Source organism: Falco rusticolus, chromosome 3 (assembly GCF_015220075.1).
Source record: "Falco rusticolus isolate bFalRus1 chromosome 3, bFalRus1.pri, whole genome shotgun sequence".
Lineage (NCBI taxonomy): Eukaryota > Metazoa > Chordata > Aves > Falconiformes > Falconidae > Falco > Falco rusticolus.
This window is the reverse complement of record NC_051189.1, coordinates 52,511,126-52,799,483: the sequence shown is the minus strand read 5'-3', so window position 1 is coordinate 52,799,483 and position 288,358 is coordinate 52,511,126.

The window sequence follows — 288,358 nt, the reverse complement described above, 5'->3', positions numbered from 1 at the left end:
AAAAAAGATGACCATGTGGCAGAAATTGGGGTTACAGTAGGTGCAATGAAATCTTTCTATTTGTGAAAGTTATTTGGCAGCACACATAAACTTGACTAGGGGTTCCGTTCCACTCTCCTTCCTTTTGGGAGCACCCACAGCCTGCAGAAAGAGAAGGCACAAATTAGTACTGTCAGAAGTCCCAGAGAACAGAGAACATTTTTTAAATTGATAAGGCTGAAGTATTGTAGCATATCTGTGGAAGAAAATCAAGGGGTATGTTAGTGATGCTGGCACCTGGATTGCTGCTCTGCATGTTTCTTATTGCCATTTGAGAGATCATTAGGCTTAGCACTGTAGCAAACTTTCACTACCCCCAGCTTCACTCTGAAAGCTTTGGGGTAGACTGTCGTATACACAAATGTCTCTAAACTTAAATGTCAGTTAAAGACTGACAGGATACTCAAATCTTTTTGACCCTGAATGAGAGTTAAGAAACTAACTACCAAGGGGGTTGTTTCTAAAGACTGTCCACTAGACTTCGCTTCAACTGTTCCCTTTCCTGAGATGCTAGTGGAGCTACAGAGGGGTAAATAAAGATAGAAGAGACAAGAGATGGTTCTTTTAATTTTAAAATATGGGGCAGCCAGGCACAACAATGAAAATGTTATTGTTTCATCAAGAACAACCAAATGTACCTGATTGCAGGGCGGGGGTGGGGGTGAATCAGCTTTTTATAATATGAAGCTCATGAGAGTTTTTTCTTGTAAAATCATTTCTTCATTAAAACTGTAATTGAAAAGGGACATGCTGTTCAACAAGTTCAGTGTTTTATATATGCCATAGAAATCCCACGACGTGTCTAAAAATGAAATTCATATTAATCACTGACGTCCTAATCCTCCTGATATAAGAACTATATTCAGGGATATGTTCTCTTCTGAAACACCAGAATCAACTCTGAAAATGAGATTTTAGATTAGCTCTTTAGATAGTCTTCTCATAGGCTCATCCATATGAAATTTGCTATGTGCTTTCCCAGCATCTGGGGATAAAGAGCTTCTCACAGTGCTCACATTTGTCATACATGGTTAGAAAGCTAAGGTACCATTCATACACTTCACTTTGTAGTTCTTCTGAAAACATCAATCACAATCTGCCACCCTTTCCTACAGTGATTGGACAAATCACTGTTCTGAACACAGCATAAATCTCAAGGTCATTTTTCCCTAATTATGTTGGTCTACACTAGAAACTTCATAAAAAGTTCATGAAAGGGCTTGTGAAGAAGGCAGGCTTTTTTAGAAAGAGACATTTTACTATCTGACATCTTTACTTCCTATGCATTGCTCTTTATTTGTTCTTTTGACTGCATTTTACAGCAAGCTGAAGATTCTAGTAATAAATCTGCATTAGGATTCCATCAAAACTGCCATGTATATGTGTTCCAGTATAAGCAGTAAAGGTACCAAAGCCTACTTTATTTTCTGATTCCTTTCTTATTCACTCTACACTCTTTTGAAAGGAATTTTTGGTACAGTTTCTCCTCACATTTCACAGTGACAATACAGGTAATAAGAATGTACAACACGTAAAAGGTTTTTCACAAAGTAATCTTCAATGCTGGAGGAATATTTGAAATATATGCAAGAGCCAGTCAAACGAATGAGTTGGGTTTCTTCTCCAAGGAAAATGTTGGGTTAGCAAAATACAAATCTTTCAATCCATAAAAAAAGCGTGAGGTATATACTGCATTGGACAGAAAATTTGTAACTTTCAAAACTTCTTGAAATCATGTCAAAATAATTATATCCAAGCTTTACAAAGCAGAAATAGATTTAACATCAATGGCATATTTTGTTGTTGATTTCACATTTCCATAGTAAGTAAGTACTTTTGTACTCTTTGTAGGCAGAGCCAAAATGTGAATAATATAATGCAAACGTTCTCCTAAGATGTTTTAACACCTTCAGTATTGCATTTGTAAAGTCTGTATTGTCTTCATTGCTTTCTCGGCAGGCTTGCAAAAAGTACAAAGCTCCATGCTTCCCACAAATGTAAAAAACTAATCAAATACAAAACCAAACTGTGCACTGTATGGATCCTATCTTGTTTGTAGTTTAAAGGATCAACTTGAACAAATTTCAGCCCCCTTTTGGCAGGATTTAGAAGCTAACTCTCTCATGCACCTTTTAAGAAACTTAATAGTGTGTTGCTTTACAGATGTTCAAGGTAAACTGCCAAGACCCAGGAATAAACAGATTTTTCTTAATTAAATATAATAGAGACTATGCACAAGCATAGAAAATTTCCATCCCTCCAGAGAAAGAAATGTGAGGAAATTCACCTATTGCATAAAATTAAGTTTAATCTAGTAAAATGCAAAATACTTTTTTATTCTTCAGCTGCCTTTGGTTTATTTTAAAATTATAATTTATTACTATGAGGTCTTCACCTGAATGGGATGAATCCTTGAAATGGATCTAGGTAGTAAATAGAACAGGAATCTCATATGCTTTGCGTTGCTGAAAAAAGCCCCAAACCAACCAACCAACCAAAAAAACCCCGAAAACCCCAAACTCTTTAATTTCTTTAATTTAATTTCCCTTTACTGAAAATGATGAACACAGTCCCCTCGTCTAATATAATTTTACAGAAACAGTGGCCTTACTGACTATAAATCCTAGCCTGAGAGATTAACATTGAACTACCCAAATTCCCAAAGACAGTAAAAAATATAAGCAAAACCAGCGTCAGGTTCCCTCCAGTGTCCCTGACAATCTCAGAGCTCTTCTGGTATTTTCCTCAGCCCTTTCAGACAGGCATTCCTTCTCAGCCTTCAGTGTCTCTCTGTGTCATCCCACAGAAGGCAGAGTGCTGTGTACAGAGGTCTGTGGCTTGAGGTTTCATTCCTTTTCGTTCCTTCCTGTGCTTCAACTCAGAAACCAGTTTTGAAAGCCAGCTCTAAGCCTCAGTTGCTTTGTTCACTTCTTCTGCATGAGTTTTTCTCTACAGCAATCCTAGCCAAGGAGGCTGATTGCCTACAGGCTATAGCTAACTTTTTGCCCATGATGGCCCATTGCATGAGAAAATTCCCAAGCTAACATCCCTTTCTTGATCATCATGTAGGATATATGTGACACAAGCTCTGAATGGCTGATTCCATATACTCACACGCAGATAGATTCTGCTGGCAAGGAGGACTAGTGAAAGTGGAACAAACAGTTAAAGTCAGAGTTCCAACTTGTGGATGTTAAAAACAACCTTTTAAAAATAAAAAGTGACTTGCAAAGAGACTAGAAATTTCCAGGAGATATATTTGTTTGCATAATAGATAGTACATGCTAAACAGTGCATCTCATTCATATTCCTACCACCAAGGAAACATTTCTTTTGTGTTTGCACAGTAATATTTTATTACTCCTGGGTGGGTTCTCTAAAATGAGAACTGGAAAACACACAATGCAAAAAAGAAATGAACTTCTGATCTCCAGGGTGAACTCGGAAGAGCGTGGTGGACACTGAATGTCAAAACACTTATACTAGCAAAAAGCTGTCTTTTGCCCCATGCTGGTCAATTTAAAGCACAATGCAGCAATTTCAATTTATCCTAGGCCACAGAAATCCAAGATAACAGTTCATTAAACAGTTAATTTCCACCTGTCCATATAGTGAAGTTAATTTATCCTGAGTTTCTGAGAACTTATACTCTGGCTTTCTACACTCCTTTTTACCTCATCATGGATATTTGGTAGTTCCACTGCAGGGGGTCACAGGGCATAAGAGTGAAAGAAGATAAACATAACAAAGAAGAAGGAACTGAGTTAAACAGAAGCACAGAGCTTTATCGAGGGACTAGCAATCCATCTTGCTTCACAGATCACAGCCAGGGGTAGATATTTTTTCTTTCGGAATGACATGTGTATGTGTTTGAAATAACTAATTTGAAAGCTGTTCCCTCTGAACTAATGTCAATTGGAAAAGGGCATTGTTCAGCCTGCTGCTGCACAAAACACACCAACAAAATCCCTCTTGATTCAAGATGATCACTGCCTTTGCCATCTCTTGGCCTAAGATGACTATATTTCAGATTTTGTCTATGGAAGAATCTTCCTGCATGAAACACATTCAAGTGCATACTTCAGTTTTCACACACTCTTAAACCATAATGGGGAAGCTTAAAATTAAGCTGTAAAGGTCAAATTTTCAAAGGAATCAATGTAAGTTAGGCATCTTACCTTATTAAGCATTATTTGAAAATTCCATCTGTGCATTTTGGCAGCTAATTTTTTATCTGTGAGGATCTAGACCTAATTACTTTCCTGCTCATGGATGACCTCAAAAAGTCTAGTGGTTAATTGTTTTCCTGATTTAGGGCATGAGCATTGTGACCCCCATATAATACTGAAACATTCTGGCAAAGTTAAGGACACTTTTGTGGATTTATAATGTTTAAAATGTAAATTTCAAATTTATTACAGAGGTCTAGGGCCTTCAAAGGAGGTAAATAGCCATAGCCCCTTCAGTTGTGGTAGAAATGCATTGATTTTCATGAGCTGAAATTCTGACTCAAATCCTTTAAAGCTGAATTAATTATCAATGTATTCGCTAGCTGTGAGAATGTCACACAACTGGCTATACAACTGCAGCACATCTCGACATTTAGCTTTTGCCAGAAGTGTTGCTATCAAAAAATGTATGCGTGGTAGACCTGCTTCCCTGATGACTGGCTCATGTGAAATAAGACATTCTAAAGGCAGGGGGAGGAACATGAGGGAAATCAGTAATCATAATTTCACAAGGAAGAGAAGCAACTGAGTTAAAATAGCCTCCAATCAAACATGTTAACAATGTTATTAATGATTATTAATTGGGGAAGGGAATACTGATTCAGTTAATTTTAATCTAGCTGTTACACTTCCCATACAAGAAATGTTGTGTGAAGGCTTTGCACAGATATGGAAATGCAGAAAGATCCCCAGGCTTTCTGTCTGCAGCTCTGAGCTCCCTCAGAAGTGGTTGGTTTGTTTGTAAGCTGTGACTGTCCCCTTCTCACACTCGCCCCCTTGGGAAGAAAGTCTGAGTTTCCATGGTGCTAATGCACCTGCACTGCTTGAGTGGGACCTGATTCTTCAAACTGGTGAGCATGTGAGGAGCTAAGAGGATCCAGCGACTTATGCAGGAGCTTAGCACTGTGTGAAGTCAGGAAGCCTTTGAAAAAAAATAAAGGAAAATGTGTTATCCTGCATGGTGTAAATGAGTATACACCTGCGGGAGTCCATGAAGTACACACTAGCTGGACCAAAAAGCCTTTATGCTGCTGTAACATGGGGGGGGTGGGGGGTGGGGTGGGTGGGAACAACAAACCAAAACCCAAACCAAAAAAAAACCACACTTACATGCCAACTGAAGATATTGAAGATTTATACAAGGTGGCTGAATCCCTAAGTGGTGCACAGCTCTTAGTTTTATACCACCTGATAATAATAAAAATTTAAAGGAGCAAAATAACTTATTTTTCTCTTTATACTAAAACAGCAGTGACTGTAGCACAATTGGAGGTTTCTCTAGTGGGTTCCTGATTTCAATTTTGAGAAGCTATGTGACAATTAATAACAATAAAATGAAAAGAACACTTGCACATTAATATAATTATGGACAAACAATAACACATAAGCCTTGAAGAACCAGTAATGCAGCCAAATAGGCTGTGGAAAGGCTTTACATGTCAAATGGAATTATTTAAGTGTGCAAGATCCTCTGCAGACCTGGTACAAAAGAAACAAACAAAAAATCCCCACTAATGTACTCTGGCTAAGATAATAGAAATGTCATCAGGCACATGAGCCTTGTTGGGTGATCTGGTATACCGGAGATACAGAATTAACCACATGAAATCATTAGGTAGAGCTTTTGGAAAATCTCAGCAGTTTCTACCTTCTAGTTATAAACTTCTAAAAGCTTGGTCACCTCTCTGTCTCCTTCAGAATGAAAATTATTCAAAATCTCAGCTTTTCCATTTAAAAAATGTTGCCACAACAAGCTTCAAAGCATGACTTACAGACCTGAAGACAAATGAAGTTTCTCCAAATGTATCTTTAAATAAAAAAACCATTGAGACTTCCATAAGCTCCATTTTCCAACTACAGGAAATAAGAGATAATTTATTCATTATTTTCACAGGATTTGCAATTAGTAGTGCTGCCTAAAGCCAGTAAAGCAGAGAAGGAAGCGTGTCCAGTGTTGCAGGACTTTAATGAGAGTACTTGTGGCTCCTCCCATTTTTTTGCTAGAAAGACCATATGAATGAGAGTAGAAGAAAAAAGGTTTGGGTGACCGAGGCATTCTCCATGCTGGGCTGATCCCATGGTTCGCTCTCAGCCCTTATGTCTATTTATATTCAACATTAATTACAGCAGCCACCTTGTCAGCCATAAGGCTACTTTCACCCAGGCCAGAGAAACAGATACAGAGCAGGTAAAGTCTGATGAAGGGAATAGCGTGATGAGCTTTAAAGCTTCAACCTGCTTCCTGTGCTGTTCAGCCTTACCAGAGCTACCTGCATCTCAAACTGTTTTAATATAAATTCAAGTATTTAAAACACTGATGGAAGAATAAATACAACTGAGAAATAAAAATAAGGGGGAGAGAGAGGGATTGTCTCACCCGTTACTGGCATATAAGACTACTCGGCCTGAAGGGAAGGTGATCTGCGTCAGAGAGCTGCTCTTCCTTAAGCCAGGAGGTCTCACTGTACTAATCCAAGCAAACTCCTCATTTTTAATGCTTTCAAGTGCAGTCTTCAGTAGCATGTCTGAATTAAAGAAAAAAACACTTTCCAGCTGCATTAAAAAAATCTTCACAAACTGTAATTAGAGTTGATTATCTCGAAGTGTTTATGAAAAACAGCAACAGCAAAAAAGCCAAGAAAATTCAGGTATGGAGGAGGTAAGAAGTTTGCTGTTGCTTGTTTCCTGTTAGTAGTTCTACATATGAACATGGTTTCCCTGATTCACACCAAGAATATACACTAAGAAATGCACATTTTAATAGATTGCGTTCAACATTATTCCTTATTAAATAAATCTAAAAACTTAATGTATGATGAAAACTATGCTTTCTTTATGTTGTACTTTCTAGTACTGATTAAGGATTCAGACAGAAAAGGCTACATGCTAAGCATCTGGATTTCTGAGATGTTTAACTCCCCTTTCCTCCTTTTTGCCTTTGTTGTGGTTTAACCCTGGCTGGTAACTAAGTACCATGCAGCAGTTCAGTTATTCCCCCCCTTACCAAGAGGGATGTGGAGGAGAATCAGAAAAAACTGTAAAACTTGAGGGTTGAGATAAGAACAATTTAACAATTGAAATAAAATAAAAATGAAAAAGCAAAAATAATAAAAATAACAGTTATTATGAAAAAGACAGAGAGGGGAAGAGGAATGAGATCCAAATGGAAGGGAGGGAAGCAAACACGTGGTGCACAATGGAGCTGCTCGCCACCCACTGAGCGATGCCCAGCCAGTCCCTGAGCATCGATCAGCATCCCCGGCCAACCCCCCCATTTTATATATGCAGCATGACATCCCGTGGTATGGAATACCTCTTTGGCTAGTTCAGGTCACCTGTCCTGGCTGTGTCCCCTCCCAACTTCTCGTGCCCCTCCAGCCCTCTTGCTGGCAGGGCCTGAGAAACTATGGAAGTCCTTGACTCAGTATAAACATTACTTAGAAACAACTAAAATCATCAGTGTGTTATCAACATTGTTCTCACACCAAATCCCAAATACAGCACTGTACCATCTACTGAGAAGAATATTAACCCTGTCGGAGCTGAAACCAGGGCACTATTTTTAACTATGTGGCAGAAATGTGACGCTATAACCCAAAGTCTTTAGTCAATTTCAGCTTAGTCTTCCAAGTGGTTTCTTCATCACTATGTACATAGCTACTATGTTTCTGTGAATGAATCTTTAAGGCCCAAAAGGTTAAATAGATCAATATTTTGTTATATCTCTGGAATTTTCCATATGTTGATGTTTAGAACTAGTGTGAATGTTTAGGAAAAGTTTTAAGAATAAATACTAATTATTTGTTGATGTGTAGAACTTATTCCTGTTAAAATAAGTTATTGTTGCCATAGCAATAGCATTATAATGGTAGCAATATAGTAACAGCTATCTTGTAGTTCCACTGGCATTATGAATCAAGTGAACATCATGAAACTGTTTTAAGATGTAAAAAACCCCAACAAACCCACAAAAAAAATTACTTCAGTATATCAAAAAGCAACTTAATATTTATCAACTTTTCACTGATTTTTTTTATTTTTATTTTTTAATGTCCAACAGACCCATTAAAGCTCTTTGCTTCAAATTCTGGTCCAAGTCAAGTTAAAGGGAATGTTATCATTGGCTTCCCAGAGGCCAGGATTTTATACGAAAAATTATTCACAAAAGCATTCTGATCTGAATGCTAAACATGCTTATGGTTATTCTAGGCATTAACATTTTAAGAATCTTTTTGCTAGTAAAGTATTAGTTAGTTACTTCCCTGACAAGTCTTTTGTCAATTGGATAACAGTGACATGTCTGGTTCCAACTGGTACAGTAAGATATTGTCAGTCTCCATTATAACGGGCTGGATTCTGTGTCAGGTGTTTTGTTTTGTTTTTTTTTTTTCCCCTCCTCAGTGTGCAGCCAGGTGATAGAACATACTCAGCTGGTGAAAGTATGCGTTTTCCTGGGTCATCTAGGTATCATTGCTATCAGCATAATTGGGCTGGCCCAGTGCTTTGGAATAAGAATGAGCTATGTTTCATTTCTGAAAGCATGCAAGAAAAATACTAATAATGCCCTGCAGAAACACATAATGTGATTTTTATGAATCACACCTAACAACTTATTGTGAATTTGTACCAGATGGATTTCTGATTAGGTTTCAGCTAATTTAGGAGGCTCTCTACACTAAGAGATGCCCATTTAAAACCTGATGAAAAATACATGGGGCGATCAAATGCCAGGTGATACCAACAACACTTATAATTTATTGAGTATTTCAGAAGACCCAGGAGCAAGACCTTTACAGCAAGTGGATCTCTTCTGCTCAAGGAATTTTAGACTATCTTTCTGTTTAACAAGCTTCCCTGCTGGTTGCATAGGTAATCACTGATAAGTTCATAAAGTGTTCCCCTAGAGGTGCCTACTGTCCTTCCCATAGAAGAATAAAATCTCTTCAGTAAAGGGACTCAGTACAGAATTGTAGATGGATAGATAGGCAACATCAAGTTTCTTCCAAGAAATTTTGATATAGTATAAAAAAATCAAATAAGTAATACTTTTTCAGGTTACTGGTGTCCTTTCAAAGTATAAGAACAACAACAACAAAAAAAAACCCAACCCAAAAAGATCAGAACAAAACAAAAACCAAACCAAACCAAAACCCCAAAAACCCCAAAAGCTTTACAACACTTAAAACTTACTGCATGCCCACAGGGTTTTGACATGGACTTTTCAAGAGCATTTACATTTCTAATTGTATCCAATTCAGCAACTTTTTTGTCTTCTTGCCTTGTGCCATAAAAAATATTTTGTATTTTTAACTCTGGATAATTTCTTTTCTAGTCTGATATTTCACATGTGCTCCTATTTTAATCTTATCACTTTGATACTCTCTAAATTACTATTAAATCCCAATATGCAATTCATATACTTCTAAGTAAATTACTTGCCTTAAAAATACAGATTTCCCTTGGTGGTTAAACACAAGAGTATCTCAAATGTATAAAGATGACAAAGAACTCCAGTGCCCAAATTATCAGACTACAGGTAATATGTACGGCATTAAAAGCATAGCATTTGTAGTTATATTTTATTCTGAATAGAGCAATAAAAAGTGTCTGGCATCATCAAACCTGAGAGTTGTTGTGAGCATGAAGTGAGTTTTGAAACCTTGAGATAGAGGGTAACCACAATTGCATTAAAATAGGGAACTGAGTCAAAGATGTTCCCATTACTACTGCACTGATACAACAAAATGAAATATGGAGCTGTTTCCACACATCTCTGCCATGATGAATGACAATATAAACGTAGATGTACCCAGAAAAAAAACAAAATGTTTTGAGTTTTATGCCAGATAGAATTTATGGAAAAACTAGTTCTTTCAGATCACAAGTTTAAAAGATAAGAAAGGAGGAAATAAATATGCACTAGAATGTTCTTAACAGACTCCAAGGGATTGCAGGTTGAAGCTCAAGGTGTGCATTGTTCCACAGACTCAGAATACAGGTACAGGAATCTTGGAGAAATAACTATCATTGCCTTACCTCCAGCACCATTTGGCAGCATTACTTAAGCATTGCACTTCCCAACTGGAATTGGTTTAACATTCTCAATAAACTAAATAATGCTCTATTAAAACTTAGATATTGCAGTTATTCAGAGGAATGGTTATGCAGATTAATGTTGACTGGTTTAACAGGAAAAATAGCAAAAGAGCTCAGGTTAATTTACTGTTAAACCTGCAAAATTGAGCTCTCTGAGGAAAATGAGCTTTCAAAGAAAGAGGCTTCTCCTCAGGCATTAACTTGGTCATATTGCAAACAATATCATATAAAGAATACATTTATGATATTAAAAAAATCTAATGCAATTTGAATTTAATTGGAAACATTAGGAAGAAAGCCCACTGCATTATTATTCGTTGATTCATTGATTGTAATGCCTGAAGAAACCATTCCGATCATTCATACTAACATCACAGGACATAGAACTGTGCTCAATAATTCCTGCATCAAGTTCACAATCTATAATTGAGGATTACAGGTATTATTCTGTACAAATCTATGTTATTCTGCTTCTTCTAAAAGGACCTTTGAAATTCTCAAATGATGAATATATAGTCCACATTATCAATGTGATCCTATTATTATTATTTATGCAGAACTCAGAGGCCCAGGCTGAACTTATAGCTCGACTATGCTCAGTACCATGCAAGCATGCTCAAAAAAACCATTCACTTTTTCATAGAAAAGATTGGTATCAAGTGGCAGACAAAATAGAGGCATAGGGATTGCCTGAAGGTCAGAAGCAGAGCTGGAAATGAGTTCTTCTCATGTAGTCCTAGCTACAGGATTACACTGCCATGAAGCAGTCAGCTTCTCTCAAATGTTACCCAGGGTTTTTTTTAAATTTATTGACTTTGCAGTGTTTGGTTGGGTTTTTTTTTTTTGTTGCATTAAATGTTTATTAATGTTACTTTTTCTCTCCCCAAATTTGTGTTTTTATGGTTCTGTTTTAAAAGAGAACAAAAATATCAAAAATCTGCAGATTATGGGCAGTTTTAGCAATATGGAATGGCAGGTTGGACAAATGCTAACCTCAGAGGTACATTTATTGGAGGCCCAGTCTCCCTTATTACTACTGTTTGGTGAGATCTATATCAATGGTGGCAGGGAACTGCAGTGTGGCAGTTTTTTGCCTCCATCAGATTTATGGCTGCTTCTACTACTGTGGGAGTAGTTGACAATTAGTTGTACAGATTCTTTTCCTGCCCCCAGTGTCATTGCTCTGCTTATTCCGCACTATCTTTCAACAAGATGTTCAAAAACTTGTGTATCAAACCTCTTCATGTATCAGTCACACTGAGCCAGCCTGGAACAATTCTCTCAACAAGAAATAGTTCAGCCTAAATTGTATTTTTATAACAAAAAAAAAAATATCATTAATAAGTCATTATATACACTGTGCAAGAAAGAAAGGGAGAGAAGAATAATCACATTTGTTTCAATTATTCATATTTGTATGACATGAAAAGATTGTGCACTCCTGAAACATGATAAGGCCTGACAAAATGCAGCCTAGTGCACAGGCAGCAGCTTTCCAGCAAGGAAACTACATACAGGTCTCACCGTTGGTTACAGGCACGAGCTCTAGCAGCTCTTGCTTGTGTAACTATATGGCAACTACCAGTGTGCATGGCATGTGTAAGTCTACGTGGTTCCCCCTGGAGCCAAGTGTTTAGGGATACATAAGAATCAAAATCTCTCAAAACTGACAACTCTACACACATTCTTGGGGGCAGAGGGAGAGAAAGTGTGTGTTTATTGTAATCTAGCCTACACTAAATGACAAGGCTAAGTTTTTGGGGGTTGGGTTTCCCCCCTCCCCCCCATAAAAACCCTTGCAGTTCTGCAGGCTTGGGTGTCTGTCTGTTTGGCCTGGGTTTATTCTAATTTTATTTGTTTTATTCCTGTGGAAAACAGTGACCACATAGCTTTTCCAAAAAAAAAAAACCCAAAAAACCAAGTACAGAAGCTTGTTATGCTGGAACAAAGGTGAACAAAATAAGCCTAAAATTGCAGCAGAAGTCTGTATTGTGACATAAATATAAAAGGTTATCATAATGGGCTGAAATAATTATTTTAATGAAGATTTAAATTAAGAATCACAAATTAACGCAGAATGAACTTTTAGTATTTCAGAATATTAAATATGTAACCACAGTAGAGTGAAACTAGGCAACACGTCACACTGAATTATTTTTTTATTATATCATAAGAAAAAGGAATATACAATAAATATATTATTACCTAAAACAGACTTAATAAATATTTAAGACAAATGTCAATTAATTTTAAAGACCTAGAAGCTAGTAAGTAAGTAAAAGAATTTGCAGTAATTGTGTATTTTGTCAAAAACAGACCACAAAAAATACCAAGAAGTATTCAAGGCAGATCAATCATGTGCTTCAGAATTAGGGAGACTTAGGATGTGGGGACACTTCATGTAGTGTATTTGTATATCTATACTCACACATATCTGTGTGTCTACATGGAGGAGGGGATGTTTTATAGATGAGTGAAATAAGTTTTTTCTTAGCACACAACCCATGTGTGTAAAGAGTGGTCAGTACAAAAGTTTCATTTATCTATAGAAGTTACATGAAAAAATGGTAATTTCTTCAGTTTCTAGCATACTAAAATTCTGAGCTTGGAACTTCCATAGTACCTAAACTCAGAAAACAGATGTTCAGTTTTGAAGTAAAGTTGAGGCTGTTAAATTCAGTGGGCCCAAGACTACATAACCTATTTTCAGGCCTACCTCAGGCTGATATTTTAAAGTAGTTAATGTCTGAGATCATTGAATTGAAAAGCAATTCTATTTTAACACAAAAGTCACGTGGGATTTTATACACTTCCATTTTTAACAAACATAAACCAATAACTTAGTATATTATTGTTTTGTAAAGCATAGCATGTATTAGGAGAGGAACTAAACAGATTTTAAACACTCCCAATGAGAAAAGTTATTTAAAAAAAAAAAAAAAAATTAGCAAGGGATTTCAAAACTTTCCCATTACTTTCCATTATAGTCCAGTTCAACTCAGTGGAAATAAATGAACTGACCTTTATGGCAACTATGAACACCGTATGTTCCTTAACTCTTTGGAGTACTGGCAGTTTTTAATTTGATTTTCCTTCCAGTTAAATGCAAGAAACTCATGCTCTCCCTCTCTGTTTCTGCCTCCACCTCCCTGTAACATAGTGAACGCAATGAAAACTCAGTTTGTGCGGTCCTTTGCTTTCCTCATGTGTGGAGAGTGAATGCATATTGATCAGTGATAGCAGCTGCAGAGGGAGTGGACTGGGTCTCCAGGAAGTGTAAATTGGGTATAAATCAATTTAAGTCAATAAAGCTACGACAACTCATACCAGTTGAAAAGCATAAATGCATTTTTAAAATTATTACAAAGAAATCAGAAGTTATTTCTGAAAAAAAAAAAAGGATAAACAATAATTACAATGTGATCATAATTTAATTTATGTCAAAATCTGGCTTGCAAATTCATTTGGTTAATGTTTTTCTTTGATATTTGGGGGTTTTTTTGGATATACCAGCTCCTTTCCTGTCAGTGCTTATCCAAAATTACCAGGCAGGCTACAAGAGAATGTCAGATTCTAATTATTCAAAAGTACATATATCTAGGGTTTTTTCTAAGTTTATATTTATTGTGTAGTAAAAATGTAATTTTCTCACATTTAGAATATTTAAAATATTCCCTAGAGTACAAAGTCTAGTTTTGCTGATATGACAAAAGCAGAAAGGAATATAAAAATAATGGTAAGGGGAGGTTTGAGGATGTAATGATAGTAATCTACCTGAAAATTATGTTGACACCATGCTCCCCGTTAATAACAGTAAGACAAAACAATTTGCTTTGCATTGAAATACTGCCTCTAATACTGATTGTTTATGTATTACCAAAGAAAATGTGCATTTTCCTCTTCCTTTGGTTAGCTTTAGAGGCTGAAGTCCTTTCCAGGTGACCACAGCTACTTTAACAACGGTGGCCTTCATTCGGTATCATTATAAATCAGTAACACTTTTCATAATGAACAGTCCATTTCAAATAAGATGTTCATTACAAAACTGATGAAAGTGTATGTTACTGAGAAAGCGAGTACATAATAAAATACTTGTCAAATGTAAAACCCTACAAATTTTCTTCTGGGAAGGTATATAAAGGATTGTCAGCATGTCAGAATTCTTAGCTGTAGGCAAAACTAGTAGCTCATTCTGTTTTAACAGCAGTGGTATACATTGCCTAGACAGTCAATTATAATTGACATTTTATTAGAATAGGAGTATCCATAGAGCAGAGGATAAGCACTTTCCATTGTCAATTGCTAATCAATTCCTTCTGTAAATCTGACTCAGAGATTGTATTTCTGTTCACTGTGTTTCTGTTCTCACTTCCTTTTAGATGGAAACAGCTAAGTATAATTAGAATGAAGCAGCAATCCTAATTATTGCCTTCCATTATTAATGCAGTGGAGTTACTTGGTTTGCTTTCATGTCAATGGCTGTGCTCTCAGTGGTATGATGAAAGTGTAGGTTTTTACAAGTACATAAAAACTTCCAGAATTTGAGTGTGTAATGACACAATGCAGTTTCTATCAAATGACAAAAAATCAAGGTTTTTCAGCTATGCTTCAGATCAGTAGTGTCAGTTTGAACTAGCCACACAGAGAAAAATATTCAAACCTAAATGTCAGTGAAGTAATGCTGGCCACTGCTGTAACTTTCTGTTAGGTACTTTGGTGCCTGCATTTAGACATTCAAGTTTGAAAAGGTTGTCTTTAACCTCCAGCTATTGTAAATTCACATTTCAGCTGAGTTTGCCTCTACAGAAGTAAATAGGAATGTTTCTGTTGACATGAGGACATTAAAAACAGTCCATGTATAAGACAGAGTTCATAATAGTTTTCTCGTTTTTACTTCAAATGCTTCCAGTTAATAATACTACTAGAATAGGAAGATTAACACTGTTCTTGCCCTTCAAAACAAGATATGAACTGACAGAGAAATCCAGAAGAAGCATAACAGATCTATTAATATAAACCTTTGGCACTTTGAACCTTGATTGTAGTCATAATGAATCTAATTGAGCTCTGTCTTAAAACAAATGACAAGTTTTGTCCACATTATTTTGATGAGTATCAAAATATGGGACATAGCTCCAGTGTGTTACACCATCTTTGTTAGCTGGCTTCTTCCAGCTTGCACAAACGTGTTTTATCTGTTTGTTCAACACAGAACAGCCCCTTTTCTCTGACTGGTGTTGATCTTCATGCCTGCTCAAGTTTCATTTTGGTCCTTTCTTTTTCTCCCATGGGATCAGCTTTCCTTCTTTTAATATTGCCATAACCGTTTGCTGAAACTCTTCTATTTTGAGTTTCCTTTTCTTGAATATAGCTCTTCAAAATCATGCACAAAATTACTGATGAAATCTTAGCAGATCCTTGCACAAGGCAGGATGCTTGTTGTGTTGGAAACATGAACTGGATGTATCACAGGATTCCATTCCACCATTTCACCTCTGGATCATATGGATAGTTTTGCTTCAACATACTGAAATGAAACACTTCAACCCTAGGAAAAAAAATCAGCATGGAAACAAAAATTAAATTATTTGATGATACAGAAATAGTCTAATAAAATATTTTGAGTGACAAAACTATATATTTGAAGAAAAGAAAGGTCAATATTTGTAGGCTGGCCTATACAGAAAGATCACATATGCTACACTATTACCTTTGCAAGACACAGAATAACACTTATTAATATTACTCTAAAGACTGCAAATCCTTTTTGAGGATTACTTTTCCTTAATAACCAACCAACAAAATAGAATTTAAAAACAAACCAAAATAGATTATTCTTTTCTACAAGTCACAATTTCTGTCATCAAAAGCCAGCAATATTTGTGTCCTACAGGTGGATTCTGTAGCGTGGCTGGAAGGTAAACATACTTCAGTGAACAATGTGAAAAAAGGAATTCTTTCCCAGATCAGTTTGTTGGCTACCCTTCCCTTCCATGAAAAGGCAGACCTAGCCTGGAAAACTGTACAGCTGCAAAACTTCTGGTCTGTGGGGAGGAGTTTGATATGAGATGGAACCCAAACCATTTGCCCAAGGAGAAGGTGCTCTGGTCATTTAAAACTGACAACAAATGAAAAAGGGGAAGGTGGTAATAACAACAACTCTTCCTAGTAATAAATATGTCTGATACAGTAGAGGTAGATAAACTCCACATGCCTACATCTGACTCTTTTGTTTGATCTTTTGAACAGATTGTGGTAAACACATCGTAATAGCCAGATTCCAAAGATGGAGAAGACAGGTCACAGTGGTGAAATCCTAGAGGAAAGGCTGCTATTTTTCCATTGCCTACCAGAAATTTCACTTGAACAGTTGAGACAGTGGAAAGCTTCATTTGAAATTAGGTTTATTTACAAACGTTGTTATGTGCAATTAAAAGAGAGCTGTGAAAGACATGGAAAAACTTTCCCAGCTTTCACAAATCCAGCATACTTATTTTCAACTCTTCTCAAGAGAAAGCACCAGCCAGCTCACAAATGCGTATGGTCTATTTAAATGAGGCACTGTGATGTGCGTTTGACTGTTGAAACATAAAGCTGTGTGTCATCAGAACACTAAAAGTCCTTTCAACCCACAAGCAGTAACATTCCTAGTTGCTTTATGTACCTCCCTAAATGAGGCGCGGTGGGTTACTTTCTCAGCATCCATCAGCAACTCGCCCGTGAGGTCAGAAAGTTTTTGGTATTACTTTCTCCATCTTCTAGAAAACAGTGAGCCTGGATTTGAAATGGAAGTTTGTGTAGCATGAAAATAATTGGGGTAGTAAGTAAAGATTTTTGCATGACTAAAATACCCAGTGAATGTGTTTATTTTTAGTCCTGGACACTTAGGCTGTGACTAGAGTAGTAAATTAAACATGCCTGGGATCACTTCCTAGCACTGAGGCCAGATGGCATGGAACAGCCCCTGTCTATACCGTTAAATTCTCTTTTCCTCACCATAACTGCCTTTTAGGCCTGTGATCCTTTCCAAGCCATGCTCAGGGTTTGTCTAAAGAGTTAGCTGATCCAAGACAGAACCATGTAAGGAATTTTTCCAACAATATAACAGTATAGATAACCAAATTCCAATGTCCAGGAACTATTAAATTTCTTAGTACTTAAACATATTCATTTGATTTTGTTGCATATGTTTAGTCTAAAGGGTCAAAATCACTGTTTTTTTCCTGTGCTACATACAAGCTAAGAAAAGGAGCTAACAACTTTTTTTTTTTTTTTTTTTTTTTTTTTTTAAATAAAGCTAGGGAAGCAAATTTGGTTTGTTTTTCCAGATTTTTGTTAGGGTGACTAAGGAATGGTGACAGAAATGTAGGGATTTAACCTTCCTTCAAACTTAAATGAAAATAAGGACACACAGAACTTAGTGGTCAGAACAAAAGTTGATGCAGCTCAGTATCCTCCCTCTGACAGTGACTAATAGCTGATCCCTGTGGAACAGTAGCAGAATCAAATAGTGATGGTTATTTATGCTACAAAAATTGGATACTGTGTGAATAGTAGAAAGATTTTTCCCTGAATAGTACAATTAAGGAAACTTGTTGTTTTGTTTTGTTTTTATGAATGTTGTACAATATCGCCTTATTTACAATATCCCAAGCTGTGGAAGAGCTAAGACCCTCTCATGCAGAAGTTACATGTTTCCCAGATTCCCCAGTGTTCTGCTGTGATGTGCTTTGTCTCTTTCTAAGCTATGTGCTTACCAGCTGATTAGTACATACTCAACAAACCTTGCAGAGATAGATGTGTCCTTTGTCAATGAGGATACTAAATTCTTCTTTTCAGTACTGATTTTTACTAATCTTTTAATTTGCTTGACACTTCTGTTAAATTATGTTGTGATTTAACCCTAAATTCTAAAGGTCCTGGAAGGAGATTGACTGGCAGAGGAAAGATGGACTGCAAGTCAGACAAAAATTATCATCTTAAAAAAAAAGTTAATTAAACATTACCAGCAAGTTCACTATTTAGATATAGTCATCATCCTTTTCCTTTATATACATATATATCCATAAGTATTATCTTATAGGTGCTTCTATCTACATACAATCTATTAGGTTTAGTATGTCAAATAAGGATTCTTCATAGGTTTAAAATTAATGTGTGACTTCAAGCCAATAAATAATAAATTTAACAAAAATCTGAAATAAAAAGCTATTACTTTCACTATGCATGACAGGTTGAAAGCTGAGTTAGTAGGCTGCTATGCTTGGTATTTGGCAGAGCAATAACAGGACACATATGTCCTGTCAAGTAAATTTTCTTGCAGTTGCAACTGGTATTGCTAGCAATCTCCATAAATGAAAGCAACTGTCATCTACCTGATACCTGTTCCAATATTGCTGAAGTGAATAGAAAGACTCCTATTGACTTCAAAATTCTCTTGAGTTTTGGCATATTTTCAAAGCTATTGATTTTCATCAAGTAATGAAACTATAGGATCAAGCTAGCTCTTCTACTCAGGAGTTACCCACCCAAGTCCTACTTGCTCCCTCAGTGGGTTTCCTGGTCACATTCTGCCTGGTGTGTGAATGAATGAGACCTCAGCAGAAACCCTTCTTCCATATATTTCCTTTGGAAGGAAATGGAAATGCAGAGGGTTAGAGGATACTTGCAGGGTGCTCCAGTAAATCTGGATGACCAGAGGATAAGGACTAACAAATGCATTGCAGAAAGCAGAGAAGTGCTGCCAGCTGCTGTAGGCACAAACTGGGCATGCCCTGTTTACTCTTTGAAGCACAACCTTGACTGTTGCACTAAGAGAGTCCAAAGGATTCAGTGACTAAAGCTACCATTTACGTTTTTTCCCCAAGTATTTCCATGTATTCATCCCACCACAGCTGATGAATTTAAACGTATATCCAATCAACATCTGCATATACTGATTTATTTCTAAAACCAAAATATCCAAACTACCTGATGCCTAATCTGCAAATCCAAACATAATAAACTGTATTTTTCCAAGCTAATAAAACACTGCTATAATGTCTATGGGTTTACCATACAAAATGGGGAATGTTTAAATATTGACTTAGTTGCAGTTCATTCATTAAGCAAAATTCTCAGGCCTAATTTTTCCCTGTTTGCACTTCTGTAGAGCTAAACACCTTAATTTAGTCAACACCGTGGATTTTGAGGTGTGGAGGATTACACTGAAGAAAAGAAACTATTCATTTTCACATGGGAAAACAGTATAAAAGGCCACCAACTTTGTATTCCTTCAGAGAAATACTTTTTGTATATTATTACAAAATGTAAGACTTTATAAGACAAGGCATTACAAGCATGAGTACATGAGACTGAAAACCTTTAGTAGAAATGCTTTGTACACTACAAACATTTTACAATAGCTGCAAAATGATTTTTTTTCCATCCTGACAAACTTGCTTTAATAGACTGCACAGTTCCCACTTCATTTACTTTTCCACTCAACTGAAGAGAAGAAAAATAATTTAAAGGCCAGTAAACTTTGAAAATCTGCTTTATTGAATTTATTTCTGTTTTAAATACAAAGAAGTTTAAGAAGTAGTACATGTCCTGGCTTGATGTCTATTCATCGTTACAGCATGCATGGGGGTAAAGGCAAAACTTTTCCTGCCAGAGGTGTAGGACACTAGATTGCCTTTTTTTCAGTCCCTGTGGAAATAAATCATCAGAGCCAGGTACCACTACTTTACTGCTCAGTGTGTCCTGAGAAGCAGATGCAGTAAATTCTGTTTCTGTGACCTTTTCAGTATTCTGTGTTTTGACTGAGTGTCCATTCTAGTCACAGGTTGCTGAGGTTACAAACTGAAGAGGATAGGAATGGCAAGCGAATCAAATTACGGAATACTAAAAAGGTCAGAGTAGTACCATTCATATTACCCTTCACAGAACAGATGAGGCAGAAAAAATTATACCTCTGTGTCACAACAAAAATTGTAATGATTCAGTAAATAGCACCAGTGACAAATTCACATTTGTGCCAAACAGTTACACTATGAAGAGATAGCTATAATATCCAATGTTCACATTCGGGGCTTTGATCCTGTTGTACTTAAAATGAAGTCTCTCAGAAGTTCTGTTATTTTGCAACATCATTCATTTCAGTAATAAATTTGAATAAAATCCTTCTGAAACAAATTGCAAAATTACATTCAGCTAAATCCAATAAATTGGCATGTCTATATCCATGCAATAACTTTTCCAACTGTATGTTGTACATATTGCAGTAGGATGAGCTATTTTTCGTAAGAGATTTTTTTTTTCTTCTGTATTATCAAAATTCTCAGGTGACTAATGATCCTCAATAGAATTAAAAAAAAAAACCCAACAAAAAAAACAAAACACTGCAAAAACCCCAAACTTTTCTAGTGTACTTTTGGATTGATGTCTATCAGTACACGTAATTAGGGTTTCACATCCATTTGGTGAGTCCTTAATCTTTCTTGCAGTCCTCTACATCAACCCAATTTTGGAACCAGTTTCCAAAACCTTTATATAGTCCATTATTATTTCTAAAGTATCAAATGCTTTAACAGATGCAATGATGTGGGAGAGTTCTTACATTTGCTGTGTGACATACTCACCCATCAATAATTTTCTTTCTCTTTTTTTGCAATAGCTAATATTAATGGAGCAAAACTTGACTTTCAAATCTTTTTAGTTTTCAGGAAGACTTTTTATCAAAAGAGCAACCATGTAATCTGAGTAGAGCAGCTGCGCACACCAGATCCTTTGCAGTCCTAATAAAATGGTGACCAGACAGATATGGAACTGAAGTCTGTTATGACTGACAACAAACCAGCTCTCAGCAGCACAGATCTAGCAATCATGTTGAAAGCAGATTTTTTTTCACTGAGAGCATAGAGCTCACATAATGCAGAACATCCTCTTGGTATTTGAAAAATTTGTTCTCAATTTCTTCTCTACTACACATCTTCTAGGTCAAGCTGCCTAATTCTTCAGAAAAGCTAGTACAGATTTCTCATCCATCATCTTATTTCCCACATCTACGCTGCTTGTTGGCTTTTGATACTACATGTGGGACAACAGTTTCCTAACAGGAGGCAAGGGAATGTATTTAGGCCAATTTTCTCCTAGTTCTTTTTTTTTTTTTATTTCCTGTTTACCATCTAGTCTTTTGGAAGCAGCTTTCAAGTTGGGGATGGGAAGCATGCCTTCACTGTGACATGCTTTTGGAGCATCCTGAGTAAAGGCTTAACAGATTTAACACCCAGGTGGTCTTATTTATAAGATTACACTTCAAAATGCAGCAGTGATTATTTGGATACTTCCAGATAATGTTACTGAAAAGGACAAGTCTCTTTCCAGGAAAGGAAATTTTTCTTAAACATTCTCAAGAATATACTCATCCACTTATATGTAGTCAGCATAATTCTACATTCCTCTAAACAATCAACAAGGTTAAGTAAAAAGTAGTTCTCTATATTGAGCAGTTCACTGCTTAAGACAGTAAATATACATAAGTCAACAGGAAAAAAAAATGCTCTTGTTTTTGTTATTGTTGTTTAACATTTATATCCACAACTTCTTTTCAACCAGTGAGTCTTAGCACTCAGGGGGTTTAAGAAAAAAGCAATCAGCAGGATGCCAAGAGGTTAAGAACATTATTATAATCCACGACAAAGAAAAATCTCACACCATAACTCCCCATATAACCTGATCCTTCAAGGTCAAATATTCTTTGACATCAATAAATCATACACACATTAATTCTGGTTTTGTCCATAGTTTTCTTTCAGAAGTAAGAATGTCAGGAACGTTTTATTTGTTTGTTGGTTGGGGTTTTTTTCTCTTTTTCATTTCAAATTGAGAAGAAATCACTTTACTTAAGCATCAGTTTATCTCCAGTTCTACTCTGTCACCTGGTTGCTCTGGGAATGCTCACAGGTTAAGATGATCCTGGAAGAAGTTTTGGTCCTCTGAAGGTTAAACATTTGTGAACACATTGTCCACTCTTTCTCAATAATATCCACCAACATTTTATCTATCTATATTTACACTGTTAACTTTTCCCTTTTTTCATCCTTTTTATGCAGTCCCCAGTTATGATTGGAACATCCTATGTAGCAAAGATTTCATTTTTTCATGAGTGACGTTAGCTTTTTTTTTTTCCTTCAGGCAAGATAACAATATATTTCCTTTTTTTTGTTTGTTTGTTCATATTTCTTCTAATAAATAAATACCAATAATTTGTTCTGTAATATATGTTTTTCACTTTGTTTTTTAATCATTATGAATATACACTTTTCAGTCTGTATTACTATACGGCTCTATATAGGGGAAAATTCTGTAAGAGGAGAAACAAAAAATAATTTTCCTGTAGAAGAGCTCCCATGTTATGTGATTCATAAACCTGTCCCATAGCAACTGACATCAAAATTTAACACAGCCAAATGAATCATAGCTACAGGTACCAAATCTCCTTTCAATCCTGAATTTTCAAATAAATAAGAAAATGTACATATATTGGCATATTCCTAACATATGAAAACAAATATCCAAACTGAAAAACTGGATACTTGCATGTGCAGTTCATGAAGTACCACATGAAATGTCACGAATAGGCAGTTTGCTTGCAATTCACTTTTAAAATCTAGTCACATACTTTGACAAATACTGATTAAATAGCACAATGTTTTTGAAGATATTATGAATGAATTTAATCTGCATTAGTTGGATTAAAGAAGATTAAGGAAAAAGGTTTTAATAAATAATAATAATTATTAGTAATAAATAATAATAATTAATAACAATAAATAATGATGATGATAATAATAATGAAACTATTTACACACTGTGTATGTATGTCAGTGTATTCGACATCTGTGCACTGAACAACAGATCCTGAAGAGCAATTTATAGGATGGCAATTCCACTCTCCCACCATCTACAAGATGCATCACTACTGCAAACACATAATCACCTGTAAATATGAAGTTCATAACCTGAGCAAATGAAAACAAAAAAAAAGTTAATTCTACCAATTTCACTTTCAAACCTCATCACTCAGTTACCTTTTCATCCCTGTTTTGTTTTTTTTTACATTCATCAGTGACAATTTCTGCAACAATCTGCTTCACTGTTTTCCAGAGGGTGTACAGGATACACAATACAACAAAAGCTGACAATAAGTAAACATTCAGGGATTCATAGAATTATTTAGATTGGAAAACAGCTTTAAGATCATCAATTCCAACCTTAAGCCTAGCACTGCCAAGTCCACAAATAAACCATGTCCTTAAGTGCCACATTTACACATCCTTTAAATACCTCCAGGAATGGTGACTCAACTACTTCACTGGGCAGCCTGTTCCAATGTTCAAGAAACCTGTACAGGAAGAAATTTTTCCTATATATCCAACCTAACCCACCACCACCACCCCCTGCCATGGAGCCACTTGAGGCCATTTCCTCTTGTCCTACCACTTGTTACTTGGGAAAAGAGTTGTAGAGAGCAATAAGGTCTCCCCTGAGTGTCCTCTTGTCCAGACTAAACAATCCCAGTTCCCCAGTTTCCTCAGCTGCTCCTCATAAGACTTCTGCTCTAGACCCTTCACCAGCTTTGTTGCCCTTCTCTGGACACGCTCCAGCACCTACATGTCCCTCTTGAAGCGAGGGGGCCAGAACTGAACACAGTATTCAAGGTGTGGCCTCACCAGTACCAAGTACAGGGGTACAATGACTGCCCTAGTCCTGCTGACCACACTATTTCTGGTATAAACCAGGATGCTGTTGGCCTTTGTGGCCACCTGGGCACACTGCTGGCTCATGTTCAGCCAGCTGTCTACCAACATCCTTAGGTCCTGTTCTGCCAGGCTGTTTTCCAGCTCCTTTTTCCCAAGCCCACAGTGTCACATGGGATTGTTGTGACTCAAGTGCAGGACCTGGTAGTTCTCCTTGTTGAACCTTATACAATCGACCTCTGCCCATCATTCCAGCCTGTCCAGGTGCCTCTGCAGAGCCTTCCTACCTTTAAGCAGATCAACATTCCCACCCAGCTTGGTGTCATCTGCAAACTTCCTGAGGTTATACTCAATGCCTTTGTGTAGATCATTGAAAAAGGTATGGAACAGGCTACTGCACTGCCCCTCCTTCCTTGCCTATCACTTCTGGAGAGTTTATAGTCAGCCATTGCAGCACTCCAGCTGTGCGAGTCATCCCACCATGTTTCCATGGTGGCAAGTATATCCTGGTTTTCCAGATGCACCATGTCATTCAGCTCCTCCTGTTTGCTTTCTAAACTGCATGCATTGGTGTAGATGCACTTCAGATGGGCTTACTGGTAGACCTGGCAGAGCTTCAGCATCCTTCCTGCATGCCCTTCCATGCAAACTGTCCTCTCACTTTTTAAAGTGTCAAGAGCAGGTGGTACTGCTATCTGTGTTTTATTCATAATTTTCCTGGTTTCTGAATACAAGTTTAGAGTGTTTGCCAATCCTCCCAATCTGGCAATATAGCTACAGCCTTATCTGGCATTATAGAGCTGCCAAAGAAAACTGGTACCAGCTTGCAACACTAGGAGAGGGCCTGCAATGTCAGTGAAATCCCAAAACTAGTCCTAGGGGACTATCCTAGAAGTGCCTTCTATGGCCCATTCATGTGCACAGGTATTTCTTAGAAACCATGTTTTACATAGCTGGGGTCTCACATTGGCTTTAATGACAGGTACTGGGGATGTGGGAGGCACAAGTAATTTGTCCCAGTGCAGGATCACACGCTATCCAACATCCTCATTCCCCTTAACCCATCCTGTGCAGAATTCATCTGCTGTGACTAAGCAAGGAAATTCCAGTTCACTTAGCTGCCTGCCAAGGCAGATAAATGTTTATGCACCATGTCCAATACGGCCCCACAGAGCACGGCATGATGTGGAAGGCTATGGCCCTGGTGGGAGACGTTCCATTTCCAAAGTATTTCTGTTCCTCTGCCAGATATGTGCTTAAATCTGCCACCTGATACAGGGAAGACAAGTGGCAGGCTGGTCATGGCTCCACATTATCTGTTTTGCGGCCAACCTCACCTATTGTTTTTGTTCACTTGCCTTCTAAGGCACTCCTATCTGTTTGCATGCATTACTCACTGCATGTCTTGTCCTTTGGGCCCCAATTCAGACTGGCATCTCTGAAAAAAAAAAACAAAACAAAAAACAACCCAAAAACAACAACAACAAAAAAAACCAAACCCAACAACTTCACACGGCACTTAATCACTATGGACAAATTGAGCAACCTTTCCTGAAATGGGACTTTAGCTCATGGGAACTCTTTCTGTCAGGCTGGGATTTCTCAGAGGAGATAAGGATCAGTCTCCAACCAAGTCCTGATAAAAACTGGACATTCAGTTTCCCTAGCCTCCTTTAAAAAGTGCCTTCAGTAAGGACTTTGCACTGTCTCCCATGCAGCAGGAGCCTGACCTCAACGTCAAGGTCAGCAGAGGCCAAAGCTAGGAGGAAAAAAGAAAAACAAAACAAAGAAACAACCCAAACCATGTTTGAAAGCATGTATAGGTTCAGAGTGGAAATAAGTCATGTAAATGTTGACTGTACCTCATTTTCAAATGCCACAGTCCAGCAGTTTTAGCATTCATAAAACAAAGCTAATCTGGGGAGATGATATTTTCTCTTGAATATCATGCAATCCTTTTAAAGTTAAATCCCCTTTCAGGTAAAATGGCACTGGAAGTAGTTTCATTATAACAAGAATTATAATTTCCATGGAAAGTCTCTGATTTTAGACAAAATAGATTTAATAAAACTAAGTTAATGCAGAGGTCACAACAAATAAATACCTGTGTTGGCATGGAGGCAAAGAGAAACAGAAGAACATGATGCAAAACCACGTGTGGAATGATCAGCCTGCACAAGAAAACTAAGGTCAGAAATCAACACCTGATGCTTCTGGTCAACACTGTGTATACTTGAAACTCCCATTGAGATCAGCTGGAATTAGAACGTTGCAGATTTCTCCAGATTCACCACCCCTCACCCAGCACTTGCACTGCTGGGCTGTGTTTCTACATACCAATTCCCTTTTCCAGCAGGTAGAAAGGCTAATATTCACCCCAATATAAATGCCATGTCCAGGCATACACCTGCGATTTTATATGGCCAGCTTCCTGAATTACTACCGGTAAAGGAAACGTTTTAGAGTAAACGGTGCTATGGCCCTATGTTCGTCCCAGTGGTGACATGTCTTGACTAATGTGCAGTCTTCACAGATACCAATCTTCTAGCTCTGGAGAAGCAGGGATATAGAGATTTGGGGATTACAGGTTGGGGATGTGAAGCTACCAGTGAAAACACACAAAATATCTGCAGGGATGCAAAGTGATGCAACATGCTCACTATTCAGAAAACAGAGCATGCTTTTCTCTGTTTATCTAGTATCAAAGCAGGTAGACCATTTTTGCCCCATATTAGGGTAGTTCTCCATCCTTCCAGTAATATCTGGAGTGACATAAGACTGACTCCTATTGAACAATGCATATGGAAAGCTTAGGTATTCATTTGCCAGAAGAATACAAACTCACACTTTATGTAGTTGAAGGATTTAATTGAGGTGGTTTGTTTTTGTTGTGTTTTGGTTTCATTTTTTTTTATGATTGCATTGTTTGTATTGGAGGGATGTCTGAGATTTAGAGACCTTGACATCCATGCTGCCCTGCTATGCTATCCTTGCATTTAAGGCTCTTGTTAAAATCCAGTGAAGCTGGAAAATGAGAGAAATAAAAGAAAATGACAACATACTGCACAATTCCTTACTGATTTCAGAGGCCATTTGAAGTTATGTTGTGCAGTTTATATGTATATTTAAAAGGCTCACATTCATTTCTTAAAATAAAATATGCAGTAAAAGGGGGAGAAAAGGAAGAGAAGATATAGCTTTTCAAGGCTTCAAGTTTATATATTCACATAAGCTTATCCTTCTGAGGAAAACATAACAAGTTATTCTCCTGCCTGACATTTTAGTATTCTAGATTCATCCGAATTTCTGTAAATGAAAAGTATTGGTGTTCCTAATGTTTTGTCTTTGCTGTTTTCCCTTTATGCCCGACATTCAGTATTTAATTCCCTTTAGCAATCTCTTCAGTCTTGCTTATGACCATTGTCCATCTCTAACAGGATGAATTATAGACTCTCATTACTAATGGGTAAGAACAGTGCATCACTGTGCAGTTTCAATGCCACTGTGGTCTTTCTGGCCCACTTCAAGCCTTTTTGTATGTATTCCTCTTTTTACCTTGCTAGAAATACTCCCCTCCTACATCAATTTTAGCCATGCTGTCCAGCTTTCTGGGAAGAGTAGGAGGTAAAGGGCCATTCCCTCATTCCTGGGCACTCATTAATAAATGTTTGAAAATAGCAGCTGGGCAAGACCAGTCTATCTCTGTATAACAGTTTTCCCACATGTTGTATAAGGAAGTATGAAAGAAAAATCTATCTAGCTTCTACTTTTTCTTTGTCTCTCAGCCTTTGCTTTTTCTATTTTCATCCTTGATTTTGTACTTTCCCCCTTTTAAAACATTTCTATTCTTCCCTCTTTTCTGTTTCATTGTTCATATTTTAATTCCTCCTTACTCGCTTCTTTCCTGCTACTTTTTCTACTTCTTTTATTCTTTGTACATATCAGTTTTTCTTCCTAACCTCTTTTATTCAATGGGAAGTTCTTTTCACAATGTTAAGTGATCATGCAAAATAGTGCTGTGGAGTTTTATGTCATCTATGCCATGGGTTCCAATTTGAATTTTCTCCTCCAACAACTAAAAAAAAATATTTTTACATTTCTCAGTTTTGAATAAATTATTGACTAAGTATGATTCAACAGGAAATACTGGCATACACAATTCTGACTTCCTCAAGAACATGGATGATGACATTTCTAAAAAATCTCTTCAGATTTTATATGTTCTCCTATACCAGCTACTAATTAATTATATCTTTTTTCCCCACAAGGATCTAACTCTCCCCCCTTTGATTCTTAATAAAGCATTAGGATGTTCTGTGTAAGACCTTGATCTCTTCACAGCTGTATCCAAACTGAAGAAAGCCTTTTGCAAGCTATAGGCTTTGGTTGTTGTTTTTTTTTTTTTTTAGGTTCCCCTCCCCCCCAAACCCCAGGATCCAATAATTTGTTTGCAGTTGTATAAACATAAATAATGTTTTCGTAAATATTAAGTAGTTTGGGGGGGGGGGGGTGTTTTTTGGTTTTGGGTTTTTTTTTCTTTACTGTGTCATATTAGACTCTGCAAGCAAGTACTTTAGTCCTTTAAGATTCAGCAGCAAAATATCACCCTGAATTTGGTATTCCAAAAGGCTTGCAGATAGGTTCTGATCTGTGGAAAATTCATGACTAGCACACTGTTATTTTTTATCCAATTCCAGTGTACTATAGATAGCTTTTACAAAGTAAACCATAACACACACAAAAGGAGATAGGGTTGAAGTAATGATTAAAAAAATGACTGGAGCATGGACAGTGTGGAAACTTCCTTTCTTGAATGTCAACAGCGGCTGAAGTCACGTTCAGTACCACAAAAATATTACAGCAGTCTACAAAATGCATTACCTTTACCTAACGATGTAAAATGTCATGGTGCATGAGAGATTAAAAAGAGTTGCACACTCTCTAGGTGCAGCCTGTAATGGCTGTGACGGTAAATCTGGGTGGACTTGTAAATAAAAAAATAAAGAGACAGCTTCCACTCCTTCCTTTTAAAAATAACATGGGATCATTTGCGGGAAAAGATCAAATACAGTACAGGTAATCCCTGATTCTACAGAAACTAATTAAAAAAGAAGAAAACCCAAGAAAACCCCTTTGCCTACAACCACGGTGAGAGCAGGTCATGGGTACTTCCTCTTTTGTGTTAATTTAATTGTGGGTTTTCTGCATGAAATCCAAGTTACATGGAGATCAAAAGCCAGTTCAAGTACTGGCTATATCATACAATATAATTTATATTAGTGTATGCAAACTACATTAAAAGGCAAAATGTACTTTAAATCATGGCATCCTGAAGTAGAACAGGGCTAATTCACACACTGTTTTCCACGGATACATGCTGTGAGCAGTTGTGCAAATTTATGTCCCTTTGGCACTTTTTTTTTTAAAAAGCTGACAGCAAAAGCTTAGTCATAAAGTCCAAAGAAACCTGCTTTAGCTCTATTGACAACAGGGAGCTTGCACCGAGGAAGAATTTGGTCCTTGAAGTTAGTAAGAGCCACATGCACATATCAAAGACAGACCCCCTTAAGCATGCTGCTAAAGCAGAAGTGTGCTCAACTATAATGACATTATAAAACCAAGCCGTAAAAGCAGTCACCCCACTGACTAACATGAAATGTTAGGTTGGTGGGATAAATCACATCTTATGCTTAATTCACTGGTAAATTGCATTAGAGGTGTACAGAGTGGGAGCAGAGAATGCACACTGAGTAAAAAGCCTTGTTCTATCACTTAATTTCCTGGAAAACTGAAAACAGTTCTTTGAAATTTGCTGGTGTGTGAAATCCTCATACCTACATGGTACTATGGCCTATTACAAAAAGAGCACCTTATTATCACATCACAAAGTATCCTACAGCAGAAAAAGCCGTCATCCTCTTGCCTTTCACACATCCACCCCGTTTGTTTAGACATATTCAATGCCAACACTTCTGAGTCAATGTCTGGAAATGTTTCTAAATGAATGACCATCAATTTTGCACAAAGGGCTCTGAGGGGGCAGCCACGCTGGGATAACAAAATGTTTTGAAGAGTGTTCAGAAATCTGTCAAGCCAATGCATTCATTGTAGCCAAGGTCAGTTGCTTTTCTTCTCTCCCTTCCCAACCCCCCCCCCCCACCACCTTTCCATTATTTTGTCATCTCTCACTGATAAAATCTGAGCACTTTGGCAAGGATTCAGAAAACAAAACCGAGGGCCCCACCGTATCTGCTGTGGGAGGGGAATAAGCATCTATTCCAGTCCTAATGAGCTTTCAATTCTATGGGTGCTGAAAGTCCACATTATCTATAGCTTTGTCATCTAATGAGTATTTTATCTGCAGTTGTTCTAAGAATAGCAAGAAGTGAGTCATGTACAGGGCAGAACAGGTCCTAAAATGTAAGTTGTAAACCCCACAGCTTAAGAACATAAGTAGGAAGACAAGAGAGAGAACTCTGTGACCCTGAAGATCACAAGTATACACATCAAAAAGTGAGTGGTGCCATTACAATTCCAGGCTTCCTGTTTCCATGCGGTTTAAATACCTTATATGTCTTGCATTTTATTTCTTTTTTTTTTTGCTGTTGCTCCAACTCTTTGTTTTTCTGCTTCTTGCAATAAACACCAGGACCAGAATTGGCAGCATAAGATACTTCAACCTCTGCTCTGTAAATTTCATGCTCTGTATAGGACGATGACTAGAGCTGACAAATATTTTCTGAGTTGTCACATACAATCACTAGGCTTCATACACTGATTTTGTTTTTTTTATAAGGACTGTGGCAACAGATGTTAATGTAGTATAAATGAACACATCATTTTTCTCACACCTGTGATGACAAGCATTAGGGAAGTTTACTTGCATTCAGCATGCTACCTGACCTCTACCTGTCCCTCTCTGTTACATCAAGTTACTGTACTTCCATATCAAGGTTTCTAGATTCTTTCACAGTGTAACATAAGGTATATTTCTTGAGAAAGATTTAAAAAAATCTCTTTCATGTTTAGCTTTATCTTAAAACAATACTACAAATTCTATCTTTTCCTACCACCTAAGAATACTTTCTTTCAAGGGCAAGAAGACTTTAAGCATCCAACTGGCTTACATTAAATACCATTTGCATAAAATCTATTTTAAAGCAAAGGCCAAATTAATGCTGTTGAAACACTGGCTTCACAACTAGAATACTAGCCAAGTCAGCAGACAGTGTTTAACTACTGTGGATTTAACACTCTGGCTTCTAAACCTACTAGCACAACTTCACACTGATTTACAACAACCCTTCCTGTTGCTTGCGACATCACCATTGCATAAACTCAACTGATCAAAACAGTGATGTTTGGTGGTGGCGGGGAATGATATTTCATTACAATGCATTTTTGGGTTCCTTCCTACTGTTTTTTTCACTGACCTGCTCCTAGCAGTTCAATTCCCTTCACAGGGGTGATAGCTCCTTTGTATCCCTTGATAAACCTTCTAACACAGACAGTGCACCTGGAGATAGTTCACAGCTACACCTTCTTGGGCTTGATGGGCAAATGTCTCAGAACCTCTTCATATTTCCCAAAAGTTAAAGCACAACAGCACTAAGAGGTTAATTGAAGAACAGCAAAATGATAGCTGAGAAACGAGAGTATTTTAAAAGTTGCTACTGAAATTTAAAAAACTTATTAGAGTGTTATAATAAACTGTAATCTCAGTTGCAGAGTCTCAGTTTCAAAAGAAATTACTAATATATTAAAAACACAGCAGGTTAGAAGGAGCACTAGTACACATAAGGGAGCGTTCATCCTCTCTTGGGACTTAAAACCAGGGAATGTTAAAGCACTTTGTGTGTTTTCCTTCCTATACTTCAGGAACTGTTCACTTTTTTTTTTTTTTTCTTTTTTCTCTCCATTCAGAACAGATTTTCTTTTAAATAAGTGCTAAATAACAGGACTTTCAAATTTCCTTCTGCCTGTGAACTGCTGTCACTAGTGATGCCAGTAGCAACAACTCCAGCTATGCACATGTGGATCAGAAGTGTTCAGCTAACTAGGAGGCAGTTAGGGTCACTTTGCTGTGGATCACATGCAACCACATGGGAACAAGTACTGTGCATTTTGTGTATTCAGAAGAGACTTTGGGGGGCATAATTACTGCTGTTAAGGTTGAAAGTTAGAAAACAATTGCAATAGAGGGAAGCACTTAAGCACAACAGCACGAAGTCTGTCTTTGATAATGTTTATCAGTATAAGTTAGCGGCCCAGGTACAAGCAGCAGCATGTCATTCTGTTAGCACAAAGGGTTTTTTCAGTGAATAGTTACTGGAGATTTACATATCTGTGGCCACCCACAGGTAGCTGTATGATTTTATTTATCCTTCTACTGCTACCTAAACTAGTTAATTTAAATTATCTTAGATATGTCTGTATTTGAATAGGTGAACTTTACAGTCACAGTCTTATAAAAGCATATCATGCAGCACATATGTGATCAACATTAGTGCCTCCTGGTTGCCAGTATGTGTTTTTCCTCATAATACTTTGTGAAACAGAAAAATACATTTCTTGTATGAGTGACTTAGAGAAGCTTGCCCACACAGGTAATGCATTGCAGAGAGAAGTATGAAAGCCAGGTCTGCAGCTGCTCAATTGGAAAATTTAAACACTGCTTTGTTATGCCTCTCCATCATCTACATTATGAGTCTGTGCAATATTTTTAGACAGATGGATTACTAAATATGCACATACACTGTTTGTGTACTTGTTTTTCTTCTACTTCTTTCTTCCTCTAGTGGTTCTTGGGCCCATTGGCCAATTTCAGCCACATAATCACATAATCACAGAATGGTCACCGTTGGAAGGGACCTTTGGAGATCATCTAGTGCAACCCCCTTTGTTAAAGCAGGTTCTCCTACAGCAGGTTGCACAGAGTCATGTCCAGGCATGTTTTGGTTGTCTCCAGAGAAGAGGACTCCACAGCCTCTCTGAGCAGCCTGTGCCAGTGCTCTGTCACCCTCAAATTAAAGATGTTTTTCCTCTTACTCAAATGGAACTGCCTGTGCTGTCGTTTGTGCCTGTTGCCCCTTTTTCTGTTGCTGGGCACCACTGCAAAGAACCTGGCCCCATCCGCTTGACACTTGCCGTTAAGATACTTATATGCATTCCTAAGATCCCCTCTCAGTCTTCTCCAGGCTAAACAGGCCCAGATCTCTCAGCCTTTTCTTGTAAGGGAGATGCTCCAGTCCCCTAATCATTTTTGTAGCCCTCCTCTGGACCCTCTCCAGTAGTTCCCTGTCTCTCTTGAACTGGGGAGCCCAGAACTGGACACAGCACTCCAGAAAGCCTCCCTTGACCTGCTGGCCACGCTCCTCCTGATGCACCCCAGGATCCCATTCTTGGCCACCAGGGCACACTGATGGCTCATGGCCAGCTTGCTGTCCCCCAAAACTCTCAGGTCCCTCTCCCTATTGCTGCCTTCCAGCAGGTCAGCTCCATCCTGTGCTGGTGCATGGGGTTGTTCCTCCCCAGGTGCAGGACCTTCCACTTGCCTCTGCTGAACTTCATGAGGATCCCCTCCACCCAACTCTCCAGCCTCTCCAGGCCTCGATGAATGGCAGTGCAGCCTTTTGGGGTATCAGCCACTCCTCCCAGTTTTGTATCATCAGCAACCTTGCTGAGGGTACTCCCTTCATCCAACTTACTGATGAATACAAGAACAAGACTGGACCCAGTACTGACCCCTGGGGAACATCGCTAGCTACAGGCCTCCCCCTGAACTCTGTGCCATTGATCACACCTCTCTGAGCTCTGCCATTTAGCCAGTTCTCAGTCATTTCATTGTCCACCCATCTAACCCACATTTCCTGAGCTTACCTAGGAGGATGTTATGGGAGACAGAGTCAAAAGCCTTGCTGAAGTCAAGGCAGACAATATCCACTGCTCTTCCATCCGCCCAGCCAGTCATTCCATGATAAAAGGCTATCAGGTTGGTCAAGCATGACTTCCCCTTGGTGAATGCATGTTGACTGCTCCTGATGACCTTCTTTTCCCCCACGTGCTTCAAGATGACCTCCAGAATGAGCAATTTCCATCACCTTTCCAGGGGTGAGCATGGGTCTTACTGGCCTGTAGTTCCCTGGGTCCTCCTTTCAATCACATGTGATAGTGTCATAAAAGTCTCAAAGACAGTAAGTTTCTGCAGGCTTTTTGAAACCCAGGGTAAGGTAGATAAGAGGTAGTGAGGAGTGTAACTCATTGGTTCATCAGCAACAGTTTAGCCAATCAGTGTGAGCGCACAGGCCAGCTAATCGGCACATCTGTGGCTTCAAACCAGTCTCAGCATTTGTGGTCTCATTGATATGTGTCATGTGGAAGAACTGGGTTATTATGTGCCTGACTTGGTTAAATGCAGAAATCAACCACATACAGTGGTGGGAAACAAATTTTTTTAAGAATGAGCTAGCGAAGAGTATGCATCAGGTCTGTTCAGTGGTTCTTTTAGGGATAAATAATGAAGATATACTCAAGAATAAATGCCAGCCAGTAAATCATTGTTTGGTTTTTGAAAGATACTGATCTCATCATGGCTTCCACGCATGAAATGGTCCTGCTGATCCACTGCAATACAACTGCATGACTTTATGCTTTGCACTTCTTTGAAAATTGATGTTACTCTGTACTCTGCTTTATGCAGCTGTAACAGCATTTTGAGACTGGGCTGACTGACAGGACTTCCTAAGTTTGTAAGACACTAACCATGTTTTATTTTGGTTAGATCCCATGGTTTTGGGTCCCTCAGTACAATCAGAAGTAGTGCCTATACACAGCAAAATGCAGTGGTCTTTTCTACACATAGAAGACTCCATACTGCTGTTGGGGTTAGAGTCACCAAAGAGTGCAGGACGCAGTGGCAATTAGCAGCTCTGGTTCTCCACTAGTGGGTTAATTATCCTGTCAACTAATAAACGTCTGTTAAAGTCACTGCAGTACCAGTAAAATTACTTGGGAAAAAGTTTGTTCCCAGACTGTGGATGAATGTCTCAGTATCACAAATTATCACAATTTTTTTCAGTTTACTTTTCTGATACTCCAAAATCAATGTGTTGTTTGGAGAGGGGGTAAAAAAGAATAATAACATAAAATAGAGTTCTGTTTAGGAACTCCCACTGAGTCTGCCAACTTGGCCACCTAATATCTCCTTGAAGTATATCAGGTAATATGACTGCCAGTCTTAACTCCATGTCTCTCCTTTGAGATTCTTTTAAATGTTAGCTAGGTGGTTCACTTTTCCTCTGCTGAGTCCATTGTTTGTAGCTTGGTGCTTCTGTCTTCTGTTTGGAGGTTTTTGCCTTCTCCTTAGTTTTGCATCTAAATTTCAATTCTAATTTTTTTCTGTATAGCTCTAGCTCCCCAGTGCTGCCTGAGGACATGAAAAGATGATACAGTACCATTAGTGCATTAATGTACAATAATACTAAGCTTACGGTATCAAAGTAATCCTCATTGATTTGTGTCTCCAAAGACATGAGACAGAGAATAACAATATTAAGCAGTACAGTTTGCCTCCAGCAGGAGCTTTAGCCATTATTTCACTGTCAGGGACCACCTCCGTAGCTATATTTTAGGAAGCAAGGGGCATCAGTAGCCTCCTTATTCAGAGAAAAGTTGCTTACTTTTTTCCTGTGCCTGCACAGGTGTTCCGCATGCTGACAGCACATACATTGTGTCCATTACATTACAACAGCTTACTGCCTTTGGCTAGCTTTATTTATTTATTTATTTTCCTCATATGTTTACTCATTTATATTGTTCTTGTCTAGATATTTTTTATGTTTTCCCTATGCCCTTCCCTTTTTGTCCTTCCCTTTTTGTCCTTCTCTTAGCCCACAAGAAACCCCTTTAATTACAGCTGCAGTAAAAGACAGCAGTATCAAGCATATCTGCAATTTCCTCATCATCTAAAATCTAACCAGGAAAAAAAAACCCAGACAAGTCCCATTCTTTCTTCTCCTGTATAGAGTGTGAACTTGAAAGAAACGTTTACAAGAAATGGAATCTACACATTTTTATAGACAAAGGAAACAATAGAACCTATACAATTTTAGAGAAAGAAGGCAACTACTTTAGTCTTCAGAGCAGCACCATGTCAGGAGCAAATTTCTAGAGAAACTGGTCAACAACAATTTCTACATCACATCAGGGAGCAGCGTGACTGGCTGCACTGCATGGTTCAGGGAGCTGGGAGCCAGGGATGACAACATGGCTGGCATGGCAGTGCCCTGCCCACTGCAGGCAGCAGCCGTATGGTATACTCCAGCAAGAAGGGCAGAGCAGGTCCAGTGATGCTACCAGGGTCAGCCACAGCCTGATGATTACTGGGTAGGTCCATAGGGATGAGGCAGGTCTGAGGTCAAGCTAGAAAGCTGAGTCAGAAGGTAAGGATCAAGAAGGTGCATGGCAAGCAGAACTACAGAACGACTCTGGCAGGGACTAAGGGAAGGACCTGCATATAAATGCAGCTCCCAAGCAAAGAGGGAGTGGTGGGGACCAGCAAGGCTTCTGCTTGCTTGAGATCTCCCACAACTACCTGATCCCACAGTTATGCCCTATCAGAGCTGCTACAACATACTGATATCTCCCCACTCACAGCTTCTATTTTGGTACCTATCAATGAATTAATTTGTGAACTACTGAATATAGACTGAGTATAGACTGTATTATTTCATACAGTGAAAGCTTTAAAGTCAAAATGGGATGTGATATTAAGTCAAATGTATTTATCAACATGACTGTCTAACAATCAGACTTGTCAATAAGAAAGGGATTTGTCTGCAAACCATACGTTTCTTGAAAACATGTTGACTGGCTTTAAAGTTACATTTTTAACTTCTAATTCTTTTATGTTAAAGTCCTTAATTTAGACTTCCGCTATTTTGCATGGTTTTCATTATTCTTTCATTACTGATGTCAATATACAGAGCTCTGGGTCATCCCTTTTGCCAATCTAATGTTACAATTATGTTGACAGTCCTCTAATCTCTTGAAATTCTGACAGTTTTCCAGGATTTTTGAAAATCAACACCAATGCATGAAGGTAGCAGTAGGGAGAACTCCTGTGCAGAAGCCGTCTAGTTTTCTCACAAGAGTATGAGTTCCTAAACCAGTTAATTTTCCCCACACACAATGCACAGGGGTATGTTTCCACATCACACTGTGTGCTGCAGCAAGTAGGCTTTAATATTAGTATGCCTTCCCTCCATCCACAGTTTTCTAAAGAGATAAGGGGTGACTTACCAGTTTCTTCTATGGAGCCAAGTTCTGGCGTTGACTTTCAGCCCTGCCTTTCGGTTCGCACTCTGGGAAGTTATTACTAGTTCGTTAGATATTCCTCCAGTGCAGATGGGATCCTTTCCAAAGAATCCCTAAAATGGTGATAGTGATTAGCAGAGGTAGTTCTTCATTGGGATGCTATATTTTGAGAAGCTTCTTTTACCATCTTTTTCTTCAAGCATATTTATTCACCTGTCTCTTTATGAGTACCGGGACTTTATATTTCACTGGGCAAATTCAGCAAATTACAGCCTCTACACACAACCAATACTCAAATCTCTTAGCATCCGTGCCCTATGCATTCTTTTAAGAATCACCAGTATCTAAAGGATCCTTTGTTTCCTCTTTTTCTCACAGCCTATATTGAAGCATGTTTTGTGCTTAGTAGCCTGCACCCTGTTTCTTTTTTCAGATGTACTGGAAAGAAATTAATATATTTCTGTTGTTACAAAGGTCTTTCTCCTTTCAAGCTTTCAGAATTTCAACTGGCTTCTAGAGCTTCACACTCCTATCATTAGGTTTGCTAGGCCAGATCACAGCTATGTGTGTCTGTCACCTTACTGTCTGAAAACGACTGCCTGCTCCATCCTAATTATATGTCATCTGATGAGAATTCTCTACACTTTTCTTCATGACAAGTGAGCAGCCCTTCAAAAAACTGAAAAAAATCCCTGCTGTGATAAAGGAGAAGGGAATACAGTTTACTGCTTTTTCGTTTGCTTAGCCTTGTTTGGCAGTGCTCTAAAAGCTGACATCTGTTATCTCAGGTCATTTCATAACCTTGATGTCCTGATTATTTCTGGGACAGATCTTTTATCCTGTTGCTCTGCACCCAGCGCTGTCAAGAGATGTACGCATCTGTCTTGTGTCTGCATTTGTGCTGGATGGGTCATCTTTTATCTTCTGTGGGATTCATCTTTTATCTCCAGCCAGTACAAATGATTTGACTTCATGACTGAAGGGCTGAGAGGTGATTCAGAACTGACAGGTAGCTAGGTTTCCCAGTGAAGGAGCTGTTCTTACTTCAGAGTCTGAGTCTATCCCTTCAGACTGTGAGCTTGAGATGTAAGTATGAGACAAAAGTGTTTATGGATTAAGCAACACACTATTGAGAAGCAAATAAACCAACTCTAAAATCAGTAACCTAATTATCCAGTAAACACATTACTATTGCTAAATTACAGTTAGCAATTTTTGCATACTATAACACAATTTTAAACCTATGAATTATTATTAAAAGTTTAAATCACAACTACTAATGCATTATAAACTCATCAGCCTTCCCTCCCACACCTCTTAGTATTGGGGTTCAAGTCTATCCATCCTTCCAGTCCAAGTTGCTTTGGCAAGCCTAATGGAGTGGGTGCTCCAAGAGGCTTGGTATCCCAGTAGTTTTGGGTCGACAACTCCATTCCCAGCCACAGGTGTCCACTATCATACTGGTTAAAGATTCAGGTCCTTCGTTCTTTACATATTTTTTTACCTTGTTTCCCATTTCTTCAATTTCTGGACTCAGCTTTTTGCCTCCTTCACACCTCCATTTCTATGCCCAATCTCCTCCCAAACAGTCCCCTAATTGTTTTTTCCTCATTATTTCAAATTCTGTTACACTTGTACTCAAATTTGGTGTTTTATAATGTTGTTCCTCAAGAAATACTGACTTTGCTTGATATCATTAACATGCTTATCTAGGTATGAGTGGCCTTACAAGACTCCACATCTCAAAATTCCCCTACGGCTACCTTGTCCATGCTGCTGGTCCATCGTTTACCTTGTATACCCTCTGAGGCAAATGATTTAGCTTTCTTTAGCCTTTATTCCTCTACCTAGTTCCAGCTGAGAACAACCAGTTTCTTCTTGTCTGTGCAGATAGTGTGCATAGAAGAGCAATAGAGTAGGATGGTTTTTACACCCCCCTTTAGTACTCACACAACATTCTTTCCCTTGGATTGCTTTAATGGCTCTCCTGGTTCCCTGCAGAGGCCTTGGATAGCAATGATGCCTGGTATTCCACAGAGACCTCCTGCTCACAGCAGCGCTGAGCCACCGGCCCCGATTTCCAATAACTCCAGCAACTCACACAAAGATCATCCTGAAAGATTCTGGTTTGCCATCTTAGCTATCACAACCTCAGGAATATTGTCTCAGTGTCCTCCCTATATTCAGACCTTGAGTACCTGTTGAAATCATTGTACATGTGAAGTCTACCAAGTGCCTCTCATTGCCTCCAGAACAGCTGTTGTCATGCTTGGGATTTCAGCAGCTGCCTTCTGCTGCTGCTTAACAGCTTTGATCTGATTCTGCAACAGAAGTCTGAACTTCTCAGCCATGTTTGAGATGTGAAGGGGAAGTGCTTAATGAGATCAATGGAATTCATTTTGTTATCAGTCAGCTAGTGACAGATGTCTCAAGAACAGTCTTATCTGAAAGATTCTTTGTTCCTTCACTAATCTCAGCCTTTGTTGGCTGCTGTAGGAAAGTTTAAAGCAGTCCACCTGTGGGTTGCCCAGGCAATCCTTACCAGTCTCTCCTAAAATGATTTGTATTTACCTTTCCCTTCTCATTCATGTTGCCTGGAAAGATTGTTTCCTTCTCGCTTTCCTCCAAGCATTTTTGTCCTCAGGAGGTGGGTCCCTCTACAGCTGCTCCCTAAGTGCTGCCTCAATGAACTGTGCAGCTTTGCTGGTCCATGGAGCTTATAACCACATCAAACAAGTCAGATCTGAAATTTACTTCCAGGAAACCTCACCTCTTCAAAAAAATATGAAATGAGAGGTCTAAAAATGGTTATGACAAGTTCACTGATAATTTATATTAATGGCTTGGCACTGACCCATAGTTTTCTGATAGCTTTTTATAGAAACAAAATGTAAGCACACTCACATGAGTACCAGAAAACAGAAAAACAGAGACAAGCAGGAGGGATTTTTGAAAGTCTAAACCCTGGAGACAGAACACACCATTACAGTATCTGTTGGATAACGTCCCATCTAAATTGTACTGAACCACAAACAGCTTTAGTAATCTAAAATGCTGCCATTTCATGGCATGGGTGGGAGCTATCAGCTTACTCCACAGAAAATAACGTGAAGTCTTTTCAGGTCACTAAGGTTTACTAGGGACACAATCAGGAGAATATTGTCCAGATATTCTTATCAATCTACGTATCGATTTATCTATCTTTAGTAGCTGCTTACCAAACCATTAGCTGAAATCTATTCAGGGAAAAGCTACTATGTCTAATGGCATAAAGTAACTAAAAGAAATGACAGAAATTATATCAATTTCCTTGTCTGAAATACATCAGGGAACTAACTACATTATGCCCTGGTAGCACCTGTGGTCACAACTATCCTTTATGTGCATCTTTTTAAATGGTTTTCACTAGAGTTAAGAGCGAGGAGAAGATGTTTTGGGGATTTATTGATCTTTCTCAGTTGACCCATTCCTATTTATCTCACACAATAATATCACATAATACTTTTCAACTTATTTAAAAACAGCTTGGTGTCCTGCCCTTACAATTCTATGGAGAGCTGGATTTGGACCACCACTACTCCTCGTGGCACAGATCTTCTGATTTTTCATTCCAAGTCTACTCAACTGGGAGTGTTACCTTAAACAAAACTGTTTTATCAACGTGGCATGGAGATGCTGTTAAATATTGTGCAAGCTGAATTTTTTTTGGTAAGAAATGCCTCTACTCTTCATATAAAGGACAATATTGACAATCAGCTCTAGCAGTCCTAATATAAGCAATTTTTACATTTCTGCCAGTGGAATTTTGACTGCATAAAGAGATGGGATAATAAATAAATGTTGTCAGAATTAAAGTGGCATAACATTAATCAAATTTTAAAATGGGTGTTAATGGCAAGTGATGTTAACGGTCTGGGACTATAAAAGAGAAGACAGGATCATACATAAAGTATGTATCTAACAATTTACAAACCACAATTTTTTTTAAAAAATACAAAGGAATAAACAAACCAAATAATGGATTACTGTATAATACTGTGTATTTTTATACTTCTCCCTAAGTGTTCACAAACCTGAAAAACTAACAGTTTCCATAGTTAGACATATGGCATACAAATCAGTAACTTATGTGAAATCATCTCTGCTCTGTAATAATATTTTATGTCCATGGGACTCTTACCAAAATCAGTGTAGAGGAATGAACCTGGGTTAATTAGCATTGATAATATACACCTGTGGGCTGGCTTCAGGGGTGGTGGGTTGGCTGATGTAGATAAGGGGCAGGTGTGGCTGTTCTGTTAAGAGGTTGGGCAGCCAATGAAGAGAGAGCAGCCAAGGAAGAGATGAGGAAGATGCTGAGAGAATATGTGCCCTGGGTGAGGAGAATGCAGCAGAGGGACTGGTATGAAGAGTATGTTGGTATGAGATGGTAAAAGACCTTGTTGCAGCCGGCTAGTTTAGAGAGTGCTGTGACAAAACAGCATGTTATTTTACATCAGATATTTAGACATGGATGTACGTAGAGCCAGAGACAATAGGCCTACCAGGCCAATGACACCTTTTCATGCCTCCACTGTAGCAGGAATAAGTAATGTGTGTCTTTCAGGTTGGACTATGAGAGCTCATTCACAGCTAAACATAGGAGCTAAAGTGAATTTGGTGGAAATTGTCCAAGCAAAAAAAATAAATAAAATAAATGGATATAGAAACTGCAACAAGTTTACTTCTTTGGAGGAAAGAGAGGAACATGAGAAGGATGAAAAATCAGATTTTTTCCAGTACATTTTATATTTGAATGTTTACACAAATCTGAATAAAAGTAATTTTTTCCTAGAGAATGATTTCCTGTGTGGTCACTAATTCTCTGTGCTGATTTACAGGACAGAATGTGTCAATCTCATCAGTAAGTCACTGTTGTGCATGTGTGCTGTACAAGCTGTCTGTGAAGTGCTGTCTGTACCACTGGATTTAAAAAGCAGAGCAGCTTCAGGAGTTTTTATCTCAGCATGACTGCTGGCTAGGGATTTGCACAGAAAAGAAAACTGCAAGAGGAAATTGGTTTGGACAAGAAGAGCTTCTGTACATAATTCTTATTAATTTGAAGATGAGATGCAGTCTTTTAGAAACAAACAACAACAGAAATAAAAACAACACAAACAACCAAAACCCACAAACACAAAGTGTGTGATGGCTCACTCAATATGGCTATTGCTGCAGGATTCAGCCCCATTTTCAAAGGATTAAAACTGACTGCCCAACGTTGCATATTTACTGGAAACAGACTAACTTCCTGTTTAAGACAACATGTAAAGAGCAAAAGGAATCGGAGAAACGTGAAACTCTCTGTTTCCCAATATGTAAAAGGGATGCATGGCAGCTCCAGGGGTGGAAGGGTGACTCCTTTTTTAACTTTGTTGAATTTTTAGTTTGCCTTTGAATGGGGTTTTGGGTCAGGAAAGCTAAACTCGATACTGAATGAAAGACAGTACAAGGTGTTGATAGTTACATTTAGTACAGGACGTATGGTTTGACTTGAGCATAAATACCTGCTAACCAAAATAAAATTTGTGATCTGGAGCAGTATTTAAAGAATTTGTCCTCTTCCTCTTAGTAAACCACAGTACATTTGTCTCCATGTCTCAATGAAAATAAGTTTCTAAACTCATGGTAGAGGACAGCCTCATCACCAATTTCTGGGGCAGAAGACAGCAAAAAAGGCTTTGTTATAGGCTTTGGGATAATATTTCTGTACTGTTTATGTATATTTATTCTTGATTTCTTTGGCCCAGTTCATCAGTAGCTTCTGCAGGTGTTTATGTGAGACTAGTTCCCAAACAATAGCACTTTAATTTGATTATCTATACAAGTGATATTCTTCTCTTAAAAGTGAAAATTTCCTTTCTCTTTCTTTTATTTTGCTTTCTCTTCCTCAATAATTCGAAGTATTTTTAGAAGTATCAAGACTTAGCACAATATTCATATGTGCTTCCTTTACCTGGTCATAAAGATATTAGTTTTGGAATAAAATGTTGCCTTCTACTTAGTATACTGTTCATCTTATTATCTGATGGGTGATTCACTGTCTCCAAGTGCAATTAACTACTAGTCAAATGCAAAAATCATAAAAGAATGGAAGCACAGAGGGAACAATACAGAAAAAGAATAAGAATTCTATTTTTGGACCTGGCAGGTACCTAACGTTAAATTGCATGGTTTCACAACCAGGAAAGCTATGCAGTCTAGTCCTATTTAGTACAAAAGTTTAATTACCTTTATAGCATTTTCTGAAGCTTTTGTAGAAGAAAAAGTTTCCAGACAGTAATTAAATTAAATTACTTACAAAATGAAAGAACAAAAAAAGAAAAAAAAAAAGAAATGTTGTCTTAAAATGTTATTTAAGAGATATATAAACCTGAAAGGCACAGAAAAAGCTAAAGAGACTCATCCATCCAGCAAGCATCATACAGATTGCATGCAATTTTGGGCATAGCTGGGTGCAGCTTCTCAGAATAAATGGTATGGTGTTTTTTGTGTTTTGTTTTGTTTTTTTTTTAATTATAGTCAGGTTACTGTGTTGTCTACAGCACTTCTACCTTTAAAATACAGTTCCATTCAGAGGAAACTGCTCAGAAAAATTGTTAGATATATACTAACTATACAGACCTATTGATTCTGAATACAAGCAGATAAGTCATAAGATCTGATAAGAATACAACATGATAACTAGAGAGAATAAAATAAATCTGTTGTTTATTAAGATAAAAATTACATTTTTTTAATGCAGTTTTAAATTATTTTAGCTAATTTAACTAGAGGGACTATATGAGCTCCTAAGACTGCTGCATTAGCAATATTTTAATTTTACCTCTGTTTAATGTTTTCATATTTTTCACAATAAATATGATGTTAACCTAAAATCTCATGAGTGATAATAAATAGATTTGAAGATGACCAAAAACTGTTCACAAGGAAAAAGAATCTATAGCTCCTGTAAAGAAACACATCATAAACTGACACAAACTGTTTGATTAAGAAAACTATGTAAAAACACAATGGAAATTAAGCAAAAAAGTGCTTATATGAAACACATTAAGTAAGAATTAAAACTCCCTTTTTTAATAAAGATTAGATTCTGCAAAGTTTTGATGGACAAGGCAATAACATTTTGTTACTGTAGCTATATTTGCTTAGAGTGCAACTATAAACTGTGGGGGAAAAAAATAAAAAAAAAAGCTCTTGGAAAGATATGTAATTCATTCAGCCCGCGAATCCTGCAAGACAACTGACAGCAACAAGCCATAGTCTCATCCTTGCTTTGTAGATGTGCTTTTGGGGAAAGATCAATATATAATTTGGGGAAAGAGTCATATCCCTGTATTTCTCTCTGGATATTGTTCTACCAAGTACCTTTGGAACTAAATTTTCTCAATTACTTCTAGGAGGTTGATGGACCATTTTACTAGCTAAGGCAGTCCAAATAGTATTCAAATGTTTCAGTGAGATTCTTCAAGTTTTCTCTAGCACATACTATATTAAATTATTGATGATACAAAGGTTCAGAGTAATAAAAATGCTTCAGAATTGTTTCCTTACTTTTATTACTTGGAAAGAAGCAGATCAATCATTTGAAGCACTCTCTTTTTTTTTTTTTTTTTTTTTAACCCTAGCTCTTCCTATACTAATGCTAGGACTAGCTTTACTTATGCATATATGCTTCTTCCTGCAACAGTGTGGTCTTGGTGGGAACTCTGTGAACTCTTGTCCATACAGACTTAAAAAGGCAAAGCTTAGAAGAAGATTCCAGAAAATGTCCTATGCCTAAGAGTATGCTCCTTGTATCACTAAACAAATCCAAGACCTGAACCTAAGCTCAGCCATATTTTTCCAGTTACTTTCACCCACAACAACTTAAATACACAACTGTATTAACACATACTAGCTGTGACAGAAAGGGTGTATCAGCCATTTTATATATCAGTATATGCACGAGGAAAAAGGTTTTCTCAAAACAGAACATGATTACGTACAAGCTATCTCATGGCTGCTTAAGACATATAGTAAAATTAAGAGTTTAACATTCAAAATAATGACCTCTACTTCTCAGAGCAGTATAAACTTTATGATAGATATTCATTAGCAGGGTGAGGTCCAGAGGTATAATAGAAAAGAGGCACTGGTTGCCGACTAGAATTGTAAGTAACAAACTGAGAGTCTGGGAAAACACCAGCCAGTACTGGCAGGTCTTACTGACCAGTGACACCTCCATGCCTGTGGGTGTTGCCAATTTGCCTCTCTACAGCTCCTCTATAAAACTTTGGCTGCTGGTTCCTTAAGCCTTCCTTTCTCTCTCCTCTCAGGTTTGACCACTTGTGGTTCTGAACTAGTAAAATCTTATCTCATGGTATACAAAAAAATGCAGACACAATTTCAAGAGAAGCTTAACAGAAATAATCTCTGTTTTGAATAGGAAAGATTCCCCAAAATTTGTGAGTCCACAGATGCCTTCTATCCACCTACTTGCACATGATTTTGCCCCCTAAGCCCTCAGCCACAATCTACCTGTACAAGATGATGGACAGGCCAGCTTACTCCCCATACAACAGCCTTTCTTAATGGTTGTGTGGTCCTGTTCATGAGCACGTGCCAAAACTCCAGACCAAACCTGTCACTCCATTATGATGGAGTGGCTAGAAGACAAAATTCCTCTGGTCACATCCTACTGTTAACAGTGTTCTCTGCCATTTTTTCCACCCCTGTTGTAGCTTTGCCTCTTCCAGATGCCTGCCTGCTCCTCAGTCTGACCTTTAGTGTGTGTGAAGAAAGGGCTCCGTAAGGTCCAGGGACCTGGGACTGCAGCATGGCAGACAGAGGACCCACACAGGATGCTACCCCATGGTACCCCAGCCAGAACAGCAAAGCAGGTCTGGTGATGGTACCCAGTCAGGCAACGCTGCTCAATCTCAGACTCAAGGTCCAGGTCAAGTGTATATGTGGCCAAATACAAGCACAGCTGGAAAGTAGCTGAGGTAAAAGCAGCACTTGAAAGAAGGGGATGAGCTCCCACAGTGGTTTTGCACAGCTCTTCCAACAAATAGCTCTCTGCTTCAAGGCTGGTTGCCTCACTATCAGAGCTGGCCTGGAGAACAGGCACCAAACCCTGGGCATCCAGAGCCTAACAATCAGGCAGAGGTGTTGGTGGGAGCTGACATTTAGTTGCTGCTCATCCCCCGCAGATCTAGCTGCAGCAGAGAGGGCAGCCTTAGAGCTGGATTAAATCTGAGAAACTGTCCTTCCTCTTCATGTGCATCAGTGCTTACCAAAGGCTGGACCAAGTGTTTCTTTCTTCTGTCTCTTCCAAGAACAACTACTAAAGAGAGTGATGGAATATGGATTTGGAATGATTTAATATGGAGATGGAATTTGCGAGACCGTTTGTGGCTGGGATATCATCACAATTGTCCCCCCCAAAAAAAAATCCTTACCTTGACATTCAGGACAACATAAAGTTCTTTGGACTCCATAAAAAATTAAATATGTCTGTATGGATGGGAATAATTCCTGAATTGGCAGCTGACATAGAAGAATGACTGCAAAACTAGCTGCTAAACTTGTTACAAGTCACCTTCCATTTTTCTTCAAGTTTTATAATTAGCCAGTGACATTTCTTCATCCAAAGGATGAGAAGGGACTTCCATGAAAATCCATTCTCTGCAAGTAGTTTGTTTTGTCCTACAACACAATTTCTTCATTGCGAAGCACCCAGGTCACCTGCTAGGGTCAATGCTTGACCAACCATCTTACTGAAAGAGAATGCTACCCATATGTCCACCTTCCAACCAAATGAGTTTGAAAAGATTTTAACCATCAGAAAAGTCTGGGGTTATACACTTTCTGCTTAACATCACTCAGGTTAAAAAATCTGTCACTGAATGAAAGGAATTTTCATGTCTGAGGAAGTACTCTTCAGCAGTTGCCTTGCATTATCCAAAAATACAGCTTCATCAGAGGACAACACTGCACGAATGACTTTGAAACAGCTTTTTGGCAAGGATGCAATCAGTAGCATGCCTAACAGGTGAGTATTTGGACATCATGGTTTGTTGAGATTGTCACTTGATAGCTACTGTTTTCTTCACAGCATAATTTTTGGTGTGCGAAGTCACAGAGAAGTTCTACATTGCTCTGAGATGAAAGCTGTTCAGAGAGAGATAAGGTTAATTTTAAGCCCCTTCTTGTTGTGACCTAAAATGAGCCATTCAGGATGACCTCCCTCCCTTTGGGGCCAACAAGCAAGTCTGTGCTCCTCTTGGACTGTATTAAGGCGAAACAACACCAGACAACCAATTTATTAATACACAATACAGGGCATGTGGGTAGGTACAATAACTCAATGACAATTACTTAACTGGATAAGCGAGTCCCATGCCACACTCTTAGAAGAAGAAAGAGAGAAGAAGAGGGAGAGAGAGACAAAGAGAGAGAGGGAGAGATAAAGGAAAGAGATCACCAGTTGCAGATCCAGCAGTGTCCTGTTGGTCCTTTCACTCTTGGTGGTGGGGGTCCCACGCGAGATTCTAGTAGTACCATTTTTATACAGTCCAAGACCCCAAATCTCCACCCAGTTCCAAGAAACTTCATGCATATGCATGGTGGGTGTGATGCTAGATGGGGATAGGTGTGGTCCGGTTCTGCGCAGCCTTGGTGTATCCCAGATGGTTGCAGGAGGACTGTTTCAGGGTCACGTTGGGACTATTTTGGGGTTGCATCAGAGGAGACCCTCCCCAGGGTCACTGACCTAGTACCCTGCACATGCACAGTTAGCTGTTTACAGGCATCAAAACCATGGGATGTGAAGGCGGAAAAAATACTGTCTCACCCCTGCCTCTGCAGGGCTGGAAACCAGTGTCTCATTCTTTCTTGTGGCTATAACACCTGATACGTGCCTGAGTCAGCAAAGCTCATACCTTTTTGTTCCACAAAATTGTTAAGGCAAATGTCCACTCAGCTGTCCACCACGCTTTCCCTTGGATGTTGTTTGTCTGTCTTTCTCAGTGCTTTCACAGCAGAAATTAATGCTTTTGAGCTTATCTTCCCATTCACTGAATGATTACAGTTGTTTTCTAGCTGAAAAATGTAGTGATTTGCTGAAAAATATAGCAAAGAACATGAGTTAATCAGGAAGATAAAAGAAACAGGCAGGGCCTTCTTGAATAGTGAAGTGCAGGGTAAGACCCAGTTTTGAGTTTCTGGCTTTGCTTCCAGTGAACTCACAAGTCTGAGTATATATAGAAACTATTGAATTTCTGTCAGGTTCACTATTCTTACCCACGTTTTCCAGGATTACCACCTGTGGGAATTACATGTAATTTGGAAACCTATGCAGTAAAGGTTTCTATAGAAAAACTTGCAAACTTAACCCAAGTTTACCCTCAAAATCCATACATTAAAAAATATCTCTGACTGAAAAGTACTTGTCAATGTTTCACCTTGGCGGTACAGTCATTCTTAATGAAGCAAGCTTCCATTCCTGCTGGAGAAGCTTTTGCATGTATAAGTATTAAAAAAAACTAAGGAAAAGATGAGAGGAATACTCCTACTTAAAGTTGTTATTGTCTTCTCACAATCTTACTAATAAGCTTAAGAATAAGGTTTCTACTATAGATATTAGCAAAAGATTATGAAAATGATACGTTAATGGACAAGCCTAACTTCCTTCTATAAAAAGGAAGATATTTAAGTGTAGAGGAAAAGTTTGCAGATTATTTCATTTTCCATATTTTTTCCAGATACTGTGTTTTCTATAACAAAGAAAAAATAGGAAAAAAGTTGTTTCTAAATAAATGAAAATAAGAAATTATCTAGTTGCATCCTGTTGTTTCATGTTGATGAAATCAAAAAAGACCCTTTCAGGTAAGAAACCTTAATATTAATATTTTAAAAATAAAATTTAAAAAAATATGAAAAGATGTTTCAAAAATGTCAAACAATATTTAATCAGTCACAAAATACTTTCCATATTTTTAAATGTAGTTTGCATAAAACAGCGCATTTTCACAAATATCTCACTTTGAGTTAAATATATTTTGTCAATAAACAATCCACTGGAAAAAGTCTGACCATATCCAGAGATGCAGATGTGTAATGAAAGTAAATGAAAAGTGAGAAATATTTTGCAAAAGCCTCAAAAATCTTACTTTAAAAATTTAAGTTGTATTAAATTATGAACTCTATCCCCAATGGATTGTGTAGACTGAAGAGCTGCAAAAAAAAGGAAAGTAAGCAATTTGTTCCATCAAAATCATGTTTTATTTATCTTTCATTAATTATCCAGGAAACAGAACGGACATGAAATTTGTAGATGAAACAACCATATAACAAAATTTGTTTCTTCTTCAGTTTTCTTACCTATAGAACTTTCCCACATCGATTACATATATCTTTTTGGATAATTATGAGGTCTTTTGCACTATAATATTTCACAGCTTTCAAAACCACAGATCCATTACCATCAGGAAACTCCTGTTAAATGTTAGTTTTCTGAGTTGTCTTCCAAATTATATATTCCTTCTGGGATATTTTTATTTGTTGATGTTTATGTATGTATGCGTGCAAGTATATCTGGAAGAGAATAAACTAAATTAGAAGTCTCCTGTATTCAACGTCAAATGCCATGGCAACTAGTAAGAGTAATACTAATACAATGTTCGAGCAGTTCAATTCTAGAAAAGCACTCATATCCTTCACACAACTGAAACGACTTGTTTTTAAGACATTTCTCTTCCTAGTGCTGCCTGATCTGAAAGTCCAATCTTCCAGTAGATAGCCAGTATGCATAAAGATTTTCAAAGTGGAATTTTCTGTCTCCCAGCAGTCTCAGAGTAGGTGTTTAGTGCAGGCACTTCAGATCAAACAGGCATACCCAAGCCAGCTTTAGACTAACTAGCAAGTGTTCTGACTGCTAGCATGTCTCTGCTGCAGATCAGAGATGAGTGCAGGCTAAGCTCTGTGTTGCTATGGCTACACTGACAGCAATACTCAACCTGGTTAGTTTAAATCTAACATATGTCTCCTGATATGGAGCCTCAGTGACTGCCCTGAAGCCATGCCTGAATACTCACTCTGTAAGAATTCAATTTTGCAGAGGCAAATTGCAATGTGATTCAGAATCAATTATCCCATATGTACTTCTCTAGGAGTGTTATTCCCTGACTTCATCAGGGCAATGTGCCAGTATATGGTAGGTCAAATATATTCAAGTTGTTTCCTCAGCAGTTTAATAAGAGAAAAGAAGATTCTTCATGACTATTCGTGTGCTCTGTTTAGCCATCTTGAGCCTCAGAGTATAACTGATTAATGGCTGTATCCTGATTAATCCAGTATCCTGATTTCAGATGTAATAGTGAAACTGCATAGTGCTTTCTATGGCTCTCCACACCTACAGGGAGAATGGACGAAGTTGTCTGCCATTTTCCAGCCGGAAGAGTAAAAAGTTACTTAGGAGGGGAAGAGCCCAGGGGAATATCCTACTTCTCTCCTTTCCTTCTTAAAGGGAAAATTAAGTTTTGTATAGTATTTAATCTACCTCTGCTCCACTGTTGCAACAGCTTAACAAAGTTGTTTCATCCACAGCTCTTAATCGTTATTTTTAAAGGTGGATTGTTACTTTAAGGGTGACTCATCCATTTGAAAAGGTACACACACTGATTTTTGTGTATAAAATTAAAATCACCTGCGGGGTGCAAACATGGAGATCTTTCAGCCAAGCCCTACGCATGCCAAGCCTCAAGCTAAGACCACCATATGTGACTAATGAACTATTATGGATGGTTTGAGTACACTAAAGTATTTTTTTTTAAAAAGAAAGAAAAAAAAAAAAGCAAAACACAAAACTTTCTGTTGTAAGCCCCCAAAACCATGGTTGCCAAACTGGTGAACTAAATAATCAAGTACTACCCAGTGATTAGTAGCAGTTGAAAACCTGATTTTGTTCTTTTTTCTTCTATTTTGTATTAGTTTTGTTTCTTCATTAATTAAATTTATTTTGCAAAAGAATCAAACAAAATGTTGGGGTTTTTTTCCGTTTAGGGTTTCTCATTGCAGACATCAGTTTGCAAGTATGGATTTAAATGAGTAGAAATTACATTATGTAGAATTTCCTCTGCCTTTTTCAAGAGAGAGATCTTTTGCAGTGTAAAATATTAAGACAGATATTTAACATTTCTTTTTACTTTACATCTATAAAGACATAGAAAAGAAGCATCAATTTAATCGCAGTGTTAAAATATTATAATAGCTGTCCTTCTAAAAGAAAAGGACAGAAATTAGTTGGAGATTTCTGAAGCAGCCATTGCTTTTTCAGTGTCCTAGTTACTTGAAAACTCAACAAGACAGAAATTACCCAAAAGAGAGAGAAATATACTTTTCATGGTGCTTACTTCACTTGTGGCTTTTCTGTTAAAAATAAATAAAATAAAAACCCAAACCAAAACTGTATCTGCTTTTTTATATAAAGCTTTTTTAGTCTGTGAAAGATTTGAAAACTTGAACAAGCATAATGTTGGGGGTAGGGTTGGTTGTGTTTTGGTTTTGTTTGTTTGGGGTTTTTTGTATGTTTGTTTTATATGTGTTGGGGCGGGAGGGGAGGGGGGAGGGGGCAGGGCATGGTGTTAAATTGCTTTTGGCTGTCATTATGGTCACAGATTCACCACAATGCTATGAGTTGAAATCTTGCTTGGCTAAGACCTATTAAGCACAAGAGAGAAAAAAAACACACCACCAAAGGACAGATGAAATAAGAAGGTGAAAGGAATTGATGCAAAAGGAAGACAGACTGCAAAAATCAGTGCCTTACATTAACATTGTGTTCGGGATTTGGCTTTAGCTTGTAGGTAGCAATTAAAGTGCAGAAATACTTTCCCTCAAAAAATATCATCTCAGAACCAAAAGGGCATGTTAGTTGATGGATCCAGCTATCAGATTAAGCATGTTCCCTGGAAGACAGGTTACCCATTGAAGCTTTTACTTTACCTGATCCAGGCGAAAGTTTTGATTCTATCAACCATGCATCATACGTAAGTCCTTCTTATCTGACAACTGATGTAAGAGTTCTCTGAGTGTCTCCTGTCAGAGTCTTTCTTTTTTGTAAATGAGTACTCACTTATGTAGGGAACCTTGAACTCTCACATCCTGATTAAGTGGCCAACACTATCTGTCCACTACTTGTCCACCAAGCTACACTATCTGTCTCTCTCTTCTGGCTCAAGAGATACTAAACAGAAATGACAGAACACTGTAAAGGTAAAAAGTAAGACCCTGACTCTGTAGACCCATAATGAAATTACTCTCTGGGTATGTAAAATACTTGGTTTCAAAGCGAGAATGAGTTATTAAACTTGGTCTCCTATTTGCCAGGTTAGTACCACTCACAATAATGACTATTCTGAAGCTTACAAAGCATTTTCTCTGCCACTTTATAAAAACAAACCTAACAAATCTTTCTTTCTGAACTCAGAGGTGAATTTTCACAAAATAGTCTGATTTCACTAAATCATCCCTTTCCAACAAAAAAAAGAAGTTACAGAGAAATTTCTGACTAGATTTAATGACATCTGATATGCTGCTTTGGCCAAGAGACATTTTAGGATCAGTTATGCAATCATACAGCTGCTGTGATATAGTCCTGCAAATATGTGATAGAAGTAATGACATGCACTACTTCTAGCCCATCTCTGCCACCCTCAGCAAAAAAGTTCCTTTTTTTTTTAATCAAGGTATATTTCTGTAAGCTCAGGTGTAATTTTATCCATTTCAATTACTGTAACCTAAAGAAAAAAAAAAAAGCATCAAGTTCTGTTTGTTTCAAACTTTGCATTTTTAACAGAATATTAAGCAACAGGATGAGTTGGATTCTGATAACTCTGAGCAACTTAAAATAAAATCCACTTGCATGTGGGATCTTGTTCATGTGATTCCTTAGGTGGGTCTGCAGGAAGATAATTAATATGAAAGCTGAAAGATTGGAATAATATACAGTTTCAGGAGCTGAATTAATTGACAGACCTAAAGAACATGAAGATATTTGTTTGTGTCTAAAGACCTGTTATGGATGTTGGAGAAAGCAGAAGTGAAAAAGCAGAATGAATAGATGGGTGACTGACAGGCAGGAGTGAACAGCATACTCGATTTAAAAAGGAAACTTCATATGAAAGAGAGACTCACCTTGATTTATTCACCTGGTATTAGAAGTATCAATTGTTGCCATAAATTATATAGAACAAGTGAAGTACCAATAATCCCAAATCACTTCTCTTTTTTAAATAAACTGATGATTCAGAGATGTACTCTATAAGGTATCTCCAAAGTGTGGTGTTATGAGGATGGTCCAGCAAAACTGAAGGCATAAATGGCACTCTCTTTTTTTTGTGGTTTTTTTTTTTTTCTTTTTTTCCTGCATGAATATTGACTCCAATTGCAGACTACAAGTTAAAGGCATTTTGGGAAATGTGGTATAAGAACGATGGATATTAGAAGTGGTCTGACCATAAGGCTATAAAAGCCTTGCATCAGTGTGGGGTTCTAACCTTTAAGTTCTGTTGAGTTGAGGGGAGAAGGGGGTTGGACTGGGTTAAAATTCAAGGATTTTTGTTAAGGAGTGTGAGAATTATAAGAGACCTGGTCAGGAGCAGAGTATGCATCCAGGATGGTCTGGGTAAATGAAGCAGTTGTCTGCATTTCAGTATAAAGGTGATATTTTTCTTCTGTGACATCATTTGTTTGCTCTTTCCAGAGGGATAGTAGAGCATCTCTGTTGTACTTTTATCTCAAGCAACAAGAAAAAATTATTTTTAGGAAAGCCAAGTACTTTTAAATTATTTCAAAGTAACTTTTGAATAAATGTGTCCTAAAGATGCCAAATGAAGATAAATGAAGATTGGTTTAAGTTGAGAATATTGACAGCTGTAACAGCAATTAAGGACTGTTGTGATCTGAGGGAGCAACTCTTTAGTTTGAGGGAGACAAACATGGTGCTTCAGGTGGATAGCAGCAGGCTTCAGCGATCTGCATGAGGGGTGAAGTATTTTTGTAGAAATTGTATTGGAGCCTTTCCATCCTCTTTTAATCCTAGAGGGTGGCTGAATGTATGTTCTGACTAAAAAGCCTATCAAACATGAAAACTTTTTCAGAATGAAAAATGAAACAAAATTACCACATCAGAAAAGCCAAATTATCTGAAGTTGGAAACCAGTGGGAAATTAATGAAGATGTGTCCTGGTTTCAGCTGGGGTAGAGTTAATTTTCTTCTTAGTAGCTGGTGCAGTGCTGTGTTTTGGATTTGGTGTGAGAGCAATGCTGACAGCGCACCAATGTTTTTAGTTGTTGCCAGGTAATGTTTGTACTGAGCCAAGGACTTTTCAGTTTCTCGGTCCCCACCAGCAAGAGGGCTGGAGGGGCACGAGAAATTGGGAGGGGACACAGCCGGGACAGACCCAAACTAGCCAAAGGGATATACCATAGCACTGAATGTCATGCTGGGTATATAAGCTGGGGAAGAAGGAAGGTGGGGATGTCTCGCATTGTGGTGTTTGTCTTCCCAAGCATCCGTTGCATGTAATGGAGCCCGGCTTTCCTGGAGATGGCTGAACACCTGCCTGCCAGAGGAAAGTGGTGATTGAATTCCTTGTTTGGCTTTGCTTGCATGTGTGGCTTTTGCTTTACTTGTTAAACTGTCTTCATGTCAAGCCACAAGTTTTCTCACTTTTATTTTTCTGATTCTCTCCCCCCTCCCACTGTGGGGGGAGTGAGTGAGTGGCTATGTGGTGCTTAGTTACAGGGGTTAAACCATGACATGTGAAGCAGTTATTCTAGAATGTTCTAGTAAGAACATGTTGCTCGCCCACCAAGAGCTGTAACACAACTACTTGTACTCACAAGACAGACCCTACAAAACCTGAGGCCATTTCTGAGATGTGTCTTACTATGTGTTGTTTGCAGACTTAGCAATGGTTTTGCTATTTATAAGGAAAAGAACAACTCCAGTAAAATCCCAGAACTGTTTTGACTAAATGCATGCAGCATGGACGGTACACAGGAGAAGCTGGAAGCTATTGTACTGGAAGAATGACAGAATTGCCATCATGGAAACACAAATGACTCGCAAAGCTGGAGTGCTGCAATGGATGGCTATAAACTCTCCAGAAGGGATAGGCAAGGAAGGAGAGAAGGTGCAGTACCCCTGTATGTTAGGGAGTGTTTTGACTGTCTAGAGCTTGATAATTGCTATTAAAGGGTTGAGTGTCTATGGGTAAGAATCCAGGGGAAGGCCACAAAGCAGCTATCATGAGGGAAGTCTTTATGGACAACCCAAGCAGGATGAAGAGGCAGACAAAATACTCTATAAGCAGTTGGGAGAAGTCTCACGATCACTAGCCCATATTCTTGTGGGGGACTTCAGACTTAGAGATGTCTGTTGGAAATACAACACAGCAGAGAGGAAACGGTCCAGGAGGTGCCTGGCGTGTGTGTGAGAGCGTCCTGACACAGCTGGTGAGGGAAGGTGCCCCACTGGGCCTGCTGTTTGTGAACAGAGCAGGACTTGGTGATGTGATGGTTGGAGGCCGTCTTGGGCACAGCAATCAGGAAATGACAGAGCTCTTGATTCACAGAGAAGTAAGGAGGGAGTGCCGGAGGGAGTGAACACAGAGGACTGTGGCCTGTCTAGGGGCCTGGTTGGCAGACCCCCTTGGGAGGCAGTCCTGAAGGTCAAAGGGGTCCAGGAAGGCTGGACATTCTTCAAGAAGGAAATCTTAAAGGCGCAGGAGCAGGCTGTTCCCATGTGCCAAAAGACAAGCTGGCAGGGAGGAAGGCTGGCCTGGCTGAATTGAGAGCTCTGGCTGGAGCTCAGGGAAATACAGAGAGTTTATGACCTTTGGAAGACAGGGCAGTACAAGGATGCCATGAGGTTATGCAGAGATAAAATTTGAAGGGCCATAGCCTGATTAGAACTTAATCTGGCTACTGCCATAAAAGACCATTAAAAGCACCTTCTTATAAATACATTAGCAACAAAAGGAGGGCTAAGGAGGATCTCCATCCTTTATTGGATGAGGAAGGAATCATAGTGACAAAGGATGAGGAAAGGGCTGAGGTACTTAATGCCTTCTTTGCGACAGTCTTCAATAGTAAGACCAGTTGTTCTCTGACACCCAGCCCCCTGCACTGGAAGACAAGGATGAGGAGCAGAATGAAGCCCCCAAAATCAAAGGGCAAATAGTCAGTAACCTGATACGCCGCTTTGACATACACAAGTCTATGGGGCTGGATGGGACGCACCCAATGTATAAGCGAGCTGGCAGAAGTGCTCACTGAGCTGCTTTCAATCGTTTGTCAGCAGTCCTGGCTGACCAGGGAGGTGCCAGTTGACTGGAGGTTGGCCAGTGTGATGCCCATCTACAAGAAGGGCTGGAAGGAGGATCTGGGAAACTACAGGCTGGTCAATCTGACCTCTGTGCCGGGAAAGATTATGGAGCAGATAATTCTGAGTGCCATCATATGGCATGCACAGGACAACCAGATGATCAGGCCCAGGCAGCATGGAGTTATGAAAGGCAGATTCTGCTTGACTGCCTTGATGTCCTTCTATGACAAGGCGACCCACTTAGTGGATGAGGGAAAGCCTGTGGATGTTTTCTACTTAGACATAAGTAAAGCCTTTGTCGGTGTTTCCCATACCATCCTCCTGGAGAAAATGGATGTTCATGGCTTGGACGGGTGTACTCTACGCTGTGTAAAGCATTGGCTGGATGGTCAGGCCCACAGACTAATGGTGAGTGGAGTTCAATCCAGTTGATTGCTGGTCACAAGTGGTGTTCCCCAGGGCTCAGTACTGGGGTCAGTCCTGTTTCATACCTTTTTCAATGATCTGCACAAGGGCATTGAGTATAACCTCAGGAAGCCTGCAGATGACACCAAGCTGGGCAGGAGTGTTGATCTGCTTGAGGGTAGGAAGGCTCTGCAGAGGCATCTGGATAGGCTGGAATGATGGGCCAAGGCCAATTGTATGAGGTTCAACAAGGAAAAGTGCCGGGTCCTGCACTTGGGTCACAACAACCCCACACAATGCTATGAGCCTGGGGCAGAGTGGCTGGAAAACAGCCTGACAGAAAAGGACTTAAGGATGTTGGTAGACAGCTGGCTGAACATGAGCCAGCAGTGTGCCCAGGTGGCCACAAAGGCCAACAACATCCTGGCTTATACCAGAAATAGTGTGGTCAGCAGGACTAGGGCAGTCATTGTACCTCTGTACTTGGTACTGGTGAGGCCACACCTTGAATACTGTGTTCAGTTCTGGCCCCCTTGCTTCAAGAGGGACATGTAGGTGCTGGAGCGTGTCCAGAGAAGGGCGATAAAGCTGGTGAAGGCTCTACATTACAAATCTTATGAGGCATGGCTGAGGGAACTGTTTCTTTTTTTTAGTCTGGACAAGAGGACACTCAGGGGGGACCCTATTGCTCTCTAAAATTACTTGAAAGGAGGTTGTAGTGAGGTGGGTGTTCATCTCTTTTCCCAAGTATCAAGAGGTAGGACAAGAGGAAATGGCCTCAAGTGGCTCCAGGGGATGTTTAGATTGAATATTAGGAATAATTTCTTCACTGACAGTGCCATCAAGCATTGGATCAGGCTGCCCAGGGAAGTGGTTGAGTCACTATTCCTGGAGGTATTTAAAGGACATGTAGATGTGGCACTTAGGGACATGGTTTAGTGGTAGACTTAGTGTTAGTTTTATGGTTGATGATCTTAAAGGTCTTTTCTAACCTAAATGATTCAATGATTCTATCTTTCTATGATTCTAAGTTTTGTAGAATAGATTTCACAGGAAGAATTTCAGTAAAAAGTATTTTTCACAGGCTACTTCAGAAATCTAGTCTCTGAAAAACTGCAAAAGATTAAATGAGTAAAAAAATGACATTTAATTTGTTTTTTTAAGAAGATTGAGACTGTTTATAGCAACAAGCCAGGTAAAAGAGGAAAAAAGCTTTAGGGAATTCTTTTAGAAGCAGAATGAAATTTTTATTTAGAAACAGACAGTATCAGGTGATGTGGGAGTTTGAGCCTATTTTTTCACATGTCAGCTAAATACCCTTTGCTTCTTAAATCTCGAAAGCTACTGGGTTTGTTCCATATCAAAACTAAACACCCAAGAATCAATACTTCTCTTGTTGCAGTTTTATCTTCTGGCCAATGTAAATGACTGAAATTCTCAATAGTGCTGTTGTGTGGATATCTTAAAAATACTTATAATTAAGTTATGATTTCTAATTTATTTTCTGTTCTCTGAAATAAACTTATATCTTACGTGGGGATATCTTCTTTCAAGTGTTCAAAATAATTTGAAAAAGTAAGAAAGAACAAAATATTTGCAATCCTATTGAAAAAATATTTGAAAAAGTATTTTATAGTCTCAGATAAGGTGTTGAAATAACAGCTAATATAGTTATTTCTAGAACCAGAATTAATGTTGCAATATGCAATAAGAAAATGTATGCAAAATTACACAACTTCTAAGAACATGGTTTTTCCTTCACCCTAAGGAAGGAGATCATTCACTTACTACAAATGAACATGCCATCCATCCACTGCGAAAAGCATCTTTTCATCAGCCTTTTGCTTTCTAAGGAGATCTTTGCCAGCATCACAGAAGATGATCTGATCTTCTTCTGATCACAGAAGACAGCTAGTACATATTATGTTGGTTTCACTATCATTGAAAGATCAAAGTGTTTATTCTATTTGTTTCAGTCTGGACTAACTGACATTATGATATGTTACCAGGAGAACATAAGTCTTGCTTTCTAGAACCTATGCTTTCAAGAACCTAAAACTTGTCTAGACCTTTCTTTGCATCATTTGGTGAACTGCCTCAGTCCAACACTTTCTCGTACTTTGATAGTTTTCTCTGTTTATCTTTTCTACTAGGATTCAAAGTTATGACAAATGATCTTTCCAATTTTCCAGTACATCTTTAATGCCAAAATAGCCCCAACGGAGATTTCTTATGTGTTTTGATTCTATTTCTCTTTATATAGGCCTCTTTTGAAGTGCATTTAAACATGACTTAGATACATAAAAGCTTTGGAAAATTCAAATGAATCCTAAACACTGGTGTTATAATCCTCTTGGTTCCAACATCTGAAGGTGATGAAAGGATGCTTATAAGAACAACAGGAATATGCTATCTGTATGCTACCACTAACTACGTGACATGGGCAGCAGAGCTAAAAGGTAATGCTAGGAAAAAAAGCCCAGCAAGGGAAGTTATACTGTACTTGCGGTGTTACTTACAGGGTTAGAGAGATGGCAGGGATTACTGGAAGTTTTAAATTGGGGGAAAAAGAATTGCAAATTATTTTGAAACTTTTGGATTAGGTTTCTCTCCATAAACACACATGTACACTGACCTATTTTTGTCTCAATAAAAACAAAGGAGTGACTAAGAAGTAGTAAAAGAATCTGAATTATATCAACAACACTGACCACAAGGATCTCTCAAAGGCTCATGGGGACATGTGGTCCCTTCATGAATATTTCTTAAATATATCTTGATCCAAAATACTTCTTTTCACCACCAAAATAGTTTGCTGAAGTGCTGAAGCTGCTGTGTCTTGTTGCCTGACTGTTGTGATTCACAGCTGTAGCATCACAATCAAGTACTTATTTTCCAGAAAAAAATCACTCCACTGAAGGTAGTAATGGCGTAGCACTCAAAATGAAAGTCTGCGTGATATCTTAATCTGTATGGTTTCAGAAGATTTCTAATAAAAGAAATATTCTGACCACCCAGATCTCAGAGGATGATAAGGTAACTGAATAAGACTGTCAGGTACAGTCCTCTGAAATTTGGACTGTATTTTGTGTTCTTTACATTATATGATGCTTGATTTTTAAAACTGTTACAGATTTAAGAGGCAACCATAGAGAAACCTCCAGCTGGATGGTTTGCCACAAGCCAAAGCAATAGCTCATTTTTTATAAATATTATATTCTTTTTTAAAAAAAAAAAATCCCATGAGACACTGTTTATGCCCACATTCCCACAAAGATTAATGCTCCAGAATCCTTAATCTTCTTGGCTGGAGTAATGATTCTTGCTTACACAAAAATACTTTAAAGGAGTCTCTTCTTTGGAAGTGGCAGAGTCGAACATTAACTTCAGATTCATCTAAGAATTTACTTTTTTCCACACAGTCTTTTACTTTTCCAGACCTGCTTTCCAGTTTCTGGAAAGCAAAGCCCAGAACATCATTTGGGAAAATTAACATCAATTACCACTGTTTTTTCTTGTCTGATGTTACTCATTAAGATTTTCCATTTTACTTGAGATTAAATTGATTTGAGTTGTCTTGGTTTTAAAATTTCCCACCAAATCCATGCAGTTATTCCTGCAAATGAAAGAATTCTTGACCTTTAGATATTTCTTTAGTGACTGCAAGCTGGCAAACTAGGAGCTTAGTTTTTCTAAAATCAGCTTTCTTCGTTATTATATTAAATGACACTACTGAGATATATTGGTATTTCAGGTTGTTTTCAACAACTTGGGAATTTACTTTCTCTGAAGTATGTTTTCTGAGGGGAGGAGAGGATAGAAGATGTAGAAGAATGGAAGTGATTTATTCTGAGTTGTATTTAAAGACCCTGTATTTAAACTGAAAGAAAAGGAAATTAAAGAAAAAAATGCAAGATTTTGGCTAAAAGCAGTGTCATACCTCATTGAAAATGATGAATGCAAATAAGGTTCCATCCTGACATATCCAAACACATAAGAGAACAGATTCCCGTATAGTTAAAGAAATTAAGAATATGTTTCCTCATTGTGTTGAACCCAATACTACTGAAGGCAACAAAGTAACAGAGAATGAGCTATTATTGGAATGATAAATGTTGCCTCCAACAGTCTATGTAATATGAAATTGATTTTGTTCAAACAGATGCATCCAAGAATTTAGTCTGTTTCTCCACAGAACTTCAAACTTCTCTGAAGTCAATGAATTTACTTCAGCTAAGAACAAGGGTTTTGTATAAATAGCTGTCATTAAAAGATAGGGTATCTTATATTTCCTCCTGTCTTTCACAGTGCAGTGAAATTTCCATTTTGCATTGCCCAGTCTTTTCTTTTCTCTGACCTGAATTCTGCTCAAGTAAACCTGTTTTCCCTTTATTTCTTAATTCAGTAGCAGTCTGGATTTGTTACGCCAGCATGCCTGCTGTTCATTTTCACGTACTTGTCCATCTTTCTCAGTACTATAATGTATCTTTATTTCCTCTAAACTGAATGTCAATTCTCAGATGACCTGGTACTGATCTAAAATCTTCCCTCAGGTATATGTATGTCTCACATCCTTAGGGGAAGCTTTCCAAATATATTTGAAAGCAAAATCAGCTGAGAATCCTTTCTTTCCCTCCTTTAGCTTCTTGCTCACTCACGTGTTTATATTCCTGTCATTGGGCTAATGCATAATGGTTTTGTATGTTTATATATTCCCAAATAATGGAATAAAATCTTCCCCTTCTCAAAAAGTGAATCCAAAACCCCACTCTGATCTTCATCTTTATTGTGGTCCAATATTTACTGATGCAAAATACTGCATTTCTTAGTACATTATACATGGCTATTTTCTTCACTTAGTTCATCCATCAGAGCTCTTTACTCTCTTTATAAATATCTTTTAATGCATTTCCCCTCTCAGTTTAGCATTGTATGCTGTATATAATACGAATAGCAATATTTTTTTTCAGTGTTGGGATGAGTAAATCCTAACTCATTTCCTTGACCTGTATTCTTATACCTAACTTTTAACAGAGTTTTCTTTCTCCTCAGGCAAAAGGGACTGGTATTTACCCATTGTCATGGTTTAACCCCTGCTGGCAGCTAAGTACCACACAGCCACTCGCTCACTCCTCCTGCCACCAGTGGGATGGGAGGAGAATCAGAAAAAAACGTAAAACCTGGGGGTTGAGATAAGAACAGTTTATTAACTGAAACACTAATACTAACAAATTGAAAGATAAAGGAGACAACAAAAAGAAAGAAATAAACCCCAAGAAAGACAAGTGATGCACAATACAGTTGCTCACCACCCACTGACTGATGCCCAGCCACTCCCTGAGCAGTAATTGGTAGCTCCTGATCAACCCCACCCCCCACTTTATATACTAAGCATGATGTTCTATGGTATGGAATGTCTCTTTGGCTAGTTCAGATCAGCTGTCCTGGTTCTGTTCCCTCATAGCTTCTTGTGCACCTGCTTACTAGCAGAGCATGGGAAACTGAAAAGTCAGTTTGACATAGAGTAAGCACTAATTAGCAACAACTAAAGCATCAGTGTGTTATCAACATCATTCTAATACTAAATAGAAAACAACCCCAACACTATACCAGCTACTAGGAAGAAAATTAACTTTATCTCAGTTGAAACCAGGACATCCATCCATACTGGAATATGGAAGTTGTTCATGCCATATGGAAAGCATATGATGTTCTAGGGGAAGACAAATATGAGTACATGTGGAGGTCCAGTGGTTTCAATAATATTGCATCAATGATCCTGTTAAGTAAATATTATACTTAATGCTCCTTATTTTTCACAAAAACGATTTTAGTATTGCAGACATCATTTGTAGGACTAAAACTTGTACCAGAAAAAGAGAAAACACAGCTTAAAAAAATAAATGTATCACTCATGTAATGGATTGGCCAAAAATAGCTTCTGCTGCTACTTAATTCAAAGCCGATAAATCAACTAGACATGAAGACCTCTTATTCCTGATTGTCCTAAAACATTTTAAATATTGTATTAACTTGAGAAATTTATAGAAGAGTTTAAGAAAAATGTCTAACAGAAAAGGAAGTGAGTTCAAATGAGATGTTATTGCTAATGTTTACCTGATTAGGCTTCTGTTCAGCTGTGAGAAGAATCCTGTTTCAACATGTCAGGTCAGTGTGATATAATTTCATTCATGCTTTCCAGTTCATACTACATTTAAGTACATTATCATGACTGTTTGTCTTGTTTTAGTATTTATTGTTATGGTCTTGGCCAAAAATAGATGACTGAACTTGAGTTTATCAAATTCTTTCAAAAGTTAAAAAAAAATATGGTTTGCATTAAAAAATTCTTTCTACCCATGAATAGGAGTATACTACCACTGAAGCTAATTACATGAAATATGTTATATAAATAGTAAATAGATCAGGAAACAATTTTAACACCAATGGTATTTTCTTTTTCATTCAAAAAGACATTAGCAACATCTATAAATTATATGAGAAATAATCCCTACTTTTGAAAATGTTTAAAAATTCCTAGACTTGGACATGTTTGAAGATTTTAAATAAATAAAAATAATATTATAGAATTATTCAAGTAATAATTACCAGCATTTAACAATTGACTAATTATTTAATGGCTCAATTCAAAGGACTGTGGGGGTTTTTTGATATGTTGATAAATCTGTCATTTATTTGTGGTTACTAACCAATTTTCAGGCGTTTTGAATGCAGAACATACTCCATTACATTTATAAATTCGTTAAAGTCCCTGTGTACTAGATGGCATAATGTAAGAAATGTTTGAAGCACTCCATAATTAAAGCTTCTAACGTGTAATAGCTTGGCTGTATGTTTGACAGTTTGTTATATACATTAAAGCTTAGAGCACTGCAAAATGTTGTGTAAATAACAAATTCACTTCTAATGCCTCGGATTTTGAGTCATTCAGATAGAAAGGATCATGACTCTAACAAATTTATATTCAAATTCTTGAGTTCCGTGTCTTCTTCCTGTTATTCTGAAGGGCAGGGGTCATAACTAATTTTCAGTGTCTATTGAAGCAGAAGAAAAACAATTTATGGAGTTAATTGTATACAGACATCATATGTAATGTTACTGAAGTGTTTTCTATATAGGTAAAGTAAGGAAAAATGTATCCTTCTGATGTGCTTTCTTTTGAGGCTGTCTTTTCTAGAGTGCTCTTAGAGTTAGATAGTCAAACGTTTTTTCAGTTTTGTAGGAGTAAGGGGCAACTCATCTCCCTGAGAACTTGAGGAAAGACATCAGACGAGAGGCATCTGTTAGACAAAGAGCGATCCACATTGATGCTGAAATAAAAAAACTGCTGGAACGTGGTACAGTGACTCCTCAGGACTTCAGAGAGATTGGCTTTTTTTCCCAGCCCTCAGGCAAGACAGAAAGAGCAGGGAAGATTTCACTCCCAGACTGGAAGTAAGAACTATGGCAAGAACTTCACCTTGGGAGGATAACATGCATTTTGACGTTTCTGGGAAGCAAAGTTCTCTCTGTAAACATTATCAGTTCATCTGGCTAGGTTAGACCAGAGGAGCCAAGGCAGAAATACCCTATTTCTGGATCAGTTAACCTTAAGAGCAGTGTCACTGGAGACCAAAGATGCCAAGCCTCCCTGCCGAAACACAAAGGAAAGCCTTGCCAGTTCCTTCCATTCATTGTCCATTTGCATAGCCAGGCAAAAGCAAGCTGTACGCAAACCAGATCAAGGGTCTGAAACTTTCTTCATGTCCCCAGTCCTCCTGAATAGTTCTCAGCAAGTCTGACAGGACGCATTCAGCTGCACTCTTGTGGCCAAGATGTCCACTCTGCTGTGGTCTATCCAGTATCGAATGCTAGGTATACATACTACTAGGATCTAGTAGCATATACGACTCCTAAGAACACTGACAAGTGTGGCAGTGCACTTAAACATAAACTTCAGAGGTTTTCTTTATATAGTTGGTGTCTTCTTAAATTGTGTAATAACTGAGGCATTACTGGAAAACCAGATCTTATTTACTTTGATTTTAAAAGTTTCAGAGATTAATTATATTTCTGATTTTTTTTTTTCTCTTTCTCTCTCTTAAAAGCAATGGGTTGCAAAATGATCACTTTACTACTTCATGTTTTAATTGTTGCAAAGTAACAGCAGAAAAACTTGGATCTTCTTCCAGATGATTTTCTCTAAACTGGGGTTGTACTTATGCTGATAAGTCAGCTTTTTTCCTGACCTTAGTTTTTGTAGAAGCTTTCATCAGTGTGTCACCAACACCTCATGATAACTGGAGAAAATTATACCACCTTTCCAATACTTCTGAATCGGTGTTACTCAATTTCAACATTTTTGGTCATCTTGCTTAAAGAGCTGAACATGTGAAAGTGACAAACCCCAGACCAATTATACTAAAGTTTCAGGGTTAAAATGAGTGACTTGATGGGTGACATCAGCATTTAGCCCCATCATACAGATAAATGCTAGTTCAAAAAAGTACTGCATTATCCCACTGAGTCATTGAATATTCCTGGATCGTATGGTTTCTTTTTGACATAGGTAAGCCAAGGAAAAAGGCTCAGTCTGAATTTGAAATATAAAGTCTAATAAATATCCCTCTGTCTATGTCTTTGAAGTAAATAAGTTCATTACATGAAACACTGTAATATGGAGACTAAGTAATCGTTTAATTCGTTCAGTTAGTTTAGCAGCTGGACAATGGCAAAGGGATATACTACAGGCAAAAAGTTCAGATAAAATTCCTTTTTGATAAGTATTGTCATATTTTTTCCTCTTCTCCACATTTTTTCATTATGCATTTTGATAGAAAGTTTCCCTGAAACTTTCCTTTTTAAACAATTCTTTACATTAGCAAGAGATTGAAATTAACTACTTGAAAAAAATACTATGTACTTTTATTCTAATATAACATTTAAATTTGATTTTTTAATGAACTCTTCACTGTTTACATGAATACAGTCATTCAAAATACATGAGGAATTTTGAAGGATATGTTTTGAAAGCAAATGCAATATATAACGAATTCATTCTAAAAGATAATGCTTTATTTATTCTAAAAATATTACACAATCCATCTGTTTTCTGGATCTTCAGTGTGCATAAGCATGTGTGTGTATGATATAATTTTCTTTATTCTTCACATTAAATCAAAGCAGGCACTGGGAAAAGTGAAAGTAGGGAATGGTGGTTATTCAAATATATGTGTGCAATTTTTGGTTTTTTGTCTTTTAAATCTGAGTCTATCTAACCACAGCAATAACATTCTTACCTATTATGGGATAGAAACTTCTCAATAAGAAATCAGATTGATTTGAGAATCAGGAGATCATAAGAAAATGAACTTTGGCCTAGATTTTTCTTTTTATTCATCTTTCCAAACTGATTGGATCTTTTATGTGCAGGAAGAAGGCTTCCTAATTTTTAGTACATCTTACTGATGCTAAAACTGGAATTTGGTTGTTTTCATCAATGTCTCCTCTCATTTCCATCGAGCAGAAGACTCAGTGTTTCTGTTGGTGATATCTAAAGCAGAAGTCAATTGTCATTTTAGGACTTCCATTGAGGTTTTGTGTGGCTGTTTCTCTTGTGACTCTGTACTTAAGCATGGATGTTGTAGATTGTAGGTTGAAAATTATTATCACCGTTAAATGTAGGCATAGAACAAAAAAAGTAAAAACCTGCTTAAAACCTATGTGATCTTAATTGAACATGACACATTAAAAGATCCAGAATTTATAAAATGCATATCATTAGGCAAAAAGGCATGTATTAATGTTGGTTTACACTGGCTTTTTTGTATCATAAATATCAAGGGAGAATTTTAAAGGGATTATACTTAATTGTAAGTAATGGTTCCTACCAAAAACTGCATTAGTAACAAATTATTTGAATATATTACTGAATGCTTAAGATAGAAGTTTAATAATGTTTTAAGAAGATATTTCCTTAGAAGTTGAGGTTGAAATTAAGTACAAAATAACACCTTATAATGAATTTTAAAGTCAGCAAATAAAGATTAAAAATAAATACCCACTATAAATTACATGAAAAAATTAAATCTGCAGTGCTTAATGATTCATAATTAGGTCTTAACTTTTATGCAAAATTCATTATTATGATGAAAAAGTAAGAAAAACATAAAAAAATTGTTATATTATGCTTTGACAATATTGCACTTATCTTAAGCTACCTAGTTTTCTTAAGTTTTCTTTAAATCGACATTCTATGAATAAGAGAGAAAATGACAAAGATATTCAAAAATATTTGTTTTCTTTGGCTTACCATAAGAACTGAAGAGATGCCTTACAATGTTGAAGAGTGACATGTCACAAACCTTTAGGAGAAATCTTTTCCATTCCAAAGGAATTATGCTACACTTACTGCTACAGATCACTGCACAGACCAACCAAAGACATAACAATTTTTATTTAAAAGTAATATTGAATGTTAACCATTATACTGGAAGAGATATAAAAGCTCTTGCTTCAAGGAATAAGCTAATATTTGGGTTAGGCTTGAGGGCAAAACCATCATGTGGGCAAAAAATTATCCTTATCTGCCTATAACTTGCTAATCTCCTTACATCTTCATCTGAAGTATTTGGCACAAGGCCAGCAAGGCCTGCTGAGAAGCATTACAAACCCCAGAGCAAAGAATGTGTTTAAGCCCCTATAGTACTTTTATGATGTCCTTTTCTATTTGCTTTCTTCTGCTGCCTTTTCAGACTCCTATCCTTTTCTAAAGTCTTTGTGAAATGGGATATGTCAAAATAACTTCTGCCTTCTGCTGTGTCCAGGTACCCAAAGAACAGTGCTAGCTACCTTCCCATTTAACTTTGAAAGCCAAAAGTTTGCTGTTGAGATCATGAGTCAGGTTTAGGGAGATCCTATATATTGCAGTAGTTCGTAGTGTAGGGACATGCAACCCCCACTACACTGGAAAGATCTTTGAGGCTTTAACAAACTTAGATAGATTGCTAGATTTTAATGTACTTCTGCAAAGAAATAGTGAAGGTGAGAACTCAGGTGTAAGGGAAAATAGTTCTGGTTTTATGTGAATTCGTTCTGGCCCTAAAATGATACTGATTTGAGATTTAGGGCCTCAAATCACAAATTTCTTTCTGATGCATTAACTTATTACAAGAGCTGGATGATGAATGTTTATATAGATTCAAAAAATGATTGAAGAAATCATGGCAAAAAAATCCTCTGGGCATTGTTACATACATGGATGACACTTCTGACTGAGATCCCTGGACATCAATTTGCTGTGGCTTGGCAAAAAACCTACATACATTCTCTTCCTTCTTTTCATTTGCTACAAAACATTTTAACATGACTTTGATAGGAACTTACTAATTCTTCTGGTACAGTATTTTTGGTTTATGCATAAAAAATGTAAGGACAACTACATTTACTTCAGTTTGGGAAGTTGACCTGCAAGGCTTTTAAGCTGAATAAATGAAACCAAATTAACTGGAAATGTGCTGGTTTTAACAAATTTTTCTTGAAAATTGAGTGTCATCAAAAAGATGAAAGGAGATAAATCACAGGGAAGATAAATCATGTCATAAATTTAGGAAAGGAAAATGGAAGCTAATGAGATTTTGAAATTACAAATTGAGGTTGACTTTTGATGTAAGTTCATTTTTCCTCTGAATGTAGATTTTTAATTCATCTCAAGGGAAATAAGACTTAGGACTGTTCCGTCTAAAAGTTTCAAGTAGTTTATTGATCCCACTTAGCTCCCTTTTAAAAATCCTTTAAAATGATTGACACATAAAGAAGGACAGTTAGCCAAAATATCCCTTTCTCTGAATGTTTGGAAGTCTGTTTTCTCCTGCCTTTGAACTTCTGCAGAAAAAGATTAGTATGCTAACAATCCATCTGTACAGTGATTCAGCAAACATTTTGACATTTGAGGATTGTCTCTTCCTCTGTCAGAGTCCGTATATCAAAGATCATGAGGTAATCGTGTGTACCGGCAGCATGAAGCACTCAGCCTCTCAGGTCACAAAATCCTCCCTTGCTTGTCAGTGAAAATCAGCAGGCAGACACAGTATTCGGCACTTCTGCAGAACACAAACATAAAAAAAAACATTTTAAAATAATCCTTCCTCCTAAACAAAAAATAAAAGTGTGATCTACTGTTGAAAAATTTTTACAAATTAAGACTATGGATTCTTAGCTGAACAGTCACAAATTGTTCCATCAGTTCAAAGCCTTGCTTCCTTTGTCTTCTTGTTAAATGGGAAGAAGGTCTGAATTAGATGTTGTAAAGATAAAGAAATGTATCATTAGGGTCCAGAATAGGGACGAAATTATTTTCTCTATAGGTTTTTAAACTAACATCAGAAAGTAGACAGTAATCTAAAATATTCTACCTTTTTTTCTTTATTAGGGTAGTAGTAGTATTCATTCCAAAAAAGTATTTATTTTCTTTCTTGAAACCTGGTAGGGTTCTCATTAAATTTTACATGTTGGATCAAAGATTGGGAAGTTCATAACTCTGTAATCATACTTCTGACCATCTAGATAAATACTAAAACAATTACATTTTTTTTTAAAATGTTGTTAAAGTTAGTATATGTAGAAGCATACTCTTTCAACTGACATTATTAGCAAAATTAAATCTTTCCACATGCAAAACTTTCTTTGTGAAAAATGATTTAATGGAAGGATTACTAAAACTGTTTGCTAATGGGTTTCTGTTAATGACTATTCAACAATGAATGGATGCTTACAGTGAATAAAATAAACGAGTGACAAGAAAACTGTTGAAGAGTACGTGAGATTTCTTTCACTTTTTCTAGCTATTACGGTGATAACTACTGCCCCCTTCTGATACGAGTTAGAAATAGCCCTCGTTTTCTCGGAGTGTGATAGCTCACACCTGGTTTAAGAAAATGTGTTCGGACTTCTCCCTTTCTCTTCTGCGCATGTAAAGATGGAGATAACTTTCATCAAAAGTTAGACCATTGTACAGACAGAAGGATACCGCTAGAAGTGTGGGCTTTCACTGGTGCATGCATCTTCATTCCCTTTCTAACATCCTACAAAAATGTACGGTGTTTTTGTAGTGTACCCAGACATTTTCTTATGTAGCAAGAAAGTGTGACTTTCTTGTAAGCTTGCAATTAGCAAGAGATTATCCTCAAGAGGAAACATCTATGACATTAATATTAATGAAGTATGATTTTAAACAAATCTAATTTTAAGGAAAACATAAACTTAAAACTCCATCTTATATTACAACAGAACAATTGTAATTTTTTTCCTATATCTGGCATAATACTCATTAGCCTGATTGTTGAAGTTATCCTGGAGGCCCAAAAGTTTAGTGTAACCCACAGTGCTCCTAGTTGTGCAAAACTGTGCAGCAGCTGGTACCCGCCAATACAATTACATCTCATTGCACTCCAACTCCAATGTGTTTGGAGGTACTTGCAAAGGAAAGTGAAAGGCAAGGTGGGATGTTATTTGTGCAAATCTGGTTCCTGTTCTCAAGAACCAGGAATATTAAGAATAACTGCAGTTGAAGTGAAGTAGGAGTCAAAGAGACTAAGTGGGGATTTAATTTTATAGAGGTTTAAATAAATATCAAAGATATAATAAGGTTAGAAGCATTTCTTAAATATGGGAGCCTGTGAAAGGCGCATTTAATATCACCCTAAAATTAGAATTTGGTTTATAGACTCGGTGTATAGAAGAAGTCAGGAATTCCACCATTCCAGAATTCAGAAACTGTGTTTTTGGCATTATTTTTCCATGTGTAACTAATGCCAGCAACAGAAGGGAGGACTTGTGTCACTGCCTGGTCCTGTTCCCACTCTGTAGAAGTCATAAAGCAAGTACAGAGGTTTGGTTGTGTACTGCCTCAGTATGGAGCAACATATTCAACTCCCATGCCTACTGTTAGTTGTCAGCTCCAGCAGTATTTGATCATCTCCAGAATCAAGGCCCAGAACATCTGCTGTAATTTGAACAAATGATGTAGCTAAAAATGGAATAACAGGTTAGTCATTGCAGTTCCTCAGTCTTTCTTAGATGTGTCTGTGTTTCTGTTGCTCCATCGTTTTTGTATCACTTTCTGGTTTTTCTTGGCATCATGACAAGATGACAACTTTGTGTGATGGCATTGGCATGTTCATACATTTTGTGACAGTTGTTACCAAAATATAGCTTAACAGAAAAAGATAGTTTAATTTTGCAGACCTTTGGCTTTTTATCCTGCTTTCCATTCCACTTAACCTCCCACAGAATTTTCTTTGATGTTTTGAGCAACATTAAGGTCACTAGAATGGCCGTTAGCCTGTCACAGCTGTCAGTATTAGATATTGGCTACGTTAATTACTTTTCAGGCATATGGACCCACCCCAGCTTGATCAATTTTTTTTTAAATATTGTGGCACAGCCTGCTCAATTACCATACAGCACTGTTAAAGAGTTGTTTGCAACCCCTGGAAGTGAGTCTGCAAGCAAAAGGAGGGCAATAGTCCCAGCAACTTTGTTCAAGCAGCACCCCTTCAATCAGCATCCAGGAGAGGAGCGGCAGGCGAGTCATGATGTCAGGAGGCCGCCTGGAGGACCTTGTGACACCATGGCCCCCTCTCTGACGAAGAGTCTTTACAGCTGCTTTACACGACTTCCCTTATCTGTGCAGGACAACCTCTTGCAGGCTTCTGCACAGAATTTAACAGAATTACTTTCCCAAATGGAACAGATTCTCACTAGGTATCAAATCCCATTACATTAAATGACAGCCAGTCTAAAATGTCTTTTCTGTCTCACTTGGCCATCCTAAATTTTTGATTTATTCTACACTTACCCTTTTTGCACTGAAAACCTTTGGTACAAACCCAGGCTTACTATCTTAATGACATCAGAGTGTTGTTTTGTTTACCCCATTGACCAGTTTTGGTTTGCGCAGGTAGGGGGGGTTGGAGCCATTGCAGCATGATGAAAGCAAATTATTTTAATTGTTTATCTTTAATCAACTAATAAGACTATAATTAGTTGCTAGAGAGTGTTATATTAAGGGCCAATGAGAAAAATAATATTTTTCTTATCTTATTGTCTTTGAGACAGGAGAATTTAAACTGCATCTCTATAGTTATTATGGGGTTTTCATCTTTCTATTTTTGTTTGTTTCCCTCTAAATGAAGGACATAAAAGGTTAGCATATGGTTATACCTACAAATCGTTTCCAGCAGATTTGTTAAGCTATAGCCTGATATTTTCAAACTGCTACCACTCTCCTGTCAGGATTTTTTTCCACTCTTTTTTAGAATTTATTTTAATAACCATGAAGAAAAGCAAACTAATTGAAATTATTCCCCACAACATTACCTAAATTTAGAGAATGCAATTAACTATGTCATACACATCAACACACATAATTCTGTAAAACATTTATCTTGGGTAGAAACATTGCCATTACTAATTATAAAAGCATAATATGCAAGAAATAACTACTAAGAATAAAATGCACAAACAAATTGTATTTAAAAATGCAAGGAATGCTGCAGAACAGAATTAAAGGTAGGAAAAAAGAGGATTTTAACCTTATAAAAATGTTCAGTGATACCTCTGTTTTATTTTCCATGGCACAAGCTGATTTGTATCTGATTCAATACAAAATCTGCTTATCAGAAACTCTTAGAACTTCAGAATTTTGCCTCTCCCGCTGGAAAGAAACAATTTATTGGAATTTTGTATCATGCAATATATTCATCTAATGATCAAATAAAACTTCAGATCTTTACTACCATATGTGAAAGGTGCTACTGTTAGGATCCAGAATCTTACCTTATTTTCACAGTGTTTTTCTCATATAGTGTATAGCAAGGAACACCAATTATAATTCTGTCTTTGCAATTTGTCTGCTGTGTGAGCTGAGATGGCCACCTCTCCTCTTTATATTGCTGATTTCATTGAAAAGTCCAGGATAATCACCAGACTTTTCCAATGAAGAGACAGAGAACAGGCTTTGCAAAGTATACCACTTTTGCCATTGGTAGAATTGACTAGCATAGACCATGCCTCCAAAGTGGCTTTTTTTCTCCATGTGAGCTTTCCTCTGCTACTTGCCTTTACACAAACTTTGTCTTAACACTTCAGCTTATGATGTCTTTGGAACAAATGGTCATATAATTTCACAAAGCCCAATAAAATGGAAAATCATCAGGATCCAAGAGGAACTCTTGTTGACTCCTGTTCACCAGCATTTCATACCAAGTTGCCAATGCATTTTTTTTCCCAGTGGTTCCATTCTCAGTCACTTATAAATTTGTCACATGGTATTATACCTATATGTGTATGTGTGTGTGTATTTATATATATCTATGAAACTATGGTATCGTATTCAGAAAAATTCAGAGGAAAAAGAAGTTCATCCATTTTAAAAACCATAGAAGCTAGAACTTTATTGTGTTCCCAATATAAGAATCTTTTACTGTTTTTTTAAGGTTTGCACTCAAGGAAGTATTCTTGAGCCTTTTGTGGAGCCCTGTGTTATCCACACCCAAGAAATACATTATAACTCCTTGTGCTCCATCTATTTGTTTGATATTCATTATTTTCACCAATGTAAAATATTCCTGCAACACTATTGCTTACAAGTGAATTTTAGAAAGAAGTACATAGTTTTGATTGAAAAGCTACCCAGTTTCTCCACTGAAGTCCTTTAGGAGTTGAGATGAGGTTTTGGTCTTATTTTTCACAAATTGCCAATGCTTATGAGACTGACTTTGTAGGTATAAATTGGGGGACACTGCTCTTAGATTTTTCTAAAGTTGGCAGCTGCAAAGAAAACTGACTAAAGCTTTTAACTACGTATCTGAAAGAGTAGGAGAAATGTGAAATGGGAGAATGAAAATGAGACCTTTGCCTGTCTTATGAAAACAAAAGCTATAAATTCCATTCAAAAAAATCAGTGACAATTCTGTGTCATGCTTCCACATCTTTAAATGGAATAATCCCACCTCACAACTTAGGCTGAAGATAAATTTCAATGGATTAATAAAAAAAAAAAAAAAAAAAAAAAGACAGTGCTGTGATGAATGATAAGTGATATCCATAAGAAATGAACTCATATTCTGAGCAGGGTTTCAGAAATGTAAGCAATAGTGAGGTCACACACAGAACACAGATAAAATAAATATTAAAAAGAAAGGTATGTTCTAGTATCACCTGTGAACCTACTATGTTAAACAAGATGAATATTGTATGAAAGTTGTATGCTGTATGTTCATGCAATTAAATACAGTGCCATAACAGCAATGTAAAGGGAGGCATTCTGGTTGTGTCTTGATCCTGGTGCTTTCTGTGTTTTGAGTGCTCAAATGTTATGTGCTACAATAAGCAGTACTAAATCATCAGAATTACTTTGGGTAATGCTAATTTCATTATTTGAGTGTGCTGATATTTAATGTATTTGTTATTAGCTTTATATTAGTCATTACATAGAGAAACTGTTCTTGTCAGTCGTGTTGACTGAAAAATTTTATGTTTGTGTAAAAAGATTATTGCAGCTTTTTCTGATATTTTACTGATATAAGTAAGGTGAGAATCAAGGTTCACTGTGTAAAATTTTATTTTATTGTTTTATTTAAAATACTATACCTTTAATCCTGCAGATTCCTTTCAGTCATCAAACATTACGTAAAGGGATAGGAGTTGATGGAGATGTTTCAAGATGTTCAGTTACCAGTTCTACTTGAAAGTTTTCCCTTCCTCTTTTAAGTGAAGTAGTGATTTTCACTGCTACTTTGATCATAACAAGAAACAAGTATGATATTTAAATCCTGTTGTTTGGATATTTATATCTGTTTAAACTTAAAGCAGTCTTTATAACTGCAGAGTCCTTTTCCTTAGGACTTCTGCTAAACTTTCTGATGCTGAGATGCTTTGGTATATTTTACTGTTTCAAGAACCCTTAAAACTCACTATAAAATATTTTTACTGACAATGCACTACTTGCGGCAGCCTAGGCAAAAGTGAATTCTATCAGCCTGTGAATGCAGTGAATACTTTCAAAGGCATAAATTATCTTCTGGGAAACATGAGTAATTCATATAAAAGATTACATTGTGATGTGGGTTCAGTTAGGTGTTCCTTATTTAAGAAAAAAATCAGAAGAAATATAATAGCATATCTGAGAAACTATCAGCAAAGTAAGATATAGCTCACATAAGAAGGAAATATTGTTACATAGTTAGAGGTTATGGCTAAAATCCGGTAATACTATGAAAGGCACTGTAACCTAGTTTGAAACAGTACCCTAATTTGGCACTTCACTAGTGCCACTCCCATATATTGGAAAACTCCACAAGTGGCTTTCAATTCACTTGGGAACTCTTAGATTCAGTAAAATGACATTAATCCTTCCCTTTCTGTGTCTGGAAATAAACCACATACAAAACCATTTTGTAAACTGCATTTTCAACTTTTTGTTATTGTTGTGTTTGAAAGCTTCCCCACCCACCACCCCCACCCCCATTCCCCACCACCCCCTCCCCCTTTTTATTTTTTGGGGTTTTTTTTTTTTGTTTGTTTGGGGTTTTTTTATGACTACCAATGGTACTTCATCTTCTGGATCTTCTGGTTGTCTTCACCCTAGTAGTTTTTTTGTCTTTGGCTTTGGGTTTTTCTGCTTTTTCAAGTGAGATCAGCTACAGTTCATTGCTGTGCTGTGTAGATTGGTGGCAGAATATCAGTCTTTGACTTCACTAGATATGGAGTTGTTTGTTCAAGGAACAGGAAACGTCATCAGTTTGTTCTAGTGAAGCTTTTAAATAGAATACTTAAAAGTAAATGCTAATTTTCCAAAATCTGAACAGAATTCTTAACAGAGTTCAAGCTGATTGTATTTCAAGATCCCTGATACTAGCTAAATGTCTAGCCATGGATCTTTGCAACTGCCTTTGTTTCTTTATCTCATTATAATTTTCCATTTGGGGGTTGTGGATGTTTATCCACTGAATCTGTTATTACAAGAAGGATACTTTCTTTTTCCTGCCACAAGAACAGCGAGTATTGTAATATCACCTCTTTAAGATCAGTCCATGCCTGTGAGGTTGCCTTGTAGACTCTGTTTGTGCAGACTCCAGATATAGCTATATAATCTGTTCCTTGTGTTTGCTGGGCAAGAGAAAAAAGTAATTGATATAAACAACCTCTGTTTACCCTTATCTCTTTGTTGCTTACAGTTCTGAAAGAAAAGAAGAGCAATGCATGGAAATAAAGCACTGCAGTACAGAGGAATAGTCAATCTGTCCTTTTAAATAAACTTACTTCTGCCAATACATAGACTCTTAGAGTTAGAAGGGGCCTTGAGGTCATCTAGTCCATTCCCCTGCTTCAGAGTGGTATGTTCTACTCCCAGGACTTATTCCAAGGAGATACCTTTTTTATGTTGTTCTTGAATAATTCCTGGTAACAGAGTTCACATAGACTTGTAACACTTATTTTAACTTTTATAGTTTTCCTCTGATTTCTAACCTGACGATCCCATGTGGCAATTTTCTCCCATTCACCTGAAACACAGGGAATGGGTTCTCTTTACGAGTTTTTTACTTTGTGAAAAGTAAATGTTTAAAATATTTATTCCCTTTGAGTGTTTAGGGCAAAACCTACACCAAATTCCCACTGCTCACAAAGATATTCCTTAAAAGGGAACCTGCTTTCATTATTTCTCTTTACAATATTTCTTCTAATAAAGACCTGTGAAGCAAACAAAAAGGGGGAAATGCAACTAATTCCTTTTGTAATTCTAACTATGATACAAAGGTAGGTGAGGAGTTCAGTCCCATATTTACTGAGCATTTTGAGAGAGATTCCTCCAACACATTGAGCTGGAAATTGCCTAGTTCTTCTTGTGTTGATTTGCTTGTTGCGCGTTGCACTAGGAAAGTTAGGAAGTTGTCTATGAATAACGTATTGTATCTTTACTATGGAATCAGCAGCTAATGGAATATTTATTATATTCAACTAAACAAATGGATTCCTGGAGTCAGTAGTGAGACAACTGGCTCTGTCATGTTATGTTTTGAAAGACTGCACTTCCTAGAGTCTCTTAATGGCTTCCTTACAGCACTGTTAATGTGACTAGATCATGATTACACGTAATAATTGGTTACATTAATTTGAATTTTTTTCTTACTGGTTCTTTGAAGACAACAGGGATACTATCACTTTAACCAAGTTTATATGCAGAGAGCCCTTATTTTACTTCTATGCTTCGTTTTGCTTTTCCTATATAGCATTTGGACAGACTCTCAGAGGACTGTGAAACTCTAGACTATATGGTACTTATCTGGGCATAGGTGTCTACATAGGTGAGCTTTTTGGACAAGATTAAGCATATTAAATTTTTAACAAGATTAAACACATTAAATAGCTATGTTCATTCCAAATTACTGAGCTACACATTTTCACCAAAGAATAGCAAAGCAGAAAGAAAAGACCCAACTAAATTCCTTTCTGCTGAGCAGCAGATGTAGCTAGTCAGAGACGGAGGTGATGTGCTTTTCAGTCGCTTCAAAGGTGGCAATGAAACAATACAGTGCCCAGCTGGAACTGGATAGGCAATGGTACAATCATAATTACATATTGCATTTTAAATGCACAAAATAACCTTGGAATAATTGACAGATTTGAGTATGTACATTTGTGTGAAGTTTCTGAGCTCCTAAACGCTATGGTCCAATGCCTGCATTTATGAGGGGCCTTTTTGCCTTAGGCAACTAGAACTGTAAATCAGAACATGCTCAAACTATAGAGTGTTTAAGGAAAACTTTAATTTGACTTACAATTTTTTAGGAGTTGCCCAGTCTTGAGTATGTTGCACTACATATTCAGTGGGTGATTCTCAACTCCTTGCAACACCAGCCGTTTAAATACTCCAAGAAAGTGGATATGCTTATAGAAGCAAAAGCAATTTGAGCATGTTTCAAGGTGTCAGAACCTTCATATGGCAGTTAAACCGTATTTCATAAAGCAGTAGATTATTATCAACCCAAGCTCAGCAAAGGAAAACTTCCATTAGAGAGGCAGTAGCCTGTTAAAGTATGCATGCAAGCATGTTAGCTTATCATACTTCTGCTCCATTGTCTTTGTTTCCTCATATAATAGGATATTTTTGCTTGCCTGATAGTCAGTCTTTTATTATATTTCACCCAAGTAAAATTTTCATTGCCTTCAGTGAATTCACAGGGCAAAGACAGCAGGTTTTACATTCAAATGTTAGACCCAAAAAGTAATTGAATGTAAGACTGATTCCTATGTATGCTTTCTGAACAAATCCTCTGTCGAATTTAGGACATGGATTTATACTAATTTTTTAACATATAAATTAATTTTTGCTACTTCAGGGGGGTGGGGTGGGATTTATTTTTTGTGGTACACATTTGAAATCTATTTATGTTTCTGTTCTTCCACACTTAATTTTAAAACACCTCAATAATTTCTGGCACAAAATAATACTTTTATTCTTCACTAAATAAGAAAAAAAAAAAAGCCCTCAACAGTCTTAAGCAGTAATGACAATTGAAAAATGCTTCTGTATAAACCTGGCAATAACCTGTTCTCACCACAGATCTACTTAATTGCTTCTGCATTTATAATAGACAAAACAGATGATTAATGCTTAGTGCACTGAGCAGCAATCTTTGGGAATTACTTAAATAACTTTTGTATAATACCTTAGGCCATAATTATAAAGGTTTATGTAACTTGCAAATGATGCAAATCATGTTTTCTGCAAATATTTAACAAAACAGCAGCAGAACAAACTGTGATTCTGAACAACTATAAACTGCTCTTCATTTATTTGGGGCATTCCATAACTTAAGCTAATTATGGTTGTTAGCTGTAGATAAACACATTACTAAAATACCCTTTAGTGCCTTCAACAGAAGAAATATGAAAGTTCTACAGTTTTTAAATTGCTGATGAAACAAGATTGAGAAAATATGTTTCTTTAAAAACGTGGAACAGAAGAGATGCCCCCAGCACCTGTAAACTATCATTTCCAAATTTCTATTTTTAACAAGTCAATTATTTGTTTATAACCAAAGAAATTATTATGAATCCATATTGACACCTTGCGGACAGCTTGGTCAAATGTAGTGAGCAACTTTCCATACTTATCTACCTTGGAATATATTAGTCATATTAGAGGACTCATAATTAAGCACTGGGCACTGTTTCTGTTTCAAGCCTTTGAAATAACATTGTATTTTGTAAAGAGGTTATATCTAGCAATGCAGTTTATAGGTGTTATCAAATTGGTGTCCTTGATAGGTGAAAGTAAAAAAATAGATGTGATCTGACATTTGTAAAATATCAGTCTCAACAAAGCTCCTTAATATCAAATTTCTTTTTTATTGCATAACCTTAGATGGGAAAAATCCTACTGTAGAAATGTATCCTAACCGTTGGAACTCTGAAGCTTAAACACAAGGATTTAGATTAAACTCCCTTTACCATTAAATATAACTATGTCTACCAAACTGTTAAAGAATGCAGAAAATGCCATGCCATTATTTTCATGAAGATCCAGTCACAGTTAGCTGATGCACTGTGTGGTTCTGATAAGGACACCAAAATACCCTAGCTCCCTTTATTTCATAAGTACACCTGTACTTGGAGACCTTTCCTATCCTGGCTTTATTGTATTTCTTATTTCATTTAGTCTTCTCAATGCATTTCTTTGTCTTTACTTTGCTGGGTAGTACAGGAAGAGCAACACACACAGAAAAAAAGGAAAAAAAAAAAAAAAAGAAAAAATTTTAAAAAAACCCCAACCAAAATAAAACCCCACCAATGTTCATAAATACATTTTGGTTTCCTGCTGTATAAGACAATAGTCATAGAACAGACATGTCCTGCAAACTACAAATGTTGCTCTCAAATAATGCTTTAAAGAGCGTAAGATATGGCTGAAAAAAAAAAAAAAAAAAAAAAAAAGAAAAGAAAAAGAGGAGGAGCTGGAGTCTATCGATTCTGATTGACCACTGATGCCTCATACATCACTGAAGGCAACATGAGCTGTATTAGACACAGCAACCCCATCAGCAACTACATCTGGCACCATGGACAGGGCTTTGTGGGATACTGCAGGACATCCAGATAATAATATACTTTCGCCCTCTTGAGGGTACAGTCTGTTCAGTGGCAGAACCAGTTAAATCCTGAACTAATAAAGATTTGAGAAAAGCAGGTCAGGCCACAGAGTTAATCTACAGAAAATACAGGAACTACGGACATACCTAAAGACTCCTCAATTCGAAGGGTAATCTGCTTCTATGCACGTCCAATTTGTACTGCTGGAATATTGAAGAGGTTTATCTATATAGAGATCATTTGGAACTGGAAAATATTTTTTTCCATATTTTACGGACTGAATATAGATAAAATAACATTAAAGCGCGCTTTTTTTTTTTTTTTTTTTATGTCATATTCTGAAATTCCTTTGCCAAGAAATTTTTTTCTTTATGGAACTGCAAAATCCATCACAACATGCAGAGATGTGCCGTATGTATCTAATAGGTCACTTGCAGAGTATAAGGAATTAGCTGTCAAGAGCTCAGTCAAAAAGAATGTTTTCTGTGAACCAGGACAAGCAAAAGGTAACTGTTTTGCTTCAAACAGTGACAAGAAACATGAAGCAGCCTTCTGAAGAGCAATGGGAACTGTGGCCAAGATCCCCACTATATTTTTACTTTTTTATTTCTTTTTTATTTTCCTTTTTCCCTTCCCTTTCCTCAAGAAGTGGGCCAATGTGAACCTCATGGGGTTCAACAAGGCCAAATACAAGGTCCTGCACCTGAGTTGAGGCAATCCCCAGTATCAGTCCAGACTAGAGGATGAATGGATTGAGAGAAGCCCTGCAGAGAGGCCTTGGAGATACTGGTGGATAAGAAATCGGATATGAGCCAGCAATGCACACTTGCAGACCAGAAAGCCAACTGTATCTTGGGCTGTATAAAAAGAAGTGTGACCAGTAGGTCGAGGAAGGTGATCCTACCCCTCTACACTGCTCTGGTGAAACCCCCCTCCTGGAGTACTGCACCCAGCTCTGGAGGCCTCAGTACAAAAGACAAGGGCCTGTTGGAGCGGATCCAGAGGAGGGCCACAAAAACGATCAAAGGAATGGAACACCTGTGTTATGAAGAAAGGCTGAGAGAGTTGGGGTTGTTGATTCCGGAGAAGCCAAGGCTCCAGAGAGACTCCATTGAGGCCTTTCAGTGCTTAAAGAGGGCTTTTAGAAAGATAGGGATGAATTCTTTAGCAGGGCCTGTAGCAACAGTACAAGGGTTACTGTTTTTAAACTAAAAGAAGGTAGATTCAGACTAGATATAAGGAAGAAATTTTTTTTGTGGTGAGGGTGGTGAAACACCGGAACAGGTTGCTCAGAGAGACTGTAGATGCCCCATCCCTGGAAACCTTCAAGGTCAGGTTGGACAGGGCTCTGAGCAATGATGTCCCTGCTCATTGCAGGGGGAAGGGTGGACTAGATGACCTTTAAAAGTCCCTTCCAACCCGAACCATTCTATGGTTCTATGATTCTATGAACTCTTCCAGTCTACCTTAGGAGCAGCTGTTACTGTTGTTGTTGGCTGTCTTTTGTTTCAAATGAAATGTTAGATAAGGGTAACTTTAGCCATATCAATCAATCTAATCCTGAAAATTAAGGGATTTTTCATAAGCAGAAAAAAACTTCCAAAGTTAATATGAACTTATTTTCCCTCCCTCCCTATCAAGCAGGCAAGTAATGAACCTTTCATGTGCTAAAAAAAATGAAATTAATCACACTCTCATAGCTGGTTCACCTGAAATGGTTGCATCATGAGAGGAAATTTACCCCTTGGCCTTTACAGCTCCTTGGTATCACTTGGCATGTTACAGTTGCCTTCCTAAGAATTTTTCAGCTGATTCATTGTCGCAGCACTCTCCAAACTAGCCGACTGCAACAAGGTCTTTTTAACATCTCATACCAACATACCCTTCATGCCAGTCCTCTGCTACCTTCTCCTTGTCTATCCTCATCCTGGGCACATGTTCTCTCTGCTTCTTCCTTGGCTGCTCTCTCTTCATTGGCTGCCCAACCTCTTAACAGAAGCAGCCACAACTGCACCTTGTCTACATCAGCCAATATGCTGCCCCTGAAGCCAGCCCACAGGTGTGTATTATCAATGTTAATTAGCCCAGCCTCATTCCTCTACAATTCATGTCTTGGTTTTTACTTCAAAAAAAAAAAAAAAATGTGTCTTCTGGGAAGGATGAGGCCAAAGTGTTCAGCATTGCTGAACACAGGATTCTTTCATATCACCCCAACAGGAATATTTCTGCTCTTAGGGAACTATATAAAAATATTTATAGCAGTTTCTAATTGAATGAAAACCAAGGTGATGTCCATTCAATTAACTGCTTACGTACACCATACAAAATCATGACTTAAAATTTTGGCCAAAAAATAAAACCATAAAGTAATATACTAAATGTGATAGTAAATTTTAACAGGAAAATTTCTTCACATTTTTGTTGCATCTGTAGAGTGCTTAGAGTTTCTACATCCCTTCAATGTAGGTCGCTTGCTTTCACTTCCAAGTGCCAAGGCTATGCAGCAATACCATCTTTCATGCTCTCGGAACACTGATTCCTTTGTCTATTATGCTCATAATGACCACATGTTGTTTCGTAAGTTGCTGCTTGGCAGATACCAGTGCCTGTCTGACTCCACTCCAGTCTTTTCAGGGAAGTGTGCTAACTTTTTGATGGGGCCCAAATAATCGACTGTTGTTATGAACATTTGGGAGCGTGGCGCAGAATGGACAATAGTATCTGTGTATATGTCAAGGATCAGTGGATGGCGGATCTTGAGGATGTATAGACCCAGCTGCTGTTGTAAGCATTTATAAGAGGAAATTTTGGGAATGAGGTCTCAGCAGGATGGAAGGGAAAAGGAAAGGTATGAGGTGGAAGGATAAGATGTTGAAATGTGGTATGGGTTAGATAAATAAGTTGGAAGATGTCAGTATGTTATAGAAATAAAACTATGTTAATGAGAGGTCAGAGAATACATAGAAGTATCAGCTAATGTGGGACCTGAGTATAAAGTAAACGGTATGGAACAAGGGATGGAGATTGCACAGTCTGGCTGGGATGGAGTTAATGATCTTCACAGCCGCCTGTATTGTGCTGTGCTTTGTGTCTGTGGCTAAAACAGTTTTGATAACATATCAGTGTTTCAGCTATTGCTAAACAGAGCTTCCACAGTGTCAAAGCTTTCTCTCTTTCCCACTCTGACATGTTCCCCCCCTTCTACCCAAAGCAGGCTGGTGCAAGGCTCTGGGAGCTAGCATAGCCACGACAGTGACTCAAATTGGCCATAGGGATATTCCGTATCATATGACTTTGTGCTCAGCAATAAAAGCTCAGAGAGAGGAGGAAGGAAAAAAACCAAACAAACAAAAACCCAACAAAACCCACTGAGAAACGACAAAGAGACTGCCAAGGACAGAGGAGAAAGATGGCAAAGCAGATGTTCCTGGTGGTGTAGGGGAGACCCACAATGGAACCAGCTTTTCATGAATGACTGTAGCCCCTGGAGAACTCAGGCTGAAGGAGAGGGAAAGCGTGAGATGGAAGGAGCAGCAATGAGAAACTCTTACATACTGCCCATAAGCCCTGAACACACTACTGTGCCATGTGGAGCAGTGGGACAAGGTATCTATATGTGGACATCTGTATGTGCAATATACAGATGGGCTTCTGATCGATGGGTGGACCTGACCACTGAAGCCACCGTGTGGGTTACCTATGAAAGTGAAACATGCACCACAATTAAGCAAGTAAATTCTTTCTGGAATAGAGGATGGTGAATAGAATCAGTATAAGGAGGCCTGCAGATCAATTATATTGGACCACTGCCACCACCTGTCAAGCCAATCACTATATGCTTACCATGGTGGAGTCAACTACCAGGAGGTTGAAAACATACCCAGGAATCCATGTTGCTGCCCAAAACACCATCCTGGGCAAGTCCTGTGGTATCATGGCACCCTAGAAAGAATTGAGTCTGATTATAGGACTCATTGTCAAAATAACCTCATAGACATCTGGGGCAGGAAATACAGCACTGCGTGTATCACCCTATCTCCCACCAGCCCCCAGAAAGATTGAACAATATAATGGACTGTTTATGCAGTGAATGATGTGTGCTAGGGAACGGAAGCACAGTGGTGTAAATTTAGCAGAACCCCCTTGGCTGGTTAACAAGAGAGGATCTGCAAACAAACCTGGCCTTGCGCAGACAAAGCCCCTACACCTCTGTTCTGCTACCCATATCCTTATCATCATGAACAGATCATAAATACATACTTACATTGTTGGCAATCTGCAATGAAGACTATCTTTATTTTGGTGGTTGTGTCATGATGGGAACACATCAAGTGCTGTGGCAATGCTACTACTGTGGTTAAACCTGTCTCTGTATCGTGTTACTATAGTTCACCTTCAGTAATTGAGCCCTCTACACTGCTTTAGAATATAGTCACTATGGATTTTAAACCGTAGTTCCCTGAATTCTCCTGTTTGTCCTAATTCTCAGGTGGTTTTTGATTTTACTTTCTCTGCTTCTATTGTTTATATAAAGAAGAAAAAAAGAATAAAGAGCAGTATGTTCCTTTACTGTAAAATTCATCTTCCACTAAGTGATCATCTGGGCTAGTGCTGTCTTATATGTAGATTACAAATGATCAGCACCTCTAAAAGCAAATATAAAATAAAATTTTTTTTCTCCTAAAACTCATTTACAAAGTAAGAATGGGGGCACTATTCTTTAATTGTTTTATGAACTGTCAGTTAGATTTCAAATATATCACTCCCAACTTTGAATATACAATTTTATCACACATGTACAAAACAGCTCAGACTCCTCTGAAATTATATCTGAAATGTATAATTATCTAAATTACAATATTATTGAATTCTGAAACAATATAATGATTCCATAGTAAGAAAATATTGATAGTAGAATGTAAATTCACATTTTCTTGTTACAGTAAAGTACATGCAGTTATTCACAAAGGGAGTATGTATATATGTATACTATATATATGTATATACATGTATATCTTAAATATAAAATGTCATCATTTTCTTTTGAGTTACTGTTAAGCAAAGATTATTGTGTACTTTAAGGTTACAGAGTCAAAATAATTTTTGCAAGTTAAATGTGTTCCTTGATTCTTATAATCTTTTCTGCAGACACCTTCATGGCTTCAGCAGGACTGGAGGCCATACAGTTTTTCCTAATATTATTCAAACATTGGCCTTATGGAAATCAATGATCATTAAAAGGTGTATGTATATCATGCCAAAGAATATTTCCTTCAGAGCAGTTTTTTATGTGTTTTGTTCATAGGTATTTAAAATGATTTGAGAAAAGAAGACACCACAATGCCCTTTAGAGACTATTTAGTAGGTTAAGAAATACATCCTAAAAATTAAGTAACATCATTTTCAAATGTCAGTATATTACATTCATATAATTATATATTACATATCATTGTGTGCACTGAGACCACCAGAACCTGTGTTCTTCCCCACTTTTGTGCTGTCAACATAGTACGTAGCTTGCGTCAGTAATTGGCTATGTCAAAAGCAGTATGAAAATCTAATAAGTATTATTTCTATATTCAGCTTCTAATGTTGAAGAATCAGATTGTGTGTTCATTGATACATGTGCATCGATATACCTTCATGTGATCTTGATGGAATCCTTAATTAAGAAATCAGGAGAGATCATTTATGACCTTGCCTTTCCAAAATAGTGGTACAAAAATATATTGTCAGTAATGTCATCAGCAGTCCGTATTGAGGGGGGGGAAAAAAAAAAAAAGCTGAAGCATCAGACAAGCCCTGATGGTTGCTGTATCAAATCTAATTTGCATAAAGAAGAAGTAACCCAGGAGCAGATCAGCCTTAGGCCTGAACAGCCTTACTCAGTGCCTATAAGCACTTACCTCCTTAACAAAAGGCAATGATCAAAATGCCAAAATCACTCTATAAATTTTTTGATGTATATTTCATTAGAGATTTGATTCAAGTAATGGTTAGGGAAATGTCTTGTTTGCTTGTTTGTTTCATGTTGATTCCAGAGGAATAAATTCATCTCTTACTGCCTCACAGACAATGAGATTTGTAAGGTCAAATTCTCAGCAGATAAAAATCAGCTTAGGCTAACTTGTATACATTGATGCCTTTCGTCATATATTCATGTCAGCTTTCCAAATAAAAAAGGGACTATCAAGACATAAATAACACTGAAATATAATAGACATCTAAGAAGGGTCAGATCTAAAGCTTTTTAATTCCAGTTGAATTCTTCTCACTTGTTCAGGCCTTTGAAGAAATCTGTTTTAGATTCTATGTAAGAATAGATTGTGCCATTTATAACAGTCACTGTATGAAGCTTTTGAGGAGAAATTAAATTATTTAACTATTTCTTTGAGTTTCTGGTATGTACTGACTACACTGCAAGGATAAAATAGCGCATTGCATGATATATATCAGAAAATCAAAGAGCTTTATGGAAGCTAGGGAGCAGTCTCATATATTTCCATGCCTTATGAGGAGTTTTAATTAGCAGATTTTTGATATATTGTCAAATCCCAAACAAGCAAATGTAATTGTAATATCTTCAAATTTAAAAATATGTGATAATAAAATTTATCTTTAATCATTAACTCAAAATTCTACTTCATGCAACTAAAGCTGGATTTTGGTCAAGCGAAATGACATAATTCTGGAATAAACCAATAGAATTTCTCTACATATACTTATGTGCAAGTTATACTGGCCCCTGCTCTCAGAACAGACGTTTTAGTGGGAGAGTTTAAAAAAGGGGTTCTGACATTTTTATTAGTAGTCCTTAAGATCTGATTCTTAGCAACTATGCAGTTTTTAGTTCTCAGTCTTCCAAAATTGTTCTTCTTCTTAAAGAAGTGTGAATATGCTCTTGGAAATCTCAGTTTTGGCTATACTGTTTATATATATATATATATATATATATATATATATATATAAAATGGTGGTTGGATGTCTTTGAAACCACCAGATATATATGAAAGAAAAGGTTATGAGCTGCCTCACATAACTCATGCGAAGATTAATTACAGTAGAAGAGGCAAAAGTGAACTGATTTCCACACTTCCAAATGTAGCAAGTGTAAAATATTCTTCAAAGTGAATTATCACTGACTTGAGCTGAGAGACAGAACCGCATTTGCTATGAACTGTCTTTATCTTCAAGACTGAATATAAGAATGGCGTATTTGCATAAAAATCTAAACTATGGATCTCAACATTAACTGCTAATTGAATACTCCTGATTAAAATTTTAATCTTTGAAAGCAATTACATTTTCTTCTGAAGCCATTTTTGATTGATTCCTTCGGTAAAGATGCTAGGAACTCTTCGGAAATCATTTTAACAGTGTTAAAATGGTGCCTCTTCACACATCACCCCCCTGGGAATAGCTAATTAGGAGCATTATCTACAGTCAGGACTTTGGACTGGCTCCACATTCATGTGAACCTATTTATTCCCATCACTGAGAACACAGCTGGCAATTGAATGAAATATGCTGATGTGGCAGGCTGGGACAAGTCAAAACAGGGAACTTTCTGAGATAAATAATATTAATTGTAAAGAAAAGAAGTAATTTCTATTTCAGCTGCCTCAGGAAGATAGACTCCTTCCTTCCCCCTCGCTTTAAAGTATAAAGGAACAAATGCAGTAGTTTATTATTTGAGATAATGCTGAGGGAAAAATTTTAGCCACATCTCATTATGAAACTATAATTACCACAAAAATAATTTACTATAAACTGGTAGGGGACTTAAAGAATACCACAGATTCTAGTGTGCATGTGTGATGCTATGTTTTTGGTAACCAGTGCTACAGACCTGGTTTTCTAATCTTTCTTGTTTGTTTGGTTAAGGGGCTTTTAATTTTTTAATTTTTTTAATAGGAAATGGATTAGTTAAGCAGATAGCAATTACCTGTTTATTAGAAAAAACATCCTCCACTCCACTCTGTAGTTTAGTGTTTGATTATCTTTTGTGCTTGAGTGATTCTGATGATGGTAGGGATTTGCTGGATTCTAAACTCAAAATCCAATTTGGGCAAAATGAAGAATTTTTACATCTATGCCTTGCGAAGGTGGGCTTAGTGTGTTATTTCTCAGCACTATTAAGAAGAATTTTCTGCCATGCTTTCCATTTTGGTGGGATATTAATATTTATTTTTTTTAAAAAAAATGGCTAAGTGACTTTGAACTGATATCTCTCTGTTTTTTATTGGGAATTCTGTGCAATTTTTACAGCAGAAATGGTTTTGTTTGGTGGGGTTTTCTTATCACAGCAGTGAACCCATTCCTTCCTAGAACATAAGGGGGTTTTTTACTGCCTCTTAAACTAGTGGTATCTCCTTTCTTTGAACAGTCACTGCAGTTTAAACTGTAATCTCAGAAATCTCATTTAAAGTGGTTCCTGGATAATATTGCCTCGCAGACTATCTAGATGAAATAAGAAATTTTAGTTTTTCTTTCCAAGAGTATGCTTAACTTTCTGTGCTTATTTATATCCTCCAGATTAAATGCATCAAATGAAAGGGTGTGTCTTTTTATTGGCTTCAATACCTTTTGGATAAACTCCTAGAAGTGGCTTTAAATTAATTATTCTGACTTTCCCCTTTATTATTTAAAGATTTCTGAAGTGCTTCTGTTTTACTTCAGTGTAGGTGGAGTAAGTTCTTTACATTTTCTTCTAGCAAGCAGAAAGATATAAGGTGAATATGTGCCTTCCTTATGACTTCACCAATTCTTAAACTGTTTTAAGAATTTTGATGTTAGAGGTTTTGTGATTTGAGCTTGTTCCAATGTATTCAGACAGAATAACAGATTTTTTTCCTGAGGGTTATTGTTGGGTTTTTTCCTTTTCTTTCCTTATTTTTATTATTTAACACAGAACAAAAAAAAATAAACATTACTTTGAGCTTAACAGTAGTTATAGGGGACAGCATGAGGATGCATGAAGTGTCACCAAGAGACAGCCATACCATGTCAAACAAGTCTGATCTACTGATGTTATTCTAATGAACAAGTTGAAGTGTTCCAAAGCCCAGGAAACTGAGAACAACACAGCATTTTGTGGCTCTAGTTAAGAATATTCCCTCACTTAAAGGTGATAGACTATCAAACAAATAGAACACAAAGTAGTTCCGCAGGAATCCAAGGGTCTATATTTTCATCTTTCTTGCTAAACTTATTTTGAAAAGCAATTTCAGTAATGAATGTAAGTTAAAGACACAGTTAATATAATTCCTGCTACCTTACTTCCTGATCCCTGCTTTTCAATTACTTTCTAAAAGATTTTAGTAGCAGCTGTTCTTAAAAGTATCACAATCCTTCCTCTCAAGTTACATAATGATACTTATGTTTTAAATTGTTCATTACAGAATAAAACTTCCTTTGCAACAGAGAGGCAGTGGTTTCAAAAGACTCATGTCTGTCTTCTGAGTAGTTATTCCCTTGAGACCTCTGTGTTAATAGCAGTTGGAATGGTGTATCCAATAAAAGATATGAAAACTGAATATGTGGTTGCTAAGGGTGCTCAGTCTTCAAAGAGTAGAAGCCAGTAAAGTGAAGGTTAAGAAGATATGTGTTTTGTTCCACTTTCTTCCAGGAAATGTCTGTCTTAGCAATTGTACTGGAAATTCTGATTTAGGTGACCAGTTCTTTACTGGTTATTGTGTGAGACAGCAACAGCAGCTCATCTTAATACGTGCAACTGGAAATAATGTGTTCTTATTAAGTATGCCGTTGCCATAGAAATTCCAGAGTTATTTAATAATTAACGTATTGTTAAAAGTGAGAAGTATTTAATGTATGTGGTTGTTGTGAGATTTATTTTCAAGACAGGTTTTTTAAAGCTTTTACAGTCATTCAGTAAAAAATAAGTATGACTTCAGAATGTATCCACTCCTGAGGATAGGGCATACAGAAAAATGTGTCCCACTAAAATAAATACTAATAGAAAATGCTTATGCCTTGATTTACAGCAAAACAGAGATTAAACTCGTTTCTATCAGTACTGAGTAAGAGGAGATACTAATATTCTAATTATCAAGGCACATGTTGCTAGTCAGTAGGAACACAGAATAGCAACTTTTTTTATATATTACTCCAGAAAATATGGTTATAAATTGCCATTTGAACTACCAGTCTCTGAATATTTTTATATTCTGTGCCTCTTCTGCCATGAGCATCCGCTGAAGGTAACTGCAGTATTCTTAAGACATTTAATAATTTTCAGTTGCTGTTCAAAAGATCAGTGTACATAAAAACCTGATGTTAGATATAAATTGTTATGATTCAGTTCACAATATTGCATTTGGAGGAAGAGAAGAGCCTGGTGCAGTTGCTTGCTTTTCTGTGAATGTGTGTAAATTGTGGTATGGATGAGAACATCATCCCCTGAATGCTCTTTTAAATCTGAAAGTTATATTAAAGGCAATTGTTGTGGCTGTTTGGACTGAAGGCTGCTCAGCTTTAACATGACGGTAGAGACATGAGGCTGCACATTGCACCAGGGTATAAAATACCTTTTGTCCTGCAGGCAACAGAGCACAAGGTGAATGGTTATTTAGGATTATGCAGGATGGTGACTGCAACCAGATTAAAATCCTGCCTCTTTATCTGTCCACATCCTTTGCTGGAACAGGTTAAACATTCCAAGAGTGAACAATAATACCTTTCAGCCTTCAGTGCATTGCAGCAATTTTTTTTCAGGCAGCTCCTGGGATGGCATGGTCTTACTAACACCAGTGTCCACCTTCCCTGCTTTGGTCAACCTGCCTGCTGCCTTCAGGCATCTGCTAAACTTACCCAGCATAGTCTGCCACCTTCACCTCCACAGTCCCTAAGACACAAGCAGCTGGAGGTCTGAAGAACATTTTGGGAAAGTAGCCCTAGAGACTTGCTCAGATCATACCCTTCCCTAGAGGTCTGTTCCGAGTTGCTTGCAGACACACGGTAAGGGAAGAGTGAGGCCTTTTGTCTGTCCTGATGTGACTGGCAAGAGTTGTTTTCTATTTGATTGGTTTGGTTTGTTTTTTACTTAAAATGTTAGTAATATTTTGAAAACACCACTAATGCTGAGAACAGCATTTACAGAAGTGTTGTGGGATTCATGCTGCTTACTTTTGGTACGTCCTTTGCTCATCACTCAAGTTTGTAGGTGGTGATCCCTGGCATGTTTGATTTAATCCCCCTCTCCCTCCCCTGCTTGTTTAAGAAATCCTCTGAACTCATACTCCCATTTCATGAAGTACTAAGAAACCCTGAACAATGAATTAAGAAGTGTTTTGCTGTATGGTACTCAGCACACTATTTTTTTAATTTTTTTTGAATGGCAGTTGGGAGGGGTACAGCTTTTGAGATCGTTACAATACCACCAGATTGGGTTATTATATTTGGTTCAAGAGGAGAAAATATAATGTTTGCTGACTCTGAATCATTTTGTTGTGCATTTTAGGGATGGTATTATAAAGAACTGACAGATATTTTTAGAAGTTCAGTGTGTGAAATTCCACAGCTTCTACAGTAAACATTTTCTAAGGAAGCATTTCTGTCATTTTGCCACATATTGAACCTCTTGTTCTCATTAAACTTTATGAATGACACTCTGGAAGCAAGACACATTACTCGAAATGTTTGTTACATTATCAGATCATCTATTCACTAATTATTTACAGCATGCCTAAGGCTGATCTCTGTGTAAACTGCATGGGAAAACCCTGTTCATCTGCTTTAGCTTAACCCCTGAGAATTGCTTATAACTCAATGGAATAGCAGCAAGTAACAGAAAAAGTAAGGAAGAAATAAAGTACTTGATGGGACAATGATTTGTAGTACAAAACCTAGAGAAACAAGATTTTTTTCTCTTTCAATAACCTCACTTTGTTTTCATCTAGAGAGAGGAGAGTATGCAGCTCTATAACCCATTAGAATAGCTGTACTTATATATTGATACTAATTAAAAATAAATTGAATCCCTAAATCTCAGGGGTTTATTTTTATACCATGACTACACATTTGTTTCCATAATGGTGCTGCAGGAGTTGCTCTTGCTCATCACTTGCTTCTGGCCTCAGAAGTTACCTGGTTATCAGCATCAAAAAAAAACTTCTTCCACTACTGAGTTGACATAGATAAAACAGTCAATTCTGTGAGCTGCAGATAATGCCCTGAATTTTTTGGCTATTACATCTTACAGATTTAGAATCACTGCTTTAAACAAATATGAAATGACACCATATAAAAAGTATTAAACAGATTAAAATTTTTATCCAACCATTCTTACATATGCCATCATTTTTTAAGTGTGCAGTTTTACTCTTCTAACAGCAAACATTCTACAAACTGCCACATAGGAACTGCTGGAAGAGATGTCTCCTGTTTTGAGCTGAACAGGATTATTCCCAATTCAGTGTGAAGCCTGCTGTTTCTGTATTGTGTAAGCACTGCTGCTGACAGGTCTGCAAAGGAGGGCTCCCCATCAATGTTTCAAAATCTTTTCCTGAAATTAAACTATTAATCCACAGGGAAAGTTCCAAGAGATATTGTGTAGCTTCCTTATTGTCATATTATGTTTCAGTAGAGAAGTTCATGTTAAAGTAGTTTCTTTGTTTTGCTCAAAACCTGTCATTTTCACTGGGGAGTAACTGTTCTGTGGAAATATTTGCTTCAAATAATCAACCTGCAGAATATTTTTATATTCAGGTTGGACTTACTGTTGAAATAAAGCAATAGTAAGAAATTTTTACTTGCTGACGAGTATCCAGTGAACCTGTGGCTTAATGTACTTACCCATTCCACAAGTTCTGAATGTTGGAAATGCAGATACAGATATAGCTAGAAATAAAGCTAGGGACTACTGTCTAGTTTAAAAGTCATCCAGAATAGATGAACTACTGGCTTTTCTGGGTTCTGCCTCTCAAAAGAGAGATAAGTCTCTCCCCAAAAATTGAAAAGGTAAATTGGCTAAAGAAAATTACTGTTTTCTGGTAATCTTAGTATGTGTGCTAGTTCTGAGAAAAGATAACTAAAAAGTTGCACTGACTTTTTCATGAAGGAATATAACAATACATAGCCAGCAGTCATAATTGTGGTTTAAACTTTGTAATGCAGGCTGAAACAAAAACATTAAAAAGCTGTTTACACCTCCTTGAAAAATATGTCTAAGATATTTACTTTTTAACAGAGTCATTTCAAACTGGAAAAAAATAGAGAAAGGAAAGGAATCCTTTGAATAATTTTGAAGCATTTATAAAAGGCTGAAATTAGAAATTTCAGCTGCTGTGATTTGGTGCTCTGCGTTAATATGTTATCATCAGACTTCCATGCAATTACAACCAGGAAATCAATTTAATTATTTCAGTTGATCTGTTAACTTTAAGTTTAGTTAAACAAAAATTACAGAAGGAAATACAAGAAAAGATGTGAAGCTGATGAAAGAATGCCATTTTAACTAGAAAAACTGAGTTACAATGACCATGTTGGTTATAGATTCCCCCACAGCCACCCTGACTGTTTTGGAGCAATACATAGTAATTTTTTTCCAACTGAGATTACAAAGAGGATCCATATATTTAAATTAGAGTTGGATATTGAATCCCAGTGATATGAACTGCTAACATAAAATGGTTAATCTAACTTCAGTATTGGATAGAGATGCATATAGTGGGAGCCAGTGATGGTAATTGAAAGCCAGGGAAAATATATATTTCAATGCTGTTCCAACATAACCTGTTTCTATTGAACTCTTCCAATGATTAAAACTATGTAAAAGTAATGCATTGTATGACTGTTTCTTCTGAAAACAGGCTAAGCTGGAGACACACATTTGGTGATTTAGTATTTGTGGACTGAGTAATAAAAATAGGTTGTGATAAGCTTCTGAAATATATTCAAGCATCTTTCTAAAAATACTGTATTGATGGAAGAAGCGATAAATGTACAGCCGATTTGGCATTATTCAGAAATAATGTAAACGATACTTTTTCATTTTGAGATGGTTAAATGGTCTTAAACTTCTTCTTTTACTGGCACCTGGAGATGCTTTTATCTTCCAGAACAGTGCTTTGCAGTGAAAGTGCATTCCAATCAAATAGAGATGGCCACTAGGTCATGTCACCAATTAAATAACCATGAAGAACATTTTAACCTTTAAGTAATAGTTTATAATATTCTTTGATCTTTTATTAGTGTTTTTTCTTCTGTCTTCTGCTGCATAGGCCAAATCTTATTGGTACTTCAATATTAAATTAACATAAGATACTCTGTTTATGAAGATATATTTCAAAACTCAGTATTTGCTTTGTGTAGAGATTTAGAGGCAACAGAAGTAATTATGAAGTGCAGGGAAAGCACTGACTGAAAACGTACTTTCAAAACTGTCTAGATACAGTACACAGAGAATTCCTCAGGTTTTCAAATAGCACAGTATGAATAATAAAAATCAAGTGCATCTAAGTCTGGGAGGGTGAAGAAAATGGAAGTAGTCTCTGGCTGTTTACTTCATGAAATGCTACTGAGAGGTAAACATTCTCTTGTCTCCATGAAATGGAGTGCGCCTTAAAATTTATTTTTAAATTGAGAAAAACACACTCTGTTTAGAGAGTTTTTCCATCTGAATTCATAACAGGGAAATAGTTCTGAAAAGGTGCTCTCTTGCTGGATCTTGGGATTTTAATTTGGGGAAAACAGAGAATTCAAAAAATCAGAAGTCATAGCAACTCTGTATAGATGTGCCCTTTCTTCAAAGTCTCCCATCTCTCAGTAAGAGATAATGAGAATGAGTTGCCAAGAACTGGTGCCCCTTAAGAGAAACCCTAAAACAAACAAACAAAACCACTATGTGCCAATCTTTTGTAAAGATTAAATAACATCTTTTACCAATGCTTTCCAATACAAGCTTTGACTGCTAAATATGTGTGCAAATGTATAACACACGTATTTGAAAATAATACACTCTCTACACAGATTTTGCCCCCTATAAAAGATCAAATTTGTTCGATGTGAAAAGATCAAGTTTCTGTCTCAGCTCAGCTATCCATTCTCCACTTGCTCAGTGTACAGAGATGGCCCTGGGGTCTGCATTGGCCCCCTGGTGAGGCAGGAACAAGAGGAGGTTTAGCAGAGAACTGGGCAGGCTGGCACATGTTCCCTCTGCACAGGAAAAGATACTTAAGGCAATTTAGCAAAAGCTGGTAGGTCATGTTACATCTGAATTTATCACCTATTAGGCTGGCCTAAACAAAGAATGAGTTGCAAATTTTTTTCTGTTTTATTTTTGCTTCTTCTTTTTTTTTGTTTGATTTGGTTTGGTTTCTAATGACAGACTGCACAAGAAAATTTGTGACTAGATTACTTGAATCAGCATCTGGGTGCAGAATGCTATAGCTCTCTAGGTTTTGAGAAAATTCACTTACTTCTTCATTCTCACTCTGGTCCTGAGAGTCTAAGGAGATAATTAAGACACCTTTGTTCTATGATTAGGCATGCAGTTCAATCATAAATCCAAGAGGGCTTTGGAGGAGAATACTGGAGCTGATGTTAGATCAGAATGGTCATTCTCAGAAAACCATAGCTCTCATCATGGAAATTCAGTTGGTTAGGGCCCAGGCACACAAGGAAAAAGTAATATTTTTGCTATTTCCTGATTAAGGCAAACCTAACTTGGTACATGAGGACCATGCACACTAGATAAAAATGCCCCCATAACAACCATATCCACCATCATGCAAAAGCTTTGCCCTGCTTTTGTGATCCTGGCTAGAGGATTCCTATTTCTGCAATTTTTTCAGCATACTGGCACTGAAATGTACTTTGGTTTTGATTGTCAGTTAAATCATCTTCATGGCCACTCTCACACCGTTCTTTGGGATTTCCATTCATCGTACCAAGGATTATGTCAGACTTCCCCACCACTAATTGTCATTAGGTTGGCATATTAATTTCTTCTCAGATCCCTACTAATGTCCAGAGGTTTTGCTTTCTTTTGGGGGGGCCCTCCCTTAAACATCCTTCTGAATTCAGGACTGGCACTTGTCACTTTAAATTAAAACATTTTTCTTTGGAAAGGCTTTATTTACCAAGTATGCTCCATCATTTTGCATTCCTCATGTATCATACCACCAATATTTGTGTCATACGCAAATTATATCAGCAGTATTTACTTCCAAATCATTTTGTTGGCCCTTATTGTGTGTACATAACTTCATTTAATTTTTTTTTTTAGTTTAGTTTTTAGCTACCTGTATACAGACAAACCCAGAAAAAAACACGGTAATGAGGTGGATTTATCCCTTGTGAGGAACATTGCCATTCCTGCGCAGTAATGTTTGTATTATAAGGTAGTAGTAGGCAAGAGTTTCTTGCTGTGAGTGAAACATGTTTGATATCTGTTTTGCCTAATAGAAGACTGCAGTTCATGGAACAGTTTACTAAGCTGTAGAAATATCTATGCAACAACTATGCTTTCTTCAGTAGTATATTTCTGGTATTCAGCACATTGTCTTTTGCATTTTTGTAAACTATATTTCCTATTGTGAAAACAATAATCTTTTGTATCAAAGAGTGTTCAGAATTTTTAAATGATAAAGAATGATTTCAAATGGGAATATTTGGGGCTTTTTTTTTTTCAAAGGTTTTAATTGTGTTGAGGGTTAGGTTTCAGTGACAACCCAACGTGAACTTCTAAATATAATAAAATTATTCATAAGTGTTAGGAAAGGATAACTTCAGCATATGTTAAATAGCTCATGTGTGTTACACATTAAAAAAATAATAATAGGAGCAGTGACTTTTATAGTTCAATAGGTAGCAACAGATTATGTTAAATTATTCACAATATGCAACAAAGACACAGTCTTTGTTTTCCTAACTGGACCAAAAAGCAAAGATCAGCTATCAGTGATTTGTTTAAAACCAGATCTCTGTTTTTAGGGGAGGCATTCTATCACCTCTGTAAGCTCATATTTTGCATATCAACTTCTGCCAACTCCTTTCCCATAAAGAAAACCTCCACCTGTCTGCTACAAGTCCCTTTAAATCCTCACTTGTCAAAAATCTTTGAAATCTTTGTGCAGTCTTTAGTTTACAGAAAAGTCATCTGTTTTCTTCTTTTTATATTTCTTTTCCTCCCTTTTCTTTCTTTCCCCTGGAGATTGTCACTCCAACAGTTTATGTCTTATCGTGTAAGACTCAAGGCGACCAAACTTCATCATTTAACAGATCTGCAGCTTTTCTAGTGTGCATAGAGAGATCTAGCCAAAGCCGTGTTTGTGTTCATCCTATTTTTTTGGAAAGTATCTCATCTGACTTTGAAGCCTGCCTCTCCCTAGAGTTTATATCAAAATACTAATTTTTAAACAAGTCAACACCAAAAGAAAAATTTGGGCATTTTTTTAAACTCTCATTTCAATTTTGTGCTTCTAAAAATTAGTGAGGGCTCAACTGAGCCTTTAATATGTTGGTCCTTGCTGGGAATGGTCTGGATTTGCAGTACTCCAGCAGATGCTCTGGGAGGCATTATGCCCCAGGTAAGCACAACAGGCTGCACAAGTACTAATGCCTGGTGGGAGAACTGTCTGCTGCTTCCCTAATTGCTGCCCACATGCTCCCTTCCACAGCTAGCTGCTTCTGATGATTATTGAGGGGAGACCATGACCCCATTTCATATGCACACCTTTTAGGGATGCTACTGTTAGTAGCACTAAACAGAAGCTTTTTATGGTTTATTTTTATTATACATATGGTACATGTCAGAGATTTACAGTGCTCTGCTTCCCTAAGACAGTTCCTAAGAGCTTAGCTGATTCATTAGGGCATATATGTATTATTAGAAATTTAACTCTAGCACTAGAATAATTAGAGCTTACAAAACAGGCATGCAGAAGAGACAAAAGATTGATTATTTTCTTTTTCACTGCTCATTGCCTTCTAAAATGTTAGCAGTGGGGGAAATCACTGACTTGAAAGCTTTTAGATTCTTACTTTCTGGATAGACATCAAGGTAAGTGACTTTGGACATTCTCAATCTTTCTCATGAAATTTTCTAGTAGATGTCACAAAAATATGTGTTGATTTCTTTGAAGTTCAACAATGATAAATAGGGGTGTCTGTCCAAATGTTTTAGGCACTCCACTCACCGGCTACTAAAGAGGAAAAAAAGTAAGATTCAAAGTGAGAGACTGCTTTTCTCTTTAAAGCCATCAGAACTAAATCATCTTGCAATTCAGAAAATACATAATTCCTCTTCTGCCATGTGAAAAACATCTCAGTGTAAATCTATCAGGAAACAGCTGAAAATAAATTAAAAAATGGCATGTTTGGGGATATTGTTTTCTTGGGGTTGGGGCTGGGGTTTTTTAACAGATTTGGGAATATTCCTTAGCATCCTAGTGCTTGGTATTTATTTATGTTCCTTATCTCTTCACACAGAGGTCTATGACATGGTGCAATTATGCACTAGAAAGAAGGGACTGAGGTACAAGAAAACTTAGCAGACATAAGATGTACTTCAAGGACTTATTTTGTTACAAAGAAGGAAGGGCTTAACACACAGTAATGCTATGGATATTTCAGAGGCTGTGAGAATTTGTTGATCAACACTGACACGAAAAAGAGGCCAACAGTTCTTCTAAAGAATGAATAAATAAATAAATAGGGTTTACCATAGAAAACACTGAAACAAATCAATATAATTGGATGCCCCTACCAGCAAATTGAAAAATGATGAAATGATGAAACCACTTTCCCTGCAGAGAAGTGACTTTGGCAAAGGCAATTGTCGCCCCTGGAAGGTGATCTTTATGTAGAAATTAAAAAAAAAAAGAAAAAAAAAAGAAAAAAAAGAAAAATTCAGTTATGGACAGTTGTGGACTACCTTGCCCCCTTACTGAAATGATGGAATAGCTTGCTATGTGAAAGAGCATGTGCTGAGTGGTGTTGGAGGAGGCAGCTGATCTGGCATTTGTGGAGCTGGTGCCAATGCTCAGTGCTTTGTCCTTACACACTTTCCTTCCCAAGTGCTGACAGTTGCTTGAGGCCCATAGTGTGCATTACATGTAGTTTGTGCAAGCAAGCAGTTTGTGAATTGTAATGACCCAGGGTGTGAAGTGCCTTCATGGAGTTTTGTAATGGAACCTATTTTCTGTCTTAGCTTGTAAGTGGCTAGAAACTGACTTTGAACTATGAAGGCATGTTTGCTTATATAGGAATGATATCCTCAGAGGAACTGTTCTCTTTGAGTGTTAAAGATTGTTTTAATAATAGATTCAAGTTCTGCTCAGAAAAGATATTTCAGAACAAGTTAACTAGCCTTTGAAGTCACAAACATATAAATTTTTTGATCCAGATATTTAACACAGTGTGTGTATTTAGCATGATAGATGTACAGATAATTAAAAAAATATATTTCCTACCTTAATTCTTAGATTTGTGAACGAAGTTGGTGTTGTGGTTTAACCCCAGCTGGTAATTAAGTACCACACAGCCTCTCGTTCACTCCCCCCTCACCCAGAGGGATGGGGAGGACAGCTGGAATGGAATGTAAAACTTGAGAGTTGAGATAAGAACAATTCAATAATTGAAACCGAATAAAAATGAAAGAACAATAATAAAAATTATGACAATAACAGTTATAATGAAAAGAGAGAGGGAAAGAATAACATCCAGAGTGAAAGGAAGAAAGGAACACATGGTGGACAACGCAACTGCTCACCACGTGCCAAGCGATGCCCAGCCAGTGCCTGATCAACGATCTGCCTGCCCTGGCCAATGCCCCAGGTATTTTTACCAGGCATGGCTTCCCATGGTATGGAATGCTGCCTTGGCTAGTTTGGATCAGCTGTCCTGGCTGTGTCCCCTCCCCGTTCCTTGTGCTCCTCCAAGCTTTTCACTAACAAAGCCTGAGGAACTGAAAAGTCTCACATCAAAGCCAAAACACAGTACTGCACTAGCTCCTGAGAAGATAATTAACTCCATCCCAGCTGAAACCAGGACAGCTGGTCAAACAGTTTTTTTCAGCAAAATGCATCACTTTTTTATTTAGTGAGTCACTCAGCAATGATTCAGATGATGCCTGTCTTCTCCCAGGTGACTACTTCACTCTAGTGATTGCTTTCTCTAGAACCAGTCTGATTTCAAGGAGAAGCTGTGACATCTAGAATAAACCCTTCCGGGCTAAGAGGGAACGGGAAAAGAAGAACAGAAAGAGCAGATGGTAAAGACAGTGGCACAGAATGAAAGAACTTCGAGTTCAGTTTTCTTGTTCAGTCTCTTGCCTGAGCCTGTTCTTGAATTAATCAATATTTATTTATGAATGAACAATACTAAGGGGGAGAAAGGAAAGATGGATAGCCCTGTTCTCTTAACTGCAAGAGGACACCGGAGTGTATGTCTAGGTTCAAGCTCTTGCCCTGCCTTAGAAGAACAGTGAATTTAATCTACATTTCTCACTCCTCAAACTACAGGGTATTGGCTATTAAGGAATTAACCTCTCAGCCGAGTTTCCAAGACTTTAGTTTTCATGGAAACCAAAAAACTGCTGTAGTCTGTGATCTGTTTGCTTGGTATTATTTTCTTATAACGGGCTATTTATTGTGGGTCTTTAACATCCAGTCATTGTCTGCAATATCAAACAATCTATCAAGTGCATTTCAGGTTCTTCTTGAAAGTTGTCATTGGAACTTCATTCTTAGAGATAATCGAAATTAACAAAAAACCAAACCAAAACAAAACAAAACCACCTGATCATTCATCTATACATATGCAGATGATGAAAATAACGTAAAGAATTAATGGTTCAGACTACACATGTCATGAAAGTGTATTGCTATTGGGAAAGAAAGTTTAAGGACAAGAGATATGTGAATAGAAATAGTTCTAGATTTTGAATTATTTGTAGTGTTGCAGTCCCTTCTAAATCAGTATTTTCAGGCTGCTCTTTGCTTAAGATGGCTGTACAAATACACTAATTTACTTCTTTCTCAGCAAACTAATAGTATCTTTGGAGTGGTAAAGGAAGCTATTTAAAAGATAGAAGTTATAGAAACATATTATTCTTCCATGTAATAGCTACTAGAAAAAGTAAAATATATTTGAATGTATAGGAATATATAGATTATTACATATAAAATTGCATGTGTTTTTTCCTATAGGGTGAATACACAGAAGTAGAAATAGAGGGACTGACTGACCGAAATAGTCCTTTTGCATGGAGAAGCAAAACAATGAGTGTAACAACGGCAGTGTAGTATTGCATTGAATGTTTCTAACAAGATTTTCAATACATATTGTAGCTGTGGTGTGGGGTTGAAGTTCCTGTAAAACAAATATAATAAGTTATATAAGTTAAGTTACATATAAATTATGTAAGTCAAGTTAAATATAAAATAAGTTAAACAGATATGAATTATGTGATCTAAACAAGTCTCAAGAGTAGAATTCCTTTTGCTGCATCTGGTTCAAGTGAAGACTTTACCACACCTAGGCAAGGTAAAACTATATCTGCACGCTGGAAGCATCTGTGTGGAACAAACTAACAAAAGGATTTTTTAATTATTTTTTCTTAATATTGCTGAAAGGAAATTGTAAAGAGTTTATGCTACTCTTAAACTGCTTTACATTTTATTTTGAAATAAATTCCAGACCTGGGGCATGTCCCTTGGTTTCCTCTGGGATAATATAGTAATTTTCTCCACCATTTAGATTAATGTAACTTTGGAACAAAGTCTCCAGTAAATCATCAGAGAAATATCATCTTTGACTGAGGTGACCTAAATTACCTCAAGCAAGGACGTTTTGCAGAGTGTGTGAAGTTACAGTTTAAATGCAATATCATACCAATGCTCTCAAACCACATGGATAGAAGTTATAGAAATAACAGCTAACATTTAGATCCTTACTTAGGGATGCAATGGAGGCAGGTTGTTCCAATTCCAGTATTTGTGATTGTAATTGCTGTAATTGACAGTGTGATGACAGGTTTGTGGGAAATGATTTGTCCTGTGAGAAGCAATGTTTAGTTGTGCTGAAAAACAATATGCTTGTCTGAGTTCACAGAAACCAGCATCACCTTCTAGAGCTAAAATAAACTATTATGGGGACTTGTATAGGCACTGGATGCCATAATTCCAGGTTGTGTTTGGAAGTCATGGAAGTAGCTGTTGCCTGTAAACAGGATAAACCTTCTCAATATGGAGACAAGCAACTGAAGCTTAAAAACAAAACAAAACAAAACAAAAACCCGAAACAAACCCAACAACAAAAACCAGCCCCAAACCCCCAAACTTACTTAGCAATATCAAGTGTTTTATCTGTATAGCCATCTGCTTTCTTCAGCGACCGTCTGTGTCCTCAAGCAAATAGTTTGGACAGAAGATCAAAGAGTTAACTGCTGTTACCCTCAGCATATGAAAGGTGCTGAATTGTAAATAACAAGGTATTCTTCCTTAAAAGCTCCATATTTATATGTTGAGATTAAACTAAAGTAGCATCACCATTTGGTTCTGTGCCAGGTTGTGATTCCACAGCACCAACGTAGACTCCTAGGGAGTGTCAGAGAGGAAAAAAAGAGGAGAAAGAGGATAGATATTGTCAATATAGCCAAAGTACAAGTTCAATAAACCCAAAGAATGAATGCACTTTAAAGACCATCTTTATAACTGAACTCAGCAGGTTATGCTTACTGTACTCTCAGCCTTTACTCCCAACCTTTGTAATAACAGCTGGTCTGTATCAACATAAACATGGATCTGCCTTAGTCATTGTTCATTATAACTTATTTTTGTACATGGCCAAGTACACGACAGCTGTCTTATAAAGCCATGCCTGTAAAACTTTCATTCTTATTTTAGTAGCCACACCTAAAACTGCAATATAAGTTACTGTAGAAAGGTGCTGAATTATGTAGAATACTTCATGGTATTATAGGATTTTGCATTAGATTGTGTATTTAGAAAGGAAATAAATACATACCCTCAAAGTCTAACATTAGATAGATAGTGTGGATAAAAAATAATGGACCAAATTTACCCTTGGTGTAATACTGTTATGTTTATTGGGAACATAAGGGATGAATAGCACAATACATTTTTTCTTTTACTCTAGAATATATTTTAATTTTGTTTAAATATTTTTTTATGAACATACATTACACCTCTTTCCATTTTCACAGATGGAGGTATAAGTTTTGCAGCAATCCTTAGGATAGTACTCAAGACAGTATTTGAATGCAACCTGATTTCAGGTAGTATTCTCTGGGTAGGCTCCCCATCTGGTCCATAAACAGCAGAAAGCTTGTTCAGCACTGAAAATGGTTACAGTTAATCCTGATTTATAATTTCTCCTATGACAACCTTTTGTGCAATCTACCCAGGGACTGTATAACATGAGCAAGTGAATGGCATATATGACAGAAGGACACGAATGAGAAAAGTCAATCTGAGTTTGGAAACAAAATATCTTATCATTAATTAGTGCTTAAAATAGTATTGATACATGTTTTTGCTATTTTTTCACCTCTGTGCTTTAAGCTGTAAGTGAACTTTTAGAAATCACCCAGTGATTGATAAAGAATATGTTGGTGAAAGTTAGAAACACATGAAAGCTATCAGGAAGCAAACGTGAAGGAAATTATTACAGCAAGTGTTTCCTAATAGCTTTGATGTTAAGAGTATTTGAAAAGAAGAAAGATACCAGTGTTCAGATTCTTATGTTCACCCTGATTATACCTTTCTAGAGGCCAAAAGGAGCTACATAGCAAGCTCTAATCAGATCTGTGAAGTTTACCTTGAAATAAAGTACATCTAAACTGCCATCAGCTTAGGAAGCAGAAATACCTTGTCTTCTGCAGCTATTTGGAAAACAAACCTGGTAGCATTTTCCAGGAATCCCTCTAGCTTTAGGAGTCTCTTCTGGGTAGCTGGACAGACAGACACCAGAAGAGAAACACAAATATGACCTGGAACAGTGTCACCTACCAAGCAAAGCCATTAGAGCAGATCACACTTTGCTTAAAGGTAAGGACCTGGCACGGACACCCCGTTTTCAGGTATTAACAAGGTGTAGTTTGAAGGTGGTGACAGCATGCTTTATAGTGGATATTCTTCTGCTCATTTTAGGTGGATACAAGCCGGTTGCATGTCTGAACCAGCAGAATTCTCCATCACAAGCAGTAGTCATCCAGAAAGACTGAAGAACATTTTCTTTTGGACTTTTACTATGATGGGTTTGGCTGAGCCTTGAAGCTTCAGAAGACTCAGTGCAGCTGCCCTGAGACAAGGCTCAGCCAGTGAGTTTTATATCTACTTTAACCATGTATTCTAACTTTGGGGCTTGGGGCTTTTGATAAATAAAGCTATCCTTGAACACGACTACTAATCAGAGTCTGCAAGTGAAGAAGCAACATTGGAATTTTTCATATGTCAAGGGAGAAATAGATCTAACAATGTATCTTTCCTGCTTAAAGAACCATACCAACAGCTTAGGGTCTGAAAGAATCCTGAAAATAACAGTATATACAAGATAGTATGTAAATTGTGAGAAAATGTGGTTGCTTTTCTGTGTTTGACTATTTAAAATAGGTATGGGAAAACACATGTGTTTAAAATGAAAATATCTAATTCTTTTCTAGGATGATTACACAGGTTGCAATGAACTATCTTGTAGGAAATAAACCTTCCCATAGCTTTTCTGGCTTGCCAGGAAATCCAGTAGCCTGTTGTTTGAATTCCTCAGAGGTGTCCCTGCACTAAAATTTGTAGCCTTAGTTTTGCCAACCAAATACTTTTGCCAAATCACTGTCAAAGAGTCAAAAGATTTGTCTGTTGTGCTCCAGATTAACTTGAGTATGAGAGCAGGGGTGCTGATTCAAGTTCTGACTCGGAACATACAAAAAAGCTTTCCAAAATCTGAAAGTTGCTGCAAATAATTCATGACTCTATTGTATTAATACGTACTATGGGTGCATAAAAAAGGCATTAGTAAATTGTTTATTTACTAATAAATAAATAAATAAATAAAACCAAACGTACTTGTTTGGCCAATATATCAGGTATACACAGCAAACAAATATCACGGTTTCACTGATGGATCATTTATCCTCTCTGTTCTTTGACATCAGAATTTTAAAAACAAAAAAGAAGACACGGTTTGATCAAGTTCTCTCACTGAACATAATACATATCTGTGAATTGTATTGTCAGAAATTTAAGCAAGATGGCAGGCAATGACCCAACAACACAAGTGATGGTTTTGTCTCCTGTCTGTTAGCAAAAAACAAAGCAAAAGTCTCTCACTCTTCTAAAATCATACTGGCTCTGTATCTGCACTAGTTAGTCTCTCCTCAGGCAAGTGTCTGATAAAAAAATATCCATAATAGAAATAATGTAATGGAGTAGTCCGCACACACACAAAAAATGGTAAATGTAGAGAGACTAGCTTTGAAAAGCATTAAAATTGTTGTTTACATTAATAATCAGTTGAAGGGTATTGATAAGTTCTGGCCTGGTATTGACTTAGGAACTTTAAAGCTGGCTTTGTAAGTAGGGAGTTGACTGTAGTCAGAAAAAATTAGTCAAGTCAGAAATCATTTAGTAGATTTTCAAGTTCCAGTAATTTATTCTGTATGGTATGGAGGATTAAAGAGATGTAGTGAGCCTTCAAAGCTTTTACAGAAAGAACTGAATAAATGCATTGACATTTTTAATGTTATTGCATTTGAGATTTTAAATTATTTTCTTTTCTATATGATGTTAATCCATTGTTCTTTACTGTTAGTATAAACATCATTATTCTCTCTATTTCTCTTTTTGCATTTTTTTTTTTGCTTTTTTTTAAAATCATGTTACCAAGTTAAGGTGTGTAAAATTTTAGAAGTGTTTTGTTAAGCCATGAAGCCCAGATGACACCACTAGCTTAATGTTAGTATTAGATAACTAAAGCAGAACCTCGGCCTGCAAGATCTCATAGAATATCTAAAATAAGAGTATCTCTAGTATGATTCAGCCATAATAATATCCATAGATGCTTTTTTCTGAAGCAAGCCTCCAAGTAGCTTGACTTTTTCTTATCCATTCTAGAAACATTCTGAGGCTGCTGGTGCAATGTTGCCTTAAGAAGAAGAGAGAAAAATTATCTGATGTAATTCAGTAGATAGTGCAGGGAGCAAAAGCAGTGCCTTTTGAAAAAACGCAGACTGTCCTTAATCAGTTAGTGTTGTCTAATGGTTTTAACTTTACCGTTTAACTTGATTAATTTTCTCTATTGCCTTCACACAGTCAAACCTGGAGTCCAAGCTGAAAGTGGTTCAGTAAGAGAGCCCCAGAAAATTTCTACAGATACATGCTCTCTCCTATCGTCTCCTTCATAAACCAAATAAAAACAAAGGTTCTTTCAAAAAAAGACATCTCTGTGATGCTTGTTCTAGTTGGACAATTGCTACCACTATGGATTTCTCAATGCAGCCTCTTGGTTTAGTTGCACATTAGGTTGCAAAGGTTGTATGAATTAATTCAAGAATTTGGTCCGCTTCTGCAACGTCTGAACAGAAACCAGTTATCCATGTAAGAAAGTCAAACCCAGGGAGAAGAAACAATCTGACCAAAGCCTGCTTCACCTTTAAATTCAAACCACAAAAAAAGAGACTGCTTTTCTATACTGTCTTTTGCAGTTTTCTTTCTCTTATGCATGCAATAATACATGTATACTTTATGTATTGTATCCTGCCTGTGATAGCTGCTCTTTCCATCTCCAAAAATGGGAACTGCAGTTCATCTTTTACCTCCAGGCCTCTCTTCTTTGGGGTTTACATTTGGATTAGTCAGTTATGATCACTCAGCAATGTAAGGCGGTTTTGCTGAAGCAGGTAATGCTTTGACTATGAGTAAAATTTTTCTCCTTCATTTTTGTTCTCTAATTGTTGAATTTTTCTGAGTTTTATAGGCCTAATCCTCTCTTCTGCCTCATCAGTTTTGTATTGATATAACACATGTGTTTGATAGTGCAAGTCAGAAGAAATTCCAATCGGAAACTAATTTTTTTTTCGTATTTACTTTTATTTTTTCATCAGATCATTTGCTTTCTTCTACCATGAAAAGCTGTTACTTCAGTGCCATACATCTGGCAGTCTGTTTAATTGTTTGGTTGAACATGCAGAGCCAAAAAAAAGTGGGGCAGCAGGAGCTGACAGATTTCCACTCATGCCCAGAACAACATATGGATCAGCAGAGTTAGGAAGCTTTCATTATTTCCTGTTATCTGTTGGTTTTCACATTATAGGAAAACCATATATCTAAAGCCTGTTTCAGGGGCCTTTTGTGTTTTTTAGTGTTGCGATTAAGTTCAGGTTGTAGCTCCCATGTTTGTAACCACGCTGCAGCAGTGTTTATGTGAAAAGCCCTTTGTGGACTCATCCTGATTTGACTAGATTGCTATTGGAAGCTATCAAAGAGCCATAAAATCCCCAGCACTGGCTTCACCTTTCCTGTGGGCATTGACCAACATGACAGTTACTTTGCTTCACAGCTGCAGCTGCAGCTTTGTCCTTTCAGCTCCCCAAACTGCTCGGTGGCAGGAACGGCAAAGCCTGTCTGTTCTGACCTGCAAAGCCTCTCTCATTTCTTGCTGTCTGTGTGCTCAGGAAAGGATGTAACACCGGTGCAGCCTCTGATTAGACACAGTGCCCCAGAGACTGGCTGACTCCAGAGCAGAAATGCTGAAGCCAAGAAAACATTGATTTCTAACACATGGATCTGAAATCTAATCAAACTTCAGTAATATCAGCCCATGACCTTTTTCTTACTAGAGAACTTATGCAAGCTTAATTCCCTGACTCCCTTGTTGCTTTGTGTGTGCTGGTGCTGCCTTCAGCATAATTATTGGAAAATTCTGAGTGTTAATTGAACATGATTGAATTTTTATATGAATCATGTGTACATTATGGAGAAGAAAACCATGCTTGCATTTTTCTTGGGGTGGGAAGGGACTGGGTAAGCAAGCTTTATCGCGGGACATAGAATTCTGATTTTTCATGATCTAGTTATTTTAACAGAGTTCCACCAACAGGAGTCTGGTGACATAGTGCCATGTGGTACAGTACAGGTTTCACTTAAAATCCATGAAATGTATCATAGTAAGGCTCCTTGCAGTACTGCAGTGGAAGCTCAGATAACACTATTTTTTATAAACCCTCTATTTTCAGGTGATTAATGTAGCCATGAAACTTTGCTTTGGGCAGAAACTTGGCTCGCAATGTCAAAAATACACTTGATGAAATTATTTTTTACAGATACTTTCCACGAGACTTTTTTACATTTCAGAAATTGTATGAAGGTCATGGCCTGTAATAATTTTCTAAGTGTTTTGATGCTCAGTCTGTACTACAATTTCAAAACTATTGTTTCCTTTCATATTTATATTTTTACTACCTGTTAAAACTGTTTATTTTTGTACCTATTGGTGCAGATGCTTCAGTTTCAGCATTGAATGTATGCATTGGATAAGTGCTTTAAACTGATTTAAATTTTAAAATGCAAACTATTAGAGGTATTAAAAAAAAAAGATTTTCAAGATAATCTTGAAAACTTTTACAGTTCACCAGCTCTTTTATGTAGCATTAGCATGCTTCGACTCAAACGTTCTCAAGCAAAGAATTAGGAATAATAATTTCTTCCACAAGGTAACACAGTGAAATTCATTTTGTAAGTATTTGTAAATAGGCTACTTGCCTAAAAAATTTAGACATACTGTGCAGAATGATGAGTTGATTCAGAAGATGGCATTTGCTGAGTTTCTTTGTATTTAAGCTTATTAGCTAAGCACATGCCAAGTGCTAAAATAGTTCAGTTATTTTTTCTATGTGAATATTCTATTCTGTTTTCATTTTTATTACACCTGACTGATTTTGACTACTTTTTTATTAAAAATGTACTATTTGTTTCTACTATTTAAAAGTTCAAAGATAAAGCCAGCTGAAGCTCAGTCATTCAAAAATCTGTTTTGCATTCTCTGTAAGGCTAGCATATGAATTTATAAGAAAAGCAGATGCTCATTTCTTAAGCAAGTTGCAGAAGAGACCATGCTTATGAGGAAAGTACTGTAAACAGTATCTCAGAAATTTAAAATTTGTAAGAACTGCATATATACCTGGAAGTACATATATATATTTCTAAAGAAAAAAATTTGTAAGAGCCTGTAATATAAATTTTTAAACCTTCTTGAAATCATAATTACTGGACTGAAAATTATGGGATGATTCTTTTTTAAGGCCAAATTAATCATAAAGCTTTGTTTGTATTATGAGGAAATATTTATTAACATCAGCAAACATGAAGAAATGTGAAGGGAGAATCTTTTCTATTTATTCTTTTTTCTTAGTTTCCACTGAAAACTCTAGAAACACCCAGATCAGGATAGTCTTGCATCTAAGAGGCTCTTTGATAGACATCCATTGGTGATGAAGAACCTTTCATGAGAATATCATGCAGTAATCATTTCTTTTAATAATTTAAAACTGATTGCTACTCTGCCAAGGCTAAGATATCTGCCACTTCATTTGTACTCCTTCATTTGGTATGCACAAGTATTACCAGGAGGGCATTTGGGGTTTCCGACTCCATAGGATGAAGGAAGTACAGGAGACTAAATAAAATAAAAGGCACAGTTATTTCATGCCATATGTTCAAAAGCTATTCGGTCAGGCGTAATAAAAATGTTCAAAAGAACAAAAATGCTTTAAATATATGGATAAGAAAAGTTGTCTGTAAAAGGCTGGATTTTAGATCCAACCTGTGCTGTCCTTTGCCTTTCTCACATTACACATTTCTGCATTCTTCACAAAGAAACTTGTCTGCCTTAGAAGAACTTAAAAGCGTTGTACCTTTCCAATGAGAGGTTTTGCAATTTTCCCCTTTTGAATCTCAAATGTAAGTATCTCATTACTTTGTAGTGCCCTGGTATAGCCTGGAAATAAAATGCAGATTTTTCCTGAGGCCAATTCATAATGACACCATCCCTGGAAGTGCTTTAATATGTATACATGTGGTGCTTAGGGAAAGGGTTCAGTGGTGGACTTGGAAGTCCTGGGTTAACAGTTGGACTTGACGGTCTTAAAGGTCCTTTCCAACCTAAATGTTTCTGATTCTATGACACCTCACAAATTCTAGCAATGGAATAGCTTTTCAGTGACCACCACTTACAGTTCACAACATACACGTCTCCATTCAGTGGGCTGAGTAATTCAGTTATTTCATATGGTGAAGAAGTTGAAGTCTGACTGTGTTTGAAGTGGATCAGAATTCAACATCGTTTTGTATCTAGCAGTGCTCCAAGGGAAGAGTAGTATATAATTCATTAATGAGTAGATGAAAAGGAGAGAAAACAAAGTAACTATTCCTAAATATAACTAGAAAGAGAGTGGGAAGAAACGGCATATAATCAGTTTTGGAAGTCCTTTGGAAAAGAAAAAAGGATATTGCATGACATGACACAAAATCATCATTGAGATAGAATTGATCTTAATTCTTTGGGCTTTGGGGAATATAGTGTCATTAGTACCAGATAATAGTAACTTGCATAGTAGTAATATTCTATAGATGTTAGAAAAATAACATTTAAATCTAGTCATGGATTATCTAAGAACAACTAAAATGCTTGACTTTAGGCACAATTTTCTGTATTGTGTTTTATGTATTTAAACTATACTGCAGCTGGCTGTTGATCAGATTGACACTAAACAGGTCTCATTGAACAGGTTTTTCTTAGTGGGGTACAACTGAACATAGAATCAGAGAATGGTTTGAATTGGAAAGGACCTTCAAACATTACCTAGTCCCACACCCCTGCCATGGGCAGGGACATCCTTCACTAGATCAGATTACTCAAAGCCCCATCCAACCTCACCTTGAACATTTCCAGTGACAAGGCATCCAAAACATCTCTGGGCAACATGCTCCAATGTCTCACCACTCTCACCACAAAAAAACCTGTTCCTTTTATCTAATTTAAATCTACCCTCTTTTTGTTCAAAACCACTGCTCCTTGACCTGTCACTACAGGCCCTAGTAAAAAGCTTCTCCACATTTTTCTTATAAACTCCCTTTATATATTGAAAGACCACAAGGTTTTCCCAGAACCTTCTCTTCTCCAGACTGAACAAACTCAACTCCCTCAACTGTTCTTCACAGGAAACGTGTTCAAGACCTTTGATCATTTTTGTGGCCTTACTCCGGACCTACGTTAACAGGTCCATGTCTTTCTTGTGCTGGGGACTCCAGGACTGATCAGTCTTACTGAAATATTTATTAAAAGGTTCAGTTTGTTTTGGCAGAATTTAGTTGATGTGCTTTTGTCATTCCAAAACCAACAACAAAAAATTCATAAAATTAAATTATTCCTAGTAGCTAGTTACCAGTATAGCTTACAACCTTCTTGCTGGACAGAAAATAATGAGCAGCAGATACCATCTGCTAACATCCCAGAGAACTTTGTCTTCATCATGTCTTTTAGTATTTATCATTTTCATATAAAGCTACCTATGTCTGTGAGTCATATAATTTCTAAGATTTCAATTTATTAGGTAATTAACAATTTATTCTCCTTAGGTTCCCAGTGACCCTGTTATGTCATCAAAATAGTGTAGCATCACAATAACTTCACAAATACTATATTAAGGGACCTGTCAGTTTATATGAAAATGCTTTCATTGCCCAATCTGAATTGAGAAAATGAAAAATTCCCTAATTAGTAAAAAGAAAAAAAAAAACAAAAAACCTCCCAAAAATGTTGTCTTCTATCTCCAAAGCAAATTATTCTTACCATTTTCATTTCCATTACAGTTGAAACATTCTTCCCAAGCAAAAATGCCTAAAGGACCCCAGTGTCTCTTTACTTTTACAAAATCAAAATATATAAATAAATAAATAAAGCCAAAAGAAAAAAATACAATAAACACAATACTGCAATTTTAAAAGTTTGTGTATATATATAAATATAAAATATCTTTAAATATACATTTGTATATTTGTAAATATACGTTTGTCCTAAAATCAGTAGGCTTTTGAAGAAAGAAATTTGTCAAAAGAAAGGCAGTAGAAGCAGAAATTACAGGTTTTTGGTGATACAGAATATTTAAATATTTAAGCTATGTGCTTTTATCATTAGATCATCTCTAGTTTCCTGTTTTACTAATTTAAAAAGTCAGAAATACATTATATGCTTTTATGCAAATAATGTTACTTGCACCGCATTTGGATATCATGTTAGTTAAAAGTTGTGGTGCATTCTTTCTGCTTCAGGAAGTCCCCTTTTGAAAATTTAAAAAAATTAAAAGGAAACTGAGGAGACTTAAGGAGAAGCAACTATATTATGATTTGGACCTGGTAAGATACCTGATAGCTTCAAAGAAATGAAAAAAAGCTAGAAAGATTATTTCTCAGCAGTTGATCTTTATCATTGTCCTGGGGAAACCCAGAGGTGGGCAGAGGCTAATCTGGTTCGGCATCCACAGTACCCATGGTCCTAAACATGAGTAGAAATGGAAGCTTTCTGTGCTTTTTTTCCAGGGATCTACAGAGTCCTTTGAGGTCCCAAGATATTGGATCCATAACTCTATTAGCATAGAACCAATATCTGTTTTCTGTGTTCTTTTTAGACCTGAAATTTGTGCAAGAGCAGTTGAGGAAACAGTACTAAATAAAAGCAGCCCATACCTTCCTGGGCATGGCCCAAATGGTTAAAACTAAACCCCGATGTTACTAGTTCAGAACAGAATTTGGTGCAGTTGTATGCAAGGCAGTGCAGTGTGCCTCAAGTCATACAGCACATCATTTCTTTTGGCAGAGTCTGAAGATATTTGAAGGACTCTGCAATGCATAGACAGCATATATAGTATGTAGTTAGGTACTTTCCGTCTTTCTTCCTTCTGTACACAAACCTCAACATCTGTAGCATAGATATACAATTTAAAGCAGATGAAGATTTCTGTATTTTAGGCTGTACAATTCTGTTTTGTTATAGCAGTTTGTTGGTAATGTCCTTGCTGAGGAAAAAAAAAAAAAAGAAAAAAAAAAAGTGAGAGATATTACATCCAGAACAGTTCATTTTTTCAAAAGCATTTCAGTTACTCTGGAATACATTGATGTCATAATTTCTGTGACAAGTTGTGCTGTGCTTTCCCAGCAGAAGGAGCAGAAGGTCTGGAGCAACAAGGCTGTCTTTCCTTTTGATCACTCCAAGTGCTATATTGAAATACCTTTAATGCAAAGTACACATTGAAATGCTGTCATTTGAGCTCGGCTCTTTGGAAAATCCTTTAAATGTCACATTTGCACAAAGAAGCCTACCATTAAATAAATTAACAGCTCTTTTATAATGTAGGGTTGCACCTATTGAATTCCTTGAAAATAAATTTAAAAACAGTAGGTAAGAAAAGTGGATTAATGGGTTAAATCTCTTTACACATTATCACTCCAAAAATCAATCTCCTGTTTCCCCTCTGGCAAAATCACTATCCTTAGCTTTCTTTTCAAAGATCTGTTAGATTTTTATGAGTCTGGAGGAAAGCTGAAGGACTAGGTGATGACTGTGCTGAGTGACAGATGATTCACCTGTTTTACTGTTTTAGGCCTTCCCCAAGTAGCACAGACTATTATATATTGCTTTTGATGTTGTACAGTTAATTACGGACCTACCAATAAGTTATTAAGAGATTTGTGAGCTGTTTGGAGAAGTTGGGATGTTTTCTTTCTGGTGTGGAGTTGGAATTAAGCCGCACTCTGATGACAGTCCTTCTCGTGCCTATTCTCTCCTGTCAGTGAACCTTAAATCATGAACCATAATATCTTATATCCCATTGCCTGTCCTCATTTCTGCATTTCATGATTTTTTTTTTTTTTTCACTAAGTGTAAGCATCCTTAGGGCATGTTTCTCTTTCTTTACTTACCCCAAAGTGTTTTAACCTTGTGCCTTCAAAGATCTTCTTTTCACATCCTGCTCCACTAGTGTGTTTAGTCATGAAATTGTACTTTTTCTTTCATAGAGTATGTGCTTCCTCTTTCTCTGCCATAAGGAGCTGCCACAGTTAAACATTTATTTGCTTTTTGCAAAATAATTGGTGGATTGTTCATTCTCTTCCAGCACTTAAGCTCGTTAATTTTTACTCATTAAGGATTCTGAAGAAACCTTTCTGTTTGCTTTGTGATGTTTGGAAAACCAAAGATTTCTCTTTTCCCTGTATCAAGGACACACAGTCTATCAGTCTTGGCACAAATTCACATTAGATTGTCTGTATGAAAATATTCTACCAGATCTAATTTTTTATTCTGTTTTCTTTTCCTGTTTTATTTTTCACTTTCTGGTCTCAAGAAACTCCTGCATTCCCAGAGTAACATAGGCAGATATAATCCTTTATGTTATGCTTATTTAGCAGGCTACTTCATGAAAGAAATTTCTGGAAATTAGTACTATCCAGGAAGAGCCTGGTATCTGGTATCACTACAGCGACTGAATGGCATTTCAGAGTTTGTGTGCAAACACAATTGTCCTGTTCATTTAGTTTCCTTGCCCTATAGAGTCTATGAAAACAAACCAAAACAAAAGAACCAAATTAGGTATACTTTTTTAGCCTGACTTTTTGTGAAATATGCCTTTATATGACATAGCTTGTAAGACTGGAGTAAAGGCAATATTGTTCAGATGCTTTTAGTAGTGTGAAGGTGATTCTTTTTCTCTGTATTCACACAATCAGAAAATTTGTTAGCAGAAAGTCAAGGTCCTTAACAGTATGAGGAGTAATGTTTATAGCGTAGTCTCTGCTGGTTTGCTGATGCAGCAAGCAGTAGGCTATTTCCTACCCATGTTAAACAGTTTTTTTAAAGAATAATCCAGACCTTTTAATTCCCTAAATATTGCCAAAAATTTTGGTCAGAAACATTGCTTTGTATCTCCATGAAGTCTGTGTAACAAAATTTTATTGGAAGAAGTTCCTCCCCTGGCCATGCTGGGTGTAATACTGCTTCATTTCATCTTCATATCTTGCAGGTGAGAAGGGTTTCTTTAGATATATTGATGAGGTCAAAAAAGTTACAAGGCAGAAAGCTCCCTGGAAGAGGGACAGGAAAGCACAAACAACATGTTACTGTAATCAGCACCAAATGGAGGATTATGACAGAACTGAATACATAAAAAATATTATTCCTGTCAGCTCTTCCTCCAGATATGAGAATAAATGTCAAATAAAATATATTTAAAAAAAAAGAAAGAGATTTAATATTTTAAATTTTAAATGTTTTTAAGCAGCTGCGAAAAGTCTCATGATCACTAGCTGTTATTCTCATGGGGGACTTCAACTTACCATATGTCTGCTGGAAATACAACACAGTGGAGAGGAAACTGCCTGGGAGGTTCCTGGAGTGTGTGGAAGATGACAACTCCCTGACAGAGCTGGTGAGTAAGCCAGCCAGGGGGGATGTCCCAATGGACCTGCTGATTGCTCACAGGGAAGGACTGGTGGGTGATGTGGTGGTCAGAGGACATCTTGGGCATAGCAATCATGAGATGATAGAGTTTTTGATTCTCAGAGAAGTAAGGAGGGGGGTCATCTGTCTGAGAACCTGTTTGACAGAGCCCCTTGGGAGGCAGTCCTGAAGGGCCAGGGGTCCAGGAAGGGTGGACATTCTTCAAGAATGACATCTTAAAGACATAGGAGCAGGTCATCCACATGTGTCAAAAGACAAGCCTGCTGGGAAGAAGGCTGGCCTGGCTGAACAGAGAGCTTCAGCTAGAGCTCAAGGAAAAAAGGAGAATTTACCATCTTTGAAAGAAGGGGCAGGCAACGCAGGAGGATTATAAGGATGTGGTGAGGTTATGCAGGGAGAAGACTAGAAAGGTGACAGCCCAGCTAGAACTCAGGCTGGCCACTGCTGTAAAAGACAATAAAAAAGGTTTTTACAAATATATTAGAAACAAAAGGAAGGCTAAGGGGAATCTCCATCCTTTATTGGAGGGGGAGTGGGGGTGTGTGGGGTGGGGGGATCATTGCCACAATGGTTGAGGAAAAAGCTGAGGTACTTATTGCTTTCCTGCCTCAGACTTTATTAGTAAGACCAGTTACCCTCAGGGTACTCAGCCCCCTGAGCTGGAAGACAGGGATGAGCAGGAGCAGAATGAAATTCACACGGTCCAGGAGTAGTTAGTGACCTGTTCCTCCACTCAGACACACACAAGTTTATGGGGCTGGATGGGATCCACCCAGAGCTGCTGAGGAAACTGGCAGAATAGCTCACCAAGCCACCCTCCATCATTTGTCAACACTCCTGGCAAACTAGAGAAGTCCCAGTTGACTGGAGGTTAGACAATCTGGTGCCCAGCTACAAGAAGGGCAGGAAGGAGAATCCAGGGAACTACAGGCCTGTCAACTTGAGCACTATCACATGACAAATACAGGACAACAAGGTGATCAGGCCCAGCCAGCATGGGGTTATGAAAGGTAAGTCCTTGACAAATGTGATATTGTTCTATGACAAGGTGACACACTTGGTAGATGAGGGAAAGGCTGTGGATGTTTTCTACTTAGACGTAAGTAAAGCTTTTGACACCATCTCCCACAGCTTTCTTCTGGAGAGAAACTGGCTGCTCATCACTTGGATGGGTGTACTCTACACTGGATTAGAAGCTGGCTGGCTGGGCCCAGCAAGTGGTGGTGAATGGAGTCACACCCAGCTGGTAACTGGTCAAAAGTGGTGTTCCCCAGGGCTCAGTGTTGGGGCCAGTCCTGTTTAATATCTTTATTAATAATCTGGATGAGGGGATCGAGTGCACCCTCAGGAAGTTTGCAGGCAATGTCAAGTTGGGGGGCAGGAGTGTTGATCTGCTTGAGGGTAGAAAGGTTCTGCAGAGGCATCCAGACAGGCTGGATCCATGGGATGAGGCCAATTGTTCAACAAGGAGAAGTGCTGGGTCCTGTATTTAGGTCACAACAATCCCACTCAATGCTGCAGGCTTGGGAAAGAGTGGCTGGGAAGCTGCCTGGCAGAAAAGGACCCAGGGGTGATGCTTGACAGCCAGCTGAACATGAGCCAGCAGTGTGCCCAGGTGGCCAAGAAGGCCAACAGCATCCTGGCTTGTATCGGAAATAGTGTGGCCAGCAGGAAAAGGCAAGTGATTGTCCCCACCTTGTACTCAGTTGCCACTCATGAGGCTGCACCACTGATATTATGTTCAGTTTTGGGCCTCTCACTTCAAGAGGGACATGTAGGTGCTGGAGCATGTCCAGAGAAGGGCAACGAAGCTGGTGAAGGGTCTAGAGCACAAATCTTATGAGGAGTGGCCAAGGGAACAGGAGTCATTTAGCCTTGAGAAAAGGAGTCTGAGGGTAGATCTCATCGCTTTCTACAACTGCCTGAAAGAAGGTTGTGGCAAGATGGGTGTTGGTCTTGTCTCCAAAGTAACAAGTGGCAGGACAAGAGGAAATGGCCTCAAGTTCCACCAGGGGAGCTTTAGATTGGGTATTAGGAAGATTTTCTTTATGGAAAGGCTTGTCAAATGTTGGAACAGGCTGCCCAGGGAGGTGGTGGAATCACCATCCCTGGTCGTGTTTAAAAAACACGTAGATGCAGTGCTTAGTGACATGGTTTAGTAGTGCACTTGGCAGTGTTAGGTTTATGGTTGGAGTTGATGATCTTAAAGGTCTTTTCCAACTTAAATGATTCTATGATTCTATGACTCTCTTAACAATTACAGAGAAGCATACCTGCCCTATTAATGAGAGGTAAGAATGGATTGTTGTTTGAGTAGGGTGAATCCGATACGTAGCTTAAAAAGCCAAACTCTAACTTTAGTATTAATAAGTGTGGGCTTTGTTTCTTTTGTTTGGTTGGGTTTTTTATTTTTTTTTTTTTAACTTTTGCTTTGTGTTTATTTTTTAACAATGGACCAGTACTGTCAACACAGTGTGGTTAATACAGGAAATATAACTGGTTCATTTTGTAATTTGGTGTTATCTAAATGTTCTCCTGGGACTGGGAAAGGTATTAAATAAAATAAAGAAATCCAGTCTAGATTGCAGACACCAGAATCTTTTACAACCCAACTGCAAATGACTTGTTCATACAGTTATGAAAGATGAATCAACGAGTCTGAAATAAAAACATTTCAGTGTTCATGTGTGGACTGATGTTGCCATTATAAGTACTTTCTAGGAAATTTTTAACTGCAACAACAATTTTATGAATCCAATTGCAGAACAATTTATACATGATATTTATCTCAATTTTTGCAAAACATTTGTCAGATGACATGTCAATCACAGTGTGCTAGTCAACATTCTGAAGGAGGAACTCAGTCTTCTTATCTCAAAATACCACAAAGAAAGAACAAAGGAAGATAGATGGAGGTAAATTGAAAAAAAGATGGGAATTAAATTACACAATGAATTACTTTTCTTTGCTTCATTCTCTGTCTCCTTTGTTTCTTCTTTTTTCATGTTTCTTTCTTCATCTCTTGATTTTTTCCTTCATCTTGCTGTTGTATTTTTATTAATAGCATACTATTATTGTTCCTGAATCTTTCCAGGTTCTTTCTGGGGGCTGTTTCTCATAGCAAATAAAAGATAAAAGCTAGCTGTGTTGAACATTTCTTCTCTGATTTCTTTTATGTTTGGACTTCTCTTAGAAAATTTTAATAATAATGCTAGACTAACATCTCCATCTTGTCTACTAAAGTGACTAGTGGAGCTTTATAGGGAAAAAAATCTCAGTGGCAGAGGAGGTGATGCATTTGACATAATGGATTTATTTCTTATTAATATACATCTGTATGATGCGTATGAACATATAGAATATCTCAAGTGTTAAATTCAGAAGCCTTGGACTCCCAGTTTTATCCTGTGCCCAATTTCTGTTGTGACCTTCAGTGTATGCAGTAAAGTTTCAAGGCAGTTTTGCTTTAGTATGGCTTTGCAATAGTTAATCACCTTATATATTCAGAAGGCAGAAATTCTTTTGAATGCATAGGGTATAAAGAATACAGATTGTGAGAACACATTCTGACATGGGTTCAATATACACTTGTGTCAGTTCATTCTGAAAGGAAGGACTCTCATTTTGCTTGCAAATTTTTACCTGTATTGGTTCCACAGCAAAATGCTGTGCGCCAGAGTGCCCTGTCTATATAAACCAAGGCAGTGTGATGGAAAGTGATCAATCACAAGTGAGTTTTTAATTGCTAAAATATTTCATAATGCTATGCTTTTTTGATTGGTTAAGCCTAGATTCACAGATCTGTTTGTGTTAGGAGACACATTTGTTTTTCTCCTTTGTGTTTTTGTTTCCCAATTTCTATCCTAATCTCTGTCACTCCCATCTCTGTTATCTCCAAAAACCTTTCTGACATTTTTAAAATATGTCATCACTAAATATGTCAGATTCAGAACTGTTTTTAACGTTCCTGATGTCTCTTTTTATTTTTTTCAGATCTGGCCCAATATTCCCTAAAGTATTTTCTCATATGTATTAATTCATTTTTTATGGCCTCCTTATCTCCCTTCTGATTGTAAATGCTTCAGAGTGAGTACACGTAGCTACTTAAGATACTCACACAACTGTACAAACTACATAATTATGAGTTTCTAAACTAGAATTATATACCAGACCACAGTCACTTGCTCTTACTGTTATTACTACATTGTTCCAGATGCAAACATGATCATTTTGCATTTCTTTTAAAGCAGAATTCTGTAACTTTGTAACACCCACTACTGCATAACACCAATTGTTTTAATGACTACTGGAGATCGCTTTTGCAGAGCTGTGTCATGAACACCCTTTCCCGGTACTTGTTTTTTGTCTGTTGTATGGCAGCTTCTGAGATCCCAAACACACTTACTTACTGAAGCAGCCACTTCTCATACTTCTCCTTCACAAACTTCGGAGACTCCATGGCAGTAATCAAAGCACTTACTCATTTCTACTGCTCTGCTTTCTTTAGTCTAGACTGTGTTGTAGTCTCTCTTACTTCAGCTGGCTACCTTCCTCAAACACCGTGCTACGTTCTCTACTGAAAATGCCTCGAGGCACTATACTATTGTCCTCAGTTAAAAGCAATAACCCCCCCATTTTGCTAATATCCAAGTCTGTATGATTTTATTGTCCTTTCATGGATGCTACATCATGCATTAAATGAGCTTGGTGTTGGCTGGGGTTTCTATGCTAATGACAGCTGGAGAGAAATCTGGACCTTTCTTTGCAGCAGGTGACAAAAAACTAGTTTCCTGGAAACCTGTCACCTGAAAAACTCCAGTCACTCAAAGTAAGATTCACAATCTCTGTACATAGATAAAGAAAGCTGTTCCAGTTTCTCCGTATGACAAATGGAGGTAGATGACTCCTAATTGAGGTGCTCTGAGGTGCCCTTTGGAGTTTCTTACTTTTATTCTTTGGATATATAATGAGCCTAAGCAATTAGCTAAGGCTCCCAAATTAGGTGTCTAATGTAGACACCATGAAAAGAATCCTCTTCCCCTAGTTATAACAGAATATTATGCATTGCCGTCTGTAGGTCTAGTGAAAGTCTTTGGAAGAGGCCCCAGCTGGAAAGAAAAATAATATCTTTAAACAACTTCAATTTTATAGTCATAAAACTTTTTTTTCCCACCCTTTCTTAAAAATATATATCAGGCAGTGAATTTCCAGCTAATTTGGAATTCTGCATAGTTGACAAGCCTATGAGTCACTAGCATGTATACATTATATAAGATACCATTTATGTCTGTACAGAAAATCATCTTTTTTTGAAGGTTCTTGTCTTCTCTTATAATCTAAATGATTCCTATTTCCATGTTAAAGGGTCCTTATATTTGTACCTGGGGGCTAAATTATGTCTAACTTGCTTAACTTGCAAATCTTGACCTAGATTTGGACAAAACCCCCCAGATCTTTTCCCATTAACAACGCCAATTATGGAACAATCCTACCATAATGCAGCATGAAGCACTACAGGTTTTTTTTTCTGTATCATCACTGTACTTCATGCATATTCCAAGTTAAATGCATGGAAAAGGCATAGACTGCTGCAATTGATTCAGGAGGTTTGCCAGGCCGCTGTGTGGAGGATACTGTAGGTCAATGATACATTGGTACAGAGGGCAGACATTTACTACACTCATCACTTCTGCCACCATCTAACCACATATCTTAGATGCATAATAAACACAGCTTCTCTCTGGGCTTGATTACCATACTTCAAAGGCTGTAAATTGTTTTCTTTTAGCTTGTTTTAAATAATGAGCAAGAAGTAACGACAGGGATTTTAGAGAAGGAAAATAAATAGTAAACCCAGGAATTTAGCCTAACAAGACATCTGAATCAAGCTAATTTTCATTCCTTAAGAATATTTATATTTTTATTAGTAGCAAATACTAATGAACTCCAAGATATCAAACCTGAGCTGTAAATATATTTTATACATTATATATACATATGTATCTGTTAAAAACCTTTCAATATTATGCTACCATAGTCAGCTTTGCATAGTCTATATTTAAGCCCAATAAGACACCTTTTTAGTTAATGAATTAATGTTCTTACAAATCTGTTTTGGCCTTTTAAGCCACTACTTAGAGGAAAAGAATGCGGCATTCTATTGTTTTGCTTTAACTCAGTGTTTTGCCTGTCATAGTAAGTAAATTTAATCTGCATTATTAGTAACTGTCAACAGCATACTCTGAGCAGAAGGCAAATACAGCAGGTGGTATAAAAAGAAGAGATGGCTGAAAGCAGAAAAGCAAAACAAATGATTGCCAGGAACTGCTAATCTAGTTATGCATAAATTTAAGACAAATTAAAATGCATGCAGAGCTTTCACTGAAGGTGAATACTTGACAGAAAAGGAGATAAACTGACCAATTCTTGCTTTAATACCTTTTGTCAGAAATCTCAAGTGCTAAAACCCCTTTATAATATTCTAATTGCTTTAATACAACTTCTATAAACTTAATCTGTCAGACTTTTTGAACCTCCTAAGTGATGGCTCATCAGACAACAAACTTGTGGTGGAAAGGACTGTTGCTCTGTTTGCTAACACATAAAATAGGTGACCCTTTCAGTTTACTGTTCTTTAAATTGGTCAACATTGAAACTTCTCAAATGTTATTGCAGGTAATTAGCATCCACATGATCTCTCTTGTGACAGTTAAAGGTATTAGAGAAAACAGTCTCAAAAGACTTATAAAGAGTCATAAAAACCATGCTGGATGACTATTTTATATTTCATAATCAACTGTTTTTCAGGAACATGTCAAAAAAGGGTATGCAGACAACTAGGACTTTGCCAAAGAAGCAAAGTTTGTCGGCTTCCTTGCTTTTAATTCCATTTCTGATGATGTGTGTGGATTTGGAGAAACGTGCCAAGCCCTTCAACAGTTCCCCAGAGCCTGGAGGGCAGTCTGCCTGGAGCCTGATGCAGAATTTAACTTCTGCCAAATCTCACTTCTTCTGCATGCCGGATATTCAACTTCTGGCACTCAACAGAAACTCATTCAAAATAATTGGTTATAATGAAGGTTGAAGACAGTTTGACCTTAAAGCATGAGATGGCTGCTGCTAAAGAGTTCTTAAAATTCCTTTGATACCAGTGGAACAATTATCTCAGTCTCCTGTAAAACTCTGGAATGACTTGGCCCACCTTTGTTAAAAATTTAAACAAAAAATCTTCTTCATTTTAAATTAAAGAACATGCTAACAAAACCTGAAGAAACAAGAATATCTTTATTCCAAAAAGTTCTCTCAGTTGTGTATCTTACCTAGATTAACAGACAAATAAGTGTACCTTCAAGGCTCAGTAACATCTGGATTGTCTACAGCAGGGGTCCTCACACTTTTTAACCAGGGGGCCGGCGCGCGGATGCAGTGGCAGGCAGCCATCTGCGGCTGCTTGGTTTCCCCCGCAACCCACAGCGGTGTGTGTGTGTGTCTGTAAATACCGGGGCCCAGATTGAGGACCCTAGGGGGCCGTATCCAGCCCGTGGGCCATAGTTTGAGGATCCCTGGTATACAGAGTGACTTCTCTGTCCTACCCACATGATATATAGTCCTTTGCACATTTCTTTACTGAAGTCTTTATAAATGTAACACATGAAAATGACAGGAAAAGAGGGTTTGAATAAGCAGGAATGCCAGCCCTCCATAACATATCAAGCTTCACATTGGTAAAATGGCTCCTCTGAGGAAATTCCACCTCCACAGAGTTAAGGAACTTTACAGACACACCCCCATATTTGTTCTTTGCTTTGACTTGGACAGTGCAACAAGGATGTCAAGTGGGCCTTGATAATCCAGGGCAGTAAGGCTGACTTCAGAAAGGCTCCACTTGCAAATGCCAGCTGCATCGGGTCTCTAACACCACTTACTCAACCTGCCACTGGTGCCAGTGGGAGCCAGAGCAGCCGTTAGCAGTGTAGCAGAGAGAACGCCAGGATCCTTTGGAGCTGCTAAACTTCTAAGGAAAAGAGTTACAGAAGAACTCCACAGGAGCTCTGCAACATGCAGGGAAGTTAGTGTTCAGATACTGCAGCGTAATTAAGGCAACTGGGGCACAATGTTTCACGTTGTTTAGAACAAAATCCTAGATAAAGTCAGTCTTTGGTTGTGCTTTGCATAGGAGTTTTTCCCTTTTGACAGTTCTACAGCACAGATGGTCTCAGAGCTCTGTCACCACTACACAGAACCCTGTAGAGAACTTTTTTTCAGTTGTGATGTCTAAATTACTTACATTTTTGACTTTCCAATGTTACAATTGATAATTAAGTAAGCTGAGTAGCTTTATTTAAGGACTGAAAAAGAAAAGCTTTCATTCTGTTAGACTTCTAAAATCAACGTAAAGCTTATCCTCAAGAGTTTTAATTGTGTTGAAGGAACTGTTACCTTCCTGATTTTTTAACACAAATTTTGCTGTATTTCTTATGAGAAAGTGCTTTTTACTTTACTGATGTAAACTATTCATGGACACATAGGTGAGTGTGGGAATAGACAATAGGCACACAAGACATATGTCTCCATTCCCAGCTGCATCTGAGTCACGGGTAAGAAAAGAATGCCCTGGTTAATATGTTCCTTCACATTTTAAAGTCTAATTATTTTGGAACTGTATAACTGGAAAAAAAATTAATCATTCTATGAGCTTCCTAACACTGTCAGTCCTGTTAGGGCTGTTGTGCCTTGCAGCATAAATTTTATGAGATAGTATCAATCTCTTGTATTAAAGAAAAACAAAAAGGAACAGTCTTTTCCTGCAATTTAAAGCTAGAAAACTCAAATGGAGAATAAAGAGAAATAAACTGCCACATTTCCTTTTGTCTTCATTAATACAAGTACTTCTGTTTGGTGACCTAGATATGTATGTATTTCCCTGTGCAGTCTACTGTTAAATTGTAAGTCACAACCATAAGCGGACGTTAAAGGAAAAAAAAGGACTCGATTTTTTACCAGAATTAACAGTTTTATGGCTATTAGCAATGCTTGTGCCTTAGAAAAAAAATACCCCTGATAAAACAGATTCTAACCTTATCATTTAAAGTGTAAATTCTCCTTGTTGTTATAGAGAATAGCTCCTATGCAAACAGGTCTGGTAATAATTACACGTGATAGTCTATAATGGAATGGGAAGGATTCATCTTTCTTTAAAGCAGCAGGTATGTCTACTTTGTCTCATAGTTTCAAATATAGATGGAGACAGTGATCAAACATGGTGTGACAATTTCCACAATGTCTCCCTGTGGGAGCTATTAAAATTCAATTTATGCACAAAAAAAGTGTTGAGTGCCTAGCCTAGTGAAAATTGTATGTCATCATCTAGAAAATGTGGAATTTAATCTTGTAAAAAAATAGAAAATATATTTCATAGAGATTTTTACAATTTTTTTCTTCACTGAAAAGATTTTTTGGTCAGTATCTTTCCATTAACTAGTTGAGAGTGATGGGTAAATCAGCCCTCCAGTGTCTCAGTCTGAAGCTTCCTCTCTTTTCCAGCATTATATAGATATGCTCAGTTCTAAAACCGTCAAGGCCAATTCATTTCCAAAAAGCATAAGATAAAGTTAAATGGTGGAAGAGTGACTGAACTGTGTGACATTGTTCAGGAGTCCCAGTACCAACTTGCTGGAACAATAAAAATTATTGCCACTCAGATTCCAGACCTGCTGTAGTCAGTTGGAGTCTTTATTACAAGGTTATATCAACCTGCCTTGAATTTGGGTAATAACAGAGTATTCTTCATCAAAGGTTTTTAATAAACATCAGTTATTGAGAGTTTACTTCTGAAAGGTCTTTTCTTAATTCTTATTAATAAGGAAATATCTGCATCATACTCTATAAAGAACATTTCATTAGAATACAATAAATAAATTTAAGTCATTGAGGATTACCTACATTAAATAACAAGAGGAGCTCAACAGAAAATACCTTGTCTGTGAACTTGAGCAGGAGGTTGATGTATGATATTGTGCACTGTCCCAGGCCGAGTGACAGCACTACCTCAAGGCTGTGAAGGGGAAGGCAAGACTGAATTCAGACTTGGGCTGACACAAGTAACTCATGATGATGGAGACTGGACCCTTGCTCCTTCTGGGTGTAGAAGGAAGTACTTTTCCCCATCATCTGACCTGCCTCTACATAACAGTGGTGTTGGAGAATGAAGAGCATGTGAATAACAAACAGGATCCAGGAGAAGCCAACCATGCAGTTGATCCTAACACCTACCTGTCTTAGAACCCATGCCACCAGAAAAGCACATTTGTTATTTAATTAATTAAAAATTAATTCCTTGCTTAGAAGCACCAAAATGTCCACTTGCCATCCAGACAATTTGTCTAGAGAAGTTTGCTGCCTTCCAGGAGCTCATATTCACGACATCACTGAGAGACTGCCAAGCCTGGTGAACCCTACAGATTGCCATCTGCTCCTACTATTTCGTGTAGGGTCTAATGATACTGCAATGAAGCTACTTAGAACCACCAAAAGAGACTATATGTCCCTTGGAGCAATGTTAAAAGGATGTGGAGGGCACGTAGTGTTTTACTCTATCCTCCCAGTCAGAGGAATGGGATTCAGGAAGAAGGACATGAATTGAACAGAATGTCTGGATGGATGGCTGGGCTGTACTGAAAGGTTTTGGCTTCTGCTATCATGGATCAATCTTTGAGAAGCCAGGTCTGTTGAGAACTGATGGGATTCACCTGTCCAAGTGGTGCAAGAGGGTCTTTGCCAGCAAGTTCTCATCCTTCTGGGGGACTTCATTCACCCTGATGTCTCCCAGAAAAACAAAACAGTAATCTGTAAGCAATCCAGGAGATTCTTTAATAGTGTGTCAGGGATAATTTCTTAATCCAGGAGACAGAAAGCCTGACCAGAGGAGAAGAATTACTGGACCTGTTGCTTATTAACACAGATGAACTAATTAGAGACAACAGATTGGTGGTAGTCTGGGCTGCAGTTATTATGCCCTGATGGAATTCACAATCTCAAGAGATAAAGTCCAGGTGGTGAGTAAAGTCAAGACCCTGAATTTTAGGAAAGTAAATTTTCAGTTGTTTAAGGACTTAGTGGACAGGACTCCCTGGGAAATTCAGGGATAAAGGAGCAGAACAGAGCTGGCAGTTCTTTAAGGAGATTTTTCTTAGAGCACAAGAGCTCTTGATTCCTATATGCAAGAAATCAGGAAAGGAAAGCAGGAAAGGAAAGCAGGAGATGAGCATGGCCTCCTGGTCAGAATAAAGTGTAAGAAGGAAATGTATAGGCAATGGAACCAGGGGAGTGTATACTGAGAATATAGGGATGCTGCCTGGATGTATAGGGATGGGATCAGGAAAGCTAAGGTACAGCTAGAGCTGAATTTGGCAAGGAATGTGAAGAATAATAATGAGGGTTTCTACAAGAAAGTTGGTCAGAAAAGGAAGATTAAAAAAAAAAAAATACCCCACACCCAATATATAAGATAGGAGAATAATTGACAACAGACATGGAAAAAGCTGAGGTACTCAACAACTTTTTTCATCTCAGTTTTTATTGAGAATCACTCATCTCACATTTCTCAAGTCCTTGAACCTCAAGGTAGGGACTGGGGAAACAAAGTCCCTCCCATTGTAATAGAAGATCATGTTCGAGACGACCATAACATTCACAATTCCATGGGACCCAATGAGATGCATCCCAGGGTCCTGAGGGAATTGGCAGGTGTAGTTGCTAAGACACTTGCTATCATATCTGAAAAGCCATGGCAATCAGGGAAAGTCCTCAGTGACTGGAGAAAAGGGAATATAATAGCCATTTTTAAAAAGGGCAATAACGAGGATCCTGAGAATTATTGATCAGTCAGCTTCTCAGTGCCCAGTAAGATTATGGAACAGTTCCTTCTGGAAGTTATGTTGAAGCATATGGAAGACACAGAGGTGATTAGAGGCAGCCAACATGGCTTCACCAAGGGCAAATTGTGCCTGACTAACTTAGTGGCCTTCCACAATAGTGACTGCATCAGTGTACAAGGGAAGAGGTATGGGTATAATCTATTGAGTATAATCTTACCTGGACCTCTGTAAGACCTTTGATACAGTTCCCCACAGCATTATTACCCCTGAACTGGAAAGATATAGGTTTGTTGGATGGACTTTAGATGGACAAGGAACCGCTGTATGGCTGTGTCCAAAGAGTTACAGTCAAGAGCTCAATGTCCAAGTGGAAAGCAGTAACGAGTGGTGTCCATCAGGGGTTTGTACTGGGACCAACACTGTTTAATATCTTTATCAATGACATAGTGGAATTGAGTGTACCTTCAGGAAATTTGCAGATAACCAAAATGAGTGGAGCAGTTGATTTGCTTTAGGGAAGGGATACCATCCAGAGGGACGTTGAAAGGCCTGAGGAGTGGGCCCAAGGTCCTGCACCTGAGTCAGGGTGATACCAAGTATCAGTACAGACTAGGGATGGATGGACTAAATGGAACTCTGTGGAGAAGAACTTGGGGATACTGGTAGATGAACAATTTTATGTGCTGGCAACATGCATTTGCAGCCCAAAAAGCAACCATATCCTGGGCTGCATAAAAAGAAGCGTGGCCAGTAGGCTGAGGGAGGTGATTTTCCCCCTCTACTCTGTTCTTGTGAGACTCCACCTGGAGTACTATACCCAGCTCTGGAGTCCCCATTAAAATAAAGACCCATCCATTAGAGTGGGTCTAGAGGAGGGCCACAAAAATGATCAGAGGGCTGGCTGGAACCCCTGTCCTATGAAGAAAGGCTGAGAGAGCTGGGGTTGTTTAGTCTGGAGAAGAGAAGGCTCCAGGAACACCTTATTGCAGCCTTTCTTTATATAAAGGGGACTTATAAGAAAGTTGGGGAGAGGCTTTTTACCAGGGTCTGTAGTGATAGGACAAGGGGCAGCAGTTTTAAACTGAAAGACGATAGGTTTAGATTAGATATAATGAAGACATTTGTTGTGGTGAGGATGGTGAGGCACTGGAACGGATTGCTCAGAGAAGCTGTGGATGCTCCATCCCTGGAAGTGTTCAAGGCCAGGCTGGCCAGGGATCTGAGCAACCTAATCTAGTGGAAAGTGTCCTTGTCCATGGCAGAGGGGTTGGAACTAGGTTCAAAGGTCTCTTCCAATTCAAACCATTCTGAGTCTACAATTTTATGATCCATTGTAACACTCATGATGATGACGATTATACATATTTTATCATATTGATACAAGTAACACTTTCAAAGCTGCTACACTTAAATTTATGCATTTTACTTTTTGTATTTAACATGATTTTGGAAAATAAATACTAAGTTTCATGGCATCAGCATGGCTTACTGAAATGACAGCTGCCTGGGAATAGCATGACACTCTTTAGCAGGAAGTAATTCCAAGACCATTATATATTTGTTAGAAAATAAACAAAGCAATTCATTTTGAATGTTTACTTGTTAGCTTAGTGGAATATATACATAAACATTAAAATGCAAAACTGTACTTGACACTTTGATCCTGAACATGGCACTCTACTGTAGTGAAACAAGTCTTTCTCAACATTACATGCAACAGCAAGGTTTTTTTTTCTGGATTACTCCTTATAGCAGGCTTTTCTGTATGAAATATACTGGTGATACTCACCATCATTGCGAAAACTTTGGAAACACTGTTATGCTCCCGGTGAGTCTATAAGAAGTGAAGGCTTACAGTATTTTGCTGGTGCTGTCAAAACCAACTACTAAATAGCTTTATATATATAACATAAATTAATCACTATAAAATAATGATTTCTCATAGGCATCCTTTATCAGTGTGGATAGTTTAGAAACACTATTTAAAGTGTCTGTTAAAAATTCTATCTGCAGTTATTTATTGTGCTTTTTCCATTTTCTTTAACTATTTGCAATCCTGAAAAATGCTATAAGGTTTTTAGTTTTCAGTATACATTTTTTAAAGTGTTGGGTTTTGGGTTTTGTTGTTGTTTTTTTTTTTTTTAAATAAGTTCAGTTGTACATTTGATATTACAAATATTTTTGTCTTGGAATTTTATTACTTTTAATTAAGCTATATCAGACAAAACCCTGTAAACCTGTCTTTCACACAATTCTTCTTGAAGATATATAAATAGATCATCTGATATCCTACTTCAGAGAACATTTTAAAGTCTTCTATATGTTACACTGCACATGGCTTTTTCTGAAGCATAACTTTTCTCATCCTTCTTCCTTTTAGTGAGACCAGTCAAGGACCTTAAGCACTCACCCACATCTTACCTGCAGGAATCACAAGAACTTTCTGAACTTTAGTATGAATTCTTAAACCATTCAGAGTTTGAGAAGCCTATTTTGTATAAATCTACACTTAATCAACTTATCATTGACATAAGCTAAGATACTATGTGTTAAATAAACAATGTTACAGTAGTTCAATGCCTAAAACATTTAAAACCAGGTGAGTGTACATGTATCACAAGTTCATTTGCCAAACTTACAGATTTCCCCAAGTCCTAGGCCAATTAACCTATAAAAAAGCAAACTATCATATGAGACTACTATTAGAGGCAAGATTTTTATTAGACAGAGAATTTTTTTTAATTTTGATTTAAAAAATGAAAGTCAGGATTTATTAGATTTAAGCTAATTACATCCTTGAGTATAAATGTCTAACTCCTATAGTGATTGTCACAGAAGCCTAAATACCACATTAGTGATCAAACAACATTTCTGGAGCTATGATTTCAATTATCATGTGTAGACCTACTTTTACAACCTTTTAACATGCTATTACAGCGTTGATGGGTAAGGGAACAGCAACTGATGTCATCTACCCAGACCTGTGCAAAGTGTTTGACCCTGTCCCACATAACAACCTTATCTGTAAACTGAAGAGACATGGATCTGATGGATGGACAACACGGTGGATCAAGAATTGGCTGGATGATCACACTCAAAGAGTTATGGTCAATGGCTTGATGTCCAAGTGGAGATCAGTGTTCTGCAGGGGTCCATACTGGGACTGATGCTGCTCAACATCTTTGTTGGCGACATGGATACTGGGATTAAGTGCGCCTTCAGCAAGTTTGCCTACAACATCAAGCTGTGCGGTGTGGTTGACACACTGGAGGGAAGGGATACCATCCAGGGAAACCTTAACAGATTTCCAAGGTGGGCCTGTGCAAAGTTCATGAAGTTCAACAAGGCCTAATGCAATGTCCCACATGGGGGTCAGGGCAATTCCAAGCAGAAATACAAGCTGGAGGGACAATGGATTGAGAGCAGCCTTGAGGAGACTTAGGGGTGCTGGTGGATGAGAAGCTCAGCTTGGCCTGGAAAAGTGCACTTGCAGCCCAAAAAGCAACAATATCCTGGGCTGCATAAAAAGAAGCATGGCCAGCAGGTCAAGGAAGGTCATTCTCCCCCTCTACTCCGCTCTTGTGAGACCCCACCTGGAGTACTGTGTTCAGCTCTGGGGCCCCCAGCATAAGAGGCACATGGACCTGGGGGAATGAGTCCGGAGGAGGGCTGCAAAGATGATCACAGAGCTGTAGCACTTCTTCTATGGAGACAGGTAGAGAGACTTGGGGTTGTTCAGCCTGGAGAAAAGAAGGCTCTGGGAACACCTTATAGCAGCCTTCCAGTGCCTAAAGTGGGTCTACAGGAAAAGCTGGAGAGGGAGTTTTTAGAAGACAATGTAGTGAAAGGATAAGGGATAGTGGGTTTGAGCTGAAAGAAGATGCATTTAGATTATATATTAGGAAGAAATTCTTTACTGTGAGGATGCTGAGGCACCTCAACAGGTTTCCCAGAGAAGCTGTGGATGCCCCATCCCTGGAAGTGTTCAGGGTCAGGCTGGATGTGGCTTTGAGCAACCTAATCTAGTGGAAAGTGTCCTTGTCCATGGCAGGGGGGGTTGAAACTAAATGATCTTTAAGGACCCTTCCAACTCAAACCATTCTATGATTCTATTTAACTAAGGCTTAGCAATCATACAATCTTGTCAATCTAAAGGAACAATTTTCTTTAAGTATTCAGCAACATAAATCATACTGTGCATCTAGGTATTCTGGAATTAGTGTTGCAAATTTAAAAAGCGTATCATTAACAGAGTTCTCTAAAGTGCTCTAAATACTGTTGTAGCCTTTTCTCCAGAATTGACATCAGTGAAAGCAAAACAGGCATCTAGTTTCTTTTATGTTCATTTGTCTGTAGATTGAGATGATCCTGGAACATCATTAATTTGCAAAATTTTCATGCATCTTCTGACTGAAATATCACAAGGAATATATATGCCTAGGGATTCTGTAATTTTAATTGAAATTGAACCTATTTTGGAGACAATCTCATGTTAGCTTTTTAATGTCAGTTCTATATAGCTAGGTAGAATCTATATCTATTTGGCATTTTCTACTTTAAAATAAATTTTTATACCTTTTAGCCAGCCACAGATATTCAACTCGCCTCCAGAAATTCCTTCTTCTTTCTCATTGTTGTAGATCAACTTTAAACATGCCTTTAATTTTCTATCTCTTGCATCTCATACATTTTTAGAAATTTTGAAAGAATTAAATAAGTAAGCTAATGCTTAATGGTAGATAAACTAATGGTCACATAAAGTAACTTTCACAAGATCTATTCAGGAGATCACTAACACAATATGGATTAAAGTCAAAAGCTTTTTTTATTTTATATTGTGTAACTTAATCATAGATTCCCTTCACAAACAGCTTTCTTCAGTTACCTTTTAACAAAGATAATAAATTTATTCAGAACATTAATAAGTGCTTGGTTCTGAAAATGTGTTAAGATTTTGAAGCTGTCAGTTCATGTTCTTGGCTGACCATTTGCCTTTACCCCCTTTGCTTTAAATTACAGTGACTGTTAATTTTGATCACATAATTTGATTATTTCCTTCTTGATGATTAAATTAATAACATTTTCCAAAACTGTTAAAAAGCAAAACTTGGGTGACAAGTACAATGCATCATTCACTACGAGTTTTAACCACCTGAAAGATTAACTGAATTATTATTTTATACCAATTTGTGAAAAAGGAGAAACAAAAAGGCAAGCCATTTCTTGCATTTAAAAAACTGAAAAGAAGCCTCTCCTTGCTGTGTACAAGAAGTCAGAAGAACCAAGAAAGAAAATCTAATTCTTATAACAAATTTACTATTTCTGTGAGCAATACAGCTGTGGAAAAAATAAGTTTTATACAGGCAACTGTAACCAGGTTTATGAATAGCCATTGCAAGTTGTGATCTCCAAAATTAAGCTGTTGGTTTTTAAATTGGAAATATCAGGTGTAAATGTACTGGATTCAAAACATACGTGTCTATATAAAAATTACATACGTTATAGCTACAATCAGGCTAGCTTCAAAGGACCATCTTTGGGTGTGACTTACCAATTAAGGGAGAAGACGGACCAAGGATGAAACATGTACCTGAAACTTTTTACCCCTTTTCTCAGGTGAGTAATGCGAAAGATTCTTAGTCTAGTTCATCATTGTTTTTCCCCACTCTCTTCTACAGCTGTCCACTGAACTGCCTATCTCTTTTGCTAGGTAACATCTAAAGAATCCCCAACATAATAAAGAAGTTAAGGGAGAAGGTCAGGAGGTGTACCCATATCAGTTAAAAATAACAGGCTGTTCCTCATCATAATCCTAATTGGAGAGTGTATGACTTTTTACATTTAGACAGGCATGAATGAAGGACATATGATAGAATGTCCTCAGTGTTCTGCTTCTACATGGTGCAGACACAGATTATGAAAATAGTGGAAAGGGTAAGAATATAGATCACTGATCATTTACTACTCTACAAGCTTTCCAACACTGATCTCAGCTAGATTATTAGGAAGACACAAGAAAATAGATTACTAGTGATATCACTCTAAGAAAAGATTATTCCTAAAGTCTAAGGGGAAAAAAAAAACCCACAAAATACTCCCCAAAACAAAACAGAATCCCCTCTAAATTTAGTGGCTGGCTGATCACTTGAAAAATGAAGTTTGCATTATAATTTTCCAATATATGTATATTTTAATGACACTACTTAAGGCAAATGTTGTCATATGTGAAGTAAATAGGAATATGTTTTTTCATTTTTCTTGAGTCTGAGATAATTCTGGAGGAAAGCTAATAGCAGTATTTCCTTATAAATTCTGCATTCACTGCATGAAATACATGAAGTTTCTTGATTCAGATGACATAGTGTTCACTGGTTCACAAGTTTAGTGTATATAAAATTAAAATGTATATACCTGTCTCTGTTTCATATTTGTGGCAATTTAATATCAATTTCTGTTCTTTCTTTAAATGGAATTATTTAAAATGAAAAAAATAGTAAATATATAGATCAGTTTTAATATTACTGTGCATTTCATTATTTCCTATTTCTATATCATGTCATTTTTCACAGTGATATCCTCAGCTTTCAGGCTATCTTTATGAATAAGTATTTCCAGATTGCTAATATCTGTCATCCATAAAAGCTTTGAAAGATGGGTCTCAGCTATCCTTTTCAGTTCTTTCTCCATCTTCTAATGTGTTGAAATTTGGTTTTGTTTCAAGACAAATGAAGAACTTTCCACAGATGGGAAAATTCCATATTTTCATTAGGAGCCAGGTATTGTTTTAATAGGACAAACACTTTGTAGTGTAGATATATTCAATATAATATAGATAACAAAATATATTCATACAACTAGTGTTGATATAATTTAAAAGTTAATATCTTGATATAATGTCCATCTGATGTGAAAATATTGCATTTATTTTTAGAGGAATCTCTCTGAAATAATTTTATGGAGATTTAAATCTCCTCTTAAAACATAATGATTTTAGTAAACTTGGATTTTGTATTATCTGTGAAATATTTTCAACCACTTCTAGAAAGTACCTCCTCTTGTTGTTCTAGTGAGTATACCCTTCCTGTGATATTTGTTTTCCATACTCCAAGCAAGCACCAGGGAACACTCTCCCAGCTCCCTACAGGACCAGATTCCATGCCTAGAAAATACTATATCCACTCATTTTGAAGAAACATATTTTCCAGTCTAGCAATCTGATGCTTTTTCAAGTATTTTTTTTCACTGCCTACTGGGAGGCTGTTGGTGACTAAGGTATTTTCAACACAGTTACACAATGCAGATATATACATATCAAAACAAGACGATCCCACAAAACTTCAAAAATTTAGGGACTGCTTAGAATAAAGAATATCAAAATATGTAAAAACCAGCTGCATGGAGTATACAATGTACTGAGCTTTAATTGTATTTTTTTCAGCATTGACAATAGCAATCCAATTTGTTTTATAAATGAGCAATGATTATTTTTATATCCCAGCCAGTGTAGCCTTTTAAACTCATCTTTATCAATGTATGAGAATCAAGAATTCAGGTAAAAGTGCCATAGGCAGCCCCACTTTTTGTGCTAACCTGAGGTGAACCTTTTATAATTTGTTCCTCTCTAGGACAGAACAATTATTTCTTGCTGACATAAATACCTAACAAGCCCCTTCTGTCCTCGGCTGTATGTAACAGGGTTGTGCTTATGCTAATTTGATGCTGTGGGATCATAACCCCCTACTGATGCAACAAATTTTAAAGTGTTAACAAAATTACTGTAAGCATTGCAGAAAATGTAAAATAAAAGCTTGCTGTTTTCCAAATATGCCATTCTTGAAAGTATGCTGTGGAATTCTCAGTGTGTGCATCATCTAATAACAACTTATTTGCAATATAATTATGCAATTTAATAAAAGGAACTCTGCAGGAATATAAAAATTAGCGTTCTTCGTCTTACACGAAAACAGTTATAATTGCTTTTATTTTCTTAAACAACTGAGGTTTACAGAGATTTTCCTACTTAAACTTTGCAAAGCTTGTGTTCACCCCTAAGGGGACTTAGAGCCGGCTTAATGCTCACGTTGTTAGAAAATGAAGATACTCCAGGGACAAGACAATAAAATAAAGCCAGTCTTTCCTCCACTGCAAATTTCTTCCCCATAATTCACTGATACACCTCCAAATTAATTTATAACACTTTGAACTTTTTTAAAATTACAAACTCCATGCATGTCTTGATTTAAATTGAAATAATGCAATAAATCAGTGCAATTATTTTTCCCCTTTTGCCATTATAATATAATATATACAGCTGCAAAAAAGTAAAATACTGTCTGCTATAAACTGAAGGATGGTCAAGTCAAGCTTCATCTGATCCAGAAACAGGGTAACTTTGTCTAAAAACAAGGTACAAAAACCATGAGTTTTCATGAACATATTTTTTCTTCTTAAAAACAGCACAGTATTTAAGCAAGCATAGAAAAGTAGTTTTAAGTGACAAGTATAGTGTTTCATTTTCTCCAGTAAATTGTACATTAGGTTTTTTTCCCCCATCTATTCAGGTACATGCTCTTAGGGAAGATGTAAACAGATAAATGGAGGTGCAATCCAAAGGGAAGTGCAGGAGGAGCAATTTTATTTTGTCTGCACAGTTCTTCTAGCTCCGTGTTTATTATTGCCTTGACGTTGCTCACTACTTGCGTTCTCCTGGCTCTTATCTTCTAATAGTAATCAAGACCTCTTCACACTGGCTTTAAAATCTGATTAGAATAATAGATCAACAAAAGGGATGTTTATACATGGATTTTACAAAGTTAACCTTTCATTATTCTCTAACAAAAAATAAAATTTTTTTTTATTTAATTATGAAATATATAACCTCATTTTAGCCTTCTGTAGTGTGAAACTATTGAAGCTGACACTTCAATAGCATTTACCCATGGGCTGCTGACTCTGAGAGTTAAGTACAGGCAACTATCAAAGTATAGTCATCTTCCCAGGTTCTTCATACCTAATTACTACAAGCAAGAAGTTTCCTCCAGAGAGGCACCACTTTCATTCTGTATCTGACAGGTAGAAATTAGTTGCCTAATGGAATGGAATAGTTCTGCAAATTGAAGGAATTAAATAAGCTTTTTTTAATTTAGGCTCCTTTTAAATTAGAATTTGATTTGGATTCAAATGTGAGGTTGATGGCATAGCAGTGTTTATTCTCGATGATTTCCAATAACTTTATATTGCTTTTTGTCAGTATATCATGGGTCTGCTGTCCTTTAGATAATATTGACAGATACTGTGACTGATGATGAAGTACTTAACTAGCTGCATATGACATCATGGAGTAAGTACTACTAAAGTGACAAAGCATCATAGATGAAAGAGAAAAGATGAATAAATCTAATTCTTCCTATTTCCATGAGATTTTTTTTTTTTAAAGTTATAGTAACATATAACATAAACATGTATAATATGATATCTAAGAATTAAATTCCTGTGCAAGAATTGTCATTATAACTTCCTTTCCTTTTGAGGTAGATCCCTGAGTTATATATGATGCTGGAAAAGCTCATGACTCTACTGAAATATGAACTTTTTAAATTAAGACATTGAAACATAACTGATATTATTAATTTCATTTCAAATAATTGAAAGCAAACCATTAAATGTTATTTATTTATGGTTTTCTTTCTTATGCACTTTATTTTTCTTTTCTTTCTGATGATTTTACTGTTTACCTACCCTGATAAACAATGTCTCTGAATTTATTCCACTACTTTAGCTTTAATATTTTACCTTCTGATAACATTTAAGAGAATGACAAGAACTTGAATGTTACCAAAAACTAGAATCATAGAATCATTTAAGTTGGAAAAGACCTTTAAGATCATCAACTCCAACCATAAACCTAACACTGCCAAGTGCACTACTAAACCATGTCACTAAGCACTGCATCTACGTGTTTTTTAAACACGACCAGGGATGGTGATTCCACCACCTCCCTGGGCAGCCTGTTCCAACATTTGACAAGCCTTTCCATAAAGAAAATCTTCCTAATACCCAATCTAAAGCTCCCCTGGTGGAACTTGAGGCCATTTCCTCTTGTCCTGCCACTTGTTACTTTGGAGACAAGACCAACACCCATCTTGCCACAACCTTCTTTCAGGCAGTTGTAGAAAGCGATGAGATCTACCCTCAGACTCCTTTTCTCAAGGCTAAATGACTCCTGTTCCCTTGGCCACTCCTCATAAGATTTGTGCTCTAGACCCTTCACCAGCTTCGTTGCCCTTCTCTGGACATGCTCCAGCACCTACATGTCCCTCTTGAAGTGAGAGGCCCAAAACTGAACATAATATCAGTGGTGCAGCCTCATGAGTGGCAACTGAGTACAAGGTGGGGACAATCACTTGCCTTTTCCTGCTGGCCACACTATTTCCGATACAAGCCAGGATGCTGTTGGCCTTCTTGGCCACCTGGGCACACTGCTGGCTCATGTTCAGCTGGCTGTCAAGCATCACCCCTGGGTCCTTTTCTGCCAGGCAGCTTCCCAGCCACTCTTTCCCAAGCCTGCAGCATTGAGTGGGATTGTTGTGACCTAAATACAGGACCCAGCACTTCTCCTTGTTGAACAATTGGCCTCATCCCATGGATCCAGCCTGTCTGGATGCCTCTGCAGAGCCTTTCTACCCTCAAGCAGATCAACACTCCTGCCCCCCAACTTGACATTGCCTGCAAACTTCCTAAGGGTACTCAATCCCGTTATACAGATCATTGATAAAGCTATTAAACAGTTTACCAAGTTGGGCTTCTTAGGCATTTTATTTTTCATTTTTTTGCTAATGTTCCTTAACATATAATTATTTTTTGAAAACAAAAGGATAAGTGTTCTTACATCAACGACAACTTTTCATTTAAATTAAGATTTTTATTGTAATGGTCTTCACCTCATCCTCACTTATTTCCTCTGAACTTCAGTCACAAGTAGGTTCTCTGCTTTTGTGGAATAAATGTTCCAAGATCCTCTTTTAAAAATAGGTACCTTTGTAATGGTTGCTGCAAAGAATTGGATGTTCCAGATGGTCCAAATAATTTCTCTGTTCCTATGTCAGTCTGTTACAGTCCTTTATTTTTCTTGATTAGCTATAGATATTGTTCACTTTTTAACTTGTTCAGAACATGTGGAATTTGCTAAAAACCTAAGGAACAGACTTCAATACCTGCAATGCTATTTCACTTCTTTAGAAGGTACTTCAAATTCCAGCACAATTCCTGTGGTAAGTACATAATTAATTTTCTGGTCTATAGAAATTACAATGCAAGCATTAGCTACATACGTACAATAATTCATCCATCATTTCCAGTTTTCAGATGTGAACCTAGTAAACATTCTACTGCTTCTTCCATAAAGATGTTTTAAATTGTGAGAAGGTGAAAAGCTGGTTCTGAGCTAGGGATTACAAGCCAGAAAACCATTAAAAAGTGATTTGAACAGGAAAGATCATTGGAATGTGCTATATGTTGGCTGTTTTCATAACAAGAAAAGGCTGTTGTGCCTTATATTGACCAGCTTAGGGTCACAAATGCAGAAGTTCACATTTTCATTTGCCACAGTCTTGACTGCACTTTAGGTGTTTAGCACTGCATATATTCATTGGGCATCTAAATAGAGTAAGTATGAAGCTAAAACTACTGTTTCCTCTGAGTTTGTCCCTAAATAAAAGTACATTGAAAATCTGTGACAAATTTCTATTTTAACAGATGTACAGATAGGAAAAGGCTGCTCTAAAGCTGCTCAAAGATCCTGTGGTCACTGAAATGCTTGACAAAGGAAAAAAATAATACCTATTTTAGCTCAAAACAGAAAAGATCAGTGATGCTGACACAATCAGTCTGAAGTCATATAATGAAGCTATAGACCAAAAACTAACCTTTCCTGAATCAGTCTTTCATCAGAAAACAGGGTTTTTTGGATTTTTTTCTTTTCTTTAGTGTCTTAATGCTTTTGTGTATTGAAATTAACCCTTTAGGAAAGGATGTGTGATAACTCATAGGAAGTCCCTAACTTATGTTAGTATCTGGAACTTAGTGTTAAAAACAGGAGAATGAAATCTGGAAATTTATGGGAATGTTAATTAACTTACACAATTCACTTTTATACTCAAAGTGTGGTAGGGTCACACAATGCTTGTTTTGTTTATTTCTCTGGGTAAAAATACTATATATTAATTCCAGACCATGAAAATTTAATAATTTTGGGGAAAAAATATTCTTTGAAAAAAAGAGTTTTGCGGATCTCTATTTCCCCTTCTCTGTTTTTGAGAACAGTATTCCCTAACTGAAAGTGCCCAATAGGGAATGCAGATAGAGCTAATAGAAGTATAACTACCTGAATGCCAACACGATAAATAGAAGCAAAGGAGGTCGTTACTCCCTAACTATTGTTGTATGTACACAGGCAACAGATCTCTTACATCATCTGCTCCATTAAATTGAATTGTGTGGGAAATGAAAATGTTTAGCATCAAACAAATCTTTAAACTGCAATAACATGTTTACAAAATCATGTGAATTTAGGCAGACTAACAATAATTTTAAAGTATTCTAAGTGTTTCTTATTATGCTTCAGTTTTTCTTTAAAAACTTTTAAAACAGGTTGTTTAATTTGTGTTAGTTGCTGGGGGGGGGGGGTGTTGATGGATTTTTGATTTATCCTTTAAGCAAATTTCTGTTTCTGCTAGGAAATAGTGTCCATATAACATTAGAGTATCAGCTTATAATTCTTGTAATAGTGTCAGCCCAATGCCAAGATTTAACTTTAGGAGAATCTAAATGTCCCTGGAAAGTGCCATCTAAAGTCAGATGTGAATTTTGCAACCAATTCCATTTTCCATAAATTTGAGCCTTAACTTTACATATGAACTCTATCACACTTCAGGTTATTCAAATTCTACATTCAGATTTGCTTGTCCCATCATTTCTTCTCTGGTGTACTTCTGGAAAAGAACAGGTGGTCATTTTAAAGTGCTGCAATCTAACTTTTGCAGACTGAGTACCTCATTGTCAGTAACAATGACAGTTTAGAAGGTGGCTCTTTTCTTTCTTCAGAATCCTTTTGATTATGCTGAAATTGCTAGTGCATAATTTAGCTCTGGTGAATGGTGAAGAAAAAATCTTTTGAAAGTGAAAAAGAAAACCACTGATTTTCCCACAAGTGCATTAAGAACTTAAGCATACATACCCAAAGCCTGATTTTGAAATATATTGAGTGTTTTCTTCTGTTGAGCATACTCAGCTTCTAGTGAAATTCAGCTGAGTCTGCAGATTGTAGCAGAAGAGGTCAATTTTGGAAGGTTTTTCCTTAAGAATGTCTGGTAAATATAAACAGCATGGGGTCATAAATAAAATTATTATTTTGATTCCACAGCTCTCTAAAATGTATAATGCTCCAAAATATCTGCCCATTACCAAGATTAAATAAAAATATGATTTATTAGGAGCTTACCATAAAGAATGTTTTGACAACAAAAGGAAAAAGGAGAGTTAAAGTGAAGCTTAGGACCTAAAAGCTTTTAATTACTAAATTTCATGAAAAGAGTTAAGTCCCTGTAAAAAAAATTGCTCTAATTTGGAGAGCCTTTCTCAGACAGAAACAGTAGACAAATCCATTGAAAAGCTCTGGAATCCGTACTTCCAGATTTTTTCTGAAAATATGATAGTTGAGTACTCTGCACGGGAAAGAGATGGCAAAAAGGGGTGCTACAGCCCTCTGAGGGCTGCCTCTGAAATGCTGGCTAAGCACACAGACTGAGGACTTAGGGACCTAGGGACCTGTACCTTAAAATTGTAATAAATGTGTGATTCATTTGATTACTGATGATAGATTGACCTTTATGTCCTGTTCTGATTTGTATGAAACCACTCCAGCGTAATACAGGGGAAAACCCTTTTGCTCCAGGGGCTGAAATTCACTGACTTGGTTGCTACTTTAAAGAGCTCTTGAAGCTGTCAGCTGCAGTTGGCAAAGGAGAAACCAAGTGATGAGTCTCTGACTTGGGTATGAACCACTGCTATGGGATACAAGAAATCCTCCAGAGTATAGGGCTTTGCCATGTTGTCTGTATTCCTAAACATCAGTTTTTGTGGTACTGTCTTGAAGTGTTATGAGGTAAGATAACTATACTTTACAAACAGCGACTTTCACTAGCCTCTCAGTCACACCTGCATTAATCAGGTGTGTGATAAGAATGACTTAGATCATTATGATGTGATGTAATGTATGATCTGAGGGCAAATATCATGACGCATTTACAATTTCCATGACAGTTGATACTGAACTTTGGAGAATATATATGTATATGCTACAATAAAATATATGTCCTACAAAATCAAAGTCTAAACCCCAGGGACTGAGATTCATGTTATGGGATCTGCTCCTATGTACAATACTGTCTTATGATGGCATTGACTGTTGTGTGTAACACTTCAGTTTACATGGGTGTTCAGAAATATGGAAAATAAAAGGCTAATAAATCTATCACAAAAGTACAACAATTGCACTGTTACCTAAACACAAGGGCCATCTAAAAACATTTCTCATTGAAGCAGAAAAGGAAGAGAAACTTTGGAAGAACTAGTTTTATTTTAAAAATTTTATGTGAGAGTGACAGGCAGCCATTCATAGATTTTTTAATGTTTCGATTAAGTATGGGTTTGATTGCTGGGGGGGGGGGGGGGGGGGGGGCGGATATTAAAGAAAAAGAGGGAAAAAAGAGAAAGAGACAGAAATTACTACTGCAGATAGCACTTGGGAAAGAGAAAAGATCAGAACATACATACTGTACATGGTACTTTATAGGGCAGTGAGAATAAGTTCATGCTGATATTGCTAAAAATGTTATTGATACCATATTCCCTAGCTACTGATTAAAGGCATCTTGAAATATTAGATTTTAAAAAAGCAGATAATCTATCATTATTTGCATAGTTATAGCAAGGTGCAAACTTTGTGATCTGCAGCAGAAAAACTTTTGTGACAATTGTCCCATTTGTCTTTCTGAAAAGAGCAAAACTATTAGAGTAGAAGATTTAGAACAGAGGTCTTAAAAATGCATCCAGAAGCTTATGTGACAAAAAATTAAGAATGTCTTTTTAAAGCTTTTTAAAAACCTTGTTTCAAGAGCTAGAAGCTTCTTTCTAAACTTGTTCAAAGACATTCAGAATTTTTCTCTTTGTTCCCACCAAGCCTTGAAGGCTTACAGTCTAATTTAAAAAACGAAAGTTTTATTTTCACAGGCTCAGACTCCTTGAAGACTAAGTAATTCATAGGAAAATCAAATTCTGTTGTATATGATGTGACATAATTACTTTTAAGAAAATTTAAAATGATGCCATGTAGTAAGTCTTTGGCTTTCACCAGCTCTTGCAGTAATTATCTGTCCTAGTCAAAGGCTTTTGGATACACGAATTGGTTATAAATCACTACAAGTATTCTTGGCATGCTCATAATTAGCTGATTTGTAGCACTTTCTGATTAAAATATAGCCTTTTTTTGGCTCCTGTCTGTCTGAAATAAGTTTGATAAGACAAAGAATTCTTGACACTTAACAAGAGTTGTTTTCAATCACATTTATGTGATATAGCTGTTCTTTGATGTTGCAGTTTAATACATGGTCTCAATTTTGCCAGATAAAAACCCAGAAAACCAAAACCAAAAAGCCAAAAAACCTCAGAGCTTCAGGACTTCACTGCAGATTTTATAAGCAACCTTTTTAGATTCTGGATTGCATTGTAGGTTCAATAGGTTGAAACCCCTTTTTTTAACATATCAGTGTATATGAACTTGAGTTTATTAAAAATCTGCCTACTTAGTACTGGCATTACCAGCTATCATTACCTTTCTTGTTATTTAATTGTGAAAACCAGACTAAATGTGACGCTAATAAAAACTGCATTGTAATATGTTGAATCTTTCAAGCCTGGTGTTTGTAAAGCAAAGCTGTCATTAGGATATAGCAAGGACATACGTTTCAAGCTGAAGATCTTTATGATGATCAAAGAAACTGCCTGATAAATATGATTCTTAGGTAATAACTGCGGAAATCTTGCCAAATTCTTGGGTTATTTGGTATATCTTTACTAGATAATTACTTCATATGGAATTTAAAGCTACTCAATAAGTTCTGTAATTTAGACTTTTCTCTTTATCACATGAAAATTGAATTTATAACAGGAAATAACTAAATTTTTAATTATTTTAATGAGCTCAGTTTTGTATAGTAAGAAGTTGTTTAATGTTTTGAGATACAATCTTTTCCTGAATTCTGTTTGTTCAATTTTTAAGGTACCCCTTGGACCACGCTAACAAAGCCTTGTAAGTGCATTACCAGAATTAAGGCCATCTGAGAATAAGTATACCGCAAATAAAAAGGTTTTGTTACAAAACTTGTAGCTAGTTTTATATGATATGTTTAATATTAATAGTAAATCCATGCTAATGTAGCAGTCACTGAGGAGACCTTAAGAAATAATAGTTGTAAGAAGTGTAAAGTAAATGTAGAGGTTTTCTTTGATATTTTTATTTTCATTTCTTTGGGAGTCCATTTTCCTGAGACTTTGTAGGAAGAAAATAGAGGATGCTTAGGAAACAATGTTTTTGCCTCATCCTCCTGTGACTGCATGTGATAACTGTAGCAATTCCTGATACGCTGTTCAGAAACACAAAGACCAACTATAGACTGAAAACTGCTGCTGTGAATTATGACATTCTCTCCAGGCAAGGTGGAGAGAAACAATACATTTCTGTTCTTCTTCAAAGCTTAGTGGCTCTGCTGAGGTAGTGTACTTTTGTATTATGGTATAAGAAACTCTTTTAATGCCACTATTTTGCTCTTTCTTTATATATTTCATTGCTGTAGTGGCTCATATACATCTATCAAACAGGGAGTTTATGTCACTGACATGCTTGAGATGTGATGGAAAACAGCAGCAAACTCACTACGGCATTCACCTTCTAGTTCTCTGCAAATAAAAGTACATGATACAGTTTACTTCTGTGCCTATTTTAGAAAAATCAAAATTTGGAGTCATTCTAACTGAATCATTGTATTAATATTTACAAATTAATTTTTCCATGTCCTCTCCTTGACCAAATAAAATATAAACACCTGTCCATCAAGTGGCAAAGCTTCAACAGGAAAAGCAACAGAGACATTCTTCTGAGATATTTCACCAGCCATATGTTAATATAAAAATAAAAGACTTCTATTCTCATGTAAAGGAAAATGCAAGCAGCCATTCTCTGGATGGTTATGGAGCTATGGAAAATATATATCTCTGAAATCCAGAATTAAGTTTCAAAGCTCTGGAGAAGCTAAGATATCATGAAAGTCTTTGCATATCTACCTAAGGAAATAAATACCCTGCTAACTGTGTTAAATTCCAGCCTGATGTGTTTAACCCTCTGTCGGTGTTATGTGAGGAGCTCAGGCATCCAGCCCTGGTGTATCAATTCTCTGAGAACAGGCTCTTCACAGCCAGCACCAGTATGCCCAATTGCCATGTGATGATGTGATGTGTTTTGTAGATTCTGTGTATCCTGTCATCTTTCTTTCTTGTTTCCTAATTGTTTCAGATATTCAGTACAGCCAGAAATGTAGGACTGTTCAGGCATTGCATTGATGAGGATTGTACAGAGCTTGTTTTCTCCGATTTAGATGGGATGGGTTTGGCTATGAATTTCAGCCACTCTTCTGTGGCCTTAATCACTAAGTTTATTTTATTATTAGAAATGAGGGAGGAAAGAAAGAGGCATAATTAAATTTCTCCCAGCTTCAGGCTCCGTCAGTGATATATTAAAAATAAAGCTACAAAGAGATATCTAACAGAACTTTTCAAAGATAGAAAACTAGTTAAACAAAATGGATAAATACTTCCAGCTTTTCCTAACAGATAAAGCGCACACTATGAGTACTTCCAATTAATTCAAAAGTGTTTTACATAAAAAATGAAACATAATGTGAAGATCTAAGATTCTGTTACTGTGCTTATCTATGTATATTGCTTAACATCTTTCCTTTCACATAGAAGTCTTTAAAAAATAGAAATTCTGGTTTCACTGTACTTCTTTTTGTGTCAAATCCATGCTTTATGTGGCTTTCATTCGTACTGTCCTGACTTAAAATCAGTGTCACAGTGGTCCCAGCTCAGTTGCTCTCCCACTATATTAAGCTATAGAGAACATGGCCATGCAGCAGTCACCCATCCAAGTGAATCATCATTGTAATTATGTATGTTGTAATTATTAATTGATCACACTAAATTGCAAATTCAGAGGAAATGTTTTAAGGGACTGTTTTTTTTCCAGACTTCTTTTTTTTTTTGAGCAGAAAGATCACATGGTTTCATGACATTTATATATTTTCTTCCTACCATTAGAAAACATCCTCATCAATTTAGATCATGCTTTAATCATAGTCATGCAGACACTCAAGGCCATGAGCAAGGAGCACTTGGCTGCACTACATGTACCTGAGGGGATACGGCTGAAGGACCTGCTGCAGCACAGAGACTGTCATATCTCATTGCTTGCATGTGATTGACTGATGCAGTACCACATAATGCTTTAATGAAACACTTTCAGAAAACACTCTTTTCCTTAAGCAAATACATTAATTTTTAAAAGAATATGTTAAGCTTTGTTTTCTTTTTTTCTTGTTTCAGAAAAAAAACCCAAAAAACCACATGAAATGGCATCCACTCTGCATAAGTATTTTGGTGTTAGGAAATAACAAAGTATTTTTAAAAGTCCATCATTTGCAGTAATAGTGCTATCTGCTACTCATCTTGATACAAAAAAAGTCCCTAGTCAGATTTTATATACATTTTCCACTACACTTAAATGATAGATTTGAAAAAGCTGAAGTAAAGTTATGATTGTTATCAGATACAAGCCATACTGCTGAATTCTGAAATAGTCTATGTGACTGTATTATCCAGTGATTCCACCATTCACCTAGCTAAGGTCTGACACTTTTCATAGCTGGTAAGTGGCATATTTTAATAGTGAAACAATAAATCAATTTAATAATAAAATACTATGAAGCCAGGCAAGGCAAGTCCTAGCTTTTCATTAAACTGTGTATCTTTGTATCTGGAAGTTTTTAAGTAGCAACCAGATTTCTGATGTGTCTTTCATACTATTTCAGTGGAAAATCTGTTATTCCAAAAGGAAATATGCCTTGACTAGGTCTTTATATACAAATAAGTATCAATATATACACATATGTTATATACATATATGTTATCAACGGTCTTGGAAAACTGGAGAGGTCCCAGAAGGCTGAAGGCTGGAGGTTAGCTAGTCTGACACCCAGCTACAAGAAGAGCAGGAAGGAGGATCCAGGGAACTACAGACCTGTCAGCCTGACCTCGGTGACAGGGAAGGTTGTAGAGCATGTCATCCTGAGCGCCATCATGCAGCACATGCAGGACAACCAGGGAATCAGACCCAGCCAGCATGGGGTTATGAAAGGCAGGTCCTGCTTGATGAACCTGATCTCCTTCTACAACAAGATGACCTGCCTAGTGGATGAGGGAATAGCTGTGGATGTTGTCTACCTGGACCTTAGTAAAGCCTTTAACACCATTTCCCACAGCATTCTCCTGGAGGAAATGCCTGCTCATGGCTTGGACAGGTGTATACTTTTATGGGTTTAAAGTTGGCTGGATGGCCAAGCCCAGCAAATGGTGGTAAATGGAGGCACATCCAGCTGTCAGCTGTGCACAAGTGGTGCTCTCCAGGGCTCAGTATTGTGGCCAGTCCTGTTTTGTATCTTTATTGACGATCTGGATGAGAGGATCGAGTGCACCCTCAGGACATTTGCAGACAACACCAAGTTGAGCGGGAATGAAGAACTGCTTGAGGGTAGGAAAGCTCTGCAGAAGCATCTGGACAAGCTGGATTGATGGGCCAAGGCCAACTACACAAGGTTCATACAGGAGAAGTGCTGAGTCCTGCACTTGGGTCACAAAACCCCCACTCAATGCTGCAGGCCTGGGGCAGAATGTCTGGAAAACTGCCTGGCAGAAAAGGACCTAGGGGTGCTGGCCAGCAGCCAGCTGAACATGAGCCAGCAGTGTGCCCAGGTGGCCAAGAAGGCCAACAGCATCCTGGCTTGTACCAGAAACAGTGTGGCCAGCAGGACTAGGAAACAGATCATCCCCCTGCACTCAGCACTGCTGAGGCTGCACCTCTAATATTGTGTTCAGGTCTGGGCCCCTCACTTCAGGACAGACATTGAGGTGCTGGAGTGTGTCCAGAGAAGGGCAATGAAGCTGGTGAAGAGTCTAGAGAATGTCTTATGAGGAGTGGCTGAGGGAACTGGGGTTGTTTAGTCTGGAGGAGACTCGGGGGCAACCTTACTGCTCTCTAGAACTCCTGACAGGAGGCTGTAGGTAGGTGGGGGTTGGTCTTTTCTCCCAAGTGACAAGCAACAGGACAAGAGGAAATGGCCTCAATTTGCACTAGGGGAGGTTTAGATTGAGTATTAGGAAGATTTTCTTTATGGAAAGGCTAGTCAAGCATTGGAACAGGCTGACCAGGGAGGCAGTGAAATCACTCTAGTTGGAAGTATTTAAGAAATACGTAGGTGCGACGCATAGCAACATGGCTTAGCATTGGACTTGGTAGTCCTGGGCTGGTGGTTGGATCTGATGATCTTAAAGGTGTTTTCAAACCTAAATAATTCTGTGATTATATGATTCTGTGTATAACCCCTCCAACTGTTAAGAGCTTCTCATATTGGCAGGCAAAAATGTTTAGATTTTAAGGGAAGTAAACTGATTTCTTGGTTATTTCATAAATGTAATATGAAAAAATAAAAATGCAGATTTATTTAAATTGCATCATAGTAAATCAATTACTTTGCAAAATATAAGTGTTTTATCAACATTCAAGCTCTTGCAGTAATGCAGAGGGCTCTGAGCCAGCTCTTAACCAGTTGAAAATGACATTGAAATTCAAATCCTGTAGTGTCTCATCACATAACCTTGTAGGAAATATTTGGTCATCTGACACGCTCAAAGTTGAATCTGTGGTAAGAAGATCACATTTTAATCAAATGATGCTGCCAGCTCCCATGGACCTTAGAAGAGAAGCCATTGACTGCTGAGGACTTTTTTCAGGTATCTAACCAATTGCTTGACAGAGGAGCAAGGATTAAACAAGGGGTAAAAGTTAGCTGTTCTTTCATGACTTGTAATAGTGTTTCTTAGTCAAAGCTGATATCACAAAAACTTGCAGAAAAATATTTTAAATTTAAATCTTGCAATTTTTGTCTAGTTTCTGAAGAGAACAGAAAATGGCAAAGAAACTTTTCCTTTAAAGTAAAACAACAGCAGAAAATTTTCTAATATTTTTTTCTAGTTGAGGGGGACAATCTTGCTAGAATTTGCAGTCTACATTTACCTGTTCTGTGCATAGAAAAAGAAAATGGTTTCTCTCCAACTTTCTTTAGTCCCAGTTCTTCAGTGGTTAAAAATAATTTGTTCTTTGAAGACTAACCTAAATTCCAAAAAAATTTCTTTCAGTCCCTTTCCTCCCTTCCTCTCTCCTACCCCTGCACCAAAAAGTATTTTAAAATATGAAAGAGCTCATTTGAATACAATGAAAAGAATTTTAAAAATTAACCATACTGAAAGTAATTGCACTTGAAGTTGGTATTTTAAATAATAGTTCACAAAACATTGAAATGTGTTTGTATACTTTTGCATTTCCTTACTTCTGACAAAAATGCCCAAATATTAAGATACAGTATGCTGCAGTACTCTTCTCTGGAATTAAAATATATGTTAAATAACATAGTAAATGAAAGCCAGTCCTCAGCTGCTATTTCAATTTACAAATCCTAGCTGCTTAGACAACCCTCCCATTCTCCTTTGTCACTGAACTTCAGAACTCTGAACTGAATTGCACTTTTACAGTTTCTGTAGCACTTCAGCCTATGAAACATTAAACATACATAGATTAACATGATAATAAATTTTGTGTTGCATAGCTGATGTTCCTTTATCCCTTTCATAAAAAAGATCAGTTCATTCAAGAATGCAGGTTTATATAAAGACTGATTTTTGCTCCATGCGGTACATCTCCTTCCCACCCATTGCACTTGGGTGGATGGCATAAGAGAAGTGTAGAAATCCTGCTACACTACAAAATCTCCATGTAACTAGTTGAGCAGCTTCAATGATGTTTATGCCACCAGCAGAGAAAAATTTTTCTTTTTACAGGGTCTTATTTTTATTATTTGGCCAGATGCTTAGAAATATTGGACATGAAGCCAATTCCGGTTTTACTGGGAGACTGTAACACATACTATATGTAAGCTTTATGCCAGCTCAGCCTCTGTAACCAGTCTACTAATTATACCTAACTCTTTCACTCAATATAGTTTGCCTTAGGACTAAAAAAATATCAATTATGTTTCATTATTCAGGGTGACTTGGTAAGCTGTGTAACAGAATTCAGTCTCTGGGGTGGGGGGAGGGTTTCAAAAAGTGTATAAACTTGACTTACAGATAATTTTTTTTTTACTTCAGCTTGGATTTTGTCTCCTCTTATCTAACTTCAAAAGAAGGTTTTAATGCATGCCAAGATTGGGGGGAAAACAGAGTTTCATTGGAGATAAGTAGGACAGGAAATTCTGGAGATCCAGTTTCTACATTATACCCTATTCAGATATTATTCTACTTTCATGCTATATCAGAATAGAAAACTCTGAAATAAATAAGGAAGCTAGAGTGATGTATAGTTTAAAGTGACAGGTATGATTTGTAATAACAGTCAGTGGTTAAAAATAATTTGTTCTTTGAAGACTAACCTAAATTCCGAAAAATTCAGTTGCAGTCATTCTATTCAACAATTGTTCTGGTTTAATACTTATTCTGATACGGTGAGAAGAGCTGAAGGATGCATCGAAGTGGAAGATTCAACTAAATGCAACATTTTCATGGGAGTTTGCATAATTTAAATTAATAACTGAATTTATATATATATATATTTTACCAGGTTTTAAAGATAACCTACAGAAAAAGAAAACCAGCTGTGAAGTTCTAATATGGAACATAGGTATCCAATATTTATTATAAATTTCCAGTTTCAACTTTTTATTAGAGCCAACCAAGCTTTTTCAGTTTTGTGATAGCATATGTAAAGGGAAGATGTGACCCACATTATCATGTTGGTTAGTGACCTCATGTCAAAGAAGGTAGAAAAATGTTAATATTTCTTTTCCATGCAAATTTTTATGTGTTACAACAAAGATTGAATTTTGTTTTCTCTTGCTATTTAAAATGCAGTCATTATGATGACAACATATCACAGATGGCAGATAGTAAAAGGGACAGTTTTGCAAAAGTATATACAGAAATTACATTTATGCAAACTGACAAATAAATACAGTCACAAGGTCAGTTTGTATATTCCTTGTTCACATTCTGAACACTCACATACATAGGAAGCCCCATTACAATTGGTGAGGTAATTCATCTGGATAGCTCTCAGCATCTGCAAAAGGTTAATCACCTGATAGAAATCAGTTTATAAATGATTTGATAATTTGAGAAAACAAGGATTACAAAGGTACACAATTTACAGTAGATAATTTCGTCAGGCTCACTTTTGAGGAAGTGATATTTTATTAAAAATGAAACAGGGTTACTTCTGTGATAAATAAATAATATCAAAGGACAAAAGGGCACATTTGAAGGAGGATATAAATCCACATATCATAGCGAACCAATTGGTCTGTCACAGAATAATGTCCATCAAAGCAAATTCATGATACTAGGGAAAGATGCTCTTGCTGTAGGCTAATCAGACTTTTATCCGACTGTGCAAAAAATCCTTGAAATGCTTTTTCCTTTTTTCCCTGTCCCTGTACTTTGTGTCAGAAAACTTTACCACTGTCTTCCAATAACAGTAAATAACATAGAGATTATACATTTGCATTGAAATAACCTTTTTTCAATAAACATGAATATATACATCTTCGTTCTGTCAACAAAACCTCTGGAAATCAACAAAAACTCTGGCAATCTACAAAAACATATAACTTCTGAAAGTCACATAAGTACAAGTAATGCAATATTTTAATGTGTTCACATTTCAAACCAGTTCTCTGGGTTTTTCCACACTTTTTCCACTTCATTTTATTTCAAAGAAAATATTTAATATATCTATATATGTGTGCATATGTATGTGTGTGTGTATATATATATATATATAAAAAATGATTTATTTTATAAAAAGTATTTTTGAAGTCATCATGATGGGCCAACATCTGAAGTTTATGCTCAGATAGAATTTGACCTTACCTCAGACTCAGAACAGGTTATGCAGATCTGCTGGATAAACGGCTCACTGTTTTTTCTTCTCATCATATTTTGCTCACACTGAGTCTTGCATTCCATAAAATTTTATTCACTTATTTTCAGTGGTACAAAGAACTTTTGATGATACAGATTCCTACTAAAATGCAGGATTGCTCCCCTCTCTGTAGTCATGGTTTATTGCAACATTTTTATTCTGCTGGAACTATTATATTGTTTATTAAAAATGTAGGGAAAACTTATGGGGCAGAAGAATTGTCATAAAAAATGCCTCAAAATATCAGAAGAAAGGAAAATGACCACAGGTCTCAGATTTAAATTCAGATTTTGTATATTCAGGTTAGCTTCTCCTCCAAAGCTAAAAAATCTTATAATCATGGTTGTTTGTTAGTCTGGACTGCTGGACTTTCAGATGTAGAGCTGTTCCCCAGGAGAACAACAAATGTCATGGGAATACAGCAATCTCTATATAGAAACCATGAGAACTGAGGTCTCAGGATTTTTTCATGGGGGCTGTAAACATGTCTGTTCTTCATTTTGAATTACAATGAAGCCAAGTTTTAAAAAGTATTGAAGCTCTTTATAAAACTAAAACTTTTACTTTATTTCCTTCACCTTTCTGTCTGTCACCCACCCCTAAAGAATAAGTAATTATTGCTGCAGGGTGAGAAAGCAGAAAGTGAAAGTTGATAATGGTTTCTATTTTTGCACAGAAATAAATTATATTACCCAGTGGGACCATATAAGAATCTAGGTGGATAGACATCAGCAGTTATCCTGCGCAAATAGAAGGAGTGTGATTATATCCAATGCAAATTATGAGATTATTCTAGCTATTAAATAATCTTTTTAAACAGCGATCATTGCATCGTTGCACAACAATAATAAAGGGGGGTGGAGGCTGTGGAGGGAATACAATCAAGCTTTTCCACAGCCTCCAAGCAATGTAGGAGTAGGTATCATAAACTTTCAAGAAACTATCATTCTGTTCCTGAAAATCCATTAAAATCTTGACCTAGATATTTACTAAAATCAGTATAGGTACATAAGCGTATTGTAAACAAAGCATTTTGAGAGCCCAACTATTTTTGGTTATATAGACAACTTTGCTATTTTATACTTTAAAAGGAAGAACCCTGAATCCAAACTCTTTTGAAATTTGAAAGAATGTTCTGAAGACTCTCTAGATCAAGATCTGCTCTTGTTTCTTGCATTGCATGCAGTCACCTCTTTGTCGCTCTCAGCACATCTACACTTTGATCCCAAGGTTATGCTTCAATGGAATAAGCAGGTTACAGAGACAAACACCCTGCAGGTTTCACACAATGATCTCAGATGTTGTTACTTCTATAGCACAATCCATCCACCTGTCAATCCAGCCACCTGAATTCACTAGCATCCTGCGATAATACTCAGGCAGAGAAACTGATCTAAGACCAGTGCCGCCTTCTCTCACCTGCAAAGATAGCCAGCTGAAAGCAAGTTTGAATCTGCACTCATGCCTGCTTTTGAAGGTGCTAACATATCTTAAAGACGGAGGTAATCTTATACACAATCCCCAGAAGTGTTAGCTATTCTGAGCAAAAATCTCACAGGAATAACTCATTAGCTTATACTTCAGAGCCACTCAACTAGTCTGACCAACTGATAATTAATAGAGTGGTTTGTAACTTGCATTTACAAACAGAAAGGCAAAATGACTGACCTTAATCACTAATAGGGAGATCAATTTTCTGGTGTTAGATTTCTTTTGTAAACAAACATGGAAAGGCAATATATAGTTAGCAACCTCAAAAAGAAAATCTTGTTTTCAAGTTATTAAATTCACTTAGGATGTATTTTCTGTAAAATGGAGATATTTCCTTATGGTCTGTGTTTGGTGGGTTTGTTTTGGTGGGTTTTTTTCCCCATATCTTGGCATAGCATTGTTGAGTACACTGTTTGCAAAGAGAATTCTGTTTCAGAATGTGAGTATCTAAATAACAGTTCTAAGTACTGGCACTGGAAACCTGTATCAGCTTGGTATCCATCCACTCATTGAGTAAAATCAGGTAGTGATACTTGTGCCTCGTCAAAACATTGTAAGCTTTAAAGTATTTCGAGTCAAAAATCCTAAGCTACATCCAGAAGCACCTAGATGCTTGCACCAGAAGTCCAAGAAATTTTACCTGTTTAACAGTGAAAGATGAGAATCAGACCCAGTGGATTTACACTTGGAAAAAATTAGTTCAGAATTCAGCTCCTGCACAGAATGAACTCTCAGCATGAACTTTCAGTCTTGCCTTTTCTCTGGAAATCTCTGCAGATGGAAGACATCTTTTACTTACATTGCCCCGTGCTCCAGAAATTGTCCTCCTACTGAGTAACTTCCTCTCTTCATATTTCACCCCATAACCCTCCTTTTTCACTTTATCCTGCAACTGCATCCTCCCTTTGCTCAACACAGCACAACTCCATTCTGTGCTCACTTCGGGCTAAAGGGGAACACTTGCATCTCAGCGCTTTAGTGTTTCAGTGTGTTTGTTCTTTTACTTTTCTGTATCACCATACAGTATGACATTTTCCCCTAGCTATCTGTATGAGAGTAACTTTCACTAGTTCTATAAAACATTTGCTCTTTATTCTGCCTCTCTTCCTGTAAAACATTTTATCACAGTTTACATAAAGGCCTTGACAAAACCGGGAGAAAAAGAGGCAGATTCTGTTCTATTTGCTTCTTCAAAAAGAAAGTCGAGCATATGTTCACACTTGCTTTCTTTGAGAGATGTGATGAGAGATTATACCTGCCATATGCACAGAGTCCTATAATGTTAACATGGAAGAAGGTCATAACTAGCTTTTCATAAGCTCTGCATCCCGCAGAGCATCAGGTCCATTCACAGTGGTATTCCCAGCATTAATAGACTGCAGAGGTTTAGCTGCTCACATGATTCCTCAAAAGTGATTTTTATCTACAGACATGGCAAACTCTAAGCCTTTCTTGTTCACCTTTACTGACAGTGAAGGGTCCAACTGCATCCTAAAGCAGAAGTGACACAGATAATGTAAATGCAACCATAAACCACTCATAAGTTCCTGTCTCTCTTATAACTCATTATCTCTAATATTGTCACTTTGTATTATCATGTGTCTCCACCCTGTCCGCCCCTGCAAGCTGCTTAGACAGAGGTGAGAACGCCTGTTCCAAGATTATTCAATAAAAGGAACTTCTATAGGCTTGTGTAAGAAGCAGGGAGAACTGGATCCTCAAATTTGACAGTTAGTATGGGTTGACTTGAACCTTCCCTGTATAACTTATTGAAACTTAAGTATTAAATCAAATCAATACGATGGATATTAATTTATCGTCTAGCAAATTACAGCTAGGCTGAAATGATCTGATGTGGAATGAATTCAGGCGGGAGTGAAACAAAACACTCTATACCAGAAGGCAGAAATTCTGCTTGTTAATTGATGGGTTGTTAGCATGACTTTAAACAACTTGGCAGCTGGCTGGTAAGCCTTATTCAGTGGGTGAACACATATGATGTATTGATATTTAAAAGGATATAATCCACGTACAATCCATATAATCATACTTCTTCCTGACACGTTTTTCTACCTATTCTTGTGACAATCAAGAGCTAGGAGCAGTGGCAACGTAAGAGATTAAAAGGAAAATATTTTCTGCAGTCTTTCTGTTTGTTTAGCATTCTAAACACCATGAATTTCACCATTTGCCCTCTAAAGCTTAGTTGAAGGACAAAGTCTTGTTGGCCTAGGAAAGGAATTGTAGTTGCTTTTCTAGTTCTTCCACACAGCAGTGGGGTAGAAATAAGAAAGAGCTAGTTGGAAAACTTAAAAATTATCAAGCAAATCTAGAAGTAGGAATCATTTTGGAGTTTGTTCTGGTATTCTTTTCATTTTATATTCACTATACTTTAAGTCCACTATTGCCTTCTCATTCACTGCTCCATGTCTATAACTCTTGTAGAAGCCCACTGGAGTAGAATACGAGTACTTCACATTCTTTATTTGCTATGCACAGAAGAGGTTTTATTCATTTTGAAAGTAATGAAATGCAGCACAAAGAAAATGACTTCCTCAGTGTTAGGATATGTTTTGCAGAACAGAGAAACTTGAATCAAACCTCCTTGGTCCAAAGATGTATATACAAAGCTGGAGCATGTGGTTTCACTGGCATCATAAAAGGCTGTGGGGTTCACAGTTTCACTCTTGTTTCAGATCGGTCATGTGGTCCAGAGCACACCAATTCACTGATACCAAATGAACTCCTCACCAGACAACTATCTTTGTTTACTGCAAATGACAAGCTCACACTGTACATGGACAATTGCTAGATGCAATCTGAGATGCTGACCTGTGTCCAGTGGCAGTATTGGGAATAGGATCACCCCGTTGAGAGGAGCCTAGAGTTGCAATGAGTTGGTGTGTAATGTCAACTGTCACTCATGTCTGTTTCTGTGGTGTAGTTCTGTGGGTGTGTGGATCCATCATCCCTGCGTGTCTCCCTAGTACCATTTGAGTTCAAATCAGGAACAAGCCTCAGGAGAGACTTACCCTACCCTACTGTGTTTTAATTCACAGTATGGAGACATCTGAACTGACCTGAATCCCCTTAGGAACTACCCAGAAGGTGTGCTCAAGGAGTCACCTTCAGTACTCTCCTCATAGGACTATTATAGAGCTAGTCCAAAGCAGAAGCCTCTGAAATATACCTCACATGGACACTGGTCATCAGCACCTAATGTTTCTGACTGCAAACTAACCACTGCACCACTCAATTAGGTAGACTCCTCTTTCAGGCATGTACTTTTTTTTGTACATTCACAAACTGACTGAAAGCTGATTTGTACATAGAGTAGCTGTCTAGTTAATGTCACTCGTACGTGGATATTCACTACACAGTCTGAATTAAAATGGATCCCCAGTGAGAACTCTTTTAAACAAACTTGATTATAAATGCATTTGGGACAGAACTATGTGAATTATAATGGTTCTTCTAATCTGAGCATTATTGATGGAGAATCACGAGTCATCTCCTCTGCCTTTCCACATCTATAGGATAATGAAATACATTATAAAGAGGAAAAACCTGACCATGCTTCCGTTAGAATAGTGGGATTTTTTTGATGCCAAGTGTGATGAAAGAACGCATAGCTTCCAGAAGTCCGAACATACAGGATGCTCAATGAAAGTTCGGCATTCAGAGCATCTCAAAATTTCTCCTGAGCCATTAAGAACATTACCAATCTCCCTAGCAAGGACTAACTGGTGGTGAGTAACTTAAAAAATTTGGAATTAATACCAGATTATTCATTTCCTTAATTTTCAGTTTTATGATAGAATTTCTCGCTCAAATGAAAGTCTCACTGTTTCAGGTGAAATGCTTAAAGATGTCTGCACAACTGCAATAAAAATATTCAAGGTGATGAAAGACCAGGAATATGATGAGGTTATTGTAATTATTGCAGAGCTTGCAGGTACAAACCATCTGGCAGAACTGTTAATTTCATAGCAGCATATTCTCTGTGTGCTAACTTTGTCAAAAGCTTTGAAAGTCAGTATCCGTTTAAATTCTGAGCCACTGTTTGCAAAGGTCACTCTCTAAAGTGTTCACACAAAGGCAGGGAGTGTAGAATAAACCCTGGATGTTTATTCACATATTAGTTAGACATGAAAGGCAATTCTGAATTTAACTGGGAGAAAAATGTGACATCTATTCAACAATCCATTCAGAAACACTGAGCTGTAGCTCTTGAAGATGTCTTTAAACATTCTGATGAGACAGTACTATTTTATTCTGGAATTATTAACACCATCTTTTCTTTAATATGGACAATTACTTTTTAATTATAAATATTTAATTTTAATATCTCATGATACATACTCTATATAGTTGCTTTCTGACAGTGGATGAAAATTTTTCAGAAGAGCAATGTTTCGACATAAGTTTCTGATTTGAAATAATTTAATAATTCTAAGGAACCACTATCATTTCTATCAATTAATCCCTGACTCCCCAAAGGCTGCTATCTCTACAGACTACATAGCTCCCTAAAGAGAGTCTGAATAATTGTGTAGCCAGGAACAAGCTAGAAACTATTTCCATACCCTTGAAGTAGGGACTTTTTAAACTGCAAGTACATTTTAGGTTTTACTTTTCATCTGAAAAATAAAACTCAGATAAAACTATTTCTTTTTGTTAGAAAGGAAAATTTCCTTTTGCAGTAATCTCTACTGATATCACTCAAATGTTATACTACATGTCCAAAATAGAATAGATGCTTAAATAATGCTATTTGGGCACTCTTTATTTTGTATATAGTTTACATTGGGAAAGAACACAAATAAATGCAATGTCAATTTTAATTTTTTGCACTGTTTCTAGGGGGGAGTTATACCCAGTTTACCAAAACCAAAGGGGGTTATATCTGTAATTTTTTGTTTTGGTTTAGTGGGGTTTTTTTGGTTTTTGTTTTCCTTGGGCTTACATATTTATCCACCTTCAGGCATTCATGAAGACAAAAATTTTCATCTTTGACACAATGTGAATATTCTACCCTGAGATACGTTTCGAAAAATAAAAATAATAAAAAATTATTAAAAAAGGTAGGTAAATACAGACATTTACAATCCATAAATTGAATGTTTCAAAGATGTATTGACTGACATTCTGAATGCTGAGAAGTATAAAAAAAGTTTTTTTCTGTGTACAATTCTAAGTTTAAGACTTCTATCCAGCCATTATCCAAATCTGAAAGGCTCATATGGAGTAAAATATGTTAAGAAGTATGACTGAAAATAAGTAACTGCTTTTTTTAAACAAAAATGACATATTCTGCAAAACACACATTTTATATGAAAATTCCACACTTAAGTGAAATTTAAAAAGTTAATTTCAAGCTAAATGTTTCAGTTAACACCAGAATAATGTTTAGAAATAAATCCATTTAAACACATCTTTCACCTTTGCCATGATAGGTTTGCTGTTCATGCTTATTGAGGAAGTGTCTGAGATTCAGCATGAAAGATTCCTACTCAGAGAGCTTATAGGAATGAGAGATATAAACAAATGAGACACATAATGATCAGAAGAAGGTTTGGACATACAAAGAATGATCAGCAAATACCATCTTGGATGAACAATACATATTTACTTGGTGGAGTTAACCATAAAAAATGAAAACCAAAAGGAAAGAAAATAAAAATGGACAGAATCATAAGGTAAATAACAATGTGTATGGAACAAATTTAAGGAAAGAAACTGAAAGATAAAAGATCAAAATATGACAGACAAAGTGCACTTAGAATTCTAATGCTTTTTTTTAACTGGCCAAAAGCCATGTATTTGCTGCCTTTGGATGTATTCATCTGAGCTGGAATCTTTGTTGCAGATTTTCACAGGTCATCCACCATTTTGTCTACGCATGTAGTTACAGCCCAGGGCTGTTTAGAGCAGAGTCTAACACTAGTTTTCTCTGTAATTTTTACTTTGCAACGTTCTGTATGGTTGTATAGGGTATATCAGTAATAGCAACTGATTAAAAAAATCTCCGTTGGAAAATTGATGATAGCTTGAACCACTAGTTTTTGGCGTGATTTATGGGATTGCAGATTGGTTGTACCAAGCCTGCAGTATCCCCTGTAGGTGCAGAGGTTGTTCATACAATGGAAGTGGTTAACTCCAACTAAAGGACAGCAAGATCTCACGATGGGAAGTGTGGGAGAGTACAGTTCCTCTGCCCATGTATGTGTGACAGGAGAATGATGCTTACCCAAAAAGAGAAGGCAATAAGCTAAGTTAAGGTAACAACATTAATGTTTTTATTACGCTTCTAGTTTAAACGCAACTTTAGCCCTGTATTAAAGGAGATATATTGATTCTCTTATCCATTCCCTGGAAGTCAAACACAGGATGGAGTCCAAAAGAAACTTGTTGCCAGGATGGTTTGGGCTTCCTAAAGGTGTATCTATGTCTTCATGTTAGAAACAGGAGGAGGAGGAAGAGATATGTGTGAATGTTTATAGGCAGATCTGGCCAACCTAACCAGTTTTGGCGCAGTGTTAGTAAGCCAATGGTGGTTGTTACAAAAATAGGCAGTCTTGATGAGTTAAGTGATACTGGGTGAGTGAGAACATGATCAATTTTTCCTCAAGGAAGGTTTTCTTAAAAAAAGATTGGAAATCAATACCTGTCAAGACAGATGGCTATCCAGGACAGATGCAGTTTGATTGCCCATTAGTTATGAGTATTCTGACCATCTAGTCTAAGCCCATGCAAAATTAGGCTATTATGCAAAAGCTAAATAATTCAGAAGTGTCCAACATCCACCGTTCTCCCCCTCATCTATCCACCCAGCGGTTCCATGATAGAAAGCTATCAGATAAGTCAATCATGATTTCTCTTTGGTAAATCCATGCTGACAGCTTCTGATCCACATGCTTAGAGATGACCTCCAGGATGAGCTGTTCCATGACCTTTCCAGGGTGGAGGTAAGGCTGACCAGCCTGCAGTTTTCTGGGTCCTCCTTCTTTCCTTCAGTCCTCAGGCACTTCTGTTCTCCATGACATTTCAAAGAAGATGGAGAGTGGCATAGTGATAATATCTGCCAACTCCCTCAGCACTCTGGGGTGCATCCCATCAGGGCCCATGGATTTGTGGGTGTCAGGTTTGCCTAAGTGATCCCTAACTTAATCCTCCTAGACCAAGGTAAAGTTTTCCTTTCTCCAGACTTTCTCTTTTGCCTCCAGGTTCTGGGATTCCTGAGGGGTTGCCTAAGCAGTAAAGACTGAAGCAAAGAAGACATTCAGTAACTCCACCTTCTCTGTGCCCTTTGTTACCTCATTCAGCAGCAGGACCACATTTTCCCTAGTCATCCTTTTCCTAATGATGTACTTGAGGAAGCCCTTCTTGTTGTCCTTGACATCTCTCACTAGATTTAATTCCAAACGGACCTTAGCCTTCCTCATCACAGCCCTGAATATTCTGACAATGGTCCTATATACCTCCCAAGTGGCCTGTCCCTCCTTCCACATTAAGTAAACCTCCTTCTTCTGCTTGAGTTTTGCCAGAAGCTTCTTCCTCATTCACACAGCTTTCCTGACCCCTTTGCTCAATATCTTACTCATAGGGATGGACCTGTGTTAAGCTTGGAGGAAATTATGTGTGACGCCAGCTCTCTTGGACACCCCCCCTCCCCCTGCAACCCCGCCCCCCCCCCCCCCCCATTTTCTAGAGCCATAACTCATGCAATTCCTCCAAGCAGGCCCTTGAGGCCAAACTTAGCTCTCCTGAAGTGTATGGTTGCAATCCTATTTATTGCCTTGCTTTCCCCATGCAGAATCCTGAAATCTACCATCTTATGGTCACTGCAGCTAAGGCTGCCCCCAGCCTTCACATCCCCACCAGTCCTTCTTTATTTCTTAGTGCAAGGTCCAGCAGTGCATGTAACCTTGTGGGCTTCTCCAACATCTGCGTCAAAAAGTGATCATTAATGCTCTGCAGAAATCACCTGGACTGTGTGAGCCTAACTGTTTTGTCTTTCCAGCAGATATCAGGGTGGCTGAAGTCCCCCATGAGAACCAGGGCCTGTGGCTGCCTCTGATTGTCTGTAAATGCCTCATCAACTTCCTCTTCCTGATCTGGTGGCCTGCAGCAAACACCCACAGCAGTGTCCCCCATGTTAGCCTGCCCCTTAATCTTTACCCATAAACTCTTGATTAATTCTGCATCCACCCCTAGGGAAAGCTCAGTACATTCCAGTTGCTCTCTCACACAAAGAGCAACTTCACCACCCCACCTTACTGGTCCATCCTTCCAAAAAAGTATGCAGCCATCCACAACAACATCATGAAAGCTATCCCACCGTGCCTCTGTAATTGTAATGAGTTCATGGCCCCACAACCACACATAGATGTCTATTCTTCCTTTTTATTCACCATGCCATGTGCATTGGTGTATAGGCATTTTGGAGAGGTAACTGAGAATGCAGGTTTCCCAGGAACAGTGCAAGAGAATCCACCACCAAGAGGAGCCATGCACACAAGGTGGTTGGCCTTCTGGTACTCACCTTGGGAGGCAGCTAAGGAACATATGTCACTGCTCAGGTTGGCCTGACTCATTCCCCTGCTGGATGCAATGGCACGAGCATTGACACTTTAGACCCCGCTCCCTGAATCCTTCAGTTTAAAGCCTGCCTCACTAAGCGGGCCAGCCTTCTGCCAAAGATTCCCTTGCCTCTTCTAGACAGGTGGATCCTACCCTTCCTTAAGAGGCTATAGTCAATTTGATATCATATTGCTTTTCTGGAAAACTCCAGCTGGATGTGCTGCTAAAAATATTCTAAAATTGATACAAAATCTCTGTGGAAATTCTCATGAAAAATACATGAGCAAAGTAATTTGTTTTACATGAGGGTAGGTGTGAGACAAGGTTGTCAATTCCACTGACCCTCTTTAACTGCTACGAAGAAGAAATCTTAAGCAAAGCACTGACAGAAACTCAAAAAAAAAAAAAAAAAGAGTGTTATCATTATTAGATGGAAAGAATAGACATTCTTTCTTGATAGGTGATATAGCCCTGAGTGAACCTTGCACAGAAATTCCAGGAAAAGAACAGCAGAAACATAATAATCAAGTCTAAAGGTATGTGAAAGTACAACATAAAAAATAAAAAAGTTGCAACTCAGTGCAAAGCTTCGATGAAGTATACTGAGCTCTTTGAATCCAGTACTGAATGACACAATCACCAGGGTTGCTAATCATTGTGATAGCTGTAACTCTCAAGTGCTGCTCTTGAGAAAATTTGCAGCATTCGGAGGCAAGAATATACTACCATAATATCATGTGAGGAGGAAACTACACCCTTTGTCTCTGGCATATTTCAGATATAGGGATGTAAAAAGTAAGAGACCAAGTGTCAAGCAGTGTTCTGCCCTGGTGTATCATTACTCTCAGGTGCTGCAAAATCTATACCATACTTCTACACTTGAGCAGTAACCCAAGGTTGTTGTGGAATTGAGTGATGCCTGATATACAGGTACTAAAAAAATATTACAGACAGTCAGAATCAACTATACACCATCAACTACGTAAATCTTAGTTGAATAATTTAAATTTGAAAATGAATCGTGACTACAGAGATAATGTATTCAGGCTGATTTTGCCCACGTAGGAATACTATTTATGCTGTAATGTATTTCCATATACTGTTTGAATTGTAAAGTTAAACATTTATGACATTTATTGATATCATAATTCTGTGTCTTTGGAGAATTAGTGAGCACTGATCAATACTTTGGAGGTTAATCAGTACTTTACTTCTTGACTCCAGTTAAATTTAGTTCAATTAAACAGAATTGATGCTAATTACTGTCCTGATTAAGCAGTGGTTATTACCATATTACCATTCACTATCAGTAGGCTAAATCAGTTTCCCAAGAGACATCTCAATGAAACAGCTATAGTGACATAGCATGGCCCAATTAAAACATCTATATTGTGATAATATATTTACATTGAACTTTTCATGCTGATACAAATTAGAAACAAGTACTATTTTTAAGACTAGACAGTATATAGCCAAGACATATATGAGTACACATCAGTGAAAAGATGGAAAAATGTATAAATTCACTCTAAAGCATATTTCCATTGCACTCATGATCAAAAAGACCTTGTGTTTTCAAGACTCTGTTGAATAATGTACAAAGAAACCTATGCTCATCTTGAGGGAAAAAATGAGAAACTACCTTTTCTGAAGGGACATAAGTATTTAAAAATACGATTCTCTGTTAAATCACTCACTTATGTGTATTCTTTTCCTCTCTTTCCCCATATTCCTTCTGTCTGTTTAGGGGTGAGGGTGGATGTAGGTGTTGGGATCAAATCTGTGTGTGAAGAGTCATTTGTGCTACACTTCTAACTAAATGAGGTAAAAGTTCCTTACTTTTTAATACTGGGGCCGTGCTTATATTTTAATTTTTTTAAATGCAAAAAAAGCATACAGAAGTGACATAAAAAGAAAATAATTGCATCACAATCATATTTTCTGAATTATTTATTTCATTCTGTTGGTTTCCTTCCCACACCCACCTTTTCTGAAGGAAAAATCTTCCAAACATCTGAAGTAGGTAACAGGGATAAAGGAGCAACACTTTAGGTCTTCAGGCTGGATATAAACAGTAAATAATTAATCCTTGTACGACTGTCTTTTCTTTCTTAAGTTAGAAGAGTACAATTATTCAGTGTGTTTGTATTTGTCAGATCATCTGGTGAATACAGCACTGCTTATCCAGACATATATGGATAAAGTGAGATTAATTTCTCAGTTGAGCACAAAGCCTATACATAAGAAGATAAAATTATCATCATCATTATTATTATTATTATTACTGTGATACTTCTCTCAAAAAGTTATTCTGTCCTAAAAGACTGTTCTCCTCCACTTCCCTCAGATCAAAACTTTTTTTTTTTTTTAATCTTTTAATATTTATGAAATGTATGTTACACAAAGATACTGTACTGATGGGGCGTGGAGGGGTGGGGGTGTGTGTCTGTGGGTTTTTTTAAAAACAGGCCTACATCTTTCACACACAATCTTATATTGCACAATGACCATTATTTAAGTTTCAGGATTGATGTACCTTGCCAGGAGTAAGTTGTAGTAGAAGTTATCGAAGTTTACTATATATGATTCTTACAGACAGACAAAGACAATAGATGGATGTGTGCCCTTTGCCAGCCTTCTTCCCCATACCCCTACTTCAGAGTTAAAGAAATGATGGAAATAAGGATGTTGGTTTTTATCTACCTGGATACTGTAAGTAAACCCTTTCAGACTCTGCAATCACAAAGATAAGCCAAAGAGAGGAACAGTTAATATTTTCTTACTATTTCACTAAGAATGCCAATGTATTTTTCTTAATTCTGCAAATATATAAATCACACCAAAATTAATTTTGTACAAATCCTTTGCAGTGTGACAAAATATGAAATGTAAGACACAATTCTAAGTCAATGTCTGGCTTTACTCACAAATACAATTTAATTTGTTTCTCCTTCTCCATTTTTCTTCATCATGTTTCCTGCATATTTTTGGTAAATTGCCAGTGTTCATGCAGTATTTTGCTTTTGCTTTTGAATATATTTTATTTTTAGATTACGTAAATTAACCTACTAGTTTGTCCAGAGTAATGAGACAAAGGCACATTACAAATAAATCAAAATGCAGAGAGAATCCTTGCCAAGTGACACCCTTGCTTTTGAAAAATAATCAAGGTGGCCCAAGACTAAAGCAGGGACCAGTCTGGGATCCCATTTTTTCAGTCTCTGTTTCAAATGTACGGTTTGAAATCCAGCCAATGAAGATGAGGTGAGTCTATTGTACTGCAGATCTCAGCTCTTCCCTCAGAAAGAATCTAAGACAACAAAGAAGACAAAATAGACCTGTGCCTCCCTCTTTCCTTGTGAACTTTTACTGGAAATCAGATTCACAATTGAACTTCCATTCACCATCCCAACACCATCTATTGTCTCCTGAGAGACTTACAGAAGAAGAGCAACTGTATGATGAGAAATATACTCATCTTACTACCCATAGCTGGCTAGACTTGGGTCTAGTCAAGTAAACCAGACTCTCAATACAAGACTCTCTCTGAACTGTGAAATGATAACTGCTCTTGGGTTGATGGTCATCACTTTTATGGAAACAGCTATTGCAAAATGCAGACCTACAGACACTCCGTCATACTAATTTTAGAGAAACTGGCTGGGTTTTGCCTTGCAGTGGATCCCTGTAGCTTTTTTAGAATTTGCTATGAAGCAGGCTATGGGCTGGGCTTCCCTTTGCAGAAAAATAAATGATACAGGAAGAGCTGGTTATATATACATAGAGCGAGAAGCTGAGTGCTTAATTTAGGGAAGACATTTATGTTGAGAAATGAGCAATACAGGCTTGTTGGAAATGAAGAATAAGTACAGGCACTCTCAAAAGATTTTCATAATTCACATAAGCTTATAATAAGCATTAGTACTTTTAGATGCTTAATTGAACCACAAGCAACCTCTGAACCTTTGGAGGTGCACCGAACACAAACTGTAGTCAGGCTTCTTTGATATTTAAGTCATTTAATTAATTATTATAAACCTGCTGGAGCCTGATGGATTTATAAGAAAAATCTGTGCTTTTAATGTAGTACTTACACCCCTGTGGGAATGTTCTAGTGAATAAGTCTTTTTCTTGGCAAGATTTACTTTCCTGAGCAACTGGAATGATTTGCGGACTTATGAAATGATTTTCACTCCTACTGCCACCCATTTTGCCTGTTTAGAGACAGCTTAGCTTTTATAATAACTGGAAATTCTTCTGGCTGATACAAACATATTAAGGTAGTACTTCATAAAGGGCAGACTTACGAGCTGCTTAGCATGAAGCTATGTAATTAAAAGTTATCTTGAATACTTGTGCTTTTGATACATTATAGTTCAGGTATTGGAATAAATATTATACTTCATCATGAGAATAATTAGGGATTTGGGAACATACATATTTGTGTGTGCATGTGTCTGAGCATTTAGCAGATTATACAGACGTATTGCACAGCATTTGCTGATTATGATGGTTCACATACATAATTCTTTATTTTAATTTAATATACTGACTTATTTACAGAGCAAATGTAAGAAATATAGAAAAACTATCTGATGATAATGAGCAAGCAAACGTTCTCTTTGATGGCATCTCTTCTTCCTTTATCAGCCTATAGGGGTTTTAAAATTGTTCGAGGGCTCCCCAGTAGTATACCTGTATAGAGGAGAAATCCATATTGGCAGGACACTGATTAAGGCATTCTGCAGTGTAGAGGTTATGAATAGGAGGAACTGCTGAGATAAATTAGAAGAGCTGATGGTGATGTTCTGATTTATGCAGGGACTGCAGTAGACTTTAGAGTCTCTAGTGTCACAGAGTATAAGAATAAGGCTGTTCAGAATCTATTCTTCTATGTTAGTCTTTTTTTTTTCCTTTGTTTTATTTTTTACCCTACAGAGCATTCTAAGTCTTGTGGGTATAAATACCCAAAATGTCAGTGAACAAATTTATGGGTCATTTTGTTATCTAGAATAACGTATCTTATCATCTTCAAGGCCTTAGTTAGCTCCAGAAGTAAGTAATTATGGGCCTGTGCATATGCATTAGGTGCATCTATATTGTGTACAGCAAAAGTCTTAATTTCTCCATAAAGTGAGAGCTGATTTTTTTCTCAACTAGGATACTGGATTATATCGTACTTTTAAATTCATATTTAATTTCAATAGCATCTTAAATCTATTGAGTGTGTGTTTATCTTTTATTAACTTTAAGCTAAACTCTTCACATAGTTATAATTTATTGCAAAATTTACAAGGTTTCAGCAAAATCCTGTTCAAGTAAGTGAACACCTCCAAGAAATAAGCCTCCAAATACAAACTTTCAATTAAAAAAAAAAAAAATTTGAAAGAAACAGATGATTCAATCTATTTGCTCATTAGATTATGCCAGGGAGATAGTACACTTGTGAACCATGGCACCATAATCCTTCACACTGCTCAGAAAGCTGTAGGATTTACCATTTTAAGTGATGTGCATTTTGGCAAGTCAGTGTGGCATTAGATCTTACTCTGTGGCATTAGATCTTTTGGAGTAACAGATGGAGACAGCGATTTTTGAGCTTTTTATCATTTCATCTAACATTGCCTGACATAATTTTTTAAATTTGAAGACTGCTTGGAAAAAAAGGTACTCAAGTGCCAGATTTTGGGAACAATAAAAAAGCAATTTGTCTTTAGTAATTTTGTGCTGTTGTAGAAACACAACCCTTCTGCTTGCTAACAGCAGTGGAATGAAGTCTCCTGTTCACATTTCTCCATCCTTTTGAGAAATCTGGGACAATTTTTGAAATCACTGCAGCATGCACGGAGGAACATCTGTCAGCTGAAACGTCAGCACAATCAGTTTAACTACCTGCATTGAAATTAAAGGGCCAGCAAAATAACACTCCTGCTTGAAAGTATTAAATACATGTTAATATATTTCCAGGCAATGGTATTTAGTGTTATAAAGACTAATTCCCAAAAATATTTTGGAAAGTAATCAGAAAAAGGAAGAAATCGTATGTAAAGTACTGGAAAAGACATCTTTAAGGTGGGTGCATTTCCATTTCTCATTACTTCTGTATTTTGTACTTATTTTCATTTGCAAAAAATAAAAGTTAGGGCCAAATAATAATGGCATGCTTTTGCACATATGTTTTTGTGGGTTTTTTTTCAAAGGTAATTTCCACACCAGAAATGTAGTAGCAGTATCCAGGGCCTTCTTGAGGGGTGGGTGCAGTGAGGGGATGCCACCTGGGCTGCAGGAAAGGTCCATCCCACTGCCCCAGCCAGGAAGCAGATCAGGCAGGAGGCACCAGGGGCAGTCCCAGCCCCAGGCACTGGGCAGATCCCATGGGATGGAGATGGACCTTTTGTAAAAAGCAACAACAGAGGACAGAAAGATTTAATCTGATTTAATGTCCCAGACCACACAAAGAGGTGGAGTGGATCCTTAAGGTGAATGCAGGTCACCCAGGGCCCTAAACCTTAATCAGAGTTTAACCCTCACAAGACAGCTTCTAATACATATCCACAAAGATACCACAGGTCAGAAACTTTCTTAGCTATCATTCTGTGAAGGAAAGCTTGCCATCTACAAATAGATTTCCTCCACTGTATTTTTGAAAGATAAAGTGCACTCAAGTCCACAGAGATTATTAACCTATTAGAAAAACATAACTTTGTAAAAGTACGAAGCCATTCCAGTGTCTACGCATTAAGACTCTTTAAGCTTTGACAGTTCAATGTGAACTGTATTTGTTATAAAAATTACAGTACTTTGAGATTGTCTAAAAAGATACACTAGCTGACAATTTGAGGTGGGAATTCAGCGATATTCTAGCAATCCTAGAAACTACTGTGATCCTAATAGACTGAGCTGTTACAAGATTTATTTCGACTCAAGGGAAAGAAACTGACTAATAGGAGGGTGTCAGAGAACCATAAATGTTTATTCAGATACACTAAAAGGGCTTTGGAAATTTAAATTTATAAAGTTTAATCATAAAATCTTTGAAGTTTAAGAAAACCCTGTCCACTGACAAGAGTGGGAGGAAGTTACAGGGTTGATAATATTCAATATGCTCACGGTACCCCAAGTACATGAAATCTGTGTACACTACAACTAATAATTTAATTAAAATTATTGTATTGGAAAAATATCCCCATTGATTCAACCATTTATTAATCCAAATGTTGATTAACCCAGTTTATGACAGTTCATGAAAACTAAATGGTGCAATTGCAATTGTGACTGAGGTGTGTACACATGGATATTGGAAATCAGGGCTGAAATCTCTCTATCAAATGTCAAAATATACAAGTACCATATTACGGTGCTGTAAAAGCTGCATTGATTCTGGACAACAATGATGGTTCCCATATGATGGGTTCTTATTTATTCTTTTATTCTTCCTGTGAAAAGCAAACCAAGCAAAACCAGAGTGCAGATTGTTAGCTGAAGTGAGAAGGGTGCATATGCAGGTAGTCCTCAGATTTAAGATTAAAAACTGAATGTGGGATAGCTGGTGCCTACTAGTGACAGCACTTATGACAAAATTATGAGAAGTGGCTATGGATTTTGGATGTCTTGGTTTTCTTTTTATATTATATGTTGTTAAGAGAGTTAATTGCTCCCCTTTTGTTCCCATGCTCCTCGTTCCTCTTTGCTTTTTGTCCCCTTCTATTTGCAAACCTCCTGGATGTGTTTCATGATAGAAGAGAGCGCATGTCTCAAATTGTAAAGCATGTTGATTTGGGATTGGATAGTATTATTGGTTGGCAAGGTGTATTGTCCCTGTGGAATCAATCAGAATTTTTAACCAGTGATTATTAAGCATCTCTGAAAAAAACCCACCTGTATATAGATTACTAAGTGTGGAAATAGATAGGTAAAATCAAAGTGATGGTGAAGTAGTTTTGTTTGAGTTTGACTACTTCAATATTTAAATACACATATTTGACTAAAGCCTGGCCTGAGATTTCTTCCTCTGGCGCCTGTACACAGCAGTGCCAGGGCACAGAAACTGCTCCCCCGGCAGTCTGTGGCCATCTCTGTTGTGTGGGGTCTGTCCGAGCTACTGTATCACTTCAGCCTATTAAAACGTAACTTAGAGATAGTTTAACCCTAGTCTAGAAGTAGCTACATGAAAGAAAACACCAGTAAAAGTGGCATCCTCAGCCTAGCAGTTGAAGGCAAAACAAGACCCAAGAACTGGAAGCTGAATAATATAATCAAATGTAGCTTAGTTTCACACTTTTAAATGAAAGCAATTTGCCAGTAGTTATGATAGTGTTTGTCTCTGGCAATTTTTAAATGGTGAGTGAATGCTTTGTCTGTGCTGCATAGTTTAAGCAAGAATTACTTTAAGTAATCCCTGTGCTTTGCGTTAGACAGACAACCAGATAGCCCAAGTGGGTCCTTTCCAGTATATCACTCATTAGCCTATGTCCCTTCCTGAAAGGAGGAGTGATATTGAATAGGCAAGAATTTCTAGTGGAGGAAATGGTGTAGAGGGGCAAAAAAAATTGAGATTACTTCATCAATCACAGGCTAATGGAAAATGTTCCGAAATGTTGCTCTAACCAAGATGGACTATGTGCTTGTCTATAGACAAGAGCCTGCTCCTCCCACAGGGAAGTTGACCAAAGTGAGATTTGCTTTGAAAAATGGGCTTTATGAGCACAACTGAGTTAATAAACTTAATCTATAAGCAGTATATACAAGTTGCACATCTGGCACTGCTACATAACTTTCAGATAAAATTTGGTTCTTAACCAGAACCTTAAAAGTTACATTATACATCTCTGAGAAGATTTATATCCCAAATTATGAGAAAGACAAAGAGAAAAAAGAGTGGGTTTTGACTGGTCATGTTTCCAGCCTGCCCTTGCCCCTAAAAGAATTCACAAGTTTGAATTAGTTCTGTGACCTAGTTAGCATTTCAGAAATAATCTGTGATATTCAAAAAAACTTCAGTCACCATAGCTTTATATCAGATATCAAAATCTCAGTTCAGCTGTATAGAAAAAGAAAAGTCCATTTCTGAGATATTTTTTTTTTCACCACAACTTGGAATAAAACACAAACATTTCAAATAGGAAAAGGCATGTATCTCCAGCACCCAAAAACCTGGTAGATCTTTTCAAGAAAGTCACATCCTTGAAGTGCAAGTACCTGAGTAGTCCCTTGAGCTGTAAAGTATAAATTCAGAAGAGATTTTGAAACCGTGTAGGATTTACTATAAAGTCCTGTGAAACTGCACACGTTTCTGATTTGCTGAATTGACAAATGCCTAAAGGAAAAATGGTGCTTGCTGCTTTAAATGGCAAAAGACAACTAAAAAGTTTATCGAAGTCAATAGAAAGACCTGGAAAGACTGCCTATAAATGTTTGCAACATTTATGTGGCTTTCATATTTGTAAATTCCTGCTGTGGGTCTTTGTCTTAACCATATCCAGGTGGCAAAATATTAACATAGAAATAAATTAGGTAAAGACATTCTTGCATAATTTCCATTCAAATTATGCGGAACTCTGATGGCCCCTGGAATATGTCTGGTGAGGAAAAAAACAACCTAATTTATAACTTTAAGTCTGCAAGTCCAACAAATTGCAGAGTGATTCATTACAAAGCTAGATGTGGTCTTCAACTTAAAAGCTCCTATAATTTATTAAAGGAATCATTAACTTGATTTTTTCCACATATGTCAAGAGAATAGAACAAAGTTTCTAATCTATACTAATGTTTTAGATACAACAGCTACAGCACACAGTGGCTTTGTTCACCCTGGAATTCCTGTAGAATGGCCCTGGGCAGAGAAAATATTTCACCTATTCCTTACCTTTTTTATTTTTCCCTTCTTTTTTGGATTTCTTTCTTGGATTTGAGGGGTGGAGAAGAAGCTTATTGTTAGGTGGCTGTCTCTTTTCTCTCTTCCCCTGCTCCCATGGAGATTAGTAATTTTATCCAGCACTGAATCATGGAAGAGTAGCTGAACTTTAAGTGCACAGAAATACATAAATAAATAAAAAAATATGCACACAGAGGTAGTAAAAGCTAGCTTCACTATTTTGTGAAGCTTCATGCTACACCAGGAGCGTAAGTAAATATAATTTTGGTATCCTTATCTCCATATTACACACAAGTTGAGGGTTTGTCAATATTCTTCTAGGCTCTTTTGAACATTTATCTGTCAGCATTGGCAGCTGTGACAGGATGACTGCTCGCTGAATACCAAATGTAGCAACACAAAGTTGTCATTCTTCATCAGGTTATTAACTTTGAAATGATTATTATTTAAGATAAGTTTTCTACATATATTTAAGTCAGATTTTCCACCATCTCTGAGTTCTAGAAGGATGTAAAATACTTTGATCCAAATTGTATCTGTAAGCAGTACATGTAATATTAAAACTCAGTGTAAGTGGATCTTTGTATTGAAAAGGCATTTGATTTTTCCCTATCAAGGTCTTATATTTACTGCTGTTTATGCTAATGCTTATTGTTAATAAACTAAATATTTTGAATGGAAACTCCTGCAGAATGTAATTATATTCTAGGATTAACATGTAGGTTTTTACATATTTACAAAAAAGCAGATTCGACTTTTATTAAACAGAAAACCTCCACCAGACTGAATGCATTGAATGTCAAGGTTAGAGGTGAATAATTTGTCCAGCACTTGGAAATGCTTACTTCACAATAACTTAGGAACTGAATGAGAGTGCAGTAGGAAGAAAAATGCTTACACTACAGAATTGCAGATGTGCATTTAGAATAAAACTGTTTCCATACCATTATACATTTGTGGATATGAAGCGGTCTTTGTTTCTGTGAATTCTCCACGCCTGAGAGGGTGAATGAAAATAACTCAAGAGCTACAGATAAACCATGTTTGCTTTAAAGAAAACCCTGATCTCATTAAAAGGTTTGCTAATCAACCCACAGCAAATAAAATGTAACGATGGTATATATGCAGTGCAGAAAGTATCAGGCTATTAAAAAAAAGGATGGATTTTGCTTATTATTTTCTGTAATATTTATCTAATTTAGCAAATGATAACCATAATATTTCACTTTTCTTTTAGTTAATGCTTTTACTGCATTATTTAGTCTAATTACTGTTTTGTTTGGTTGTAATTGGTATTGTTGCTTTTTATTCGTTAGGTAAAGGCTACCCTTATACTCATTTTCCATGAATATTCATGATGCTGAAACTCTGTCAAATGAATACAAGAAGAAAGAAAACACAAAGGAATCCATATACCTTCCAAGCAAATTCACTAATAATGTGAATAAATACCCCTTGGAATAACTTTATAGCATTTACTCAACTCTAGTCTTAATTACTCCTTGGAAATTGTAAACTTAAATCTGTTGTCTCAATTAATTAGGCTTTTCCTTTTTAATCCAGCTTGTATTTTATTGGTTATTTCCACACCTCTATTGTTAAGATGGCATAAGTTTAATTATCTCTTGATTTGCATGTAAAACCAGTATCATTAATGATATTATAAAATAGAAACAGCTTCACTCTTTAAAGTAGCAAAGGTTTTGTAGCCCAATCTTTAAAAAAGTTATCCTGCATCTGCTTTGTTCTATCCTGTTTAGAATCTTTGTGTTTCATAACTGATGTGCCATTTTATATACTAGCAATTAAAAGGAAAATTAAGGCTCATTGAAAACATTGATTTTGTATTAAAAGCAACTAATTCCTCCAACCATGAGCTGAGTGTTCATATTGCTTGTTTTTTATAGTTATTCAGGAATTGCTTGAGTCATTTATGTAAATATCTGTGTTACTCCAAGAGTTCAGAGGATCTTAGAATGGGTAATTAATTGTGCTAAACGTCTTATTCTAAATGGGTTATTCATTAATTTCCCACTTAAACCTACTCTTTTTGTCATCATAGGGCATAGGAGCCATAGTCATAGTCTAACACTTTTCTTTCATAGGCAGACTGTAAAAACTGCGCACAGACCTTACCCAAAGACAGCACAGTCCAAATGTAAGCCAAAGGGGCACATACAGACCAGGGGGGGACAAAGGGAACATGAAGCTTATTAGGAGACTTCACTGACATATCAGCAGGAGAATTATTCTCAAGCTTTTTATTAGGTTTTGCATTTGAAGGGAAAGAATTTTGAAAGTTGAAAAGTTGATAGCCCTTCCACTTCTCAAAATAGTTTCCCAGGTGTGAGAAATAGTGTCAAGTACTTGAAATTTAAGAGACTAGCAATAGAGGCAGGCATAAGCAGAAGTGGGAGCCACTAATGAGTGAAAGGTGATAATATGTAGGGAAGGACATAGCTGTGAAGGGCTTTGAAAATGAGGAAAGAAGCTTAAGTTTGATTCACTGGAAAGAGGCAAGCAGCAAAAAGCGAGCAGGTGGTATAAAAACTTAGGAAATGGCCTTCATAATGGCATTAAGAGTGGAACAAAGTTGCATTTATCATCAGACAACTGAGGTGACAAAAGCCTAAATGCATTAGCTGCATCTGAGTTTCCAAGTCCTTAAGGACACCTGGCTTTTCAGGAGACAAGGCATATCTGAACTGTATCTTCTGCAAGACAATGAAGGAAGAAAATCTGAGACAGGGGAAATATCTCTTTGGGGTGGGTGTGTAAAGATTTGTTGGGGTTTTGGTTGTTCTTTGTTCTTTTATTTTAGCTGATGCAGAGTAATTTATTTTGGGTCAATTCTGAAAAAAAAAAGAGGTTCAATTTAAAGTTTCCTTTACGTAACATTGTTTTCATAGCAAACTATATTTTAATGTAAATGGTCATTAAATAAAGTAAAGTTTGATTAAACAGAAAGCAATTTTTCACTGGGAAATTATTTCACTGAAAATATTTTAACTAACCTAAAGCGAACATTTTTTAAGCAATCCAATATCTGGCAGGGATTAACCAAAAAATGCTTTCAAGTGATGAGACATTTTGGATGCAAACAAGAATGGGTCATTAATAATTTGATAATCAAAAAGAGGTTGCATTTATATACTGTTAGTAATAACTAAGCCATCAATATTTAGGAAAATATTCCTGGACCTGATATTTTTTTGATTCTGAGTACTGCACAAACTGTCAAAAAAATGTATTTTGCAAAATGTTCAAAAGGCAATCTGTATCTGTGATGTCATTACCATTTTGTTTCTTCATTGCCACTATTTTTCTTTTTCTTTCCCAATGTAGGATAAAAAAAGCATTATAAGAAGCATGTAATGCTTACTCTAACTTAGCCTGCAGAGAATAAATGCATGGAAAGCGTGCTGTAAGTAAATATCTCTGTATTATTTCTGCCTTTGTGCACTGTCATGAACCATAGTTAGAGTATCTGTAAAGTTTATTTTAAGTTACCTCAGGTTGCTGTAGGAAATTTAACTAAGATTAGGTAATATTAATAAACATGGAATAATAACTTCTCTAGACAACATTGAGAGAGCCGGAAAGAACATGACAAAACTGGTAATCACCTTCCCCTCTGTTGAAGCTTGTCAAAACATGTCGAGACAAAGAACTACTGGAAAAGGTCCAGTGGAGGGCTACGAAGACAATTAGGGGACTGGACCACGTCCCTGATGAGGAAAGGCTGAGAGAGCTGGGGCTGTTTACCCTGGAGAATGTCTGCAAATATCTTAAGGGTGAGCGTCAAGAGGATGGGCCAGGTTCTTTTCAGTGGTGTCCAGTGACAGGACAAAGGTCATCGGGCACAAACTGAAGCACAGGAAGTTCCATCTGAATATGAGGAAAAACTTCTCTCCTTGACGGTGACAGGGCACTGGCACAGGCTGCCCAGAGAAGTTGTGGAGTCTCCTTCTCTGGACACATTCAAAACCCACCTGGACACAATTCTGTGCAACCTGCTCTAGGAGAACCTGCTTTAGCAGAGGTTGGACTAGATGATCTCCAGAGGTCCCTTCCAACCCTGACCATTCTGTGTGATTCTGAAATTCTATGAACTCTATTCACCACAGCTCTTTGGGCCCAGCCATCCAGTCAGTTTTTTTACCCAGAGAAGAATATGTCCGTGCCAGCCATAAGAAGCCAGGCAAATGCTGTGGGAAACTTTTTAACTGAAGTCCAGATAAAGAACATCCACAGCCTTTCCTGGTGATATCAAACAACATTTGCTGATGTATCATTACAACTTCTGTACAGCTTAACTGCCTTCCAAATCCACTAGAAATTCAAAACTTTGTTTTTTTCAGAGTATCGACAGTGTTACGCATGCACTTCCTTCCTTCTTAGTCTCCTTTGTCTAGCCTACTTTTGTCTTTTTTGAGAAATATTTTCAAGGCTTGTTTCTTTGTTCTTTATCTTTTTATGTCTGTGGGTATGGTTGGACTGTTCTGCTATAGCAAGTGACAAACTTCATGAAACAATTTGTCCACCTTTTCTTTCCCTGGCACTGTTTTGTGGTGGGGATCACTTGAGACATATGTGTTGTTTCAGTTGTCAGGTATTTTTTAAAGAGTAGTCTACTCCTTCCAGTGGTGAATCATCACCTTGCAACCTACCATAATAAGCTCAAAAGTGAGTTGCCAAAACAGGTGACATGCCAGAACCAGATTGAGAACCTGCATGTACCAAATATAAAATAAACCATGCCAGCACAGTACTATTGATTAGTGAATGTAAATGATCCTACTCCACCCTTTTCATGCCCATCTGGTCTTCAAAAACGCGCTTTAAGAGACTCAGATCTGAAATAGTTGGTACAAGTGTAGGTGAGTGTCTTAAAGCCTTTATTTACCTGTGATATCCTGGACAGCTAATGACAATCTAGCATGTCGATGCCTCCAGAGATCAATACTTTCCCTTTTCAAAGTCCAGTTATCTGTAGCATGATGAAATATGTTGCCTAGCCTACAGAAATTATAACTTCGGTATAAAAATTAAAACCCATGAAACAAAGATGTTCTGCTTTTTTTTTTTTTCATTATGGTTTCACTTATGTTTATCATTGATTGCTTTTCATAGAGATTGCATTAACATATGTGAAAATATTAACTTGAATATGTTCGTGAAGTGCTTTCACTGGGGCCTCTTCATCCCAATCACATGAGACACTAGTGCATGGGATCTCTCATATTATTGGTCCTCAGTGAAGTAGGTGAAGCCTTAGGCAACACAGTACCTCAGAATTACCTAATGTGACTACATGCCAAAGCAATGCATGCTCTGCTACATCTTTTGACTAAATTGTCTCATGAATATGCAAAATGTGGTTAAATTGTGGAGAATGTAAAATTATTTACAATTCAAATACCATCACCCAAATGCATATTAAAATTAATGACTTTTGGATAAATGCTAATGAATAGGAAATAATTCTGCCTTAAAAAAATAAGAATATTCATACATCAATAATTGATGTATTTTGCTTTTGAAAGTAAGTAGCTTCATTTCCAGTTAGAATAGAAATAACGCACACTAGTCATTTGTACTAAATGGTCTTTTATCAGAACTTATATTTGTGCCTACAAACAACTTCATGCTGCTTTTCTGTTTCTTAGCAGGACCTTAGAATTATTTTATGCACAGTTTAGTTTGCATACACAGATCAACACCTTGGCACAAACATGATGCATGACTAGACTGAGCATGCTAACTGTCAAAAACTTACAATACAGGTATAGACTGAGAAGGGAAAAAGTAAACTTGCTTCAACGTGTCTGCTTGTATGCACTACTTGCAGGGATGGATGATGTTCTGTCCACTTAGACATATACAGGTCTCTGGAGTGGGATGGGATCCGTCTGAGGGTACTAAGGGAGCTGGTAGAGGAGCTCACTAAGCCACTTTCCATCATTTATCAACACTCCTGGCAAACTGGAGAGGTCCCAGTTGACTGGAGGTTAGCCAATGTGACACCCATCTCCAAGAAGTGAAGTAAGGAAGATCCAGGGAAATACAGACTTGTCAGCCTGACCTCTGTGCTGGGGAAGGTTATGGAGCAGGTCATCCTGAGTGCCATCACACAGCACATACAGGACACCCAGGCAGCATCAGCAGCATGGGGTTATGACAGGCAGGTCCTGCTTTGCTAACCAAATCCCCTTCTGCAACAAGATGACCTGCCTAGTGGATGAGGGAAAGGCTGTGCATGTTGTCTACCTGGACCTTAGTAAAGCCTTTGACAAGGTCTCCCACAGCATTTTCCTGGAGAAACTGGCTGCTCATGGCTTGGATGGGTGTACTGTACACTGGGTTAAAAGCTGGCTGGAAAGCCAAGCCCAAAGAGTGGTGATGAATGGAGTTACATCCAGGGCAATGAAGCTGGTGAAGGGTCTGGAGCACAAGTCTTATGAGGAGCGGCTGAGGGAACTGGGGTTGTTTAGTCTGGACAAGAGGAGACTCAGGGGCGATCTTATTGCTCTCTAGAACTTCTGACAGAAGGTTGTAGGTAGGTGGGGGTCGGTCTCTTCTCCCAGGTAACAAGCGACGAGACAAGACAAAATGGCCTCAAGTTGCACCAGCGGAGATTCAGATCAGATATTAGGAAAACTTTCTTTATGGAAAGGCTGGTCAAGGATTGGAACAGGCTGCCCATCCCTGGAGGTGTTAAAAAACATGTAGATGTGGTGCTTAAGGACATGGTTTAGTGATGGACTTGGCAGTCCTGGGTTAACAGGTGGACTTGATGATCTTAAAGATCTTTTCCAACCTAAATGATTCTATAATTCTATGATTCTAAATGATGGGGAAAAAAACCATGAAGTTAGGACTTTTCTGAAATTATTAACTTAAAATGCATACTTACACTCAACACTGATATAGTGCAAGCCAACATCTATCGTATGTGATGATGGCATATTGAATTGTTAACTTGCCAACCATATCTTTCTGCTTTTCACAAATCACTTTCTTCTAGATGCATTTTTATGATGGGTAAAATGAGACATCACTGGCTACTGCTGTGCAAAATGGCTAACTGCTATAGTTCAAGTCTGATAGATTGACATGTAAAATGGCCCAACAGAACAGGGGGCTCTGTAAAATACCCAAAACAAGGAAAGCAATGACTGAAAAAGTCAGTCTAGTTATGCAGATGTTCATAAATAGCTTAGAATCACTGATAAGCATGAAAAGGGATCCTTCCTATCAAATATACCATTTCCTGCCTTTAAAATTCCCAGTTTAAGATGGATTAAACATACTTCTTGAATAGTTTATGATGAATAGGTAACAAATGCAGGAACAGTACCTAAGTGAAATAAAAGGGTCCTCCATTTCATTTGTCATTAAAACTGAACTTTAATCTCAGCTTTAGAGAAGATGTTAGTTTCTGCTCAGGCAACTAACAAAAGCTCAGATTTTTGTAGGCAATGTAATCTTCAGAATCTCATTCTTTCATAATGGTTTGGGAAGACTTTTCAAAGATCCCAGACATAGCAGAAAAAGTAATTTCCATTGAAACACTGATGAAAATCAGCCTGTACACTTGCTGTTTCATCTCCCCCTGAGGTTCCCTGTCTTGCCAGGCTGCTGATTCCCAGGAGCACTGGCTGCTAAAGGAAGGCAGCTCCCATGCAAGCTGTCTTCTGAAACAATTGCATGGAATCAGGCACCTGGGAACAATCTGCAAATCTCTGTTCCTCCTACAACAAATTGTTCAGAAATCTTCTCTTTTGTTTTTGGGGTATTTTTGTTGTTGTTGTTGTTGTTGTTGTTGTTGTTTGGTTTTTTTAAATCCCATATCTGTGTTGCCTTGCTTGGACCAGTGTTATTAGGCTGCACTGCCCATCTATGCTTCTGCTATGAATTTTAACAGACTCTGCTCTACTAGGTATATGCATTCTTTTCCTGCCTATGTATGCAAAAAAAGAATCAATTCCACCTTCATTTTAGTGAAAAATAATAAAGTAGTGCCATTGACAACACTGACTGTATAGATCAAAGGTGGATTTCCCTATGGTACCTGAAAGGAGGTCACACTTTACAATAATTTCTGATTGATCCCACTTCCTTGCAGATTTTTTATATTCGTGCTCTTGCTCTGTTTATAGGAGCTAAATACTGTTGCAGCCTAACAAAGCAGTTTCTGTATTTCTTGATGATTTTAGTCCAATTGTTAGTGTTGAAGCAAAGACCACTTATCTTACCAGATTGATTAGAAACGTACTTTCTAACAAGTATTTTTTAGTAGCATGAAAATATTTCTGATTCAAGTTTTTTTTGTTCAATTAGAAAAACAGTGAAGGTCAAATGTGGAGAAATAATAATCTATGAAATCACTTTTCCCCCATCTCCAGATTTTTCCTTCAGCTATATACACCAGAGTGGCTCTCTGAAGTTGTACGGCACTGTGACTACACCCAAGACTGAAGGTCAGCAGATTGGTACTAAAATTCATCAGAATTAACTCTAAAGTATTACTAATTTATCTTCTGCCATGATGTCTTTGTAGCCCATTCACGTTGTCAGGTGGAAGAATATTTATGCACTTGTAATGTTTTCCTTCTACATGTGTCAACTAGAATCTAAGGCTGACCTCCGGGTGAATATTTCATAGTGAAAAAGTCAAGATCATTTCTACAGATTTGGGGTCACCTGAATGAAAAAGAACCTAAAGAATCTCTTATTCTTATAAATCACTTCCTGACCTAGCAGTACCACACATAGATGGGGCCCAGTGACTGATACATTTCACAGTTTATCTTCAGAGTGCCCAAGCAGAGTACACACACACAAAAAAAAACCCACAAAAAACCAAAAAAAAACCCAAAACAAAAAACACCAAAAAACACCAAATGCCTCAAAACCACCCCCCACAAAAAAAGCCAAAAACAACAGCAAAAAACCCAACAACCTCTTGAAGACAGAAGTGGGAGAAAGTCACAGTTTTCAAATAAGTACCTTGGTTTTTTGTTTTTCATTAAAACATAAGTACTTGCAGCCACTTGCGCTGAACATCACTTTTTGCTGTTCACTTAGTTTGAGTGAAAATACTCAATACAGTACAATTACTCTATACAGTATATATTTTTCTATGTAGTAATTTTCAATTCTCTTTTGTATGTGTTTGCAGAGTGCTGCAGAATTTTGATCATAAATGAGGCAGGACAACGGTAAAATCCAAAGTATTCTGTTCACATTAAAGTAAAAGTCATAAAAATATGTTCTGTATGTATTAGGGCTTATGACCTTGGTAAGCCTTTCTTGAAAAATATTTGGCTTTCCAGCAGTTCCTACCAAAAAATGCATGCATGACAAAAACATTTTTTATGGAAAGAAATTAAAGCAAGTCATTTAAATGATTTATTGAAAGCCAGAAAGGTACTATCCCTTTTCATTTTTTTACAGAAAGAAAAGGTGTCTGATTAAATTTTGTATTTCACGCACCAGAAAGGATGCTTTCAGTAATCCAAATTTTTGATCAGCTAGAAACTGACTGGAGACCATGCAGTCCTTGGAGACAGAAATAAATTAAATGCCTCCAAACAGCTGAAAACCAGCTTACTCACTCAGAGGAGTGATAAACCAGGTTTTGAATTTGATTTCGTTAGTGATAGAAGTTCTCTAGTAATCTTTAAAAAAAATTGCAGGACATAAAGAAAACTCAAGCACTCAGCAGGTCATATCAAAAAGCAACAGGCATAACAGATTGTGTGGCTGAATGATTATGTGACTCAGAAAATGTGCTGTAGTCAGAGTTCTGTGATATAAATTGATATGTAAGTAGTTACTTTCTAATGTTAATTTCTCTGATCTGTCTAAAGTCGGTTTTATATACAAAATGTGAACTGTGGGTATTGTGCTTCTGTAGTTAGGTTTATGCTTGCAGTTTATTTCTGTATTTTGCTATTTTCAGATTGGAAATATGTTGAATTTAAACGGATATATAAACTAATTCCATCAGTGTGTGTGAGTGTGATTCAGGACACTACTGTACTGAGAATAAATAAGGGAATTAAATAAAGAGTCACTGTGGCTATCTTTATGGTGTAGCGTGAATGCAATGGCATGAGGTCTCAGTTTCTTTGTGATTTTTTGTGGGGTTTTTTTTGTTGTTGTTTGGTTTGTTTTTTCCTTTTCATGGCAGTACTAATGTAACAATGTGTGTTTCCTCAAAATACTGGAACAAAAGAGAATGTGGAAATTGTGCCATTACATCTTTCGATAGTATATTGTCAAAATGTTGTCTGAGGAAATAGTGTTATGTAGTAGTAAAATCTTCAGACAGCAAGTTTAGGGTGAAGGTATTCTACTCATATTATCAATACAGCTCCTTCAGTCTTTGAAACAGAGAAGAAAACATCTCCTGATACTAGTGTAGGGCCTATCAGAGCTTGATCTGTAGCTTTGCAAGTTTTCAAGCTGACCAGCACTGGTAGGCATAGTTTTCAGCTTTAGTTAGGAGCAGAATGGGAATTACTTGAACAGATACCATTAGTTAAGTATTAAAACCACTGCTCTTCATTTAATCGTCATTGCGCTACTTTGAAATCAGCTGAAAGCAGTGAAACTGAACATGGTATGGAGAGGCTGTTCTCAGTCTCCTGACCTTCCTCTTAACATTCAGGGGTCTGGATGCAGCAGCAGTTTTGACTGGATTAGACTGAAGATCAGTTTTTGCTGTGACCTGTTCTCAACTTCAGAAACGTGTGCAGGAAGTGTAGGTTATTGCACTACAGTGAATAACTTGATGGACCTTTTGGAATACGCAAGGTAGTTTTAGTTGCTTGCTTCTCCTTTCCCCCTTGAAAATTTTACTCCTCCTCTGGCTTTCCCTTTTCATTCCATGGTAAACCTTCAATACTCTGAATTACTTTTGGTGTGTTTGTCATCAAAACCCAGAGGAGAAAAGGATGCAGGGGAGTGTGCAGTGATATAAGCCAACAGGGATCAACATGAAACCATAACTCTATGTCCAACCCAACAAACCGTCATTTGAGTCAGCGCTAATTGGCATTATGTCATGCCAACCTGAAAAGATTCTGCTGCTTTGGGCCCCATGGTGTTCCCTGTGAGAGTTTGCTGGGGCAGTGGCCTGGCAGCTTCTCACCAGGCAGCATGGTGCTAATACCATCCAAAGACTTAGGTATGAGGGTGCTAACACTTGTATCCCAGTGTGTCTGTCTGGAGGAGAGTACAGGGGTGAAATATGATAAGACATAGCCACCAAATACCTTAAAGAAAAGCATTTGTATTTACATGTGTCAACATGTAATCATATTGCCTTCATGCTAAAGACAAACTCATCAGCCCATTTTTCATTTCTTCCTTTGCATTTACTTTTTGGAGGTACTTTGAGACATGTTAGAGGCTGAAAATCTTTTGGGTTTGGTTTTTTTTTCCCTTCAGCTGTGACTTTTCTACCATATTAAAAGAAGGTTTCATACAAATTTGTCATTTGATAGTCTCAAAAAGGAGTAGCAACATATCCTCTTTACATTTGAAGCATAGCTGAGCAAAATGACTTCTCAACGTTAGATGACCTCCCAAGGTCCAGTTCAGATGGTAGGGAGTGGACTACAGCTCCAGTCTTCTGACTCATTTCTCTGTTCCTTTTTGTCTAGTTCCCTGTGATACACTTTCCCCAAATATAATACAATGGTTTGCAAGCATCCTAAAGTATCTTCCAGTGAAACAGTTCATAACAGCAATTTGCATTCATGATCTAAAAGTTTAAAAATAATTGTTGATGGTAAGTCAGCAATCAGAGGTGATAAGTAAAAGAAATGAGAGGTACATGTTGTGTCAGCTATGGAAACAAGCAAGTGAACAGTGTGATTTGTCACTGTATTATTGGCACTTGAGTAAATAAGCACTTTTGGAACAATCCCTTAGGGATCAATTAAAAATGTGCCCCAAATTATGAAATGAAGTTCTAATAATGAGCTCAAACTTCTTCAGCCACCATACACAGCCTAATGAAGAGCAAAAATGGAAAATGTTGTTGATGCAAGAGTTTTTATGCTTAAGTACTCTACATTCAAGTAAAGTAAGAGAGACAAAGAGTATACACTAAGGACTAGGTTCATTAGAAGGACTAAATGCCTGTTTAGACAACTGATTCCAAGAGAAGGTATTTTGCTGCAGATCCCAGTGAGAGAGAAGTCTTTCACTTTGACTAGGAGAGGTACCAGCACTCTTGGGAAGGGAAAGGAAAACAATGTGACAGTTAGACACTTTCAGTTTCTTTTTGGTGTTGAATGTTTTCCCAGACTTCTATCAAGTGTGCTGGTGTCTGTCAATGCTTTCTTCAGCAGCCAACCCTTTTCATGGCATTTTCTTGCACCCAGAAACATTTTCATTTCTACACAAAATAGGGTGACCCAGAGGAAATGAAAAAACAAATGTTAAAATATGAATTTAAATGAAAGACAGGTCAATAGCGGAAAGAACTTTGTGTGCTGTTGGCACAGAAGAGATACCAGGTGCTATTTGTGTACCCTGAAAATATAAATTAAGAAGCAAGGTATGGAGTCCTTCTGTTAGGTGGATAAAGAAGAAGAAAGCAAGCACCTACCTAATGTGAGGCTAGAGAAACTATGACAGATGCAAGAACAGGCTCAGAAAGGGATAAAGAAGTAAAATCCAGAGAAAGATACAACTTTAAAAAATATATTTGGCACGTAGTATGTTGCAGGAGCGGGCTGGAAAGTAGGACCATGCGTGGCAATCCCTTAGCTGAGGGGAATGTGCTCGAGCTTGTAGGTCACTAACCCTGGGAGGACAAGGGGTGTGAATACACACAACAATTAACATGATGAGTCATGCTGAGAGAACATAGGGGAGTGGGAGACAAAGAAAGGTAACACCTTGCTGTTAATTGATGGTAGTTAACCGCCAATCGGGGATTGCCTAGTATGCAATGCTTAGCTTCAAGAACCAACCTGTTTAAAACACGCAGCTTCTGAAAGTATATATAAACTCGTGTTTCTGTACAATAAATCCACATTTGCTTGAATCAAGCTGCGTCCCGTCTCTCCATCGCAGCAAATTGGTGACCCCGACATGATGGGTTTAGGAACCGCCAGGCTGTGAGGCAGGCTGCGAGTCCCACAGAACGTTGAATGAGCCACTGAAAGGAAGCAGGAATTGAAAAAAAAAAAAAAGAAGTCCCTCTGGAATTGAGAGGTGAGCTGTGAGAAACTTGGGAATCAGGTGTCTTCCCCTATAAGAGATGTATATGGACTCATGAAGGGTCTTCTAGTCAGATCCGGGAGTCCGTGCCTCAATCTCCTCAAATGGGGACCCCTATGATGGTGTTGTGAAGCCTTGGAAGAATAAGGACGGAACTGGTCGATAAAAACACAGCTCGTGGAAGACGGCTGAATTCCAGAGGAGACGTCTTGGCTGAACGATCGTCTGGCTGGCTGGACCAGGCGGACAACCTGCATCGAGACAGGTGAGCAGCCAAGAAACATTGGAGACTTTGAAAGAAATGAAAGTGTGTACATACAGCAGCCAATCGTATGATGCTGCCGCGGAGGGGAACTCCGTGTCAGGAATGCATTTAGCACCTTGGTGGCAAATTCTGACTACTCTTTGCCGAGTGTGGACTAATTCTCCTAACGGTGCTAAACCAGAAGAAGCTGTAAATTCCACTGACAGTGTGACTCTTCTCAACACACTGTCAGCGATGGCAATTCCATCCACACCTCCTCTGCCCCCAAAGCTTCTGTCACTGATTGCAGCGACCCTCACAACACAGGACCAAGCATGGGAACAGGACAACTTGGACCATGATTCCATTGACACTGATAAACCTTTTGATCCAGTTCCTATAGATCTGGAAAAGGAGCTAGACATTTCCCCTACCCCCACTCCGTTTCTCCCGATGCATTGATTGTATTTTTGGGGAGGTGAAAGGGGGTCTGAGGGATTGGTGGCAGGAATGCAAGTGGGAAATGCTTAAGTGAGGGGTTTTGGGAGTCGCTATGGCATAATAGGTGTCTGCATGCTTGTAGAGATATATAGCTATGTAACTACATGAATGATTTTTGCCCTGAGCCTGGTGGTGCATATAGCTGTGGTTTGTGTCCGGGCTCAGAGATGTCAATATGGGCTTCTCTGTTATGGTAAAGTGTCTCTGGTTGCATAAAAAAAGAGGGAATGAAGGGAATGACCCCAGAGGTATGTTCAGAGAAGGCATGCTATGTTTCAAATGTATGTGGGGAATGAAGAATCTTACTAAAAGCCTTGATATTTGGGATAATTGATTACCTACGTATAATATTAATCCAAAAGAAGTTGATATTGTTTATACTTTGAATGTCAATAATTGTCTTTCTGCAGATGCTAATGTAGTAGGAGGCTATGACGCGAACGTATTGAAGCGGTTCTTCTCTTATCCGGAGTAACAGCAGGGAAAGCATTAAAGAGTTAAATCACCTTGTTTGGTAGGCAGTTAAGAATGCGAGTCAAAATTGCCATTGCTTTTTGTTGTTGGTTCAAGGACATGGCTGTGAGGATTTTGATGGTATGTGCTACGTGGATTTTCGGCACCCCATTGCAGCAACATGTTATCAAAATCTGAGAAAATGTCAGCCTTTTTGGCATCAATTCACTCAATTGGCAGTATTGTTTGTTTGCTATTACCTTGGTTGCTATCAAGTTTGCAAGGGCCCTGCAGAACATGGCAAACCTGGTACTAGCTGTTCAAAAAAAAAAAGGGGAAATTGTAAAATTGTACGGAACAGAGACAGTGGGTTGTTTTGACATTGATAATATGTCTTAGTTGCTTTTTTTATTTGTTCTATTACAAAAACTAATGACTCTTTCGGTTTCAATGGTTCTTTTTGTGCAACAGGAAGGGGGAGATGCAGGAGCGGGCTGGAAATTAGGACCATGTGTGGCAATCCCTTAGCTGAGGGGAATGTGCTCGAGCTTGTAGGTCACTAACCCTGGGAGGACAAGGAGTGTGAATACACACAACAATTAACATGATGAGTCATGCTGAGAGAACATAGGGGAGTGGGAGACAAAGAAAGGTAACACCTTGCTGTTAATTGATGGTAGTTAACCGCCAATCGGGGATTGCCTAGTATGCAATGCTTAGCTTCAAGAACCAATCTGATTAAAACGCGTAGCTTCTGAAAGTATATATAAACTCGTGTTTCTGTACAATAAATCCACATTTGCTTGCATCAAGCTGCGTCCCATCTCTCCATCACAGCAGTATGTAAAAATACAGATACTAGATGGAGAAATGACAGGATGAAGGCAGAATATAGAGAATGCCTGAAATCTTGCTGAAAAAAAGTACAGGCTAACAGTGAGAGAAAACCTGAGCTAGACAGAAGACTTTTCATTTTGCAAAGGATGAAGACATTATGAAGTAATGATGTAAACCATGTTGCTTCCAAAGGTTTTAATGATAAAGAGCAATAGCGAGAAAAAAATTATGAGAGAAAGCCTGAGATCAAAGGTGAACTTTTTAGGAGGAGAGAGAGAACATTTAGGTGTCATGGCATTAGGTTATATGCATTGTGTGAAACTATATCTACAGTCTCATGACACATATATGTAGCACACCTAAAAAAGTGAAACACCAACAGTCTTCTGTCTGGGACTTACTACGTGATCAGCTTGGCTTTGTCTGGAGTGACTGTATTTGAATAGAAAATTATTTCAGTCTATAGAGAATTATTTCTGTCTATTGTGATAACTCTACTACTTTTCTTTTGGATTTCAGCCCAGCACAGAGGATGCAAAGAATGCAAACAAACAAAAACTGGGGAAAGTTAAGATCTATGTAACTAATACAGAGCTGTCATCTTGGTAAATATAGACACACAATCATAACTATATACAGAATTTCAACATTATGTAAATACATCTGGATAAGTACGGAAGGTCAGACATGATTTGTTTTTCAAGAGGTTGATGAACTCTTGAAGGAATATAGTGCAGCTGAGAATTGGTAGGGATCTGTGCAGCTGCTGAAAGCAAAAAAGTAATCAAGACTGTGGGCACAGAGTGAACATTTGTCAAACTGACAGTACTGGAACTGGTATAACCTCTATACCCAAGCAACAGAGAGAGAGCCTATAATTACACCCCTGAAGGGTGGAAAATAATGTACATGGAAGAAAAGATTCAGACTCTAAGTCCATTCCCTCTGTTGGTTTTGGTTGTTTTTTTTTTTATATGATCCCAGCGAACACTTACCTAAGTAGTAGACCTCACAGTTTAGGAATGTGTAAACTAGAAAACAGACTGATAATATACTTTCATTTTATAGAGGCTCTAACAATTATAATAATGAGTTTAGTGTTTGTTGATTTCAGTCAGTTTTGAACTAGTGATCCAGACAGGAAAAGATTAATTTACAACTGAACTTTTTTAATAGTGTAGAACATGGAGATTTAACAGATTATATTTTTTATAGCCAAAAACCTCAGCACTGATGACACTTAATTAGATCAATGAAATAATTTATTTTTAATTTTCTGAACTAAACAGTTGTTTTCTAGAGGTTTTCCCTTGCAGTAAAACAATGTTTCAAATTTAGTCAGGAAGGATTTAAGTTTATTTTCTCTCCTTAGCTCCCCCTAATATTGCAGGGATGAAAATATACAGTGGCAAGGGAAAGGAAACAGTATTCCTACATGAGAATTTAAATAGTTACTAAAATTATTATTTCATTATCAATTAATAAAAAACCAATAAATATAAACCAGACATTCCAGAGGAGTCTTTCAAAGAGTTATTATTTGAAAATTAAGAAATGCAAGAAATGTTACAACTATACTACCAAGTGTAACCAGCAGGGTATGTTTATATTTTGTCTGCTTAAAATACTGGATCTCATGCGATTCACATTTCAACGCTGCTTTGCCATATGCTGTGTTTGTATTTTTGCATAAATCACATCTGTACCATACTGTTCTCATCTGTAAAATGGTAATAATAGCAGTTCTTTATCTCAGAGTCATAGAGACTCTTTATTAATATATTCTTTTAGATTTCAGCTGGAATATGCTTAGTGAGACATTTAACAACAAAAATTGTGTCACTACTTTCATGACAGAGGGAAATTGGGACCTTAGATCACTAGCCTACATCACCCTCGTTCTTAATCTTGTCAATCCTTTTACCTAAAGAAATGAGAATTCCGTGAGTATCATGGACATTTACTGAGGGTTAAACAAACATTTTTTCCCCAAAAGAGTGTCCTCCACAACTTCATGCGCTGCACCACAGTGATTATCACTGTATACCAGTGGCTTTCTGGTATTGTACCTACATTGTACTTCTGCAATTCATATTTGTTGAAAACTGGGTTCCAACCCCTATTGCCAGCATAGCTGATCGGAATCAGCTAGCTCACTTTGCTCTGCAGATCAAACCAGACTAGCTCAGATCAGCTACACTTTCCTTTTCAACAGAAAAGTAAGGTAGATTCTCTGTACCTAAACAGCATTTTTTACTCTAAAACGGTCCCCTCAGGGTAAGTCAACTGGCTGGGCAGCATCCATGTGACCCAGAATCAACTGTCAGTGTTAGTGGAAGTCATGTAACCACAGACACCACGGAGATTTTTCAGCTTGGACAAAACAGTAGTTTGGGTTTTCTCCACCTTTTTTGCTATGGAAAAAACCCCAACAATCCAAACCCAACCCAAAAATACCAAAACCACCCCAACACACCAAGGAGAGATGTGTGATGTATCTGCCCGAAAAAAAGGAAAGCTGTGCTGCCTGATTAAACTTTTCTGATGGACCTGTTCCCATTTCAGTCTGGGAAAACTTACAGAAACTTACAGAAACTTTGATTCAAAATAGACATTTGTAAAAAAATCAACACTCACCAGGAATATAGGCAGAAAAAGCAAAAAACTTTTCATCTTCTGCATACCCTTCCATTCCTGTTGAGCTCAGCAGGTTTTATTCACCCAGTGAATGCCAAAGCATGACCCAGATTTATAACTTTTCCTGAAATTTGCAGACATTTCACATGCAAAAGCCATTGTTAAAAAATGTAGAGTTTGGCCCAGACTAACTGTACTGTATGAGAGCAAAGCCTCTGAGTATGAGTCCAACAGAGGCTTTAGGGCATTCAGAGAATTATGGTGGATTTAGGTTGAATTTTAAATGATAAGAGAGAATGACACTCTATACGACTGCTGCAATAAATGGAGCACAATTGTAAAACACAAATTGGGAACTACTTTAACCTAAAAAGACAACAGATACAGAATGAGTGTGAAGAATGAGAAGAATCAATCTGCCTTAAAAAAAATAAATAGAATAACAAGAAAGGGTTGAATGAAACAAAGGACATTCCCGAAAAGCAGGATATGGATTAAGACATCTAGGATCCAACACAGAAAACAGTTGTGGTGAAAAATAAGATTGCTGTTTTCAAAAGAACAATCATAAAAGAGAAATAAATCTCTTCAATCCCCTGCTAATTCTTAGGAATCTGTGCTCCCTATGGAAAGAGAGGTATAAAGCCTGCTAATCTAAAGAATATAAAAAAAAAACCAAAAGCAGAAAAGGTCACACTAAGTTCCAGGAGAATTTTGAAGCTTGATCTTTATGTTAGCAAAAGAAAAAATCAGCCTAATTCTTCCATGGTAGTGACTTAGAAAGAAGCTTTTAAAACCAGTCCCAAAAATGTAAAAATGAGATTCAAAGGCAGGATGTCATTTTCAAAATCAGATTGAAACAGGATTACTTAATTAAAAGAGACAAATTAAAAATAGGAAATAGTACAGCTGGAGCCTGGAAGGAAAAAAAAAAAGCGGGGGGGTGGGGAGGGTGGGGGGATGTGAAGCACATCAGTAAAAGTTAACAAAAAAAAAAAAGAGACTAAAAAGTTCTCAGTAGATGTTGACATCAAACATGAAAAAATGTGGGGATTCTTAAAAGAATTTCTTAAAGACATGTGGGCTATAATTTTAACAGCAAAAATTGCATTAAATATAGACAGAAAGAATGAAAAAGCTCGTTACTGAAGATTAGCTTTGAAGTATGGGGCTATGACAAAGGTACTGTAGTGGATGAAAGCCAGCTATATTCAAGGCTTAATAATTCAGTGTTTCTCTCCAAGGCACTCTCTAAAGTTGTATCAATCAAAACAAAAATGCATTTAGAAATAGGGTACATCTGAAGAGCAAAAGACCATGAAAGCAGTCTGAATATAGAAAAGCCGTGAAAACTCCTGTCCAACTCATTTAATCAGAAACTCTTATTAAATGTTTTTTGAATGTGTGTATCTAAGCTTATGGGCAGTGTAAGATGACAATATGTAGTCTTTGGTTGCTTTGTTGTTTTGGGGGTTTTTATTATTATTATTTTACTTTAATTTCCCAGAAGGATTAGCGTTGGGAAAGAAATAACAGCTTAGCATTGAAATGAAAGATCCACAGTACATAAGGTTGAAGGTTTCACTGGGTTCAGTAGGTCCTGTGGGACTTAACTGCAAGGCAACTGGGGTGTACAGTGATCACAGCTCACCTTATTTTTCATTTTACTGGCAAAAAACCATCTTGATTTCTCCTCTAAGGCTCAGAGCTGAACAGCACCGATGATGATGCCCCATCAGACTGTCCTGTCAAAGTCATGAGGTACTGGGAATCTTGTAGCTGAGCTGCAGGCTGCCCCACACCAATAATTTTCCTTTTCCAAAACATTTTTAAAACAAAACCAAAGCACTACTGCTATACTTTTTAAGCTAACTTCTAAAAAACCATTGAATAGGAACAGACAGACAAGAACAATTTTTCCAAGCCCAAGTGGATAATTATATTTCTAATGAAGGGCTGTGGATGCTGTGATTTCTAAAAATCGGGTTCTTTGTCCTAAATAGCAAGACTGTTCAACCCAGAATTTTCCATATTGAAACCCTTTCCTGCCTGTCCTGCAATAAGAAAGACTGTAACTTTCTTTCTCAGCCCCTCTGTAGTTTGTTTATTCTCTACCAGCTTCCTGCTTTTACACTTTTTTTTCCTCTGGTCCCATTTTTTTCTGCTTTCTTCTATAGTGCTATTCTTGGTGGAAAGTCCATTCAGGTCCTCCTAAGTACACTCCGTTCTGCTGAACATAGCCATTAATGGCAGCAATTTCTTTTGTTTTCTATCTTCTCTTCAACAGCATGAGTAAAATATGACAAGGCCCTTATTGGACAGGCCCTTTCTATTGCTGAAAGTATTCAGTGACATACCAATTTGATCACAGAAGCACATAAAATGATTACAGAAATTTAAGACATTCTGTTTTAAAACCCTGTCCCAAAAGACATAATTGCAGTTGCCTGGGTAAACTGAAAAGACCACATAATCCTAGCCACAAGGCATCTGTCACCCCTTCCCCACCCCTTATTCCTATGACACGTATTTACTGGAGCAGATCTGTCACTGGTGTAATTGCCATATGCCCACTTCTATTAACTTTGAAAATCTGAGGCCAAAAATCTGTAGCCAGTGATGGGCTGCTCCTATCTTACATTGACCTGTTAGCTATTCACAGCTATTCCCCATCCACATTATTAAATGTATGCCAGTTAACCAGGTGGGAAGATATTGGGTTTTATTTATATTTCTTGACATAGAGTAAATTGGTGATCTAGGAAACACTATTGACATGCTCAAGTAAGGCAGTAAAAGCTTTGCTTTTTTGTACATGTATCAGACAGTCTTATTTTCCTAGATGTATATCACGCATACATCAAACTCTTACAGAATAAAAGAATGAAGAGACAAAACTTCTTTACTTTGTCAGCATGTCGACATGGTCCAGATTTGTACTTGCCAGCATGATGGGAAATAGTTATACAGGTAAAGATTTGAACAAAGACAGCTGAGGTCAAACCTTGTGCTATGCCAAGTACCTCAAGTGTAAAAAAAAATGCAACTCCACACAGCCTGAATAGAAAGAGAATAAGATAAAAAAAATTGTGCTTAAAAAAAATAAATGTTTAATAATATATTTTTTTAATGGACTCTTCCAGTTGACTTTTATTTTTAGAAGTTAGTGTCTTACCAGGTCCTGGAGTTGGACTTGCACACAGATAGCTACTACATAATCTAACGCAAGCCAGTTCTAGGGAGATTTTGATGGGTTGCGTTCCAAGTTTGCAGAGATAATTGTTGTTTCATAAATCATGTAAAAATAACCAAGAAGTAGTCCATCTGTACAAATACAAAGTTTCTACCAAATCCTTTGTCATTAGTTTCCTTATGTTCATTTCAGTTCCTTGATTGGGTGTTTATTTCCCTTCCCTTTTCTCACTTTCAGAAATTATCTCAACACTAAGAGTAGATTACAGAGATGTCTACATAGACAGTGCACTATCAAGCTCTATGAGCTGCCTTTTCAAGCCTTGCTAACAGATCTCTTACACTCATTTAATTAGAGCTGGAATGTAGAAGCTAGACCCTGCCTGAAAATCTGAATCTGAGCTCTACATCTGATACCTTGTGCTCTGGGCTACAGGTAGATATAATTGCAGAGCCACTGATACATAGACTGCAACAGGCTGAGGGAGAAACCACTGCTTACATGAAAGGATGCTGCCTGCTAATGCTGGTCAGTAGTATCTTGTCTCAGAAAGACCAGGACTTCTGACTTCCAGCTCCTGCTGGAATGGCAACAGGACAGTAGTGCCTCTTACTGGGTAGGTACCTACCTTTCTAACAAGCACAGATCCTCACTATTAAATTCTTTGCTTTCTGATTTACAGCAGTCTCTTATTTCCATCAGTTCTCAGCTGTAAACAGAAAAAAAAAAAACGTTTCAGCCAAGGCTAATATTTCTATAGGGTCAAACTGAAGACAATATAAAAGTAGTGCAACATTCTTTGCAGGTAAAGAAAAAAGAAAAAAAAAGTTACTGAAGTGAAGCAACCTAAGGCCAACCCACCTAAGCACACCCAGCCCTGTTCAGCACCTAAAGAGGGTTCACAGAGAGTTTAACAGATAGGAAGAAGGATGGCTCAGCAGCAGTGTGAGAAGGTGCATTGCTAGATCATTGCTGTCAGTTATGGGAGAATAAAAAATACTGCCTAAAGTTCAAAACATGGAGAGTGCAGAGGAATGCCTATAGATAATTAACCTGCAGCAGCTCAGCATAGTTGTAGGGCTGGATGTTATTGTCTTCAACTACTACAGGTACTCCCTCTGTCTAATGAGAACTGGTCTTCCAAAGTATATCTGAGCACTATTTCTAAAGTTTGTTCTGGGGAAAATGGATTTTTTTGCATCTCACTGTTCACCTTTAAAAAATATTGTTCTGTGTCAATACAGGGGTTTCACATTTTTTTTGTGCATACTTAAACTATATTCAGATGGCCATGTCTAAATATACTTTAAATCCTTAACATATTGTTCTCAAGAAGATCCTTTGTCTTATATTTTAAATAAATTTCTAATTCTGTTGGAATGTTTGGCTAGCTAATACATGCAGCAGGCAAACTTGCTTTAATAGCTTACCCTTTTGGGGGAAGTATGTAGTGCAACCCCTATACACAAATCCACTTGCAGAAGCAGTATTAGCTGTCACACCTCCCAAAGCTGTCATGATGACTGGTGATGGAAGACAATGGGTAAACGTCTGAGCCACTTTTCTCACCCTCATTAAACTTTCTCTTGAGCAGCATGTGGCACTGCAGGTAATGAGTTCCATCTGTGTGTCACCAGTCTCACCTACAGAGAAAAAGCATTCAGATGTTGGAGGCAAAAAGTAACTTCAGAGAAGCCAAAGTTTTCAGCTAAAAATAAACCTTTACTTTCAGAGTTCTGCTGAACTCCCAGATATTCCAATTACTGTTCTGTGTTTGGTACTCAGAAAAAGCTTTTAGTAAAAATGTCATCAGGTGATCTAGCTACTTGGTGAAACTAAATACTGATAACTAACAATCAGCAATAGTTTTCTTCATCTTTTGAATTCTTGAATTTATGAGTTCAGTCATTTGGAAAGTAGCAAATGACCTCAAACTGATAATATTTTGCTATGACATGTGTTTAGTATTAAAATGGAGAGTAGATAATAGTCAACCTTAGTTAATGATATATTGCAGACACTGTTTTGAAGGTACAGTCCTATAGTAACCCGGACCCTGAACTGCCTAAATGAACTGTTCAGCAAAATTAATGCATCTAAATATTAGGAACCACAATTGCTAACAGCACTGTACATTAACTCTAATGCAGTAGAACCCTCTGAAAATGAAAGGAAAGGACGAGCACTTTTCGTGTGTCAACATTTATGCTATGGCCCATTGCATCCTTCTGTAAGATGTAAAGACAACTGTAATGTTAATCAAAGCACACTTCCCCTTCATATGATGTAAAACACAAACCGTCATAACAGAGTAACATCATAACAACATAATCTATGCAACACCTATAGCAATGTGTTTTCGCTGTCATTTGCTATCCTTTTTCCTAATTTTGCAAGGTAACAGAATTTGGTCTCACACTCAGACTTGCAGTGAGATATACCTAAATCTAGTAAAGCATTTATTGAAACAAATTTTTAATTTGCACAATTTAAATTTATTGTCTCCCATTGATACAAAATGTTTTTAAAGCTTGCTATGCAGACCTTTATTTTTCTGCCAGAGTGCAGCTAAAAAAGAGTAGGCTAAATAACCCGGTCTTAGGACACATAGCAGCCCATACCAGGAGCTTTTTTTGTTTCAGTCACATTTCGCTCCCCTTGTTCCAGCAGAACTGTCATTGACTTGAAATAGAAACTCTGACTAAGAACTATAACATGTATCTGTACGTTGAATGGTCAAATAAAGTATGCTGTTTTCACTGACATTTCAACAGCTTTAGCTGTATGTATTTGGATGGCCTCCGGTATCACCAGGCTATATTTTTCCTTTCTTACCAGGACTTTCTCACCAATAGCTTTTGATCAAGCTTGCATAATACAATTTTCATGCATTATAAACTGTGCTGAATATTCTGCTAACTTTAATTTAGAGAAGCCAAATCTTTCCTGTCCAACAATCAAGTAGTCATTGAAACTTTTCACGTTACACCTATTGCTGCAAGGAGAGTCCATAAATTCAGTTCTCTAACCAATAATGACTGGATACAAAATTCCTACAGCTTATTTCAGCAAGATGCTTATTTGGGTAGCTTTAGCAGAACCTGATAAGTCAGTGAATATAGAAGTAGCTTTCCAATTATTTAAATATATAATAATAGCAACCCAAGATATAAATTTTAATAACATCTGCTTTAATGGGATAATATCTTAAAGCAAACTTTGGTACACATAATGTTCAGATGCTGCTGCACAGGGCTCTAGAATTACTCATTTTCACAGCCCAAGCAACCTTAGAAATTGTGGGCTTTACTATCTCTTAGCATGACAGTAATACTTTACAATATAGCCAATCATGTCTTTTGCTTGCAAAAATAAATGTGTATCACCTGCTGTGTTGGCAATATCTCAAACTAATAACAAATTAGTTAAACCTAATTTTTTTAAGTTATGTCTCGCCTCAGCTACAAATACCATCTATAGATACAGTAACTGTATTTAACCTGATGTAATTGACTGCACATCTTTCTAGGAAAGATATGATTTCAAGTTCTGCAATTACTATGAACATTATCTTTAAAGATCTTACCCTGAAAGCTATGATTTTTTTCAGAAATATTTGAACAAGAAGCTTCTTCTCTTGTATTACTTCTTTTATCATAGCCACTGCATCTTTGCTTATCAGCACTGAAACACATAGCTTAAAAACACATACACACAGATAACACTTCACTCACTATTTTTTCTGTGTTGATATGAAAAGAAACTAGTTTTAGTGGGATTTAGATACATATTGGAAAGGCCAAAAAGAGATGATGAAAACAAAATCTTGTTAGTATGTAATAAGACTGTGAAAATGGCACTGCCAAGATCGCTTCATGAATATGCACGGCCACACCAGGGGCTAAGACTGTGGGGTTTTGCCTTGTTCTTCAGTTTGGAGCTTCTTATATTTTAAAAAAGACATTCCACTGTTAAAAGCATATAGGTCAAATCAGACAGTTACAGCCATCAAAGCCTCACCTTTTGCACATATTAAGTAGATACCTCATAGAGACTTAGAAGATAGAAAGTCTCATTTTGTTACAGCATTTGAACAACTTTTGAAATTTTGAATTGCAAAATCTACCCTGGACATGTTTTATGAAGTCTCTAATTTTAATGGGTTTAATTTTTGCTAAGTTTTTACCTCTTGGGTGGAAATCTGTTCCCATCCATCTTCACCTTGTGAATTTTCAACAAACTTCAGACAAAATACCTGATCCTTCTCTGAGAGTGAAACTAAAGAAAGTCAGCAGTATTTGTAGTCTAATTTTTTTCTAGTAACTTTTCCACAGGAAGGATAGAGTGAATCCATATGCTGGATTAAAAAAAAAAAAAAAAAAAAAAAAAAAAAAAAAAAAAAAAAAAAAAAAAGAATGGCTGAAATTGTGCTATCTTCCAGTGCAATATGCTTTTTTCTGTGCTATGGGAAAGGCTTAGTCAAGGTACAAATTTACGGTTTGCATAGTCACTATAAGCTTTTTACGGGTTTGTAGCTAAAACCTCCTAAGACTTCACAGTGAAAGAGTGTTAATTTACTACTGATTAGCATTGTTTTGATGCTACAGTTGTAACTGTCTCCATTTTACCAATATTGTCTATCCCTTTATTTTGGCATATTTTTGCAACGTTTATCTCAAAGCACTACTTATGAATTTAAGTGTTTATTTTTTATTATTAGAGCTCTTTTTACTATAAACCTAATGATATGAACATAAATGTCTCAAAAACATGTGTGGGGGTGGGGGTGGGGGTTGGGGGGGATTTGGGGGGGGGTCTGTCTGTCTTGAGACCAGGCCACTTGTGATTTGTCCATATTTCAAGTTGACCATTAGCTGGGCCCTGTAGGTACTAGCACAATATGAATAATCTCAGAGCAATAATAATGGAATCTGTAGTTTATGTATTAACAATTGTTTTTTCAAACTTGTATTGACTGTTCCACGTTAATTGTCAACAATATATTAATGCATATTTTTGCTAAGTAATATCTTGCACAAGAAACTATTCTGTTGTGGCTTTTTTCCTTTTTAGACCATTCTACTGGCATCTTTCCCTTTTACAGCAGTGTTTCAGGACATGGATGGAAGTTATCTTATATTAACCCAGATTCCTTTATTCAAAAAGCTTTGAAACTATTTCATTTATTTTTTGTGTTGGATAACATACTTATGTCATATTGACTAACCATACTGTTTTCTTAACAAAGAGCAGAAATAATTAAATGTTTATTTATTTTTCATATTCACTCATACTATGCCCAACCTATACCCCATTAAAAAGTCCGGAAATATGGTTAAGTAATAAGAATACCAGAAATATTTCAAAGACTCTGAATAATACTTTTTTTCCCCATAGATAAAAGTCTATCATCGGTAGTAAATAAAGTAGATATTTGGATATTTTTCAGTTAACTATTGTTTAGATGGTTGGTAGTGCCTTTTTTGATCTAAATCAAAACTCTTTTCAAGAATATTTAACAGAGAAGTTTAGAATAAGATTTATTGTCAAAATAAGAGAATGTTATGATAGAATAACACTCATGAATGGTGACTCATGTTCAATTTTTTGGCTTGGTTAAATTATACTAGGAACTTTTAAATTGGGTGATTTTTCTGAATTCCTGTGTAATTCCTTATCAATCCTCTTTGATAATGATCTGTAAAAATAGTAAGATATCTAACATATTCAAGAGTGAAGACAATTAAATGGACTAGTGACTAAGCTGTCATCCATAGCCCGGTGACAATGGAATATGGAACAGATATGTTTGGGATATAGTATAAACACAGAATATTTATAAATATATAAATATTTTATTCTTATATAAATGTATAAATGCTATAAAAGTATAAATACTTTCTCTGAAGTGAACATCCTAATCACAGAACTAGTATTATTCTGTCATGTGTCTGTCTGTCACATCATAAAATGAGACACATACAATAAGAAAAAAATGGTAAAGCTTTATTCATTTTGTTCAAGTTTCACAACCATTTCTAGTCTAAATTATAAACTGTCAGAAAGCTAGAAAACATTCAGAATGTGTAAAAAAAATTTTCAAAAGTATGATTCACGTCAAACTATCTGTGCTTTAGAAATATAGTAGAGCTGCACACATTTTCAGTGAAAAGAGAATTGACACAAAATTTTGTTCTCTTGGTTAGGATAAAAATTAACCTTTTTTTTTTTTTTTAAATAAATCAGTTTATATAAATCCCTGCAGACAGATTTCTTTAAAAATGGATATGTAATAACTTAAGTGCTTGAATGTGTCTAATCCGTAAGCCTAGGTAGTTTATAATTGGACATATGCAGGTGCCTGACTTGCACAAGAAGTTTGAAGACTCCCTGAGTATGTGATTTAAATATAACAATCTGAGCAAATTTCATTTATTCATGTCCACAGCTAACTTCTTCCTCCTAATGTGTACTGCACAGTTCCATGTCTCTGATGTAAGACACATTGTACATATTTGTTTCTGAAAGGAAAATCTGGCCCTAAAGGGGCCAGCTTAAACTCATTAACCAGCACACCATCATAAATAAAATACATGCAATTAAATGATCAGATCTTATGCTAGAGTGTTCTAGAAATACATATTGCTGGTGGTTAAGCACTTTTGTTTTAGGAATAACTATTCAGCTTTTATTCAAAATAAGTATATATCACTTTTTAAGATATCTCAGCTGGTACTATTAGAAGTAGAAGCTAAGGAAAGGAATTAATATTTCTATTCCACAATTTTATTTACTTCCCAAAAATGTGTGTTCTGTCCTGTTGGCCTGAATATAATAATAATTTAAATGATGAGGCAGGTTCATAGTTCAGTATCTTGTGCTTCTAACTTACCTCCCCTCCCCACATTATTTAACTTCCAGGTTTGTACCACAGCTGCTTTTCTGAGAGTTGTACAAGCAATTGATTTTTCATTTAACAGAAGTCCAAGTTGTCCCAACAAGAGTAGCAATAGGTTTTTTGGAAATACGCACTTAGATTTCCTCCAGATGAGAGGAACTCACCAACACATTCTTCACTTATTCCTTGTTTCAGAGGGCAGAATCTAGACATCTTTATGGATACCGAAGGGAACAATTGCAAATCGTATGTTTTTATTGATTTCCCAACTCAGCAGTAAAAAATAATAATTCACTCATTTCTACTCCTTTATCTGTCCTTGGACTTCTACTGTCTTTATTTATTTGTTTCTGTAGAATTTCTGGCCATGTCAATTCATGTACACTTTCTAAGTTGTCTCACAGTAATCTTTACACATTGCATTTCAAATCTTAATAGATGTATTTGTTTGAAAGTTTTATTTCTTTAAATAATTTTGCACATATTACTGAAGGTTCCAAAATTCTATATATTGTTTTGTTTATGGTTTGAGTTTGTCCTCCTTATAAAGCATCACAAAGGGCACTAGGAAACTGGTTCGCACTTCTATAAAAATGCCACCAAGTTCCAGGAAGCTGGGTCTGGAATACTGACACAGGCCTCAGTGGAATTACTCGAGGTTTAAAATGCACTTGATCTCAAAGAATGACTCCGAAGTATTTATAAATAGCTATGAAATAAGTCTCACTCACCCTCATCTAGCTAGTGTGACAGAACATGGAATAATATAAAAAGTACTAAAGCAGAAAATTTATGTCATCAACTTTGATTTTATTCTAAAAGATTTCTAGATTTTACAAAGCATAAATTCACAGCTTCTGTGTAGAGGTTTTTCTGATTTTTAATTTTTTTGTGTGCATGTGATATGTCCTAATAATGCAAAGAAAGCTTATGGTCTGCCTTTAAGTTATGAATAGCATCTGGAATAACTCATCTCAAACCCATTTGTCCTTTCTTGTAATACGCAAAGTCATTGCTGAAGTTTAGAAAGGAATAGGGAATACTGTAAGACATTTGGCAGTCTTTACCAGCAGAATAGTTTATTGCAAGGCTATGTCTTTTATCTGTAAGGCATGCTCAGATTTCATGTTGGAAGGTAAAAGGGATGTGGAAGAGAATCATACGCTCCTCATGTACTTTCTTGGGAACCTTGAGCATACAGTTTAACTAGGTGTGCCATATTACTGATATTAACTCTGGTCAACAGAATGCAAGGGCTCTGCCTATTCTTTGCTCTTCTCTCTTTCTTTTTCTCCTCTCTTCATAGGAGAGGAAGCATCTACGGGATAATACCTTGCCTTTGTCCAAAATCAGGAAAACAGGAAAGCTTTGATCTATCTATCTATCTATCTATACATATATATGACTAAGGAACAGTTGTGCATTTGGATTAACTATAAAGATTCACCATTTGGTCCGTTTCTTGGTCAGTAGCAGCTTGAAATTCTGCACTATTCAGTGTTATACAGTGGTCTGATTCCCTTAACTGACATTCAGTTCTCAGTAAATCAATGGGCAGATTTTCCACCAATTCACAGACTACAAAGACAATTCCTCAGCTCATCCTCTGAACCCCCTCTTTGACATTGAAATGAGGACTGAAGACAGTGTCAGTTAAGATTGTCTGCTTCCTTTGAGCTACAAAATACATATTTTCCATTACAGAACTCTGTGATAAGTTTTAAAAATACACTCCTGAACAGCAGTTGTGCTATCCCCCTTCTTATATCCCCAATTGTGCTGTAATATAATGCACCTTAACAAAATTCGCAGAAATGTTCTACGAGTGCATGTCAGAAAATTCAAACAGACTGGCTTTGCCATCTGCTACTTCTGATAAGAGACTCATCTGTCTGTTGAGCAGGTAGTGTGCAGACTGACTGAAAATAAGAAATGAAACACTGAAAACATGCTGTATCTCACAGTTACTTGTGGACATGCATCACCTAATTGGGGGTCAAACCACTGTTGTTAAGTATTTAGAATGCATTTTGAATTAAATATGAATATACGCAGAACATTACAAAGTAAACCTATTGATTTAATTTGGGCACTGAACTCAACTCCATCTCTGTTTCAGTGGCAAGACTAACAAGAGTAAGTGTAATTGTGAAGGAACTCTTACCTCAACTGTGTCACTCACAGCACAATGACAAAATCCTCCGTCTTCTAGGGGCACACAATTAAAATAGCATAAGGGTTAGCTCCGTAATTACAGTATGTCCTGAGTAAGAGCTGCATGCAGTTGCAGTGTCCTGGCAGAAAACATAGGAATGACTCTTTCCCTCGTCTATTCCAGTACCAACAGGAAAGTCCTCCAGTTCTGATCTATTTTAGAACATGATTATTTTATTTTATTTTCAAGGCTTATACACACGCCAAGGCATAGAAAGCTTAGTTTTTCATCAATCGTGATTTGCTGGTTGCAACCACTGCAGGCATCGCTTCCATCCCACGCACAATGTTACAAAATACAGATAGCTTAATGCTCTTGCACCCTTTATTTCCTTTAATGTTGCCAGACAGACAGTCCTTCCAGAAGCTAATGACATTCATAACATTCGTTGGTTGTTACGGGATAGCAGCTCACCATTAGCATCTGTCACTCTGTGGCAAGGGTAACTCAGGCTGACTGGAGATGGTAATCCTGAAACAAGTCTTAAAAAGTAGCTTCAACATGCCCTTGTTGGTGACACCTGAATGGGGCATGTTCGTGATGAGGGAAGGAGATTAAAAAGAATCTAAAGCAGATTATGAAGATGCTTAGGGTGATAATGTTTTGCTCACCATCCCAAGAAAGGATAGGTAGAAAGGTGGCCTCACAGGGATCATGATAGGCTGGAAAAGGATTTGTCACTGGGGAAAATAAACAGACAAATAGCAGGAACTGTGATTAGCTCCAGGGGTAGATCCTTAAGGGGAAAGATGAACTACTGAGGAACAACTCTAGTGGGATAGAACTAAGATTAACCTTTTATTTGAAGAGACTGGAACAGAGGGGAAGCCCACATGTGAGGCAGTGTGCTCTTCAGTGGTGTAGGACTCGGTTCAGGATGAAAGGCAGAAGGCCTGGGAAAGGGTAGACTTGAGGGAGATCTGACTGAATGTTAGATACTCCCCTGCATGAGGTAAGTAATGCCAAAGGGACTACTCTAAAATGGCAAATAGTAGAAATATCACAACGAAGAACTCTGGGACAGTCAGACTCATCAAAAGACTATAGTCTGGAAAGCTTATTTTTGATACCTCTCAAAACCCTTCCACCTGCTTTTCATTCTCTCTTGTCAATCTCTGGAAGTCCTCTCTCCCTCAGTGGCCTAAATCAAGTACCTCTCTCCAGGCTGAATGAAATCTTTATGTAGCACTTCTCCTTCCTTTTGCCTGCCTTATTCTACCACCAACTTCCACAAGACTGCTTCTGTTGTCTTGCACTGACCTGGTATGCCCTGGTTTTGGGTGTGCCTAATTTTCGCAGTCTTACCTGAACTTTTTATGTACTTCTGTGAAAAGTCTGTGCACCCCCATAGACCTCACCCCCAACAATATAAATGTGGATAGATTTTCAAATATGGCATTATAATTTAAAAATAAGGGTGCTAAACTAGCAAGTATTACTGCTGAAATTTGATTTGAAATATGACAAATCAAAATGCTGGGGAGACAAGCCACTCTTCATTAAAATTATATGACATTTTCTGCACCGCACTGTAGTTTGAAATGTCAGTATTTATAGTCTTATCTCCCTGACTTTCAGTGTGTGTTAAAAAACCAGGAACAAGAGTATTAAATGTCTATCTTAATACCTTGGTGGAAGAATGTTAAATCAGTGCAGAAAAATGATCTTAAAATACAGATAAACAGTAGAGAACTTGCTGTAGGAGCAAAGTTGTAAAACATTTATGTTACTTTTCTGTATCCTATTGAATCTTCCATGAATTTGATTAGGAAGAAATCCGATCAATTTATGTGTGTTGAATCAGCTAGTCCACTTAAAAGCAATATAGTTTGGTTACTTATTACTCAAGAAAAAGTGCTCTGTAGGGTGGGTGAGAACTAGTACCAGTTCAATCATCAAAGCTGGTGATGTTTTCTTGTCTGCACTATACTCCTATGTTCAGCGACTGGAATAATTTACACAAGAATACTGCAGGACCACTGATTAGCTTTGTGCTCACTGAAGCTCCCTACAGTATGAGAAATTACAACAATTGTTACAGACTTAGTAAATTTCTTAGTGAAGGATTTCTTGCTGCACAAAACCTCATTCATGAATCACTATTGATCTTTCATGAAGCCTTTTGAAGGCAAAACTTTAATAGATACATGGAATAAAAATACCTGTTGAGTTTCTATAGAACTCTAATCCAGGTTAAGGGAAGGCAGAGTGGAAAAAGAAGCACATGCTCACAGGTACAGTACCTATCTTGTTAGTTTATGAAAATACTGATGGCAAAAGCAAGCTTTTGTCAAAGTATGATTTCTGGCACACGTATTTCTGCTGCCTTCAAACTTTAGAAGTTTATTTGTTGTCAGTACAGTATACCGTTACCCTTTTTTTCTTGATGGACCACAAAAGATTCAAACATTTCCTTTCCTGGATTCTTGCAGCAACATATGCTGATGTGTCAAAACCAGAAGCTTGACAGAAAGTCTCTTTGACAGTAAAGCTTGGGAAAAGTGTAGTTATATTTGGGACTGGAATGAAAATAGGGTAATATTAATTTTCCTTTGGAATAGAAGTTATCTATTTTAAGCAACCAAAGTTCCACACTTTATGCATGTTTTGTGTTGCCGCTACGTTTGGGCAAGCTGATGTTCTATGCATCCTGTGTTATGGGAAATCTCTCAATTTTTTTGGTCCTGTTTATATATCCATTCCAAAGAAAACAGACACTTTGTAGCTTTTAGTCTTCTTTTTCATAGTTCATCCCTTAAGCAGCAAAAGTATAAAAATAATATTTACCATGGTGGATGTGACTAAGTCTGCTACACTCTCCATTTTTTCCACAAATGGATTGTCTTTGAAGTAGTATTGGGAATGACCCCAACCAGTGGATCTTTGAAACGGCATTCTTTTGAGACATGTAGTATAATTTATACCCTATAGATACTTATGTCAGGCTGTCTGATGGCACAGGAACCATTGACATGTCCATTTTTCATGGGTCTTACATTTAAACTCTGTTTAAAAATTGTGAGGAGTTAAATAAACACTTCAGTACCTGTGTATTCAGAAACTACGGGCACATCTATAATAACCAATACTGTCCTCTGTTACCACCCTTGGAAATTGGCAGTGACTTTTTTTATTTAGCATCACCCTCCAACATAATGAATTGAGGCTTATAATCATCTGAAAAGAGCGCATGAATTATCCCTACTACTTCTTTTTCTGGAAGTTGTCTTTACCTTACAAGATGACATATGTGACTTTGGAGAATGCTACAAAACTTAATCCCTCTGTTGTACACACACAATCAATGAACAGTAAACTACAGTTTCTATAGCTATAGTAAGTGGTCATTATGTGTAGATATATTAGAATAGTTTTCTTGTTCAAATGTGTTTAATTATTCACAAGCATATGCAGAATATTTGTTTACATAGTTCCTTTGTGTATATGGGAAGCCCTCCTGGCAAAGTTAAACACCATTACACGCATACAAAATTTCCTATTTTGATTGACAGAGCTTCATTAAATTATTTATAATTTCCTTCCTCATTTCTTTTTGTTGTGACTGGTCTGAAATAGACACACCCAAAAGCAATTCTAACTCTGCACTCCTTTAATATGAGTAAATAATCCAGGAGGCCAGGATTATACATCTTTCACATATTTTCCCCCTGTGGAGTTTACTCAGCAAAATCATGAATCACACAATTTCTGATAATAGAGTAAACAATGCAGAACATTTCATTTTCATACTCTCATAACATTTTTTTCTATTACAACCTGAAAATTATGGAACCTAAAGAAGAGAGTGTTATAGTGGGAATAAAAGATAGACATAAATGGTACAAAACACAAAATATTTTTCTTTGTTACTTTCAAAAAATATTCTGTTGGAGCGCCTGGAGTTTTGTGAAATTGATGTATCTATTAATAAACATACGGTTTTTACTGTATTGCAAATTACCTATAATAATCTGTATTTTTTAATATTTAAAAATCGAATACCTTGTGATGTTTTAAGAAATACATTCAGTCCTTCTTTGTCCAGAAAATGGGATCCAACCACAGTATCACTGAATTCAAGACATATGCTGAACTTCGTATTTTTACTCTACAGCTGTTAACGAGGAAACAACCAACTTGCAGTTCAGTTCCTAATTTTAGTACCTGTATTATTCTGAACTGAATATTCCAAAAGTAATTTCTATTTTATATATGATATTCCTATAGTTCACAGCTTCTGAAACTGAAGGAATACAGGTTCAAACTTGAACACAGTTTTGCACATTTGGCATCATTAAAGCAGCTGAAGTGCAACTGAATAAGAGCTCTCTCAATACCATCTTTGAGTTTCAGAACTGAGTACTAGGATAACGTAAGGAGGGAAAGGGGGTAAAGATGCAGTACTGTGTAAAACAGTAGTTTGCATCAGCCTGTCTGTGGTATTCATGTATATATGTGTGTGCATGCACGCTCTACGTATCTGGCAAACACAAAGCAGTCAGCGTGAGTTCCGACTGCAGTGAAAAGAAGGGTAAATTCATTCAAATCACCTTGCACTTCCTCAGATAAACCAGTTCACTTGGACAATTATTGTAGAGCAGCTGTGTCCAAAACCTTAGCTTTTTCTTATGTTGATCTATGATTCTGTGATCTTCTATTATATATGTTCCAGTTAAAAGTTAGTTGACCCAGAGAGAGAGAGAAAGTGTTGTTCTGATCCAGTTAAACTTTGATATGAAAGGAGTTATCTGAGTTGCAATGGATATATGCTGGAACAACTTCATAGGAGAAAAGCATTCTTTCACATTGCCAAACTTACACATTAGTCTGATGGCGAAGGTGCTTGCCAGGGAATGAGAGTTTGAATATTCTTATTGTAAATATTTGCCTAACCGTTAGGCAAAAAAATAAGAAGTATCATGCTCAATATTCTTTTGCTTGTTCACCTTTTACTGCACATGGCCCAAATTAGATGCTTTGATACATGTCACATGAACAGAATTTAGTGTTTTGTTCGTGTGAGAGAAGTTAGATATTTTACTGGCTGGTTGCTTTTTATTAATTTTGCTCTTAATATCTGTCACTGAAATGAAAAATTAATTACTCAGAAAAGAAGTCAATGAGATCTTGTAACTAATGCACTAGTGCTTCTGGGACATCATCTCTGTTTTAATGCCCAGAGGCTGGAAAAGCTCTGTTCCAACCAAAGGTAAAATCTTGGTCCCATTGGCAGAATCACAATCCCAATAATTCCCAGAGACTGACTACCAAATCCCAGGATTGGTACACCTCACCTTCCAAAAATTCATTTGTATCAGACTGACAGATGGGTAATAGCTTTATACTATACATAGTATATTCATTTTTATGTTCTGTGTGTCTATATGTGTACATACACTTCAGAAGGGCAATGTAACATGAAATGAATTTAAATCAGGCATATATTACTAAAAATTTTCCAGAATATTAATGAAAGTCAGAGTTCCCAAGAGCATAATTACAGTTGTACAGATTTCAGGATTTTTTTTCATAATGCATTGCATTTAGCATTGCTGAAAGAATATCACTGTATTATGAGAGAAAAACTAGAGATTTAAGCTGGACATATTTTTTCTTCCCATCAGCCTGTGAAATACATACAATGAGGATATTCACACAACCTACTCTAGAAAGCAATTTAGGTGCGCATTGTAGATGACCGTTAGAAATCTGTGTTCTGTTATAGTTAATGTAGAGAGGTAGAATCCACTGAGGAGATGATTCAGAGTTCAGAAGGTAAATGTCTCAAGTACCAATACTCTGCAAAGCATGCAAACAGCACACCTACATATTGGACAGATGGTAAGTACATTATGGTTGGATGTGGATATAAAAAGAAAGAGCCCGCGTTTCATTATGGTCCCGGGACACTAGTAAGAATATATAGGTTATGAATCCAAAGCTCTTGTGACACCAGTTGCACACTGGAGTAGGAACTGAAAAATAAAGAAAAAGTCAGATAAAGTCTGTAACAGTGCAGGCAAAGATATACAATCTCTTCTGATCACTTGACTAGCGATCAATGTCATTTCATATACAATAAGCAAAGGTGAAAATGAAACACTGACATTGTGAACGCTTGATTAAATCTGAAGCCGATTAGGCTGGCACAGTTTAAGGTAAGAGTACAGGTGGTAAATCATCTCACTCTTGGGTCAAGTCGGAGAAAAGATGCAATTAGAAAGACAAGCATACTGCAGCCAAGATGATTCAGAGAGTGGAAAATTAAATGCTTGTTAGCAAAGCCCTGACAGGCATTAAGAATAATACATTAAATAACTGCTGATTTGGACTAAAATTGTTCTGTGCAAATCTGTTGAGGTAACATGGAAGTTGCAGTTGTTTCCTTCAGCTTCTCTGTTTAGAATTTTGTCTATAAATTAGTAAATTCATTCACAGGGACCAGTCCTTGTAATTTTTTCTAATAGTCAAATTCCCCCTTCATATTCATATATCCAGACTGTGCTGCTGCTTCTTCCTTCACAGCATTTCAGTGTGTTTTACTCTTTATGTATATTCTATCCTATTGAGCCTTCATCGCTATAGGTTCTGGCTTCTTTCCAGCACTGCATTCTGTATTAATTAATATGCTTTAGCAGAGCACAAAAGAAACTTGTCAAGTGCAAATTACTGGGCTTGGTGCAAAAATAACTGGATGAAATTTAGTGCCCTAGAAGATGAAATACTCTGTAGGTTCGTTTTGGCCTTAAGCTCTGTGGTTATATTTAAAATAGCAGATGCAAGGACATGGTGATTCTTAAAGGCTGATGTGGGAGTATTTGACATGCACAAGGTCCTCCTTATCCCCAGTTCACATCCAAGATTTTCTCTCATATGCAATGAACAATATCACAGGGACTTTAACGAGATTCCTAATCTAAATAATTAGGGAATTAGGACTATGCATGACACTTCAACATCTAATGTTACGTTCAATCTGTGAAACTATGACTGGTAACTCCTGATTACCTGTGTCTCAAAAAAGCATAGAGAAACCTCATCCTTCTGAGAGAAGATCTGACAATGCTTAAAAATAAGAACTATATTGCTTATTTTATCCCAGAGTAATATTTTTTTTTAGATCTCTCAAGCCTTGACAATTAATAGCTTAAATAAGACTGAAATCAATAGGTGTGAAATTGTTAACTTCCATAGGTTACATCTTGGGTCAGAGTGGGTGAGTTTGCTTATTGACTCCTTACGGTTGAAGGCACAAGCTTCAGTGGTTACTGTCATTTAAGCTTTCCAGATACTGATAGTTTTGTACTGATTTTTTATTTATACTGAAATCTTGCAGGATTTGTACTGCATTCTTGCAGCCATGTCACTTCTTCCTATTTTTCTTATCATTTGTCCTATATTTGGTTTTCTGACTAGCCTTAGTTTGCAACAAAATGTCTTTCATCACACTTTTACATTTACAAGTCAAGTCAAACAGGGTGCTCAGGTTTAACTAAAGGCCATAACATACTCTAGTAAAACAACTAATAACATCAACAATACTATCCAGATAAATGTTCAGCTTGAAATACACCTTTTTGTGGTATCTGAATGCACACTTCGCTGCAATGAATTTGGAATAAATATTGCTTTCACAGATGATCTGGAAAGATGATTTACCATTAACTGTAGAACTACCAGCCAGGTTTTTCTATTTAGAATTAAAGTTGCGTTTGTGTACCACTGTCAATGTAGTATGGTGCCAATAGGTCATATAATTCAGCTGGACCTGTTTGAAAATACCAGTCTGAATATTTAGCTTCCCAGTTTTCTTTGCTCTTCTGAAAGACATCCACAAAGCTTTAACAGCCCTTCTAATGTAAAGCAACTGCTTTCCATGTCAAACAAAAGCCCTTATTAGTGTGAGGTAATGTTTTAGCTACTAAGAAGATTCTGGTATGCTAGCAAACTAATAAATATTCATAAATAAACTTGAACTAGACAATACACAGATTCTCCAAAGAATGTACTATAGTCTTAATCCAGAGAGTGTTGTAGTAATTAACAGATAAAAGAGGAGGTTCATTAAATGAATATGCAGTGTCATGAAATCAGAGCTGTGCATTGATCATTGCTAACTTAAAAAGTCTTCCTTAGCTAGGATATTTTGACACCCCATTTATCACTAGTCCTATTTTTAGATTTTTAATTAGCAGATCACCAGCCCTTACCTCATTAACTTAGCTTCTGAGAAAACATTATTTCTAGAGATAATAGCTAGGTTAGAATAATCGCCACTCCCAATTTCTTGAGCTGCAAGGAAGGACAGATGTCAGCTTCTATGACATGAAACTATATTTCATGCCAGGCAAATCTGACCTTGACTCAACTGCATGTCTCTTATTTTCTGAACATTTTATCTTAGTTTCCGTTCCTAAATGCATTAATCTCAAAACATGCACCTTTTCAAAGACAACTGAAACATTATATTAATTTACCTTAAATGCTTTTTTCTAGAGCTCTGTGAAACTGTTTTGGGATATAGTTCAGCAGAAAATTGTACCTTGATGTGTGTTTAACACAGCTTGCTGTGTATTTGTATAGATAGGTTTTTAAGTGATTGACCTCTATAGCCTTTTTATGGAACAAAGGAGCATTTCCAGAAGTTAAAATGAACCAAATAAAGCCATATTTACACTCATGTTTGTTAAGTATAAAGGTTTTAGAAACTAATAAGAAGCAGACAATTGACAAATCAATGAAGTGTGTCTTGTGCAGATGTTTCCTTCGATTTGAAATGCCTATTTTATTGCTTATACTATTGGAAGCTGTGTTCCACTGCTGGTGATGGATATGAGTATACATCATGCCATACTCTTGCAAGACAGTAATTATCTCTACTATGCATGCTATCTTTTTAACATACCGCTTAAGGTGTAAGGCTTTCCTGTTGCATGATCTATAATTAAATCATCTTAATATTGTCTTTTTGCTCTAATATACGTAGCAACAATGAAAAGATTAGACTAGCCTCAATTAAATGGCCAATGAATTAGGTAGCTGTACAATATTTTCACCCCTGGCTGTTGTATCATATTAAAATTCTTATCAAATGAAAGAATTGATTACTCTTCAAGCAGAGAGATTTGCATCATGCAAGCAGTCTAAATAATTTACATTAGAGCTTTCAACACATTTCAGATGTTGCCATCTCTGCCTTGTGAAACAGTTTACGGCATCCTAAGACATGCTTTCATTATATGCACTGATTTTGCAATCAATGGTAAGCCAGAAGTTCAGAACACAATCTAAGAAGTTCATAGCTCTGCCACTGAAAATAGTCTGGGGAAAGGTCACCTAATTATTTTGCATTTTATGACGCTTATAGCTATGCTCTGATATGAAGCCATGTGTATGCAATCTCATTAAGCACTAATGCTAGCTTTGTAATGAAAACAATCCATTTTCTAACTTAAGATCTAATTTTCCCATTTGCAACATCTTTGATGTAAAAAAATTAAGAGCACAGGACTCTGTCAACATGAGTACATGGAGTCTGAGGCTTATTATTACATTATTGAATTAATGCAATGGATGACAAAATGAATTTGTGGCAAAAATATAATTTGTCATGATTCTAATGGAGTGTTTTATTTTAGGTTATCACACACATGTTTGGAAAGACTCATTCAGACTCTTTCCCAGTGAATGATGCAAAACCAGAGAATGTAGTATTTTACTGCATAAAGTTTGCAGCAAGCAGAAAGTATCTTATTAAATTCTGAAGAAAAAAAATAAATCAAGAACAGTAGAAACACTGGTATCTTCATGAAGAGTTAAGGGATCTAATTCCACTAGTGGACTTCAGGAATTATAGCAGCTTTTAATGTATCTGGAGTATCTAGATGGAATCTGAGGTGAGGAGAGCTTTTCACAAAATGATTTTTTTTTTTTTTAATTCAAATATTTTTTCACCTGGAATATCTGAGTTTGATGTAATGATGAGAAATTACTACTTTTATATGAGAGTAACTTTCCATAAGTAATTAAATTTTCAAACATTAAAAAAAAAATACTGCTGTTCAGAGAACAAAAAAATTCAAAACTTACCAGTTTTCACCTGATTTTCATTTATGCAGATGTCAGCTGCTTCCCAACTCTCTTTGGATCAAAAAATGCAGAGGTAAGGTGTTGCCAAAATCCTTTGATTTAAGGATACCTGCTGATCCAGAGCACATTAGCTCTTCACTAGTAAAATCAGGTTATTCCAAAACCAATTTCCTTTATAATTTACCAATAAGGACCAGCTGTATTTCCAGACATCTGTGAAGAATTTGCCCAAGAAATGACAATTCAGGTGAGTCTCCTGAGAAAATATCCGATTTTCTTGATCCTTGCCCTGTCTTATTCTGATGTAAATAACTTCCCTCCACCTCCACCCCCACCCCCCTACAGAAACCTAATTTCTTCCCTTCATCCCTGCCCTGGGACACAGCTGGTGGGTAGTGAAGATGGGAGGTCAGCTTGCTCCAATCTGAAGGGAGAGAGATAAACTGGGGTAATTGTCTTAGATATGTGTTAAGAGTGTCCTTGTGTTTTGAACAGTGTGAGTCCTGCTCCATCTACTACTTCCAAGCATATTGTTGTGATTACTCCATGACTCCTGGTCTGTATCCCAAGGCATCATGACTTCTTCCTGAGATAGACACCTGCATTCCAGAAAAAAAGCAGGCACAGGTAGACTACCAGAAGGAGGACAGACGGCCTCTGAACCCCACACCAAATTAGCTAACTTGGCACATGCATTCACACATGCTGTGGCAGCACATTTGCGCAGTGGCCCTGAAAGGACAATGTTATATAAAATACATTTTAATGCCAATATATACAAATAAATGTGCACTTGAAATAAACCATTCCTACATCTTACAATATCTGTAGCAACACATCAATCCTAGCATCTATATAGCAACATCTAACACCAATAGCATAGCACCTAATATCTATGGCCAGACAGCAAAGGTACCTCAAATTAACGAAAGAACACGAAGTGCCAATGCCAGTGCCACTCAGAAGCTATTCAGAAAATCTAACGAGGCACTACATTACAGGAGGCTGAATATATAAATAACACTATATTGTCTTTCTATAAATCAGTGGGTGCTGTAGTCTCATCCTGGCTGCAGTACTGGTCACCTTGTCTCAGAAAACATATTGTGGAGGGAAAGGCAGAGACACCTTGCAGAGGAGTGATGAATCATCAAGGGCATCTCATAGATTAAGAAAGATTGAGAAGATTAGGACTGTTTATTTTGTAAATAAGATGGCAGAACATGATCAAAGTATCTGAAGTACATCAAGTGTCTAAAAGATGAAGTGGTGCGATTGGAAATCACTCTTTTCTATGTCTCAGAGCATGAGACAAGAGTCGGCTCAATTAAATTAAAATGAGGGGAAATTAAAACCGACTCTTAGGGACCTGAGGGCACTAACAGGCCCTCATGGCCCTGCCCAGCCTCCTGCGTGCCTCCCACCACCCTTCCCATGTCTAGAAGCCCGTTTCAGCTGATCTCAGAGCCATCATTTCCTGCCCCAGCGACATCCCCAGCATCTGTGTGGCTGGATCACCTCTTGTGGTTGACTTGGGCTGACCCAGACCTCCTGCCTTGACCTCCCTGTTGCTCACAGGGCCATTGGGGCCCAAGCTGTTACCACCCTGTCCTGCCCTGTTCACCTGTGGGACACCACCTCACCAAACAGCAGCAACCCTCAGCTCCTGGCCCCATCCCTGAGGAAGCTGCCTGCCCACAGTGCATCCTGATGGCCACCTCAGGCCAGCTGGAGCTGGGGTCCAAGCTCATGGGGCCTAGTCTGCAGGCTGCCTTGAGGCAGCCTCATGAAGCCCCCCATGGCCATCAAGCCCCTGGGTGTAGTCAGCTCGTAAAGGTAGCTCTCAGCCCTGCTGGCTACCTGCATGTCCCACATCCCCACCACCCTGGCTCCCTGCTCCTGATGGGCCACCACACCTTGTGTCCACAGATTTCAGGGTAGACCTGCTCCATCACTGGGGAGCACTGCTGTCCTGGTGAATATGGGATTTTCACCATCATGGCTCACATCATCTTCCCCCAGAACCTGCCCACAGCCTCACAGACTGCCCAACACTTTTTACAGGACAATTTCTGATGCCCTCCTGTCAGCATCATTACTGAGCAGGGGGCTCAGTTCATCACCAGATACCGGAGGGAGCTTGTGGGCTTCCCCCAAGGACCAGCTCACCTCTTCTCCAGCTGGCCTGTTCTAGCTGATCCCTGGCAATGCATAAAAAGAAATATCTAGTGCCAAAATGTATAATCAATCTGCAGAACACACTGCCGAATGGAAATGTGGACATGAAGCATTTACCAGGTCTCAGAAAAAGGGAAAGGCATGAATCTGGGTATCCACAACTAATTAATTAACAAAACATTATTTTTTTAATAGAAGAAATGGCAAACCTTCAGGCTTCAACCAGCTCCCATCAGAGGTCGATGGAATGATGAGATCTCTTGGTGAGAGGAGGTTTTCTCACAGCTTGCTGTAGAAGAACTTCTTCCTCTGAAGTTTCCAGTGCTGACAACTATCTGACAGAAGATACCAACTGGTAGATGTATCAGCTCTTGTGTTCACAACTACAGAACCAGAAAGTGGATAGAAATTGGAAATGTGGATAGAAAATGAATAGACCTTCAAGTGGTCTGTGGTGCCCACATGCCCTATATTCTCAATAAATGAGCTACTTGCAGTACACTGTAGTTTTATAAGGATATAGATTTCTGCTGGAAATTCCACTCGATTTTTTTTTTTTTTTTTTTTTTTTTTTTTATCTAGGGGCAACCATTCTCCAATCCAAATACTGGGGCTGTATAGCTGTAAATATATCATGTCATGGCAGTGTGAACTGAAGCTGAAGAAAGTCTAAGTCCCCTTAGGGCTGCTTCCTCTCTCTACCACTCTCCACCAAGACTATCCTATAAATCTTGGTCCAGAAATAATCATGTTTTTAAATCTCATGTTACACTATTAAACACATGTCTGCAATGACCAGTAGTCTAAAGATGTTGGAAATCCTTTAGCCAAACCCATACTTTTATTTGAAAAATCCAGCTTACTCACTGGAAATCACACAAGACCTCATGCCTCGCTTGATGTGTCAATGGGCATGGCTGTACTCAACTCTGGATGCCCAAGTTATCTTTGTTAGAATATCAGGTATCCCTGCACTATACTGTTTATCTAGATGATCTCTAGAGGTCCCTCAAACATTCTGTGATTCCGCAATACATTTAACAATAGTAGTTTAAAAATGGAATCCTTTACAGATCAATGACTTTTCTACCTACTGTTTGCTATGAAACCCATCAATCTCTTCCTTTGTAAAATAAAGAATGAGGATTATTTTTACTCCATTTCTGTCTAAGGCACTACTCTCTTGGGACTCCCCGGTTCCTAAAAAGGAGGCCTATAGTACAATGTGTCCAAATAGTAAAAACTTCGCAAAGCTAGCAAAAGTTTGTGTTTCCTCTATTAAAACGCATTGCTTCTGCCCAGTAGGACCTGAGAACCTCTACAGAACCTTCATAAATTGTTGGAGTACATTTTATATTTGTTTATATTTGCACTTTTAGTTTTCAGTCTGTTGATAAGTTGTGTTCAGTTCATACCAAGCTCCAATTTTCATTTGCCACCTTTGGGCTTTCTTTTACGTACATAACTCCAGCGGCTAAAGTCAAATTTTTAGTATAAGTTATTCCAATTGTGAATTGCATTGTTTTCTTATAAAGACAGACTAATTATTAAATTTTAAGGAAGGACATTATTATTGTTATATATCTTGAAGAGAGGTTTGGATTTTCGGTCCTATAAATCTGACTGTCATAAAGGTAGCTAATAATCAAGGTTTGTCAAGATTTGTATGACTTCTTCAGGTACATTGTACATTTACTTGATATTATAAATATAAAGATATCAGGATGAAGGTCTCTGTAGGTTTGTGTGTAATATGTTACATATAAATGGAGTCTAACAGAGCAGAAAAATATCTAGCACCTGGTTTGCCAGAGCAATATGAGCATCTCTGAAAGAAGAAGTGATAAACAATGGTGTAATAGGGAGAAGGAATGAGACCTATTTGTATTCCTGTTTGCATTAATTAATACTAGAGGTCCAAGAGGAGATAACAATCACAGTGAGATTCCTTGAGTGGCCTAAGAAATTTTTGGCTTCATAAACTTAGCATGCTTTACCAGGAAGAGATTGTCTGTGTTGAACTTAATCTAAAATGTGGAAATTAAAGGATAAAGCATTTTCTTAAGTAGGAGTTGTATAATTAATATAGCATATCTGATACTCAGTATTTCCCACATCAGAATCATAATGTATATAGAATCTTTGGGAGCTCAGCTTTCATTTTGCTCATATATATTAAAAAAATCTATGCTATTTATCAATAAATCCCACACAAATGTATTAAATGGCAGTAAGAAAAAGTTCTGAAAACATCTCAAATCTTGACAAATTTGCTGTAGCATTTTTCTCCAATTTATTCTCTTGCATTGAAAGTTTCACTGAAAACAGTCACAATTAATGCAAGAGTCAAATTGGAGCGCTAAAAGAACAAGTAACAATAATCACTTAACACTTTTCATCAAAAGATCAGTGCAATCAAGACTGGAATATTTTTTCTCCTTTGATTATTTTCTTTTCCTTGACCATGATGAAAAGAGAAATCCTTTGAGCCTTAGTAAATATACAGAGGAAGATATTTGTATTTTGTAAAAATTTGGCAAACTGGAGCAGGACCTGGTGAACCTAGATGACTGAATCTTTATGAATGTCTCCATAAAAATGCTTGAAAGGAATTTAATAGGAAATATTCAGATCATAGCTTAGTTGGCCCCAGACCTGAACTGGAATAAATTGCCTTTAATATCCTCCTTATTTTGCTTCATTCTATCTCTTATTCTCTCTGTGCCATATTAACAAGGATCAAAGCATAACAATACCTAATACCCTGTAGCATGAAGATTTCACCAATACAATGGAACTTGTGAGACACAAGGACATGACTTAGGCAAGCTATGCAGGATCTTCTATGAGACTTTTTGTACATGTTCCAATAATAAAGACCTTGAATTTGAGTGACAAGAAGCCCTTTCATAAATAATATCTACTGACTGAAGGCCTTTCTTTGTTTGCATTCATTTTTGTCTGAGTACAAGGTACACAGGAGGAAAAAAAAAAAGGCAAAGGAAAAAAGAAGTGGAAAAATAAGGTAGAGATGAGGTGGATGTTTCAGGAAGATTTCTGTAAGATTATTCTGATTCATGCAGTTGTTTTTCACTTGCACTCAAATAGCCTGTCTGCAAGCTGCTTCAGAGAGCAGGAATGCTTTTCCCCTCCTCATGTCTGATTTCTTATGCTGGTTGTACTGCCAAAATGTTACATATATGGGAAGAGGCCAAGAATATGTGTGATGAAGGATATTATCATGGCAAGAAAAATCACAGTTGAATTCCAAGCATAATATGGTCTTCAGGGATTGTTTTAGACAACCTGTAGAAATCACAAAGATACTGTTCAAATGTATGAATTTTTAATTTGAATTATTTCTTTGCAGTATTTTGGTTGTCTCCATTTCAAAGGCAGACCATAGGTAGTTATTCAAGACCTTCAATTTCACAAAAGCAACACAATACAGAACAAATACTTTTCATTTAATTACCGTTGCACACTGTATGACTATCAAATGGACTCAATATAAATCTGCAGCTTCTCAAGTAAAAAGTGAGACCATAGCTCTCAGATTATAGTAACAGTGCACTCCACAGCCTTATTGAAAAGAATAGTTTCTTGTGGTGTAAAAAGTTATTCAGCAAGAGTTAATTTGTATTAAATATAGTCCTCCTAAAAATCTTGTTTGATAAGGAATTGAATATGGTTTTAGAGATGTTACATAAAGTGAAGCATTTCAAGTTAATTATTTAATCTTTGAAATATGACAACTACAAATATTAAATTGTTTAAGAGTAGTAATTATAAAGTGGGTATTATAAATAACAACATATGGCATCACTGTGAGTACAAGGCTGAATTAATTCCTGAGACTCTGATGCCATTCATAAACCTCTCACAGTTTACGACTGCAGCTGAGTTCTTGAGTGAAATACAGCATTGTGTTTACTCCAGGGCTATCTATTATGCTCCATGTTATTCAAATGTGTTCTAGTGTTGATCCTAATGCTTTCCCTCTGAATTGTTTTTCCCCAATCATTAGTACAAGCTTGTAACTTTTTCCTTTAATATGGGTCCTCAATTTTTTCAAGAGAAAGAACAGATCTGAACAAAGACATTGCCTTATTGATGCCACAAATCACATATTCTACCAATCACACAGCCTTTCAACATTCATGGCTGGAGTAAAGGGAGCAATTTTATATGGAAAGGAAGATTTAGGGATATTTAATTCAGTTTTTCAGCTGGATAAGAGAAACCAATTCTGAGTGGCCAGCTAGCCAATATTGATTCATGAAGTCTAAATAATGCTGTTATACCTCAATGACCTTCTTGAAATGGATCTAAACATAAAGTCTCTGGAAAGAGGGCTCATCAGCCTAGAAGAGACAGCACAAAAAGTTCCTGATATGGAGGTTTCCTACAGACACTCAAGAATTCATACTGCCCTGATAGAGTTGTGATAAAAATCAGAGCATTAACTGAGTAGTGCAAAAAAAGGACATTGTAACGTGATATGTTGCAGCCCTGTCTATCAAGATGGTAAGAGCTGGAATACCATGTCTGAACATTTTTGAGTGTCTTCTGAGAACTGTGTTAAGGATGAACCTGGCTTTGCTAACGCAATATCCATTCTGCTTCCTATTTCTTTCAGAAACATTATAGGAGGCCTACTGTAAACCTAGAAGAAGGAATTATGAAATCTTTCTGCTAAGTTGAAGGGGTTTGGATCAGGAAAAAATTAATAGAGTGCAAACTGACTACAGCAGCAACAAGCATTCAATTTCTATCCTACAAAAAATGTAATTGTTCATTATGAAGAAGCAATAGTTTGCTGAGAGCAATAAAAAATAAATGCAAGACTAATATCCCTGTTCGAAATAACTTAAAATCAAGGTGACAGATGAACAGTGAAAAGCATTTTTGGCTGGCTTCTGCAAGATAATTTAGCAGCCTGTGTTCTACTGAAAAACTTCAATAGGGCTTGCATGAATATCTAGACTTCTGATGAATGCAACCTCTTACTGCCATTTCCAGGTTTTGTCACTCCAGTTTGAGTATTCACTCATTATTTTAACTTCTGCCTATTATTCTGCTATTCTGCCTATGAGGCAAATTAAACATTCCTGGGAACATTCCCAGAAATTAAACTCAACTGGTATTAAACAGCCCACATCTAGGCTAATCCCTCAAACTTCAAAACTGTGGGTCTGATGCAAACAACCTATGGGAAAGGGTAGATCACTCAAATGCTTTATCTCCCTAACTATATCTGAGAATTATCTGGGAGACTGCTAGTTGGCATGGAACAACAAATCTCTATTAAGGTATCAACAGACTATGTTCAGAGCAAAGAAAATATTTACAGGTCTGGGGTGGAAAGGGATTTGCTGGAGGTAAACTGTCTGCATCTGCAGAGGTACTTATCCTCCTTTCCCTCTATATTCCTTACAGCAGAGGAATTTACTGCAACACAAAAGGGAAGTCTGTGCTTATTAATTTGGGTCTATGCAATAAGTCATAATAAGCAGAAGATATATCCTGTTAATAATGATGAAAAGTTCGTCAAACATGCAAGAATTAAAGGAAGCATATGCTTTTCAGGTCCCTGACTATAATGCTATACTATTGGAATATTACTTTGGAATACTAGTAGTCTAAAAGTAGTTCACAAGCATTACTATTATTTGGGTGATGAAGACTTCTTGAAAAGATTTTTGACTAAACTAACAGTTTTTCCAAGAGCAAGGGTCAGAAACTTTAGGGAATAACTTTTCTCCTTTGTTAACTTGTAGTGAATGGTAAAATTGTTTCCAGTGTATTGTCCTTTTTCTACATCTGGTTGTGAATTGCTGCCCTAAATAATGAACTAAAAATATGAGTTCATTTCTGTACTGTATTATGAATGTGTTATTGTCACAGCATGTAATTACAATCATTCACAGTGTGAACATGAGGTCTGAATAGTAAATTGTCCTGAAAACAGTAGTCTTCTGTGAATTTATTAATTTCCAAGCTTATCTCTCATAATGATTAATATTATATTGCCATTTAAAGCTCAGGTCATTCAGCAGAACAGCTACCATACCTCAGAAGCCATGGAAGTGAAAAAGCACTTACTACACAATGAAAATAAGGTCTTCTGACAATGTAATTAATGGTTATTATACCTTTATAGAATGAAGATGCAGACAATAAATATAAGAAATCATCAAAAAAACTACCAGCACTGCTAAGAGGAAAAATTTAAAAATTGAATTGTCAGGGTAAGAAAAGAATGTCTTTATAATGTCATTTGGTACCATTTGTACTGGGAGGAACAGTTTTCCATAGACAGGGAGAAACATCCACAGAGCAAAAAAAGAATAAATATTGCATTAGCAAGACATTTTTGTACCAATGGTTAGAAGATTTGTACTTTGCAAAACTGAGCACTCAAGGCTGAAAGGGAAATCTGTTTCTATTACTCTGTAATGACAATGTCTACCCCATAGTGAAAGATGTCTTCAGGGAACTTTGAGGCCGGAAATTTTCTGATTTTTTTCCTTGAGCTACTTTGCTGCAGTAGTGGTTCTATACAAAAGACATTCAGTAAAGTGACTTACTTGAATTCCAGACTACACCCTTGATGTTTAAAAGAACATGAAATTGGGTATCGTTATACTTTATCTAATTTCCAGTGTTGAATTATTTCTCTGAGAAAAATATACTTTTTTTAAAAAAAATTCTTTTCTCCTTTTAAATCCCTTTTGCAAAACACAGCTTCTTTCTTCAGTAATCTATACAGAATGAAACATGATCACACAGAATAAGAAAAGCCATTTTGTATAAAAACATGTTATAGATTTTTTTAATGGTTTCACTTCAACAGAAAATTTTCAGCGTCGTCCTTTCAAAATTCAAAATTTGGTTCCCAGAGATCAATAATTGCATATATAGTTTCTTTTATTTTCAGGTTCTTTATTATTTTGATGTCAATTTCTTTAAAGTGACTTCTGTAAAGGAATGTAATAATTATGTTCATCTGTTTTCATATTATGCTATCAATATGTTGGTTTTAACCAGAGGTTTGCTACTACGTGTTGGTTTGTCTATAGATTTAACAAGAATAGCCTTATAGAATGCTCAGACCACTGAACATAAATGACCTTTTAAAAATTGCTGTGAAGATATGTCTGTGTTACTGGGCCTTAGGCCTTGTGTGTTGTGAAATAACAAGATCATTCGAAGCAATGAAATAATATAGGTCCAGAAATCTGATTACATATGTTATAGTTTATGTGATTCATAGTCTACATGTTTAAGTAAAGCCAGTCTTATCAGTTCTTCTGTAACTATTACAATCATCAAGGAAAAACAAAGTATGTCAATCTTTTAAGTTTGAGTTTCTTTTCTATTTATACCAGCATCAAGGGAACAAATAATCCTAACTTCTGTTGAAATTCTAAAATAAAATAACATAATAAGGCACACAAAGCTATTTTATTGCCTCAGTGTCAGTGATTTTGGTGGGAGTTAGGCACCTAATTCAGTTGTGGGATTACCCCTGCATTATACAGGCAAAAGTACATTGATCTGGAAACAAATTCACTCCATTGGGACATCTGCTTTTGACACATGATTTGACATCATTCTAGGGGAAAAAAATAAAACCAAAACCCCCAACTTTTTTTAATACTCAAATTTTAAAGCAATTTTTTCTTTTATGAGCCAAGAGTCTTGGATGCTTAATTACTATGGGAAAAGTAATATATCTAAGTAATATTGTCTGACTTACTTGTAAGAGCCACTGAAATAAGTGAGATTATGGTATTTTAGTACCTTTATTTCTGTTTTTCTCCAAATGTTTGAAATTAAAATGATCGTGAAACATACTTAATTGTTTCAAGATTCAGAAACCTTTGGTTCAAATTAGTTTTAAGATAAGAATTGAGTCGTTTCTTTTTTTTCTAACACTAGATTATTTTTTCCTCCAACATTTTGTCCATTCTTTTTTGTTTACACATGTTGTGCTAATTTTAGCTTTATGTAGCCTACTTCTATACTGAAAAAAACTCTTAATTCATAATTCAAAGAGCACAAAGCCAGCAAATACAAAAGTCACTCTATGTGCAACATCTATGATTAATTATCCCTTATTCTTTCCACAGTCTCATGCTATGAATTTTTTCTCACAAATAAGAGGTTGCTAAGGAGGCATTTGTTTTGTTTTGTTTTTTCTTTGTTTGTTTTCTTAATTGATTTGAACAGAGATGGAAGTTTCAGTATGTAATGCCATTGCAAATCAAAGGCAAATTCAATAGCAGATGTTATTCAGGAGAATCTTTAGAGTCTTAGCATGAGTGGAATACTATGAACAGGGCAGAAACATTAAACAACAGAGAGGCTACATTCTGGCTTTGGCACAAACCATAAGCAGGAAAGAGAATGGCCCTCCAGGCCGCTGTCTTTGCCATGCTGCAGTTTCACTTGGCCCATGAAGGAAGTCATCTCCATAATTCCCATGCCACTTTCCTGCTGCTTCTCAGCATTAGATTGGAGCGATACGGAGAGGTTGCCTCAGTCGATATTGGCATTAGTATTACACTAGAGTTTCTATTAGTTCATGGTAAGTACAGAGGCTCAGAGAGTAACATGCTGCCACCTCCTTCTGGAATACCAGAACTACATGAAACTGCATCAGCTGGTGGGTTAGCTTAGGATAACGTGATGTGAGAGTCCGTTTATTTATAAAACATAAAAGAAAGAGTGAAGTCGTAAAGCATCCCTGATTTGTTCTCTTCCTTTAATGAACTTCTAGATCAAAAGACAAGTCAATGTACTTCAAGTTCATAAGCTATATAGATAGCAAGTGACAGATTCCAGTGCCACTTGCTATTCACTTTAAGCAGCAACTTTTATCTTAAGAGAATGCCGTTGATGCCGGAATAGTATTTGCGATACTTAAGAATAACAGAATCCTGTATTAATGCAACACTGATCCAGATTCAATCTGATTGCTTCTGTTAGTCACTGTGCATGTAATATTTATGTATCTTGTGTAAAAGATAATAAGTAACTATAAGGCAGGAAAATCTGATTTCAGTTACACCATATCTGCAGGATAATCTGTAAAGTTTGCAACAGAACAGCTTGTTTCCCAAAGGGCCTGACCAAGCCTAGCCAGCCTTATTCAAAAACCAGTCTCCTTTTTATTCTAAAGTGAGGAAGGCTGACGGCTGCAAGTCCCTGAGCATGTCTGGCAGGCAAAGCATCGTCAGAGCGGAAGAACGAAAAAGGCCAGACTGCTCTGGGTAGCTGAGACCAGGAAGATCTACCTCGAAGCAGTCTCTAGAGAGAAGGGGTGTAGGTGAAAAATGACACCTTTTTTATCAATACTGAATCTATAAAATTCCCAACACCTTGTAATTGTCTATTTAAAAATTACTACTGTAGAAAAGGAAACTAGATGTGAGGAAAAAAAACCTAAAAATTAAAATAAATCTTTAAAATCCCATTTAACTGCTCAGTTGTTGGTTTTGCTTTCTTTTGTTCTTAAATTACATTTGATGCCTGTAAAAGAAGGAAACTATCCTAGTCTTCTGAGGAGGGACTTAAGAAGTGTTCAATAGTGTTGTGGTTTAACCCCTGCTGGCAACTAAGACCCACACAGTCATTCATCCAGCTCCCCCCATCACACACCCCCTCCCTGGGAGGGGGGATGGAATCAGAAAAGTAAAAGTGAGAAAAGTCGTGGGTTGAGATAAAGACAGTTTAATAGGGAAAGCAAAAGCCACGCACCCAAGCAAAGGAAAACAAGGGATTCATTCACCACTTCTCATGGGCAGGCAGGTGTTCAGCCTTCTCCAGGAAAGCCGGGCTCCATCTGTCATGTGTAACAGTTACTTGGGAAGACAAATGCTAAAATGCTGGATATAACCCCACCCCCCACTCCTCTTCCTTCTTCTTCCCTCAGCTTTATACGCTGAGCATGGCACTATATGGTCTGGGACATCCCTCTGGCCAGTTGGGGTCAGCTGTCCTGGCTGTGTCCCCTCCCAGCTCCTGGTGCCCCCCCAGGCTGCTCGCTGGGGTGGGGTGAGAGGCAGCACAGGCCCTGGTGCTGTGCCAGCTGCTCAGCGACAGATAAAACCTCCCTGTGTTATCAGCACTGCTTTTAGCACAAATCCAAAACACAGCACTATACCAGCTACTATGAAAAACATTAACTCTACCCCAGACAAAACAAGGACAAATAGTTATTTAGATCTTCCAAATCAACAATCAATAAAGATTTGCAGCTATTGGAACTGTAACCTTTCCAAAATGTCTTTAACGGAAACCTGCCAAGTCCTGCTGCCTAAACGTGGATACCTCAGTTAACAATAAGGTAGAGGAAGAAAAAGTTAGCAAATAAAGGAGTCAGATAAGAAAGTAAGTTTATTTCCTTTTCCATAAAGATCTTGACACAAAGTATGTCACATTTAATTGTATCATTTGCATAGTGTTTGCTGTATTGAGATATGAGAACATTTAAATTATACAAGATCTGGCAATGTAACTTCTAAAAGGCGTTTCACTCCCTTTAAGAATGAAATATGCAATCTTTGGTGAAGTGGACAATCTTAGAGATCTTTTAAACAATGTAAAAGTACATATCATGGTGGGTTTTTTTTTAAATCAGTGGCCAACTTTTAAAATTTAAAACGGCATTTAAAATTTTAAAATAAATGTGAGATGCCATGATGTAGTTTCTAGTATTCTAAAAAAAACCTGGTATATTACCAATAATTAGAAAGCAAAGATAGCATCACCTGAGACAAACACACTCCTGTTACTCTTTTTTACATTTATTACTTGTTGTTGATGGTATTGATGACTCCTCATTCAAAAGCCAAACGTATCATGTACTCTTAGCTCGAAAGCTGACACAGAGAGACTTTAGATCAAACATAGCTTGAAATCTGGTTTTACTCGTCATCGGAATTCAATACTTCCTTTTTTTTCTTTTTCTTTCTTAATTTATTTCTTTTTCATTTTCCTTTTTCCTTTCATTTTTCTTTTTTAAATTTGTTTTTATTTTTACTTTCATTATTTTCTATTTTCTTTTTTCTTTTTATTTTTTCTTCTCCTCTTTCTTCTTTTTCTTTTCCTTTTCCACTTGAACCTCATTTTAGATCAGTAAAATGCCAGCCCTATCAGAATATATTGCTCTCTATACCTAGAAAAAATAAAAAGTTTCTATATCTCCATCTGTAAATGGTAGATCATAGCATACAGGTTGTGAAGAGATGTATAGTTTTGAACATTTCGTTGATTGTGCAAAAGTTAAATCCACAAAGTTTATTACTAAATTTTTATCCAGCGTAGTTTTGTGTACACTTGCACAGAGGAAGCTTAAAAATATCTAGAAACATAGGGACAGACTTATTATTTAATTTTGTTCTTTCAGCATCATACGCTGTGTGTAATCTTGCAAAATACGCAAAATACAAAAATCTTACAAAAAATCTTACAAGAAAATATTTTTTAAGTAAAAAGCTAAAATTCTTAAAGGATTTGAATTAGAAGGTGCAGAAATTGGACACAAATACAAGTATATTATTTGTATTTGTAATACCAGAAATACAGTAGAAATACAGTTTCAAGTTTTAGGTTTTAAGTACTGATTTAGACCTGTCTCTAACAAAAATATGGCAAAATAAATGAAATTTGTATGTAGGCAGCATTGTTGGGGGGGGGAGAAAAACACAAACAAAAAAGTCCTGTTAGCTGAGCAAATACAAAAATTTCATTGTGAAAGAAAGAAATCACCCAGGTAACATTTATATTACCCAGTTTTGATTTTTCAAAAGTGTTTTATTTGACCTGTTTATCTCAGCTTTCTTTGTAGTGAAAGCAGTATTTTTTTGGTCATTCCCAATAAAACTCATCTACTTCAGAAAACTTTTTAAGATGAGATTAGTTTCCATCTGAAGTTACCTGTCTCTCTCAGTCAGCTACAGACGGAATCTAAACAATTCCCCTTAAAAAGGTAGCTAAGTTGCATAAAATGAACTTCTCCTGTGTAACTTCCTTGTTCTTTCAGCAATTAGTTTGGCCAGAGTGATCCACAATGCGCACATAATGCCATTGTCTATAGTTACTTGAAGATGTGGACCATATTATGTGATATCAATGTTTTAAACATTGTTGCGATTGCTGCATGCTTTTGGTATAAATAGTAATAATATGACCAAAATAAAACTGTGGTAGTATTATTTTTATCAGTGCCTGTACAGTTTTTAGAGTCAACTTGTGTATCTGCAAACTGCCAAAATAAACTTAAGGCAGTACAGTAGAAAACTATGCACTGCTATTCCACCTCCCCTCACAAAAAAAAAAAAAGGCAAACACACAGGCTAAGAAAGAGTAAATTAAATCAAATAATTTATAAAGGTAGAATATTGGGGGGGGGGGGGGGGGGGGGGAAGAACAAACAGTCTGTTCAGATTTGAATCCTAAGAGATGGAAAGTGAAGTTAAGGAAAATTTCTGGTATGTGACTTCTGCATCGCCTGACTACTTTTTTGTGGTTATAATATTAAAGTCAGGCAACTGCTAAAACACAGCTCATGAGATCCCAGCAGATGTGATTTAGACACATCAGTTTTATTCATTTTAATAGAATTTGGATTTTAGTGCTCAGCAATTTGCTTTTTGTGTTTAATAAAATCATGGATTTAATGAGCAATCAGGGTAGACAAAATGTACTCAAATTTAAAGAATATAAATAAAAGAGGGAATTGTAGTAATTTAGAAATGGGTTTAATAAAGTTTTTGTTATTATTATGCAAATACTTAATGAGAAAAATCAATTCAAATTGGTATGTAAACAAGCTAAAGATCATGAAAAAACTAATTTTAATAAAAGAACATCTGCAAAAATAATCTCAAAAATACACTCTGAGTATTCTGAAATCTACTCTGAAATCAGAAAGAGTAACAGAAGCCTTCAGATTAAACTGGATAGCAAACTAGTATGATAACATAATGCCTATTTTGTGATTCAGTTTAAAATAATTGTTCCCCAATACACTACTTGAAAACTTCTGAAGTGTATATGAATATGTGTTTGGAAGGTTTGGGGTTTTTTTCAACACTAATCAGGAAGGAAAAATTTAAGGAAATAGTATAAAATATTTACCTGGATAGTTTGTGTAAGCATAAAGGACAGTGTGATGAGTGTTAAAAACCATCAGGAGAGCTAGTTAACATCATACAAAGGTATGTAAAGTGTAGGAAGGGATGAAGCTTAAGAAGTGTAGGCCAAAGGTCTTGTAAACCTTCTTAATTCAAAGAGAATTACTAAGCTATAGAATTTCCTCCTAAGAACGTGTTTAGGTCTCATCACTTCAATGTACAAAATTAGGTAAGTGTTATGTAAAACTTTCTAATACTTACAAAGAAAAACCTAGTTTCTTCATAATAAACTTTTGAACATTAACTATCATAATCTCTTACAAGGGTTTTCAAAGATTTGTATGTAGAACTCGAAGACAGAGGCTTGAATTTTATGTCTGCAGAAGATATAAACATATTCTCTGACTTTAAAGTATCAGTGAAAAAAAACCTATATTTTTAATTCAATTTTCATATTATTTCAATAGAAAACATAGCAGTACTAGTACAAAAAGCAAACTACATCTGAGAATGTGGCAGCTAGAAACCTACTTTGGAGTAATCACAAATTTAATAAAATCCCTATATACATAGCTATTTATCATGCAGGGTTTTTTGAGTGAGATCCTATGGGTATGTAATAGAGTAAGCACAGCATCAGTTACTGCTATTACAGTATACAGTACTGCTAGAACAGTGTAATCATATTCTTGGGTCAGTAGAAGACACTTTCTTTTTCTTCTTCCTCAGTGAATACTACTGCAATAAATCACCTTTTCTCAGTGTAGCAAAACCAATACATATGAGGTCAAAAGTATCATAGAAAATGCCATAAAAAATGGTAGCTTACTCATGAGATATGACAATTGTATATCTAACAAGCTTTAGCCTGACTTCTTTTGCTTTGTCTTTATAAAAGATAAGCATTTTATTAAGATCTCAAGAGAGTTTTTTATAGAAACTTTTTTTTTTGTTTGCTTTCTCCTTAATATTCCCTGATACTTACTATCAGTGCATTGGAACCATTTTAAACTAGCAGTATGACACATGTTGGAACACATTTGAAGACAGAAAGCTGGTAACTTTTCTGTTTGGCATAGGAGGAGGAGACACACAAAAATTATAAGCAATGTTCACTGGACATAAAATAAGCCTGGGAGCCCTTAGCTGCAGTGAGGGAAATCTGTTAGAAAGGACAACACAGTTCTGACTCTACAGTCTTTTTATTTCACCTGGTTTGTCTCCATGGCTTCAGAATGTCCTCAGGTTACCTGAATGATTCTCATCTGCAATTAGAAGGTCTAAAACATAAGACAGAATTCCAATCACCTAACTGAAACCATTTAGGTTTAGACCAAGTCGGTTAGGTTAGGTTGGATTAAACTAGGCTAGACAAGAGTCACTGTCTCTCTTGACATACTTGCAGAATCTCTCTATGGATTACTACGGCAACTTAGACATCTAGTTACATGAATTTAGCCCAATTTTGGCATTTTTTTCTAGCAATCAGATTAAAGTAAACATATATTGTCTGCAAGTTGTAAGGCATTTAAACATTGTCTCTCTAGATAATTATTTGATAGTTCCTTTGGCAGCAAGAAAGTAAGTGCACAGTGTACATGAAACAGCAACGTACATAGTTTGGAGGGCCAGCATTAAATTCTTTTTAATAAAACATGAAAACATATACACAAATGAAAGAATCCACTAAGCACAGTGAAAAATACTGTCTCTTCCTGCAGAGAAAGCCCTGTTTCATTTCACTGTGATAGATGCAATGACCTCTGTGAGCCCGGTTAACTTGATGCAAACAAATTGACAGTCATCATAAAGCCATCAGTGTTCAGATATGCAATTGGTGGTATAGTATTTTAATGTCAGAAAACTGAATCGAACTAAATCTAAAATATGAATTCAAACCTTACAAAAACGTCTCATCTCTAAAACAAATAATACCACGTATCTAAGATCTCCTTAAGTACTGAATAAGTCCTGTTTTCTGGTGGAGGGCACTAGAATGCTTTTGAATATAATAACATGTGACCATGGGGTACAATATATCATCAAAGTACCTCTCCCCACCATTACCCCAGGTTCTACACACAATTATTTTTTTTCTGTTAACAAGATTTCTGCATATGTGCATGTCCTGTATTCTTGTTAAAGAATTTACCCCTAAGAAGTTCTATCCTCCTGACTATTCCTAGTTGAAGATAACACAATCATGTTAGCTGTATCTAAGTCATATGCTGAATAAATGCCAGTGTTTGAAGAGTGCACTTGGCAGTAAAGAGTACAAAACATGCCTGAGGTTTATTTCTGAGAAATAATATACAAAAACATGTGATTATACAGGGTACGTGTGTAGCATGCAGTATATAGTGACAAGCATTATTCCTGAATGTTTCAAGATCTTTCAATATTTTTACTTCTATTTTTTCACAGGTATTTTTATAGAAGAAAGCTTTTTTTCAAGTGTATGAATAAATACAAATAACCATTTTTGGTTTGACATACAAAAATTTGACTGATCAGACAATTAAATTGTCACCAGATTCTTCTTTTTTTTTTTTTTTTTCAGTGCTGCTCATTAAGTAATAGCTAAAACAGAACTTTGTTTGGGCACAGTACAATGAATAGGAATGAGGACAAGAGAAACCATAAGGAAGTAATACCCTTGGGCAGGAGGCATGTTTCTGGGTATTGATCTCATTTGTGTGGTCTGCCACTAAATATCCCTTAGGAAGTGAACATGAATGCAACATAACTGAGTCCAAATGGCTTCTGTTCATGCAAACTGTAAAGATTAATAGCTCATCTGTGAAAAGAATTCCATATTAAGTTATGGCCCCAGTTTGCCTCCAAAGGGAGAGTAAGGGTGGTTATACGACATCTCAAATTAAGTCAGTATCGTGAGTACAGCCAATTGCTTCATATATCATTAATATTGAGCATTCATGACATCTGCATGGCATTCTAAATCTAGGTAGTCATGAAACAGGGCTTAGAAAGAAACTTTCCAAAATTGTTGTGTTGTGTTGTGTTGGTTAGAAAAGTAAACACCTTGAAAATGGCCATGGTATTATTCAAATTAAGATTGATTGTTTAAGAAGTTTCCATGTGAACCATAACTTTGAGAAATTCATAATTACCAATTATTTCTATATACTTCAGTTATGAGGCCAGCTTCCATATGTTTCACTTGTTATAAATAATATTTTCCTTGTATGCTTACAATGGATCATGCACCTACAGTATTAGACTAGTACTTGACTATCATTGTATGTTTGGATTAATTTTTTTAGCAGTTCACCTGAACCTTGCACTGATCTAATTATCTCTAGGAAGCTGTAACAACCGGACACTGATATTTTATTGGTTTGTGTATGATTGGGAATAAGAAACATTTTGTGGTTTTATCTTTGGAAATAGCAAAATTGCATATAATTTAAAGCATTTCAATGTATTGCAACATGCTAGGGGAAACCACTAAGTATCTAATTAAAGCCATGTGATACAATTAAAATATATTTGAAATATAACATTGTTTCAAAGGATTTCTTATTTTCCTATGATTTGCAGATCTTACTGGCTTAGCACATGTTCTTTGAGCCTAGTTACTAGTAAGGAAAATGTCAAGAGTATGACATTCATTTTTTGCATGATGCTTTATTCTTAAAAATGCTACTCAGAAGGCTGGAATTCTGAGGACAGATCATTACTAAGAGACAGTATTGATATGTATATATTTAATATTAATGGGTTTGTACTTTGAAGTTCTTTCTGATTGAAACCTGTTGAATGTCATTTGTTTTATTTGCCTAAAAGATCAGACTGAAAAAGATGGAACCCAGCTCATGAAGTGCTACCTGGTGGTTTTCCATGAATGTATATCTATTATTATTTTGTACTCAAAAGCTGTTAATATATAAAAGCAAGAATTTACCTTTAAACAGAATTTAAGTCAGTATGTTTTTGAAAATAAGCTGAATCACTGTAAATATTCTCATAGTTTTTTCTTTCATATAATGAAATATTTTTTTTTGAGAGAGAGATGTTCAGCATAGCATGGGTAATTGTATCAGATAACTTGAAAGCATTAATTTACACTTTTCACTTTGGATATATTTTTTTGTGGGAGACGGGGAGATAGCAAACAATCTCTATTTTCAAATATGTCTGTTACAAAATGTAATGTTTCATAAATTATTTTTTTAATTATGCAGATGATCTTTTTGATATCATTCATTCAAATGCATACTAGACTGAACCTGGAAAATTATTTCCAGATTATTATTTAAGACGACTTGTCTATTTACATGCAATCATTACAATTTTTTTGTGGCTGTCAGTGTGGTCCAGTTTATAAGCACTGAATTAATGTTATCAAAATTTTCAAAAATAGAACAAAATAACCTGTGGTTTCCATTTTTTCACTGAATGATCAATACATTCTTCAGAAGTCTCTTAGGTCTTTTGAGAAGAACAAGTTGTGGAAAAAAAGTCTATTCAGCTGGGACAAATTGTAGCAATGTTTCCATTCAATTCCTTGCAAATTCCATCTTCTATATTTCAGTTTGTTTACATATTTTGTTTAACTGAATGAGATCTGAAGAACTTATCTTTCAAATAATTGATGCCTCCATTAATCACCCACTAGTATTCCCTGATGATTTGAGATGTAAATAGTTTCCAGGAACAAAAATCATTCAATCTTCATGTTTAAACTGCTTTGGCTCATTTTTTTACCAGGAAGAAATGGTGTCAGAAGTTTTGGCATCTTACATAGACTTCCTCAGGGTGTTATAAAATCAACCTCTGAAAGAAGTTGTAAAAGCAGTTGCTGTTATTTAACCCATTTTACACATAATTTGCAAAAACTTGAAGTGGCAATAGTATAATGGAATTTTAATTCTCTTAAAGTTTTGTATCTAAGCTTTATCTGTACAGGAAAAAAAACCAAAACAAACAACAACAAAACAAACAAACAAAAAAAGACCCACAAAAAAACCCCACCAGTGCCTTGCAGTGCAGTTGTCTGTGTGGTGAAATGGATGGAATGGTTCTTGGCATGGTTTTGTTCTGAATGAACAAGAATGCTTCTAAAAAAATCATTAGCTTTGGGGTTTAGCATAATCCAGAAACCGTTCCAAAAAGCTAGTCTGGATATAAGTTTCTAATATGGAGAATAAGAAAAGTCAATATTACAGACATAACCCTCCTGTGCTGGTTCCTCTCAAGTGCCAGAGAATGGTCCTTACCACGTTTAGTTTACTAGTATAACTGTAGTTCTAGTGTGATTTAGGAATGTAAATTCCTGCTTCAGTCAGTGTGGAGGGACTAAGCATCATTAATCCTACGACCCCCCACCATCTCCAAGACCTATCTTTATGAAGAGAAAATGCGGATGGCTAGAGTTTGCCAACTACATCATACTGGTCCTGCAAAAATTGAAATGGGAGTTTAATAAGATTAATCCCAGGAAGAGCTATCTGTATCCCCACATAAAAGAGAACTTTAAAGATCCTTTTAGGTTCAATTACTATATTGCTTCTGATGAATAATTTCACTGCTTCATATTTCAATTTACCTATCTTCAAAATGGATCAAATGCTTGCCAATTGCTAGTCATATTTTGTAATTTAACATTGTGAATGTCTCATGTATTTCAGGCATTGTTGTTAGATTTTTTTTTTAGAAAAAATATTTTTCTAAAATCTGTTGTGCTACAAAAATGTGAAACCTAAGCCATAACAAAACCATCAAAATTAAGTAATACCACTGATGCAAAATGGTCATTACTTTTTCTATATTTACCAAGCCCTTATCAATTCAACAAAGGAAATTACTTTTAGTAGTTTAGTTGCACTAAATAGAAAAATTGGCTGAAAAAATAATATCTCTTTAGAGTACCAGCAAAATACTCTGTGTTCATATATTAAATGACTAATAAAGAACTGCAAGTGGCTGTTGCAGACTGTAGTTCTGTTGTATCCAGTAGGAATGAGCATTTTGATTGAATTGATGTCTGAGGTTGATGTCCAGTGTAGACCTTGGAATGATCAAGAAGAATAAACATGAAATTATTGTGCTGGGGAAGCTTGAAGCTTGTCAGGCTCCCTCATGAATGAGCCTCATAAAATTCAACAGGGGAAATGCAAAGTCCTACACCTGGGGAGGAACAATCCCATGCAACAGTATACACTGGCAGCAACAAAGCTGAAAAACAGCTTGGCAGAAAAGGACTCGGGGGTCCTAATGGACACCAGGTTGAACATTGGCCAGCAATGTGCCCTTGTGGCAAAGAAGGCAAACAGTATCCTGACTGCATTAGACAAAGTATTGCCAGCAGGTTGAGGGAGATGATCCTTCCCCTCTACTCAACACTGCTGAAGCCACACCTGAAGTAGTGTCCAGTTCTGAGTTCCTCAGTACAAGAGAGACATGTAGAGAGTCTAATGAAGGGCCTCTAAGATGATGAAGGGACTGGAGCATCTCTTCTATCAGGAAAGGTTGAGAGAACTGGGACTATTTAGTCTAGAGAAGAGAAGGCTCAGGAAGGATTTTATTCATGTACCTGATACTGGAAGGGAGGGTGCAAAGATGCAGCCAGGCTCTTTTCAGTGGTGCCTAGTTGTTGCAGCACTCTCCAAACTATCAAGCTGCAACAAGGTCTTTTACCGTCTCATACCAGCATACTCTTCATACAGTCCCTCTGCTGCATTCTCCTCATCTCATCCAGGGTGCATGCTCTCTCTCCTCTCGCTTCTTCCTCTCTCTCTTTTCTTCCTCAGCTGCTCCCTCTTCCTTGGCTGCCCAACCACATAACAGAACCAGCCACAGCTGCACCTTATCTACATCAGCCAACCCGCCGCCCCTGAAGCCAGACCACAGCTGTATATTATCAATGCTAATTAACCCAGCTTCTTTCCTCTACACCCAGTGACAGGACAGGAGGCAATGGGCACAAACTGAAACACAGAATGTTCCGTCCAAACATTAGGATACATGTTTTTACTCTGAAGGTGACTGAGCACTGGAACAGCGTGTGCAGAAACATTGTGGAGTCTCTATCCTGGGAGATACTCAAAAATCCATGTGAACATGGTCCAGGGCAGCTAGCTTTGAGTGGTCTTGCTTGAGCAGAGGGAGGAACAAGGTGACCTCCAGAGGTCTCTTCCAACCTCGACCATTCTTTGATTCTGTGATTCTGCCTTCCCTGCTCACTTGTTTAGGTGTAACATGGTGGCAAATCTACTGTGCTAAGCAGACAGATCCTCTGTGATCAACAGCACAAATATAGCCCATTCAGAGAGTTTGTCTAAACCAGGGGTCCTCACACTTTTTAACCAGGGGGCCGGCGCGTGGATGAAGGGGCAGGCAGTCATCTGCGGCTGCTTGGTTCCACCCCCCAACCCCCAGCCGGGGGGGTGGGGGGGTCTGCAAATACCGGGGGACGGATTGAGGACCCTGGGGGGTTGTATCCGGCCCGCGGGCCATAGTTTGAGGACCCCTGGTCTAAATCAACTCCTACAGTCTGCATGGTTCCAGACTGGAAATTAATCTATCAGAAGTGTTCAGATTGTAGAATTCTCATCAATGGTTTTCTACACTACTTAAACTGCATGTCTGTAGTCATTCCGTCTACAAATACACTCTACCAACAAACATAGATACCTATATCTCTGTGGGCTGTCTTTTTACCAGACATCATGATAACTACCTAATGTTGAATTATACATATCACAAGATTCTTAAGATTCTTCTTTGGGTATGTCTCCTTGCCAGACCTTATTTATGCAGTTGGAGAGCTTCTAAATGTTTCACAATTTCTATTTAAACAGAGAATTTTAAGAACTTTTCCTAATTCTAGCCACATAAAATAGCTTAGGATCTCTCAATAGTCAGTAAAAAAGAAATAAACATGTCTACAGAATGACTGATCTAATTCTAAGATGGATATAATAAATTATTCTCTAGAGGTACATCTATCATTGTCAATTATAGCAGAATGGGCATGGGTGACTGCCTCATTTTTGACATCCAGTTCTTAGATTTTACAAGACTACAGTAAACTGAGATGAATTCTAGCTCAGCTATCCACATATAGATGATGGAAGTGTTGAAAATTAAAGAAAAGCTGAAATAGCAGTTTGATCAGAGTATTAGGAAAATTCATTTTGTTGAAGTATTTTATTCAACAAGTATTGTCCTTGTCAGTCAGGAGTTTCATTGTTCTTCTGATCGATTTAATAAAATAATTCTAAGGTGTCAAACACTGCTCTCTTTGCAGAAACAGGAGTAATGGCTAGGCTGCAAACTTTATATGGCCTTGGAATATTGTTTAGGGAAATCCACTGGAAATACTAACTGTAAAGTTGGCACTTTCCAAACAAAACATTGTATGGAAATATTTGTACATAGTTGTTGGCTTGTACACGTTTCTATGGCATCTTTGCTCTACTCCTGAACTGAAACTTGACAAAGAAAAATCTAGGGTGTTTTTTTCTTGTAGAAGTAGGTTGTAGTAGCAGCAACAAGAATGAATGGATATTTTTGCAATCTGAAAGTAGGTAATGTTTGGAATATCTGGGTCAAAACCTTTAATTTGCCTGCTTTTTTTCTTCTATTCTATTGTTTCCTTCATGTTTCACATAAACATGGTTTCTAACAGAGAATAAAAGTGGGCTTTTTTATTACAGGCTATGTATAATATCCATGATACCGTAGCTCCTTTTTTCATTTGTCATCCTTTATAGTGTTTGTTCACTCCCATCATGGTGCAGAACAAGGACTAAAGAAAAAGAGGAGGGAAAAAATCACAAAGACATTACTAGCTTGGCATCAAACATAACAGAATATGGACCCTAGAGGGTTTAAAATTATTCAGCTTCATTGGGTATAATACCCGTTTACCAGCAGCATGATCCTTATTAGGTCTTGTGGAGACATTGTAAGAAAAGAAAGCTTTAAGAAAGGTTTGGAAAAGGACTGTGGGGATGAGTTTGTAGATATCTATAAGACATCACACAAGAAAGGAAATCCCTCAGAAAACTAATGAGTTAGAGATGGTTTATATGTCAGCCAGAGGCATGAACTGATCTTTACATGGTGAAATGAAAATAACCTCTGAAGGATTTCAACAGTCAAAATGCTTATGTTTGCTGTGACAGGGAACCAAAAGAGGTAAATAAAGAGACCACCCAAACTCCAGGGGAGCTGATATGCTCAGCAGTATTCTAGAGATATGGATCAACAGGACCACATATACTGAAGATCAGAAAAAAAGGCAGCTGTAGTAAGCATGGAGTAAATTGGTAACATCAGGTTCAGAGTTTTGGCCATGTTTATAGATGGAAAAGGCTACATCTTATAGACATTCTGCAGAAACCTATATAAAGCTCTGACTTTGAACATCAATCTGAAGCCCCCCAATATAATTACGATCAATATTGCCAAAATAGCCACGTGGATGGCAATAAAATATAGCATTTTTCAGTTCAAGAAAAAAAAAACGCAGGTGGTAGATAGAGTGATACTGACAGTCACTAAAAGTAACTTTGTCTGTTCCAAATGACTCAAATGTATATATGCAGCAAAAAAAATGGTGATACTGTCTGGCCTTTAGTTCATCTACCTTTGTGAACACAGCACAATTCTATGAAGCCATGATCTTTTTCCTGTGTTTCTTACCAACCTTAATTTGTATGGGGTAAGAAGTAGCCATACAGTTTTTAAGTTGAAAGTCAAAGAAACTTCATTCCAAGGACCACCTAAAAGCTTGTCTTCCAAGAATTAAATCTTTTTGTTCCCAATGTCGTATTCCTTACATCTTCCTGATTTTTTTACCCTTTTCTTCATACTTTTTCCTATTCCTTTCCAGCCTTTTTTCCTTTTCTTTCCTTCTTTCCTTTATAGGGCTCCCAGGCAGTCATACTGAACCAATTTGTAATGCTTGTATCAGCACAATCATCATTCAGATATCTGTCTGTTTGCTTAATTGGCCTTTATTTCAATCCTTTCTTATTCATATTTCATTTACTTATTCTGGTGCCTCCTCTCAATGTGTACATTTTGTCCTTTTGTGCCTTATGAGAAAGATACCATAAGAACCTATGAAAGCATAAATATTTTGCTGCAACACAAAGTGTTGCAAACATCTTGCTGGGTTTAAAAATGATATTGCAGAATGTAACTGACAATCAATCAGCTTTATCCCAAATGAATTAGAAACCTGTATCTCTCTGCACCTTTTTCCATCCATTTAAAAGCCAGCTGTGTACTTGTCTGGTGTGTGCTGGGAAGAAGAATTGCAATGAATCATCATCTTTTTGTGAAAGTGTTGTATGCAAACATTTATTTTTAGATACATGAAAGACTTACGAAACTTCCTTCTTTAGAAAAATCAGTAAAATACATTCATTACAGTTTTAGTTTGTATAAATTAATAAATTTTATCATCTGAGATTAAAAATAGCTTTAGTAAAAAAATAAATATTGGAGTCTAGATAAAAGAAATTGTTTTTTAGAAGGAGACAGGGCTTTCATGAGCAAGGAATGAGAGATATTTCTAAGCATAGGAAAAAACAGCAATGTGAGAAGCTCAAAAGGCAGAAGATCAGAGAAAGGCAAGAAAAGAGCAAGTGAATTGGGAGAAAGAAGGAGGAAAAAGATCAGAAGCAGGAAATGTGAACATCAATTTGAGGCAAAAGCAAATCAAGTAAAGCCTAGCTAATGAATGTAAGACAGGGAAGAAATCATGGTACAGTGGTTTTGGCAGTGCAGTAACATAGTTATGAGCATACAGACAAGAAGTGTCTAGTCAATATAGGCAGCAGAAGATTTACCTAAATTTCCCTACTCACTCTGGACCTCCAAGAAAGAGATGTTTTCCCATATTTTTATTTACTCTACATGTCTATGAGACCAACTGTGGAGCTTATTCCATCAGTATTTCAAGTGCTTTCATATTATTTCTAGGTATGTCATATTATCTCTAGAAAATGTCTCACTGCATATAACTACAGATTCACAATTTATAGTCACTTAATAAAGAAATTATAACCATATAATTTTAAATGCTGTATCTTTTTATATAATAGCTATATTATATATAATATAAAAATATAAATAAATAAATAACTATATAAAGTGTAATATTAAATAAAAAATAAACTAAATTTTAATTTAATGTTAATGTACACTTCTAGTGTTAATGCAGAACATTTACAGCAACAAAAACCTTTATGTGTTTCACGCAGACGTACTGACACACCCACGAGACCAAGTAGTGATTTTCAGAGTTAAAATCCAAGGCACAGTGTGAAATGACCACCTGAGGTATTCTAAAAAGGATAGGCAGTGAAATTCCCCAATGCATGTACATGCTAATAACCTTACACAAAAATGTGAAAGCACAAGTGGATTCTGGATTCACTTTTTTGAGATTTGGGCTATAAATCTGACATTAAAAATGAGCATTTGTGCCTGAATGCAATTAATTTAATTTCATTGGATTGTCATGCTTTGAAAATGTTGCAAAAAATGCCTGCTCACAAACTGGACTTGTACAGCTACACTTACTTTCCTGATATTTTTCTGCAACAATTTTGTTGTTTATAGAGAATCAGATTTAGGCTTAGATGAGCAAACACAGCAGTTTGTTTATTTATTTATTTTCCAAGAACAGCTGACTCATTTCCCAATCACAAAAACTGAAGGGGTTGACACATCTGAAACATTCTTCATCCCTCCTGTCTGTAACTTCATCCTTTTCCAGTAGTTGTCTCTCCAGGAAGTGTAAAAAAATTTTAAAATGGTAGCAAAATGTCAGAAAAATTGTTACCAGGCAAATACATCTTGCTTATTTCAGGGTGGGACACTGCAGAGTGGCTGTAATCACTGACAGCAGGAGTAAACAGCTATTGACACAAGTAATTATGGTCAGTTCTTGTGCTTTTGCCCAGATGAAAATCTGCCGACACCAGTCCAGTGGGTACCATAGAGGAGTATGTATCAAAAGAAAAGCACTCTCAAAAAGTTGGAAAAATCCAGATCTGCATATCATTGTATAACAGAATTGTCAGTATGCTATTCAATATTCAGTATGATACATCTGATTATCTGTGGTCTATGCTCAACTGTATCCAGTTTCAATGTATGTCACTCATTCCATATAAATCTGATGCTCCCACTATTTATTACTGTAAAGTACTGACACCAAAAATGCAGTATCAAACTAAAGCTGTAGGAAAATCAATGGTAAAGAACTGAATCGTGTTTAAAGCCTTCAGTTATGAAATGCTCTGCGAAATACTTTAGAAAGGATCTTTCTATCATCTACCATCCCAGAGATATATGTGAACAGAAGCAATTCTGTAGTATTAAGCTTCAAACCAACATCTACAGTTATTTAGAAAGATTACCTAGCACTGCTACTTTCAAAGTGTAATTTTTGAAAGATATGGTCCTAGAACAGGCACCCCTGGCACTTCTTTGAACAAACAGCTTGTATCCTGAAGGAAAGATGAATCTGGTGGTTTCACTGGGGAATCACCTGTGGTAACATGATCCTTGTCAGTTTTCTGAGAAACTGATGACAAGGTAGACACAGTACTGGCAAACTAGCCCTTCTGACTAGAAAGCGCTTGTGTGACCCTATTCTTCTCCTATGCAGCAATTCTCAGGGCTTTGATTGTTCTTTTCTCCAAGACTAGTTTGTGCAAGGGGTCACAAACCTGGCTGTTCATCTCAAGCTGTGACTACTGCATTTAGGGTTAGATGGAGTTGAGGGTGGTTGAACCTCAGTGTCTGCGGTAGGTCAAGATTGTAGCACTATCACTGGAACTGCAGCTTCGTTATTCAGTCTCTGAAAAGGGCTATGCCAGAAGGAGCTGGTAACCTTCAATGGAATCAGAACAACATTGCACAGAGAAACCTACATGTTAAAATAGCAAGTTGCCTGTCTGAAAATTTGTGCTTACCACTGGTTAACAAGGCTAACAAAACTGGACTTTGGAAACATGAGTAAAATCTACTGCTTCATTGAGCTTTCTCTTCCTGCAAAGAAAAGAAAATTTATTTCTGCTGAATTCAGATCTGGCTGCTGCCACTCATGCCTTCATCATTCTGAGACTGTCTTTCTACATCGCATTTCATCTGGGGCAACATTGCTTTATTTAATCAGTAGATTCAGTGAACTGCAGTGCAGGCACTTAACAGTCACTTAACATGCTGAATCTTTTCACCGTTAACTTAAAGCTCACTTTCCTTATAATCCATGTCCTAAAAATATTCAAGAGGTTTAAAACCTCAGATATTAATAATTTTCAGATAATGTTTTAACATTCAAAATACAGATATGCCTTCGTGAGTTTCAAAGACATTAAGTAAAAAGTTCTTAGTCACAGGCCATATATGATTAAATATTGTCACTAAATAATTTTGAATCAATAATCAACACTTCACTATATATGTGTGAAATCTAAATTGCAGATTTACAATCATTATTATGCTTTATGCTTCCATGAAACAGTCTTCTATCTTACTGATGGATGGATGTAGAGTAAACAATGTCACCTTCATATTTCCTTGTTGACGTGCTGTATAAACAGCTTGGCTTTTCAAAAATATATATGGCTTTATTCCTATATAGAAATTAATCAACTGTTCACTGTTGAGCATTGTATTTTAAAAAATACATAATTTGGTGCTCTGCTTATTTCATATGCTTTGGGGAATATCTTTTTAAGTGTTAGTTTTTCTCATAATATTTTATTGTCCAAATTTAAGTTAAATAATTTCTACAGGGAAAACATCACACAACATTGGTTTTTATTAACTGCATAAATAGAAAATTTAACACATTAAGTCCCAATAAAAATCAATTTAAAGGAAGAATACATATTTGATTATGAAAAATGTTTGAGGGATGGTGTGCTAATGAGGTCCTTCAGTCTGCTGTCTCAGTTGAGGTAGGCATTGGAGATCCATGAGGCCACAAAGATGCAAGTGTTGCTGATGTGTTGGAAACTATGGAAGTGCCTGAGAATGGTTATGCAGGAATTTGGGCTTCTCCCCCCAAAAAGGTGGTGGGATCAGTAGCTCAACTTGTGCTACAACAATGCATGTAGCATATATAGGAGAAGCTGGAAGCTATTGTACAGCAGGAAAACTATGACATAGTTACCATCATCAAAACCTGGTGGGATGACTTGCAAAGCTGAAGTGCTGCAATGGATGGCTATAAACTCTCCAGAAGGGATAGGCAAGGAACAAGGTGCCTGTATGCTCGCAAGTGTTTTGATTGTCTAGAGTTTATTGGTGGTGATGATAGGGTTGAGCGTCTATGGGTAAGAATCAGGGGGAGGGCCAACAAAACAGCTATCATGAGGGAAGTCTTTATGGACAACCCAAGCAGGATGAAGAGGCAGACAAAATACTCTATAAGCAGTTGGGAGAAGTCTCACGATCACTAGCCCATATTCTTGTGGGGGACTTCAGACTTAGAGATGTCTGTTGGAAATACAACACAGCAGAGAGGAAACGGTCCAGGAGGTGCCTGGCGTGTGTGTGAGAGCGTCCTGATGCAGCTGGTGAGGGAAGGTGCCCCACTGGGCCTGCTGTTTGTGAACAGAGCAGGACTTGGTGATGTGATGGTTGGAGGCCGTCTTGGGCACAGCAATCAGGAAATGACAGAGCTCTTGATTCACAGAGAAGTAAGGAGGGAGTGCCGGAGGGAGTGAACACAGAGGACTGTGGCCTGTCTAGGGGCCTGGTTGGCAGACCTCCTTGGGAGGCAGTCCTGAAGGTCAAAGGGGTCCAGGAAGGCTGGACATTCTTCAAGAAGGAAATCTTAAAGGCGCAGGAGCAGGCTGTTCCCATGTGCCAAAAGACAAGCTGGCAGGGAGGAAGGCTGGCCTGGCTGAATTGAGAGCTCTGGCTGGAGCTCAGGGAAATACAGAGAGTTTATGACCTTTGGAAGACAGGGCAGTACAAGGATGCCATGAGGTTATGCAGAGATAAAATTTGAAGGGCCATAGCCTGATTAGAACTTAATCTGGCTACTGCCATAAAAGACCATAAAAGCACATTCTTATAAATACATTAGCAACAAAAGGAGGGCTAAGGAGGATCTCCATCCTTTATTGGATGCAAGGGGAAACGGTGACAAAGGGCTGAGGTACTTAATGCCTTCTTTGCGTCAGTCTTCAATAGTAAGACTGGTTGTTCTCTGGCACCCAGCCCCCTGAGCTGGAAGACAGGGACCAGGGATGGGAAGCGGAATGAAGTCCCCATAATCCAAGGGGAAACGGTCAGTGACCTGCTACATCACTTAGACATACACAAGTCTATGGGGCTGGATGGGACCCACCCAATGTACTGAGGGAGCTGGCAGAAGTGCTCACCGAGCTGCTTTCAACCATTTGTCAGCAGTCCTGGCTAACCTGAGGCCCATCTATGAGAAGGGCTGGAAGGAGCATTCAGGGAAACAGAGACCTGTCAGCCTGACCTCTGTGCTGGGAAAGATTATGAAGCAGATAATCCTGAGCACCATCACGTGACAAGTACAGGATAACCGGGAGATCAGGCCCAGGCAGCATGGGGTTATGAAAGGCAGATCCTGCTTGACTGACCTGATGTCCTTCTGTGAAAATAAGACCCACTTAATAGATGAGGGAGGGGCTGTGGGTATTATCTACCTAGACATTAGTAAAGCCTTTGACACCATCTCCCACAGAATTCTCCTGAAGAAACTGGCTGCTTATGGCTTGGACACTTTTTTTCAGAGGGCAACACCAATTTTAGCCATACTTAAATAAGCTGCATAAAGTAACTATTTCTAAGTAAAAGTCAAAGACCAATAGGTGACTCCATTGCCATTTCTCAAACTAATATACTGTCCAAATATTTGATACCCAGCAGAAAAATGGAGCTTTCCGTGTGATCACTGTTTTCCCATTGCTTGTCCTTCAGCAAGTCCAGCAGACCCTAGCAAGCAATGCTTGGGGCTATGATCAGATTGCTGAAGATCACCAATTGGTTGTAAAGTCATTCTATCATCACAGAATGGCCCACTGCTTCTGAAGCGACTTAGCCAGCCAAGGCAATTTCTTCAGATTTGTCTTGTCTGCATCTTCTCCCATTAAAAGAAACCTTGAAAATGTAGAAATACTAGTGAGCTCTATCCTGATTTTTTAGCAAATAACATGTATATAAATATTAATGTTGGCTGATAGTTATGATATTGATTAAGCATCTCTTTACTATCAGCAGAACTAACCCTTCCTTTTAATTTTTCTTCTGCCCTTGAATGTGACTTGTGTTGTATGACTGGTAGAGGACAAAACTAATTCCAACACTTCCTCTTTGGCAAATAAGAGTCCCTTGCATTTGCTCTTTAATAGTCATCATATGTAGTGTTTCACAAGGTACAACTAGTCTCCTTGGGTACAAAACAGATAGCTGAAACTTAATGAAAGTGATACTACTGGGAATACAAGAATGACTTGTACCAAAACTAACTTTACACTCCGTTATCGGCCCCAGCCAGGCAGTGATGTGCACGCGAACTCTCAGACTGTAGACAGATTGGCCTCTAAACCCTGTAAAGAGATAATGTTATTAAACTATATATCTTTTTTCTTTTCCACATCTGCCTACTTTAAAGTCTCTGTGACTTCCTTTCACCTGTTTCCCAAATTAACATGATCTGTTGCATCACTCAATGCTGTTAACTTCTGTGTTTCAGGGCTTTTGGGCAAAGCATGCTAGAATCTTTAGTTTTGCTGAGACTTATCTCTTTTGAGGGAATGTTCACAGAAAATACATCGTGTCAATCTTCTAGACTTGTCCAAGCCAGTCATTACTTTGTAGCTTTAGTTCAAAATTTTCACCATACAGTCATGAATCCCTAGTGGTTAGGGACCAGAGCACATCTCTTGCACCACCATTCAGGCACATCACTGCTCCTAGAAGAACAGTTTTGGATATGAAAACTCAGCCTTTTAAAAAGCAATTTTGAGCATGGCTATGAATAATCTCTACTTTTTTGCCTCCATGCAGTTGCTTCCTGACTGTCTGCAGGGCTTTGGGCCAGAACTGACGTGCTAACACAAAGATGCCAAAGATGAACTTTGGCAGGCAGGATCCCATGCATTCTACTAGGCAGACTCTGGCAGCACCCAAGAACACATTTCCAGATTCATTGTCTGCATGGACAGCAAATGGCTTTTAGATCGATAAAGGTTACATCCCAGAATGCAGTGTAGGCATCAGTAGAGACCATGCTGACATGACCAGGAGCAGGAAACAGCATTTTTCCATCATTATAAGTAATGGTTAGAATTTCCTCACTTTGACTACTAGTGTGGTATGGTAAATGTGCTAGGTTGAAGCATAATCAGAAACCAAAACCAGAACAGAAAATTAAAATTCAGGCTGTCAAAATGAAGGAAAATAAGAAGAAAGCTGGCTTAGTTCTGAGAGTTCTGGGTCTTTTCTGTGTATCAGCATGATGGTGCCACGGTTGTTAGCAGTTTATAAAATACATTATATTATATTCAATTGTTTAAAAAGTGATGTCCAGTCACCTAAGCCATCTGTTCCTTTTGGATCTGTTTTTCAGTTGGTATTTATTAAATAAAAACGCACTTTCCTTTTTCATATACTTTTTATTTTTTCCTGCCACTTGGTAACTCATTGTTTTAAAATTGCTCCTTTGGCAGACTTTGCTGCCAAATGGATTTCAGCTGAACTCCTCATAGCTCTTAGCAGGAGGAACTCTGCTGCACGCAAACCAGCAAGGCATGCTTGTTAAGTGTCTGTCACAACAAGAAACACTGCCCAAACTATACTTCCCTGTTCATAAGCAATGTTGTGTGGTAATATTTTTGATGAGCTGGTATAGTTGGAATGGGTCTATTTTGAATCCAGCCCACCAAAGAATGGCTTGGAAGTTTCGTGCAAGTAGAACTACAGAAAGGAAATGTGTAATAGTGCTATACCCTTAATAGCATGGATATAAAAACCTATGTCACAGATGGTATAATAAAGTCAGTCCTAAAAAGCTGTTATGAATACAACCCTTGGTGAAAGTCATCTTTGGCAGTGAGGTTAAATAATGCTAGTATTACTAAGATTACATTAGCTTTGTTTATTTTCTCTAAGCTATAAAATGAAAGATTAAGCAAAACACTTCTTTTTTGAATTATCATTTTTGTTTTCCATGAGTTAGGCATATAGCTTAAAAATAAGCAAGATGTTGTTGAAATGCATGAAAATTATGATTTGTAAATTAAATAAGTACTATTTTAAGTGAAAAAGAACCTTTAAAATTGTTAATGAAAATTCAGCAGAAAGTATTTCAAGTATTATATACTGGATAGTAACACAGAAAGAATCTGTAGTAAAAGTAAACTCGTTTTTTATTTAGTGAACTGTTAAAAAATATATTCAATCCCCATGTCACAAGTATCTGCTGCAATTTGTGAATGTTCTCTCTGCATGTGAGCATTTCCTTCAGATTCCCTATCTGTGTATCTGTGCATAGCCTTTGATGAGGTATTTCTTAGAAATTCTACATTAAAAACATTCATTTTTAGGACCATTTAAACTTATCTACAGATAAGACCAATTGCAAAAAACATTTTGGAAGGTAACATTTTGCTTTTAATGCTGATGATTTACTGTAAGGGTTTTTTTGTTTGTTTGTTTGTTTGTTTGCTTTTTGTAATCCCCAAATAAGTATTGATTGTAAAGCTTTCCTAGACAGAAATAAAGATTGTGAGACAAAAAAAGTAATTTTACTAGAAGTTACAAAGAAACCTGGTTCAAAGAACACACATAAATATTGATGTGGGTTGGTTGTTGGTTTGGGTTTGGGGGACTTTTATGTGATTAAGAGAACATAGTTTAGCATGTAACAGAACTTGGTTATTGGTAATTATTATGGGTGTTGAAACCTTTTTATCATTTTGTTATTCAATTTACATTGACTATACAGCTAATATTTTATTTGAACATTTAAATCACTGACTTTTATAAATGAAGTGCAATGCAATAAAATAAAGTAAATAAAAAATTAAAATGAAAGCTAAACTGAAGATTTTTTTTACTCAAGTTCACAATAGCTTTAAAGGTAACAAAAAAAATAATTCCAAAATCAGTGCAAACATTTTGAACAGATGGGAATTGAAATACAACATGAGTTCATATGGGGTTTTTTCCTCAGTATATGATGGGTTATTTTCTGCTCTTTCTTATTTCACTAAAAAATAAGAATAAAATCCTTGTATCTAAACAGCAACAAACTTCAGCAAATTTCTGACTTTAAACTTATAACTCAGGTCTGCCTGTAGTTAGTTTAAAGCTCAGTTCACTGTACAGTATATGATAAGCGTAATAATGGAAAGTTGTTGGCCCTAAGAATATCCTGGATCAAGATTAATGTCGTATTTGGAAATTGTGTTTATTTCACTGAAAAGTTATACTGCCAATCTCATACAAAAACATTTTGGGTGCCGTCGCTTTATGATGTGAGATTAGAACAAAACAAATTGAAATTGTTTAAATCAATAACAGCTAGCAGACATAGATCTGCAATGATCTTTCTAAGCAGCTACTTTACTTCCTGGGTTCACAGGTCTATGTTATCAAGAGATGGAATATGACAGATGGGTATAAATTATGCACAGCTTCTAAGCTTTCTGCTCTCCTGTTAAATATTTTTAAAATGTACTCAGCTCAGGCTCCTGGCCTCCTACAGTCTATTATTTCCTAATCCAAACCATGACTATGCAGCAGGAGAGCAGAACATATTTCAAGCAGTTTCTTCTGATGCACAGTTCCTTCTGCTCCTGTCCTTGCTGGCCTAGATTAAGATTTCTGTATGAACAAAAGCAGCAGCACAGGACTCCACTGCAGAGCAGGGTCCCCTCCAAAAGCAGGGAGAGCTGAACCCTAGGTATCTTTTGCCAAAAAAGGAAGTTGTCATACATAAAGATGGAGTGGTGGTTACATAATAGGTTTAATGTTTCAAATTTCTGGATGCCCAGACCTGTGAATTTTGCTCAGCTCCATTATGTAAATTGGTGTAAAATAGCTTGATGTTAAAACCTCCTTTTTGTCTACATATATGTGTATATATATATATATACACGTATATATTCATATATATTCATATTCATATATATGCATATATTTTCACACAGGGAGAATATACATATGTATGATATCGAATCATAGAATCATTTGGGTTGGAAAACACCTTTGAGATCATCAAGTCCAACTGTAAAGCCAGGACTTCCAAATCCACCACTAAACCATGTTGCTAAATACCATATCTATGCATTTTTTAAATACCTCCAGAGATGATGATTCCACCGCCTCCCTGGGCAGCCTGTTCCAATGCTTGACCACCCTTTCAGTGAAGAAATTCTTCCTAATATCCAATCTTAACCTCCCCTCGTGCAAGTTGAAGCTGTTCCCTCTTTTCCTGTTGCTTGTTATCTGGGAGAATAGACCAACACCCACCTGCCTACAACCTCAGGTAGCTGTAGGGAGCAATAAAATCTGTATATAGACTAGAAATCTATAGCTCTATAGATCTACAGAAATCTGTTAGAAATCTATACATAGAGAGCAAAATATCTATACATACCCATAAGTATGTATATGTGTATTTGATTTTATATGTATGTATATCAATATAGATATCTAGATAAATACATTGATAATTTCTTTTGAACTGAAGAATCTGTTTTTATTTTTTTTTATTATTATTATTTGGGTACCTGAGTGTTTGCCTCCTTTGTTTCCTTTTCCCATGGCCTACGCATTTGTGCCATTTTCTACCACCTAAGCCATTTCTACAGCGAAGAGCCATTTTCTTCTCTCGACATTTACATTACTGGAACTCTTTTCAGCCTGGATTCAAATGGTACTGTTTGCCTCAGTGTAACAGAAACTGCAGCCAAGAGGAAGTGAACAAATATGGTTAAATGATGGTACCCAGAAAAGCACTTAAATTATTATAGTACTTTGCTATTGATGCAAGTTTCTCAATAATCAATGTCTGTCTTGGCTATAAACAGAACTTTTGGGGATCTGGCCAGGTAAAAATAATTGCCCATCTGAGTTATTTAAGTAATTTTATAGCTCATATAAATAGGGAAAACATTTTGTAAAATGGACTAATAATGTGTGAAGGGAAATTAAAAGGGATTTTTCTATTTGGAACGTTCTGGATACCGTGACCCAAAGCTCCTTTTCTATCTGCTATTCAGAGTCTGTTAAGAATCACTCTGTGATTTTTAAGAAAGTCTGCTGTTCTTCTGGATGGTATCTTTAAGTATTTATCTTTCATTTACCCAAATTGTCTTTCTTGAAAACCTGTGAAGAACTACTGACATATCACATCATAGGCACAATGATTTTTATAGCCTCTACAATCTCCACTACTCATTCCTATCCAGGAAACCATTATTACTTCACTATTTCCCAGTCCTGCTTTCATTACACAAAGTGGAATTCACTTTCGAAAAGGTTACCGGTTTTTGCGAACTAGAGACTTAATTAACCACAGAAAAGCTATTAGTAAACCAGGATTTTTTTTTCTTATTAAAGAATTATTAATCACTTACACCTTCTTTTCCCCTCTGACTGTAAAAGTCCATTTTAATTATTTCAGAGAACGTGCTATTATAAATTAAGCTAGTGCATTTATATGTCTGTGCCTCAGATGGCTTCTCTGATTTTTAGTAGAATGGAAAAAAAAAAATCCCAAAAAGTGACACTTGGCTCCTTTAAGTTTTTTCTGTAGGTAAGCAGTTAGCTTTAATTGGTTGGTGGAGCCTGTTAAGGGAAAATACTAAATCAGTAAAGCTTTCACTTGAGCCATGTCCTATTTTAGTCAGTGTTACACACTTCATCGGTTACAGCTATGAACTAAATGATTTCATATCTGCCACTTATCCTTCATGGACTCCCTGTCTCAGAGTCTCTGTCTTTGGAGTGCAGCCAGAAAACAAAACAAAACAAAACAAAACAAAAACTGACCTCACAAAATCACAGATAGATAGATCTAGCTGGAGTTGGGATGAAAAATAAAATGCTTTCCTCTTCATCTTGGCTTTTTGGAACGTAAGTGTTTAAGAAGTTAAATTTCATAGACTTCATCTTCCTTCACTGCAGTAAAATGATGTAAGAGAGGATTAGCTGAACTAGTAAGACAATATAGCTGAACTAGTAAGACAATAAACTAGCATTTTCTCACAAGTCCATTATTTTATTGAAAAGGCATGCCAAGAAACTTATGAATGCTTTGTAACATGGAACATTTTATGATCTGTCCAATGAGCAAAGTTTGAGTACCAGTGGACAACATGACCAGTACTTTCCTTCCATGATATTTCAGGATGCAAAGGGGATTTGGATTCATTTGGCCAGCTGTAGATCTCCACACATGACCTACCTGAATGTCATGAACTGTTACTAGTGGAGAGAGACAGGTACTGTTAGGGATTGATTCATCCATACTAAGTATGGTATAAGTAAATCAGAAAAACCCTAATGTAAATGTTATATTTCTCTCTTCTAACTATATGGGGAGTCCAGGGTGTCTAACCTGAACTCCAAAACCCCAGCTGTGAAGCCCAAAGAAAGTGGAAGTGTGTTTTAGACATAGCTTTACACAATTACATCTCTCAGCTAGTAGGTCTTGAGTTTACTGGTAGCTGATTTTTTTTTCTTCTTTGACTGCTTTCTCATGTATACTAATAAAGGTTCAGAGACATATTTGGTTATCAAAACATTATACCTGTATTCTTTTTCCTAAAAGTAGCCAGATAATAGGCATCTAAACGGTCCCCAAAACTGGACAATGACAGCTTCTGCAGTAGAGATAGACATTTTTCAGCAAATTAATCCCTCAGAAGCTGGGCAAAAGGTAGCATAGATGACCGTCACATTTATCAGGTCTTCTGTCAGCTGGTGATGTCATGATATCACTGAAGTTTTTGGGGGAATTATTATATAGGGTTCTTTGGCTACACTAACAGAGCAGGATTTTTTTTTTTTACCTTCACCTACCCCTTCTCTCCTCCTGCCCAGTTTCTCTTTCCTGCGAGCAGAGGCACTGTTGGAACTGAACTGCGTCCTTTGCTCAGGTCTTGCCTTTCTGTCCTGTCTTTTTCTGGCTTGCTAGCTAGCTTCCCACCCATGTCTTAGCTATTTCCTTGTTGAGTCTATCCTCACATTGTCATAAAATCACATGACCTTAACTAGTGAAGGTTAATAGAAGTTGTTCATAGAGGGCACAAAATAAAAGACCACAGTAAGTGACAAGGAAGAAGGGCAGTGGTTGTAACTGCCTAAAAAATAGGTATCTAATATGCCCTATTTTTTTCAGGCTGCTTTTAACACCAATGAAAAGGAATGGTGTCCATAGAGCAGCTCATTCTATTCCAAGGTACAAAGGGAAAATCATCAGGGTATTGCAAGAAACAAAGTAATGCAGTAGCACAACCTAAAGTTCAAAAGCAAAATATTGTTTCCGTGATATCATCCACAGACAACAAAGTAACCATTTTCCTCTGGAATAAATGTACACTACATATATGAGCTGTTAGCATTAAAAATACTGAGTTGTAAACTATAAACCAGTCCCAAACTTCTAGTAACTTCAATGGAAACCAAATTGAAGTCCCTATTTCAAAACCAGTTTCTCAAATAATTTTTAAGGTCATCCGTCCCCATTAGCTTACAAGCTTTTAATTAGTTTAAAGAGCCCTCCATATCTGCTGTTCCAGGTCACTGTTCAGTATCAAGTCAACTACCGTGGTTTCACACAGATGCAGGGAGTGTTGCAATTTTTCAGTATGTGCATGGCCTGTAATGTCATTGTTTAATCTCTGATGTTTTTGCTGCTGATTACAGTGTACAGCACTATCACCATACAGAGAAGAAGTTCCACAAGTGTGTAAATGAAGTAATTTCTCACTTCGGTGCTCTTCTTTCCTTCCAAGTGAGTGGTTCAGAGGAAGAACTTTAAAAAGAAAACCATCATCTAGCACTATGAAAAGCAGACGTGCTTAATTCTGTTATTTATGCCACACTATCAATCATTGATTCCTCTCTGAAATTTAATTTTAATAATGTCTCTTATCTTTATATATTACCCATCTATCTTAAATATTAAATCATTATTTCATGTGAATCCTCCTATACAGTCTATACATGCAAGTGTTTGCAGGGTTGTGTTTGATTATCTCAGAGCAGAGATCTATTTTCAGTTCAAATCACTGGATGTTTGTGTTTTCTTGTCAGAGCCTCTCAATATTCCTGTGAGGTTACTGACAATTACCTGGGGGTTTAACTTTGTTATAAAAAAATCTCAATCAAATGGCTGGAAGTTGCATTTAAGACATCTTTGTGCAACAGTGTCAACAAGGGGCCAGTAATAATAATTTGGTGACAGAAAATCTATAAAATACATTAAGACAGTTTCAGTTCCACTTTTTGTTTGGGGTTTGGTTTTTTTTTTTCTTAAGCCTTGTTACATTCACAATTGGAGTCACAGTGACAAGATCAAAATTCTAGGAACAAAGCTTACCTTAAAGGCTTTACTGATAAGAACTGATAAACAAAAGGTTTAAGATTCAGCATCCAGACTAAGTTTTACTAGTTCTGTAAACACTATTGATTTCCCTCAGATTCCTGAGAAATATATAATCCAAACTCTATTTGTCCTATGAAAATGAAGTGTCGGAGTTGATCCATATTTTCACTTTACAATATTGAGGTCCATAGGTTAATACACTAAGCAAACTGCAAACTCTGGGGGTTTTATTCACTTTGTAAGCTACAGGAAAGACAGATATTTAATTTTTTTCCATCATATGGTCTTGCAGCAACAGTACTTTTCCTGGATAGAATCTAAATATGTGGTTCTGCATTGCAGCAATATTCAATATCCTGTTTAAGTTGCATTCTGTTTCTGAGATAAAAGCTTAGGTTGTGATACGAGCATTTTCATTTCACTGCATAACTTTAGGATTCTGGAGGGAAAAAAAGTCACTAGCAGTTTCTTTTTTTTCAGGTGTCATCATAGCAGGGTATAAATAAATGCTATTTTCCTAAGAGAAAGATGAGAGAAAGATGAATATTTAAAGGGATATTTCCAAAATAAAAAAGATTTTGGAATTTTACATCAATGAATTTTATGGAACAATATTTCTTCTATTTAGCTTAAAGCAGGATGCACATTAGCTCATTTCTAGCTAAGCCTCATTTATAAACTATTAATGGTTTCATTTGCATTTTCATCAGGAAGAAAAGAGACAGTAATTCCATAGATCTTTCTCTAGACACTGAGATATTATTTAATTAAATATAGTTTATGATTTTGTACAGGATATCTGCAGAGTTTTCATGGGAAACAAGAATAACGGCACAGTAATTGTGCAATGGTTACGTTTATTTGAATCACATGTTGCTGGCTAATTAAGTCCACTGTATTAGCAACCTAACTATGACACATACATATACACAGAATTAACCTTCTTACGGCCCACCAAGATACTGTCTAACAAGAAATATTTTTTTCTCTGATTTGTGTAGCTGGTTTAATATATTTTTTCGATTCATGCTCCTGATTATGGGACTTGATTATAGGGTCTGCAATGGTCATGTCAGAGTAAGTTAGTTTGGTAGCTATTGGTCCTCTCATTCTTGACTACAGGAGCCCATAACAGAAAGAGATTAAACTGAATTAAAAACATCTTCTTCAAAATGGAGCATTATTTATTCATCCAAAACTAGATAGTGTGCAATGTAATGGATAAAAAAAAAAATAAAGAACCATATGTATCTTTTTTCCCACCAGCTCCATCATGTTTCCAGACTTGCCTTTTCAGAGATGGCTGAGGGAAATTGACTGTTCTTTCCTAACCCATCTGGCAGGTATTGTTGCCCTGTGACAGTATACCCTGATTCACTCTACATACCCTTACTACCCCTTTTCAAGCCAACATCCTTAAGGGAACGGCACACTCTGAGTCTAAATGTGAGTTGAGAAACACACAGTGTGCCAGACTTTACATTGCCAGGCAGTCAGCACTCAATAGCTTTCCTCAAAAAATCCTTCATTCTCCCCTATGACAGCATTTTCACCTTGCTTCTATTTTGTTTCCTGTGGAATTTCTTTCTTCATCCTTGTCCTTTGATTTATCACCATGTGTTTAGCCAGGGTAATACCTGACAGGTAAACTGAGGTTTAGATTTTATTTTTAAATTAATACACATGCAAGTCTATTTTCTCCAAAAGAAGTTGACAGTTCATAGTTAAGTTCATGTAATCATATAGGAAGTAGGAAAGACTAATGAAAAGCTTATTCTACAAGTATGATAAGTCAGTATTTCCAATCATAGAAAATTTGTAATGATCTGCAGTTCAGAAAAAGTAGCTTATATTGTCTTTCAGACTCACAAAGGTGTTTTCCATTTCCCTCAAAATGCTTTTGTTGCTTTCCAGGCTGACGCATACTACCACAGATGAAGGTTACTCCCTTTCTCAAGGGAGGATGCAAATAGTCAAGGCTCAAACCAGTGTGCTTGTAAAATATAAACATATAAGGATAAAACCCAGGAAGGTATTCAGAAAGGAAGTAATGAATAAAAAAGCTACCAACAGTTGTTATGAAAACTTTGTTTTTTGCAGGAGGGCTATGGTGGAAGGGGACAGTAAAATGCTTTTTAGAAGTGAGACAGGACATAATGGAATAGATTTCAGGATCCACCCCCGTAGGTGTTCAGTTATTTGAGATGAGACACAACCATGGGATAAGAAAAATGAAGATGGTGTGTGTCATTCAGCTTCAGATTCCAAGAGCAGATCTTAAATGTAAGCAGGGCCAACTCTATTAAGTTAGGTGATCTGAAAAATTGGAGAAAGAATTGAAAATCAATCTTCCTCTTCATAGGCAGGGAAAGGAATGTGAAGAATGCATAAGATGCACAATATGGGAAGTTGTTTGTAGATTAAACCGGTGAGCAGTAGTGGCACTGCCTTTTGAGAAAAATGTAAATGAGAAAGTAGTCCTACCAAGTGTTCTAGAAGGAGAAAATTAAAATAAAGTATGTTAGTTTTGTGGTCACAAGGAACACATAATTGCCAGTTTCCTCACATAAAAGCACAACCCGAACGTAATCTTTTGTATTGTGTCTGACATATGACTTCCCATGGAAAGGAACCCCGGGCAATTGACATCCTTGACTAGACTTGCTCCAAAGCAGATAAGTTCTTCAACAAGTAGAGTTGCAAATGAATAGCAGTTTTTCCAATGTAGTTGTCCTCTGTCCAAAAGCAAGGTTTCTGTCCTTCTATGCGTAATGACAGAAATATTGCCTGAATATGCATATAACAACACAGAAAAAGAGCAGTATTCTTCACGTCTTCCTCTGCTTGCTGACTGAATTCCCCAAAGTTCTATCTGCCAATATGTTTGAAGCAACACTTCATCCCAGTTCCAAACCAGCTTCTGATGTTTTTCGGGAACTATAAATGAGAACTTATGTATTGGTGGAGACTGTGGTCTATTAATGAAGAAGCAAGACCCACATTCAGTGATAGTCTTCAGGTTTCATTTTTCTGTTATACACCAAATTCAACTTCATAATTTTTGCCATTCCTTTATAACCTAGCTTGCTATTAGATTCTTAATCCTATCAGCATTTTTGATCCGTACTTTCAGCAACTACCTTCACAGACAATTTTCTTAATGTGAATTCTGATCTGATTCAGTCTGATTTATTATAACTCCTCAAATGCTCTGGATCTTTTACAACACACAAGAATCTTCAAGTTACAGACTTTTCATTTTACAAATGCTCTGTTTAAGGACATCTCTGGGTTTGGATTCTGCTGATTTAGGGTATATTCTCAGTCTTAATATTTTTTTATATATTTGTAAGCTTAATTATAAGTAAGATAAGTAACATTTCAATAGTAACAGTCTTCTTACATATTTAAGGCAAACAATACACATTCAGTACAAAATTATAAAGCAAACTAAAAGATTCTTCTTCTTCTACCCCCCTTAGATAAACAGCAATTTCTAGGAAGTACTGCCAGTATTGCTTTTACTGGTTTTGTTTGTTTGGGGTTTTTTTATATGAAAGAAAACATTAGCACATAGTGCACTAGCATGTAAATCCAAAGCTTCAGAGCTTTTGAAGGGGGCACCACTGCAGACTCTTTGTATATAAGTGTTGATGTTTCAGTTAGCAATAATTCACAAAATGTAGCTGTAGAGTGCATCTATACCTGGTGGACTATTACAATGAAGAAATGGATGGCTTGTAGATATATGTAACTTTCTAAAGGGTCATTTCCTTCTATGAAAATATTCAGGCAGTTTCAAGCCTACATCTTTCATTTTTGCCTTGTAAATAGATAAAGTAGGTACATGAGTATGAGAAGAAGGGGCTGCTTTTTGTACAATATGAGAAAATTTCAGGTCTAAATGATACTGACACAGGTATTCACTTACCGCACGGTATGACTCATATATTAATAGTTTATTTCTGGTTTATTTGAAAATTAATTATCATTTTAAATCCATGTTCCTCAAAAAAAGTATAAGTTTAAAGACAATGTGTTAAAACCCATTAAATAAGACACTAATTAACAAAACCCAGGTATGTTCCACCTCCAAATAGTGACTGTCTGAGCTGAGGAAGTGTTACTCTCTGCAGGCAGCAGTTAAGGAAATGCAAGACAGCACAAAGGAGGCAAGAAAATGAAAAGAAGACAGAAGCATCCATACTCCTCATTAATGGATCAAGCATTTTGAAAACAAAGTTGTCCTCCAGGAGCATAAATCCAAGAAGTTTCTGAAAGTTTGTGGTAGTTTATCTACCACCATGACTACTGCCCAGTATGGCTCTTCCATGTACACACTGGCACTATAATAGGAAGTGTAAAATCAGATGTGACTCTTGAAGTCTATGAATACAGGTAGAACTCAGGTACTGCTTTTATCAGTCCTTTTACTGGATGGTCAAGGGACAAGTGTATTCCTGAGTTAAGTGTTACTGAAAGGATTTCAAGTCTCTTGATAATAAGGTGACATATTTTGAATGTCAAGTATAAATGTCATGGGACTATGGCAGCTGCCTGCTACAGAAGCAAATTGAAAGTACTTACATTAGATATGTATTTTCTAATCCATTGGAACACATGAGCTAAATTTCATATCAAAGTACTCAAAGAAGCAGTTGATGAATTACTAGTAGTTTCAGTATCATAAGGGAATATGCTAATTGTTAGCATCTCAAAGCCTATGAAAGGATTGTCCAGGTAGGTTGTAAAGTAACTCTTAGTGGAGGTTAGAAAAAACATCTGTTAGGAAGATATAGGTACAGTTCAACCTGCCTTCATCCAGGGATGAACTAGGTGAGATTTTCAAGGGCTTTGCAGACTCTGTGACATTATAAGGTGTTCTTCTGATGGATTGATATAGACAACAGTAAGCAAGCTAAAATCCAAATCAAATTAAAAAGGCACAAAAAACGGCAAGAAAAATAATCTAAGTTATGACTCAATAAATAAAAGAAATACCACAGTTAAAGGATCAAAACAAACACCTACCTTCTTCTTCTATTTTATCTGTGTCTTCCTTATTTTGCCTTATTTTGTCACATCGATAGATATCTCTTCATGCTGTTGCAATACTTCTAGAAGTGCACATCCCTTTGCTCTATTTCCCTACTGCTTTTATCCAAAATACTTTAACACAGGAATTGGGTCTCTTATATCACACTATGATTATTTTTTTTCTCTGAAATACATGTTTAAATACAAGCAAGCCATTTTACTTTAATATTTTTCTCAGGGGGGGAAAAAAAAGTTGATTTGAACTTTGACATCTCCTATCATGGCTTACCTAATTTCATTTGTTTAGTATCGTGCATGACTGAGCCAGTATGATCATAATTCAGCACGAGATGAAAAGCTTTTTATGATCTTCTCTCAAGGTTAGTCAATAAGCTATTTGAAGCAGTATATGCAACCATAGGAGAAAGAGGTAGATTCCATAACTGGTAAAATATATTTTCTTTCTGTAAGATCTAAACTTCATTTATTATGTTTGCATAGACCCATTTCAAACCCAATGAAGCCATCAAGTCAGTGGAGTGCTTGTCAAATAATAAAGACTTATGGCTAGTTACCCGAAGATATCCTGTCTTGTCAAAAATCTTGGATGTTATATCGTCAATATTAATTGAAATATTTTAGATTTATTCCATTTCTTCACCATTTCTGAAGTTGCTCACATTTTAGATGTTTCTTAACTGGATTCAAGCAAGATCATTATGATTCCTACCTATTCAACTCTAACTTCTTTGTGCAGCAGCCTTTATATTTGTAATGTGCTAATATCAATGCCTCTGCCATTTCCCAAACCTTGAATGATCACCTGAAGATTCAGTCCTCTAACCCATGAATTGTGAATCAGGAAACAAGTGCTACAGGATTATACTCATAAATTGCATGTAACAAAGAAGGTAAAGGAATCAAATCTAATTTTTCTCTTGGTTCAGCTTCTATTTAAATAGGACAATGCTATAAAAGAAATTATTAAAATATTTTAAAGAAATTACTTGGTAAAATGCTTGGGACAATAATGATGGAAACCTAGTTGATAATCCAACAGTCAGGGTGTTGGGTTTTTTCTGTGAATCTGAAATGCATGCAAATGTTTAATAGTAGCCAGCTTCCAAAGGCAGATCTTTATTTATGCATCTTCAGTAACAATACAATAGCTGTGTTTAGCAGCTATTTTAACAATAACTTCATTCAGTGATCTGTATGTTCTTTCTAATTAATTATTTAAATATTCTGTCGGGTGCTGCAGTTAGGTCTTAATCATTTTGTAAATGGATAAACAGAAAGAGAGTGTAAATGACATGATCGGATCAAGATGCACTAGTGGTATGATCTCAGAGATCAAAGTCATGGGTTTGTGTCCAGGCAGATTTTCTGACCTCTAGTGGCTCTAACACTGAACTCTGGAGAAACTTTATAAGGTATGTATTTAATTCAAATATATTGGACTCATTCAATGGCAGCTGAGGAAACATAGTACAGCCATGCTTAACTTTTTAAAAACACTAGCAGATCCTTTGACATCAGTGAATTACATACACATTGACATTGATTTAAGCCTGCATTTGGCTCTTGTGCTGAGACCAAGACCTTTCCCATCCTAACAGAAAGACTTAAAATATACAAGTGTGTTTCATAGCAGTATCCTGTAACATTGAAACCTACAATGACAGTTCTCTCTTTGGTAGAACAAATACCCCCTCTCCACTGCATTGGTTTTAAAGAACTTTAAAACCAGCACAATTCATTGAAAGAAGAAAAGCGTATCTATTGCAAGTATTATGCAACATACGGTACACAGAAGCACCTATGGCTCAAACTCTCTGCCTTACTGTTGCAGAGTTGATGTTCTATCTTTAAACCTCAGCTTTCTGAAGTGCATCATTTAAAGTCAGAGTCCTTTCATGATTTATTATCAACTTTCTTGATTCAGAATAATTTCTATTGGCGAAGGTATTGGCAGAATTATCTGTTAGTTTTATGCATATTGATGTGTCACTTCAGACTCCCCAACTACTATGGTACCAGATACCTCTCAGGGAAAGAGGGACACAGTCTCTATCCCAGATGTCTGCAGTCTAACTAAATAGAGCAAATGTATGACTACAGAGAAAATAAGGCTGAAGATGAAGTGGCTTTCTCAGGGTCATTAAATAAGTGGCAGTGAGGAAAAGACTCCGAGCCTTCTGTTTTCAGCCTTCTGACCATCTTACCTATTTTCTAAATAGTTCTTCCATTTATTTTCTTATTTCAGCAGGAGTTTATAACTTACATTCATATCTGGCATAAATAAGTGGAATATTACTGATTTGTAAATAAGCTGAGTTATGAATTTGCCTAGTGAGTTTAGCTGCAATACAAAGCAAGATATAAAAAATGCATATACTTACAAAACCTGATCTGAACAATCTTCTCACAAGTTTCTTTTTTCCACTGAGATGCTCATATGGCTGTCAGGCCCTGTAATGTAACTGAACAATGAAAACAAAAGAGAGCTATAATTACGTTTGCCCCAAATAACAGTAAAAGATCAATATCTCATCCTGCTTGAGTGTTAGAATACCTAACACCACAATTATCGCTGGAAGAGGAAGAAAGGTGTTATCTTCAGCCTTATCTTTGTCCTCCTTCCCACAAGGTAGGAGATAAAAGACAAGTGCGTAAGAATAGAAATGTTTAATTAAGTGAAAGAAAAATCTTATGAACAGTAAAATCTCAACTCACAAAAGGAATGTATATACAGCATTTTGCTTAATCAAACTTATGAAAGCCATCATCAGGCAGTTAGATTAATACTAAGATTCAGATCTAAATTAGAAAGCACTTACAACAAGACTACTATTGTAAGGAAGAAGAATTTGTCAAAATATGTCATCTCTATGGTTGTGTTCAGCTTTTGCGGCAGTTTTACCTACAACCATACTGTACTCATCACCATTTACAAACTACCTACCTGTCTTCTGCATCACTTTTGTGAATGTGTTGCAAAGTTATTTTGTTGTGAGTTAGGACATTTGACTCTCAATCTGTGGAATATAAAAAACTTCACAGTGTGCTGTGCTTATGCTTTCATAAACAGGCTTGATTTTCTGCAAGCCCTTGAAAATCTCCTAATCCTTCAATAGCCCATAGAGTATATGTTTAAAATCACCATATAGCTGTATAGATGCAAATGAATTCCTTGAGAAGCTGCAAGTTAAATCCTTTATATTCTTTGTTTATTTCTGCCAATATTGTCCTTTTCTGTCATATATTAGTAGGACTGAGTTTATCTCTGTAGTAGATCTATAGCTCTTTTCTGCCAGGGCTGCTGAGAAGGAACTGGCTAACTGATCTTCGTATTGACAGGGATTGGTTTTGTGTCAGGAAGTTTTCTGCAGAGGAATTGAGATTAACTCCCTTTGCACTACATAAATGGTACAAAGGAGCAATGGGCAATATATGGTGTTATCATAACGCAGTCATTCTAAAGCAACCAAAACGCAAATCACATCACATAAATACGCAGTGACATTATTATGATAACTTCATTACTGTCTTTGATTACTGTATGGCCTGGCCTGATTCTTTACCTCTTTCATTTCCAGTAAAGCACTGGGGTGAAGGAGAGGGGACACATTTGGGGAGTAATAGGAGGTGTGTGGGTCATGCGGCAGAACTTGCAGAGTCCAGGGAAAGTGTTCCTGCCTTCTGTGGGGCTGAGGAAGAGAGGAATGGGCTCTCTGAGCCCTACAGCAGCCTCAGCTCTAGGGCTTAAATGCAAAACAAGGAGGATTCCATTCCAATTGCTGTTGTCTTAGGACTTTAATAAAAGATTGCAGCATTGTTTTAATTGTTCACCTAAAACTAGAGGAGTTGAGAACATTCTGTCCAAAGATAGGTGCCAAGACTCTCTTACACTCCTTGCTAGGTAGCAGGCAGTAATAAGGAAAAAACCCACTCCCACCTGTGGTTCCCAAAATACTAGTGACTGCTTGTTCAGCATTTCAAAGCATGGGAATGCTTGAAGCCATTTTGGTATTTCAATGTATTTTTAACAGAAAAACTTCATATTTGTCACCCATCATAAAAACCAAGAAGTTCAGAAAAGTACAGGTGTCATCTTGAAATACTGAGCACGATTTCCGGATGTTGCAGTAGTATGCTGAGCCCTCAAAGAAGACTGAGGATATGAGCATGTGGGATGAACATTTTTAACAAGTAATGACAATTAAGCATTGCATGAAGAAATTTACATTCTGAGTTCCTGCAAAAGCCTTCCCCTGTTCCCCGAGCTTCTGCCTTCCAATCCTTTTTGCAGTAGGTAGTCATATTGCTTTCTAGCAATAATCTAAAATTATATATTGTTGGTTTATTAGATATTTTACAAAAAGCTTGCTTATATTCTCAGTTTGGTAATGCTGTATGATATTTGATTGTCTCCCTTTCTCAGACAGACACAAGAAAAGGAAAAATACCTCTTACATGTATGATCCCATTAATCCTATACTTTCTCCTTTTTAAAGCCTTAACCTCCTTTTGTGCCTTTACTCTGTTTACTTCTTGCTTGTTTCCTCTTCTTTTGTCTTCCTAAATCTTTCTTTTATATGTCAGTCCCTTGACTCTTCTGCTCTTCCTGTTTGAAGTCTAAACCAGCAGGATTCCTCCTTCCTCATCCTACTCGTTCCTCACTTTGGCCATATGTATAATTCAAAATATAGTGAGTCTTTCATGCACAGATATGAGATCCAGTCTGGGTTAGTTAATACATAGCGAGATCCCAGATGCTGAAAATAGCAATACAAGCAAGATTCCAGGTCATACATCCTTACAGTGTGCTGCTGAATTGAGGCTCTGTGATGCTGATATGAGACTAGTTAACATTGTTAATAAGCCCTGAGCTCTACAGCAGCTAATGTTTTCCTCACTGTCCTGAAATATGATGTATTGTATAATCCTGGTCCCTCCCCACACACATGCGTGCACGCACGCTTACAGACACAAAAGAAATTCAAAAGTTGAGGACATGCTACTGTTATGTCCTCTTGACTTGGGCATACAGCCTTAAGAGTAACATGGACGTAAGAATCTGGGAGGTGAGGGAAGGGCACCACAAACTGAGTCCTAGGAATTATGACCACTGCATGAAGGAATACAGAGGATTTGTCAGGCAGTCCCAGCTGTGTCTCCAGGACTGCCGCCTTCTGCAGCTGAAGCTTTTTACTCAGGGCACAGGAGATCTCTCCTGAGCTTGAGCCCACAAACTTTCTTTCTCAGAGGATATCAATCTTTTAAGGTATACCAAGCAGTAACAGTATTACCCAGCTCTTATGTGTGAGAGGCTGGCAGTGTCCTTACCCAAGGCTGTAAAACATGGTGGACAGGGCAGCACTTTCTCTCCTGACTACTGAAGCTGTCCCTCAAGAGAAAAAATATTTCAGGGGAAAAAAGATAAATTAGTATTATATATGCCCAGTGGTAAGGGTACTTATCTGCAAATAGGCAGATGAGGGTTCCAGCCCCTGTTCTTACCACATTCTTCATTTGTATGCACAGATCCCATACTATAACACAGAGAAATGGCCTTAAAGTAAGAACCAGAGTGCTGATCTCCCAGCAGAGGTGAAGGCCATAGTCTTTCCATGCCCTCTTCCTCTGATCTTGCATAATTTGTGCCATAGTAACATCACCTCTAGACAAGCAAAGTTTTCCACTATCTACTTCCTTCAAACACTGTCTTTAGGATATCCGTCCAGGAAATTAGATATGAGTTTCAAATCCTTCAGGCAGAAGGGGGGCACAGTTCTCTCTTGCTCTTAGTAAATGGAATAACTGTTTTTCTAAGCAGCAACCACAAGTGCTTTTTTCAACATCAGTGTGCCATCTATTTACATGCATTCTAGGAACATGCAGATAAACTCCAAGAACATGCAATAGACAAAATTTAATCAGAAACTGAGGCAGGAAAATGCCTAATTCTTTGATCCCATGTGGAATTAAGCGGCAGAAGGTGGCAAGCTGCTGAACATGACATACTTGAACATGCACATGACATGCAAATTCACAATAGGGAACACCCTGGAAATACAGATTTGAGCAGTGAACTAAATGCAACCGAGCAGCAAGTAGATTACATTTCATGATTTTAATCCTAAATTGCTTCTGAGTCTTTCTGCGGACTACCAAGTCTTTCCTTGTAGCTGTCTGTAACTCAATATATTAAATAGATATATTAAATATTTATTTCTTGTAAGAAGTAGAGCTGGTTAAATGTAGTCTTCTGCAATAGTTGGATGTCAGGAGATTAGAATTGGCACTTTCCACAAGAATACATGCATTCCTTCAGAGCCATTGACAGAAAGCAGCAGGCAGCAGGGCTATCCTGCTTGTTGTCCTGGCAGGCAGGTGGCTTGCTTGGCTGACCAGCTTCCAGCCTGTCCCGATGGGCAGGCAGGGAGACAAGCAGCATGTTAGTTTGCCAGCTTTTTGGCTGCCTGACTGGCAGATGGTCTTGTGAGCTGCCTGGCTGCCTGCCTGCCTAGACCTCCTTTTGCCTGATGGCTGATTTACCTGCTGCCCAGCTCCCCAGCTGCCTGGCAGGCTGCCTGGCTTGGGTGAGGTTATGGGCCCAAAATAGTTTGTTCTGCAAAGCAGGAGACTGCAATGTTGGTGTTTTGTTCTCATCCAATCTGGAAAGTCCCACGAAGCAGAAATTCCCATCCCAGCAAGCTTTAGTAATCAGTTTACAACATGTATCCATGTATCCCGTACTGGCAGTTATGAGTTGTTAAGACTGAAGAAACACCTCGCTGGAATTGTTTGCATAACATTCGCCCGACTCATTTTTACTTCTGAGATTGGTTTTTACAGATTTTCTCTAGCAGAGTTAGAAAAGAATTTCAGACAAGCTTGTAATGTCATATCAATCACTGGCTCTATTTCCACTGAATAAAGCTACAACCCAAGCCATAAAGTACTAATAAACCCTAATACGGACTCATGAAAAATCATAATGATGACAGTCTTGGATATGTGGCCAATATTTCTGCCAAGTGGATTGAACTTTTTCTTACTTACAAAAAAATAAAGAAAAATTTTACTTGTCATTAAGATGGCAGGAGTCTGCCTTTTCTCAGAGTATCATACCTTTAACAGTTCCAATTTCAGTTTAATCACACTGTCCTAAAGATTTCATTCTGCTTAAATAATGAAAAAAGGTGTTATAAAAATTGCATGAAATCAGCTTGCCCCAGGACAGGTTCTGTTGGATGTAATTACATATGCTTCAACAACTGGAGCAATGTGTTGTGTGAAAGGCTTTTAAGGTGACAGAAGTTAATTGTGCAGGTTTTAAGGTAAAAAGAAAATGGAGGGCAATGACCAACACCTTTAGAAGAAGCTGTTTGATTTTTTAAAACTCAAAATAGTGAAGATGATATTAAATTATAAATGGACAAAAAAACAGTGGTAAATAGGGAATACACTTTATCGTATAAGGGAAATAGAAGGAGTCTCTCTCACCTTGGTGGAAAGTATTGCACTCCAAGAAAGCCTGTCAGATGTAAAGTTCTTTATGATATACCTACATCTAAAATTGGACAGTTGCTTATAAAGCAGGTGGTGATATTTCCCTAGTGACGCTGGTCTACAAGGCAGAACAATAAGAAATATCACCTTTTTTTTTTTTCTTTTTTTTTTCTGCAATAGTGTTAAGTACAGTACATCAGAATTGAAGTGCAAGGCTATGGAAAACATTCAGACTTCTTTTTTCCAGCTGGAATACACAACGCTTTTTGAAAGGACCCTCTGGGTGGCATTTCTTTATGAACAGTGAACTTGTTTTCCCAGGCTGTGTCAGATTGTCACAAAGAAGACAAAGGGACTGTGCATGCCTGTGAGTGATTTATTAAAATTAAAAAACAAATAAATCAAAGACCCAATAAATGCTCTCATCAGCTTATACTGTGCATATGCTATAGCAGCTCTTTATAATATAGGATACTTGGTGCATAATAAGCCCTGTTCTAGTTCCTGATTAATACATTTTCATTTTCTATTGACTTTCAGGTATTTGGGTATCAGATTTCCAACTATGCAGGAGCAACTAGAAGCACAGCAGATTTTTTATTAAGCATGATTTCTTGAGTTACAGCCCTTGTTCAAGGATATTGCTACCAGTACATTAATTGCTATTAATAAATGAATTATATTGCATTGAAATGCTTAATAAAATAGAGGCACACTTAAGGAGTGAAGGATTATTGTTGAATTTTAATGTTAGATTCAAATATATCAACTTTACTGTTATTTCTTCCAGTTCTATGGCCACTTGATTTTGATTAGCTGGAAGCATGCTGAAGAAACTCCTACAGTCTGCTTAAAAAGACAGCAACATTTAACATGAGTGAATACAAAGAACAATATGCTATTCACCCACAAATCTACCTGACAGTCATTAGCAAATCTTTAATGTTTTTTCTTATGAAAGGTCCTTAATTCTTAATGATTCTCCCCAGGGAGCTCTGACTTCTCCATGACTTAAGGTTTTTTTTTAGTCTAGTCTATTCTTTGTTCTAGTTTTAATTTTATCCTGTTTTCTTGTTACTGTAAATAAATCTCATAATTTGATTTCTTCATTACTGTACACAGTGTGTGTCAGTCTAGTCCTTAAAGACAAGAGCTTTTGGAGCCGAGTTAAGTTGTTAATGCCCAGATCCTGAGACAAAGTGCTCCTACACAAGGACAACAGCAGCCTGCATTTAGTCATGGCCAGGAGTTCAGAGCTTAGGGAAGGCAACACCCCCAGAGCTCCATGACTGCCAGGCACTGGAAAGGAAGTACTGAATTTTTGTGCTTAAATTCCTCTTATGTCCTCTTTTAGGAATATAAAGTGACTAACTGAATGAATTGTTCAAAGACTAGCTCCTTCCACTCCTTGCATAGCTTGACTCTGAAACTCTATCCATATGGCTGAACATGCAATATTTTGTTTGTTTGTTTAAATTGCAGTTCCTCTTCCATCCTTGTCTTGGCAAGATGAGAGATTTATGCTCAAGCCAGTTAGTTTCTATGCACAACTGTATATTATCGAAGTCAATAAAATATCAGAAAGTTGAAAAAGTTGCTATATCCAGTATATGAGGTTGAAGGGGCAAGAAAATCTGGTTTATATTTTTGTTAGAGCTTGCAGTCAAGCAGGTAGAACAAATGTTAAAGAATAAAGGATCCAATCTGATAGAGACTAATTTCTTTTTATTAGGATGAACAGCTCTGTGGAGTTCTGCTGCCCACAGATTCAGTTTCATAAAACTGTTATGCAAATGTTTTATGCCCCGACTCAACCTAAATGTAAATAGTGTCCTGGAAAACATCCTTTCCAACGTGTATGAAAGATACAAGCATATATCTGTTCTGTACCTCTGAAAACTACTGTATAGCTTCACAAAGCACACATACATTTTGCATGTTTGGTCCTGATGTTTGGGAATGTTCACACTTAAAATGGAAAACACTTTGGTGAAAAGCTACAATTCCAACTGTGACAAAGTGCTAGGGCAGAAAAGCTGGTTATACCAATGATATAGTGATCATACCTAGAGCCTTGCTTAATAACTTATGTCTCAGTAAATGGATTCATGGCCACAATTTCTGACTCACTTTTTCAGTAATTATGAGTGTGTTTTTACATAGCATGTACATTTGACCTGCAGCTTCTAAATGGAGGTATCATGAATGTCATGTCAGTTCACTGGGTTGCTTCTCTGATATTTTGTTTATTCTTTCCCTCCTTCCCTAATGGAATACAAATTTTCATGAACTTTTGGGTACCATAGTGATTTGGTGGTTCATTCAGCCCACTCTGTGCTTGCAGTCTTTCAATTGCACCATATGAAGTATAGGAATAGAAAAGGAAAGTCATTAAACAATGAAAAAACCCAGAGACAGAAGTTCCAACAAAACACCTTTTATAAATCCTCAGTGCTTATTATGACAGCACAGTTAGTCACCAACTTGCTATGTTGGTGTGTTGCTATGCAAAAACACAGGGGCACAGTGATATTTTCTCTCTTCACTTACTGAAAGGCAAAAATGAACCCCCCCTGGGCAAAATGTCCCTAATAAACACAGTGTTGACATTAAAATGTGACAGGATGACAGGCACAATGGTAAAGAAAACTTGAATCACTCTTACTGCATGAAACATGATGAAGGTAATATATGAATAACCCAGGGAAGGTTGTGCTAGATAAAATAGCTTAATTCATCTTTGTCAGTTTATGTGTAACATGCATATTGATTCAGTTCTACCTTCTTAAAGGTTGGTATTTGAATCCATGGCAAATCTGCTAGATCAACTGGATCCATTACAGGGATGGGGATTGTCAGTTGTTCATCTAATATGCAAACAATTTCTTCACTTATGAAGTTCATTCAGTACTTGACGTGTTTCTTACTTGCTCATGAATATTTTATTAGAAGTTTTCTAAATTTTTATCTGAAAACTTGAAAAATAACTACCCATCAGGTTTGCCATGTTTTAACCTCTTTTTTGTTTGTTTTGAAATGTATCTGTAATAACTAAACATTTAGCTTGGTAGCCTTTTATATTAAAATAGGGAAAACAACGCAGGTAGAAAGGTCATGAGCAAGCTATCTCCACAGGATCCTTTTATTTACCTCCTTTGTAACATGCTCTATCAATTTTACTTCAATGTACTGACAATGATGTTCAGATGCTTTACAAACTGAAATATGCAGTATAGAGAACATAAAGGTGCAGGTAGCATGTCTAGTCCATACTTAGCTTGAGTAACCAGAACCCACTCTTGAAAGCTCGTATTATATTTAATCTATACTGCACACAAAACACAATGAGCAATCATACCAACATGGCAGTTGTTTCTCCACAAGCCTATGCGGAAATAAATTATTGTCCAGTTAGCTGGCAAAAAATTATTGCAGAACATCTTCAGTTACATGTCTAGGTGAGAAATCCAACTATACATAAAATCTCTCCTAATTCAGACAAAAATTGTTTTTTCGCAGTTAGTGAAAGCAGCATTAAAAAAAAAAAGAAAAAAAAAAGTAGCATAAGGAAAGCAAGGAAATGAAACAACAGTAACTATGCAGAGAAGTCATGTATATGCTCTTCTTAGTGATATCCTTTGTACTTCTGGTGGACGCTGAAATCTTATGATAATCTAATGTGCCTTTTTTTTAAAAAAAAAAAAAGAAAAATGTGATAAAAACCTTATATTTTCACTGAGCACGGGTAAATTTCTTCAGCCGGTAATTTAGTTACTTCACTTCAGGCCTACAAAGCACTAGGGGCATTCCAAAGCCATTAAGCTGTTCTTGTTCTCTCTGTCTCAATTAGTACCGAAGTGATTTATGCCCAATGGAACAGCTTTGACAGGGAAGATTGACCAAGTACTACCTGATGGTTTGCTGTTCTGAACTCTGCTAATATTTTTGCATGTTCCTGCTGACATTAAGCCAGAAGGAGAGGATTTTAAGTTTAGTACCCAGTGTTAAAGAACAAAAATAAAGTTTTGTCTTTGCTAAAGAAGAAAACACTGACCTGTACTAATAATATTGAAAAATAAAGTATTTTACTCCAAGCATCTCCAACATATTTATCACATGCAAAAGGCTGCCCTTTTTATTTCTCCTTTGAGGTGGAAACTCAAAAAAAAAAAAAAAAAAAAAAAAGAGAGTATTAAAAAACAACAGCCTTTGAGAAGTTTAACTCTATATCATTTTCCTTCACTTTAAACAAACCACCATCTTTGTTCTACCTCCTTTATACCTACCTATATGTCACCTGATCAGCAGGTTGCTATAAAACAAAATTAAATGAGGCAGGGGTTTCTTACTTCTTTTCTATCTTGCAGTAATGCAGAGAAACCTTACAGGCTGTACCCTGACATCCATTTAATTTAACCCTTTCTCTCCTCCCGTTGTTTCATTCTAACTTAGTGATAAATGCCCACTAGACCTTAAGATGGGTTTTATCCATATTACAGATAAAACAAAATACACATACAAGACTTCTGTTCCTTTTTTGTGGATTTATGTTTTCTTCTTCTGAGCATGAGCCCATGCTCAAAAAGCAATGAACAGATTGCTAAATATTTTTGACCAGATCTCTCAGAACCTCTTTCTTAGCTTCTCATTACAAAAAAGTCTTTCCAGTTTAGAGCATAACTGAAAAAATGCATTTTTTTCTGTTTGTTACTTTAGTGTGAGAACTGTTAAGAAGACAATAGTATATGCCTGGAAAGCATGCACTGAATAAACTAGTCCAAACATCACCGTGTTCACTTTGAGCAGAAACTCCATCCTAGCCCTGAGAAGCTGCTCCAGAGGAAACTTCAGTTGAAACCAACATAATTCATTTCATCATTTTGTAACAAAACCCATTTTCACAGCTATCACTAGTGTGAATGAATGCAGAATGAGTTGTCAAGGCAGATGGGGGGAAGAATGAGTAATAGGTGGACCCACAGAAGTTTAGATGTCCCAGCTCTATAAAAATAGAAATTCTGAAAACTTGGCAAAGCTCTTAAAGTGTTTCAGAACTACTCCAACACTGGCACATTTACGCAAGGGTAAGCTGATTATTCTCTTCTATGTGTCCTTTCCAATCCACAGAAAGCTTTCTTACTCATGTTTTAAAGAGAGCAGCCTGTGCATTGGTGACGGTACTCTGATGCAGACTGCTCCAGGCTTCACCTCTTTATTTCTGTGCCCATAGCTTCCAGTGTTATGGTTTATGGAAGCCGTATCACCCCCTGAGAAAGAAATGAGGAGATAAGTCTTACAAGGTCTATGTGCCAAATCCTCTACAGCTTCTTGGATTTCTATGACCTCGCTTCACTTAGAACAGCTCAGTTCTGTGCAGCAGGGAGGAAGGTCTGAGGAAATTCCATCCCCTCGGCAGGCAGCGCTGGTGCTGAGTGGGTGCAGCCTGTGTTCCCTGCCACAAGGGAAGAATGGATGTGCTGCTGTGATCAGCCTCCTGTGCTGTTCCCTGTGGCAGTAAGGATTGTCTTCACTGGTGGAATATCCTGCATTTGCATAGAGTCATTTATCTTCAATACAGTGTAGATAACCTTCTCAAACTATTGATGGTAGGTGTAAATCTGTGAGTGTTTTGGCACAAGAATGATTGAAAATTATTTAATTATGCTCTTTGAAACAGTCTGCACATTACAAGCCTTCCTGCAAGCAGCACAGCAGAAATACTTTCCTCTGAAATTAATATCCTTAAATGTAGGTTATAAAAATCAGTGTCAGGCAACGGTTAATATGGAATCTGTTATATAACTAAGCCTCTTGGTGTCTTCTGTGCTGCACCAGAGAAATCAGTAATTTCTTATCAGAAAAGATAAAGTTTATGAAACAGAGTGTGCTTGGCCTTGGGTTATATTGATCTTCAGTGGCATCAGATAGTTGTCTCCAATGTTGCCAGTTTTCAGGCTGCAGCTTTAGTGTATGCCAGAAGTTGCTCATTGGTCACAATCAATTCACTGTTTCTAAGTTTTTCCCAGGACCAAACATTTAATTTGTAATCTGAAGTAAAAGTCTAATATTGGTGGTTAAACAGAATCCCGTGTGATGGGGCTAGAGCACTAATAGATAGCACATCAGTCTGCAAAATACATAGTTTGAGGATGTACATTCTTTTGTAGATAATATTGGCCTTTTGCTTTTGCCTTATTATTTCCATGTGTGACTGAAATTAGCAATGACATACCAAAAGGCTGTTTCATTTCTTGTTAGTAGAAAGGCAACAAGAGAATGTAATTAAGAATCAGTAACCTGGATAATCTTTCTCTCAAGTGGGGGCAGCTTACAACAGTGAACTCATTTTCCTGGTATGGACTGCAGGTGAGTGATAATTGAGCAATAAGTTACTTACAAAGACAGTTAAGCTTTGTTTCCATGCAAAGCTTAGTCAGTCTAAGAGACCATTGTCACCAAACCAGAGTTTTCCCCTTCTCCACATGTATTTTAGCTCCCTTTTATACTTCCACACCTCCTTTTCACAGACTCCAGCACTCATTAAAGCTTTCCTGAAGTTAACTCAATTCACTGAGTAGTAAAAAACATCTTTTTCTATGTTGCCCTTTTGCAAGGTTGGAGATTTGGATTAGCTGACAGTGGAGTCCACAACTGGTGCAAACATGCAGCAACAGCACGTGGTCAGGAGTGGAAAGGAAAAAGGAGGAAACAAAGGGTGGAGTGGCATCACCATATATTGGCTGGAGTGAGCAGAGGGATCTACTCTGCCCCAGGGAACCTTCTTAAAGTCACGCTGAGGCCACATGAGGCATGCAAGCTGGAAACTGAAGATTATTCTTACCAAAACCTCTGTTTCAGTAACCAAAAAAAGGAAGAAAAGGCTACTCTAGGTGGGAGGGTAAAATATGATTATAAAAGGACCACCTTTGGGTTTTTTTGGGAGTTTGTGTTTTTTGGGTTGTGGTGGTGGTGTTGGTTGGTTTTGTTTAGGTTTTATTTTGTATGTGAAGACTGGTGAAAATTACAAACCAAAACAAATTTTAGAGGCTGTCACAAAATATTTTTTCTGTACTCCTCTATTATATGTGATTTTAGGGGATTCTGAGAAACTGCACAAATTCTTCAGTCACTTTCAGAGACACCTGTTAAAGCTAGCCTTTTTGATAACTTTCAACTGTTACGTTAAATCATGAGTTTATTTGAGAAGAAATATGTTACCATGATAACAATCTCAGAAAATGGAAAGCCAGTGGTTCAGACTTCTCCTTAGAGCAGTTCTACACAGGTGAACAGAATTAAGACAGAATAATATTGGTACTTTTATTCAAAATGTGTTGAATAATAAAAAGTACATGATCCAATGTGCTAAATAAGTGTAGAATACACTGTCATGATGTTACCAAATATAACTTGACACAGGTGGGTTTCATTTCAGTTTGTACCCCTGGAGGATTAGATTTTCCAGCAGTTAATGAAGAGATAACTGCCATACTGGGAACACTTTGAAGAGAACTTTCAATATTTAACCCATGTTCTCCTACCAGAAAAGAAATCACAAAGGTACAACAACAGAATTTTTGTTTATCTTAAAAGACTTTGTCCAAAATAAGAAAAATATATTAATGTATGTTTTAGTTATAACAGTTTTATATTTAAATTATGTACAAAAATATATTTGTTTTGTGGAAATGTAGGTCCTGTGTCTTAGAACATATTGGAAAAAAACATTGTTTTTCCAGCACAAGGTTACCTCATTTAGGGCCTTATTTGCAATATCATACCTAAATTAGGCTGTGGTCTGTGCTTTAATTTCTCTCAGTCTCTGAAGTAGCTGAGTAATAGTTTGCTGGCACTGAATTTCCATATAAGTATGAAAAACATAGAAGTGTGCTTAAGCAGATTTTGTAGAGCATATGCTGCTTTATTTATTCTTTTCCTGTGCCAGAAGCTTATCACATTCACACCACTGTATGAATGTATGGTTTTAGGACCGGTTAATGGAGACATATTTGCCTTTAAGGAAAAAGAGCTCTTCCTTCCTTTTGAATTTGCTAGCAAAATTTTGGGGGGGGCGTAGGCAGGGATGAGTTTCTTAGTTCTGCTTGTGTCCTGCCAGGAAAACAGTTTGAGTTGCTGTTGAAGTATCTGTAAGTACCAGTACTCAAGCCTAGTCCAAACACTGGATGATCTCCTGATGAATCCTGGCAAAATATTACCATCTTCTATATGTCCAGGTCTCATAAGAACACACCTCTTCACAAAGCCTGTGAGCCACAGGTTGAACCTAGCTTACTAGGAGCCTACTGAACTATCTAATGCTTTAGGCACTTAGGTACCACATAATTATCACAATAAGGTAGCTGAAGTGTGTCCTGGACCAAATAGTGTCCGGATTGGAAGAATGTGATAAGGAAGAAAAAAGAAAAGAGCCAGGGAGCACTCTTTTGATCTCCCTGTCTTCCCTCATACACAGTAGTAGTGATGCAACTCTGGAAGATGAAGAAACGAGGAGTACTGTCCTGCATACTCCTACCTTTTTCTCTAATCTGGCTCACCAAAAATTTTTAAAAATCTTAGTTCCAAGAGTGTTGAATCAAAGGTGTCAAGATTTATCAGTTTGAATTAATTAAGGGTCTGAATCTGAAGTAGAGTATTTAGAGAACATTAAACAGTCATGTGGGCAGCTTCAGAAATGTAGGGGCAGTATTTCACTTAGTTCACTTCAGAAGATGCTTACATAAGGATTCAATGTACTTTAACTAATACACTTTATATTCAGATCCCAAATTAATTTGATTACCAGGTAGACAAGCCCTTCACTGACAATATAAATCTTTAAACCAATGTATTTTTTTCTGAAATGGTTGTGATATTACACAAAAGGTTACAATGGGCCTCAGAAGCATGGATGGCACTGTTAAGGAATTTTCCATTGCACAGATGTGAGACAGTTCCCCACAACATGTCCAGGACTGATTGGGTAAGTGCAATGCATCTTGGTACTCAAGCATCCATGAATACCTGTTGCTATGAGCAGGTAGTGATGCCTCACCACTACACATTCATAAACTTGTAAGAAAGGTCTGTGGTTGCATCCTGCTATCCTCAGCTAGTCTCATGCTGTTCCTGAAAGCTTTCTATCTGGAACCTCCACTGCCCCTGGATCTCTACAGATTCTCCTGCGGTCTTTAGCCCTAGTTATATACTATAACTTCAGTCTTCCTTTCACAATTCCTAACCCAACAGTGGTGCCCCCATGTTTGGTGCTGCTCAGAGGCATGCATATGTACTCAGGCCGTCAAAGGCTTACTTGACAGACAAGTATTTAGTGTACTATATAAAGTGTTGAAATAAATGGCAAATGACAGATAAAATGTTGAAAATAACATGTTACTTCAACACTTTATGCTTCATCAGCTTTTTATCTCAACACTTTATACTCAAAGTGTGAAAATGATTTGGTTTATCAAGGGCATTTATCTCTGAGTAATGTTAGCATGCAGGGTCGTGACATAAACCCACCATGTTACTTGTAGTTACAACATGCTGAATTTTCAATGCACAATTTGAAAAAATTGCCAAATCCTGTTTGCTTTCATGGTCTTTTTTTTTACCAAGGATACATTGTGGACATTTGTAGAGTCAGTCAGGAACCAGGGGTCCCTCCTTCTCTTAAAATAAACAGTAATACTAATTGACTTCAGTGGTCTTGGTGACTGCTAAATGTAAGGCTATTTTATGTCAAAGGGCTGAAAGATAGAGAAGCTGGAAGAGGAACTAGAGTCAGTGATTCAAAGTATAAAAGCTGAATTAGGTATTTTCAGCAAACTAGCCAATGCCAAACTTTTTTTGTTATTGTTATTTGGTAGAATTTGTGTTGCAATATTACCATACAAGGATCTGAGCTCAATCATCCCAGGCATCAAGCATGAGAAAGATTCAAAGAATTTCCTAAATAAAATGCTGTATAAATATACAAATTTAAATATTTAACTTGTTAGTCTTTTATTTATCTTCATTTATAAATAACAGAATAACACAGTCCATGGATGGTGCACAAACTGTGTTTGCTATTTCATATACTAATAACTATTAGTCCTGCATACAAAGCCATCTCAATCATCTGTTATTATTGCAATTGCCCCAAGTGCATGAGTATAATTCCTGCCTGGTAGTACACTAAAAGAAGATACAATAATCTCTGACAGGAATCAGTACTGTTACTGAGCAAGCCTTTAGTTTCTTACAAGAAAGTTTCTTCAGAAATTTTAGATAAAAGTGATTTGTTCCTCCCAATGCAATTACACCCATCCCTCTCTTTCAGTGCCTAATAAGGAAGAACTTTGATCACACCTTTGGAATGGTGCATGAAGACAGTGGATGTGGTAGAGGTGGCCTGGGGAAATAAAGAACTTTAAAGCATCGTGAGTTTCCTCTGGGACAATCCTTTTTGCCTAAGAAAGCAAATACTTAAAAACTTATTTTTCTAAAAGTTGGTGTTTGATTGAAGGTTTATATTTATTTGGCCATAATGCTAGTAATTTGTTTGCATAGCTGAACTAATTTGGGAGCTTTTCAAATATTTAACGTGTCTATTTACCCAATGTGCTTTCCTTTAGATGCAAAATCTTTTTTTACACTGCTGTGTTCCTTAGTATTGAACAACTGCAGTGTATTCCAGGGATCATATTTTCAGGGTGCATTATCTAAGGTTTTGTTCACAATTTTGTGCAGCTCAGCCATCTTCCTACAAGTTATTGATATAAACACATAACAAAAATGAGCTTATCTGCATGGGGTCATTCAAGTTCCCATGGTGCTGTGTAGACATCATGTTTTACTGAGTTCTGTATAACATCTGTCAGCAGAAACAAAGCTTTACAAATTACTGTGAGCAGTGGGAGCTCAGACATATACCCATGGGGGGAAAAGGGAAAGGAGATTGGAATACCGTTATTTTCAGAATATGTCAAGTTTGTAGGCTTTAGAGTAAAAATAAAGTACAAGACGTAGAAAGGAACAATTACACATTGCAAATAGGACCAGGACAGTTGAACTGTCCTGGGAATGGGATGGAAAGTCCCTGTGAGGTTGATTTTTAGCTGGCTTCCAAGAAGAATTTCAATATACAGCTGTTTTTCAGATATATACTACTGAAACAAAGTACTTTGAACCTTAATATGCTTTTAAGGTTTTTGGAAAGGCAGAATTTGAAGCACACACACACCCCCCCTCAATGTAATAAATATTTGCAAAAAAATGTGGCCAGGACAAATCTGGGTTTTTTTAACACAGTGTCTGAGCACAGAATTTCACCCGGTTCCATAAACAGATACTTTGGTACACTGCATCAAAGGTAAATATATATTTTTAAGATCTAAGATGTTCTACAGCTTGCAAGTGTAGAACCATATGGGTAATCACTTCATACAACAGCCTGTGATATGCTTTTTCCCCTTCAAAGTTAAAAAATGCTAACTTTTTCATGTAAGGTCTTAAATTTGGGATTCTGCATCTCTTTTGCAATCACCTTGAGCAGAGCAAAAAACTGCAATCTCTAGATTGCTTTTAATTGTTTATCAGCTATTATAGAAGAAAGATGTGCCATAACTCTGACTTTGGTCTTGACAGGGGAAAAGAGAAATTAATATTAGTTTAAACAAAAAAACTTTTTGTAGCATATATTTTACTGGGCCTGGCTAGGATAGAGTTAATTTTCTTCATAGGAGCACATATGGCACTGTGTTTTAGATTTTTGACCAAAACTACTGATAACACACTAATGTTTCTAGCTTTTGATGATCAGTGCTTGCCCAGCATTAAGCCCTTCTCTGCTACCCCCAAGTGCAGGTAGACGCAGCTGGGCACATGACCCAGACTAGTTAAAGAGATATTGCATACCGTATAACATCATGTTCAGCGATGAAAGGGAATATAGGGGGGCTTAGGATGGTTAACCATGCTTTGCCCAGGAACTGGCTGGACATCAGTCTACTCATGAGTGGTCACTGGTTGATTTTGCATAACTTGTTTTGGTTTCTGTTCTCTTCTTCCACTTATCCTTCACTCATGTTTTTATTATTATTATTGTTGTTGTTATTTGTTGGTTTTGTTCTTGTTATCTTGACCCCCAAGTTTTCTTGGTTTTACTTTCCCTTTCCTCTTCCGCTGCTAGGGGTGTGGGGGGAAGCATGCAAGCTGCTGTGTGTTTAGCTGCCCACTGGCATTAACCTATAACACATACTCATACATAAATCTGCAAATTTTTCATTAAGGTTTAGCATATTTTCTCACAGAGTCCTGAGTAATGCCAGATACCCTCAGAATTCAGTTTCATACTGCCTCCCTCAACCCCTCTAAACTATCCACATAAATATTTTTGAGCCTGTGCAGTAGGTTAGTGAGATGATCCATGTTAAAAAATGTCTTTTCCCCTACCCCCTCCTCAAAAAATCTGGCATTGGCACAAAAGGAGTAGTCAATAATGGCAAGGCAGCAGCAGCGGTCTGGAATAAGATGAAGTGGGTATGTTTTAGGCAATATTCATTGCAAAGAACAAAACTTTTAATTATCCTCTAAATGCCCTTTATGATTTGTTTCCTTTGCAGCAGTACATAAGCATTTGAAATGGATCAACCAGTCACAGTGTCAAGATCTCTACAAATACATGTCCACAAAAATAGTGTAGCCTGATCAGACATTTCAGTCCAATACTTGGAGGGGAAGGCAAAGAACAGAGAAGAGAAGTGACTTAGGTCATAGGGGTAAGTGACTAATAGAGCTGGGATAGAAGTTCAATTACCCTCGTGACATCTTGTCCATTCAACTACCATGAACTACTAGGAGACCTTCCCTTTCTTTAACTTCTAAAGCACATTTTTACTGGTATTCAGCATCCCAAAAGACTGAAGGTCAAGTAACCTCTTCAGTTCAGGTATGAAAGATCGAAAACATTATGGTCTTTTCAGAAATCTCAAACCCATACTCCTGCAGTTTAGCTTTGTGGGTTTGTGTGGGTTTTCTTAATTACTATTGCATATCCCTGTTATACCAGAAATCCTTGAAAGAAAGTGAGTAAAATTATGTTTTCGTCATCGTTATTGTATGAGATTGCTTTACATGAAGGTTAGGTTATTTAACCTTTTGGATTAATCAGTAAAGAAAAGCAGGATTTAAAACATTTAAAAATGTATTTCTAGGTGTACTAATGGTTGTTATAGAAAAAGTTTGCAATTAACAATTCTGTGAAGAGACTGTTTAAGAAAAAACTGCTGTTAACAAACTATGTAGTTTATTCATTGCCTATCTAAAGCAAAAAGGTGTCAGACTACTGGAAACAGTGATGTCTTGTTTGGAAAACTATAAAATGTTTCTCTTTGGAAGACTTCTAGTCTTTGTAAATTTGTGCAGTGACAAAAGAATATAAAAAGTTTGTAATGAATACATCCCATCAACAAAAATAGTTTAGGAATATTGAATTAAAGCTCAGGCTTCTTTTACTCTAGAGCTCCATATTTGGCAGATCATTTTTCTTCTCAGAAAAATACATAGTGACAAGGGATGAAAATCACATGTACAAGAAATGCCAAAAACTTCACATCCAAAATACTTTCTCTGTGGTCTTGTCATTTCACTTTTGTCCTTCCTGTTTGGAAATGCTTCGTGGGGCAGAACTAAAAAAATGGAATTTAAGCAACTGAGTAGAAAAAACGCTGGGCAATCAGAGCAGACATGTAGTGAAGCCATACATCATGTTTAAATGATTCTGAATAAACCATCTGTAAAAATATACCTGTTTGTTTACAGATAATCTACAACAAAAGGAATAGAAACATGTAAAAATTTCCAGTGATCACTTGATCAAGTTATGTTTTGACACAAAGAAACCAGTATGTTTAAAACAAGCTTATGCATTGAATAACAGGGCCTCAGACGGTTGTTCTACAATACTGTAGTTGAGAGAGTATGTCAGCCAAAGAGTTATACACATGCAGATTTTAATCAAAAAGGATTGGTTGTAAGGGGCTTAACTGCCCTTGATCTTTGCAGTTTTTCCCTGCTGATGCCCTTGAGAACTGCACAAACATATATAGACTACTTAGCTGGCTGCCAAAGTTCGCCATACATTGTAGATTTCAGTTTAACTTGGCTATGTTGTAGGACAAGTAGTACAAATTTTCCAGAACTTATATAGCAAGTTTCAAAGTAGTTTTTTTGTCATTGTAAATAATATTTGAATTTTAAAGGGGTTCATTTCCAGTCTGCAAGTGTGTTTCTGATAAGTGAGTAAGAAGACTGAAATGTCATTAGGTGCTGCCAGTACACAACAGCATACCTCCACACCCAGCCTTTGACAGAAGGAATGTACTTTTTTTATTATTGCACTGATAAATTTGTAATGGCAGGTTGTGCTGGTTTTGGAGGGGTAGAGCTAATTTTCTTCAGAGTAGCTAGCAGTGCTGATAACACAGGGAGGTTTTATCTGTCGCTGAGCAGCTGGCACAGTGCCAGGGCCTGTGCTGCCTCTCACCCCACCCCAGCGAGCAGCCTGGGGGGGCACCAGGAGCTGGGAGGGGACACAGCCGGGACAGCTGACCCCAACTGGCCGGAGGGATGTCCCAGACCACATGGCGCCATGCTCAGCGTATAAAGATGCAGGGGAGAAGAAGTAAGGGGGGGGGGGGGGGGGGGGGGGGGGGGGGGGGGGGGAGACGGACATTCAGTGTTACAGTGTTTGTCTTCCCAAGTAACTGTTATGCGTGATGGAGCCCGGCTTTCCTGGAGGTGGCTGAATACCTGCCTGACAGTGGGAAGTGGTGACTGAATCCCTTGCTTTGCTTTGCTTTGGTGTATGGCTCTTGCTTTCCCTATTAGACTTCTTTATCTCAACCCACGACTTTTCTCACTTTCACTCTTCTGATTCTCTCCTCCACTCCACTGCAGGGGAGTGAGCGAGCGGCTTTTTGGGGCTGCGCTGCCAGCTGGGGTTAAACCACAACACAGGTATATGTTCTAAATTCAGTATTTCTCCCCTAGTTCTTATGCAGGATGGCTTAAATTATTGAACTCTAGGCAGCTGAAGCAATACTTACGCTGATAATATATATCCCCTCACACACAGCACACAATACTGTGGATCATTTCTGAACAGTGATGGGGTAGATTAAGAAAAAAAAAAAAAGCATAAAGCAATGCTTAAATAAGCTCTTTGTCAACATCTGGTTATTTTAAACTTTGGACTTTTCTCACAGGAATGAACCGAGATGTGTTGGGTAGTTTTTACACTCACATTAATCAGAAAAGACTGTTAAATAGTAAATAGGACCAAAAAAGAATGATGAGATGATCAGATAAATCCTCAGGTACCAGCAGCTAATGTACAGGATAGCAGAAGGGCCAAAGACAATTCTGTCTGATTAGGGAGGGGAATGAAGCCATTCCCTTCAGAGGGTAAAATACTGCAACTTAGGAGGGTAGGGAGAAAGGCAGTTTACAGATACTGATGCACCAGAGGGTCTAACACTGAAGCAGGACATCTATTACATTACCTGCTGTGACATACACTGACATAAGGAGTGGGAGCAGTAGCATTGCTGCATGTCAGCCACCCTGCCCCAAAGTTCACCATGCCCTTGGCGCCCAGCTACATAAATATCCCTTAACAGCATCCATAAAATACACACGTTCTGGAAAGAAATTAGTAAAGAGTCCAGCATAATTTTTTTTCTACTTCTCTATGTGAATCTTTTCACAGAAAAGAGAACATAACAAAATGTTTGCACAAGTGTACAGAGCCTAAATTGTTATGTTGACAGCCAGTGCCATATCAACAGAAGCACAGGGCTGGTGAAATGAGGAGGCATTTTCTTTTTACTTCAAATCTATAGTATATCGATCATCTTCCAAGCCCAGCCCCAAGGAGTGGAGCAGCATTTGCCTGCATTGTGAAACCAGAAAACACCAGAATTAGAGTAAAGAATCCTGTAAGTGATGCATGATATCCTAATGCATCTGGTACATAACAAGAGCAATTCTAATCTACATACATGAGTGAGATTCACCAGAAAGAGAGGTTGTGTGTTTTCACTGTTTAAACCACATTGGGGGAAAAAACAGACCTCTCCCCTCCTTCTCCTTCTCCTCTCACCCCACCTCACCCCACCACTGGGTAATTCCACTCTACTAGCAGTATAAACAAAAGATTATGAAATTACTTAGTAAGTACCTACAGTTAATTCAGATACAGCAGGTGACTAGTAATGTATGTCTGAAGAAGACAAAATACCCAAAAGTATACTATTCCCCTCAATTTTTATCCAGAAGTTAAATCAGAGAATGAGGTTATCTGTTGTTTTTGTTCATTTCTCATCTTTTCATCACAGAATCTTTTCAGACAAGAGAGGCTGTATAGGTTATTCCTGCACAAACCAATTTCCTTTAATCCCTGAATTAAAATCAGGCCATACAGCTAAAAGACAGTTGACCATTAGGTAGAGTTTGGTGCATTTCCATTATTTATTTGTAGCATTTTTTTGTGAACAGTTACACCTCCTACAGTGTTACTGCAATTATCTTTTTAATATACCCAATGGCTTTCCTTGGTTTCATATACCATTTTCCTTTCATCTTCTTCATGTAAAATCTTTTCATTTAACACCCAACATCCTTCATATTGCTCTCATGCCAAATGCCTCAGTTGTTTCTCACATTTAAAGTTCTTCCAGCTCGTAGATTAATATTGTCTGCTGGCATACAAATTTGATATGTTTGCACTTCGAGAAGTAAACTTTTAATCAGTTTATAATTGCATCAGTTCCTGTGAAGCACTTCTCCTTTTATTCTCATCCTGAAGGAAACCTCAGCAGTGTTCAAGGTTCCTCTGTGCACATAGAAGTCTTGCATGTTCTTTGACTTCACAGATGCCACATTTCACTTGCCCTTCCTAGTGCTTCTTTTTCATGTTGCGGCCACTTCATCTTCTTGGCATTTATTATGAGTCAAAGTTGACCAAACCAATCTTCCAAGGTTAATTATTAATTTGATTCATCAATAATTCAAGCCTTTTTTTTCAGCTGTGTGATGTCATATGTCTTAGTTAAAGGACCTTAACTTTAGATCATCTCAAGTCATGCTCTCTACCTCATTTGTCATTCTTACTGTCTAGTTTAAGAATATGATGAAAAGCTATAGTGATTCTATGCTTCCTTATATTATAACAAGATTCAACTTGTTTAATTTTTTTTTTTCCATGCTGCAGGAGTCTTCAAACACAGCCTCCATAATTGCAATTATCTTATCTGAACACTATGTGATGTTGCAGCTTTCCACAGTGCTTCCAACCAAGCTGAAATAAGTCAATGACAATGACAAATGGCATTACTGGCCTTCTCACTTTCCTCATCAGCCAGCAAAGCATTCGTGCCCAGTCAGTGCAGCTTCAGTCTGGTTTGAAGTTGCCCTAACTATAGTCCCATTTTACTCAAAAGTGGCTTCTATCTGCAAGTCATTGGTCTCACTGTGATTTTCCTGATTTGTGTTTCAGCAGAATCTTTTTACTAAGTCAACTATTAATTGTAATCAGGTCTTTCATACTTCTTTTTTCCCCCATACATACCTCCAACAAAACTGACTGCAGAGTCAAAATGCTCCCAAAATTTTCTTTAACATCAGAATTTTCTTTAGTCACTGTGTTGCCTCTCAGCTTAAAATTTTGTACATCCTTTCAATTTTTTGTATTCCTGATGTCTAAGTTGTTGAGTGTTTTCTTTCCAAAACTTCTACCAGTCCCATTTTAGAAATGTCATCATTCCTCACAATGATGTCATCATATTTTCAGCTTTCCCCAGAACTCTAATTTCATTTTGTATCTTAACCTTTGTAAAGCTTATCCAACTATTTCTGTGTTTATGTCTTCCAATAATTTCCTTTCCTGCATTTAGTTTTGCTTCCCTGAATATTTCCTGTCCAGTCTGTAATGAGATTTCTTCATCAACACAAATTAATGGACTGAAAAACTGCCTAAATGTCACCTTGAATGCCTTCCTCATAGAACTTTCCTTTCATCAAAATCAAATTTGGCTGCAACTACAACCATTTTTGGAGTCTCAGAGTTGTTGGTTTTTTACTTAATCCTCTTTCCCACAGGCCTTTCATGAACACCGGCATTTTCTGCTCTCCTGTTTTTAACAGCCAGTGACTTTACTACTAATAAAGTGCTCTCTCTTCCTTTTAGTCTGTGTAAGTGGTGAATTCTATAAAACCTTCTGATGTCTTTATGAGAAATCCTCCTGCAGCCTATAATCAAACTCTGCATCTCCAGGCAACTCTGAACTTTTCCTTGGTCAAGATGAGAAAAAGAAAATGACTGAAAGGATGCAGTAATGTTGCCAAGATTTACACTGGTTTTAGTATTTTTGTCAAAGAGCTGAATAACAAAATCTTTTCAAAAAAATTAATGGCCCCTTTTGAGAATTATCAAATACCTACACTGACATATGTTCTCCTCTTCTCTTAAAATAAGTCCTAATAATTTGCAAGGAACCATTGAAATAATAACAAGTTACCAATTTGTGAGAATTGCTTTTGTAATATGATGATTTCATCATTAAAATAATAATGTTTTTTAAATGATTAGCCCTCACAATCACCATTTAAACGTAAACTGTGTCTATTATTCTCAAATTTCTGATCAGTTTTGTTTCATGTAATGGGTGGCAGACTACAATGCAGATGTTTGGCAGACTACAATGCAAATTAAGTTGTCTAATGTATGGAAATATCTATTAACCATACACATTTCACAACTTCAAAATGCCTGCTTGAAAATTACAGTTGATTAGACTCTTTGTTGTGAATTGCAGAACAAAAGCTGAAAATCCTGCTCTGCTTTTCATTTATTATATCAAACAATGATGCAATTCCATCATTGTGTAGCATAAAAGGTGCGCTCATGTTTGAAGAACATGATGTCCATAAGGTTTAATCTGCAGTCTTATGTTCAGAAAGGTTTGTAAATCGATTCTTCACTACGTGCTGTAACTCTTGTGGATTGAAGATAAATTGCTGAATTCCAAGAGAATACAACACAAAGAAAGCCATTAGCCCTGACAATTCATAAACAAAGTAAAGAACATTATTCACCCTTTGTTCTTGTAAAATAGTACCCAGGTTTCAAACACTAAAAAGGATGCTCACATAAATCATTGCAATTATTTAGTCAGAGTTTGTTTATGAACAATGTACCAAAATAAAAAAAAAAAAAGGTTGGTTTCTTTATAAGAAGTAAAGAGTCGAGAAGCAGAAGAAACCTTCATCGTAATCCCAACAACTATGTTAATAGCTATAGCTTTGTTTTCAACCTTTTTTCTTTTACTATCTCAAGCTTGCTGACCTATTTCTTCACTGAGAAAAGACAGTGTCTGCAGCATGTTGAATGCTTCTAGGTCAGAGGTTCCCAGCATCTGTGCACCATGGTGACAGTCTCAGGAGATTTTCAACCAGTAAGAGTTTTCACAAATCTCTCATGAAAACCTTTGGGTTACTGGAGGCTTGGGCTTGGTTCGGGGGGGGGCAGTTCACTATATGGATTTGTCTTCAGCCTTTGTGAATTTGTGATTCCCTGGATCACTTGGCTGCCTAGTCCCAGAAATTAAAATATATTTTACTTTTCTTTCTGTGACATTAAAAATGCATTGCAATGAATAATATAGTAGGGCTGTGTATAAAACTAAAGCTTCTGCATCCCTTTTAAATGTTTGTTCTTGAGCAGAGAATCTCTGAGGGAAACTTATTGAAAGGATGAACAGTAATTTAATTTTTTATCATAAGCATTAGTGGCAAATAAAGGACAAAAGTACTTTGCGGGGCTGACGAAAGGGAAAAGATATTTATCATGGGAAAATACTGCATCCAGCCTGAGTCTCTGGCAATGCACATTCTTTTTCAGTTCAAAGAGAGGCAATAAGGAGATTAATATTCAGGGTCTAGAAACATTTCCTATCTATGTCGTAAGCAGCAAATACTAAAGTAACTTACCATGAAAGTGTGCTTCAAAAAGTGTACAGTAAATAGATGAAAGCGTTTGTGAGAAAAGAGGTTACTCAGAAATAATTTTTAAATTCTGCAAAGAAATTCACTAACTACTGTTTTTCCCCAAAAACACAAAGGAGTGTTAAAAGTGATAACAGGTTAAATCATCAGCTAATATGTATTAGTATTTCTGATAGAGGGGAGACCTGCACTTTATGGAAGACATCCTATGAAAACTGATCCAGGAATTTGCCACATGTTCACATATTTGAAATATTATGCCACATCACTTCAAATTCATGAGGAAAAATTAAGTGCTGCTGCAAGCAGAAGTAGTTATTGAAGTTAATGGAAGTTTAGCCATGTATAGAACTCTTCAGTTCAGGTACCATTTATGATGTTCTTACTGTTGCACAATTTTTTCTGATACCAGTGTAAAATTGTACATAACAAGGAATGGGTCTTTCTACACTGCCAAATAGCAGGAAAGAGAGATAACAGCAGTAATGTTCTTCCCCCTTCCCAGAAGAAACTATCAGTTAATACAATGCAAATCTAAAAAATGCAGCATCAAACCTATTCAGTATTTCATTTTCTTTGCAGATATCTCGTGAATTGCCATCCTTTATAAAAGCCAACAGAAAGTTTCGTTTCAGTAGGTCAAATGGATTTATTGTGGCACATACTGTCATTCTGTTTCTGCACCACAAATGCTATCCCAGTTTGTATCTTTTTGCATAAGGCAGGTAACTGTTCTGTTCAGGACAATCTCAGACCAAGCCCAAAGACGCTTTGATATTTTGCTGAGCTATGCAGAATTCAGCAAGAATACCCATGGATACATCATATACAGTAAACTGTGAATAAAATACTGGAGTTTCTGGAGTACCTGTTTAAAAAAGTGCACCTGTAGCAGTGAAACACTAGTGACTGTTGTGCACTGTATTAGTTTCTCCTAATTCTAGTAGCAATTCTCTTTCTTTCTCTCTCTTTGTCAGATAACATACAGAGACATAAATGAGAGAAAAACAATTTTCCTGTTACAAGTTGTAATCATTCTTATGCCTGACACGCTACCCCAAAAACATCTAAACTCTCTATCAATTCGCCAAAACTTTCTAATGCTAAAATAATGTCTTGCACATACTATCCTGAGAAGGAGAAGGCAACTGAGTCCCGGAAGAAATCCTTCATGTGGAGATCTTGACACAAGAATACTAGCTATGAACAAGAATATCCCATATGATGATATTTTCTATGTGAATTGCTTCTAACACCTAGGTTATTTTATTTTGAAAGTACCATTTTCAAGCTGAATTCACTGTTGCAATGTGTTACTATTTTTATTTTATCCTTGGTATTATTCTAAGTACAATTATCTCATTGGCTGGAGAGTGATGGTGTAATTAAAATGGTATAATATTCAAAGAGAGAAAGTATTGATATTTAATGCATGCATTTTGCCACCCTTCTCACAGACAATCACATATAATAGCAATGGGGTATAAAATAACCATGGCCCCACCAAGCTTGCCTATCCTACAACCCAGCTCCGCAAACAAAAGAGAAAACCCAGCATTCTGTACCTCAGTTTACAAGCTCTGCACCAGTTGCAGGTTTAAATTAGCATAACAAAGTCAGTCATGGAAAATGCTTTGCCATCAAGACCTTCTAGTCCACTCCACAGTACGGGGATGACTCTCAGCCACATCCAAAGGAACGGGAGATTTGTAGGACAGACCTTACCAATTAGACATAGCTAGGAGTGAATGAAGACTTCAGAACACTAATATTTTCTACATAGCACATGGCAGTTATATTACTGGCATTTCTTTTCAGGTCCTGATATTTTGAAGATCCTCAGTTTGTAATTTAGATTACTACAACCTTGTTTTGAGAGAGAAAAGGGAAGGCAAAATTTCACTACTGCTTTTTCTCAGAAGAAGGGCTGTACCCAAAAAAGAGGGTTTGGCTAAAAATACATTCTTGTCTAATGCCATCTAGTCTAACTTAACAAATGAGTCAAAGCCTAAAACAGAAAGATGATCCTGATCCTGAAACCATTGGTATGGTTGCTTTTGTCCTCTGTGCGCATGTATGTACTTTGTTTATATATATATAGATGCAGTCATGAGTTGTGTGGGCAGAAGCCAAAAAAAAGTCCAAAGTACAGTTATAGTCTAATGATTATGTTTAATACCATCTAAGCATCACAGCATAAGTAGGAAATCTCATATGAAACTTATTTTTTATGCCACAGAACTGAAAAAGTCTTCTGACAATAAGAAGCCCAAGAAAAGAAAAAGCAGTTTTACAGTTTTTCTGTTTTGTTAAGAAGAAAAGTGGAATCTATCTGGGAAGTAAAAATACAGGTCAGAGGAAGAACAGGTGAGGAACAAAGACATAAGAAGTAGTTGCATAGAAAAATGAAAGGTAAGCCTATTTTGTGAAAGGTCTTGAAAGCACTTTGAAAAATAACAATGGTCTCCAAGGATTCCTGATGGAGCCGTCACATTCTGTAATTTGCACTGAAGGCTCTCAGATACAAGCAGCACCTTGAAATGTCACCTTTTTTCATCTTTAATCTCTCCAGTGGATGTCCAGCTAAGCACCTGGGGATCTCATGGCAACTAAGCTGTTAATCTTTTTGCACCTGGAAAAGTAAACACGTCCCCTTTTCTTGAACAGAGTTTTCTTCATGGGCCTCCAGTTCTACAGACTGGAGTCAGGACTTTTCTGTAACTACCAACCAAAATGTAAAACCCAAGTGTTAATATTCTATAACAAAGTCGTGTAGCAGGGGAAGTAAATGCCTCCAGAATGGTGAAGGAGCACAGGCAGGTAGCATTGTTTAACAAGTTCAAAACTTGTAAATGATCTTGCCTATAACACTGTGACCTTGGGTAAGTAGCCTGACTTGCCTGCATTTCTGTTTATTCTTAACTAAATAAGGAATAAACGCATTTTGGTGCCAAAAATACATTTTAAGTCGTGTAATTGATGTATACACACAGTTGTGAGGATATGACTGTTTTGCTGACACTGATTGTGATATCTTGATACTCGAAGGTGTGGGTTTATTTTTTTCATTTTGTACATCCTGGTAGCTACTTTGTACATATGGAATCCTGAACAGCTCACAGAGCCAAAATAGAATAGGACTTTTGGAAGTAATGCAACTGTGAGGGCAATATGCAAAAAGGCTACAGAATTGTGAAAAGTGGTCTGTGAAAGAGGTAGGTAAGGAATGATTATTCATTATATCTCATAAAACAATGACAGAAACATTCCTCCCACCTTGCCCCAAGAGTTCTTTCACTGGGAAGTAAATATAAAAAGAATGAGCCATCATCCCATTAAATGGTGCAATATAATCAATTACCATAATATGCTGTGGAAGTCAGAAGTAGAAAGGAATTTGAA